This window comes from Girardinichthys multiradiatus, chromosome 20, assembly GCF_021462225.1.
Source record: "Girardinichthys multiradiatus isolate DD_20200921_A chromosome 20, DD_fGirMul_XY1, whole genome shotgun sequence".
Lineage (NCBI taxonomy): Eukaryota > Metazoa > Chordata > Actinopteri > Cyprinodontiformes > Goodeidae > Girardinichthys > Girardinichthys multiradiatus.
Window position 1 is genome coordinate 10,684,881 of NC_061812.1, and position 288,358 is coordinate 10,973,238.

General features: G+C 39.5%; 12 protein-coding genes and 1 long non-coding RNA gene across 44 annotated transcripts; 7 read left to right on the plus strand and 6 right to left on the minus strand.

Moving 5' to 3' along the window:
• Window positions 1–35,581: 35,581 nt before the first annotated feature.
• LOC124857313 (olfactory receptor class A-like protein 1) lies at window positions 35,582–36,657 on the minus strand. The gene has a single exon (XM_047348526.1). The coding sequence runs from the start codon at window positions 36,545–36,547 to the stop codon at window positions 35,582–35,584; it is 966 nt and encodes a 321-aa protein (XP_047204482.1). The 5' UTR covers window positions 36,548–36,657.
• A 6,576-nt stretch (window positions 36,658–43,233) lies between these two features.
• LOC124857492 (olfactory receptor class A-like protein 1) lies at window positions 43,234–44,175 on the plus strand. The gene has a single exon (XM_047348767.1). The coding sequence runs from the start codon at window positions 43,234–43,236 to the stop codon at window positions 44,173–44,175; it is 942 nt and encodes a 313-aa protein (XP_047204723.1).
• A 1,133-nt stretch (window positions 44,176–45,308) lies between these two features.
• phtf1 (putative homeodomain transcription factor 1) lies at window positions 45,309–65,879 on the plus strand. Of its 4 annotated transcripts, none has more exons than XM_047348388.1 (17): window positions 45,309–45,564; window positions 45,668–45,809; window positions 47,279–47,335; window positions 47,437–47,506; window positions 47,631–47,789; window positions 48,240–48,420; window positions 48,732–48,852; window positions 52,208–52,396; window positions 52,516–52,755; window positions 52,985–53,113; window positions 54,551–54,820; window positions 56,501–56,632; window positions 56,714–56,800; window positions 57,008–57,163; window positions 57,278–57,373; window positions 57,719–57,844; window positions 64,932–65,879. In XM_047348388.1, the coding sequence occupies exons 2-17, from the start codon at window positions 45,774–45,776 to the stop codon at window positions 64,950–64,952; spliced, it is 2,070 nt and encodes a 689-aa protein (XP_047204344.1). In that variant the 5' UTR covers window positions 45,309–45,564; window positions 45,668–45,773; the 3' UTR covers window positions 64,953–65,879. The 4 variants fall into 4 exon arrangements, with proteins under 4 accessions (XP_047204344.1, XP_047204345.1, XP_047204343.1 ...); XM_047348389.1 differs by having other exon boundaries at window positions 45,309–45,559; XM_047348387.1 differs by having other exon boundaries at window positions 45,309–45,809.
• Window positions 65,880–66,496: 617 nt separating this feature from the next.
• pfkfb2b (6-phosphofructo-2-kinase/fructose-2,6-biphosphatase 2b) lies at window positions 66,497–85,447 on the plus strand. 3 transcript variants are annotated; one of them, XM_047348410.1, is made up of 17 exons: window positions 66,498–66,986; window positions 67,500–67,662; window positions 68,229–68,354; window positions 71,410–71,506; window positions 73,353–73,419; window positions 73,559–73,633; window positions 76,586–76,642; window positions 76,779–76,903; window positions 77,073–77,280; window positions 78,449–78,595; window positions 79,146–79,250; window positions 79,381–79,510; window positions 79,610–79,672; window positions 79,758–79,822; window positions 81,916–82,083; window positions 82,644–82,666; window positions 84,566–85,447. In XM_047348410.1, exons 2-17 carry the CDS (start codon window positions 67,575–67,577, stop codon window positions 84,633–84,635), a joined length of 1,614 nt encoding a protein of 537 aa, XP_047204366.1. In that variant the 5' UTR covers window positions 66,498–66,986; window positions 67,500–67,574; the 3' UTR covers window positions 84,636–85,447. The 3 variants fall into 3 exon arrangements, with proteins under 3 accessions (XP_047204369.1, XP_047204366.1, XP_047204368.1); XM_047348413.1 differs by lacking the exon at window positions 81,916–82,083 and having other exon boundaries at window positions 66,497–66,986; XM_047348412.1 differs by lacking the exon at window positions 82,644–82,666.
• A 2,564-nt stretch (window positions 85,448–88,011) lies between these two features.
• yod1 (YOD1 deubiquitinase) lies at window positions 88,012–92,648 on the plus strand. Of its 2 annotated transcripts, none has more exons than XM_047348905.1 (3): window positions 88,012–88,107; window positions 89,439–89,651; window positions 90,069–92,648. In XM_047348905.1, the coding sequence occupies exons 2-3, from the start codon at window positions 89,444–89,446 to the stop codon at window positions 90,761–90,763; spliced, it is 903 nt and encodes a 300-aa protein (XP_047204861.1). In that variant the 5' UTR covers window positions 88,012–88,107; window positions 89,439–89,443; the 3' UTR covers window positions 90,764–92,648. The 2 variants fall into 2 exon arrangements, with proteins under 2 accessions (XP_047204861.1, XP_047204862.1); XM_047348906.1 differs by having other exon boundaries at window positions 88,051–88,107; window positions 89,443–89,651.
• Window positions 92,649–94,167: 1,519 nt separating this feature from the next.
• zgc:158258 (uncharacterized protein LOC791186 homolog) lies at window positions 94,168–100,283 on the plus strand. Its single transcript, XM_047348031.1, has 4 exons — window positions 94,168–94,299; window positions 97,869–98,004; window positions 98,191–98,386; window positions 98,466–100,283. Exons 2-4 carry the CDS (start codon window positions 97,900–97,902, stop codon window positions 99,575–99,577), a joined length of 1,413 nt encoding a protein of 470 aa, XP_047203987.1. The 5' UTR covers window positions 94,168–94,299; window positions 97,869–97,899; the 3' UTR covers window positions 99,578–100,283.
• A 776-nt stretch (window positions 100,284–101,059) lies between these two features.
• On the minus strand, window positions 101,060–110,014 carry kif17 (kinesin family member 17). Of its 6 annotated transcripts, none has more exons than XM_047348207.1 (14): window positions 109,771–110,014; window positions 109,488–109,634; window positions 109,225–109,326; window positions 107,218–107,407; window positions 106,549–107,001; window positions 105,637–105,719; window positions 105,372–105,537; window positions 105,148–105,239; window positions 104,910–105,025; window positions 103,614–103,842; window positions 103,074–103,332; window positions 102,882–102,943; window positions 102,654–102,774; window positions 101,060–102,330 (listed from the first exon to the last, which is right to left on the minus strand). In XM_047348207.1, exons 1-14 carry the CDS (start codon window positions 109,999–110,001, stop codon window positions 102,173–102,175), a joined length of 2,409 nt encoding a protein of 802 aa, XP_047204163.1. In that variant the 5' UTR covers window positions 110,002–110,014; the 3' UTR covers window positions 101,060–102,172. The 6 variants fall into 6 exon arrangements, with proteins under 6 accessions (XP_047204163.1, XP_047204162.1, XP_047204160.1 ...); XM_047348206.1 differs by having other exon boundaries at window positions 101,060–102,333; window positions 102,654–102,777; XM_047348204.1 differs by having other exon boundaries at window positions 103,614–103,857.
• A 228-nt stretch (window positions 110,015–110,242) lies between these two features.
• LOC124857094 lies at window positions 110,243–121,023 on the plus strand. Its single transcript, XR_007035503.1, has 3 exons — window positions 110,243–110,368; window positions 117,316–117,535; window positions 120,889–121,023. It is a non-coding gene; the product is annotated as an uncharacterized LOC124857094 (long non-coding RNA).
• Window positions 114,821–122,636, minus strand: sh2d5 (SH2 domain containing 5). 4 transcript variants are annotated; one of them, XM_047348210.1, is made up of 10 exons: window positions 122,019–122,622; window positions 121,551–121,625; window positions 121,401–121,481; window positions 121,258–121,332; window positions 120,911–121,057; window positions 117,301–117,501; window positions 116,845–117,028; window positions 116,459–116,564; window positions 116,210–116,369; window positions 114,821–115,807 (listed from the first exon to the last, which is right to left on the minus strand). In XM_047348210.1, the coding sequence occupies exons 2-10, from the start codon at window positions 121,599–121,601 to the stop codon at window positions 115,595–115,597; spliced, it is 1,218 nt and encodes a 405-aa protein (XP_047204166.1). In that variant the 5' UTR covers window positions 121,602–121,625; window positions 122,019–122,622; the 3' UTR covers window positions 114,821–115,594. The 4 variants fall into 4 exon arrangements, with proteins under 4 accessions (XP_047204166.1, XP_047204164.1, XP_047204165.1 ...); XM_047348208.1 differs by having other exon boundaries at window positions 116,210–116,564; window positions 116,796–117,028; window positions 122,019–122,630; XM_047348209.1 differs by having other exon boundaries at window positions 116,210–116,564; window positions 116,796–117,028; window positions 121,551–121,632; window positions 122,019–122,630.
• A 6,136-nt stretch (window positions 122,637–128,772) lies between these two features.
• Window positions 128,773–140,754, minus strand: hp1bp3 (heterochromatin protein 1, binding protein 3). 3 transcript variants are annotated; one of them, XM_047348482.1, is made up of 13 exons: window positions 140,623–140,754; window positions 140,129–140,206; window positions 139,637–139,814; window positions 136,334–136,402; window positions 136,068–136,224; window positions 135,839–135,982; window positions 133,781–133,840; window positions 133,046–133,185; window positions 132,725–132,815; window positions 132,384–132,537; window positions 130,667–130,778; window positions 130,293–130,433; window positions 128,773–130,202 (listed from the first exon to the last, which is right to left on the minus strand). In XM_047348482.1, exons 2-13 carry the CDS (start codon window positions 140,193–140,195, stop codon window positions 129,623–129,625), a joined length of 1,893 nt encoding a protein of 630 aa, XP_047204438.1. In that variant the 5' UTR covers window positions 140,196–140,206; window positions 140,623–140,754; the 3' UTR covers window positions 128,773–129,622. The 3 variants fall into 3 exon arrangements, with proteins under 3 accessions (XP_047204438.1, XP_047204439.1, XP_047204442.1); XM_047348483.1 differs by lacking the exon at window positions 140,623–140,754 and adding an exon at window positions 140,305–140,462; XM_047348486.1 differs by lacking the exon at window positions 136,334–136,402.
• A 2,909-nt stretch (window positions 140,755–143,663) lies between these two features.
• On the minus strand, window positions 143,664–212,404 carry eif4g3a (eukaryotic translation initiation factor 4 gamma, 3a). 13 transcript variants are annotated; one of them, XM_047347238.1, is made up of 35 exons: window positions 211,810–212,404; window positions 197,067–197,136; window positions 193,733–193,900; window positions 191,800–191,892; window positions 186,130–186,282; window positions 181,610–181,630; window positions 178,717–178,896; window positions 177,510–177,621; window positions 177,210–177,370; window positions 176,672–176,797; window positions 175,504–175,663; window positions 174,105–174,863; window positions 172,394–172,482; window positions 168,886–169,180; window positions 168,559–168,683; window positions 166,200–166,319; window positions 165,682–165,837; window positions 165,358–165,555; window positions 165,090–165,236; window positions 164,771–165,007; window positions 162,744–162,848; window positions 161,346–161,484; window positions 160,897–161,003; window positions 150,672–150,762; window positions 150,243–150,360; window positions 149,926–150,149; window positions 149,565–149,677; window positions 149,144–149,316; window positions 147,955–148,080; window positions 147,667–147,748; window positions 147,283–147,378; window positions 146,930–147,076; window positions 145,596–145,677; window positions 145,329–145,475; window positions 143,664–144,665 (listed from the first exon to the last, which is right to left on the minus strand). In XM_047347238.1, the coding sequence occupies exons 1-35, from the start codon at window positions 211,971–211,973 to the stop codon at window positions 144,484–144,486; spliced, it is 5,466 nt and encodes a 1,821-aa protein (XP_047203194.1). In that variant the 5' UTR covers window positions 211,974–212,404; the 3' UTR covers window positions 143,664–144,483. The 13 variants fall into 13 exon arrangements, with proteins under 13 accessions (XP_047203194.1, XP_047203203.1, XP_047203198.1 ...); XM_047347247.1 differs by having other exon boundaries at window positions 149,926–150,152; window positions 186,130–186,162; window positions 193,793–193,900; window positions 211,810–212,403; XM_047347242.1 differs by having other exon boundaries at window positions 149,926–150,152; window positions 193,793–193,900; window positions 211,810–212,403.
• A 1,091-nt stretch (window positions 212,405–213,495) lies between these two features.
• ece1 (endothelin converting enzyme 1) lies at window positions 213,496–237,931 on the minus strand. 2 transcript variants are annotated; one of them, XM_047348097.1, is made up of 19 exons: window positions 237,801–237,931; window positions 228,284–228,370; window positions 227,540–227,678; window positions 225,918–226,130; window positions 224,856–224,980; window positions 224,598–224,744; window positions 224,042–224,107; window positions 222,079–222,267; window positions 221,816–221,958; window positions 221,553–221,667; window positions 218,857–218,967; window positions 218,670–218,768; window positions 218,455–218,532; window positions 218,227–218,330; window positions 217,857–217,967; window positions 217,416–217,483; window positions 217,111–217,301; window positions 216,485–216,580; window positions 213,496–214,477 (listed from the first exon to the last, which is right to left on the minus strand). In XM_047348097.1, exons 2-19 carry the CDS (start codon window positions 228,368–228,370, stop codon window positions 214,301–214,303), a joined length of 2,259 nt encoding a protein of 752 aa, XP_047204053.1. In that variant the 5' UTR covers window positions 237,801–237,931; the 3' UTR covers window positions 213,496–214,300. The 2 variants fall into 2 exon arrangements, with proteins under 2 accessions (XP_047204053.1, XP_047204051.1); XM_047348095.1 differs by lacking the exon at window positions 237,801–237,931 and having other exon boundaries at window positions 228,284–228,792.
• Window positions 237,932–244,158: 6,227 nt separating this feature from the next.
• On the plus strand, window positions 244,159–272,560 carry alpl (alkaline phosphatase, biomineralization associated). 3 transcript variants are annotated; one of them, XM_047347390.1, is made up of 12 exons: window positions 244,159–244,314; window positions 251,116–251,281; window positions 252,170–252,289; window positions 253,310–253,425; window positions 259,635–259,809; window positions 260,885–261,060; window positions 261,608–261,748; window positions 261,880–261,949; window positions 262,067–262,201; window positions 268,730–268,921; window positions 269,023–269,142; window positions 270,910–272,560. In XM_047347390.1, exons 2-12 carry the CDS (start codon window positions 251,209–251,211, stop codon window positions 271,173–271,175), a joined length of 1,584 nt encoding a protein of 527 aa, XP_047203346.1. In that variant the 5' UTR covers window positions 244,159–244,314; window positions 251,116–251,208; the 3' UTR covers window positions 271,176–272,560. The 3 variants fall into 3 exon arrangements, with proteins under 3 accessions (XP_047203346.1, XP_047203347.1, XP_047203348.1); XM_047347391.1 differs by lacking the exon at window positions 244,159–244,314 and adding an exon at window positions 248,387–248,521; XM_047347392.1 differs by lacking the exons at window positions 244,159–244,314; window positions 251,116–251,281; window positions 252,170–252,289; window positions 253,310–253,425 and adding an exon at window positions 255,177–255,328.
• The last annotated feature ends 15,798 nt before the right edge of the window (window positions 272,561–288,358 follow it).

The window sequence follows — 288,358 nt, forward strand, 5'->3', positions numbered from 1 at the left end:
GTCCTGTTCGCCGGAGTATCGCTCACTGAGGTGTTTTCTTAAAATTAATTTACAGGTGTGCAATCAATAAACTTAAATGTTGTGAACTAACCTACCAGAAGCCTACAGAGCAATGACATAATCATCTGGGCTTCCCCCAAATTGTAAACTTTTAACTTTGAAGAAAATAATTCTGTAAAAAAATGTGTTTCCTGCCATTATTCGTCCATTTATCAAATTGAAATGATTTTGGTAACCTTACCTTCTGTAAAACAGGAAACATTTTGTCCTATTTAAGGTCAGACAGTGAGAAAAAACAAGGTTTTTTAAAGCCTTGGGACATAACGCACTGCAAGCTGGTGCTTCTAGTTATCTATGGGAGCTGCAGGTGTACTGCCTATGAAGTGTGCAGGTGTACTGGCTATGAAGTGTAATGTAACCAGGTAAGCTGTAAAGATAGCTGTCAGACACAGTGTGACTATAAACAACAAAAGCAGTTACCAGCTAAAGAAAGGCCATGATGGTTCTTATACATGTCAGGTCTGTTTCTAACACATACATGTGACACAACAGAACTGTGTCTTGGCATGCTTAGGATTTCTGCAAAGTCTTTGTGTAACTGACTAGTTGCCAAAACACATTTTATTTTTTTAAGATATTTTTTTGGCACTAGTGGCCTTTATTTTTTCCATTTTTGACAGTAGGTAGACAGGAAAGAGGGGTAGAGAGAGGGGGAGACATTCGGTAAATGTCACCGGGTCCGGGACTCGAACCTGGGACAGCCGCCATTCGAGGACTGTAGCCTCTGTATATGGTCGCGCGCTTAACCCCTACACCATCAGCGCCGCACCGCCCAAAACACATTTTATTACAATAGGTTTTTATTCACTGAGGCCAAGCCACTGAATGTGAGATTAGCACTGTAACTTTTGTAAATTGTGTAATTATTGCTGGTATAATGTTGATTATTGCTTAATATTACAAGCAAACCAGCCACGACCAGTAACTCTTAAAATGTTCTATATTGAAGAAATGTAATCTTTGAACAAAGCTTTACTTATGGTCCCTGTGATGTGTGAATACATTCATGAGCAACAGTGCAGCTTTTGATGTTTGGTTAATTAAGCCAGAATCAATAAATCAACAAGCTTCAGTGTTGCATAGCGTAAAAACATATTTTAAAAACATATTTCGCCAAGTAAATATTTAGTGTGTGCTAAAAAATTATTCGTTTGGATTTACCAAACACAGTGTCAGCGTTGTTTAAAGCTCATTGAACTAATGTTGATTTAATTACTGGAAGCGTATAAAATCTGCCAGCCACAGTTGTTGTTTTTCATAGTTGCTGACTAGAAATGAGTTTCATTTTTCTCTATATCTGCATGTGTAGTAACAAAACTGATGTTTTATTAGCTGACAAGGAACATTTAGTGTAAACTTGTGCCCCTCATCCTTCTGCAACCGATGTTATGAGAAACAACAGGCATGACTTGAGGGTGTAGCAAAAGATGTTAGCCATTACTTTTATAATAATAATATAAAATCTAATTTTATTTTTACATTTAAGGAAAGGTAAAAGACACTTGTCTCACTTAGTGGTGAATCTGTGAGAAATAATGTGGGGTAAGACTACGAAACAAATGACAAAATAACATGCTGAAGGGGTGGATGCTTCCAAAGCAGCCACTAAACTTCTCACCTTGGTTTCAGAGACTAAAACAACAGAAAACGTTCATCAAATAGTCAAGAGGTCTTACCACATGTAAAGATACAGCTGAGCTGTTCACAGTTCGTAATGGTAAAACCTTAACCTTTGAAACTTTTTAACAAGATTTTTATGTGAGAGATCAGTTATTTTTTTTACCTCTTTCAGCTTCCCTGTCCCTTCTGTAGAAACGCATCCCCAAAGCATGATGCTGCCACAACCATGTTTCACAGTGGGGCATGGTGTGTTCAGGGATTTAGTTTTCCACCACATATAGCATCTTAGATACAGGACAGAAATTCATCTAGGCTCTATTCTAACCAGAGCATATTGTCCCACATGATTGCCGTGTCCACTATATGGATTGTGGCAAACTGAAGATTTGTGGAGTGCACAACTAATATTTCTCATGTCAACATATTCTCCTGCTTCAGCTGTGGTTCTCCACAGCTCCTCCAGTGGTACCCTGGGTCTCTGGCTGCTTTTTGATCTTGTTAGGTTTAACATTGCACCATACTGTTCCCATTTTATGATAATGGACTGAACATTTTGTAGTGACATTTTGTCTTGTTTTTTTTTATTTCTCAGTGGATATTTGAACAACACAGTCACGTCCACTATAGCAGTTCAGCTGTAGCAAATCATTTCCTTGTTCCAAAACAATCACTTTCTATGTACAGATTAACGATTAATTATTCTGTTAATAATTTTTCTTCTCTTTTACAACAGATTTTCTGTCTGGATTGTATGCTTTCGTTTGTGGTTTTTGAAACTTCATTAGTCATATGAAAACCACCTTTGGCACTGCTTCCTGAAGTGATTTTTTTATTCATCATTTATCAAATCAAAGTTTGTGCCCTGTCACATTCCTCCCTGTACATCCAGGATACCTAAGGCCTAATGTCTGTTCAACTGGTTCAAGGAAAAAACTTGTTGGTAATTATAGAATATCAAATTTGCATTTATATTGTTTTTGTTAAAAGTCATTCATTTAGTAAAAAAATGCAATTATACCCAAATAACTAATTGTGCTTGTCTTTATTATCAAGAACTGCGTTTTAATTACCTTCAATGAGAGGTGCTGCTGTAGAATAAATTTTAAACATCTTTCACAGGCGTAATTATTTATCATGTGATGATTGGATGAAGTTACTCTTGTGCTGTCAGAAGGTGAAATAAAACTCATTCTTTCACTTTATTTGGCACTTTGCAGTGAAATATACATCCATCCTAAACAGCAATGCTTTGTCCTGCTAAAAACCACATTGTCATTTGAATGCGGAAGACCAGGCATGAAATCACCACCATGTAGTTAGTGCTACACCTTACAGGTTTTCCCACATGTAGTGTCTCGCAAAAATATTCATCCATTCCTCCATCCATTTTCTACAGCTGCTTATCATTGTGGGGTCTCTGGGATTTGGGGGGTGGGCGGTTGGTGACTATTCAACCTGACACATCAGTGCAGCATGCATTTAAATTCATGTCCCCTGATTAAATATTTTGTTGAACCAACCTCCACTGCCGTTAAGCTGCAAGTCTTTTGGTGCACATTTCTACCAGCTTTGTGGAGAAGGGGTATGAATACAAGACACAACAAATCATTGTGTTAATTTTGTTTTGGAAAAAAAAAAAGATGTCTCATCCCTAAGTTCAGATATTGACTGATTTATTCCACTCAGTTCTTGATTTAAAATCAATTTGCAAACCCTAAACTAATGCCAGACTTGATTCACAAGTTATTCACTGACAAGAAGGCTAAAGGGTTCCTTCATTCACAAAACTTAGTTTACCTAAATTAATTCAGTTTGGAATAAGTTGCCCTTTTTATCAGTTATGACAAAGTGTAAATGAAGTTCTCTGATCCGTTCATAGCAGCTCTGTTTATCAATAGCTTATTGCTATTATTCACTCTGGATGATTTGTCAGCATCCCACAGCAGGAGGAGGCAGATAGTTAGAGTCAGTTGTGTGTGAACATGATATGAAATCATGCGGTTCGACCGATCAGTCATGCATTTTCATCAGCTGGCATTTGCTGACATTTTGTGGCTTCCGCTTCTTTCACATTCTTATACTGAACTTTCGTAATCTAACGCTGTAAAACAATTTTTTGAAGGATTTTACTGTGTTTTAAATGAATTTAAGACAACTACAAACCCAATAACATTTTTGGAAGTCAGATGTTGTGGTCTCTGATTCTAATTTGCCAATGAAAAGAAAATACATTTAACTTAATAATAACCAAGCTGTGTAAAATCATGCTTTCATTCTTTTATTTTTTAGGGTTTCAATCATCACTAATCAGATATTCTGGAAATTTGTGGCTTTCCTGATTAAAATTGGCATCACTGTGAATAGCTGAGCTAAGACGGGCATGACAGGCCAAACGGTTAAAAGCAAGATCAAGTTTGTACAAAATGATCATGGTTTCATTGGTATTCTTTGCTACATAATAAACATGATTATTATATAAAAAGTTACTTATGAGAAAACATTTCACTATAATTTTCAGGTATTTAGGTTTCCCTGTTTCGACTGCTTTCTTTAAAGTACCCCGTTCTGGCTTTAATAACAGAGTGGCATAAATGCATAATTTAAGTTGACTTATGTTTTCTACTGAAATTTCAACTCTTGTAAATCTTCTCAACCCTAAAACTGACTTCATCTTTTCTTTTTTGAACATTTATTTGGCAATGGATTGAAAAAAATCTGTGTATAGGGGAGACAAGGGAAATTTGCAACACTTTTTGCATTTGACTCTGTTACTCAGAGATGGTTTGGATTAGACAAACCAAATTTTTATACAATAAACTTACATCTATCTGTTAATAGTCAAGACCATTTAAAGCTGATTTAAAAAGTACATTTTCACAATATGCACCTGAATACAAAGAGTCAGTGTCTGGGGACAGTTGCAACATTGTTTGGGAATATATGTTACAATATATTTCACTGTTATTAAAATAATAATAATAATAATAATAATAATAATAATTATTATTATTATTATTATTATATAGTGTATTATTACTTTTATTTAAAACATGTTACAATAATATTACAGTGTTTTGCCTAGATGAGTGGACCTTATATGTAAAGATTTAAATTGATACAAAATACAGTAGGATTTCAGGGACATAGGAAGAATCGTGGAAAACCACAACTACATTATATATTTAACTATAAAACTGCCATTAACATCCCATTATCTACTTACAGGGGTTGGACAATGAAACTGAAACACCTGTCATTTTAGTGTGGGAGGTTTCAAGGCTAAATTGGACCAGCCTGGTAGCCAGTCTTCATTGATTGCACATTGCACCAGTAAGAGCAGAGTGTGAAGGTTCAATTAGCAGCGTAAAAGCACAGTTTTGCTCAAAATATTGAAATGCACACATTATGGGTGACATACCAGAGTTCAAAAGAGGACAAATTGTTGATGCACGTCTTGCTGGCGCATCTGTGACCAAGACAGCAAGTCTTTGTGATGTATCAAGAGCCACGGTATCCAGGGTAATGTCAGCATACCACCAAGAAGGACGAACCACATCCAAAAGGATTAACTGTGGACGCAAGAGGAAGCTGTCTGAAAGGGATGTTCGGGTGCTAACCCGGATTGTATCCAAAAAACATAAAACCACGGCTGCCCAAATCACGACAGAATTAAATGTGCACCTCAACTCTCCTGTTTCCACCAGAACTGTCCGTCGGGAGCTCCACAGGGTCAATATACACGGCCGGGCTGCTATAGCCAAACCTTTGGTCACTCGTGCCAATGCCAAACGTCGGTTTCAATGGTGCAAGGAGCACAAATCTTGGGCTGCGGACAATGTGAAACATGTATTGTTCTCTGATGAGTCCACCTTTACTGTTTTCCCCACATCCGGGAGAGTTACGTTGTGGAGAAGCCCCAAAGAAGCGTACCACCCAGGCTGTTGCATGCCCAGAGTGAAGCATGGGGGTGGATCAGTGATAGTTTGGGCTGCCATATCATGGCATTCCCTTGGCCCAATACTTGTGCTAGAAGGGCCAAAGACTACCGAACCATTCTTGAGGACCATGTGCATCCAATGGTTCAAACATTGTATCCTGAAGGCGGTGCCGTGTATCAGGATGACAATGCACCAATACACACAGCAAGACTGGTGAAAGATTGGTTTGATGAACATGAAAGTGAAGTTGAACATCTCCCATTGCCTGCACAGTCACCAGATCTAAATATTATTGAGCCACTTTGGGGTGTTTTGGAGGAACAAGTCAGGAAACGTTTTCCTCCACCAGTATCACGTAGTGACCTGACCACTATCCTGCAAGAAGAATGGCTTAAAATCCCTCTGACCACTGTGCAGGACTTCTATATGTCATTCCCAAGACGAATTGACGCTGTATTGGCCGCAAAAGGAGGCCCTACACCATAATAATAAATTATTGTGGTCTAAAACCAGGTGTTTCAGTTTCATTGTCCAACCCCTGTAGATATATGACAACTATATAATTTCATCTAACAATATTATTGCATATAATGGACCCCTCTGTCTGTGAGCCTCTCTTACTATGGGCAAACTGAAAAGAGAAAAACAAAAATATGTATATATATATATATATTTATATAATTAGACTATTCACTCTATCCTCCTTAACACATAAACACCCAGTTGTAAAAAGACATGGACACAGATATAAGCAAGCATGCACACACACATAAACCTCCTGTCAATGCTCTAACCTGATGAACTGCATTAAAACTAATGAACAAATGTTAATAATAATACTTTTATGTTGTCTGTTTTATGTTAATGGGGACAGTTTCAAAAAATGTAATATTCACTAAAAATAATTCATGTTTTAATCAAATCACACATCAGCTTAACCATCTATCACAGATGGCCAAAATATATAAAACAAACAAAAATCATAGATGTACTGAACAATTTAAAAAAACTAACAAAAACAAAGTGTCTGAAATTAAAGATAGCAAAACAATTATTTGTTCAGGATGTCAAAGGCTTTAAAGGACCATCCTTTAATTCCTGCCCCTGGTTGATGAAATATCTGTAACTAAAATGGAAACGTTTCAGAAATCTAAATATTTATTTGTTTTTGTTCAAGCTCATTTCAATAACATGTACTACTTTACCTTTACTTTTTTGAAGCTGCAATTTGCAATAATTGTTTTAAAAGAAGTCAAAGTCATCACATAAACCTGCATTTGGAGAGGAGGCTATCTGAACTGTTACGGGACAAGAGTCATCAAACTTTCTGGACCAGTTACCAACCCCATCAGCATAAAGACATTAAAATGACATCAGCACCTTTATCCTGATAAACTTAATGTGTGTCCTTTTCAGGAAGAAACCCTAAAACAATGAAGTCTACCACTTCTGCATGGGATAAACATTTGCAACACAGAGAAAGTTTTTGTGAAATTCACTGTCATCTCCTCTCCATAAAAAACTACTTCATGTGTTATCTTCTGCTGATAAGATTATATTTTTTAAAACAGAACTGCATCAGAATACACGAGATATAATTTTCCATTTTATGGCTTCATCAGTCAAATACACCTTTCCTGTGTGGTTAACCTGATAGTAAAAGTACTCTGCTGGGATGTCTACCTGCTCCTGGAGGTCATTTCCTCTGCGCACAGGTGGAGAAATTGTGATCAGCACACTCAGCAACTCCCACATGCTGCAATAGGATGCACTTTTAATGCCAAATCACTCTGGTAACATGCCCACTTCGCACATTAGAGCCTGATGCATCTATAAGTTCTTCAGAAAAAATGTAAAGCAGGGCACAAATAAATTTTTTATTTCTTAGGGATTTGAGAGAGCCAATTTTGTTATCAACAAGACAAGTGAATTAGGAATGTGTTAAGTCATCACTCAGGACATGGTGCATCTTATTTTAAAAGTATTTCCAGATTTAGGCCAAAAGCATTTAAAAGACGCCGTTAAAAGCCTTGAATATTTTTGTCCCTCTTTACTGGAGCCTATTTGCATCCGACTTATTGGATGAAAATAGTTGTCTGCATAAAAATAATTGGTATTTTCTTGGAGGCAAAAATATGCCATAAAAATATTCAGTAGAAATGAATTGAGCATTTCTTGTAGCTTCAAATTAGTGTGGTTACATATACCTTTGGGCTCATAAATAAAGCAGAGTGAGTGCGGTCAAGAGGTTGAAAACAAGTAGGAAAAAGGTCTGCTGGATTCAGGATTGTCTCTCTACAGATGTTCCAGGGTCACTTTTTGAAACCTCAGCACAAACATCAGGGACAATTTTGGTTTAATTTTCAGAACAAGAAATGCACCACAGACCTTGATTGATAATAATTCATAAATTGGTTCCTGAACATGTCTGTTGATGAGCCTGACTCGGGAGTACATTGGACCCTGGCACATTACAGTTTACAGCACAGATTAGATCTCTTAAGGATTTATTTTACTTTCCACGTTCAGCCTTATTATTAGTTTCTTTCACATTGCAGACAGTGGATGAAGCCTGTTCTTAGAATGGACCATAATTTGTGAAGGAAATAGTTGCACAGTGGCTGAGAAATAAAAGGAAGCAGGAAAGAAGGAGATTGTTGGCTCATTATCTTCTAAAAGCAGAGTAAAGGTTTCATGTTTTATTGCTCCAGGAAAGCCCTGCCATTAACTGGCAACCTGTCCTGTACGCCTCTCGCCCGTAGACCGCTGGAGATCTAGTTCTAGTTGGAAGTGTCAGGGGACCAAAAAGTACTTTTATATCATGTTTTTTTGTTACTTGCAATTTTTTTACAGCTAACGTTTTGATAATGAAACTCTTTAAACTGTTAAAAATTAAGCCTAATTCAGAAAATAAAGTCATGTTTAAGTTATTGAATTGTTTTCACTGATTGACAGTTTAGCATGGGGAAAGGACAGCTAAAAGCTGTGCATTGCATAAATCTGGCCTTGTACAAGATAAACAAGATGGAAAGCCAAAGGGTGTCCAAGCCATGTAGGGGATACAGCAAACTTGTGGAAGAAGGTGCTCTGGTTATCTCAATGTAACTTTTTGGCCTGCTTGCAAAACAATCTGTGGTAAAAAAAAAATAAATAAATAACACTGCACATCAACACACAATGCTAACAGTAAAACATGGTTGTGGCATGATCATGCTGTGGGAATGCATTTCTTCAGCAGTGACAGAGAAGCTGTTCTATGTCAATGAGACCTTTTATGGAGCTGAATACACGACAGTCCTGGAAGAGAATCTTTTGGAGGATTCAAAATGGTTGATAATGAGATGGAGATTCACCTTCCAGCAGGACTACAACTGTAAACATGCAGCAAGAGCTACAATAAAATGGTTTGCATGAAAACATTTTAATGAGTTAGGATGACCCAGTCAAAGTCCAGTCTAAATTCAACGGAGAATCTGTGCTAAGACTTGAACATGTTGGGTTTGAGCTATTTTGTGAACAGGAATGGCCAATGATTTCTGTCTTGAGATGTGAAAAGCTGGTAAAACGCCCTGAAACTTGGAGCTGCAATTGCAGTAAAAGGTAGTTCTCCAGAATTTTCATTCAGTGGAGTCAAATTCTAATGCACGGCACGATTTTCAATTGCTTGTGACATTGGATGCTCAAATACAGAATACCTCATCAAGTAAAATAACAAAATTGTAAATGTAAATTAAATTTTAAATAATTTTCCAGGCAAACATTATAATACTTAAAATGCTATAGGCCTACTTCTAGCTTCCATTAACAAACTAAAGTTTAGGCGATATGTATCTAATGAAAAATCTGATGAGACTAAGATTGACCTTTTCAGCAACAGGTAAGCTTTGGAGTGATACTACCCAGGATTACCTGGAAAATCCCTTGTTAAGTATTTTAGAGGGTATATGATGCTGTGGGGCTGTTTTTTTTATTATTTTATTTAAAGGCCCTTGTTAATATGCGAGGCATGAGAAACTCTTTGAAACACCGGAACATGTTCAATAAAATTTTTATAAAATGTGTCATCATTAGGCCTTTTAGCTCTGTAATGATACAAAGCATGTGGCCAAAACAACGCAGAAATGGTTCATAAGACATAAAATCAATCTTGCTCCATTGCCATTACAGTTCATAGAGTATAAACCTTTAGGTTAAGCTGAAGAAAAGAGAGTATAAGAGAGGACTATGGAAGATCTACAGAGACTGGTCAAGGAGGAATAGTAAAAGATCGCTGTCTCAGTGTGCTGCTAACTCCGCCACTCCTGCCACACCCCTCTAACATCAGAACCCCTGAGCCTTATTTCATAACTTCTGGCTGGGCTTTGTTCCAGATAATTATCCCAATGGATCATTTTATACATAAGAAAAACATATTTAAGACATCCTTGCATATATAGTATAATAATACAAACAATATTTTTATTAGGTTTATTTATGTTTTTATTTTTCAATTGTTTGTTATTTATTTTAATTGTTTCACGTAGATTACTTTAATTTGTCAATGTCACAGAGTAATGTTAATTGCAGTACAGCGCACTACACTGACGGCTGGCTCCACCCGTCATTGCTACAGCCATCAGTGGGTCAGTGGGAACACAACAGGGACCGTACCAACTAGAGCGAGAGCGAGACTGAGTGGAGCGGAGCCGCGCCGTCTATTTAGAGCCAGTGCAAAAGGGGCATAAGTGATGTCATATTGGCAAAAGAGGATTGTACAAAATTTCTTACCAGTAGAGGTGCCAAAAACTGTGGCACAGGTGATTGTCTTTCTTTCAATTGCTTCTCAATATAGAATATTTCCCATATGAATACATTCACTCAGATTAAAAGATGTATTTTTCAAAATTTTATTAAAATGAGATGAATGTATTTTTAAGACTTTTTACACATCTTTCCCAAAGATCCCAATAAATGTGAATAGTGCTGCATAGAATGAGCCAACCCAGTAGTTTCAAAATGTCTTTTTCAGCAGTATGGACAGCTCCACTCATCTTATATATATACAGGTCCTTCTCAAAATATTAGCATATTGTGATAAAGTTCATTATTTTCCATAATGTAATGATGAAAATTTAACATTCATATATTTTAGAGTCATTGCACACTAACTGAAATATTTCAGGTCTTTTACGGATGATTGAGGCATACAGCTCATGAAAACCCAAAATTCCTATCTCACAAAATTAGCATATCATTAAAAGGGTCTCTAAACGAGCTATGAACCTAATCATCTGAATCAACAAGTTAACTCTAAACACCTGCAAAAGATTCCTGAGGCCTTTAAAACTCCCAGCCTGGTTCATCACTCAAAACCCCAATCATGGGTAAGACTGCCGACCTGACTGCTGTCCAGAAGGCCACTATTGACACCCTCAAGCAAGAGGGTAAGACACAGAAAGAAATTTCTGAACGAATAGGCTGTTCCCAGAGTGCTGTATCAAGGCACCTCAGTGGGAGGTCTGTGGGAAGGAAAACGTGTGGCAGAAAACGCTGCACAACGAGAAGAGGTGACCGGACCCTGAGGAAGATTGTGGAGAAGGGCCGATTCCAGACCTTGGGGGACCTGCGGAAGCAGTGGACTGAGTCTGGAGTAGAAACATCCAGAGCCACCGTGCACAGGCGTGTGCAGGAAATGGGCTACAGGTGCCGCATTCCCCAGGTCAAGCCACTTTTGAACCAGAAACAGCGGCAGAAGCGCCTGACCTGGGCTACAGAGAAGCAGCACTGGACTGTTGCTCAGTGGTCCAAAGTACTTTTTTCGGATGAAAGCAAATTCTGCATGTCATTCGGAAATCAAGGTGCCAGAGTCTGGAGGAAGACTGGGGAGAAGGAAATGCCAAAATGCCAGAAGTCCAGTGTCAAGTACCCACAGTCAGTGATGGTCTGGGGTGCCGTGTCAGCTGCTGGTGTTGGTCCACTGTGTTTTATCAAGGGCAGGGTCAATGCAGATAGCTATCAGGAGATTTTGGAGCACTTCATGCTTCCATCTGCTGAAAAGCTTTATTTTATGGAGATGAAGATTTCATTTTTCAGCACGACCTGGCACCTGCTCACAGTGCCAAAGCCACTGGTAAATGGTTTACTGACCATGGTATCACTGTGCTCAATTGGCCTGCCAACTCTCCTGACCTGAACCCCATAGAGAATCTGTGGGATATTGTGAAGAGAACATTGAGAGACTCAAGACCCAACACTCTGGATGAGCTAAAGGCCGCTATCGAAGCATCCTGGGCCTCCATAAGACCTCAGCAGTGCCACAGGCTGATTGCCTCCATGCCACGCCTCATTGAAGCAGTCATTTCTGCAAAAGGATTTCCGACCAAGTATTGAGTGCATAACTGTACATGATTATTTGAAGGTTGACGTTTTTTGTATTAAAAACACTTTTATTTTTTTGGTCGGATGAAATATGCTAATTTTGTGAGATAGGAATTTTGGGTTTTCATGAGCTGTATGCCAAAATCATCCGTATTAAGACAATAAAAGACCTGAAATATTTCAGTTAGTGTGCAATGAATCTAAAATATATGAATGTTAAATTTTCATCATGACATTATGGAAAATAATGAACTTTATCACAATATGCTAATATTTTGAGAAGGACCTGTATATATATATATATATATATATATATATATATAGCTCCACAAAGTTTTGATGTGACACATTTACTCACAGACTTCAGTGAATGTAAGAAGGCACACACCTGAGGCCAAATCTGTATTTCCTTTTTGTGGAAAATAATTACCCCTCTGACAGATCTGTCCAGCCCTCATATCTCACCATCATCCCTGCAGTTTCTTCTGTGGTTTGACATTTGAATTAGGTAGTGCAATGTGCACATTTTGAGCATCAAGACCAGCTTGTGTTTGCTGTCATACAGAGTCACTCCTGGGGAGATGATGACCAATGTACCATGCTCCACTGAAGGTCCTAATAAATGCGGGCATGCATCTGCCCCGAGGACACTCTGCAATATCAACCATGTGATCAGCAGGTCAGCTGGGATTTGTATCCCAGGTTCTTGTCTGATGAATGAATCATTTCCTCTCGTCTGTCTCTCAAAACACATTGTATCCAAAGGCTGGATTGTGCAGCACATCAAACAGAGACAGGGATATGCAGAGAGGGGAAAACATAGACACAGTACTACCATGAATAAATGAAAATCTTCTTCAGGGAGAAAAATGCTGAGTTGAACAAAATGGATTTATGTTGGATGTCTTGATTTCTTTTTTTTTTTTTCATTCTTTTCTATAACTGAGCCAAGCCTGCAGATATTGTTCTAAGAATGACAATTTAACTTTGTAACTTTATTTCCTCTTTGTCTCTCTCTCTGTGCTTTTATTACTGTCTCACATTTCAGTGAATCCACTTTGATCGGAACCCTGAAGAAATTGTTTTCCTTTCGTTTCAAGCTGAGTGACTTTATGTTTGCCTGTGTGACAAACGCTTCAGGGAAACTATTGTTTGTATTTGGATACATTTAAAGCATTTTTATTTGTCTGCACCTTCTTCAGAGGGGAATTTATATTAGAAAATTTCCTCTTGAATGAATTCCAATATATAAATTATTATTCCAATGTCTTGCTTATTCTCTTTTTAACTAAGTCAGAGCATCGTGATGTAGATGGGTGACATTGTTGATTTTTTTAGTTAAATGCTCATATCATAGTAGAAGGAACTTGACAGAGTCTTAAGCATGTACACTGTTTTCAAGAGTTTATTTATTATTATTTAATTATTCATGGTGAGTCTACATTTTTTTACAGATGTTTGGTACATAAACAGGGTGTTTTAAACAGAGCTACATCAACGTTTTCCTATGTAACAACCACAAATTTTAATGTATTTCTTTTGGTATTTCATGTGACAGTCTGATACAAAGAGTTGCAGTATTGGGCAATGATAGTAAGTGTTTCCATTTATTTTACAAATGAAATTCAGAAAAATGTGGCATGCATTTGTGTTCAGTCCCTTTTACTCTGATACTCCTAAATACATAACAACCAATTGCCTCCAGAAGTCACCGAAATGGTAAAACGAGTCAGCCTTTGTATAAATTAATCTTAGCATAAAGGACCACACCAGGAACCACCAATGAACATGAATGAAGCTGTGAGGTCTTTATGAAGAGTGGCAATAAGAAAGCCATTGTTGAAAGAAAAGATATTGTGTTTTCCCCAGTTCATGAAGTGGACAAGCAAACATGTGGAAGAACTTCAAAACTGAACCCTTTGGCCTGCATGAAAATTGTGGTGGAAAACTAAAACTGCATATCCCCCTGAACTCACCATCATCGATGCGAAACACGGTGGTGGCAGCTTCATGCTGTCGGGGTGTTTTTCTTCAGCGGTTAGAAGGACCCTGGTCAGAACTTATACAAGGACTGATAAAGGTAAATTGGGCAACCCTTAAAAAAATACCGTTAGAGTCACTAGGGCATAGCTTCACCTTCCAACAAAACAAGAACCTCAAATATACAGCCAGAGCCACAGATGGATGGTTTAGATTGAAGAATATTCAATATTCATTAGAACGGCCCAGTCTAAGTCCACACCTAACTCCAAGTGAAAAGCTGTGTCAAGAGAATTGATGTTTACAGACACTCTCAATCCAGTCTGACTGAGCTTTAGCTATTTTGGAAAGAAGAATATTCATAAATTTGAGTCTCTAGATGTGCAAAGCTGTTAGAGACATGTCCTAAAAGACTTGCAGTTGTAATTGTAGTGAAAGGTGGTTCTACAAGTGTTTCATTCAGGAGGGCTGACTAGCAATGAATTCCACACTTTCAAATTTTTTATAGCAAAAAAGCAAAGTTCAAAACATGTATCATTTTTCATCAACTTTACAAATATGTGCTTCTGTAAATTGATCTGTCATCATAAAATCTGACAGCGTTTCTGTAGTTAGAATTTTAGGACAGTTTTTTATTTAGGTTTAGTATCAACTAGCCTTGACTGTTGTAGTAATGAAAAATAGAAACTGAACAGAGTTCTGGCATTAAATGTTTTATTGGAATTGTGGAAATGAAAATTGCAGATTTATCCTTTGAAGCAAATCTGGTTTAAAATAGCACGAATGTTGCAATGAGTCATGAACGTATGCAGCGGCCCCATAAATTAACATAGGATTACATGTATTAATCACAGGATTTCAAGCTTCAGCTGCCTGTATGAATCCCCATTTATATTCCACCACCTGAATGATGATCAACCTTCGCTGCTGCGTTTCATCCACAATAGGTTCTAGGATTCGACTTTTTGTGCTTTTCTCTGCAAAGTCTTACAAGCACGTCATCAAAGACAGAGCCGCCGAGCAGTATGCAGAATTCAAATTTCAAAGTTGTGTCAGAGGCCAGAGAGAGTTCTGAGATTGCCAAAATTATTGGCCATGATGAGAAAATGGTTTCAGTAGCTCCAGACTGTCTCTGTGACAAGCAGACGCTGCTCTGGGTCATGCAGAGTCGTAATTCCCAGAAAGGTCAGCCAAAAATGACTCCTGACTGCATCAAGCCTGGCCCTGCTCTTTCTACTCCATCGCCAGAGCTATAATCTGTCTGATATGTCTTTCTAGCACTGCTTGTGTCATCACTCACACTGCTTTTAGCCTCACTAATGCCACATCTGACAACAGGGGAGCAAAAAGGGCAATCAGTCCCTGTTCCTCACATGTAGTGTTTCCCTGGCTGCGCTGTCTCCATCTTAAAGCCAAAATCTGTGTTCTTTTGTAATGGCAGGGAAATCAATGAAAATGGATCTGCCGTGAAATCCGTGTCGCTTTCTTATTTTTGTCTTTTATAACCAGGATATATTACGGCCTTACTATGCTGAGGCAACTCGGCCAACCCGAGCTGTAAATTGGCTTGTCAAATTGGATAGCATTACAGAGATGAACAGAAAATGCCAGGGAGCACATTAAATTAAGAATGATGGGAATTATATTACCATTTAAATGAGACAGTCATGGTACAGGGATTATAACTTTTGAGTGTTTATGGTGTGGAATGATGCACTGCGAGGAAATCAGAAATTAATTTTAATATGCTTTTACATGCCGAGGGTTGTTCTTCACACAACAGCAGTTTACATCTAAACAGAAGTCTGAAGAAACAGATCACTAATCATTATTGTATTGGATGCCAGTCTATATGAGGAAATGGAGAACAGTAGTCAAGCAGGCATGTTTCATTTCTGTTCATCTCATATCTCTGTTTCTTTTGTAAAAACAAAACAAAAATGTCTCTGTGAGAGTTTTTCTCTGAAATCACAGCTCCTGATTCCTCTGCTTGCAGCAACCCACGAAGCAATTACATGAAAACATGTCCAGAGGGGAAGGAGAAGGAAAATGAAAGTGGCAAACACAGGGAATGACCTTTGCAGACTCCAAGCATGATAAATGTCAAAGGTTTGCTGTTTTTAATTTGTCAGAGTTTCCAGAGAAGCCTGACCTATGCCTACTTTCAGCCATGTCGTTTCCATCTCAACATTCGCTGAAGCGGCACCTCAAAGCCTATTACTAACCACTTTTTGCTGAGGCTGGTGCTGTCAAAGCTACAAATCAGCCCATTTGCAACGTTTCATCATGCACTGTAGCAAAGGAACAGCAAGTTTTGCTTGGGGAGGACCGACATCGAACAATGCATTGCATTGCAATAGTGACATGTTGCAGACAGACCAGAGAATCAACACAGAAATATGCCAGGAGTCACTTTCACGCAACTCTGCAGTTCATCATGCTTTCTTAGCAGATGTTGCCCTTTCTGTGAATCATTGTGTGAAGCTGTACCAGAAAAGAATAAGAATCAAATGAAATATTTCCTGCCTTTACATTCCATTGCCCTTTGTCTTCAGTGCTGAGTATAATCTTCTCTGACTGTTTCTTGCAAAAAAGTAAATAAATAACGTGAAGATGACAAAAATATCTGTCTCCACTAGAATCTGTAGATGTACCTATAAGTCATAGGGAACATAGCGAACGTGTGAAATAAGGTGTTCTGTTCAGATTAGACCAATTATGTAAACTAATGCATTGCTGAAGTTATTTTGTTGATGAACAAGTTATGGGAAATAATAAGTGAATAAGGGATGACTGACAAGGAGTCAGTCACAGGCATAGCAGGATGAAGCTGAAAAAATCCCGTTGTGCTACTTTAAACCTATTTTGATCTGATGATTTGTAGTAAATAGAATGTATGCCACCTAACATGATATGTAATATTTTCTATTTATTGATACAATTTGTTAGAAATGACAAACGTAAGCTAGCAACTTGTAGATAAGGCCTCAAATGAATCTGTATATGATAGATAATTTGTCGACAGTTAGTCATGCAGAGGTTTAGATAGACCTTATTAAAAGTATTCCAAAAAAAATACAGATGTTTTTGCTAACCTTTTATTTTTTGATGTCTAAATAGTTTCCTTCCTTCTTTAAAATTTTTTGGTTCTTCTTTTTAGGGACTTAACAGTGTAATGGGTTACACAAACAGATGCTGATGAACGTTTAGCTTGGCATTATAGAGTCTTTTCTGACATAGAGTACTACTGTACTGTGAGGTGTTCTGCCTGCACTACCACTGACAGCAGGAGACTGCAGAGGGAAATCAAGAGAGCACAGTAAATCATCAGCTATCCCCTCACCAAGCTTGATGAGTTCCACTCAGTACGTCTGCAGAGCGATGCAAACATGCTCCAACCTGCATCACAGCCATTCACCTTTCTCCACCCTCCCATCAGGAAGACTGGCAACCATCATAGCACATACAAATAGACAGAGGAACAGTTCTAACTGCACATAGCTCTGTGCATGCTGAACCTCCAGCATGGCTCTCTAAAGGATTATAATTAGTGGTTACTCACTGCACTATTTATTTTAAGTTTAAGTTAGGTGTGAGAATCTGTTGACAGGACAACTATTGGTAGTATACTCACAAATCTGGTAGTAATGTAAAAATGGTGAGGAGAAACCCATCGTTCAAAAAAAACACAAAATGTCCAATTTACATTTTGCAACAAACAATGTAGAGAACATAGCAAGCATTTGGAATAATGTGCTCTGGCCGGATGAGACCAAAATGTTCTTTTTGGCCCACATGCAAAACGCTGTGTAGAGGAAAACTAAAACTGCATAGGACACTGAGAATAACCTCCCTATGGTGACACATGGTGGTGGCAGCTGGTTTAGGTTAATGGAAAGATGGATGGAGCTAAACGCAAGGGTATTCGGGAAGAAAAACCTGTAAGAGGCTGCAGAAGACCTAAGAATGGGGAGGAGGTTTGCCTTCTGGCAGGGCCACCCTGAATATACAGTCAGAGCTGAAATGGAATAGTTTGGATCAAAATCCGGTGTTGGAATGGTCCAGTCAAAGTCTAGACCTAAATCCAACTGAAAATGTTTAGTAAGACTAGAAAATTGCTCTTCATACACTCCGACCAATTGAACTGACCCTGAGCTATTTGTTAAAAACAATAGATAAACAAATCAGTTTCTCAATGTGCAAAGCTGGTAGGGTAGAGACATACTCTGAAAACATGCATGCATGCATGTGTCCAAAGTATTGACTCAGGTGTGCTGCATACATTCATATATTCATATTTCCTTTAGTGACTGCTCAAAAACACCAAATAAACTACCAGCTCCTAATTTATTTACCTGTGTTGATAAGATGGGTTAAGAACATTTTAAAAAGGCTGCTGATTTTAAACATGAAGCCATTTCATTTACTTGTCAGAGCTCTCTGAAAAGAAAGAAAAGCAGACAACATAACAACCAAAGACTGATAAATGTCCGTAAAATGAAACACCTCTTTGCTACAACAGCATTCTTCAGGTAATTTGCTTCAGTAGCAGTTTTCTCTTGTGTTTCATTGAAAGTTGTAATCCCAAAATGATTTTGCATAAAATAGTCTGAAAGAACCTGTGTTTACAAAACAGTAAGATGATGATGGAACAACAATTCATCTGCATTCTTGGGTGTGGTGTATCTCTTGTTCCTCCTGAAAGTAGTCAAAAGATTCTCTACAAGGTCCAGGTCAGGCCAGTTTGATGGTCAGTCGATGGTCATTGAACCAGCTTTTGGTACTTTTGGCAGTGTGGGCACGTGCTTTGTCTGGCTGGAAAATTAAAATAAGCTTCCTCATAAAGTTTGTTAACAGAAGGAAGCATGAAGTGCTCAAAGAGTTCTGGGTAGATGGCTGCAATTAATGTGCACTTCAGAAAACACAGTGGACCAACACCATCAACACCATGGCACCCCAAATCATCATTGACTGTGGAAACTTCACACTGGACTTCAAGCAACATGGATTCTGTGCCTCTCCACTCTTCCTCCAAACTCTGGGACCTTGATTTTCAAATGAAATGCAAACTTTAGTTTTATCTGAAAAGTGGACTTTGGACATTTACCAACAGTCCAGTTCTTTCTCTTCTCCTTAGACCAGGTAAGACGTGTTGCTGTCTCTGGTTTAGCAGTGGCTTGACTAGACCATCAATCCACACAAGTTGTGGTCTGAACAAGTTTATAATTGCTTAAATGGATGTGCTATCAATGGGGAGTTGACGAGGCATCCCCTGCACCTGCTTTGTACTGCACTGCATTTTATCCTGTGCTAGAATCTCAGATCATTTCTTGCATTCTAACAGGGCAGCAGAAGGAGGGGCTCTTCCAGGGTGCAATTCATGCAAGAACGGCCATGGCCACAGCAACAAGAACACATCAGCGTCTTCCAACGTACTAAACAGTGGACAGGAAGGGAATTTTCCAGAAATTCAATATCACTGCAAAGCCTACTTGGAGTGTTTGTTGCTGAAAAGCAAATTGTCCCAGGTAAAGTTATGAAGTTGTCATGGTGGGACAAAAAAGGCTTTTCCCTGCCATGCCCCACAAACAACCAACTGCCATTTAGATTCATATTCAGTAACTTAGAATATGCTTTCCAGTGGCACTCCTTTGTCAGATTAAAAGTACCTTTTTAAATTAACAACCTTTAAGCAGGTATTAAACATACTTTTCATTTTTCCATTAAGCCCACATTTTTGTATTAAAAATCTTTTTTATTGGTCTGATTAAATATTCTAATATAAATGCAGTGTTTTCATTAGCTGTAAGTGGAAAACCTTTATAATAAAGGCTTGAAAACATCAGTCTGTGTGTAATTAATTTATATGTGTTCACTTAGGTATCTAACTTACTGAAATTAATGATTTTTTCAATATTTCAATTTATTTAATATTATACGTATATACAGTGCTCAAAAAAATAAAGGGAACACTTAAACAACACAATATAAATCCAAGTAAATCAAACTTCTGTGAAATCAAGCTGTCCACTTAGGAAGCAACACTGATTGACAATCAATTCCTCATGATGTTGTGCAAATGGAATAGACAACAGGAGGAAATCTTTGGTGATTAGCAAGACACACTCAATAAAGGAGTGGTTCTGCAGGTGGGGACAACAGACCACTTCTCAGTACCTATTCTTTCTGGCTGATGTTTTGGTCACTTTTGAATGATGGTGGTGCTTTCACACTCGTGGTAGCATGAGACGGATTCTGCAACCCACACAAGTGGCTCAGGTAGTGCAGCTCATCCAGGATGGCACATCAATGCGAGCTGTGGCAAGAAGGTTTGCTGTGTCTGTCAGCGTAGTGTCCAGAGCCTGGAGGCACTACCAGGAGACAGGCAAGTACACCAGGAGACGTGGAGGAGGCCATAGGAGGGCAACAACAAAGCAGCAGGACCGCTACCTCCGCCTTTGTGCAAGGAGGAACAGGAGGAGCACTGCCAGAGCCCTGCAAAATGACCTCCAGCAGGCCACAAATGTGCATGTGTCTGCACAAACAGTTAGAAACAGACTCCATGAGGATGGTATGAAGGACCGACATCCACAAATGGGGGCTGTGCTCACAGCCCAACACCGTGCAGGACGCTTGGCATTTGCCAGAGAACACCAGGATTGGAAAATTCGCCACTGGCGCCTTGTGCTCTTCACAGATGAAAGCAAGTTCACACTGAGCACATGTGACAGACGTGACAGAGTCTGGAGACACCGTGGAGATCGATCTGCTGCCTGCAACATCCTTCAGCATGACCGGTTTGGCAGTGGGTCAGTAATGGTGTGGGGTGGCATTTCTTTGGAGGGCCACATGGCCCTCCATGTGCTCGCCAGAGGTAGCCTGACTGCCATTAGGTACCGAGATGAGATCCTCAGATCTCTTGTGAGACCATATGCTAGTGCGGTTGGCCCTGGGTTCCTCCTAATGCAGGACAATGCTAGACCTCATGTGGCTGGAGTGTGTCAGCAGTTCCTGCAAGATGAAGACATTGAAGCTATGGACTGGCCCACCTGTTCCCCAGATCTGAATCTGATTGAGCACATCTGGGACATCATGTCTCGCTCCATCCACCAACGTCACGTTGCACCACAGACTGTCCAGGAGTTGGCAGAGGCTTTAGTCCAGGTCGGGGAGGAGATCCCTCAGGAGACCATCCACCGTCTCATCAGGAGCATGCCCAGGTGTTGTAGGGAGGTCATACAGACACGTGGAGGTCACACACAATACTGAGCCTCATTTTGACTTGTTTTAAGGACATTACATCAAAGTTGGATCAGCCTGCAGTGTGTTTTTCCACTTTAATTTTGTGTGTGACTCCAAATCCAGGCCTCCATTGGTTAATAAATTTGATTTCCATTGATGATTCTTGTGTGATTTTGTTGTATATATATATATATATATTTACATATATATATATATATATATATATATATATATATATATATAAGTATAAGTATTTTGCAAATCCCTAAAGCAAGTTTATGGATAAAATATACCTGGAAAAAGTTTGATAATTGCTGAATGATTCAAAGGCAGCCCCTTCCAGTCAAACCTTTCTTTTCCTGCAAAGTTTGACTGACCGTCTGAATAGAAGCAGAGTATTTGCCCCTTCTTAGAGGTCCTTTATCGATCAGACAAAGGCTGGTAATCATTAAAAGATTTACAAATCGATCCAACATTAGACCCCATTAGACTTTTCAATATCCGCTTCTGCCTGTTCTCTTTCAGTAAAGCCTCGTTGTATTTTCAGATAAAATTGTCGATGGATGGCAGACATTGTGAATGATTTGAATGCTGTACAAATGTCTGCTTGAAAATCTAGATGGAGCTTCAAAGGTGCAGCCAACTGTGAGGACCTTTGCCTTTCAAAGCATCATTAACGAGACACAGCGGCTTAATCTCACATAGAATTTCTGAATGGTACCATTAATGAGATATAAATGAAGCCTGTAACACAAGCTGGACACCGCTCAGGACATCTGAATACAAGAAGTAACAGCATGAAAACATTTGTGATCTCAACTGTTATTTTTTGTGTAAGTCATATAACCCCTGTCGTTACAGTGGCCAATCAGATTTAGGTGTCATTTAAAATTTTTGTCTTAACCTTCAGAGCTTTACATGGACAGACGCTTTCCTATATTTCTGATTTGATTCAAATACCTTTTCATTAAGTCTTAGGTCCGTGAATCAAAATATTTTAGTGGTCCCCAAAACCCACTTCAGTACTCGAGGAGATCAAGCTGTTGTACCTAGACTGTGGATGGCAATGCCAATCTTCCAATGGAGTTTGGACTCTGTGGATACTTTTAAAAAGCAGCTAAAGACTGTCTTGTTCCAATAGGCTTTTAGTTAGATTTCTGTTTTTATGATATGCATTTCTGATTGTCTCATGTTTTGTTTTCTGTATTGTACATTGCTGTTAATTTTGTTGGGTTATACCTCTTGTGAAACATCTGCCTGTAAAAAATTTGCTATTTTACTACTTACCCACTTACTTAAAAAACACAACGACTCTCCATGTCTCTGAAGTAGCAGAGCTCCTTAGCATGCAACAACTTTGCGGTTGATTGACCTTCATCATGTAACTTCTCTCCTCTCCTGAGGGGGTACATGCTGCTGGTTTGGACATTTTCCAAGGTTATGTAGAGGGTCTAGATTCTGTAGGGAGGTGATGAGGTCAGAAGTCCAAGGTCCTCTGCTGTTGACGAGGGTAACTTTAAAAACCACAGGAGAGAAGGAAGCCAGAGAAGTTCAGCTGTGAAATGTTCTCACATCATCCATATTAATTGGCTACATGTCAGTGTTTGATGTATGTTGAAAGTTGAGGAGATTTTAGGTCTTGTTTCTTCGCTAGAATACATTGCAAAAGAATCCACATGCCTTGATTTTGACACACTTTATCATTTTAGAACCACTAACTCTAAGGGATTTTAATGGGATTTTATTTTACATATTGAAACAAAGAGTTGCTTAATTGTTAAGCAGACTGAAGATGATATTTTTTTTTTATCAGATTAAAATATCAAAACTGTGTTTTATTTTTATTTTGCCCTCTAATCGATTTTTTCTCTAAAATCAGCAATCACTGGAATTAGTTTTTTTTTAGTTGTATATCTACCAGCTTTGCATATCCGGAGCAAAAAAGATTAAACTAAATCTGATTGCATGAAGAATGTCATCAACTGCTCCCTCTCCTGGATCAGCTTCCTCCCCGCCACACCGCCTTCTGGTGGTTGGAGTCTCTGCCCACTGGTGTAGTTGTGGTTGTTGGTGTCCGCGCCGGGTGCTTTGGTGTGGGCTGGCTCACTCCCGGTGGCTGCTTGCCGGGGCCTGGCCCCCTGGGCTCTGTCGGGCCTCTGCTTGGGAGGAGGTGTGTCCCGGGGTCTTGGGCCTTTGGGTCCATGGCTGGATCTGCTCGGGCGTGGACGCCTGCCGGCGGGGCCTGTGGACTCGTCGCTGCGGCTCCCTGGGGATTTTGCACTGTGACTGCTGGGTGGTTCCCCTGGGACTCTCCACTGCTCTTCTCTGGGGGGGTTGCCGTAGTCCCGGAGGTGGTTCTTTGGGGGGCCTTTAGATGTCTGTGACTCAGATCTCCTCAGTGTCCGTCCAGGGACCATGGGGCAGGCCTGTGGGTCCTCACACTCGCTATTGCATATTTTTGTGGAGAAACCTTGTATACAGAAGTGCGTCCACACTCATACTCATAGGTGTTAAGCTTCAGGTGTTGACAGATACACAGATGTTCTATTTTGGGCTGCACCTCTCACTAAGTACATTTTACATTCAGAATTACTGTGTACTACAGGTGTATAAGCAAGCAGGGTGTAATCTTGTATTCTCTTTATCCTTCTTTCTCTCCTCCACTCTTTCCTCCTTTTCTCCCCTTTTTCCCCATCTCTCTCTTTTTTGAGCTTCATTTTTCCTTTTCATTTCAGTCTTTGTGTCCGTAACAATTGAAATATTCCCAAAGAAGTTTATAATAAAGTTTCTTCTATAGATATCAAGCAGAGCTTTAAAGCATTAGCTGTGATGCTCTGCTTGTGAAAGTAAATCTGTTGGGCAATTTCTTGGCACTCAGACAACAATTCTGAGCGATACTCTGCTGGACAGGACACAATAAAAAATTAAAAAAAAGAATGTCATCAATTTTAAAATGTCACAATTTGAACTTGCCATGGTCCTTAATCAAAGTTCGGTGTGGACTTTGACTAGACCATCATAACTGAATATGCTTTGATCAAAGCCATGTCATTGTAGCTCTGGTTGTAGGTTTATGGTTGCACCAGTCTCAAGTCTTTAGCAGCTTTTAACAAGCTTTCTGTCAGGATTGCCCTGTTTTTATCTCAATCCACTTCCCATCACCGCTGATTGGCTTTCCTGTCCCACTAAAGAAGAGATTTTAAGCTACTTCACAAATTTTTTTGTTTTTCCATGTTTGCAAGAAAGAATGGAGAGTAAAGAAAACTGGTCTATGCCTATTTTAGTGTGATTAAAGCGATAACAGGATAACCTGAACCATTCCAGTTTTGAGCCTAGTCTTAAAAGCAGAAAGGGAGTTAGTAATTTCCAAAACAATTCAACCATCTACCATGCGCACATACTCATCTGAACAGATGGATTTGTAAGTGTGCAATATCGGCAGAAACAAGTAATTGCCAATGGTAGTACAACCTTTTCAGTACTATTTAACAAATACTGTTTGATGCTGGGCTGCACAATGGGGCTGTTGGTACCACTGTTGCCGTGCAGCAAGAAGGTCCCGGGTCTGTGTTTCCCAGCGATGGACTGGCGACCTGTCCAGGGTGTACCCTGCCTCTCGCCCATAGACTGCTGGAGATAGACACCAGTTTCCCTGCGATCCACTATGGAAGAAGCGATAGGAAATGACTGACTAACTGTTTTGATGCTTTTATACTCAAATTTTCTCTCAGAAAAATAATATTTCTCCCACATGTTGTAGGTCCATCAGTATTTCAGGTCACATAAATTTGTCAAACTACTGATTGGTTTCTTGCATAAAATATGTTGAAAGTAAAGAAGAAATGGTGTAAAAGGTCTGACTGCCCCTTTCTTGAAATACCTTAAAAAGTCAACAGGTGGCACACTGTCCTAAATGTACGAAAATGTTTAGATGTGCACAGCCTGTTTTTGCAGAAGCACACAGAACCACAGAATCTCAAAGAAAGCTTATTTCCGTGCTATAGTTTCAACAAAAAAGTGAAAATTCTGACTGATAGACTTTTGAACAGTTACACTGAACTCTGTGAGACAGCCTTTACTTTCTGAGACAGTATTTGGACATTTCAACTTACTAGTTTAAAAAAAAGAAACCAGATACAGATGGTGTAAGTGTTCCACTCATGTCTTTTGTAATTACACTGACAGCAGATGAATGATCCACAGAGGATCCATAAGATCTATTATTTAGCATAATCTGGGAGGAGTGACACTGCTTTTTATGAAAACTCTCAAAGAGGCTCAATAACTAATAGACTGCTGAAGTAACGCTCCATATAACAACATATTTTGTCTCTAAACAATTTGTCATCTCATATACATTCCATTTACTCTGTGTGTTTTGTTTATACATGTCCTAAAAGTATATGCTGTAAAAACAAAATCTAAATCTAACTAGAGAAATTTGTTTTTTGGTGGATTTTGTTTTTCAAAGAGACATTTTGTTCTTCATTTCCTCCACACATCGTTCTGCGCTTTGTTCCCCTGTGTGGAGGGTGTTAGTGGGAAAGATATGTGCAGCTGTTTTGTTAGCACATGCCCCATGTTGTATAACTTTACAAGCTCTGTTATGTTGAGGCCCAGATTGCAATCTGCGGCAGTTTAATAGAGCAGTTGTAAATGTCTCCAAGCAGCGTTGGCTTTAGAGTTATGCCAGTTCAATGCTCTGTTATGAGAGTAACTTAAAGGGATTAATTAAATTCTGCATTAAAATTGCTCTGTGAAGAGTGTACTTCACTCTACTTTTATTGAATGAATTTCTACATTTGTGATTTAGGTGGTAATGCAAACAGAGCTCACACCAGAGATCACTGATCTCTAAAACAGCCTACTGCAGGATCCCAACAATTCCCCAACAATCAATAGAAACAATGTCAACTACCCACACTACAAGAGAGAGTTGCTCTTTGAGTAACAGCTTAACAAACCCACCGAAGGAAGAATTAAGGAGGTGTACATGACGTTCACAAGCAATTCAGCACTCAGTTTCTTGCTGAGATGCCGAGCTCTGCAGGGCTTGCTGAATCTTGTCTGAATTCCACAGTAAACTCAGGGAAACAGTTCATGGAAAATTCCACCTTTGTGGCATTTAAGGGGCAAGATGAACGAGATAAAGGGCAAGATTGTTCCTGCTACAGAGTAAATTTAACACAGAAAGGGGGTGCATTTTTAATTTATGGTGCTTTTTGGTTTTGCTTCAAAATCAGTATTCTACAAAAGAACAAAAGTGAGATTTGTGCTGCAATCTGGAAAAGACAAACAACTGTTTTTTACTATTGTTTATAATATTTTGTGAAAAAAGTTATTTTTGGTGTGTCTAAACAGTAAATATGGAGCCATGAGCTGTAACATAGGTTCTTCAAACTCAGAGAAATTCGGACTAGAAACACACTGTAATACTATCCAAAGTGTAAAATTTATGATCTGTTTATGGAGGCTCCAATATCTGATAGCTTTTAGTCCAGACAAATCAGTCCATCTCAGAACCAAAGCATAATGTGTGATTTTTACCTTTTGGAGTGGATGAGCGGGCTTGCAATTTAAACATGTGTAGCCTTTACATAAACATGAGTACAACCATTAGCATCAGATTTTAAAGCCTTTAGTTTTGCATTTGTCAATTCCATTTTGGACTTTTAGAAACCAGATGTGACTATATTTTGAGTTTAGGGAGGACTATTATTTGTCAGATTTAGGCATTGGTGTGGTTACCATGGTTCGTTTTCCTAACACACATTTACAGTTGTACTAATGTAAAATGTCTTCTCTTTATATTAAATGTGTAAATCATGGAGCTAGAATTACCTAAAAATCACAAACACGTGGAAACAGTTTTTTACTGGGCCTATTTGTGCTGCATACATGTCACCTTGAATAAAAACTGCATACTGTTACAAATGAGTAGCTCAGATTTGATGAAGTGGTTTTAATAATAGGTTATCTATCTCTTATCTCTAATAGAAAGCTGTGCATCCTCATTTCAACAAAACTGTCATAGTTTTGATGGACTTGACCCACATGCAGAAACGACACTCAGGAGAACGCACAAAGCTTTCTAAGGTTTATTTATAAGGTGTGTTGTTATCTGGAACCGGAGACCGCCAACTGCGAAATAAAAGAACAGGTGAGCTAGTGTTAAAGATTCGATATCAACTAAAATGAGTTGTTGCTTACTAGGTGTGTGGTAGTGAACCGCCAGGGGGGAAGAGAGATGTGGAGTCTGAAATCGTTGGACCGAGGTCGACAAGGACGAAGAACTTCATCCAGGTAGTTTGAACCTTGTGAGTTCTTGATTGCTGGCCTCTTGGTGGTTTGATTTGGTACAGTAAGATGACGTGGAGTACATGTGGAGGAATCTGTCAGTTACTGCGTTGGAGGGTGGACAGGGTCCGCTGATGATCCAAGCCAGGTATATAGGAGTCAGGAAAGCCGCCAGTTTAGGTTCGATCCAGGTATGTCCAGGAAGACTAGAATCTTGATCCACAAACAGGAACCACTCTGAAACCAGAAGACGGACAGGAACGGATCCAGAGTCTCGCTCAGCCTGAGTAGGAGGACACACATAGGTTAGTTTAAGCAAACTAGAGAATTACTAGAAATGAACTAGGTTCTTGGCCAGAGTCTGTACAACTAGGGTCAACACTCCAGCGATGAGGTTCTGGTGGCTCCCTGCTTAAATACCCCGTTCGTAATTAGGAGATGCGGAACACCTGTCGCCTCGCACCCATGGTCTCCAGCGCCATCTATAGATCAAACACACCAAGCAGCAGGCAGAATCACAACACACAAATCCCCAGACCCCGACATCACCTCCCCCTCAACGGCCATCTCCTGGCGGCCCCAAAAACATGGAAGGCCGGAAGGACAGATAGTCCATAATCAAAGAGGGGTCGCAGATGAAAGACCGGGGCACCCAAGAGCGATCCTCCGGACCATAGCCCTTACAGTCGATAAGGTACTGCCAACCACGACCTCATCGATGGGAGTCCACAATCCGGCGAACCGCCCAGACCGGGTGCCCCAGACTGTCCAGGGTGGGCGGAGGGAGTTCGGCTGGAGGGCAAGCAGGACTTGTGACGAAGGGCTTGCTCTGAGAAAAATTGAATGTGGGGTGGACACGTAGACTGGAGGGCAGACGAAGGCGGACAGCAGAGGGACCGATGACTAATTCGATTTCATAAAGTCCGATGAAGTGAGGAAACAACTTCTTAGTCATGGATTTATGTGGTATGTCACGGGATAACAACCAGACCCTCTGACCAAGGTGGTACCGAGGAGCCGGCCACCGCCTTCGATCTGCGCACCTCTTGTTTTGGCATGTGGTGTGGTGGAGAGCCTGAATAGTTGAGATCCAGATTAGTCTACATCGGCTAATGTGTTTGTGAACGGAGGGGACGGCAATGTCCTTTTCATCAGCCGAAAAGAGGGGCGGCTGATAGCCGATGGAGGCTTCGAAAGGGAAGAGGCCCGTGGCCGATGACACATGGAAATTATGAGCGTACTCTATCCAGGGGAGATGAGTACTCCAGTCCAGGGGGTTAGCGGAAGTCAAAAACCTGAGGGCAGAATCTAATTGCTGATTCATACGCTCCGTTGTCCGTTTGATTGGGGGTGGTAACCTGAGGTTAGTGAAACTTGGGCACCGAGGGCTGAATAGAACTGTTTCCAGACTTGTGAGACAAACTGGGGACCACGGTCTGACAACATGTCCTGTGGGATGCCATGCAGGCGAAAAACATATTTAACGTGCAGCTGTGCGGTCTGAAGGGCCGATGGTAATTTTCTAAGTGGCACTAAATGGCAGGCTTTAGAAAAACGATCAACAATTGTTAGGATTGTGGTCATGCCCTAAGAGATTGAGAGGCCAGTTACAAAGTCGAGGGCTATTAGGGACCAGGGCCGAGACAGGACGCCGAGAGGATGGAGAAGACCAGAGGGTGGTTGGTTGCTTGGTTTAATTCCAGCACACACGGTGCAAGCATGGACATAGTCTTTAACATCTCTATGCATAACCTTCTAGAGATTAAAGCAATGGTTCTGCTGGTACCGGGATGTGCCGAAAATGTTGCGGTATGAAACCAATGAATGAGTTTTGAACGGACACTGGACAGGACAAAGGTACGATTAGGTGGCCCCAACCAGGGGTCAGGTTCGTTAAGTTGGGCTCAGAGGACCAGATACTCCAACTTCAAGGTAAGGGAACCAGCAGTCCAATTGGGGGGAATGATGGGTGCTGGGACCCTTTCTGAGTCATCTATAGAAAATTGCCGGGACAAACCGTCTGGTTTAATGTTCTTGGAACCTGGTCTATAGGAAATGGACAGATCAAAACAGGGAAAATAAAGGGACCAACTTGATTGACGAGAATTCAGCCATTTTGCTGACTGCAGGTAAGCAAGATTCTTATGGTTTGTCCAAACTAAAATAGGGTGTTCAATGCCCTCTAACCAGTGGCGCCATTCCTCAAGGGCCTGTTTAATGGCTAGTAGTTCTCTGTCACCCACGTCATAATTTCGCTCAGTGTCAGTGAGACGATAAGAAAAGAAGGCACAGGGATGCATCTTACCATCCTTTAGGGATTTTTGCGTAAGGACTGCCCCCACCCCAGTATCAGAGGCAGAAACAGATTTAAATTTTTCAGCTAAAGGTTATTCAGAGCAGGGCCAGCAGAAAGGTAGACTTCAGGCATGTCATGCAAACATCAGTCTCTGAAATATTATAAAATATTATAGTGGTTCATTATTTGAATGTTATTAGCCTTTAAAAAGACTTAATGTTTGCATCATCTGCTTATATTAACAAAACAGTATGGTAATTGTGCATTTAATTTATACTTGGAAGCTGAAGTTGTTTCCTGGTGCCAAGCCAAAAACTTGTACTGGAACACTCCATCAGTTGGAATGCCCGATGGGTGCATTGAGATCACTAAGTGACACAGAACTCAAATCCAACATGGCAGCCACATGTATGAAACAGTAAAGCTGAATGAAATAAAGTGTTCATTGACACTTCTGAGGTTGTACAGAATTTCATGTATAGCATACCAAAATCTATGTTAATATTTTCTTTTTATGTTTGAACTGCTGATAAAATGTTGAGAAATACATAATAAGTATCGACTTGCAATGCAAACATTGGTGCTCACTCATCACAATGGTTATTAGGTCCTATTAGTATTCTATCATACAACTAAAATTTAAATGTATCTTTCCATAAGCTTTGAAAACTGTAGTAGGATATTTACAGGCACCTGCCCTGCAGTGTGCAGCAACAGGGGTAGGAGGGGGAGTGCTGCTAAACTTCAGAAAGGCAGGGAAAATTCCAGTCACTTTAATACTTTCTCTGGCAACTCCTTAAAAGGACAATAAACTATAGGAACAGTAAGTTGTTAGAAATGCCTTTAGAAATGCCGTTGTTAGCCTTTCCAGACTGATAGGTGTCTATGAATTAATTTCTAATCTTTTATTGAACTTCTTTAGTTTAGGGCAAGAAGTTTTGCTTTTTGAGATCTTGTACCCACTTCATGTTGTCAGACAGATTTTTCTAAGTGAGTTCTTGATTCTACAGGTCTGGTGGAAATCCAGCTTGGGTGTGGCAAGTAAAATTAAGCCCAGCTTTCCAAAAGATGTGGATAATCATGGTTAAATAATTATTTAACAAGGAAGGCAGTTACTTTTTCACAAAGAGTCCGGTAGGTTTAAATGTCTCTTGATAAGTGAAATCATCATCTGAAAACTGATTATGTTATTTGTTCAGGTTATCTTTGTCTCATATTAAAATTTAGTTGACTGTATTAAGCAGTTAAGTGTGACAAAGAACCAAAAATAAAAAATTTAGTAGGCAAAACCTTTTCTTACACCACTGTATTTGATGTATTTTGATACATGCACGCTGCATTGTTGTCAATGGCTAAAACTCTGTCTCATTGTCTATGTTTGTGTAAAGTAAGACTGCTGCATTTTCTGTTTGATTCAGGAAATTTCTCCAAAACTATAAAATGAAGTGATGGTTTCACAATCCTCCCTTGAGTTTATTTCAGCTTCCAAAACAACCCACTTTGAGTCATCATTGTGTCTCCGGCCTTTGAAAAATAATAATTTAAATACATTCAGCTCTGGGTTTATGCCTTCTCACAGCATTAGGCATGATTCAGAGTCCCTCAGGGACCCTGGATGGACTTATCAACATATTAATCCCCTCAAACTGATGTTTCATTCAAGCCTGCTTTTGGTCTGACATACACTTTTTTCCACTCTTTTGCTTTAAAACATTGCCTTGATCTCAGTGAGATTGTCTGTATGAAGATGAAACAAAAACACTTGGAAATAAATCATGAGGCATGTTTGGAGAGAATACTGACGTAGCACCCACCTATGCTTTAGTTCAAGTCAAGGCTTGTTTTTGCTTTCATTTCTGCCAATTCAAGCTGTCTCCATATTACTGGTGAAAGAGTTTAAATATTCAGTTATTCCTCAGAAGTTCAAAATGTCTCTGTGCTTGTTTTTCTAACACAGCATTTTCTTCTTACTCTTTTTTCTTTATAGGAAGCAGTTTTAGCGACACAAAGCATGTTTTCTCTGAGTGGGGCGCCTGTGACCATGATTTCACTCCCACCAGGTCTTCTGTTCAGTTCGTGTCCGCGTTGCTTCTAAAAGGCGCGTTGCAGAGGCAGGGAAGTTGAAGAATGAAGCTTAATACAGCGCCATCCTGGAAGAAAACGGGTTAGAGGCTGCAAAATAGTTAAGACTAAGAAGCTCATCTTCCAAGCAGTGGAATTTGGTTCCACAAAGTCTTAGAGGGCAACATTAGATGGCAGTATAAATTAAATAAATAAAATACACTTACATTTGTGCTTGTAACTGGACAAAATGTAAAAATGTGAAAGGGGTAGGAATACTTTTGCAAGGAGCTGTAGCCTTATGCTGTCTTTTCTGAGCCATAAAATAAAAACACAGGATTTAGAAAATGTATTTAATTTTGATACAGATCTTTGAAGTTTAACATTTTAATTAATGTATTTAGGTGTGAAAGACAGATTTTGATATTTCTGAAAAGAGCCAGACAGGTTGTCTCCCGTTGTCGTTAATGCTTAATTAATAGTCTGCTGACTGTTGCTACTTTTACTGTAGGTAATGCTCAAACATGAAAGCACCATCAATCATCTGCTTAACCCTACAAGCTGCCCAATTTAATATGCAAGAATTTGACTAATTTCCTGCCAGTACGGTAATGTTGAAGTTAAAACTAGTTATACCATCAATGTGCAGATTAATCTGTTTTAACCATTTTGTTCAAAGGTTACACTAAATTCAAATCCTTTTAAGAATTGTTTTTTCGCTCCAGAACAGTCCACTCTTTAATATGCAAGTTTTCCTCTCACCAAGTTGACTACAGACCTCCTTGCCTACATGCGGTGCAACATTCCAGGCAAGCTGCAACACGACTATGAGTCTCCTCCATCTGAGCAAATCAGTTAAACTGGGTGGATGGGACAAACTATCAACTCTGGAGCACTAGTTTGTACAAAATAGGAATCTAAATTATAAATATCTGCTGGCATTTACAGTGTTTACAGTATTTACTCTAGACAACATGCCCAAAGAAAAATCCCACAAATGGAAACAGCAGAGATGGTATCAGTATACTCAAAAATAACTTATTACAGCAAGTCGCTCATTTCCATAAAATCAGAATGTTTAGGATATGATCATTATTGACATAAATAAGCCCTAGCTGCTTTAGCAATGTAAACATCATCAGAGGCATATTTTTGATTTTCTTTCATAATCCACTTAACAAAACTTAGGCTTCATATAGGAATAAAAACATGAATGGTTTCATTTATCTTTCTAAAAACGTTAATTTCTGGATGTTTTTGTTTAGTCATGCTTGTTTGGTACAATTGCAGTGTTTTCCTGTCAGTTGCACTGTCGATGATTCATTCTCTGTCGGGTTTGTGTAATTGGAAAAAAGATTTCTGTGGGGGAGGAAAAGGTTCCTAACATTCAGTTGAAGCAGGGTGTGGCCTTGCTCCAAGGCAGAAGAAAGGGGGTTGGTTCAACCCTTCTGCTGCTTTGCCATTGGTGCACAGGGGGGACAAAAAAGGCCTGTACCTGGTGCAGGTAAACAGATTCACATCAAGCACAGTGCAGCAGAAGTCTTGTGGGATCAGCTGGCAGAATTTAGTGATATTTTTTTTGTCTAACCATCCACTCTGGAGATTTTTGAGAGCTTTTTTAGCACAGGTTTGTATCGGTTTATATTGCATAACTACACACAAAGAGGATGCAAATGTTGGTTTGTAACTTTACTAAAATAAGTTAGTGTTGATTCATTTATCAATTTCTCAGTTTTGTTTGCAAGTTGTTTCAGTCTGTAAGTTAGAATTTGTAGATTTCTTTGCTAGGTATGTTTTGAATTCAGCATTAAGACCTAGAATAGAAAAAATGCACAAGTTATGATGGGAAAGAGAAAGCTAGTAGAAGGTTACATTTTTGCTTGTATGATCATGTTAAAGAACCCTCAGCATTCACTGGGCTCAAAAGACTTCAAAAGGACTGAAAGCAGTGTCAACAGGTCCTGTCTTGTGCAGGGAGAGGCCTTCCTGACGCACCCTTCACGCATAGACTCAGACACGAACATACACCCTGATGGAACCTGTTTTTGTGTGCCTGTTCTTTGTTTTAATGATGTGACCATTTCACTCTTTATAGGAAGGCCCTGAAAGGAGACATCGGCATCCAATATTCCAGCAACTGAGCAGGAGCGACAGCAGGGTCCTCCATATATCCATGTATTCTATCCTTCATTCCACCGGAGTCTGTCTAAAGTGCCAATCAGATTTCAGTGGTTTGAAGACTAAAAAACATGGAATTTCTCATCTGGAAAGAGATCTATGACAATAAACATGAGCGGCTTTACCATTTCAGACTTTAAAATTAAAAGTAAATGTTACTCTGTGATGTGACCTTAAAGTGTTCTTCATTACTGATGTCATCTTGGTGGTAAATGCAACAGTCAAGCACAAGCACTGGCAGAGGATTTCTCCTCCTACACCGATTGCACATAAGAGTTACTGCAGAATAACAGAGAGCTGGCAGCTCCACTTTATGTCTTCGGAACTGTCAGTGACAGAGGTTGTTATGTCCTCACCTTGTCTTTTTGCCCTTGATTCTCTTAAGTTGCAGCAATTACATTTATATACATTATTAATCATAATTTCCTACATTGTAACATCAACAGTGAACTCTTTAGACCTTGCAATAAAATCCAGTTTTGTGACTATTTTACATCTTTTACATCATTTTGCAGCTTCTGATATACAACTCAGACAGACATTTTTAGAATTAAATGGAGTAATTCACTATTGCAAAATGATTTCTCTGAGCTATAAAGAATTTCATTTTACCGGTAGGTTTTTAACCAAATCTCGTGGGGCAATTAACCTGCCTGATTAACACGGAACATTTCCCGCATCCATTTAAAATGCTTAATCATGGCTAAATCGGCACTTGGAAGTTATTTGACAGCAACATGAAATGAATTACTGGCCATAATTTGTACTGCTGGTACATAATAAATAAACCAGGAAAAATAACACACTGCCAGATCAGCAGAGACTACATGTTTGCTATTGTGTTCTTTCAAATATGCAGTGCCAAAAACAGTGCTGGCAAATCTTCATAAGACTATTGCAAAATGTTTAGTTTCTCTGATCGTACTGTTTATAGGTATGTGCTTGAGTAAATATTTTTGTTTAATTCAATGAACAAATAGAAATGACATGAGTTAAAGCATTTATTCGCTGAAAATTGCAAATGGTTTAAATAAATTACATGCAGTGTGTTGAGCTCAAATAGCACCCAGAAAGCACTTTCATATTTCTTTAACAACACAATACTAATGGGTTAGCCTAAAGTTCAGTTAGAGGAATTTCCATCACAGTGTCCCGCCATGCTCTCCACCAGTCTTTTGCTGTTGTTGTTGGGTTAAGGTGACCTAATCAGTTCCTCATTAGTTAGAATGACGTGTGCTTGCGTTGATATTCAGCAAACCCTGGAGTGGAATGTTTGTTATGCATCTAGAGATCCTGATTTTGGAAAAAAGGTTGCAGGGGTCTCTTTTTTTCCAGAGTTGCTACTCTCTTGAATGCTCATAGGAAAAAGAGTACTCAACTTTAGAACACACTAGAATAACTACAGCAGAGATAAAAGTAGTGCAATTATTGTCAGAAAGTGTGATTTCAACAGAATAAGCCACACATGACCCAGATATCAGAAAATGTCAGTTTCAACTCTGCTTTAGTTTCCCCTCCACCCATGTGTTCAGTCGACCACACCACATTGCCCTCATATAGAGCGGAGACGAGCTGTTTTCCCAGGCAAAGGTTTTTCCTGTGTTCCACACCTGAGCCTGCTGTTCACCTTCCTATTAGACGCAATGATAACCAGAGGGCTCAGCGCTGCGTACAGTGAGGCGAAGAATACACGCAGGTCTGAGATCAGCGAGGAGCTCATTGTGTGCCTCACAGTGAGTGTGTACACCCAAAGACCATTATCGACCCCGTAAAGGACCACATACATGGTTACGAGCACGACTACGACTTTTGCAGCCCGTTGCTCTGCCCCACAGCTCCCTGAACCAGCTTGGCCAGCACCACGGAGCCCCTTGAGGTGCTGGCTGTGCTTGTAGAGAAGAACAAGAATGATCAGGCTGGTTAGAATCATGAGGGCCATAGGCACCACATCTCTACTTACTTGTACTGCCCCATAGACCTCTTTAAGGATATCTGAAGGAAAATTAACATAACAGAATTCTACGTTAATAGCACTTCTTGTCAGACTAGTGTCATTCCTGGAGCTTACAGAGAACAATATGGCCCCTGCACTCATGCCAGTGTGGAAGACCCAGAGGAAAAGGAACACAATGGGCAAATTTTGGGCAACTAAGGCACGAGCTGAGGCCCAGCTTGATCCAGGAGGGGCAATGCTCAAACACTGATATGCACTAAGGAGAAAGGTAAGCCAAATAGAGAGGGCCCTGGAGGTTCTGTAGATGAAGATCACAGCTTTACAACCAACATCTCCAAAGACATTGGCCATGTAGAAGGAGGCCAGCATCTCAAGCAGACAGCGTACGAGCACCACCAGCAGGTTGGCGCAGGCCAGGTGGAGGACAATGGCATCTGCTGCAAGGAGCCAGCTCTTTTTGTGGATCATTAGGAGGAAGGCAACAATCACCGTGATATTCCCGAGAACTCCAACAACTGTGAGCGACAGAAAGAGCATCCCACGAAAAGACTTATCTGATGGCATTCCTGCAAAGAGGAAAATAAGTGAAAAACAATTTAAGAAATCACATTGTGATTATGTCAAATGTTAATATGCATTCAAGCTGATCTTGGATTACACTTACTGGAAGTTAGAATCCCACCTGATGGCAGGTAAGGCTGAGAGCTCTGAAGCTGATCTTGTGCCTGACAGACAGTGATCCACTTCATGCAGTCGACAGGCTTTTTCTTTCCTTATACCTGGAGACCTTTAGCAGCTGTTGGTTCTGCTTTGCACGATCCATTGACTTCTCTTCCCTCAGCCTCCAATTACTTGACATCAATTCAGATGACTGATTCTGTTCTCTCACTGGGTTTTAGACAGACCAGATTAACATAAAGAGCTGCTGATTGTTCTTATTTACATGGTAAAAAAACAAAACAAAAACAAAAAAACACTGGGAGCTATTAAGCACCTATTAGATCTATGTTTTAATATAAAAAAGGATCAAATAATTTTACAACATCCAACATCCATGTTTCATCAAGTGGAAATTATTTTGTTACATATTAATCTGTCACCTGTCTCTTATTTTTCATTATTCTAATTAATCACTAAAAAACTTTTTTAAATTGACAATTACAGGTGACTGAATTACAGGTGACATCAAATGTACAGTCACCTTTCAATACCACAGTGCCCCCTAGTGGAGAGACATAAAACAAAAGTCAAAGCCAGAAGCCCTTCCTGTCAGAAGTGGAATCAATACTCCACAATCTTTACTATGAGGACATAACTCAGAATACAGTTTACTTCTGTTGGATTTATCCAAAGTGATAAAATCTTTAAACATTTTAATTAAACCTGAATTCTAAGGAAGGACATATCAATCCAAGCAGGCAACACGATTTACCTGCAGGTCCTCCTGCTGAGAATTGGAAATTAAGCTTTATGTAATATCTCATGGTCAAGGAACGTCAATGGAAATGCTTCAGAATAAAAATTTTAGATGGTTTATAGCGAACTAATTAAAATCCTGAATCAAAATAAAGCAGCACAAGTAAATGAAAGAAAGCTGGTTTAGTCATTGGTTTATGTGCATAACATTACCTTTGGAATCATTTTTTTTCCTATTTAAATCAGAATCAGAATCAGCTTTATTGCCAAGTTCGTACATACAAACAAGGAATTCAGTACACTTTGCTCTTTTGTTCTGTTTTTGGATTACAGAATATACAAATTTACAATGTACAATATTCACATATATAATAAAAAGGTGCATTTGCAACATCTGTATGCTGTTGTTTTGTACTTTATTGAATGTTCAACAGAGAAACAGCCTGGGGGAAGAAACTGTCTCTGTGGCGGCTGGTTTTAGCGAACAGTGCTCTGTAGCGGCGGCCTGAAGGTAAAACTCTAAACAGTTTATGTGCAGGGTGTGTGGGGTCTGCAGAGATTTTTTGAGCTCTTTTCCTGACCCTTAACCTGTATAAATCCTGGATGGAGGGAAGGTCAGCCCTGATTATTCTCTCTGCATTCCTGATTATTTGTTGCAGTCTGGACCTGTCCTGTTTTGTGGATGAGCCAAACCACACTGAGATGGATGAAGACAGGACAGATTGAATGATGGCAGTGTAGAAGATGACCAACAGCTCCTGTGGAAGGTTGAACTTCTTGAGTTGCCTCAGGAAGTACAGTCTCTGCTGGGTCTTCTTTCGAACAGTGTCTATGTGTGAAGACTATCTCAGGTCCTCAGAGATGGTGGTTCCTAGGAACCTGAAGTGGTCCACGGCCGATACAGTGTTGTTGAGGATGGTGAGAGGGGTGTATGGGGGTGGTGTGCTCCAAAAGTCCACCACCATTTCCGCAGTCTTGAGTGGGTTCAGTTCAAGGTAGTTCTGACCGCACCAGTGTACCAGCCAATCCACCTGCTGTCTGTATGCAGACTCATCACCGTCCTGGATCAGTACAATGACAGTGGTGTCGTCTGCAAACTTAAGGAGTTTCACGGACGGGTCCGATGAGGTGCAGTCATTTGTGTACAAGGAGAAGAGGAGTGGGGATAGAACACACCCCTGGGGGGCACCCGTACTTATTGTTCTGGATCGGGAGAAGATGCTCCCCAGTCTCACCTGCTGCTGTCGGTCCGTCAGGAAGCTGTTGATCCACTGACAGGTGGAGGCTGGGACGTTGAGCTGGGTGAGCTTCTGGTGGAGGATGTCTGGTATGATGGTGTTGAAGGCCGAGCTGAAGATTACAAAAAGGATCCTGGCGTACGTCCCTGGGGGGTCGAGGTGTTGCAGGATGAAGTGTAGACCTAAGTTAACAGCATCATCTGCCGACCTGTTTGCTCGGTAAGCAAATTGCAGGGGGTCCAGCAGGGGGCCTGTGATGTTTATCAGGTGCTTCAACACCAGCCGCTCAAAGGATTTCATGACCACAGACGTCAGGGCTACAGGCTTGTAGTCATTTAATCCTGCGATGGTGGGTTTCTTGGGCACTGGGATGATGGTGGATCGTTTGAGGCAGGAGGGGACCTCACATTTCTCCAGTGACTTGTTGAAGATCCTTGTGAAGATCGGAGCGAGTTGATTTCCACAGGCTTTCAGGCATGATGGGGAGACGTTATCAGGTCCTCCAGCTTTCTTTGTTTTCATGCGCTGAAAGAGCCTATTTACATCTTCCTTGGAGATCTTTAGTGCAGGCAGAGGATCTGATGGTGGGGGGTTGGTTGCTTTATGGGAGGAATTTGTTCCTGAATGGGATGTGGAGGAGATGGTTTGAGGTGTGAGTGGCTTCTTGTCATGTCTGCAGTAGAAGCCATTCAGACGGTTGGCCAGGAGACGACTCTGTTCAGGATGGGTGGAGGGGCTCCTGTAGGCAGTCAGGTTTCTCAGACCGGTCCATACAGCCGAAGTGTCACCAGTAGAAAGGCTGTTCTTAAGGTTCTCACTGTAGCTTCTCTTGACTGCTTTGATCTCTTTTGTTAGTCTGTTCCTGGCCTGCCTGTACCGCGCCCAATCTCCACTGCTGTGAGCTTCTTCCTTTTCCCTGCGCAGATTCCTGAGGTGTGGAGTAAACCATGGCTTGTTGTTCCCAAAGGTGCAGAAGGTCTTGGTCTGCACACACATGTCCTCACAGAAACTGATGTATGATGTCACCACATCAGTTAGTTGGTTTAGGTCAGTGGCTGAAGTTTCAAAAACAGTCCAGTGTGTGCATTCAAAGCAGGCCTGTAGCATCTGCTTTGATTCCTCAGTCCACTTCTTAACAGTGTGAACCACGGGTCTGGAAGCTCTTAGTTTCTGTCTGTAGGTTGGGATGAGGTGGATTAGATAATGATCCGAAAAACCCAGAGCAGCCCTGGTAACAGCATAATATGAGTCCTTTAAAGCTGTATAACAATGGTCCAGTGTGTTTTTGTCTCTGGTGGGACACTTAATATGCTGTCTGTATTTGGGGAGTTCATTTGAGAGGTTTGCTCTGTTAAAATCTCCCAGTATTATGATGAAAGAGTCCATGTATTTTTTCTCCAGGTCTGTAATCAGCTCAGCAAGATGTTTTTCCGCGGCAGAAGTGCAGCCATGCGGTGGAAAATATGAGCCAATTATTATAAACGAGGAAAACTCTCTCGGTGAATAAAACGGCTTACAGATTGTGGAAAATGACTCCAGATCCGGGCTACATGTTTTTCTTAGCACTTTTACGTCTCTGCACCAACTTTCATTTATATAAAAGCAGATTCCGCCTCCTCGCCTCTTCCCCGATAGCTCCGCGCTGCAATCCGCTCTGAACAGCTGGAAGTCCGGCAACAGCAGTGCTCGGTCCGGGATGTTTTCACTCAGCCATGTCTCGGTAAAGCAGAGAACCGCTGATCCGCGGAGGTCCGTGTTTTTACCGGTGAGGAGAAGCAGCTCGTCCATCTTGTTGTTTAGAGAGCGGACATTTGCCAGGTGGATTGAAGGCAGTGGTGCGCAAAGTCCTCTTTTGCGGAGTTTTACCAGCGCGCCAGCACGCTTTCCCCTTCGACGCTTTCGGCGCAGTTTCCCGTATATAGCCGCAGCTCCACTCGCCAGGAGCTCAGTGAACCTCGGATCGATGAAATATGGTGGAAAAAATCCCAAGAGAGGACTCTCTGATGTTGAGAAGTTCCTCTCTACTGAATGAGACCACAGAACTGTGGCTCGAAAAACATAAAAACACACAAAATACAAAAACAAAGAGAGAGCGAATGTTAAAGTAATTTTATATTGTAAATTACAAATTACATTCCCCTGTTATTGAATTTCTTTGTTTTTTTTTTTTGTATTTTGATTACATAACCATTGCGCTCAGTGCAGAACAAGCACAGCTGAGCTGCTGTTTTTCAGCAGTTTTCAGCTTATTTGGTTTTTGGACAAATGCCATGCTGCTCATTGTAGGATGTTTTTCTCCCAAGGTGTCTTCATTAGATACATGAAGTATCTTAGTGGTTGTTCAAAATAGCTTTTAGTAGGTTGCTGCTAAGTGCTAACTTGTTTACGTTAATTAAACAATCTTTGCAGGAAAAGAAATAGATCTATTTAGATTTTTTTTGTATTTCTGAAAAGTAACGAGAATCTTACTTTATTTTGCTTGTGTGTTTTACAAAAATAGCTGTCAAAGGTTGAATAGAACATATTTTAATTTTAATAAGATGTGATTACATATCAATGCCTCCTTTAATGCAAACCATATCCTCCGTGTAAGAGCAAAAGGTTCCTTTCATGGCATCTTGCTGTGAACCAGACAATCTGAACAAATACCTCAGATTGCAGATTTATATTCATCATCTGTTTTATTCTAGATATGACTTTTATAATACATCAGAATGTTACATGTAACTGATTTAATTATTATTAAATGCATTTCTGTTATAATAATAATGATGACAATTAGAGTAAAATTAGCTGCCAGGGGGAAAGGGTCTTAATATTATTGAAGTCACACAGGAGCATGGTGCAATGCCCAATGGAGAACATGCTTAAACTTGCCTTTTTAATTAACTCTCTGAACATGTAAACACATAAAGACAAAAACACACTCAGGAAGATACTTCATCTAATGATAATTTATTCCAAAGATGAGTACCATGATAAAACAAACCATCCTACGGTTAATTCTCCCAAATTGACGGTTCCAACTATAGAACCCTTAACTCGCCATGCTGTTGGAGGAATACTTGAGGCTCATTTGCTATTTTCCATTTTCACTGAAAGAAACCCTTTCAGTGCCTTTTAGACTGTGGAGGTTTGTATCATAAAATAATACTGACCGGCCACGCTCTCTGGACATGAAGTCACAATGGAGAGCACAGCGAGGCACCATCTGTTCCATTGTAAAAACTCTATGATGGTTGTCAGCAAAAACTACACCCTTCTGTCCCTTGTTGGTAAACTGTTTCGTTTCTCTCTAGCGGGAAATTAATACATATCAGAGTTACTGGTTTTCTATAAAATGAAAAGTAATTCTCTTTTAGGAACAGAAACAAAAATCTGTTCAACTACTCATATGTTCATCGACATCAGCACAGAGAGGTTGTTATGATGAATAAAGAAACAAGCATTTTTCTAGCAAGAATGCATTTTAGTCATATTTTACACTTCAATTCAATTTCAATTCAGTTTATTTATATAGCGCCAATTCACAACACATGTTGTCGCAAGGCACTTCACAACAGTCAGGTTCATACATTCCAATTAATAATAACAATTGAACAGTGCAGTCGGAGTTAGCTTTTTATTCAAATTGGATAAAAAGTTTTTCTGTCTAAGGAAACCCAGCAGATTGCATCCAGTCAGTGACTTTCAGCATTCCCTCCTCCCGGATGAGCACTTGATTTTACTGTTGCAAATGCACTTATTTATAAAGAAAGTCTATTAAACCACACACTAATGTCTATATATACTATTGATCATTATTTGCCTATCATTTGGACTCCTCATGTCTACTACAAGATGCTTTTAATACTACTACTACTAGTACTACTACAACTAACACTACTAATAATAATAACAATAATAACACATTTTATTTGAAGGCACCTTTTAAGTTTCTCAAGGTCACCAAAGAAGAAAAGATACAAGAACAATAAAACAATAAAACAATATTCAGTGTAAATAATGTCAGACAAAGTTTACAATGTTTATTTATACCATGTCCAGAGTATGAGGGTAACATACCAGGATTTGAACTTCTTGATGATTAACACTAAAGCCTTCAAATCTTGTTTATTTTCTTTTTGACACAAAATATAGTCAACAAAATTCTCTTCAGAAATGAGCTTGTTAAGAAATCATGTTCAGTGTGAGCAGGAGAAATCATTCTATAAGAATCCCAGTTCTACGTTACTATTGGCCACTATTGTATTATTATAGGGCTAGTGTTTCCAGTGTGGCTCTATTCCTCTGAGACCATGTGAGTCAAAGTTAGTTTATTGCATTAATTTGCCAAACTGTGTGCTGAATCTTGGCCAACAGTCTTGAGGGACATTGAGGATTATAAATCGTCTCTCACAGGCTATTTGGCAGCTTATTTACTAAAAGACCTTTCATCCGAAGTTTTAGGTGAGGGTCAGGTTTACCAGGTTTGTAAGGATTATTGAGGTTTGTTTTATATGATCTAATTGAGATTTATGCTGTTTGTAGTATACATACACCAGATGTCTTTTTCATGTCTGCTGTTTACCTCTACCTCATGCAGGTCTTGGTGGTATGGATCTCTGTGTGACCATCAAAGGTGTCTCCTTCCTCTTGCAAACAGCTATAGGCATTTTGGGGAACACTGTTGTGCTTCTGGCATACGCCAGCATATTTTGCACCGAACCGAAGCTTCTTCCTGTGGACATGATCCTGTGCCACCTTGCGTTTGCCAACCTGATGCTACTGCTGACTCGTTGTGTGCCCCAGACTATGACAGTGTTCGGGCTGAAGGATCTTCTGAATGACCCAGGCTGTAAGGTGGTGATCTATGGCTATCGCATTGGACGAGCTTTGTCTGTTTGCATCACCTGCATGCTCAGTGTGTTTCAGGCAGTGACAATAGCCCCTGCAGGGCCGAGGTTGTCCAGGCTGAAGCCTGCGCTTCCTTCTCTCGTCCTTCCCATCTTTGTCGGGCTGTGGCTCCTTAACATGGGCATTTGCATTGCAGCTCCTTTCTTCTCCATGGCTCCACGTAACGGCACCATCCCTGCATTCACCCTCAACCTCGGCTTCTGCCATGTGGACTTCAGAGACAACCTATCCTATGTTATTAATGGAGTGGCTGTCTCTGGGAGGGATTTTGCATTTGTAGCCCTGATGGTGGGCTCCAGCAGTTACATCCTCCTGCTGCTACACCGCCACAGCAAACAGGTGAGAGGCCTCAGTCGCTCTCACGGCAGGGGGGCAGAAACTAGGGCAGCCAAAACTGTGGTGACCTTGGTTGTCCTCTACATTGTGTTCTTTGGCATTGATAATGTGATCTGGATCTACATGTTGACAGTATCAAAAGTTTCACCAGTGGTGGCTGATATGAGGGTGTTCTTCTCTTCCTGTTATGCCTCTCTCAGCCCCTACTTTATCATTTCATCCAACAAGAAGGTCAAGAGGAAGATTGTGTGTGCCGTGGAGCACAACCAACCGTTAGTGGACACTCAGGAGTCCAATGACAAATGACTCTGTTTCTGTCTTGACACCCCGTCGTCTGAGATGCATTACAGCAAATATTCTCTGTGAAACCCCTTATTTTGAGCATTTTTACAAAGATGACTAGTATTTAGCACTTCACTGGCTATTTAGATTTCTGAAATACTGTAATGGGTTGGTGTTATTTGAATACAAAACCCAATATAGAGCAATTTTGCAAAATGCAACAACATGAACAGATTATAACTTTGAATGCAAAGTTTTGTGTGAATCCATGCACTGTAGTTTGGCTCAACTAGTGAATTATAAAGCTCTTAGAGTTTAATAAATCTCTCCTGCGTAGATTTGCTTTTGCACCGTTGTCTTTGACTTTTAAATTGTTGGCCACTAAAAGCAATTCTATCTTCTAATTGGGAATGTTTATAATTACTTAAAATAATAATAATTTATAATAATATTTGAACATGTTTACATGTTCAGAGAGTTAATAATAATAATAATAATAATAATTATTATTATTATTATTATTATTATTATTATTACAGTGTTATATTTTTACACAAATATCATAGGGTACTTACATTTGTTTCACATGTTTTTGGGAGACAGAGTAATCCTTAATAATTTAAACTAATTTATTTGCCCTGAAAAACAACAAAAACGTAACGTTTTAAATTCACATTAGAAGCTGACTTAATTAATTTATTGTTCTGGTAATATGTCAGAGACATTAAATTCAGTAATGCATTGAAACAATTAATGTGAATAGTACAATAATATAATAATATGTAATAACATAATATTATGTTTAGCTTTTATTTTCTGTTAAATACTGAGCACTTTTTGCCACGCTCTAATTGGCTCAAATTTTGAGTGACGCTTCATGACGTTTACCCCCTGCTTGTCTTCTCAGGCAGCATTTTTACCGTCATCTGTTTAAAAGATTCACCAGTAATACTTTAACACAAGCTCAGCAATTCCATGTATTTGTTTTGTAAAATGAAGACATGCTGGTGTTTTACGTTTTTTGTTGTTTTTTTTTTTTTTTTGCAGTAATATACATGTTGTTAAATTTTAGAATGACCAGCAGAACTTGAAGTTTCTCCTGACAGACCATGCTTAGGGAAAACCGAATTTCTCTACATCAACACAATAAATCCCGGAAAAGGGAAGAGGAAGAATTAGCTAAAAGTGCAGAACGGTTGAAATGCTCTCCAGGAAAAAGCGTATGAGCAGTGTGACGTTTTAAAGGCAACATTTATGAGTTGTTATTAGTACTGAAACGTTTCAGCACATGTAAAGCATTTTGTATGGGCGGAAAAGTCTGACAACAAAACGCTGAACGATCCTAAAATCCGATTGTTATGGTTTCTAAAGGTTCCTTTCCAGTTTGTACAAAAAAACCAACTTTAAGGTTAGGTACGTTTGCTTTCAACTGTTTTGTTACTACTTGCTGAATGAATTAAAACTGCGACGTTTTTATCAGGGCGGTCCGCTTTCAGCTGATTTTATGGTTTTGCAGTTTGTCTGCCTCCTTGATTCTGTTGAAATCTAATCTGGATCCCTGCCCAGTCTCTCCGTCAGTCCAGTAAAATGACTTGCTCTGAGTGTACTGGTTCCAGTCTCTGATGACAATGGCCAGAATAGCCTGGTATCAAGAGAAGGTAAGAACATTGTTGTATTAAAGTCTCTTAAAGCTCCGACTATTTATTATAACTATGATATTATTGATGTTTTTATGTTAGAGTTTTTTTTTAACTTGAAGATCCTGTTTGCATTTTTGACAAAATAATAAAAAGTGTCAGACTGACATGTTTCAAATCATTAAATCAATATTTTTGGACAAAGATAATCTGTTTAAATACATAAAGCGGTTTTCAAATTATGGTTGCATTTATTGAGGGAGCAAAGCTAACCAAACCAACCTGGCGTTTTGTGAAAAAGTAATCACCCCCTACACCTACTGACAACCCGTCAGTTGTCAGTACCACCCTTGGCGGTATCAGCTGCAAAGGTGCCCCCTTCCTGGCAGCACCTCAGTCGGATTTACATCCAAACTTTGACTAGGCCACTCTAAAACCTTTATTTATTAATATTTTGTTTTACATTGCCATGTTACATAACTCAAGTGTACTTGAGCTTAAGGTCACAAACTGTTGGATGGACATTTTCCTTCAGGATTTGCTGATAGAGAGTAGAAGCAGAACAGCCATCTTTGCATCTTGATAGACTGTTCTTATATTCTGGTCTCAGTTTTAAACCAGCATGTAAAGTTCCACTCTCCCTCCATAAGTCCACAGCATGTTTTCCCAAAAGTCTTAACTGAGACAGGTGAGTTCGGCAGCCATTTAGATGATGATCTGGGTTCTGCTGATCATCTGGGATTATTCGTGGATGCTCTCTTGAATAGATTTTGGTTCAAACTGTTCCATGTTTTCTTCTTTTATAAATAATGGTTCTCTCCTTTTAATAAATTGAATTCTCATTCAAGAACTGCATTCTGTATTTACTATTTTGTCTGACATTTAACAGTTATTATTTCATTATTACTATATTATTTAAGAGAATATTATTTTTGCATGTTTAGAAATAATCATTGCTTTTCTGTTTTAAATAAAAGCAATTAATTCTCTCAAACAAGTGAAAGTATGGTATGATTTGTTTTAACCTCTATTAGCCAACAACTCTGAGCAACCTCCTGCCGATAGATAAAAAATTATTGCAATTTTACAACTTAATTTCCATTCAGCAGATTATCAGTTTGTAATCCTTAATTACATTTTACAAAAAGCTGCATAACAGCTGCTTTTTGTCTTCATTAGGTAACTAGCTTCCATTCTGGCTTGTTTTAACATATCTTGGGAACAAACAGGAACAGGAGGCATTTTCTGCTGCTGAGCTCGGGCTATTTTTCTCTCAGATTTCAACTCATACCTTCCAAAGTCCATGCATGTTATTTAATACCTGACTGAAGTATATTTAAAAAAAATCCATTTAATTTTATTACTGACAGAACCCCACACATGTTCTTAGTAAACAAGTTTTGTAGCTTTAACTGATCCAACTTTTTACTTTTCTTTCACATCAATTTAAATTGAAAACACGAGTCATATGTTCAGTGTTTTGGTTACAGATTGGGGCGTATGACCAGCAAGTTTGGGAAAAATCACTGGAGAAAGCGGATCTAGGAGTAAGACATGTTTCTTTTCAAAACTAAAGGTGTTTGTATGTCTGGAAATGGAAATCTTGCTGGTTCCCTCTAAAATAATGAACCTGCTTCCTTTACTGTAGGGTTTGGAGAGCAAACCAAAGAAAACAGGTCACATCAAATCTGACCTTATTGACGTTGACTTAGTCAGAGGTGAGAGGGGTGATTTCTTAACATACTCTATTTAAATTCACAGATGACACTAAATGAGACGTTAACTACCTGATATCAGCACCGTGTACTATAATATAGTACACTGTTTAATTTGCCTGCTCAGGATCAACTTTCAGTAAAGCCAAACCAGAGAGTCAATGGACAGCGCTGACTCGAAAAGGTCTCGTCAGAGTTCTGCTGTTCCCTTTCTTCTTCCAGTGGTGGATCCAGGTGACCTCCAAGTCAATCTCCTTATGCATCCTTGTGCTGTATTTTCTGCAAGGTAAGCCCATCGTGAATTAAATCAGGTTCCTCACAAATCTTGTCTTAATGTGTAGGTTACTGTAATCCTGTTAATGTTCTGCCCCTGGATACAAGTAACAACGGTTTTTAAAATATGTTGGCCTTTCTATTCCTCCTTCGCGTGATTGTAATCTAATATTTTGATATCTTTTTTTTAACTAACCATGTTGGCATTAATGTGAAAATGTGTTCAAAGGGGTACATGTTGTTGAAATGTATATTTGTTTCGCAGTGACACTACATTTAAATCAAGTCTTCACATCCTGCATTCATGTTTTTTTAAATTCATATATGCACTGCTGTACCCTGTTTGCTTCCACAGCCGAGCAGCACAGATGAGAAATCATTAGCACACATGAATTCTGTTTTAATGCCTCCCCTGAGAGAGTGTGTTGCTTTTTTATGTTGCCAAACGTTTTGCTCCCCTCAGTGGCAGCCGTGCTGCTGTATCTGGAGGTCCCCAGGGCCAGTGCTAGTGAGGTGTTTGGACCCATGTGTCTCATGCTGCTGCTGGGCACCGTTCACTGCCAGATTGTTTCAACAGAGTCCAGCCGGTGGCCCTCAGGCAGTCCAGTTGCTAGCAGCAGCACCAGCCCTGCGCGCAGAAGGAGGTGGTTTATCTTTGTTTTTTATATCCTAACAGACTCTCAGCTGTTGGCTTAGATATCAACTCTCAGATAAAGTACACATACCCAGGTGTTTCCGAAGTGTGCAACACAATATTTAAATTTCATTGCTCATTTATCATTTGCTAACTGATCCTGCCATTTTGATTTACTAAGACGCAAGAGAAAAAGAAATAAATACATTTTATCTAGTTCTCTTTGTCGTACATCTGCAATGTTTAATGGTTTAAAGAAATATATATCCATCCGCCTTTTTTTTTCATGAGAGAGTTATTATTTTATTCTGTCTCCTTCAGGCCAAGGAAGGGCAGAGGGTTAAAAAAATCTGAAGAAAAGATCGACACCGGGAACATGGAGCAGGAGGGGCCCTGGCAGTTTGAAGATAGCCAGCGATCATACAAGAGGGCAGAGAGGAGGGTACAGTCACTCATCTCTGTCAGCCTTTTTCGAGTCAGGGTAAAAGGTGGTGAACGGAGGAGTAAAAGCCTCATTCTTAGCAACATGGACAATTTCAAAAAGTCTTAAAAATGTTTTCACATGCTCTTTCTGTGGAAAGCTTCTTATACCTTAAGGTTGGCCTTCTACAAAAATGTACCCAAATAAATGTACAGCCCATTGTTAAAATGAGAAAAATCATTATAAATCATTTTTCACCTTTTAATGTGACCTTTATTCCACAAAAACACAATTCTACAAAAAAAAACTAATATTTTAGTGGCAATGTAAAAAACTAAAGCTGCAATAACCTGTTTGCATAAGCATGCACACACTTAAACTAAAGCTTTGTTGAAGCACATTTTGGTTTAATTTAATTCATTCTTCTTAAAATTCGCCAAGTCTATCTGATTATGAGGACATGTCTTGTCCATAGCCCTTTTCAGGAAACACTACAGACATTCTAATCAGGGCTTGACATCAACACCCGCCAAATGCAGGTGAATTTTAGCAGTGGCCGGTAACACAGCCACTCCGACTAGTCACTTTGGCGGGTTGAATTATATATACTGTTTTTAATTGTAGTTTTCTCAAATGGGATCTGAAATAATAACCTAGTTGAAATACGACACTACAACTCCCACGAGCCCCTGCGGTAATGTTGAAACATTGCAAACACTGCGGTAATGTTGAAACATTGCCGTAGAAACATTATGTTTCTACTCTGTACACTGCTCATTTTCATATAAAGGGAGCTTTATACAGAACCAGGCGCGTCGTTTGACCCGGAGGTTTTCTGAATAGCGCTGGACTTCTTGATAGAAGAAATTTAGAAGTATTAAAAAGATGTAGCCACAAAACGGTTGTGGACTTCACATTTTTATTTAAAAACAATCAGGTTTTTTTTTTTTTTATTATTGTGTTCCACATAGTCCCCTCCCTCTCCACCTAACCTGACGATGAGTTAAAAGGAGAAACAAAAAATACTTATTTGCGCTCTCGCGGCACCGCGAATGCGCAACTATGCGCAGAGCCAGAGACGTACTCTATTCTGGAGAAGTCCAGAACAGCAGTTCACTCCAGGTCGACCTGCCTCGTTCATTACTGGAAGAGTTACACTGAGCGCCTCAAACTGGGCTCATTTCAGAGCAGCCGCAGAGCCAACCAGAGAGCGGGAGCCTGGTGTGTGTGTGTTCAGGAACAGGTGGAATCAGAGCGGTATAACCCAGGCTGAAGATAGCGGTAAATCTACACATGCTGGATTTGCATCATGATGTGAAAATATCTGGTCCTTTACTTCAGTCAAAATAAAAGCATTTACTCCTAACGTAGCTAAACACAATTAAAGTCCTTCAGATCAACTCATTACATCTCATTGCTGCAGCCAGTCTTATAGTTTAGTTCTACATGTAGACAGAAAAGTGTTGCTCAATAAACCAGGAAAATATCTCCTGGTTCCAGTAAGACGTAGTAGAAAGTGTAAAAGTAAGCCTCCCTCTTCTCTTTCATATCTTCTGTGCTGATTATAAACATAAAGCTCTGGCTTTAAAGATGCAGGATAATTAAGAAATAAATCATAGCAATTTACCGCATTGATTAGTTAACTATTTTATTTTTCTGAATTACACATGTAATATTATATAAACTAAACTAATTAAACAAGGGTACAGTTTTACTGAAGGTGAGACATACATACTATATGTATACAGCTATTAATAACTGTAATATTAGTACTAATAAGGTCCAGGATGAGGCTCTATGCTATATTTTAACACCATTTCCTCTCAAAGTGTTTAATAGTAAGAACTGCACTAATGTCTCACATGTAGAACAAAAGACTGGGTTGAAAAATGTTTCATTTATTATTTTTGGCAGGACAAATTTCTTCAGAAGTGGAATGAAGGGCTGAAAAGATGGTGATAAAAAAGAACAGGTTCATAAAAGAAGGAACAATTTTAATGAAATGTTTTGAAAGCTCTTGTCATAATTAAAATAAATAAATGTGTTTTAGGATTTTACCATTTGACTAAGATTTAATAAAAATTACTTTATACCAGTTTCCTTTTTTGAAATGTAAAAAATTAAGACAATGGAGCCTCAGGAGTGGAACACTTTGATGAGAGTGTAATGTTTAAATGAATTTATGTAGATGACAAACGAAGCACATTTATCTGGCCCATAGTAAACATCTCTGAGTTTAAGAAAAGGTTTTGTCATTAAAAATTCAGATTACGTTTTATTTTCTAAATATCTCAAAATGTGTCATTATTTGCTTCAGCAAAATGGTTTTTCATCAGTCCTAAACTCTGTTTCTTCTTATCCTTCATTCAGCTTCTAACAAAAATAAAAAAAAAACAAGTAAAATTATTGTAAACCTTTTCTGTTTGATTCACAATAACTTACATTCAGTCTAAGCCCAGCCGAGACAGAGAACTGGTACAATATGTCCAATGGTATTTTAACTTTAAATTACTTATAAACTGTCTTATGGAAATATAAATATTTTGGGTTTGGACTAAAGCCCCCAGTGTTTTTAGATCCTAAAAACGCCCCTGCACAGAACCTTATCGGAGCTGAATGCTTGATAATGACATGAAGTGGTAAATATTTTATGTAGTCTTGATATGATTGTGTAAAAGGGTCATTTACATTTAAAAATGTTGTAAATCTAGTTCAAGTAAACTTTAGCACGCTACAGTCAGCTTTAATCATAAATTCTCAACAACAACATTGTGGCTGGTGAAAATACTGAGTGGGTAGTAACTTTGGAAAACCACTCGCCACAGTAGCCGGTGAGCAAAAAAGTTCATTTCAAGCCCTGATTCTAATTATTTAACCCTGAACTTTGGCTCATTCACTTCTAAACCTTACTTCTGATAAACCTATTCTTTTGCTGTGTGTTGAATCCTGTAGTGCTGAAAAAATAAAATTACTCTTCAGCGTTCTAGCAGACACCTGTAGGTATTGGCGCAAAAATAACTGGTAAATGGGCCGGTTTAGAATTGAACCCCACACCATGATGCTGCCTCCACCATGTTTCACTGTGAGTAGGAAGTTCTTTTAAGTTATTTTTGTGCAAAAAAAAAATTTGGAATTGTGGCCCAAAAACCCCAAAAAACATTCAGGAGCGAGATGAAAAGAACCTGAGTAAGTCATTCAAGTTTTGAACTAGATCTTGTGTGTCTTTTTCTTTTCTTTTTTTTTTTACACGTAGTTCTTTATGAAAATCTTAAAAGCATCATCAAACACAGACAGGATACAGGCACATATAAATTGCCAGGATTGGTTCATATTGACGAACTAAATCTTTTATACCTGTCTTGATGTTCTCTTCCAGTGCAAAAGTCGGTCAGGGTTTGGAGCCTCTGATGAGCTCTCCAGTGAAGAAGGGGAAAGCGGGAAACCAGTGGAAGTAATTCGATCGATACATCATCGTAAGTCACACCTAATGTCGCCACCTCCATCAGAGTCTCCTGTTAGGAAGAGAAACATAAAGTCCAGCCCCAAACCGGCACCAAGACCTCAGGTAAAACTCATTGTTTCACTGAATTTAACTCTCTGATGGAACGGCTTTTTATAAACATTGCCGTTTTGTTTGTGCAGGCTGTTAATCAAAGAGACTTGCACTGTTTTGTCTGGGGGCAGGAGGAGAACGGGGCACCGATCGAAGGAAAGCCTTGCGTGGTAGACCAACTCAGGCTGGGTTCTCGCCCGGCCTCTGACACCGATGACACAATGTGGGAGGAGCTTCTGCAGGGACCCGACTCCGCCTCCTCGGGGAGCAGCGACTGTGAGGGGAGCAGGAGGTACAATGCTGGGATGAACCTTCAGCAAAATACAACACCAAGCAGTGAGGATGAAGGTTTACAGCATGGATTCACCAGTGTAAATATAAATCAGTCTTGAAATGTTCCTTTTTTGTGTGTTTTTATTTTGTACATTATCCATCTTATCTCTCATTAGGTTGCAGCTATTGTTAAGTTTTTCTGTTTATTGTGTAAACTCAGTCTTGAGCAGACTGTAGCATACACAGTCTTATTTTGTCAAGTCATGTTGCAGATTTACTCACTCAGTTTGCACATTTTTCTTTTCTTGCTGCTGTGCTTCACTCCAGAGCCAGCTAAACTGGCTACAGGCATGCCACCCATCCAAGGACCGTGTTAGCGCCATAATATGGGAGCAGGGCGAGTGCAAGAAGGCAGACATGTCGGTGCTGGAGATCAGCGGGATTATCCTCACCCGGGTAAATAGTCTCGTCTTTTTCTCTTCTAATTATCTTTCATACTTTTATATCTTTTAAAAGTCTGGTTAAAAATTGAATGAATCTAAAACACTTTAGCTTGGTATATAACCATTAAAAGTCAAACCACTTAATGATTTGTAAGTTCTTACAAAGTGGCTAGAATCACATCTCTAGTACTGCTTCTACTAAATGCAAGCAAAAATATAACTAGACCTGCAAACATAAGAAATATGATTTTGTTATGATTTTTAGGACTGACAGGGTTGTTGAGATTTTTTTGGCCAGGTAGCTGTTAAACAGATTCAGTCCAGTAAATGGCCAAAACAATCTTAAACAATACTGCAGTGTTTACAATTTCACAAACTTAAAATCGTGCAAAACTGAAACAAGAATCTAATTAAAAGTGAATGAGTCATAAAAAGTAGCCAGATAAAGAAAAAAACATTTAGAACCTGCTCTGCTCATATTGCAATACACTAGAATAAATACAGAACGAGCCTACAGCGTCATCTTTATCAAATAGTATTCAAAGATCATGTCTAATTATTTTTTATTTAAATATTTTCTTAAATTCAATAAAAGATGAGACATTTTTAATCATTATCCAAATTATTCCATAGTTTTACTCCATATACTGAAGTCCACATCTGCTTTAATGCAGTTCCCCCATCACACATCATCATTGGATGTTAAAACAAAACGACTTCTGCATATTAATTGGAAATTATTTTTTTTAGCTTTGTACACAACTTAAAACACTTTTAAATGAAATAAAATTTGGACTGTTTGCATGTTCTATTGCGCCCACATCCTGTAAGAATCTGGTGGCTTTTATTTGTAAAACAAACGGGTCATAAAGTCAACTCAAACATGGACGAACACAAAAGATGAAGTGCTGAGGAATTCCAAATGGTCCAAGCTTTATTTAACATTGCTTTTGCATATGTTTCATTTTATGTACATTTTATGAGATATTTCCATTGAAGTTCAGAATATTAAAATACTCTAAAAAACCTGCCTTCAAATACCATTTCTGAAATTCTGGCTGTTTCCATGTTAATTAAACACTGTTTTCATGGGCACCAAAATTCAGAAACATACCTTCATTCCAATTTTAAAATAACTTCTCATTATTAAACCACTTCTTGAGTTTATCTATTTTACCTACCATATTTGTTAGAATATTTTAAGTCATTCCCAAAGCAAAAAATGTTTGTAATCTGCAAACAAAATAAATAGCTGTTTCCTGGCTGCCATACATCTATAAATCAAAACGTTCAACCTTGTGGTATACACATTTAATGTCTTTGAGCTCTGATACTTCATCATTAAACTGTACAAACTGTTTTCTTTTGAACGCTCATGAACAACACCTTGGATTTATTGTTTAAAGTGTATTCTGCCCTAGATGTGTCACTTTGGGTTTGCTGTTACCAGGTAAAATTGGTAGAGCAGGGAATGGGCTACCTTGTGCTCGGGGGTCTCATGACGGCCACCCTGGTGCTGCTTCCCTTCGCCTTCCACCTGGCTCAGCGTTTGGACATGTCCAGCCTGAGCGCCTTCTCCCTAAAGCAACTGGTTGAGATTGCAGTGGGGACATCCGATCCTCGAACTTGCGCCTTTTTCTTCATCACAACGGTTCTAAGAGTCTGCCTCACAGGGCTCTTCTTTTTCATGATGTGTGTGGCTGAGAGAACCTACAAACAGGTGAGTTATCTATTCAATCTATTTACAGAAATATTCATAGCCTTGTATCTGCTTCTCAAAGGGGACATTATGATAATAAGCTACCAAGGCAAATTATTTATTCTTACAAAAGGCTTTCTTATCTTTTCATTGTTTAAAAGTATCACTTCACATATTTGCATATATCTTTCTTTCTTTTATTTACTTCAGCAGTAATGCTGCATTGAGTTCTGGTCAAGATGAGCGGCAAAAGTTTAATACATAATAAACTAATGATTTTTTTACTTTTCACCTTGTTGCTCTCCGCTATTTGCATGTCAACATGCAGCAACATCATGGTAAATGTTAAATGGCCTGTACTTGTATAGCGCTTTATTAAGTCCCCAGAGACCCCAAAACCCTTCACACTACATTCAGTCATCCACCCACTCATACACACATTCACACACTGACACATGACATCGTGCTTCATGAGAAGAGCTTGCTTGTTTTTTAGTAATGCATACACTGAAGGCTGTGCTAAAATCCACCTCTGCAAAGTGCTAAAATGTGCTCTTCTCTGCATTAACATACTGGCGATTGCTGGTATTTATATTCCACTGTTAATTTTGTCAAAGATCTGTGACACATTAAACCTCTGGCAGATCCACCATGCTTTAAGTTAATGCCTCCTCCCAGCATTAAACAGTTTTTTTTTTAACAGATATATTTCTCCCTTGCAACTTGTCATGGTTTCCAGCCAGTCATTTAATGGCAACAGGAAAATGAGGCTTTTTAGTGGAATTTTGGATTGTTCAGCTGACATGTCAATCTTTTAAAATATCTTTTTATTTCTTTATTAATATTGCTATCTTTATTGCCCTGTGATTGACTGGCGACCTGTCCAGGGTGTACCCCACCTCTCGCCCATAGACTGCTGGAGATAGGCACCAGCTTCTCCGCGACCCACTATGGAAGAAGCGGTAGAAAATGACTGACTGACTGCTATCTTTATGTGTGTCTCTGTGGTTCCATTTGATTGTCATTTTGCTGCTGATGCACCTGAGCAGAGAGACAATAGAGGATATTTCTACTCCTAAAACTGATCACATTTTGTTCTGTAGGTGGAAACTGTTTTTAATGTGAGTTTAATTGATCTCTCTGAAGTCTGGAGTAGCTTTAGAATAAAACAAATCAGTATTTAGTCAAAGGAAATGTGAATTATTTTAGATCCAGTACTGTAAAATCTTCAACCATTTCTCATTTCTTTGTGTTTGCTGATATTGAGCTAGAGTGACTGAAAAGATTTGTAGTTAACTATAAGTCAGGAAGTCTCATAACTTTATAATAAAGTCCATTTTATCTGAAGATGAATCATTAACCTTTCCAGGGAGTTTTAAGCTATGCTTTAAAAGAAGGAGCGGATTTCTTTTTATCTTTCTTATAATATCCATTCAGAGATTTAAGACGTGTATGATCTGAGAACGGAGATCAGGATGGAAATGTGCATTTTTTGTAGCAGAATCTAAAGGCATGAGGGGGGACAATACTGTAGATACAATAGTTATAACTTTCATAAATTAGGAATAATTGTAAGTCTTTAATTATTCTTTAAAATCAGTGTCTTATACCTGTCTCCAAACTGGTAAAATAAGAAAATCTTTCTTATTTTCTTCATTGCTGAATTATTTGTGATTGTGTAACTCAACAAATCCCCAACAGAGACTCTTATTTGCCAAGTACTTCAGCCATCTCACTTCAGCTCGAAAGGCCAAGAAATCTGAGATCCCTCACTTCAGGCTGAAGAAGGTGCAAAACATCAAGATGTGGCTGTCACTGCGATCTTTCCTCAGGGTATGTGTCCTCCTGCCTTTCACCCAGCTAACAGATTGTCCTTTGTAAACAACATGTCTCTGATCCTCTTGTTTGTTGCAGAGACGGGGACCGCAGCGCTCTGTAGATGTCATTGTCTCCACAGTCTTTCTATTGGCCCTTTCCATTTCATTCATCATTTGTGCTCAGGTTAGTCCGAGAGAGCAGAGCTCGGGTTTAGGTTTAGTTCTGATGTCTGAATAGAATTAGTTTGTGTTGAAACTGAAATAATGTGTAGAGTCCCATTAAGAATAAACATCTTTGCATATTGTCTGATGTAGGTGAAACATTTTCGCTCAGATGGGACATGTTTTATGGCATGTTGTGAATACCAACATTATCTCTTCTGCTCTTCAGCTTTTGCACAACCACAAGACATTCCTGGAGTCTTTAATCAATTGGGAGCTGGTGGTGTGGTGCTCCTCCCTCATCCTCTTTCTGCTGCGGCTCGCCACGCTGGGCTCAGAGACTAACTCTAAATACAGCAACTCCTCAATGCTGCTCACTGAGCAGGTGAGGCCCTCTGACTGCAGAGCCTCTCGGCTCTGTGAGCAATACCATCAACTAAGTTATAACTGAGGCCTTCACTGTGAAGTTTATAGTGTTTTAACCTGTTCTTGGTTGCAGATCAATTTGTATCTGAAGATGGAGAAAAAGCCTAATAAGAAAGAACAGCTTAATATAGTGAACAATGTATTAAAACTGGCCACAAAGCTGATGAAGGTAAGAAGTTAAAGGGTTTTAGATTCAGTTTTATGCTCCAGAAGCTTTTGTTTAAAGTATTTGTACCTGTTTAACCTTTATTACATTTGGTCAAATTTCAACAAAAATTGTATTTTTCTGGGATTTTGTGTTATAGAATAACTCCAAGTTCCACATACATGTAACTTTAAAATGAACAGAAAAAAATTTATGGTTTTCTATATAGATTTCTTTTTTTACAAATAAAACTTTAAAGTATGGATTGCAGCCCTCTAATACCCCTAAATAAAATCCAGTGCAATTATATCCAATCCAATTATGCCATACATCCCTAAATAAGTTTTTATTTCCTCAATCCTACTTTAGGAGTTGGACACGCCCTTCAGGCTGCTTGGTCTGACCATGAACCCTCTGATCTACAACATCACGAAGGTTGTCATCCTGTCTGCTGTTTCTGCAGTGGTCAGTGATCTGTTAGGCTTCAATATCAGAGTAAGTCAAATTAAAAAGATGGATTTCCAATAACTTTCAGATCCTTGGTATTGGTAAAACTCTGTAAAACAAAGAATAATAGGAAATAAAGCTTAGCTTGTTTTGATGTTTTTCTAACACTGTAATACAGGCATACAAATCTTTTTTGTCTAATAATCAGTTCCTTTTTCAAAGTTTTAAATATTTTTGTGGAACTGTTACAATACTTTAGTAAAAACTTTCCTGTTAAACTTTCTGAGTTAAGTTCAGTGAAGGTTAATAAAGTTAAGATGAAACTTACATGTGCAGTGGGGGGGTGTTACAGGTGCTGAAGCATGCCATTCAGAAAACTGTTATTTATCTTCCTTTAACTATAAATATAATTATAGTTTTGCTGTTAATAAATTATAAAAATGAGTCAGCCTCCATGTAAATGAAATTTTCACCTGATGCATCAGTGTTGTGGACCGGTTCTGAAATGGTTGGACCCACACTCTACATGAACGTGCACTCACTCGCAAATCCATGTCTATGGACATGGGTGAGAACAGATACTAATTTATGCAGAAATCTACACCAGATTGGTTTTATTTTCAAATTGCCACCAAATGTGACATTTCATACATTACCTCAGAAATCCGGATGTTTGTAGTAGCTGGTTTGTTTTTTTGGTTTTTTTTTTCATCATAAAATCACAATTTTTAACAGTCTAAAACTCTTTTTCTTCTCAACATCCTGCCTAAATAGTAGCAGAACATTTAGCGAACGTGACATGAGAGATCTGACTGTTGACATTTATGAGAAGACGCGTTTCTACTATGGATTCCTGGTCTTTTTCTTTCCACACCTTAGCTTTCCAGAAACTTTTATTTACCTAAACCAGGGATGTCCAAATTTTTTGCACCATAGTCTAAAATCACCAAGTTAAAGTACTCATGTGCCATAAAAAAAATTTTCCAATTAAAAATACTAAATTATTTTACTGTGAACTCTTTTCTTTTGACCTACTCAGCAATAAATTAAGAATGAAAATTGTTAATGAAATAAAGTAGAAAAGAACAAATTATTGTAGGTTCGAAAAAGAGTTTGCCTTAACAAAAGAAAAGTACACAATTACCTTTTTTCGGTCAAATATTTTGTATTTTGTTGATTTTGAAATTGATTTTAGTCTCTCTAGCAACTAAAAGTAGAACTTCCTTCAAAAACGCTTGCTGTATTTAACCAATGTTAACCAAAGGGTATACCCAAGTCTGTTTTTGAGCAAAAGGTCTCTGAATCTTTGTGGCCCTACTTACGAAATGAAAGCAAAAAAATGAAAAATAAGATACCTTCATGAGGACCATGAAATCGAGGCACGTGAAGTCACCCGGTATGGCAGAGCCAGGGTCCCAGCCTGGAGCCAGGCTTGGGGTCGGGACTCGTCGAAGAGCGCCTGGTGGCTGGGTTGCTCCTCGCGGGACCCTTCCGGGCTAAGCTCGAGCGAGAGACGTGAGGCCATCCCCCAGTGGGCCCACCACCTGCAGGGGGAACCATGAGGGACCGGTGCAAAGAGGATTGGGCGGCAGGCGAAGGTGGATACCTCGTCGACGCGATCTCCAGATGCTTAGGCTGGCTTTAGGGACATGGGAATGTCACCTCGCTGGGGAGGGAAGAAGCCTGAGTGTGGGAGGTCAAGAGATATCGAATAGAAATAGCCTGACTTGCCTCCATGCACAGAGTGGGCTCTGGAACTCATTTCCTCGAGAGGGGCTGAACTCTCTTCTACTCTGGAGTGGCCCACGGGGAGACGGGGTGGGCTGGAGTTGGTTTGCTTGTTGCCCCCTAGCTCAGCCGTCTTGTGCTGGGGTTTACCCCAGTGGATGAGAGGGTTGCATCCCTGCGTCTTCAGGTTGGGGACAGGTCTCTGACTATCGTTTCGCTCTACGGGCTGAGTGGTAGTGCGGTGTACCCAGCCTTCTTGGCGTCCTTGTCGGGGTTGCTGGATGATGCCCCTCCCAGGGACTCCATAATTCTGGGACTTACACGCCCATGTGGGAAACGACAGTGACACCTGGAGAGGCGTGATCGGGGGGAATGGCATCCCCGATCTGAATCCGAGTGGTGTTTCGTTATCGAACTTCTGTGCTAGTCACAGATTGTCCATAATGAACACCATATTCAAGCATAAGGGTGTCCATCAGTGCACTTGGCACCAGGACACCCTAGGCAGGAGGTCGATGATCGACTTTGTTGTCATGTCGTCAGACCTTCGGCCGCATGTTTTGGACACTCGGGTGAAGAGAGGGGCTGAGCTGTCCACTGATCACCACTGGGTGTGAGTTGGATCCGCTGGAAGAGGAGAAAGCCGGACAGACTTGTCAGGCCCAAGCACATAGTGAGGGTCTGCTGGGAACGGCTGGCAGAGCCCTCGGCCAAGGATGTATTCAACTCCCGCCTCCAGGTGACCTTTGACCAGATTCCAGGGGATGTTGGAGACATAGAGTCCTAGTGGACCATGTTCTCCGCATATATTCTGGACACCGGCAGTAAGGGACGCTGTCGAGCTGAAGAAGGAGTCCTATCGGCTGTGGTTGGCTTGTGGGACTCCTTAGGCGGCTAACGGGTACTGTGAGGCGAAGCGTTCTGCGGCCTGGGCTGTGGCAAAGGCAAAAACTCGGCCCTGGGAGGAGGTGAGGCCATGGAGAAGGACTACCGGTTGGCCTCGAAACGATTCTGGCAAACCGTCCGGCGCCTCAGGAGGGGGAAGCAGTGCTTCGCCAACATTGTTTACAGTGGAGGTGGGGAGCTGCTGACCTCGACTGGGGACATTATCGGGCGGTGGAAGGAGTACTTCGAGGATCTCCTCAACCCTACCATCACGCATTCCCTGGTGGAAGCAGAGGCTGGGGACTCAGGGATGGACTCTTTCATCACCCAGGCTGAAGTCACCGAGGTGGTTAAAAAGCTTTGTGGTGGCAGGGCTTTGGGGGTGAATGAGATCCGCCCTGAGTACCTTAAGTCTCTGGATGTTGTGGGGCTGTCATGGTTGACACGCCAAGGGCCGGAAGGAGTCTGGTTTGGGGGCCTATGGATTTCTTCTCTTCTTTTTGCAGATGACGTTGTCCTGCTGGCCCCCCTCTAGCCAAGACCGAAGCCATGGTTCTCGACTGGAATAGGGTGGCTTGTCCTCTTCAGGTTGGAGGGGAGTTCCTGCTTCAAGTGGAGGAGTTCAAGTATCTCGAGGTCTTGTTCATGAGTGAGGGAAGAATGGAGCGGGAGATCGACAGACGGATTGGTGTGGCTGCCGCATTAATGGGAGCACTGTGCTGGTTTGTTGTGGTGAAGAGAGAGCTGAGCCGAAAACCGAAGCTCTCGATTTACCAGTCTTTCTACGTTCCCACCTCCACCTTTGGCCATGAACTTTGGGTCATGACCGAAAGAACGAGATCCTGGATACAAGCGGCTGAAATGAGCTTCCTCCGTAGGGTGGCCAGGCACTCCCTTAGAGATAGGGTGAGGAGCTCAGCCATCCAGGAGGGGCTTGGTGTAGAGCTGCTGCTCCTCCACATGGAGAGGAGCCAGTTGAAGTGGCTCGGGCATCTATACCGGATGCCTCCTGGACGCCTTCCTCGGGAGGTGTTCCAGGCACATCCCACCGGGAGGAGGCCCAGGGGACAGCCCAGGACATGCTGGAGGGACTGGCCTGGGAACGCCTTGGGCTCCCCCCGGAGATGCTGGAGGAGGTGTCTGGGGAGAGGGACGTCTGGGTGTCTGCTGCCCCCGCGACCCGGTCCCGGATAAAGCAGAAGACTACGAGTATGAAAAATACGAAATATACAAAAAATACTTTGTGTTCTACCTGACATTTTCCATTTACAATGATATAAAAATATTGTTTAAAATCTCATACTATAAAATCAAAAGTGTCCATCTGCATCACTTCCATTTGCTGGAGTGCCAAATTTTTACCAGTCTTGAACTCTGGTTGGGGGCTACACAAAATTATTCCAAGGGCTGCAAATGGCTCCTGAGCCATACTTTGGGTATCTCTGTCCTAAGATGTTATTTTTTTATGCATTTCTCCATCGTGGGGTGTGAAAGCTGGGTTGTTTTTGACTCTGAGCATGTCCTCTTTCTACGGTGCTGCTACAAATATCCGGGCACCCCAACAGCAGAGTCCAAAATGTAATTAAAAAACAGTTGAATCGGACCAAAACAGAGACAATCTCAAATTGTTTCATACAGTAGCTGTTCTGGTTAAAAGCTTCTTATGCCCTCTAAACTGTGTACACATGTATAGATTTTCACTGTTATGCTGATGATACTCAGCTTTACTTATCCATAAATCCTGATGAGCCCAACCAGTTAGATAGACTACAAGCATGTCTTGAAGATATAAAAACTTGGATGACTTTAAATTTTTTGCTTCTAAATTCAGACAAGACAGAAGTTGTCGTCTTTGGACCGGAGTCTTTAAAAAAGGAAACTGCTTAGTCAATCACTTAACCTGGATGGCATTAAATTGACCTCTGGTAATAAAGTAAAAAACCTTGGTGTTATTTTTGACCAGGACATGTCATTTAAATCCTATATTAAACAGGCTTCTAAGATTTCCTTCTTTCACCTCCGGAACATTGCCAAAATTAGAAATATCCTGTCCAGGAGTGACGCTGAAAAACTAGTCCATGCATTTTTTACTTCAAGGCTGGACTATTGTAATTCTTTACTATCAGGATGTCCACAAAATGCAGTTAAAAGCCTTCAGCTGATTCAAAATGCTGATTCAAAATGCTGATTCAAAATGCTGATTCAAAATGCTGCAGCAAGAGTTCTGATGAAAATTAAAAAGAGTCTCTAGAAGTAGAATGGGAGGCAGATCCTTTAGTTATCAGGCTGCTCTCCTGTGGAACCAGCTCCCAGTTTCAGTCCGTGAGGCAGACTTTTACTGCTTTTACTTTTAGGGCTAGGCTTAAAACTTTCCTTTTTGATAAAGCTTATAGTTAGAGTGGCTTAGTTTAAGCCACTGGAGTAAGGGGGAGTCAGGTTTAGCCTAAACCAGCTCAGTTATGGTTGAGGTGCAAACACACCTGTATGACCCCAATGGTTATAATCAGTCTGACAGAGAGAGGTATCCCAATCCTTGTGGTTTTTAGTATAACAATGACCATCAGTGGGACCCTTTGTGGGGTTCCTTGAGACGACATTGTTGTAAATAAGCACCGTTTAACTAAATAATCTGAACTGAAACTATCTCTGTAGTTATGCTGCTATAGGCTTAGGCTGCTGGAGGACATAACGACCACTTTCACCCTCTTCGCTACATTCTCACACTACTCTCCAATTTTGCATTATTTGCTGTTATTTCAGCTTTTAACTTTGTTCTCTCTATTCTTTTCCTAGAAGCTACACCTGGCCTGGCTCTGTGTCTACCTGTGACACCTTTCTGGAGAGGGGAATCGTCCGAGCTTCTGTTGGCAACAACTTAATGCTCACCCTCTACAGATGATCCACATGGCCCTATCTTTTAGTGTTTAACCCTTTCTCTCTCCTAGACATGGCGATTGACTGAGCTTAACTGTAACAAACTCTATGTGCTCTCTTTCAGACTCTAATCTTGAAAACTGGCTCAGAGTTTATCTGTTCTTTCTTTCTAGGTGAAACGACTAAAGGAGCTACATCCATTAACATTTACTTTTCCTTCCCATAGAAAGTACTCCTGGATCAGTGCTTCTGTGTTCTCTTTTGTGTCTCTGCTCTGTTCTCTCAAACCCCCAGTCGGTTGTGGCAGATGGCCGCTCACACTGAGCCTGGTTCTGCTGGAGGTTTCTTCCTGTTAAAAGGGAGTTTTTCCTCTCCACTGTCGCTACATGCATGCTCAGTATGAGGGATTGCTGCAAAGTCAACGCCAGGGACTGTCCATTGTCTCTACATGCTCATCCAGGAGGAGTGAATGCTGCAAGTCACTGACTGGATGCAATCTGCTGGGTTTCCTTAGATAGAAAAACTTTTTATCTTATTTGAATAAAAAGCTAACTCCGACTGCACTGTTCAATGGTTAGGATTAATTGGAATGTATGTACCTGTTATTATTTGGGTCGTTTGTTTTTGGTTTTGGGGTTTTTCCTTATGTTTTTCACTGCTCAAGTCTTGAATCATGCTTCTGTTTATTATTTTCCTGTTTACGCTTTTGTTTCATGTTTTTCTAGTTTTAGTTCTATTAGTTTGTTTCCTTGGATTTGCGTTCTGTTCAAGCCATGTTTTGCTCCTGTCACGTTGTGTTCTCTGTTAATCAACTTTATTTGGTTCACCTGCACCTAGTTAATCTGTCTTGCTTCACCTGGTTTACACTCCATATATTCACACCTGTTCAGTTAGTCGTCGTGGAAACATTTCTCATGCTCATGTCTAGTTTTCATGCTCAAGTCTTGTTTTTTGATCATGCCATGCCTGCCCGTTTGTTTTGTTCCTGCCTCCTGTAGTGAGTAAGTGTTTTGTTATTAAATCTGTTGCACTTACCGTCATGCTGCTTTCTGGTCTGCATTCTGGGGTCCTATATCTCACAAACCATAACCGTACCTGACTGTTGTGAAGTGCCTTGAGACAGCATGCGTTGTGAATTGGCGCTATATAAATAAAACTGAATTGAATTGAATTGAATAAGTAGAATGGATTTTAAATTAACTGCTCCAATCCCAACTCCTGACTGCCAGAGAGAGGAAAAAAGCACACACAGACATCTTTCTTTGCTGTTCTTCAGTTCCTTTAAAATAAATTAAATTGACCTGGCCTATTCAGCAGAGGATTCCTTATGTTTGTTTGAAAGGTGTAATTTAAGCTGTCAGTAAAGAGATAACTAAAGAAAAAAAAAATCCATGTTGGAAATCATAACCATACATTTTTATGTACCTATGTCTAATCAATGCTAATCAAAAATCTTGCTGCCAAAGCTTTTTTATCATCTATAGTATGTCCGCAGTATTCATGTATATCCATGGTCACTTTTTAAAATGTCTTTGCAGGAAAGTAAATAAGTACTTTACCACACTTGTAAACTGTTCTTCTTTAGATGCAACTATTTCAGCAAAATTTTTTTTTCTTGAATTTAACTTTGTCATTTCTTTACTTCCAGCTGTGGAAAATCAAGCCTTAATGTGAAAAGGACATGCCCCTTACAGTTAAACACTGGAGACCAGAAACGCTCACCATCTGCTGCAGACACGTTCTCAAATGCAAAAAGTGCTCAAACCTACTGACGGCGTTTAGTGCTGACAGTGCCTTCTACATCAGCCATTCAGAAGCCAGAGATGCTCCGACAATCACTCATGCTACATTGACTAGCTGCTCAGCTGATGTGGCATCAAAACTTTCCATCAGCTCTGCCACTCTCAAAGCGCTTAACCTCTGATCCTCATATGTTCCTCTGGAAGTGGTTTAATATAGCAGCAAGCTGACGTCTCAGATCATTTCAGGCTTCTGTGGCAACCAGATTTATATTGTACTCTTTTACAGAGGTGTAAACTAACATGCTGTGTAAACACACATTATAATGTAAATAGGTTTTTATTAACCCTTTTATAGGACAAGGAAAATCAAATACTTCAGCTGTCTCAAGCCAAGATATCACATATGAACTGACTTTTCACAGTATATTCAACAGCCCTTTATTATAGTTGTGCTTTATTTATTTTGGTTTCTGTTGTAACCTCTTGGACCTCTTATCTGTAAATCTTTGATTACTGTCCGCCATTTTATATCAAGAACCGATGTATAAAAAATAACAAAATCAATAAAGGAAATCACATGCAGTCTTTTGATATTGGGAATAAACTGTTTTTCCATCTAGATATGATATCAGTTTTTGCAGGTGTATCTCAGTAAACTAAAATATTACCAGTAATTCCCTTCATTAAGTGAAACTTATGTTTTTTTATGAAATCAGATAATTACACATTGTTTCAAGTGTTTATTTCTGTTAATTGTCATGATCATGGCTTACAGCCAAACACTAAATTAAGATGAGCAGAGAAAAATCAAAGTTTTACATATGACCAATAAAAAAGGATTTTTAAAACAGAAATATTGTTCAAACTTATGTTCTTGTTCTGAAAAGTACTTGGTCAGGGCTCCTATGGGAGCTTGGAAATCTAAGCCTGCAGTGTTGTCTGTGCACCCTGTTATTTACCACACTTTTTCTTTCCACTAAACTTTCCACGAATATGCTTGAACTGACAGCTTCTTTAGCAATGACCTTGTATGACTTATCTATGTGGAGGAGGAAGGGTCTGTTGAGTTCAGCAGTTTTCTCTAATATTGTGTAGGTGATAACATGACGATTGCATAAGATTTGAGCATTAAAAATCCTTTTTCTGGTGTAGGGGTTAAGCGTGCGACCACATATAGAGGCAATGGTCCTCGAAGCGGCTGCCCCGGGTTCGAGTACCGGACCCGGCGACCTTTGCTGAATGTCTCCCTCTCTCTTTGCCCCTCTTTCCTGTCTGCCTACTATCAAAAATAAAGGCCTCTAATATCTAAAAAAAAAAAAAAAAATCATTTTTCTGTTGGCCTTCTATAAGACTATCACTCTGTATTAAATTAATCTGTATAATATAGATAACTGAATTACGGAAATACATAATGTTTTATGATATGCTACGTCATTGACGCGAGTGCATATTTCATTGGTTTATTTGGGTTTTTCTTGGACATCTTGTCTGTAAATCTTTGACCACTGTGCTTTTGGATAGGGAGGACCATCTACTATACATTTATTTATGTATTTAGGATTAAGCTGCTTTTCTCTCTGAGATGTTGGTATCCGCTGGTAAATGTTTGCAATCAGCCTCCTCATCTGACCCTCTTCAGATCACTTGCAGGTTTTTGAGTGATTTTGACGCTGTGTGATGCAATGCGCAGCCGTAGATCTGCTTCTATTCTTAACCTTACGGTAGGGCAAAAAATAAATTAAAAAAAGAATCTGACGTGGGGGCGCAACTCCAGCTGGGAGAGACACCAGCGCGCCGAGGACGCACCTCAACACGAAGGACAGGCCGACCGACCAGACGGGCTCCTCCCGACCGCAGCTTTCTGACTGTCGGTCCTGCTGATCCGAGGATTTATCCGCATATAAATCCTGCAGAGGCGGCGCCACAGTTTGAAAGGATCCTCAGATTTGCTAAGCGGCCAGGTAAATGTATATATGCAATGTAGGAAATGAGACTTGCGTAAATTATTTCAAACCAATTTCCACATGTCGGACATCAGAGGTCGCATCGCATGATTTTGGTGAAATGTTTGTGTGATCTAATAGATGATGTGGCATCAGCATTGGTCCACTATAAGTAAGTGTGCATTCGACGTTGGCAGGGATACATAGAGTCATAATCTTAAAATATGTATAAGTATGCTCCACCTTGGTGTGTGATAGTATCTGCTGCCATTTGCAATGAAGATGATGCATTACATGTTTGGGAATGTGCAATCAGAATGGTTGTGTGAACATGTGTTTTTATTTGATCTCTTTAACAACTGCTACTATTTTCCTGTTTTACATAAACTATTTACATGAACTGTGTGAATTATGTTCATGCACAGAGCAGATAACTTTTTTTCTCACAATTTAGTTGAACTTGTGACAGTATAGGATATACTAAGGATATACCAACTCTGCTTCTTTTTCTGTCTGTATTTCTCTCATCAGCTCAGACAACGTCCCCCTGAGAGAGAACATTTGTTTTTATTTAGATAAAAAAAAAAAAACGAGACGCATTTCGACATGTCCAGCACCCAAAGAGACAGTGGAGCCTCCACCAACTCAACAGAAGCCAAGAAAACAGACCCAAGATGGAATGAGAAGAAATGCTGTAAGTGAACTCCCCATTGGTCTCCCAGAATTAGATATGAACAAGTTCTGCATGACCGAGTCAAGAATCCACAGGTGCATTTGTAACGTGATCCCATGCATTGTCCGCTTGAGTCCAGATCCAATTCACAAATGTTTTTTAATCACATCTTTTGTGCTGAAGGTTCTTAAGGCTGCACTTTACACAGAAGTCAGTGAGAGATGGGAGGTGTCTCTGTTGGCAAAGATGACCAATAGGTCAATTATGACCAGTGATTTAAAAATACATTCTTCTCATTATTCTTAAGAAAATTGCTTTACGTTCCCAGGATGTTTCTACTTCTCATTTCTTCTTTGAACTCAGACCACAAAGGATATTTGTGTCCCAAGAGACAATTATTTTTGACCAGGCGACGCACGATGGCCTAGATATTATGCTGCCAACAAAATAACTCTTTTGCTGCTTTATGTTGTGTTGAAATGGCATAAAATAGATACCTATATAGCCTTTATGAAGCACTTTATGATTTATTAGGAGGTGGTCAAATATACTGATTGCATCTATGCTGGTCATTTATTATTTTGCAGCTTGGGCCTCCTATATGACAAACTCTCCAACAATGATCGTGATGATCGGCCTGCCTGCAAGAGGAAAGACCTACATGTCAAAGAAACTCACACGTTATCTCAACTGGATTGGAGTCCCAACCAAAGGTACTACACGAGGAGTGACTTGTCATTCTTAGGGTTCAGTGAGTCAGATATATTAACTTGCACGTTAGACATCAATTAAACATTTCCATGCATGATTTTTATTTAAAAAATATACAAAATGTATATCTAATGTTCATATTGCTACATGCTGAGTTTGTCTACAATATTTTATAGTTGTTGCCAGTATGTTATCATCATGCATATCAATTGTACAGCATATATGAAAGAAATAAACTGTATTTATTTATTTTTTAAGTTCATGTTATTAAATTGGACTGCTGAAACAAAATACATAGATTAGAACACAATCACAACCAACAAAACAACAAACATAATAGACCTTGAGAAAAAAGATACAAGATACAAAGAACAATAAAAAAGCATGACAATAAATATTTTGTATAAATATGTCCAAATGTTTTGCATCTGAGGACACAGATTTTCTTATAAGCTTTAAAAATGATCTAAAACAGCAACATTTTCAGTATATTAAACTAAATCAGTTCAACTTTTTAGGCTTTTTTGAAAGTCTTTCAAAGATTTTCTGTAGACTTTGGCTGCTGTTTCATGCATTTTCTGCCCTCTACCATTTATAGTTTCGAAACGCAAACTGAACACTGCGCTGTCCTGCTCAGGTATAAAAATTGGTCAGAAAATGAGGAAAACAGAAGCCAAAGTCCAAAGAAACCTTTTTATGACCTTCAAAACTTCCTATGAAATACTGCTGAAGACAAAAACTTGAAACAATAAGAACAACTTTTGGATGTTTTGAGACAAAGCATAAAGAAATCCCAGATGACTCATGACTTTTCACAGTACTGTACAAATAATAATAATAATGTAATAAATAATAATAAAATATAAAACTCATTACCATATTGATTAGGTACATAAAATATAATTCACTATATGTGCTTTTATATACATAAGCAGTGGTTGCATATTCTAATAGTTGTTGAGTTTGAACTTTCTTTTGGATCATGGATTAAACAGAACTGACTTGCACATCACTTATAACAAATTACATTTTTTGTTTTTTACATTTCAAATGGTTACAGATTTACACACAGCCCCTTAAAGCTGAGGGTCTCAAACATCGCAGCAGTGGTGGAGACTGACAACGCAAACTGTTACTGGTTGAAGTGAACAAACATGAATATAAAGCCAGTTAACAAGCATAAGAGTGTAAGAATCATGATTATTGATTAATTCATATTTATCAAGAATTATAATTTAAAATCATAATTTGAAAAAAAATGTATTTCTTAATCAAAAATCCTTATTTATTAATCGAAATCAGAGATGTCCTCTGGTGTTGTAATTGTGGCTCAAAGCCCTTGATAATTACAAATGTTAAATTCTCAGTAATAATTGATAACTATTACTAGAGGTTACTGTTTAATCAATCGTCTCACCTCAGGTGGAAGATCTTCGACCTTATTTTGATTGACGAATCACTCTTGCTCAAAATAAACACAAACGGTCTCTCTTTATCTACGTGGATGTTTATTAAATCAACAGCCCTGATACACCATGCTATTCCGATTCAGTAATCTTCACCTAATCAAACATGCAAAGTTCTACATAAAAGGGTAAAATATCAAACTAAACAGAATAAAACAGCATTGAGTGTGTGTGAATTCAAACCAGCATTTATGGAAAAACAAGAGATAATATGGTGCTGAGCGGAGCTTTGGGAGCGGCACCGCCAAACTGTAGCTCAGTGTAACACACCACAAAGGGTCATAAAACTTCCCCCCAAAGTTGTAGCTCAGTGGACAAAGGATCATAAACTTTTCGGTGGCAGCCAGAGAAAAATGGTGAGTTTCCACCATGAAATACTAACGGTCCAACTTTAAAATGTACCCTGGGCTTGCTCTCAGGTGTTGAAACAACACAGCTTGAAAGCACAGCGGCTTTCAGAGTCCAACAGCAATAAAAGTTTCAATAAGACATTGCATGCACATACAACTTAGAACACATTGGACTATAAGTGGCGATTCTAAATCGCCCTAAAATCCTACTCTATCCTGCCCAAGCTATTTCTAAATACAAAATAGAACTAAAACAAAACAGAACGAATTACTCCTTCTGGGGCAGAGAGAGGGGGGGGGGAGTCGCTGCGCGTCCGCAGTTAACTCCAAGAAGCGGTCGGCGTCGTCCTTGGCCTCCTTTGGCAAAAAGGAACAATATGACGGACCGTCAACAGTCTACTGGAACAAAAGCAAGGATGGCAAATCCGTCTCCTTGAAACCTCGGTGGGTTTTTTTCCTTTGTTACGTGTTAAACTCACGTCTTCGATCGGTAAAGTGAAATTTCTGGCCTTCCTATTCCAAAAACTTCTTTCATGAATTTTCCTTCTCGTTGGCCAACGGGGTAGAATGAATGAAAGTCCACGTGGGATTTCTTCTCCAGAGTGATGCTCCAGTTGCCTGGTTTCCAGCATGGAAAAGCCCAGCTGGGAGGGAGCTCATTTGTTATATAGCCCACTGTGACAATAGCGCTGCGACGCCCCATCCTATCAGCCGTGGTGCCCGCTGGGATTTGTAGTAGCGGACTGTCCTGGGGTACAAAATGGCTGATGGAAGGCATAGTAGCGCCCAGCAACGTACAAATGGTCCAACAAGAGCAACACATACCTCAGCAAATGCTACATGGTGTTTTTATACAGTTTATGTCTTGCAAAAAGTACAGTGAAAACATACCATTAGCAATATTTTAATATATGGACCTTATTTTATGAGATCATTTGATAATTCTAAATTGTATTCAAACTAAAAACCAAATAGGAATAAGATGGCACTCAAATTCTGATAAAAGAATGAAATATTATGTTTGTTTAAACAATTTCATCCACATAATGTGTGTGTATTGAAATTGTAATGTACCATACGCCAAAATATTGAGTAGGGGCTTAAATTATGGATTAAATCAATGGGTTTCATTGTAATTCTTTAAAAACTGTAAAACAGCGAACAAAATGTCACTACAGTTTTAACAATAAGGGCTAGGATGACAGTGTGGGCATTGTGTTGATGAAGTGTCTTTATTTCAGTGTTTAACTTGGGCGTGTATCGCAGAGAAGCAGTCAGAGCCTATAAATCTTATAATTTCTTCCGCCACGACAACGAGGAAGCCATGAAGATAAGAAAGTAAGTGTCATTTTCTGGCCAAATATATGTTCTCTTCCACTGTCATTACAAAGAGCATTCGCTTTCCATGTGACGGAGAGAGAAGTTATCATATCTCTGCTGTCTGTGGATTTAATTTCCTCCGTTCTCCACTCTTCAGCTGCATCAGTGACTAAGCTGTTTTGCTGGCCAACAGTTAAAGTTCGGCCACAGTCAGCCAAATGTTTGCACTAATCTAAATTCACACACAAACACAAATAAAACACACTATGCCCACCAGATTGTTGTATGTGTCAACCCTAAATCTGCACTGAGCTCCCCAATAAGATTAACCAGAAGTAAGAAGGCATTCTTCCCTTACGGTTTTGTCCTGTTATAGTAATTGAAATGGGATTTGTAATGCATGGCTATCATGAAAAACGCTTGACAGCGTCCCAGAGCTGAATTGTGACCTAGATATCAAACAAGCTGCTGCTGTCACTCTGATGTGACACGAGCCCTTGGTGCTGCAAAGCTGTCTGATGTATATCAGTTTTTCTCAGTTTTAGGCATTTCACCGCCAGAAGGGTCTAGTGAGACGGATTCTAGTTGTAGTTAGAAATTTTGTAATATTAGCTTGTTTGTCCAGATTTAGAGAAGTGGAGAGGAGATGTAGGGGCCTTTTGAGAGTTCTTTGCTGGCACTACTGAGTAAAGTCTGGAGCTGAAGGATGAACTCCTTCAGACCATCACATGATTTTGCAGGTTTTCTTGTTTTGATACATTGCAGCTAGTCAGCTTCACTGGGCCAGGCTGAGTATTGAAAAAAACTGTATACCTGTGTAACCTCCAGGAAAATGTACAGGGGTATAATGTGAAGTCAGTCTGGCTAGATGTATTTTCCAGATCATTGTTTGTGCTTTTGATTGTGTGGGCCCTCTTCCTTCCCATCATTCCTCTGTAGGTTGATCTTTTTTTTTTTTCTGACCCATGTTGTCTTTGAAAAGTAGAGTAGTCTGTCCATTCTGTTTTTGAAAGGTTATCATAGACTTGGATAATTACATGTTTATCTTTTGGCAGGATGGGTCATTTTTTTATTATGAGAAATACTGTAGCTTCCCACTATTCAGCTATGCTGTCTTCATGTGGACATCCAAGCCTCTCCAGTGCATTCTTGCTTTTATACCAGAAAATGTAACAAAACACTGATTTGGCTGCTCCAAATGTTCCCACCATATCTCTGAAGGATTTATTTTCTTTTGCGGCCTAAGAATGACCAGTTTCACTTGTAGAGCTAAGAGCTTTAACCACATTCAGATTCAAGTGCATCCAAATGCAACTTCCCTGTGTGGGATCAACAGCATATCTTTTGTTTGCTTTACTCGCACAACTGAGGATGCTTTGTCCATAAAATGTCATTTGAAACATTTCTACCAATAACAAAACGGTAATTCTCAAAACCTTCCACCAATTTGGATGTGAATATGCCTGAGATAAACAGTTTGCAGATTGTGCACACATTTGCTAAATAACTTTAACTTCACTTGTCAAGTGGACTTATTATACACTTTTACCACAATTTATTAAGGAAATGTACCTTTTTCTATAATAAAATACACTGAGCAGAGATGAACATTTCCATCGCTAGACAATCTTTTAACAATCTGTCCAAATTCTGCCCCATATAAATTGATTAATTGGATTTAACTGGAATTTAATTGGGTAATTTAAACGCTGTTAATGAGATTCACTGAACACAAAACTGTAGTGTGTTTTTTTTTTTCTTTTTTTACGGTGTCATACATTATAATATCATGTTTTCCTGTTTTTGACAAGCACATCAATGAAGCATCTCATATCTGTGAATGTGTTTTGCCTCCCCCCTACAGGCAGTGTGCTCTGGTGGCTCTGCAGGATGTGAGAGTCTACCTAACAGAGGAGGGGGGTCAGATTGCAGTGAGTTTCTTCTCTGTCTTTATGTGTATTCAGTTTGTTTCCAACATCTTTTAATTACAAAACATGAACCCATCTGGCATTAAGCAGTCTTGATGCTGCACCATTCTCCAAACGTTTCATGCTGTTTTTCTGTTGTCAGGTTTTTGATGCAACAAACACGACGAGGGACCGCCGAGACCTTATTCAAGCTTTCGTGAAGGAGAATGGCTTCAAGGTAAAACCGTACTTTTTCCATTTGTTCAGAATGTGCAGACTGGAGCTTTTACATATGAAAACTAGCCTTTAATTTCTTTGGTCGAATAACAGTAACATGAAGTCGACTATTAACTGGCAACACGACTATTCCAAGGATTTGAACCTTAAATGTTTATTGTTTTCTAATAATGACCAATTTTGTATTTTTCTAGGTCTTAGTTTTCTAGGCCCTTTTTTGCACCATGTCAGTGTGCTGTTAAGATATTGAGAGGATACAATTGTCCTGGCTCCAAAAGTCATAAATCTTAACATAAACTGATGGGGTGACCACCCAAAGTGAAAAAATTCATCTTTCTTTCTACACACCTTTTTGCTTTATTTCTGCTTTGCATTACGTTCTCTTTCCTCCCTTAAAGCTCCCTCCAAGTGTGCTGGTTTGATGAAGTCCTACCCCAAATTAGCTAAATGAACCTGAAGTACTCAGGTGTCTAATGGCAGTATCCCTCGAAACACTGTCTCCTCTGATTATGCAGACATGCTTAGGACTGTTTGGCTGTGCCTGTTTTCCACTAACTGCAATATAGAAGTAGGTCAGCTCTGTTAGAGGCAGCAATAAGACAGTACTGGCTGGCAGCAAGTGAAAGAAATTAAGACGTAGTCAACAAAGAACATACCTTAAGCAGGATTTTTCTGTTAATTTCAGAAGTGTCTGATACATATGTCCCCACAGACAGCTAGTGAAGCTGTCCTACATTCAGCACATACAGGTCCTTCTCAAAATATTAGCATATTGTGATAAAGTTCATTATTTTCCATAATGTCATGATGAAAATTGAACATTCATATATTTTAGATTCATTGCACACTAACTGAAATATTTCAGGTCTTTTATTGTCTTAATACGGATGATTTTGGCATACAGCTCATGAAAACCCAAAATTCCTATCTCACAAAATTAGCATATTTCATCCGACCAATAAAAGAAGTGTTTTTAATACAAAAAACGTCAACCTTCAAATAATCATGTACAGTTATGCACTCAATACTTGGTCGGGAATCCTTTTGCAGAAATGACTGCTTCAATGCGGCGTGGCATGGAGGCAATCAACCTGTGGCACTGCTGAGGTCTTATGGAGGCCCAGGATGCTTCGATAGCAGCCTTTAGCTCATCCAGAGTGTTGGGTCTTGAGTCTCTCAACGTTCTCTTCACAATATCCCACAGATTCTCTATGGGGTTCAGGTCAGGAGAGTTGGCAGGCCAATTGAGCACAGTGATACCATGGTCAGTAAACCATTTACCAGTGGTTTTGGCACTGTGAGCAGGTGCCAGGTCGTGCTGAAAAATGAAATCTTCATCTCCATAAAGCTTTTCAGCAGATGGAAGCATGAAGTGCTCCAAAATCTCCTGATAGCTAGCTGCATTGACCCTGCCCTTGATAAAACACAGTGGACCAACACCAGCAGCTGACACGGCACCCCAGACCATCACTGACTGTGGGTACTTGACACTGGACCTCTGGCATTTTGGCATTTCCTCCTCCCCAGTCTTCCTCCAGATTCTGGCACCTTGATTTCCGAATGACATGCAGAATTTGTTTTCATCCGAAAAAAGTACTTTGGACCACTGAGCAACAGTCCAGTGCTGCTTCTCTGTAGCCCAGGTCTGGGGAATGCGGCCCCTGTAGCCCATTTCCTGCACACGCCTGTGCACGGTGGCTCTGGATGTTTCTACTCCAGACTCAGTCCACTGCTTCCACAGGTCCCCCAAGGTCTGGAATTGGCCCTTCTCCACAATCTTCCTCAGGGTCTGGTCACCTCTTCTCGTTGTGCAGCGTTTTCTGCCACACTTTTTCCTTCCCACAGGCACTGAGGTGCCTTGATACAGCACTCTGGGAACAGCCTATTCGTTCAGAAATTTCTTTCTGTGTCTTACCCTCTTGCTTGAGGGTGTCAATAGTGGCCTTCTGGACAGCAGTCAGGTCGGCAGTCTTACCCATGATTGGGGTTTTGAGTGATGAACCAGGCTGGGAGTTTTAAAGGCCTCAGGAATCTTTTGCAAGTGTTTAGAGTTAACTCGTTGATTCAGATGATTAGGTTCATAGCTCGTTTAGAGACCCTTTTAATGATATGCTAATTTTGTGAGATAGGAATTTTGGGTTTTCATGAGCTGTATGTCAAAATCATCCGTATTAAGACAATAAAAGACCTGAAATATTTCAGTTAGTGTGCAATGAATCAAAAATATATGAATGTTAAATGTTCATCATGACATTATGGAAAATAATGAACTTTATCACAATATGCTAATATTTTGAGAAGGACCTGTAGGACTGGAAAAAGAAAACATTTTTCAGGCATCTTTTGGATCACCTATGTATAAGCTTTCCCTAAATACAAACACACACGCAGTTCTAACATTGATTTTCTGTGAGCGTATTGGCTCTCTGAACAAACCAGACAACCAAATATGAAAGTACACATATCTAATAAGACATTTTATGCACCTGGCCAGCATTTCCAAAAATCAATTATAACACAGAAGAATATTTTAGTTTGCTATTGATTCAGTGCTGCCCCAGCTTTAAAATCCTGCAACAACAAAAATGCTTAAAAGTAACTTCTCACTGCTTAAATATTGCATTAAATGCAAATTTCAATGCAATTCACGTATTTTATGTATGCCAAAAATGTGTTTGATGTTGAACTAAAACCGAATATAAAACACATTCTTTCAGTCTGTATAGCTCTGATTTAGTTTAGTTGGTTGAGTATTGTATTGTACTCTACTTTTCAAGTGAAGTGTCACATTGCCTACATTTGACACAATGCCTTATAATAATCTACCTATCATACTCTCAGAAATAACATATCTAAAATATTTTCCTTTAAGGAAACTATATGACATAGTTAAATGTGAATTTTATGAATAATTAGTGTAAGCTGACCAAGTGATCTGCCCTTTTTCCAACAGGTGTTCTTTGTGGAGTCAGTGTGTGATGACCCAGATGTCATTGCTGCCAATATTCTGGTATGAACTTATGTCACCCATCTCTGAGGTTTGACTGTGACTTCTGATCTTTATCACAGCCCTGATCTGCTAATGTTCACAGTTAAAGCTGCACTGCTTGTTCAAGATATTTAAACGGGTCTCATGGCTGTTGCAGGAAGTTAAAGTCTCCAGTCCAGACTACCCTGAGAAACACAGAGAGAGGGTAATGGAGGATTTCCTGAAAAGGATCGAGTGCTACAAGGTCACCTATCAACTGTTAGATCCTGATGACTATGACAAGTACGAATTTGTCAAATACTTTAAACAGTGAGCAAATGTTACAGTTGTTCCTTCACTGTAGCTGTAAGCAAAATGTTGACGTTGTAGGAAGATGTAATTCAGAAATCAAACACTAGATGGAGACATTAAGCCAGCATATGATTCAACGCAATGTCCAATGCACCTGCAGGGACCTCTCTTTTATCAAGGTTATAAATGTGGGCCAGCGTTTTCTGGTGAATCGAGTGCAGGACTACATCCAAAGCAAGATAGTTTATTATCTCATGAACATCCACGTGCACTCACACTCCATTTACCTGTGTCGACATGGAGAGAGCAACCACAACGTCGAAGGACGCATAGGAGGAGACTCTGAGCTTTCTCCAAGAGGAAAACAGGTACAGCAGCATGCTCTTTCTTCACTACTCCTCTTCTTGTGAGCTGCAAAGTCAGAGTATTGAGAGAAAGCCCAGGTGTACAGTGCCTTGCAGGAGCATCCATATCCCTTTAAGTGTTTACATTTTGTTACATTACAGCTACAAACCGAAACATATTTTTTTGAATTTTATGTGACAGACCACCACAAAGCAGCATATAAAGTGGAATGAATTTACTTTGATACACCTAAATAAAATCCAGTGGAACTGATTAATTGCTTTTAAATGACCCACAATTACTAAATTAGTGCTGCTGAATCCAAGTCTGTGGAATTTTGATCTCAGTATAAATACACCCATTCTGCGAAGGTCTCAAAGGTCTGTGAGAACATAAGAGAACAACGACAACAAGAACAGGTCAGACATAAAGCTGTGGGGAAGCTGAAGCATGGTTAGCAAATGAAACAATATCCCAAGCTTTAAACATCACATATGACACTGTACAATCCATCATCTTAAAATGGAAAGAATATGGCACAACTGGAGACCTAACAAGACATGGACAACACATCATCCTAAACTGACAGAGAAGAAGCCATGAGATCCATGGTAACTGGAGGAGCTGCATATATCCACAGCTCAGGTGGGAGGATCTGTTTGCAGGACAACTATGGGTTGCCATGGAAGGGTGGCAAGAAGAAAGCCATTAATGAAAGAATTAGAAGTTGTTGTGTATGTGGGGTTATGATCACCCGCTGATGTAAAATGCTTCTGAGAGGACTCTGTTTAGACAGACTTTATTTGCATCTAAATGTGGTTCCACAAAATACTGATTCATGCGGCCTGAATACAAATGCACGCCACACTTTTCAGCTTTTTTTCTGTAAACATTTTAAAAACATGTACTTTACTTCAACTTTGTAATTATGAACTGCTTTGTACTGGTCTATCACAAGAAATTCCAGTTAACTTAAAGTTCCTGGTTATAATTCGAGAAAATGTAAAAAAGTTCAAGCTGTGTCCATATGTTTGCAAGGCAATGTACTTTACTGTTTATTACACACACACATACATACAAATACCCGCCTTTTTAATCCTCCTCATTTCTTGTTTCCTAAACATCATACAAAAGTAGCATTACCAAGAATAATAGTCAGACTCAACTCTCCTTCTCCTCCTCATATCCCAGTTTGCCCACGCCCTGCGAGATTTCATTGATGAGCACAAACTGTCGGACTTGAAGGTGTGGACAAGCCAGCTGAGGAGGACCATCCAGACAGCAGAAGAGCTTGGTGTGCCTTATGAGCAATGGAAAATCCTCAACGAGATTGATGCTGTCAGTGCCAAGGAACCCAGTTTGCCTCATTGTACTGTCCACATAATAAACTCATTAACTTTATGAAGCTGTGTGGTTTAGAAGGAGATAAATTATAATTGAGATTTCTCTCAGAGATCTTGTTGAAAAGATGTGTTTTTCACATTTCAAAGTATTAAGAAGGAAACAAAAGGCTTGTAAAACTGACAATGACAGAAAATACAATTTACGGAGACTGAAAAAAGGCCCTGCAAGGGCAAAATCTCTCTGATTCTCCAAGTGTAAAACCAACTGAGTACTTGCTTTGTTTTTTCGCTGTATCTGACACAACAAGCCAAAATCTAACTACTGCATTGTTGTGCATATGTGGAACATATGTGGTTGATATAAACCATGAGCAGAACTCAGCCCTGTTTAGACTTAATTGGCTTGCTAGTCTATGTAGGTGTCTACTTCTGTATTTCTGCTTTTTTTGCAGGATTTATTTATACATTTCACAGTCAAATATCTGTTATTGACTAATTTCCTTCTGCCATCATAAAAGATAATTTATTTTATTATTGTTTCCAAGGGGGTATGTGAGGAGATGACCTACCAAATGATCCAGGATTCCTTTCCCGAGGAGTTTGCTTTGAGAGACCAGGATAAATATCATTACCGCTACCCTGGAGGAGAGGTGACCAGGACCTATCCTTACTGCTTCATACCTACAGCCTCCAACTTATTCATAGAAATGATTGCTGACTTTATATAATTAGCTGAATTGTTGTAACTGTCATCTCCTCTTGTCCTATCGTCTACCCCAGTCCTACCAAGATCTCGTACAGCGTCTTGAGCCTGTTATCATGGAGTTGGAGAGACAGGGCAATGTGTTGGTTATCTGCCACCAGGCTGTGATGCGCTGTCTCTTGGCTTACTTCCTGGACAAGGGTGCAGGTCAAATAAACACAAACACACACACACACACACTCAAACATGAAGATGTAGACACAAGAAGATGCTGATATATGATATACTTTGTTCTTTATTCCACAGATGATCTCCCATACGTGAAATGTCCCCTCCACACAGTGCTTAAGCTAACTCCAGTTGCATATGGTAGGTCTATGCCAATAATTATAACTGCTCAACCACAAAGCAGCAAGCAAAAGCATTCAGTGCATTCAATCTTTTTTTCCTGTAGGTTGTAAAGTGGAGATGTTTTATCTGAATGTGGAGGCAGTAAACACACACCGAGACCGGCCACTTGTAAGTTGGAGTTTAAAATTATGTAGAATTAGTATATGTTCACGAGTGTGTATGCTGCTGTGTTGAGGTAATGCTTTAAAAGTGACAATTTTTTCAATTTGATGGATTCAACTTTTCAGCATCTGATTTAAAGCCTTTCCAACTGTTGGTTTGTTGTGTCTATTAGTTCAACACAATGCAGCTGCATTAGATCCCTCCATGTGAGGCTTTACTGCCTTGATGCCTTTCAGTTTTGTTTTGCCTCTTCTATCTCTAACTTTAATTAATCAGCTTGGCTTGAGCTGTGAGCCTAGGAGTGTTAAATAAGGTTTACTTTTACTCATATTTTAGTACCTGTGGCTGTGGCTGATCTTGCAAACTGCTTGGCTGACTTGACCGTTGTTATTATTAATCTGACTGTATCTTGGTTTATTGATTGTGTGTATATGAAAAAAGACATACTGATAAATTTAGGCCAGAATCCCCCTATTTAAATACAGTGCCTCACATATGTATTAATAGCACATTTTGTCATGTTATAGCCACAGATAAAATAATACATTATTTTGATTTTTTGTGAACAAATATCTAAAAAGTGTGTTGTAAATTTAATTTAACCTCCTCTTAGAGTCTATGCTTTGTTGAGCCACCTTTCCAAGTCTTTTGGGATATGTCTCTAATAGCTTTGCACATTGAGAGATAGAAATCTTTTTTGCCATCCTTCTGCACAAAAGCTCAATGTGTACAATTGTGAACATCAACTTTCACATCTTGCCACACATTTTTAATTGATTTAGGCCTGGACCTTGATTGTGTCATTCTAACATGATATGTTTTGATCTAAACCATTACATTGGAGCACCTGCTGTATGTTTGTGGTTGGTGTCCTGCTGAAAGGTCAATCTTTGCCCCGGTTCCATATCTTTTGCCACCTCAAACAGGTTTTCTTCCAGAAATATCTTATATGTAACTCTAATCAGGTTCCGTGTTTCTGTGGATGATGCTTTAACCACCATGTGGTGCAAAGAGAGATGGACAACAATGATGGACTGACCAGCAGATATACAGAACCAAGAAGCTGCACCCAGCAGACAAGCTTGATCCCATTAATTAAAATTAAGTTGTGTTGTTGTTATTCACCATAATCTTCTTTAATGAGAGGAACTGCCAAACCTTCAACATCAATGTGAAAATGAAAACATCCGGCACCTCCCTGGAGAGATAGCTTTGAGACTTTGAGGGTTAAACAAATGTTGTGCAGAGATTTTCTGTCAACTAAGGTGAGAACCACAGGTCAAGGGACCCAGACCGGTTCATTGAGAGGTGACACAATAAGACTCAATAGTAATTTGTCTTATCGGTTTATTTCAAGCTTCGAAGGCCTTCATAAGTTCAGCCAGGAATTAGGAAAATCTAAATATTATGCAAAAACATTTCATTAGAGCGATAGACACAGATAATTGTATCTGATAAAGTTAAATCTTTGATCGGCTAAAGAAAATAAGAAATCTAATTTCAATTCTCTTTATTTCTCTTTAAGAGATTTGATTTAATGATTGTTTGATTTTTTTTTTTCTTTCTTTACTTAATTAATACTTAAGAAAGAAAGGAGAAACTCTCCCAGGGTACCCCTTCTTGCTAGAACAGCCACTGCATACAGATGTTACTGATGTATCATGTGTAAGTGTTAGTGATATATCCATTTGCTACATACTTAATTTCTATTGGGGATTGGTTACACTGGATTTTATTTAGCCCTGTTAGAGTAAAGGGGGCTGAATACCAATCAACCACATTTTTCAGATTTTTATTTGTAATAAATGTATCATTTTCCTTCCTTTATTTACCACAAAAATATTTGTGGTTATAATATGACAAAATGTGAAAACGTTTAGGATAGAAATCCTTTTCAAGGCACTCTAGATTTCCATTAATGATACAGTACATCCTTTCTGGTGCAGGTTTTTATCTCTCCAGTTAGAGCTCCACTGTATCTGTCCATTAATATGACACAGCCATTCTAAATGGCTGTGTCCATTCAGGTGCCTCCCCTCGTCTCATCTGTCCCTCGATCTTTTTCCTTTAACACTTGCGGTATTTCATCTTCTGACCAGGGTAAAAATCCGAGGGACTCTGCTCTCATACATCGCCGGAATAGTTACACTCCCTTGTCCAGTCACGACCAGGTCAAGCGGCCCAGGCTCTACAGCGCGGGCAACCAGCCATGGCTACCGCTCGCCCCTACTCCGTCAGCTCTGATGCCAGAGACACTGCAAAGCCAAGTTAGTGACAGAGTTACAGGCTGACCCTCTAAATCTGCCACCGTCACCTGTAATCAGTCACCACCCACTACAGTTGTAAACCTGTGTTTACCATCCTCCTACCTCAGTTCTGGGCCTTCCTGATGATGATGCAGTGTGTGTGTGTGTGTTTTAACTGACTTACATAAATTTCACCGCTGCATTTGTATTTCTCAGGGCATGTTTTGCATCTTGAGACAGCTGCTCTCTCCTTTTGCTGATTGTCCTGCACGATCCTTGCCTCACCAAAACACTGTCTTCAGCTTGAAAATGCAGAACAGAATGCCAACTCTTTGCTATGTTTTAGCTTTTTCTGTTAACCAAAGACACACAAACATTACGAATATTTTGTACAATATGTAGCTGCAAATTATTGGACACATATAGAAATATGACTCAAATGTTTTGCAAACAAGGGTTAGGAGAAAAAAAAAGGTTTTTCTTACTATGCATTCACTGGCCTTGCATTATGGTACATAGCTTCTGCCCTTCTCCACATTTCTGTCTTCTCTTTCTCCACTTTCTCCAAACCTGTCTTACAGGCTCGGACAGGAGGCAGTTGTTTGTGAGTATTTTCAGAGACTTAGTACCAGTAACCAACCTTTCATTTTCTTTCCCATTCTTCAACTCATTGCCCAGTGATCCATATCTGTATATATGTGTAATAATTAATACTTTTTATGGTCTCATTTTATTTTTATGCTTTTCAGTTTATATTGTTTATCTTATTTTCCATTACCTTTGCATGGTAAAAGTTACAATCAGCTTTGTTTTCCTCAGCAACACTATCAGGGGCACTCCGTCATACATCAATTAATCGATTCTTTTACATATAACTGAATCATAAATTAATATCCGTTAAGCCTACTGATGTTGGTACTTGAGATAACGTAAAACAGTAAAATGTTGACAAAGAGTATTTACTAATTAAACTAATCTAGTATATCATTGAAACTAATGGCTGTTTCAGTACATTTCCAGTAAAGGGTTTACATGCAGTCATCTTGGGCATTAATGCCTTTATTTTGAGCTTTTAAATATCTGTTTAAACACTGTTTTTTCCAAGATGGATTGGTTATATAGCTACAACTTCAGTAATTTTTGAAGACAAGAATTGGATGCACAAGTTCATATTTATTGTGGGTTTTCTCAAATCCACATGAGGTCACAATTATACATACCAGCTCGAACATTTACATTGACCCCCACCAATATTTGGTTAATTGCCCCCTAGTGGGGTGCTGCTAGATATGGTGGTACGGGGGAACCCCAGATATGGAGGCTGGTCCTCGACACAGCTGCCCTGGGTTTAACTTTAGACCTCAGGACCTTCACTGCACCTCTGCCCCTTTTCTGTCTAACATACTGTGAATAAAAGCCTCTAGTGCTACAAATTGGAAATAAAATGTCCTTTAGCAAGATTTTACCATAAATATGCTGTTTTTGTTGCCATCAACAAGCTTCTGGTATTGTCCTGGCTGGATGGTCATTGAAACAGATCTGTTCCTGGTATAGACTCAACTTAAATTTAACCATAACTCACAGATTTTCAACAGAGCTGGGGCTTGGGGTGGGCATTCTACAAGCATATCAGCCTACCTTATCCATTTCTAAACCAGTTTTTATGAGTATTTGTGATCATTGCCTTGTTTGATCACATACTTTAAGTTTTTAACCATCTGAATTAACATGGACAATCCAAATGCCCTCTGGAGAAAGGTTTTATGGTTAGACGACACAACGATTCAGGTATTTAGTAAAACTTAAGAACACTGCCAGTTGTCAAGCCAGCTGACAATAGCAGCATGCTAAGGGTTTGTTTCAACCCCAGTGCTGCAGGTGAATGGAATAATTAAGGAAGATTCTTCCTTCACCTCAAATCAACAGATAAATGGTTGAAACCGGGTGTTCCAATTCAACAGCGGTTCCAGCCCATCAGAACTGGGTTTGGATGGATACAGCAAGCTAACATTAAGCTTATGGAATGAACCCTATAAAGAATTTATGAACTATGTTTACAAGTCAAGTCTATGCCAGGAACCCAACTATGTCAAATGAGTTCTACCAATTTTAGTACCAAGTCCATAATGAATCTTAATTTTTTCACCCAAATCATGTTTTTAAAACCGTAAGTTTTCAATGTTTCCACTCTTAAAAAAAGAAATATTCAGGATTATCAAAAAAATCCCTAAATTAATATAATATGAGTGTACCTAAACTTATGTCCAGAACTATATGAAAGTTGCACAAAACCACACATTAGAGAGACCATAATTACATTAATTATTAATTAATCCATCAATGTCTTTTTTGTTAAAGAGAAATATTAAGTTACTAGTTAAACAATTCTCTAAAATTTCACTTCTGTTGTGCCTCTGGAGAAATGATCAGTTCTCTCAAGCTATATTTTATGTGGTAAGAAATAGATTTTTAAATGTTGGTTACATTTCTTTCTCTGACCAAGGAGTCCCTGTGCGAAGGAATCGACTTTGATGACAGCGAAGAAACTAGTGGCTGTTTTCGCTTCTGAGTGAAGGTTGGATCTTCCTCCGCTTTTCTTCGCAGTTTCTCGGGCCTTTTATGAGGCAAACAATGGAAGGTCTTTTTTCTTTTCATTTTTTAGCATATTCCAGATAATCGTAAGATGACAGGGAACAGAACAGTTCCCGCTCAAGATATGAACATGTGAGCACAAAATAACATGTTGCACTCTCTCTTTCCTCTGCATGTTGAGGCTTTAAACTAGAAACCCCTATCACTGATATCATTCAGTCGTGCATGTGCACCAAAAGTACTTAGTCAACCAATGCATGCTGTACTTTACAGCTCTGGTGCCATTTTCTTTGTAATGCCTCAGTAAATGTAAAATATAACAGAAAGTAATAAATAATCTGTTTTCACAATTGCACAAAGTAGGTGATATGGAAATATTTTACAATAAATATATATGCATATGCTCTAAAAACATTCTGTAGTAGTGATTCTTATTGGATGGACAACATCTGTTACATCTGACCTGGAAAGAATGTAGTCAAAATAAATAAAGGATTGTTTTTATTAGTTTCCATCTTTTTCTGTCTCGTCTATTGGTTCAGCCACACAGACCAACCTTTGCTCCCTACATGCATCACTGAGCCATGTTTTCCCATGACCCAGTTCACCCTTCTTCCTTCCTTTGGTCATTTTTGATAGATGATAAAATAATTTTTTACTGCTTTTATCACATCGACTTTGAAGAGAAAATAATGTAATTGTAACTTTGTAATGTCTGATTATCGATAAGTTATTGTTTAAAACAGTCTTCTGTGCCTTTTAGGAGTCAATAAAATTACATTTTTAAGAATTATGAGTTATTTTTATGAAAGGTTTATTCTTCAAATCTAGATATACAGAAGTGAAGGTGGGTTAGGGAGTAAAGGTATAACTGGAGGACTGACAGCACTTGGTTTGTAGAAGCAGAGCTGGCAAAATTCAATTCAATTCAGTTTTATTTATATAGCACCAATTCACAACACATGTTGTCTCAAGGCACTTCACAACAGTCAGGTACATACAGTCCAATTAATCCTAACCATTGAATAGTGCAGAGTTAGTTATTTATTCAAATTGGATAAAAAGTTTTTCTGTCTAAGGAAACTCAGCAGATTGCATCCAGTCAGGGACTTGCATCATTCACTCCTCCCAGATGAGCATGTAGAGACAATGGACAGTCACTGGTGTTGACTTTGCAGCAATCCCTCATACTGAGCATGCATGTAGCGACAGTGGAGAGGAAAAACTCCCTTTTAACAGGAAGAAACCTCCAGCAGAACCAGGCTCAGTGTGAGCGGCCATCTGCCACGACCGACTGGGGGTTTGAGAGAAAGAACAGAGCAGAGACACAAAGAGAACAAAGAAGCACTGATCTAGGAGTACTTTCTATGGGAAGGAACAGTAAATGTTAATGGATGTAGCTCCTTTAGTCGTTTCACCTAGAAAGAAAGAACAGATAAACTCTGAGCCATTTTTCAAGATTAGAGTCTGAAAGAGAGCACATAGAGTTTGTTACAGTTAAACTCAGACAATTGCCATGTCTAGGAGAGAGAAAGGGTTAAACACTAAAAGACAGGGCCATGTGGATCATCTGTAGAGGGTGAGCATTAAGTTGTTGCCAGCAGAAGCTCGGACGATTCCCCTCTCCAGAAAGGTGTCACAGGTAGACACAGAGCCAGGCCAGGTGTAGCTTCTAGGAAGAGAATAGAGAGAACAAAGTTAAAAGCTGAAATAACAGCAAATAATGCAAAATTGGAGAGTAGTGTGAGAATGTAGCGAAGAGGGTGAAAGTGGTCATTATGTCCTCCAGCAGCCTAAGCCTATAGCAGCATAACTACAGAGATAGTTTCAGTTCAGATTATTTAGTTAAACGGTGCTTATTTACAACAATGTCGTCTCAAGGCACCTCACAAAGGGTCCCACTGATGGTCATTGTTATACTAAAAACCACAAGGATTGGGATACCTCTCTCTGTCAGACTGATTAAATGAGTTTTTCCAAACAAGTGAAATCGAAGTTCTCAGCAGTATTGGCTTGTACATAGTTGCAGTCAGGTATTTGCATCCACTGTATGAAAATATACTGAACCTTTTCTTCCACCCTGTCTGACATACAAACTGTTTCTGACCTGACTGCACTGTTCGATTGTTAGGATTAATTGGAATGTATGTACCTGACTTGAAATCTGTATGATTCGATTGAATAGACTCATGTCATTGTCCAACCCCTGTAGCTGCAAAGTCATTGTTTTGGAGTAACCATCCCACAGCCCTTATCTCAAACCCATAGAACATTTGTGTGCAAAGCAGAAAGATGTGTGCAAAAAAGGTGATCTACAGAAGTCAATCAGTGTTTCCAGTTCAGTCAGGAGAAATGGGCCAAAACTCCAGCAAACAATTGTAGAAAGATATGCCAATGGTTTGGCCCGAGTAATACACCTTAAAAGGCAGTTCTAGTAAGTAAGTATAAAAGAAATGATTGTAAACTTGTGAAACGGGTAAAAGCTTAGTAAATTTCTCCCAAAAAAACTCATTATTTTGTAAGAAAAGATTTTGGTATTCATAATTGACCTAAAATAAGAAAGGTTTTGACTGATTTATTGTCAGTGAGGAGAAAAAAAAATTGAAATTTTAAACAGGGTATGTAAAACTCTGGTTACAACCAGGTCAGAAATGCTAGTTTTTCCAGTTAAAGTTGTGTTTCAGGTATTTCTACAATGTTCATTTTAAAAATCACGGCTGTACTAGTGGATATGTGGAATTTAAAGTCTATAACATATAATGAGGAAAGTGACTTAATCCTTTTTTGTAGTAAAATTATGCTTGAGATATCTGAATTCAGAGGATGAAAGCCTTGTTTATATCACAAGTCCTCTTGAACTGTACCTCATTGAACTTGAAGGGAAATTAGTTGGTGTAGAAATGATCTCATTATCTAAGGTTCTTGAAAGAATCATAAAGGGTTATGGATGTGGCCTGAAAGTATCTCCTGTAACGTCCATGTTGCATGGATCTGAAGCACCTACTGAATGAAGACACAGTTGTTGAGATAACGCCCTGTGAAGATTGCTCAAGATTGTTCATCAGGTTTTTCCATTTTATTGTGGCGTGATAATGCTTATTCCAAGAAAGAACTGATATGGCCAATACATATCAAGTGTATCTTTAAATGTTAAAATACATTTCCAAAGGGATAGTTCTAGAATTGTAACTAAACTGTTCTATAAAATTGAATAGGTCTTTACTTGCACATAAAATTGAACCTTCAAGTTTATTAGCAGAAAAGGTGGCAGGCAAATAAAAACACGCATACAAACTTAAAAAAAAAAAAACAATAATAGTCAGAAAGTAAAAGCTATGCAGTTTTGAACAGTAAAAGGTGCATTTTATTTACTTAGCTTCGAACTCAACTGACGTCACATCCTTTCGTTGTACGTGTTTTGTTTAAGGCAGGCAGGGTTGAAGTCAGCGTCGGGTAAGAAAACAGAATAACACACTTTTCTATCCAATAAATGAATTATTGACAAAAATCGGGGTTATTATACATCCAAACGACTCGGAAAACCTAGACTGAGACTGTTTGGTGAACGCAGATAGGTTGACGGCTAAGTTAGCCTGCTAATGTTAGCACAACTAACGTCATGGTTAGCTAGCCAACATATCTCTCAGACGAGTTTTTCTTTCATTTATCACTCCTGACTCTTAAGACACATTGTTTCTAAAGTTAACTTTTTAAAAGTTTACCATATGATTTACCAACTTGGCTAGTTTGGCGCTGAGTTTTTAGGTTAGCCTGCAGCATGTAGGACGATAATAATGAATGAAGTGGTTAACTGTAACAAAGAAACCAAAACAAAGCAGTGGGGCAGTCGGGTGTTTACTCTCTTGCTGGTCAGCAGTTCTGTTATTTTTCTAGGCCAGTGTGGTTTTGTTTAAAACGTTAAATCACAAAACAGAACCACAGGTCGTCCTGACTTAGCCATGCCATGGATGCGATTGCTTTCTGTGGGAGGACACATTAGATCAGCGACTAAATCATATCTGGAACCATTGGAGGCCATTCAGAGAATAAAGGCTATACAGTGTATCATTTTAGTCCAGTAAATCTCTATTAATGATCATTAAGTGGGCTTTAGTTCAACTCAGTCAGCATGACCTCAATGGAAGAGAGGGACGTCCTGAAAGAGCCTTGCATGCCATGTTCTGAATGTTTATAATAAACCTCAGAAATAAAAATGTCAACCATGTTAAACGTCAGGAAAGCTGCATTTATTTTACGAGTACCCGATTCTAAGATTAAATTATATATCTAATACTTTCAGTGTTATGAGCTTTGAATTTATTTATCAAGATGGAAGAAGAAGAAAAGGGTGTGTAGATTAAATAAAAATGCAGTTTTGGATGGTGAATCTAAACAAACATTAAAAAAGTTCTCGGCAACTACTATATTAGCTCAACATTTTGATCGCACTCCCTCCATGTAGATTCAGTTTAACTGTAATCTATTTTTCATACCTTGAGAACGTGTTATGTAAGTAAATGAATTATGGTACGTTAGTGATTTAGACACTGTTCATACAAAGTTTAATACTCTCAAGAAGGAAGTAATCTTAAACATTAAACTACTGAAGTTATAGTTTGGATCTACTGTCTGTTCTCCATAAATTTGCTGCTTACACATAACTCTTCTTTGAGACGCCTAATGACATTCTAGCTCTTCTCATTTATGGATGGAGTCTTTACATGTTTACTTGTTGTTTTTACCAGACATCTAATGCCCAGATTTAACATTGCACATTTTTGCAGGCAGGATGTTGCGGCTTCGATGTAAGACCAAAAACGGGAGCCACATTATGCAAGGCTTGACTCATCAGTCCTGTGTCCAGGAGCTGAAGAGTAAGGTGGAGGAGTTAACAGGGATTCCATGCAATGTGCAGAAAATAATGGTTGGCTACCCACCATCCAGCCTTGATCTTAGGAATTTAGATGCCCATTTAAAGGACTATCCGATCAAGTCAGGTATGTTTCGCATGGGCAAAACCTACATATAACATGCACTGAATAAATGAACTATTTAAAGTTAGTTTGTTTTTTAACAATCTGCATGCAGGACCATGCTAAAATGCTAATGAAGGTCCCTTCCTGCAGCTTAACTTAAAGGTTCAAATAAGGAATTTTATGGCTCAGGCATATGCAGTGATGTAATAACTTGACATTTAACTGCTGAAAAACTAGCTTATCTAAGTTTTGATGTTTGAGTTTGTTCTTGTCCTGTTCCACAAGCTAAATAAGTGAGTCTTTTAGACTCTAAAGCATTCTAAACGTATTAGCTAGAGTTGGACAACTATATTCGATGCATTGTTTCTTCTTTCCTTCTTCAATCACAGTGTGGCAAGAATTAATAGAGTCGTGTTATTGATGTCTCGTACTGTACAGGAGACACACTCATTGTTGAGGAGGAAAAGAACAAGCCAAAACCTCAGGATCATCCCATTGTGAAAGCACCCCACTTGAAACTCTCACCGGGGCTGGCACGTCGAGTGGTCCCAGCTGACAACTCCTGCCTCTTCACCAGTGTGTATTACGTTGTAGAAGGAGGTGTGTATGACCCCGCTTGTGCCCCAGAAATGCGCAGCCTTATTGCTCAGATAGTGTCGAGTGACCCTGCAGCTTACTGTGAGGCAGTGCTGGGAAAAACCAATGAGGAATATTGCTCTTGGATAAAACGTGATGACACCTGGGGAGGAGCCATTGAGGTGTCCATCTTGTCTAAGTTTTACCAGTGTGAGATCTGTGTGGTGGACACTCAGACAGTTAGGGTAGATAGATTTGGGGAGGATTCTGGCTACCAAAAACGCGTGTTACTCATCTACGACGGCATCCACTATGACCCTCTGCAAAAAGAGGTTCCCAGTTCTGATGCCCCTCCTCAGACTATCTTCTCTACCACTGATGACATAATCTTGGCCCAAGCCCTTGAGCTGGCGGACGAGGCTCGCCGCAAGCGTCAGTTCACAGACGTTAACCGCTTTGCACTACGCTGCATGGTGTGCCAGACAGGCCTGGTGGGACAAAAGGAGGCCCGGGAGCATGCCAAGGAGACGGGCCACACCAATTTTGGTGAAGTGTGAAAGTTGTATTATCTTCTCCCCCTTTCACAGATACAACCACCACCAACTCCTCTGCCCTCATGTCCGGCGAGTTCTGTTGGCCTGCTTGTGTTATCCTCTACCTCACATTATCCTATTGCATATTTGGAGAATCCTCAGACACTGTGTTAAGCCTCTAATTGGTTCAGTATTACTTTTTAACTGCTGAAAGCTCTTAAGGTCAAAAATGCTACTGTAGTACTAATCCATCGTGTGGGTTGGTAATGGATCATTTCAGATATTTTCAGTGAAGTGGAGTTATATATGCAAACAATTCTTAGGATTTGTTTTGGTCTGTTGAGATTACTAATCTCATTGATGGAACCAATGTGGCTTATGCTTTGAGCAGAAAATGCACCAGATTGCCGCTACTTAAACCGCAACTGACCAAACTTGCTTTATACACGTCACTGCAAAGGGTTTAGAACAATGACTAAGAATTATTTGTACTGGGATGTGATCCAATTCACTGTTGTCTTAAACACAGCACTGCAAGTATGACTGTTACCCATGTTGGTTTTATAGTGTTGTTTTCTATTTGCAGACAAGTGTCAGAAATTAGCTAGTGGGGTTATTTGGCTAGCTTCAGATATCTATATGTTGAGCATGTGTAAATGTGTTCTATTGCTAAAAGCTAGAGTCATACATCAACGTATGTGCTGTTTGTGACATCCGTTTGAATTTATGGAGCAGTTGGCATTAAAACTGAATAAATACTAAAATATCATATAGCAAAGTGTGTGCAAATTAGCTCGAGTATGTCTTTTCGTTTTTTGGTGTAAACAATAGCATTTACCAGTGATCTTGTTCTGTTGGATAATTTCAAATGACAGTGCTGGAAACTGATTTCACAAGATCTGTAGCTCATGACTTATTTGATTGGTTTAAAGGGTTTTCAGGAGTTTGTAATTCTGGTTTGCAGGTTTTAAATATCATGCTGTGAAAGTTATATATATATTTTTTTTTTGTATTTTTGAACTGCTGCGCATTTAAATACTTCAAATGTATTAAAAGTGTGTAGTTTAACAGAATAATGCGAGAGGTGTAGTGTGGGGACTAGAAATCCTAACTATAGGGTGTGTGTATAAGATCAGCTTTACCTGTTAGTCTTTTTGTCTTCTTTTGCTAATTAACCATAATTGTTTACCTTCTCATTTAATATTTAAGATGTTTTTGTTGTTGTCTTGACTAATTAAATGCATGATTAGGTTTAACCCTTTAACTTTTAATGCAACATATATCTCCACCTGTGTCTTGTGTTGATGGGACAGTTAAGGTCTTAATATTTGGTGCACGTTAACTAAAGATTGCCAGTCTTCTACTGTACATTTTGCACAACAGGAGCATGTTCTCACATTTTATAATTAAGTCATGGCATCATCGCTTTGCATGGAATTACAGTAAGTCAAACACCAGCCCAGAGAAGGTTTATTTGGGGATGATTGTCTGTTTTTTTCAGGCAGTTATCTTGTTGCCTAAAATTGTGTTAAACCAGTATTTCTTTTTCACACACATTTTATGACGATATTGATACTGCGTTGTTGCCAAAATGGTAAGTTTGACTGGGGAAGAGCTGATTGATACTTTTTAAACATCAGAGGATGGGGGTGAGGGTATGATGATATATAACACAAACAAGAGTTGTGTTTTTATGTGTGTTGTGCATCATTTACATTTTGTAGTCTGTTTTGTTATGAAAATGGATTAATGAGCTTGCATAATATGAAACAATAAAATATCTTGTTTGTATTTACCAAGTTTTCATGACTAACAACAACAATGAATGTTGCACACAAAGCACTATGGAATAACTGGATTTACTTGATTTTTTTTCCAGTGTTGTCACAATTAAAAGCTATATCCAAAAGTGTTGTTTGAGTCTTATTGTATTGTTTAGGACGTAGGAGTCTTGCAGTAATACATTTTAAAATAATTTTAAACAAAAGATGTGAAGCATTAAAGATACAGTTTGAGATCTTTTGTGTTGGTATCAGTGGAAACTTATTTTTTCAAAGGGACATCTCAATAAATTAGAGCATCATCAACAAGCTTATTTGTTTTTTTGGGAAGTTGAGTGGAAGGATAAAATGGTTAAAAAATGGCACAGGGATAATCAGTCTTCAAGTGTCTGTAAAGCCCAGTAAAGAGTTTGGGGGAGATTTACAAGGCACTGATTGTGGCTGGTGTCAGTTCTTCAGGAGCAACCGGACACAGATGTATCCAAGAAAATACATAAAGGACTGTTCCTAGCTGGTCCACAATCCTTTCAAACTAAAGTTTGGTTTTCATTAACTGCAACCCATGGTCATCAAAATTAACTATAGTAAACATCAGAAATAATTCATTTCCTGTAAAAAATCTACACAATATATTTGTTTTTAAATTTAAGTTAGTGATTTTTTTTTTTTCATAATTCATTAATATTTACCCATTAATTTTGTTCTTTTAGTGAAATATAACCCACATTTTGTCACAGTGAGTAAAAAGATAAGCACCTGTTTGCAGTCATTGTGAGATTGCACTACATGTTATTTTAAGCTACCCTTTCATAATAGGATTTAGACTTTATTCAATCACTCACCAACTGCAGCAGTCACTACAGATATTACTGAGGTTATATTAAAGGGCAAAATGTGCAGTTAGGCCAAACTCATTAACCTATTTTTTGTTTTTTTGGCTCATACATAATTGACAAAAATTAAGTTTTATGTTTATTAACCCTAAGTGTATAAATAGCCTATTACGCTTTTTAAATTGCCTGATTCCCCTCAACAAACAGATCAAAGTGGTGTAGAGAAAGCAGTACTCAGATTTAAGAGAAGTTCACAATAAGTCATTTAAAGCTCTTTAATAGTATTAGTGTGTTGTCTATCAAATTCTATTCTATAAAACCCCTGACAGCAATGTTTTAATACGCTTTATTTGAAACAGGGAAATAGCCGGGATTTATGTCAAAAGTATCCAAATTGTCAAGGAAACAATAATAACCTGTTGTTCGAGGGTTGCAGCTTTTCGAAGGCAGACATGGTTTTCATTGAAATTGCATTGGTGCTGAATTTTATGCTATTTATGTAGGTTTTGATATAAGATAGGAGGATTATAAACAAAACTTATAAACAAATTGACAACAAACAACACGTCAGGTCCTTTAAGGTCACTTTTTTCCATAGCAAACAAAATATGATTATTTGTTTTACTATTACTAATTCTTATACCTTTTTACATTTAAAAAACAGTCATATCAGTTCAGAAAATCTTAGTGTAACAGCATTCCCAAAATAAATGTAATAAAGTATCTTGAATAGCTTTCCTGAAACAAAACAACACAGACAATTGTTTATAAAATGACGTTGACAGCCTTGCGTGCCTGAAGGAAAGTGCTGCCATCTGATTGGCTGACAGCTTAGAGCTCAAAGTCCATGCAGGTGTTCTCAGATCGTCGCGCTTACCTCGCGCTCAGTTGAACGCGGGTCTGAAGATGTCTGTTCTACCGATGGGCTGCGCGAGGACGCAAATAGGTAGGATCCTCAAACACGTCACATTGGCTGCTCCTTCTCATATTCACATATAGGTGTAATTTAGCAAGGTAAATGATTTAGTTAATTATAAAGTCGATTTATCTTCATGAAGTCATGTTTTATGCACAGTTTAAATATTTTACCTTGTTGATAGTAGAAGTGATAATTAGGTCGTTTTCTTTGTTTTGGCTGGATCAGTTTTAAGTTATTTAGACTGCAATGATCACTGGCGTTTCATTAATTTTGTACCCAATAATCATTATCAAAGACGGTGTAAAAATGAACTTAGACCCCAATTAAAACCCATATACAGGTTTATAGCTGCCTTGAGAAAACAAAAAAAAAAGGTTACATAATTCCCTCATGGCAGTTAAATTTATTGCCTTACTTTCTGCATCATAGAACATTATGGTGGTAAGCACATCCTGGTTTTGTGGGTTTGGCTTCTACACTTATAAAGGTTTCTACATTGAGATAAAGGTTGGATAAATTACCTTTTTATAATATAAGTGAATAAACCAATATAAGTAATAACTCTACAGTGGTCAGTTAGAAAAAAAAATATGATTGCTAAAAATCTGTAAATCTTATGAATCCTAATGAAATTTAATTAGGTGTTTTGAGGTATTTGCAGCAGGTTAAGTCATACTAAACCTTAACTTTATTGTTCAGAATCATACATTGAACTATATTTACAGCAGTACAGATGGGTCCTTTACATTAATTCTTCAGCACTATCTAGGAAACAGCATACGCAAAGCAAATCTTTTGCCTAGAACTGTAATGCTTTGGTAAAGAGCCAATACTATACATCTACCATTTACACTAACAAGGATCGGGACGATGACAACATGTGCAAACTGGATGTGAAATAGCTCTGAGTAGTCCATTGCTGCTGCCCTCCACTTCCACTGAAACTGATCCCGTAAAGGAAGATTAGGAGTCCCATGTGCCCATGTGTGCTGTAATCCAAGTCACATGCATTGGGTAGGACGGGTGATACCTGTCAAACACTATGATAGCATGCCATTGTTTGCCAATGGGTGTTTTATGGTTATGGTGGGAAATTTTCTGCGCATGTGAGTCACTCAAGTATTAAAGCAAGTATTTACTCTTGAAGGTATGAAGACAGCTTTCAGTAAAAACTGGAAAATAAACAGACTTATTAAAGTAAGTTTGCAATTTTTAAAGCAAGACTAAACAAGCTATGGCCATGATGGGACATCATCTGCCAAGCACATACCTTGACAGATTGATTATATCATGTAATGTTAAAGAATGAACCCCAGATTATATTATAGATTCAACCTCAGTTAATTTTGTAGATTATAGTTTTAACTGAATGTAAATTGTTTCAAACCAAACTATAGGAAAAAAAAACATTTACAAGTTAAAATTTGTTTTCAAACAATAACGAGAGTCAAAGACTGCCACCCAGTGTAGGGTCACTGACACCATAAAAAAAAACAATCCTGGATCTGCATTTTAATCTGGATCACCACCAAAGTTTTATGAATTCCTCCCTGGGCTAAGATACACCTCTGGTGAAAAAGAAAATCGGACACATTTATCTAACTTTTTGCGTAGCTAACACAGACAGACTCATCTGAAAACATTACATTCTTGGCAGAGGTAATAAAAAAAAATAGAAAAACCCAATGTGTGTGTGTGTGCGTATATATATATATATATATATATATATACACACACATATATATATATATATATTTTCTTTTTCACCAGAGGTCTATCTTAGCCCAGGGAGGACATGTATATATATATATACATATATATATTTATATATATATATATATATATATATATATATATATATATATATATATATATATATATATATATATATATATATATGTGCAAAGCATATATATATATATATATATATATATATATATATATATATATATATATATATATATATATATATATATATATATATATATATATATACACATATATGTGTATATATATATATATATATATATATATATATATATATATATATATATATATATATATATATATATACACATATATGTGTATATATATATATATATATATATACACATATATGTGTATATATATATGTGTGTGTATATATATATATATAAGGCTAATTAGGTAGGCTAATGTTATCATTCTCTTTTACTGTATGGTCTCCCTAGTGTGTCATTTGTAAGTTTTTGTTTTTTTCTGTAATGTTGAAAAGGCCAAAGGTCATGCTTATGTGAAGTTATTCAATCCTAAATTTCATCCCTGTGTGATCAGTCTCACCTCTAGCTCCATAATTGCTGCTCTCTGCATATCTCTATATAACATAAAATGATTCTCAGACTCATTGCCTAGTTAGTCTTTTCTTTATGTAATTTTTGAAGTGATTCATTATGAAAAAAATTTTTTTTCACTTTTCACAGTCCTGCGATCTCTAAAAGCAATAATCCACACAGTAAACAGGGTGTCATTTGAGTAACTGATGACCCAGTGAGATACCTTTGTTTTTACAGTGTCTCTTGAGATTAATCGGTTTGCTTCCTTCCCTTCAACCTGTGCAAATTGTGTTTTGCAGATACAATCAAATTCCAAATAAAGCCAACCTTATATAGGTGTTTTTGATAAGAGAAGTACTGCAACATACACTATTAGTAGGACAAAGCTGGTCCTGTGCAAAATGTTTCTTTAAAACATTATCCTTTAAAAAAAATAAAATAATTTTTCCCAACATAGCCATAGACCGTGAAAAATCCAGCTCCTAATTTCATTGATGCAAATACAGAATGCCTCTGGGCAGCTGGTAACCCATATTATTTTTTTTATTATTTTATGCATAGCACTTTAATCTTTATTGATTTATTTTACAACACTGTTAATAGGCCCATGTGCTCAGTTTTAAACCTTTAGGGTAAGATATTAATTTTAATGTTTCTATTAAGAGTAAATCAGGGGATAAAGCAACCTAGGCAAGCCAATATTTAGCAGGAGCACATATTTGCCTTGGTTTTTCCTGCCAGATCTTTAAATTAGTCACACATTTTGCAGGGGTTGGAACCCAAAACAATGACTGCAGATTTTTACAGCTTAACAGATTGAAAAGTTTAAGTCAGTCTTACAGTAATGAACAACATGAAAAATGTCTTTCAAATAAATGAACCTGCAGTGGTATCTTTTATTCTTCAGTTAATACCTTTAGAACTGGTGGACATATCTGCTCTGCTGCAGAAATGTCTAGTAGAGCTGATTTTAGATAAACATACAGCAGCAAAATTACATTATTTTACAAATAAATATGCATCTTGTGAGACTGGAAAACAATGTTTGTGCAGTTTGTACATTTACATATAATATATACAGCCTTAAGGTATTAATTTGTTAACAATTAGCAAACAGGAGATTTTAATCAGTTTAACAGATATTTAAATTAGATTTGGTTCGAACTGTTATCAGATTGCTCCACAAATAATATAAGGAAGAAAAAAACAACTTCACGTGGCTCTCTCACTGATACATTTTGTAGTTGACCTTGTTCACTCTATTTTTTTACTCTCTTTCTACAGATTGAAGCAACAGTTTGTGCAACTAACTAAAATGCCCAAAAGTGATACCTGGCCAGGCGGCACTGAACCAGAGATGATGAATGGCATGGAGAGTGCTGGTAGCTGCGACAGCGTTGTCAGCGCAAATTCTGGCTTTGTACGTACCGGAGCTTCACCTCCAAAACCTAAACATCTCTCTACAACTCAGTTTTCAAAGCAGCTAACAGAAACCTGAAACCATAATGCTACAAGATGTTTTAGTTCTTTAGGTTTCTTTGTTCTGTGTTGGAGGTTTGTCAACTTTAGGTTACATCTTTGTTTCATCGGTTCTTTTGTATTTCAGAGTGAAGATAGTCTAGAACATCTTTCTGCAGAAGAAAAGGCCTGTCTAATGTTTTTGGAGGAAACCATTGAGTCTTTAGATAATGAAGATGATAGTGGACTTTCGCATGATGAACCTGAACGACTTCCCTGCCCTGGTAACCTTGCAGCCAAACTGGCTGACCTGTCTGTCTCTATGGACAAAAGCAATATAAACAGTGAGTTCATTTCTTAGAACGCTAAGAAAGGAAAACTTGAGTATTTTGAGTGTAAAACCTGTACTTGTTTGTTTTTCAGGTTCACAGAAACCGGCTAAGCAACCCATGAAGAAAAATGTCGACACCAAACATGTGCAGAGCTACGTTGTTCCTACACCTCTCGTTGTGGCAAGCGGTTCTAGTGGTTCTGTTACCAGTACCAAATCACCCACTCCTGTAGACAAAACAACTTCTTCTAGGTCACAGTTCACATCGAAAAACAAACCGACTCCCAGTCACAACCAGAAACGTCCTGCTCCACCAGTACCTTTAAATGTTAATGTTGCGATACCGCCTTCCACAAAACCCAAGGAAAACTCAGCAAAGCCAGCTGAAGGTCCTTTACCAAGAGGACCTCTGTCTTATGAGGCTCTAGTTCATTTGCGGAAAACTGCCTCCCAGAAGAAGACACCTTTATGTCCAACAATTGATCACACCATAAACTTGGACAAACAATGTCCACCACCAATGGAAGCCCCGAAATTAGAAAATGTCACAAAATCCCTCTCAGAGGTTCACAAGTCTAAGACAGGACCTCCTGCTGTGCCCCCAAAACCTAAAAAGTTACCTGCAAACATATATGTGAAATTTCAAAATGATGAACCCATAACACCAGACCTTTCAAAAAGCATGAAGAATTCAACAAATCCTGAGGGGGTGAGACAGGAAGCTTTACAGAAGCTCGGCCTCCTGAAAGAACACGAGCATGAGGATGGAGCAGAAGCCCCTCTGCCTCCCCCAAAGCATCACTCTAAAAAATCTGCAAGAGATCCATTGGATCCAACAAGAAACCCATCATTTTGTTCCTCTCAAGAGCAAACAGAACCCAAGAACAGGCCTGTGAAGATTAGTCCTACAGTCCAACAGCATTCCAAGGAAAAACAGAAGCCCGTTTTATTATTGCATGTTCAGTCCAGTGGGTTGAAAACAGAAGGTTTGGAACGCTCTGTTAACCAAGACGGCTTCACAAAAAGTGGAAACCACTCTGACCCACAGCAGACTCCCTGTGCCAAGCAAATGAAAACCAACACTACATCTCAGCCTTCAACCGAAACACCCTTAGACTCAGTGGGTTACACTGCGATGGTGGTTCCTGGAATGGGATCTGATCGAAAAGAGGCTCTGAGAAAACTTGGTCTGCTTAAGAGATGAACCTTGCATAGAGAAGGATGGTGTCTAGCTCAGTCGGTGTTATGAGTACCATCAGCATTAGAGTTTTACATTGGAACTTTCAGGGTGGCCCCTTGGTGAATAAACTTTAAAAGGAAAAAGAGAATAACGCCAGCTCTATGAAATATCAAATCTATACTCATTCATAAAAAGGGAACATTTCCATAAGTTCCAAAAATCAATAAAAATGTGCCTTGCACATTTCAAACACATTCATTTCTATACATTTGTCTTGTTATCTAAATCAAAATATTTTAATGTGATTGTTAGAATAATTTTAAGTTTGATACAGCACACAACCAGGCAACAAAACTAAATCTACTTAAAGGTGCATGAGGGCGTTTGCCCAAATTGACAGTAATTGATTGTTCACTTTTCACAGATGTGCCTGAAGAGGATCATTTGGGTCAGTTCTTATTTGTCTTGTTAGTTTTTTAGGTAAGCTTTTGCAGTGGTTTATCCCAAATACTTGATCACAAACATTGTTTCTCTGTATTTACAGTCTTTGGGCATGCTGAACTGTTCGTATTTGAATTGAAAATTTCAATTACCAGTAAAAAGCAATAATTATGTGTAAAAAAAAAAAATATATATATATATATATATATATATATATTTTAATCCTGTTTGCCATTTGCACAACTGCTACTGAAAATAAAGTCTGCACACTACATACTGCACCTTGAAACCCCCATGTTCACAGTGTTTATTTCAACGTTACATGTTACTTCAGACTGGACTATATCCTTCAGCAAAAGTGAAAAGCAGCAGGCCACATTTTGGGTTTTGCAGCCTTGTTACTAAGTCGTTAACATGGTCACTGTTTGACCTTGCAATTTGATCAACTTATACTGACCTGCAGACCCATTTTTTTTTAAGTACTTCACTCTGTCCATTCATTACAGAACTTCAGCTAAACTGCTCATCTTACAGGCCACTCAGCTGATGATAAAGCCTGCTCGGCTGTTCTTCCATTATCCGATTATCTTGTGGACAACCCCCATGCCGTGCTGAAGATAATCTGGTTTCTCTGTTTTCTTGATACCCCTTACATGCAACTCTTTACATTTATCTTACTGGAATGACTGAAAAGCTTGTGTATTAGTATTGAAGCCACTATAATTCCCAAGTTATAATAAAAGTAGGGTCCTTTCTGGGTCTTTTATGTCTGAACAGAAGAAAGGCATCACATTTTGAAACTGACACAGCTCTAGTAATTTGAAACAACTTTTTCTTAAAAAAAATGCTGAATTTGATCTGAACACAGAAGAACAGCTCTTTGAAGAAGCCTGTATAAAATGAGCTGCTACATTTTATTCAACCCTTTGGGATGAATAAAGTATTTTTGAATTGAAGTTATCAGCAGGAAGGACTGAATTAATCAGTATGAGAAACAAGCAGGTTCACGTTGTGGGGGAAAAAGTGCACCTCCTGCAAACTTAACACTAGCGACAACATGCAAGATATTCTCACTGGCCACTTTATTAGGTACATATATGTTTAGTTACTTTTTAACTTACAGTGATTCCACCATTACAAAGCCAACGACTAAACACATTTAGACAAATGGAGCATCAGAACAAGAAAGGAGGAGGATTACATTGACTTTGAACATGGCATGGTTGTTGTTCTTGTCTGAGTACTTCAGAAACTGTAGAAATTTTCACACACAACCATCTCTTAGGTTGACAGTGAATGGTCCGAAAAACATACAAACTTTTCAGTGACTTTTCAATTGTGTGGACAAAAATATCTTGTTGAGGTCAGAGGTGAATGGGCAGACTGGTTCGAGATGATAGGATGACAGCAGTACCTCAAATTACCTCTGGCGACAACCAAAGCATGCTGAATACTATCATAACCTCAAGGCAGATGAGCTTTAGCAGCAGAAGACTACAAGTTGTGTAACTCCTGTTAGCTAAAATTGAGGACACAATTCACATGGACTAAACAAAATTGGACACTAACAGGTTGGATTTCCTGGATATTTTCTTGGCACACTAACTTTAGTTCGAACTAAGTTACCAGCTGAGCATCATTAAAGCAACACATCCCACCTGGATGTTGCTGCTGACCGTGACCGTTCATTAAAAGCACAGTGTAGCCATATTCTGATGTTTCCTTCTAGCAGGATAATGCACCATGTCACAAGGTTGAGATTCTCTCAGACTGTATTTTCGCATCACAATGAGTTTACTATATTCCAATGGCCTCCAAAGCCACTTTGGGATGCAGTGATTTCTAATCATGGATGTGCATTCAACACATCAATGTGGACCATAATCTCAAAACAAAACTTCCTGACACCTTGTTGAATCACAACGTAATGTAAATCAAATTTAAACATTAACAAGGAATTCGCAGTAATTAAGAGTGTCGTAGTATCTTAACTGTGCAAATCACACTTTTAAGTAAATGAAAAAAAAATCTAGGATTATATTTTCAGATAATGCTTGCAAAACAAAGTCAATAGACTGCTAGCAATAAATGTTTTGATCTATCACAGTTAACAAACTCTTTTAAGCCAAAAAACAATGATTGTGAGATGAGGTTGGAGTTTGAAGTGCCAGAGTCCATTCATGTCCCTTCACTAAAGGTGTGAGACTTGCCTTTTCTGCGCTTTACCTTCCCGTTGGACACAGAGACTTCCAGAGACTCTAGACGAAAAGGCCGAGGCAGGACGGTGTCTGATCTGGGAGGGGGGTTCATCTTGGAACCGTTCACAGACTGATAGCCTACTGAGTTCACCAGGGAAGGAGAAAAGATGAGAGAAAAGGAGTCAAACAAAAGGCAGTAAAGTGGATTACAGTTATCCCTGACCTATTTTCAATGTATGTGTTAAACCTAAAGGTAGCAATAAAGGTAGTTTAAAAAAAACGCGACCTTCTAAAAAAGCTGATTTGGTTTAAATAATATTGTAGCGTCATTACAATGTTCTAAAAAAAAGAACAATCATTCTTAAACTGTGTTCAAACAGACTAACATTCTGCTTGAAACAATTTAGTTCTCTGATCTGTTTAAGTGTCACTTTTATTATCTGTATTGATGATTGGCTCACCGTGATCTTTAGAAGCATCACCGCCCAGCAGCTGACTGGCTCTCCTTGATTTAAAGTAGTTGTTGGCGATATTCTCGCTGTCACTGCGACCCAGCATTTCCTTGTATCTGTCCTCTTCAACCTGCTATAAGACACAATGTAATGCAATTGTATATTTGTGTTTTAAAGTGAGCATTTTAAGTAGCATTATGTATTTGATGTCAAAGGTTATCTATAAAGTGCACACACCATAAACGACTCTGCATGATCACAACCTGAGCCTCTGCGAGGTGAAGGCTTTGGAGACACTCCTACAAAAGAAGATTGAGCCGAGAAAAAAAATCTTTAAATGGAAATGGACTTCACATTTGGATTAAGTTAAATACTAGTAAGTTGACATATATTTAAATGATCACCATGCCACGGTATTATATTCCTTACCTGAAGGTAGTGTTGTTTTCTGCACCATCACATCTGGCAGCTTCCAGGTGGCGCTATCATCATCCCAAACAGCTTCTTTCCTCACACGGTCCAGGTTGCTGTAGTTGCAGTCTCGGCGCACTAGTGGCACCATACGCTCAAGCAGGCTGTTCAGCAGCTGGCGTTCCCTCTCAAGTTGGCGAATGTTTGCCAAATAACCGTTCCTCTCCAGCTCAAACTCTGCCTGCAGGTCGCGAATCTCCAGTTTGGCTGCTTTCAGCTGTTACAATAGATTAATGTGATCTTGGTTTAATTTTGGACAATTCTTCAAAAACAAACAAATTAAAAAAAAGAATTTATCCACTACAAATAACATTTTAATTGTGGTATTTATAATTTCATTCTGCACCCAGTTTTAAATATGTGATGCAAATACATCTTTCAATACAAACATGTTTTAGGATGCAATAATAAAACACACCAAATGTCCAATCAGCTTCAGGTTTCACTCCTTTAAAACTTCACAGAAGTTCTTCAAGTCCTAAAGCTACGGTCACCCACCTTACTCTGGACTTTGGACAGTATCTGGCTTTTGGCATGAACCTCTTCCTGGATTGAATTGTACACACTGAATAACACATTTTCACTCTCCTCAGTGTCTTCTGACAGTGCGTGGATGAGCTGGGCCTTTCGCTGATCAGCGAACTGCCTCCTCTGCCGATGTCTCTGCTGTAACTCTTTGTTCCTTGCCTGCTCCCCTCCAATTACCTCCTGTTCCAGTATCTGTAGTCTTGAAAGACAACAACTACAAACCTCAATTTATTTATTTGGAATTATGTGAAAAAGCAACACCTGCATATTTGGGCAGTGGAAGGAAAAGGATACATGGATGCATTTTTTACTAATCTGAAAAGTTTGGCATGCATTTGTATTCAGCCCCCCCTGATTCAATACTTTATGAAACCTCTTTTCACTGCAGCTACAGCAGTAAGTTATTTGTGGTATGTTTTTCTTGAATAAATTAATATGGTTTGATTTAAACTATTCCATTGTACCTTTGACTGCTTGTTTCAGTAGTTACACAGTATTTGTTTTCTACCACACAGTTTTTTGAGTGTAGGCCATAAAGTTCAGATCTATTCTGAGCAGAGCTCCTTCTTCCACATGCCTGCTCTAATAGTTTACTTGTTCTTTCAAGAATGGCTTTCTTCTTGCCACTATTCGATCCGTGGAGTGCATGACCAATAGTTGTCTTGTCAGCAGGTTCTCCTACCTTAGCTGTGGGTCTCTGCAGCTTCTGAAGTTCCCATGGGTCTCTTGGCTGCTTCTCTGATTAATGCTCTACCTGCCTGGCCTGGAGGGCAGCCATGTCTTGCTAGGTTTGCAATCGTGCCATCTCTGACCTGTCTGGTATGTTCCTCTTTCTTTGTGATGCTGTTTCTTCACTGATGTTCTCTAACAAACCTCAAAGCCCTTCACAGAATAGCTGTATTTATACTGAGATCATATTACACACAAGGGGAATTAGCAGCACTAATTTAGTAATTTGACGACTTCTAAATGTAATCAGTTGCACTGGATTTTATTCAGGGGTTTTAGAGAAAAGGGTGTTAAATACATATATATAAAGAGGCCTTGATTTTTCATATATATCAATATATAAGATAAGAACAGTGTCAATAAATAAAGTACAAATAATACAACTGGAAACAAGACAAAAGATTAATTTTATACTAATAATAATATAATTAAAAAGTGAAAAACTAATGATAATAAACTTGTCAGAAAACAAAACTCAAGGCATTTTGCATGTTCCCAAAAATTGTGTTTTTGTGATTACAGTGATAGCACACATACCTCTCCAGAACATGTTTCTGGTCCAGAGGCTCGTTTGAGTTTGTATCATCTGAGTCTGTGAGCTCGCTTCCATCCGGATCGTTTTGGACACTGACTTCAGCACAAGACACATCCAGCTGCCCCAGCAACATGACGGCATACAAAAGAGAAACTGGATTCAATGTTTTATCTTTACTGCTTACTCTCAGTGTTTTAACGTTTTTTTGGATCATTATTGGTCATGTTAGAAGGAGCATACCTTTCTTGGTGAAGTAGTTGTACAGAGGCTGATGTAATCAGTGTTGGGGGTATGATCTTTCTCACCATCTTCGGCTACACAGCAGGAGCTCACTGATGTCAGAAAGAAGCATGTTATTAATTATAAATGTAGCAACACACACAATAACTGACTAAAGAGGAGCATATTCATCCACTAAAACAGGAACAATGCTTTATGATTAGGCAGAGATGTTCCTGTTTTACCATTCTTAGAGTCACAGCTCCCCCTGCTGGCTTGGGCCTTTTCCAAATTAGACAGCTTTGATTCATATGAACACCGCAGAGCAGTAATGTCTGCCTGCAGCTTTGCTTTGGACTCTTGCTCTGCATTGTACTCAGCCTGCAACTTTGCCAGCTTCTCTTCGTACTCCTGCGGGGGCAGTGGAATAAGAACCATCAATCAACTAGCTCTTGTACAATGGCTGCTTCAATGTACAGTGATATATTGGTGTGGGAATGCTCTGTTTGCCTCTTTAATCTTTTCCTTCTTTGCTTCATTAGTGCTGGGTTGCAATCTTGAAAGAGCAGCTGTGGGCTGACCTGACAGAAGAGCTGTAGAAAAAGAAAAAGAAAAAAATGTAAATAGAATTTCTTCTACAGTCTTCATTTGAATTATTCAAAAATATGAGTACAATACCTTACAGATTTTAGCTGGTTTGCTTTGTCACATGGAAATGTTTCAGATCAAACATATTTTGATAGCAAACAAAGATAAACTGAGTAAATACAAAGGTTTTAAATGAGGATTCTGAAAAAGGACATCACCAACAGTCGCCCACGCCGGGGGTAGTGGGATGGTCTAGCGCTGCTTTGCTGCGTCAAGACTCAGACGACTTGCTGTAATTGATGAAACTATCAGTTTTGTTCTCTACCATAAAATCCTGAAGGTGAATGTCTGGATATCATATCTGGATTATAAACTCAAGTGCACTTGGGTTAAGCAGCAGGACAATGATCCAAAGCACAACAGCAAGTCTGAATGGTTCAAAACAAAACCAAACCTTTGGAGTGGATTAAATTCACTTAAGGTGACTTTAAGGTGACAAAAGTCCTTCAATGTGCCTGAATTAAAACAATTCTGCAAAGAAGCGTGGGTCAAATTTCCTCCACAGTGATGTAAAAGGCTCATTGCCAGTAATCACAAACACTTGATGGCAGCTGCTGCCAACAAGAGTGGTGCAACCAATTATTAAGTTTAGGGGCAATTAGCTTTTCCCATAGGGTTAGGTTGATCTCAATAGCCTTTCCCTTGATAAATGTAATTATCATTTGTATTTATTCAGGTTAGATTTATTTGATATTAAAACTGTAAGGGGGCAAATATGTATCAAGGCACTGCAGCTCTTTTATAAAAATGCTGGTCACAGAATCCATTCCTTACCTGAAAGGTCAAAGGTGCCAAGTTGGCCTGAGATGAGGGCCCGTAACTTCTTGATCTCCTCCTGATACTCTCGGAGCAAAGCATCCTTAGGGTCTTCATTGATTCGAGGTCTGTTCTGAATACTTTTGGCCCGGTTTGCGTAGCGCAGAGTGCTCAGGCTCTCCTCATAGTTGTTATCAGCAGGCGAGAGACAGGCGATCATCAAGGTTCGTGTGTTTCCTCCCAGAGAGTCCTGCAGCAGTCTTGTCAGCTTGGAGTCCCGGTAGGGGATGTATTTGGAGCGGCCATCAACCAGGGCAGAGATGACATTGCCCAGGGCTGAGAGGGAGAGATTGATCTTCGTGGCCTCACGGAGTCGCTCTCCAGTGGCACCAGTCTTAGACTGACGCTCACTTCCTGCGAGGTCTACAAGGTTAAGTTTTCCTGCTCGTATATGGTCCTGGCCAGCTGCATCTATACATTTGGTTGATAGAGAAAAAGAAAAAGTCATCTTTCTGATCTATCACTAAACAATAAACCAAAAAATTGTTGTTGTTTTTTTTGTAATCAAGGTTTAATCAAGGTTTATAGATATTTCCAGGATGTTTTTAGAACAGTAAAGTCAGATTAAACTAACAGAAATGAGTCAGGGCTTAGTTAAAGACTTTGTTTATTTGTGTGCATGTTTACCAGTGTTGCAGATCTCCAAGTGGATGGTGAAGATGGAGTGGGACCGTGAGGACTCTTTGTTCATCAGTGTGCAGCCCACTGCCCGGTTCCTCCAGCCTTGCTCCATGATGCTTTCACACTCCCCCACACTGTGCACCGTGTGCATGGTGAGGTCCCGCACATAGACCCCACGCTCCGGGTGCTCTTTCAGCTAGGCATTCAGAAGTCATAATAAAAATACACACATAATAAAACTCCTTTATCCTCTTAAAACACCTTGACCTTAAAGTAATTGGATAACCAGTGGGCTTTTATGTTACTATGGCAACATGTGCAATGAGTGTTGTGGATCCATTACCCTGACAGTGATACATTTAAAGCATTTATTTCTGTTAATTTTGATTATTTTGGCTACAACTAATAAATCTAAAATTACACTTTCCCAGAAAATTTTTATAATATATAAAAGCAACAGGGCTGCACGGTGGCGCAGTTGGTAGCACTGTTGCCTTGCAGCAAGAAGGTCCTGGGTTTGATTCCCAGCCTGGGGTCTTTCTGCATGGAGTTTGCATGTTCTCCCCATGCATGCGTGGGTTCTCACCGGGTACTCCGGCTTCCTCCCACAGTCCAAAAACATGCCTGTTAGGTTAATTGGTCACTCTAAATTGACCTTAGGTGTATGAATGAGTGTGTGCATGGTTGTTTGTGTGTTGCCCTGCGATGGACTGGTGATCTGTCCCGGGTGTACCCTGCCTCTTGCCCATAGACTGCTGGAGATAGGCACCAGCTCCCCTGCGACCCACTATGGAATAAGTGGTAGAAAATGACTGACTGATAAAAGCAACAAAAAATATTTTTATTAAGGAAATATTGGCCTACTGAAAAGTATCCTGTTAAATTGTAATGTATAAACGCTCTGTACTTGGTTAAGGTTCTTTTTGAATAAATTCCTGCATTCATGTTTTTTGTAGCCTGGAGGTGATCAGTCTATGGTTCTGCTGAGGTGTTCAGAAAGCCCAGATTGCTTTTATGGCAACCTTCAGTTTGTTTGCACTATTGGGTCTGATGCCTCTTTTCTTCCTTTTGACAATACTCCAAAGATTCTCTATGGGGAGTAGGTCAGGTGAGCCTGCTAGACAATTAAGCACAGTGAAAGCAGGGACATTAAACCAGGTATTAGAACACTTGGCAGTGTGGGCAGGTGCCATGTACCATAGGAAAACAAATTTGACATCCCTATATAGGTTTGCAGCAGAGGGAAACATGAAGTGCATTGAAATTTCCTAATAGGCGACCGTGCTGACTTTTGACTTTATAAAACACAGCGGACAAACGGCAGCAGATGACTGGGGTCCACAAATCTTTACTGACTGTGTAAACCTTCCACTGGATATCAAGCAACTGGGATTCTATGCCTCTCCACCTCCAGACTCTAAAACCAGCATTTCTAAATAATAAAATGCTAAATGAACTTTGGTCTATAAAGAGAACTTGGGACCACTGAGCAACATTCACGTCCTTTTTACCTGCAGGCAAGATGCTTCAAATATTGCATGTGGTTTTGGAATGGCTAAAATGAGGAATGCAAAAGTTAGTGCCCATCTGTTTGTGGTGGCTCTTGAAGCACTAACTACAGCCACAGGTGATACCCCGTGAATCTCCCCCTAACCCTTTAATAAGCTGTGCTTCACTATCTTCAAAAGACTGTGGATATCCCTGGTGCTTCCACACCTTTTTCAACTGCATTTCTTCCTTCCACTTAACTTTCCACTAACATCCTTGCATACAGCTCTTTTTAAACAGCCAGCTTCTAAAGCAGTGACATTTTTTTGACTTACCCTGCTTGTGATTGGTGTCAGTCACTGTTGCCAACCATAGCATGACATTACTGACTTAGAAACCATTTCTTGCTATTGATCTAATACATTATAATGTTTTTGAGAAACTGCATTTTGGCTTTTTATTAGCTGTAACAGGAAGAAATGATTGACATATACATTCAAATTTGTTGAAAAAACAAAAACTAACCTCAAGTCTCTGTTTGGTGTCGTTTCCCAAAAGGTCTCTTATTTCTTCATTGTAAATCTCCAGGTAAGAGGCCCTCACAAGGAATTTTGTGTTTTCAGCACACTATCTTGCAAACAAACATGAAGCACGGTTACTCTTCCTAAGGAAAGACAGCTTAGGCAAGCCTGAACAATAACTAGCACTAAGTGTGCTACATGCACGGAGAAAAGGCTAGAACAACAAACTGGATCTTAGGCATGGCTAGAAAGAGCTCTCCAACATACCTGAATGCTCTCGAAGATGTGTTCAAAAGCTCGTGGTATCACACCTTTCTGGGCTTCAGGCTCAGACACACCCTGCATGGTGAAAGATTTGCCACTTCCAGTTTGCCCGTAGGCAAAAATTGTGCCATTGTATCCCTCAGTAACACCCTGCCGTAAATACATCAGTGTTTAAAGACCCAAACACAGCTGTGACTTTGATGCGATCCTGAGGTGACTGGCAGTATCAAGTAACAAACATGTGACCTTCATAAAGTTTATCAATCATACATTTTAAGCTGCTCACCTCAATCAAAGGATAAGCAATCTCGTTGTACAGCTGTTCAGTAGATTGATTAATGTAGTAGGTCCCATCAAAAGTGAACTGTTTGGGTGGTTCATCCACTGTCCTGGACCTTTTAATGAAGCATTGGCACCGGTGCACATCCATAGACAGCACCATCTTGGAGCTGAGAGCCCTTTCCCTGTCATTTAGGGGCCTGCACCTCACCACCACCTTCACTGACTCTGAACCCATTTTTTAACATACAGCTCACAGCAGGTGACAATGGAGTTAAAAACAGAGGAGGAAAAATGGTCTTCTGAATAGCTATAGATACTTAATATGAGTCAGAAGGTACAGAGCTCTGCCATTAGGATTATATCAACTTCCTTCTTGATACAGAGGTTAAAGTGAAGAAGACAAAGACATTTATACACTAGCTGACCTCGTTAGATGGACTGTGTTGGATCCCTGCTTCTCCGTCGCTGTTCTTCTGTTAGTAGCGTTCTATTGTTACCTAGCAACCTAAAAGGACCAGCGCTGGCGCTCTTTCTGTGGCGCTGGACCAGCGGCCGAACCCGGCGGCCATCTTGGAGACGAGGAAAAAAAAGAAGACAGCCATGTAAGTCCCGACTATTAATTATTTCTTTTACACCAGGAAGCATAGTTATACTTTTTGAATACCGTTTATATGTCTCTGTTTGACGACGTTTTCTGGACAGGATCGCCTAATTTGTTCTCCAAATGCTCCCTCTATCACGTTCCCCAGAATTCATCAATTAGGTACTTAGAAACTACTTTGTTCTTTGCCTTGGGGAGACAAATAAATAAAAATAAAGGTGCTACTGACAGCAGATGTAGGCTATAGTTGCAGGTCGTTTTGGGTGTTATTATGCTAGGTATGTAACAAATATTTAGAAGCGTTGCATGTAAAAATGTAGATTAAAATTAGGAAAGTTACAGCGTTTTTTTTTTTTTTTTTTACGAAATTCTAGGATAGGCTAATTTATACGGTACGGAGCATGGGGGAATTTTTTCTCTTTTGCGTCCCCACGCAGTACTTTTGCGTTCGCTCGCACAGTAAATGCAAATGCAGTAAACGCAGTGACTGAATGCAAAATGCACACCACAATTTTCAGAGTTTTATTTGTAAAACAATTTTGAAAACCCTGCATTAATTTTCTTCCACTTTACAAGTATGAACTACTTTCTGTTGGTCTATCTTAGAAAATTCCAATAAAATACACTGCTCAAAAAAATAAAGGGAACACTCAAATAACACACCCCAGATCTGAATGAATGAAATATTCTCATTGGATACTTTGTTCTGTACAAAGTTGAATGTGTTGACAACAAAATCACACAAAAATCATCAATGGAAATCAAATTTATTAACCAATGGAGGCCTGGATTTGGAGTCACACACAAAATTAAAGTGGAAAAACATTCAAAAGTGACCAAAACATCAGCCAGAAAGAATAGGTACTGAGAAGTGGTCTGTGGTCCCCACCTGCAGAACCACTCCTTTATTGAGTGTGTCTTGCTAATCGGCAAAGATTTCCCCCTGTTGTCTATTCTATTTGCACAACATCATGTGAAATTGATTGTCAATCAGTGTTGCTTCCTAAGTGGACAGTTTGATTTCACAGAAGTTTGATTTATTTGGAGTTATATTGTGTTGTTTAAGTGTTCCCTTTCTTTTTTTTGAGCAGTGTAGCATTGGTATGGTTTATTTGTCATATGCAGGTTAACACGCAGTCAACAATGCGATGAAATGCTTAGGATAAGAAGAAGTCACTATGAATAACAAAAGCACTAATGGCGTGCAAAAAAAAGTACAGATCATGCAGCAGCAAATGGCAAATAAAGTGTCACAGATGTGGTTTCATGCAGTATTATTGTCCAGAGTTCAGTAGTTTGACAGCTTGTGGATAATAACTGTCTTTAAGTCTTATTGAAGATCCTTTTATTTAAGGCCGATTTCAAAATAAAACTCAATAAATCTCAAAAACGCCCGTAGTGTTTGTTCCATTTTTGCAGTTAACTGGTTTGGAAACTATCCCACAAAGTATTGCAAGATAATGCAAAGACTATTGCGTGAGAACGCAAAAGTATTGCGTGGGGACGCAAAAAGGAACATTCAATTCAATTCAGTTTTATTTATATTGCGCCAATTCACAACACATGTTGTCTCAAGGCACTTCACAACAGTCAGGTACATACATTCCAATTAATCCTGTCCATTGAACAGTGCAGTCAGAGTTATTTATTTATTTAAATTGGATAGAAAGTCTGCATCCAGTCAGTGACTTGCAGCATTCACTCCTCCTGGATGAGCATGTAGAGACAGTGGACAGTCACTGGCGTTGACTTTGCAGCAATCCCTCATACTGAGCATGCATGTAGCGACAGCGGAGAGGAAAAACTCCCTTTTAACAGGAAGAAACCTCCAGCAGAACCAGGCTCAGTGTGAGCGGCCATCTGCCACGACCGACTGGGAGTTTTAGAGTACAGAGCAGAGACACAAAGAGAACAAAGAAGCACTGATCCAGGAGTACTTTCTATGGGAAGGAAAAGTAAACGTTAATGGATGTAGCTCCTTTAGTCGTTTCACCTAGAAAGAAAGAACAGATAAACTCTGAGCCAGTTTTCAAGGTTAGTCTGAAAGAGAGCACATATAGTTTGTTACAGTTAAACTCAGTCAATTGCCATGTCTAGGAACATTTGAAAAGCTGTGACCCCAAACAGAATATTTATCACAATTCTAGGATCTATTGCCATAAAGCTTCCAGGAAATGCTTTTTGACTGCTGTTCTAACCTTTGCAGCGATTGGAAGAAATAAATCACTTACCTGACAAATAGTCAAAAGGTCAGGCAACTGTGAAGCATGAATAAAACATGTCTTCAGCTTGGATATTTTTAATGTAAATCTTGTAGGTAAAACAATTTAAAGGATTTCTATTTCTTTTTAATCTAATCACCTTAACAGTAATTGTCAAAACAAGTTGAAAATTTAGAAAAGATTTTCAAACTATAGTGTGCAACCCCACTTATACTATTTTTGCTTGGGTTAGAAATGCTCATGCATCACATCAGTTGATTTTTGGTATATACATTGACACTGTGGTTTGTGACTGATCAATTCTAAAGTCTGCAAGGTGTGCAGATACACCTACATCTATGGGATTCTACTATTTCGTGATAACACTCGTTTTAAATGGTTTAGAGATTAATCTTTGCAATTATCTGACTCAACGTACCTGATCAAAGGACCAAGTTTACAAATTATACATAGTTCATAAAAAATGTATAACCAAAAATAATCCCACCTAGCTTCAATATCCATATACTTCTTGTTTTTCATTTTCCCCCAGGAATATGGCATTGTGATCTAAAACAAATTCTGTAATCTCTCATGCAATGCAAAAAGCCTTTACCCACAGCAATACAAGCTTCCATCTTCTGATCACACACAGTACATTATCAAAAGATATTTACTCAAACTGATTGTTAGGGTATGATAAGCTTCTTAAAAGGTATGTTGACCTTAAATATCAATGCAATAAAGCTGGTGTCATTTGCTTTTTCCTCTTTTGTAACAAAGGGTACTGTTCAGGCTAAAATTGTTTCAGAACACTTTTTTTTCTCTTTTAAATACACTGCCTGGCAAAAAAAAAAAAAAAGTCCCCACCTGGATTTAACTAAGCAAATAGGTATGAGCCTCCCATTGGATAATTACTGCATGGGCGATTATGTTTCAGCTGGCAACACATTATTTAACCCCAACTGGTGCAATGAGTTGCTTCTCATTTCTTAAACAAGCATGTCGAAAGACACATCCTGTGGTCATGGAAAAGATGCCAGCCTGTTTCATAAGGGTCAAATCATTGGCATGCATCAAGCAGAGAAAACATCTAAGGAGATTGCAGAAACTGCAAAAATTGGGTTAAGAACTGTCCAACGCATTATTAAAAACTGGAAGGATTGTGGGGACCCATCGTCTTTGAGGAAGAAATGTGGCCAGAAAAAAAATCCTGAATGATCGTGATCGGCGATTACTTAAACGTTTGGTAAAATCAAATCAAAGAAAAACAACAGTAGAACTCCGGGCTATATTTAATAATGAAAGTAAGAGCATTTCCACACGCACAATGCGAAGGGAACACAAGGGATTGGGACTGAACAGTTGTGTAGCCTTAAGAAAACCACTAATCAGTGAGGCTAACCAGAAAAAAGGCTTCAGTTTGCTAGGAAGCATGAAGACTGGACTCTGGAGCATATGGAAGAAGGTCATATGGTCTGATGAGTCCAGATTTACCCTGTTCCAGAGTGATGGGCACATCAGGGTAAGAAGAGACGCAGGCGAAGTGATACACCCATCATGCCTAGTACCTGCTGTACAAACCTGTGGGGGCAGTGCTATGATCTGGGATTGCTGCAGTTGGTCAGGTCTGGGTTCAGCAACAGTATGTGTTCAAAGAATGAGGTCAGCTGACTTCCTGAATATACTGAATGATCAGGTTATTCCATCAATGGACTTTTTCTTCCCTGATGACATAGGCATATTCCAAGATGACAATGCCAGGATTCATCGGGCTCAAATTGTGAAAGAGTGGATCAGGGAGCATGAGACATTCTCACACATTGGATTGGCCACCAGAGTCCAGACCTTAACCCCATTGAGAATCTTTGAGATGTGCTGGAGAAAGCTTTGTGCAGCAGTCGGACTCTACCATCATCAATGCAAGATCTTGGTGAAAAATTAATCCAACACTGGGTGGAAATAAATTTTGTGACGTTGCAGAAGCTTATCGAAACAATGCCACAGCAAATGCGTGCTGTAATCAAAGGTAAAGGCAGTCCGTAATATTAGTGTGTGACCTTTTTTTTGGCCAGGCAGTGTAGATCCCATTCTCACCATATCTCCCTTCATGTTCCACTCATCTACTGTTAAATATAGGGCCTTAATGTTTTTCCCCAAACATTAAATAAACTGTAAACATTTAGTTTGACAAACTAAATAACAGAAGCAGGTTGCTTTCATTTATGGTTATAAAAATACAGAAACAAAAATGAAGCTTCAGTTTAATTTGAAGTACACATACACATTGGATAAGGGTTCATAACTCATCGACAATGAAGCTGTAACCCTACACTTTTTTGTCAAGCATGCAAAAAAGTAAAGAATAGGACACATTTTATGTTGGGATGTGGACTGAAAAGAGAGTCCAGGATTTATTGTTAAATGGACATAAAACCTGTATGTAGACTGGTCATGGTACACAGCTCAGCAGACGTGATGAATCAGAAATCTCCTATTATTGTAAATAATGTAGATATGTTCTAAACGTTGATACAAAAAACTGTACACAATGTGAAATAAACTCAAAATAATATGGAACACTGCATTTGGTCTTCTAAACAGAGTAATGTGTAGACACGATAAAAACAAACATGGTTATTTACTGAGGTAACATCTGTAGAAGATCGAGGAAAAATTTAAAAAACGAAGGAGAAGTTAAGGCCCTGCCATAAAGTCCATACGTTAAAAGTTTTATATCTAAAAACATTTAAAATCCAAATGCCTTACAGGCATGTAAAATACTTTTAAAATTGACTTGACATAAAAGCTGCAAACACTCAATATTACCTCTGACAAATAAGTACCAAGATGAAATTTGGTGGATACAGAGCATGTACAAGTGCCAACGCTGAGGTACAATGTGTTTTACAGTGAGTGAAAAGTCCCCTTTATACCATGTGATTTATATTCTAAAAAAGAATGTGCAAAAGAAATAGAAAAGTGTCTCTTATTTTGTTTCCTCTAAGGTTGGCAGCTCACTTCTCTCAGGGTTTATACTCATTCCCTTTGGGGGGTACTTTTAACTCTGGCTTTAGTTGGGCTTTTGTAAAGCTTTGCAGCCTTTTTGTGTTGGCATTTTCCTCCCACTCATAACAGTGGTTCACCCGTGCACAGCTCAGTTGACAAGGCAGCTCATCCAGGATCACTGAGTAGTATTCAATGAGCTCAGCAATGGAACTGAATTCTGTTTTGCATTTCTGCGACAAAGAAAAACAAAAATCACAATTAAAATTAGCAATAAGATTGGAAATATTTTGCAGTGTTGTTTTTTAATTTTTATTTTAAACCTTTTCAAGAAAAATGAAAAGAATTCCTTCTATTTTTCTTGCAAAACGCTTGCAACTATGTCAACATACAGCTAGGTTGGTTTGGATAGCTTTTTCCCTTAATAAATGAAAATATCATTTACAAAAATACTTTTGTATTAACCAAGGTTATATGTAAACCATAAATAGAAAAAAATCTATAAGGGGTAAAATACTTTTTCAAAGCACTGTACCAATTAGGTAACCGTGCCAATTTAACCATTGTTTGTGTACATTTTTAATATCCCAGTTTAGTAACAAACAAGTAAAGCAACCATAAGTTATGACGATTACCTCCAACATGAATTTCCCTTTACGAGGGTTTTCTATGAGGTGGGTGACCAGGCCAGAGGGGAAGCGAATAATGAGAGAACCATGTTTAGGTTTTTTAGGATGTGGGCACAAAAGGTATGATCCCAGAACATCATCTGCAAGGAGGGAGTAGCAGCTGTCACTGCAACCAAGGAGAGAAAACCACTGATGTATTAATGACATAAAGAAATCAGTGAAGGCAAGATACTTTAAGAACTTTGAGACACTTGCGTTGCGAGACCAGCCCAACACCACACTACTTGAGCCAATGCTTCTTCTGTTTCGGCTAAGCTTGGAGCCCGCGATCTCCTCACTGGCACTTTGTCTTGACCTTTTTCTGTTTTAAACATAAGAAGAAAATGCGTAGTCAGTTTGGATTTCTTTTATGCCATGTGTATCGTTTGTGTTGAAAGGCAACCAGTGTGTTCTGCACAGTAACATTTGTTAAAGTAAACCAAACAGTGACGAGCTTCGAGGAAATGTTTAACCCATGTGAGATTTCATCATCCACAATGCACCACGACAGTGATTGACAGCCCTGCACATAAAACCAAGGGATCTGCTTTACCTAATCATTTCTTTGACTCTTGATAGAGCTCTGTGAACTCTTGGCCCACCTTGTGACACACTCATGTCCTCCTGAACGCTGAGCTGTTTGAGTGGTGTGAAAGTGAAGGAGCGGTAAGCCCCAGAGCGTAGTCCTTTGGTGCGGATGACTTTCTTGCGCATCAATGAGGGAGTGAAGGGTGAAAAAACTTCATCCTGGGTGCCATGAAGGTCATTGGAGGACTTCTTCGATTGCTAAAAAAAAAAAAAGTAACTGGTGCATGTGGTTACAATTTGAGACACCTAAATCTAACTTAAACCTTGAGGGTTGTATATAACCAAGCTTTATTTAATTACAAATAAATAACATGTTAAGCAAATTGTAATTTTCAGAATTGTATGTGTCAAACAACACACAAAACGTTTCATGCAGGTCTTGCACGTCTTGTGTAAATTATTGATTTTATTATTTCAGAATTTAAATAAATGTTTAGTCGAGGTAAGAATGAAGAGGTGAGGTTCCACACCATTGTGCTCAACAGCAATCCTCGAAAGGGGGCTCTTCTGAAGGAAACCAGGGCGCTGACGCTAAGAGGGAAGCCGTGGTTGAGCAGCGAGGGCTTACGTTGAGGCAATGACCCAGAGGAATGTTCTTGTGCTTCTTCTGGATGTTTCTCCAAATAAGACAACTGGAAACATCGGCAGAGCAGCAGGTTCAGGAATTGGGCCTGTAAGAGGGAAGGCAGACACAAAACTAAACAGGTGAGCTCTACTGGTACCAGGATGGCATACTTTAGACATGACTCATCTCATTTGTCAGCTTTTTCCTTGGTTCTCCAGCCTATAACATGTAAACTGATTCTGACAGACTATTTTGTATGATTTCTTAAGTTCTGGGAGGAAAGTAGGATTACTAAAAGCTATAAAAAAGACTGTTGAAACATCTGAAGAGGGTGCCGGAAGCCAATTCCAGTTACCGTGCAGAGCATGTTGTTTAATCTGCACTCTCATTTGTTCTGGCCACAGTACCATTGAAACCAATGATTAACTCATGATTCAGTCATTTGCAGTTTCAGGAGCCAGGTGTAACAGGTTCTCCCAAACTCAATTCAATTCAATTCAGTTTATTTATATAGCGCCAATTCACAACACATGTCGTCTCAAGGCACTTCACAACAGTCAGGTACGTATATTCCAATTAATCCTAATCATTGAACAGTGCAGTCAGATTTAGTTATTTATTCAAATTGGATAGAAAGCTTTTCTGTCTAAGGAAACCCAGCAGATTGCATCCAGTCAGAGACTTGCAGCATTCACTCCTCCCAGATGAGCATGTAGAGACAGTGGACAATCACTGGCGTTGACTTTGCAGCAATCCCTCATACTGAGCATGCATGTAGCGACAGTGGAGAGGAAAAACTCCCTTTTAACAGGAAGAAACCTCCAGCAGAACCAGGCTCAATGTGAGCGGCCATCTGCCACGACCGACTGGGGGTTTGAGAGAACAGAGCAGAGACACAAAGAGAACAAAGAAGCACTGATCCAGGAGTACTTTCTATGGGAAGGAAAAGTAAATGTTAATGGATGTAGCTCCTTTAGTCATTTCATCTAGAAAGAAAGAACACAAAAGAGTGAAAGTGGTCATTATGTCCTCTAGCAGCCTACGCCTATAGCAGCATAACTACAGAGATAGCTCATTCCCATAATTATAGTAACCATCTGGTTCTTAGAAAAATAATTTAAATGTTGGCCTGACAGTATGGGATGGAAAAATATCCATTTATTGGATATTTGTGGCATTATTATCATACTAGAAAATTAATTAGGATCATTATGCCTGGAAGGCTAAATTGTTACATACTACTGTATTAATAATAGAACACTTTTTTTGTTTCTTGATGCTGAAAACAAATATATTATTTTAGACAAACTAATTTTTATATAAATTCTTGTAAAACAGAAGATTGCCCATAAAGTGATCGTTCATATATAACTGGTGTTTTCATTGACTACAGAATAATAGTAAAAAGCAGACATTAGTGGAGAAGGTTGAGTCAAACTGTGTAAATGTGTGCAGGTTCACTGTTAAAACAACATGCTTTTGGAGGTTTTATGACTTTACAGCAACTGTTTATCTATGCCCAGTGCTGCTGCTATTTCTTGCTTTCTAACTGAAGCACAATGCATCTACAAACAGGCATCATAGGCATCAGCACAGGTCTTAAAACTTCATTTTTAAGATTCTGGTCTTTTTATGTTGGATGAATCTGGTTTTAACGCTAGAATAAAGCACTACTGATTGTAATTCTGTATTTTAAAAACACTTGACTAATGTTACCTTCACCTTTACCTTGAGATTTGGGCTTTTATGATGTCCACTCTAAAAATATTGACCATGGTGTCCTTAAGCCTATTTGTAACTAAAATGACTGTAGGTTTAGGGTCATTAATATTTGGCAGACCCAGATGCACTCTAGCTTTAACTTTGGCTGATGTCTTGAGATGTTGCTTCAATATTGCCACATAATGTGCTTTTTTTCATGAATCCATCTACTGTGTCAAGTGCACCAGTTCCACATGCAAGCCATCCACACATGACACTGCCACTGGACTTCACAGTTGGCATGGTTCTCTCAGTCTTTCCAGTGTCCTCTTTCTTCAAATAGTTGTATTTTAGTTTCTTCGGCCCACAGGACATGTCTCCAGAATTTTGTGTCTTTGCCCCTAAGTGCATTTGCGAACAGTTATCTGACTTTTTCTGGTGCTTTTGGAGTAGTGGCTTCTTCCTCTCTGAGTGATGTTTCAGCCCATGTTGCTACCAGAATTATCTGACAGCGGATGATGCTCTCTTACGACCTTTGTATGGCATCTTCACAAAGTATTTTGCTTTTTTCTATGGACACAGAACTCCTCTCCTTTCAAATGATATGATCCTGGACACTCCCATGGTGTTTATACTTGGAGAAAATGGTTTGAACGGATGAACGTAGTACCTTGACTCATCTGGAAATTTTACCAAAGGATAAGCCAGACTTGTGGAAGTCCACACTCCTCTTCCTAATATCTTGTCTGCTTTCTTTAATCTATTTTTGGCGTCACAGGAGGAAGAAGGGTGTTTGAGATCTTGTCTTAAAATACATCCAAAGATGTGCCTCCAATGAACTCAAATGTTGTTAATTGAACCCCAGAAGCTTACAAAGCAATGACATAATCACCAGGGCTTTCCCAAAATGTTTAAAGGCATAACAGCCTTACCGTATGTAAACCTCTGACGCTGAAGGAAGTAATAAAAGAAAATCTATTAAAATTATCTCTCTTAGAAATAATTTAATCCTACCTGACCTAAATAGGAAAGGTTTATTCTGATTTAATGTCAAGCAGAGAGGAAAAAAAGCCCAATATTTTTTATACAGTGTGTACAAATATCTGATTTCAACTCTTATGTCCGTTCTTCCTCAATATAAGATTTTGAATTTGGCTTTTGTTTTAGATCTTCTTCAATATGACACACAAATCTTTTACAGAAAACAAACCAAGTTGTTTTAACTTGTGCAATTTCCTGATAAAAACACTGTGGACCTCAGATGTGTCATCTTCAGGGTGACAAATGTTCTCTCCAAAATTACAGGTTATGCCCCAACATAGTTATTCTCTATGCAGAAGACCATTATCAGAGGTTATCATATGATATGCAGTTTTTGCTACAGTCTGCATGCCCCCTCATGTTAATTATATCACTTGACATCTCTCATACAAAGTGGTGCCAGTAGCCAGAACTCATCCTTGCAGCCTTTGGTGAAAATTCAATCCATATCCAATCCAAAAGGCTTCCCATGTTGCCAGTTAGCCATCTGGAGCTGTTTCCTTGTCATTTTTTCAAATTACTTGAGTGTCTGGTTGAAATCAAATACATTTGTCTGTAATTTCTAAATGTCTTTATGTTTGTTACTCAAGCTACTGAAAAGTGTTAATGTTTAAAGCAGGTTAAAGTTTTATATCTTGTATGAGTTTGAATCTGCTAATATCAAGTACAAAAGTTCCTAAAATACATTCGCACAATTTCTCTGAAAATGCACAGAGCAACCTTTTAATATTCCCCTTTTTTTTTTTTACAGTGAATGTGAAGAGATTCCTTACCGCCCGTGCATGTCTTGCTTTAAAGACATGGCAGTAAAGTTGACCATCGGTGCTGCCTGGGTTATGGGAGACGAAGGCAAACTGGGCATCTGTTGGGCGGGCAGTGGACAGAGAGACTCTTCGCAAAGCATGGGCCATGAGGAGGGTCTTTGGACCAGGAAGATGTCACAGATGCACACAAACAGAAACAGAAAGGTTAATTTGTTTGAAATCACATTTAAAACGATGCAGGTCAGGACAAAGTGCTGTAAACCCGAAAATCAAGCCATGAGCTGTAACTGAAACAGGTTGGAGCAAGTTGTTATACTGGATGTTTTTTTTTTTTTTTACAAAACAACCACACTTACCATGTCATCCTCATCATACATCTTCACCCCTTTGAGGGAGAACTTTAGGGTCACTGGCCTGCTTCTCTCGCATGCCTGATTGACAACAAGCTCTGCATTAGTTATTTTCACAACTATGACTCAAATGTCAGCAAAGGGCTCACCTTTAAGTACTTCAGTTGTGTGTGCAGTTGCTTCATCTGATCATCCAAACAGCAGTCATCCACAAGAAATGAGCCAACATACTGATCCAGAGAAAAGTTTAAGAAAACAAACAGTTGCACTTACATACATACATAAACGGGAGTTCATACCTCTGCTGATCGTGTCACTGTACAATCTTCTCTGGCCGGTGCCTCTCCCATACTGTCCGTTTTATCCAGCAACAACTACAGCCTCGCCAAGAAAAATACATTAAATATTGTTCTGGATGCTGTTTAAATTTAGCACATTAAATCCTGGTAACGGCGCATTTTTCTCCCCTTTAAAGATCTAAAAAACGATATATAGCCTACTGTGAAACTGAGCGAAGGATCACTGCGCTCACCCCGCCTACTTTAGCACGTCTGTCATCACTACAGATTGGGTTTTGTTAATCTAATTTTTGTTTTGTTATTACTGAGCAAATATACATCAAAATCACCCGATATGCAAGAGAAATAAAGGAATGCGTAACGTAAACGAAAGCTTTCAGCAGTTTCGACTGACAGTTGACAGAGAAGTCTCGACTTCATAGTCGGCTCGGAAGTCGCAGAAAAAGCTTGAAAATCACAGATACTCACAGTTCCGAGTCGGAACCTCTACCTCCTCCAACCCCCGTCTTCTTCGCGTCTTGTAAGTAAGCAGACACACTGAGGTCCGCTTCGACTTTACCTGCGGCTGCTCAGGTGTGCAGTCGGACCGGGGCGGGGCTCTATGGAAGGAGGCGAATATGAACACTTCTCCCAAGATATGGAAGACAGCGGAAGACGACGCTTTGAGTCAACCCCCACCCCCAGCTGTTTCTTTCCCACAAACATTCCTCCTTATTGCTCAACACAAAAACTCAGGAAAGGTCACAATGAAAACATAAGAGCAAGTCCTCCTCCGTAAAAGTAATCTGGCCTGACGTGTTTTGGTTTAACTTCCTAAAAGTATTATTAAGGGTCAAAACAAAGCAAACAACGAAACCACTAAACAACAAAAACGAGCAAAGTTCCTCATGTTGTTGCAACATGAGACTTTTTTTATTTGTTGTTTACGTTTGCCTAATTTCTAAAGATCCGCGGTGCCCCCAAGTGGCAACAGCATCCCACCCCCCTCAATATTATCCAGTACAGATTAAGGTCATAATGTTATGGCTGATGGACACTATGGTATTCTAGAAGCATCTCAATAAATTAGAATATCATCAATTCATTTCAGTTTATTTACTACCGATTCACAACTAATCTTGTCTCAAGGCTCACTTTACAAAAGAAAAAAAAAGTTTACACCAGTCATACAGATTCCAACTCAGTTACATAATCCTAGAGTATTAAATAATGCAGTAAAGTTTAATTTATTAATCAAATTAGTTTAAAGTTTTCTGTCTGAGGAAAGTTGGCAGATTGCATGGACTCACTGACTTGCAGCATTTACTCCTCCAGGATGAGCATCCAGCGACAGTGGACTGTCGCTTGTATTGTGTCGTTGACTTTGCATCCATCCCTCATATTGAGCATGCATCAGAATCAGCTTTATTGCAAGTTTGTACAGACAAACAAAGAATTTGACTTCAGTACACTTTGCTCTCAGTAAGGATTATTTTTATATATATAAAAGTGGAAATAAAGAATAACTTTTTAAATGTACATATATACACAACTGACTGTACAATAGAATGTAATGTAAGATCAGTTCAAGTATGCGTGCTGTTGCTTCTGGACTCTGGCTGTCAAATGTTCATCAGAGAAACAACCTGGTGGAAGAAACTGTCTCTGTGGTGGCTGGTTTTAGCAAGCAGCGCTCTGTTGTGCCAACCTGAAGGTAAAAGTCTAAACAGTGTGTGTGGGGTCTGCAGAGACTTTAGCTGCCCTTTTCCTGAACGTAGACCTTTATAGGTCCTGGATAGAGGAAAGTTCAGCCCTGATGATCCTCTCTGCAGACCTGATTGTTCATCGCAGTCTGGACCTGTCCTGTTTTGTGGATGAGCCAAACCACACTGAGATGGACAAAGACAGGACAGACTGAATTATGGCAGTATAGTAGACAGCCAGCAGCTCCTGTGGAAGGTTGTACTTCTTAAGTTGCCTCACGAAGTACAGTTTCTGCTGGGCCTTCTCTTGAACATTGTCTATGTGTGAAGACCATCTCAGGTTTCGAGAAATGGTGGTTCCTGGGACCCGGAAGTGGTCCACAGTAGATACAGTGTTGCTGAGGATGGTAAAGGGGGGGTTTATGGGTAGGGTGTGCTCCGAAAGTCCTCCATCATCTCCACAGTCTTGAGTGGGTTATGTTCCAGGTGGTTCTGACCACACCAGTGTACCAGCCAATTCACCTCCTGTCTGTTTGCAGACTCATCACTGTCCTGGATCAGTCCAATAACAGTGGTGTCATCTGTGCATGTAGTGACAGCACCAAGGAAAACTCCCCTTTAATAGGAAAAAACCTCCAGCAGAACCAGAATCTGGCTCGATGTGAGTGCTGGTCTGCCACAACCGAGTAGGGATTTGAAAAGACGGACCATCCACACACAAAAAACACAGAAGCATTCATTCAGGAGTAGTTTCTATTTTAAAGAAAAGTGAAAAGTTAATGGCAGTGGTAGCTCCTTTAGTGATTTCATCTAGGAGAGAAACAGGTAAGCAGAAAAGCTCTGAGCCAGTTTTCAAGTCTATAGGATAAAAGAGAGCACATAGTCGCAGTAAAAGCTCAGCCAGTAGCTATGTCTAGGAGAGAAATAGGGTTAAACACTGAAAGACAGGACCAGGTGTATCATCTGTTGAATGAAGCAGAACATTGATTTGTTGGCAGCAGTAGCTCAGCCGATGCTTCTCCAAAAAGGTGTCAGTTAAACAGAACACCAGGCCAGGTGTAGCTTCTATGACAAGAAAAAACAGAATATAAAGTTAAATGCTAAAATAACAGCAAATAATGCAAAATTGGAGAGTAGCAGGTGAATGCAGAAGGAGGAAAAATTGTCAGTATGTTCTCTAGCAGCCTACGCCTATGGCAGCATAACTAGAGAGATAGCTCAGAATAATCTAGGCCAGTCTAACTATATGCTTTATCTAAAAGGAAGGTTTTGACCCTTGTCGCAAACATTGACAAAGTGTCTGCCAAAAAGACTGAAACCGGGTGCTGCTTCACAGACAGTTTTCAAATGTTTATTGTGCCTGAGCAGCAAAAGCGGTGCAAAGGCCTGTTGAAACTGTTCTGTTTATTATTATTTTCCTGACAAATGAATTGGCTTTTTGGAGGCCTTAACATGTATGAAAACTCACCAAACTTTACCCAAAATTGTCCCCGCGTGACGTTTTTGTATTTTAATGGAATCAAAAATGGCCAAATGGCTCCACAGCACTCCCTAAACTGAGATAGGCCAACTGGTTTATTGTAGAGATTTGAAATGGAGCTATGCCCTAAAACCAACAAGAAGTCGCCCATTTTGGGTCAAAGGGTCATTTTTGGGCGTTTTTGACATTCCATGAACGTCTTTACATTGTATACTTTAACTCCTCCACCTAGGGATTTAGAGATTTTGAGCTATTGGGTTCAAATATGGTCAGTGTGCACTTAAGGAATGTGGGATTAAAAGTTATTAAAATTATGATTTTCCTACATGTAACTTTCATATAGAAAAGCTGAATTAGGCCCAACTTGTTATGACTGATCCCTCTTAGGTGACCAACAATCCTATGTGGTCAAATGCTGATATCATCAAAGCCATCACCCCTGAGAACCAGAAATCACTTTTTCACTTGGAAAGGTCCCTCTCTGACCGTCTTCACTCAATTAACTTTAAATTGTGTCACAAGACAGATAACAATTTGGTCTAACTTGGTTTGGACACTGTATGCTGAAAAAAAAAAGTATCTTGGTACCATGGTTCAAACCACACAGGAAGTCAGTCCTTTTGGATGAAAGCCGCCATTTTCTCTCGTTTACACACGTCGTATGTGAGCAAACTCCTTCTCACAACTTTTCACATACAGACTTCAAAATGATTCAGTATAGTTTTAAGGCATTGGGGATAAAACCTTATCAAAAGCTTTTTGCTACATGACAGCATGTGGGTGAGGCCAAGCTTTAAAGTCTGACTTCTCATCATAAAAGACAAAACTGTGATAACTTTAACACAAGCTCACAGCAGCACCAAACTTTGTGTGTAATCTCAGACCATCACTGGTCATATTTACATGCTCACGTTTAGACCCGCTTAGAACAGGAAGTCACCTGTTTCACTGGTGGATGTCCTTCTTTTAAACTCTGACTCTTACAAGTTTCAAGCACAGTTATCACACAGAACAAGGTGTTGAATCCTGCTGGGAACAGTTATTGCTGGCTGTACTCTGTGGGCGTAGCAAATTATTATATCTTGCCATTTGCATTCATATGCCTCTAAATAATGTTTTTTAATAAATAAATAAAAAAGATTAATACAGAAATGTTGGCATAGTGAAAAAAAGTGTTTCCATGCACTGCACAGTAAATATTTTCACAGTACTTGGTAGGGGCCCTTTGGCATGAATTACTGATGGTGTTAAGGTAGTCTGGGTTGCTTTAACAGCGGCCTTCAGCTAGTCAGCAATGTAGGGTGTGGGGTAACTCTTCTTCTTTCTCTTGACAATAGCTTCTCAAAATGTCCTGGTAGACAGCTGCTCTGACTTTGGACTTAATTAAACACAGTGAACCAACACCAACAGAAGACATTGCTCCCCAATAATCACCAACTGTGGAAACTTTGGACCTCAAGTAACTTGGATTTTGTGCCTCTCCAGTCTTCCTTCATTTAGTTCTAGAAAATTGCTTCTGCAAATTTGAAAAAAAGGGTTGATTTCTTTGAGACAAATTTTTTACCGCCCTACAGCTTAAAAACATGCAGACTGACAATAGTTTGCCTTGAGCTAAATCTAGACCTATACGGGAGATTATAAAATAATTTATCAAATGGAAAAATAATGTAAGGTTGATCGGAGGGTGTGTTCCAACTATAGGGGGATCAGACTCTCCAGCCTCCCTGGTAAGGCCTATCCCAGGGTGAGGAGAATCTGGCCGATAGTCGAACCAGGAGGAGCAGTGTGGTTTTTGTCCCGGTCATGGAACACTGGACTAGCTCTAACCCTCTGCAGGGTACTCGAGGGTTCATGGGAGTTTGTCGCATGTCTTTTGTGGACCTGGAGAAGGCATTCGACTGTGTCCCTCGTGGTGCCCTGTGGGGGGTGCTCCAGGAGTACAGAGTAAGGGGCCCTTTATTAGGGGCCATCCAGTCTCTTTACCAGCAGAGCAGAAGTTTGGTCCACATTGCCGGCACCAAGTCCAACCTGTTCCCAGTGCATTTTGAAGTCTGGCAGGGCTGCCCTTTGTCACTGGTCCTGTTCATAACTTTTATGGACAGGATTTCTAGGTGGAGCCAACGGCCAGAGGGGGTCTGGTTTGGGGACCAGTGGATTTGTCTCTTCTTTTTGCAGATGACGTGGTCCTGCTGGCCCCCTCTAGCCAAGACCTACAGCACGCACTGGGGCGGTTTGCAGTGTGAAGCAGCTGGGATGAAGATGAGCTCCTCAAAGTCCATGGCCATGGTTCTCAACCGGAAAAGGGTGGCTTGTCCTCTTCAGGTTGAAGTTTCTGCTTCAAGTGGAGGAGTTCAAGTATCTTGGGGTCTTGTTCACGAGTGAGGGGAGAATGGAGCGGGAGATCCAGACAGATTGGTGCGGCTGCCGCAGTAATGGGGGCGCTGTAGTAGTGTCGTAGAGCTGAGCCAAAAAGCGAAGCTCTCGATTTACTGGTCTGTCTACCTTCCTACCCTCACCTATGGCCATGAACTTTGGGTCATGACCGAAAGAACGAGATCCCGGATACAAGCAGCTGAAATGAGCTTCCTCCGTAGGGTGGCCGGGCACTCCCTTAGAGATAGCGTGAGGAGCTCGGCCATCCGGGAGGGGCTCGGAGCCACTTTTGAACCAGAAACAGCGGCAGAAGCGCCTGACCTGGGCTACAGAGAAGCAGCACTGGACTGTTGTTCAGTGGTCCAAAGTACTTTTTTCGGATGAAAGCAAATTCTGCATGTCATCCAGAAATCAAGATGCCAGAGTCTGGAGGAAGACTGGGGAGAAGGAAATGCCAAAATGCCAGAAGTCCAGTGTCAAGTACCCACAGTCAGTGATGGTCTGGGGTGCCGTGTCAGCTGCTGGTGTTGGTCCACTGTGTTTTATCAAGGGCAGGGTCAATGCAGCTAGCTATCAGGAGATTTTGGAGCACTTCATGCTTCCATCTGCTGAAAAGCTTTATGGAGATGAAGATTTCATTTTTCAGCACGACCTGGCACCTGCTCACAGTGCCAAAACCACTGGTAAATGGTTTACTCACCATGGTATCACTGTGCTCAATTGGCCTGCCAACTCTCCTGACCTGAACCCCATAGAAAATCTGTGGGATATTGTGAAGAGAACGTTGAGAGACTCAAGACCCAACACTCTGGATGAGCTGAAGGCTGCTATCGAAGCATCCTGGGCCTCCATAAGACCTCAGCAGTGCCACAGGCTGATTGCCTCCATGCCACGCCGCATTGAAGCAGTCATTTCTGCCAAAGGATTCCCGACCAAGTATTGAGTGCATAACTGTACATGATTATTTGAAGGTTGACGTTTTTTGTATTAAAAACACTTTTCTTTTATTGGTCGGATGAAATATGCTAATTTTGTGAGATAGGAATTTTGGGTTTTCATGAGCTGGATGCCACAATCATCCGTATTAAGACAATAAAAGACCTGAAATATTTCAGTTAGTGTGCAATGAATCTAAAATATATGAATGTTAAATTTTCATCATGACATTATGGAAAATAATGAACTTTATCACAATATGCTAATATTTTGAGAAGGACCTGTATACTGGATGCCTCGCCTGGGAGGTGTTCCAGGCACGTCCCACCGGGAGGAGGCCCAGGACACGCTGGAGGGACTATGTCTCTCGGCTGGCCTGGGAACGCCTTGGGCTCCCCCTGGAAGAGCTGGAGGAGGTGTCTGGAGAGAGGGAAGTCTGGGTGTCTCTGCCGAGTCTGCTGCCCCCGCGACCCGGATAAAGCAGAAGACCAGTACAAAAAATAATGTTACACTATTGCATTTCAAAAGAGGAGTATTAGGTTGAATGCAGGCTTTTCAAAAATTTGTATTTGTGAGACGTAAACAAGTTTCAACCAAAACAATGGAAAAGCCCTAACTTTTACAAAACAAAAGTTATTTAAATCTGAGAATGCAGGTCTAGGATTTCTGGCCAAACAAGGGATACCATCTAGCTGCGGTGGCATAAAAAAAACCCAAACAAAATAATAAACACCATGGTTTACACACGCAGTTTACAAATATAGCCATTTTATTAATGACTTGGGGAAAAAAGCAGAACACAAGGAATACATGCATGCAGGGTATGTATGAGCTGGTATCCTCCCATTTCTGAACACAAGTTTTTAATTTGGGACTGAGTAATAGCTGTGAAGCTATTAAAACCAATGTATAAGCTTGCTTACACAGGCATTTCTTTTATTTATTTATTTGTGACTTCAATACTGTTTTCTTCTCAATTTATTAAGAGGACAACATAATATCCCCCCCAAAAGTATAAAGGTTACAATAAAGGATATAAAGGATTTAAGATTCCAATCCTGTACTGGCCACACTGAACAGGATGGGCATCTTAAGATACTGGACAACAGTCTAAATTTCTCTCTTTGATAATGCAGCAACACTGTTCACCTAAGGTCTTCAACCTCTTTAAAAAAAAAAAAATAACAATAATTACAGACACTTCCCCCTTCGAAAAAAAAAAACACTGAACTCTCTTTTCTTGGCATTAGGAATGTGAGCCACCAGCATTGAGTGGATAGACACATACAAACAAAAGTCAAGACATGGTTTTAGTTACAGGATGGTGAATTTTGCTATGCTTTCCCAAGCTGGCAGCTTTAACAGCAACACTAACCAAGCTGCTCTACATATCATGAATAAAAAAAGTACTTCAACACACCCTCAATGCACAGCTAACATAATTGTTAATGTTCTTACTTTACTGTTAAAAAAATCCCAAAAAACTAAAGCTACTGCCCTCTAAAACAGAGAAAACAATGGTAAAAATAGAGAGCATTGAAACAAAGCTGCAGACTGCAGAACGTTCAGCACGGCCCAGTTTCTAGAAGGCGCTCATGGGTTCAGTATTTTCCTCTCTTGGACTTTCGAGCTGACTGTTTGCCGCCTTTCGGTTTTTTTTTTAGGTCAGCTTTCTCAGGAGGTGACGGTTCCGAGACAGGCTTTTTGGACCCGCCTTTGGTCGCCGGCTTTTTGGCCGCAGGCTCCTTAGGAGATGGCTCTTCGGCTTTAGATCGCTTTGAGACGCTTTTTGACGTCTCCTTTATAACTTTAGGTTCCTCAGGGTAGGACTCCTCAGGTTTTGATCGTTTGGACCCACTTTTTATCGTCACTTTTTCAACTTTGGGCTCATCTGGGGATGACTCTCTGGATGGGGGTTTCCTAGACCCTTTTTTGCTTAGCTTTTTAACAGCTGGTGTTTTAGACTTTCTTGAAGGAGCACCTCTCTTCACAGGTGCTGCTTTAGGCGTCGATGTAGTTTCCTTCTTAGATGGGTTCCTTTCTGATGTCACAGTTTTCTTGGCAGGAGACTTATTTGCCAGTGGACGACCTCTGCCTTTAGCCTTCGACTTACTGACACTGCGGGATTTCTTGGTTGGTGGAGGGCGCTGAGCCTTGGGTGGAGGCCTCTTATTAGGTTTCCTAGGAGTGATTTCAAGAGTTAGATGATACAATACGCAGAAACATGTCAAAGTGTAGCCTTATTAGAAAATACTCGCGGCTTACATGTACCTCTTACGAGCTGGAGCTTCATCCTCTGACTCTTCTTCCTCAGATTCTTCCTCCTCTTCATCTGATGGGTCAACAGTCTGCTTCCGTGCGGCTGTTTTTTTTGGAGCATCTTTAAACTTGTCTGGATACAGAGTGGTAGGACTACGACAACAGAAAAAAACAACATGTAATTACATGAAGAAAATCTATGCCTCAGTAACTTAATTGATTATTCTATATATTTTTATATTCTGGTTTGAAAATGTCTTGCTTTCCCCCAGGCTTGAACATGCATGCTACTGTAAATTTATTTTCTGAGCACAACAGATTAAATTACAGATTATTAAAGGGTTACTTGAAAAAAAAAAAAAAACTTCTAAAGGGAGATGGATTACCTTGGATAAAATGGAAACGAGAGCTGGTAAGTCCCAGTGAAACCATGACCAGTGATCTGCTCCATCCAGCCCAGCACTTTACACTTGGTCAGAGTCCTCCTCAAATTGGCCACTGAAGAAGAGAGTTCCCCATTTTAGTGACACCATATGCATGTTTAGGTCCCATGGCTGTTCCACCCAAACCTGGAATCAAGTTTATTATCCACTAAAATAAGAGTTTGTGTTGCATCAATGTGATTACAAAACAATGAATGAAGTACAGTCAAAGGAAAATACTTTGACTGTACTGAGACCTCTGGAAAAAAAACAAAAAACACTCCATCACTCCAGACTAATTTTGCTGACAAATGTTTCCTCTTCCACACAGTTTCCCAGTTAGCTGAGATTTTTACCGATTAAAACTGGCTTTGAATGTTTTGTAGCTGATCAGCCAACCAGCAATTACTTGTGCAGCCACCTGTACACATGTCTGAGCTTGATGAGACTATGCAAGGTTCAAGTAATGAAGTTTGTGAAGCAGTGGTCTTTCTTACATGCATGAACAAATCTACAACCTGGGCTGACAAATGAACAAAAGATGCTGTGACTGTTTTAGGGGAAAAAACTGTTTGGTTCATCAGTTCTCTCTTAGCTGTAAGTAGTAGAAAAATAGACCTTGGTGTAATTAATGATTGATGGTAAAACAAAATCAAGTTAAACTGATATTTAATGAAACTTATTCATGATACAACTGGGTGCAACAGTTTCAATTAGCAGGATGGACCCAACCATGGCTGTATTATACATTTACTGAAATTAAACATTCTTTGAATTTTAACTTGATGGTTGGGAAAAAATAAGCAAAAAGGGCAGTTTAGTCACCCATGTCTAAACTGTAGCAGCACTGTGTGTCTAATGCTGCATTTCCACACAGAGCACGAATCACACGAATCGCCAAACTTTAGGATTCTCAGTTAAATCGTAACAAGTTCTTGAATTCGTAACCAATTCGTATTTTATTCTTTGTCATTTCTTGCAGTTCTTGAGTCATCTGGAATACGTGCCAGAAGTTCACATTTAATTCTTAATAAATTCAAAGGCTGTTGTTAGGCATCGTAACCAATTAATTATTGTTTCGTAGACATTTGTATGCTTTCATAGCTCAATTGGGGATTTGTGAAGATGTGTCTTGACCACTCAGGGCCTTTGTGCCTCCTAAAATTCTTTTTTTGTAACTTGTAATATTACATTTTATTGGCAAAAAACTTCTAATCAACAATTATCATCCAAATAACATTCACTTGATGGAAAATCCCAAGAATTGTCAAGAATAGTAGCAAATTCAACTGTACCCATTCCTAACGGATTCTAGCATTCCTGCAGTATTCTTAATAGATTTTTGTAAATCGTACCTAATTTTTGACAACATAAGTGCGGATCAAGCCAAATCTCACGATTTATCTTTATCTATTGCACGTGTGTCAAAACTGAATTTTACGGCGCTGCAGATTGGACCAAAAAATGTGCAAAATCCCAAGAATCCTCACAAATCCTAAAAATTTACAATTCTTGGCGATTCGTATTGTTCGTCGTCAGTGTGGAATAGTGGCTTCAAGTACAGCTTTGTTAAATACTGCACGCGTGGTTGAAGTTCACACTCGTCTTTTTTTTTTTTTTTTAAGTTGGGTCATCAATAAGTTCTGCTAAAACCTGTGAGCATTGGAGACACAGGACTTACCCAACAGGTTCTCCTTTACGTCCTTGTTGGAATCTACGAGAAATTTGCGCAGAGATGTAGTGCTGCAGGTTTTGGGCTCATTCATAGCTGTGATAGCAACTGTGATAGCGTCTTCCAACATGCTGCCTTTCAGCTCTTTGGCAGCTCGCTTCAGCTGAGAGGGAAACAATTCAGAACATATGGACACATTTTGACAACATTTGCATAATAGAATACCAACACATATCTGGTAAAATAACTCAAATGTAAATCAGGCACATATCTGTCCTTAATTATATTTTATTAAATAAAACAGCTCACTTTGGAGAACTTAGTGAGGTTAGGAGTATTCAGAAAATTACCTGGAAGGTTCCTCTAGCTCCTTTCCCTGTAATTTGCTCCAGGTGTCCTTTCTCTACAGCCCTCACCAGGGCGGTCTTTAGGAGATCAGGCCTGAGATAAAAACAATAAGGTTATCATTTGATCTCAGTTCATCCCAGGACCATTATTATAGTATGTTTTTTCTCCCCAGTCAAACCGTTAAGTGTATTGTTGTTATTATGGACATATGGTCAGTACAAAGTTTAGTGACATTCTTCCTAACCTGAACTGTGATTGTTTTATTCAACACCAGACAATGTAAAAAAGGTTAAAGAGAACTACACCCAGTCACACTGTCATACCTGTTTTCAATGTTGAAGCAGGGGAAGTGCTGCTCCAGGTACTTCTTGATCAGATTGTAAGAGGCTTCTTTGGGCTCACAGAGCCGAGTGATGATGAGAGGAAGAGCATCTCCCAGAGGCTCCTGTTTCTGAGCACCTTTCTAGAGACACCATTAGAGAGCATAAAACAGAATTAGATTCGAGTGCAGGCACACATTGAGCTTAAAAGATGAGACCTTAACACAATGTGTTCACAAGAATTACACAAGAACTAATTTTGAGAAACTAAGCATCCCCAATATTTTCCTTTTTTTTTTTTTTTTTTTTTTTTTTACAAATTTAAAGGCTTTACAAATTGTGTTTTAAAAATTTTGCAATCCATATCCAGTATTGACCAGCCCACATATTGCAGTGTTGAAGTCAGCCCACCAATATTATACCTCTGATCCACATTAGGAGATCAGGGTCAAAGACCCTGAACTACAAGGCGGTGATACTGCTCCTTTTTTCTAATAGGAAACAAAAATTTCACCACAAATTCCATCAAATATGAAGTTAAACCTAAAAGCTTTACCTGGGCAAGCGTGTAAACATTTTTCATTCTCCAACAGCCAATGATTAACATGTAAAATTTTGAAGAAATGTGCACCAATGTTGGGAACATGAAATTGATGCTCATTGGTAGACAACCTGTCAGACACCATACAGTTTTCTTCCAAGCTTAAAGTTAGAAGAGAGGTCTCTACAGTAACACACCTTAGATGGGGGAGGTTGTTTTCCAATGGCGAAGGTTCCTGAAAGGCCTTTACCCTTTAGCTATAAAACAAGAAAAACAGAGAAATTGAGATTTATTTATAAGGTTGCTGACAGCCCAAGCTAGATTAAGAGAGAGTTGAAAATAACTGAATATTTAAAACAAACGGGAGGCTTGACTGTTAGATAAATGAAGACCTTACAGATGCATGGCAAGGCAAAGACATAGCTGAACAGTAAAGAGCTTTACTAATGTTACACTGAATGACTAAAATGAGATTTCTAACCCCACATAGTGTAATGAAGTATTTGCCCTCTTACCAAATTGTGCCGTTTTTGTTTTTATATCACAAATTTTAATGCCAAACAAATAACCCTAATACAAAAATTGAGTTTTGTATTAGAACCAACCCTAAGTGAAAAAGTAATTGCCCCCTAAAACTAATAAGTAGCTGTGCTCCTTTTATCAGTTTGTGATAACTGTCATGAAAGTCTTCTATAGTCTCCTTCAGGACTTTCTGTGAGGAAACAACAACTAGCAGTTACAGCTAGTCATCAGTCATCCGGGTCCTGGCGTAGTAAAGAATCCCCAGCCAATCATACAACCACCACGTTTTTTAAACGTTGACATGATGCCCCCACTCAAAAAATGCTGCGTAGTTTCCTGAAATAGTTTTAGGCCGGATATAATGGGAAATTCACTTTCCTATCAGTAAAGTCCTTTGGTCCACTTGTTTAGTCCGGATCAAAAGCGGACTTTATTTTTTTGGTTTGCTTTCACATTGTACTTTTTGCAAGTGAACCATTTCTTGTAGACAAACCCATGCGGATGACGATCATTACTCTCAATGGTCAGAAATGATGGGAGCGGGACATTACACAGACCTGGAAATGGAGGAAAAGAACTGTATACGTGCTGCGTGCAGGACCTCTGTTCTGCATAGTTGTGCCGTTATTACAGCTGCAATATCATTGTGAGAGTGAAGAGCAGCTCAGTCAACATATTTTGTGATGTTCTATTAATTTTGGGACGGCGTCGGCGAATGCATGCTGCAGGACGAAGGAGACTATGTGCTCAACGTGCACTGTCCTGCAACATACCTGTAGCAGCGTTGCTGAGCAACACACAGCTGATCAAGTATGATTTCAGTACAACGTACACCTTTGCTAGCAGCTACAGAAGCTTGTAAAGTCCAAGGAGACATGTTTTCCGAAGTTGGGTTGGATCGGGACCATTTGTATTCGGACCATAACCAAACCGCACCAGAATCCATTTGGAAGTGGAACCAGACCACCACAAAAAGGGGGTGTTAGTCCAGTTGTTTGGTCTAGACCAGGGTACCTCTGAGTGAATTCACAGCTGTATAAAAAGGTCCAGACCAACAGGGGAAACAAACTCTGGCCCGTTTAAAGCAGAAAAAAAAGGGGCAGGTGTGAATACACCCCCAATCATTTAAAACTGTACTTTGTAGACAGACACCGACAGGACAGATTGAAAGAGGAGTGATTGAAGCCATCTATGTCAAAAGAGAGAAATCAATAGGGAGGGTGGGGTTCCAGCTTTCCACCATCTACAACCCTGCTTTGAAACTCACTCCAAAGAAATTACGCAAATGGTCTTATCAGGAGCCACGTGACCAAGTAAACAAATCACACCAAACAATAGTCTAATGAATTAGGGACGGACAGACTGGTTATTGATTTGCATCTGACTTGGAATGCTCCTAGGAGGACAGGCCTCCATGTGATTAAAGCACAGCAGCTCCCAAACTGCAGGTTGCTCAAATGCAAGCCTCCACAATTGATGAAGACTCCTGCATTGGTGTCGAAGCTTTTCAAGGAAGAAGAAAAAAAAAAAAAAACAGAACCAAGTCCATTTGCCACTGATTAAAGCATGTTGTAGTTGTATTTACCAAAGTTATCTTTGTCTGATATTAAAATCAGATGAAGATCTTCAACACTAACATGTGATAGAAAATCAAAAACTGCAGAAATCTATAAAAAGGGGCCAACACTTTTCCACAGCACTGTAGAAGTAAAAAAAAAAAAAAAAATTGTTACCTGTTTGATGGTGCCCTTTTCCAAGTGTTTATTCATTGCTTTCTTGATGCGAAACTTCTGTTTGTTAAGCTCCATCCCAGGGTATTTTTTCAAAATATATTTCATGACGGATTGGAAGGACATCCCAGACCTCTCATTAGAGGACTACAGAGAAAACAAAACAGTATTGAAAGAAACAAATGTTTAAAGAGACGATTAAGACCAAGATGAGCTCAGAGTTTGTACACACCCCTATAGCCTCGACAAGGATGCTATCCACTTTGTTCTGCGTGCCTGCAAAGTTGGTAACGGGAATGTTTTTGCTTGTGGTGACGCTAGCCCATGCAGGAATTGTCCGTTTCATCTTCTTGGATTTGGATTTCTTATACTTGAAGCCATCTTTCATCCTGCCACCAGAAGGAGCAACACAAATTCAGTGAAGGGGGGATGGGTCAGTACGTTTCAAGCGATATTTCACTGTGATCGTTACCACCCTTATCTTTATCACAGCCTCACCTTAGAAGGAGAACATAGCAGTGCGTTGAGCACTGTCCAGCCGCGCAGTCCTGGCATTTCACAATATGTCTGTTTGTCACCGGCAAGAGAGACACAATTAAGTTTCAGAACATCTGTCTTAATGACCACAATGGAAATTTGAGCTGAAATGCCACTAATCTACGTGCTGATAGATGCAGAATTATTTTCCGATGACTGGGAGAACAGGAGGAGGAAGAGGGTAAAAAAGATCTCAAATACAGGTTCTTCTCAAAAAATTAGCATATTGTGATAAAGTTCATTATTTTCTATAATGTCATGATGAAAATGTAACATTCATATATTTTAGATTCATTGCACACTAACTGAAATATTTCAGGTCTTTTATTGTCTTAATACGGATGATTGTGGCATACAGCTCATGAAAACCCAAAATTCCTATCTCACAAAATTAGCATATTTCATCCAATCAATAAAAGAAAAGTGTTTTTAATACAAAAAAACGTCAACCTTCAAATAATCATGTACAGTTATGCACTCAATACTTGGTCGGGAATCCTTTGGCAGAAATGACTGCTTCAATGCGGCGTGGCATGGAGGCAATCAGCCTGTGGCACTGCTGAGGTCTTATGGAGGCCCAGGATGCTTCGATAGCGGCCTTTAGCTCATCCAGAGTGTTGGGTCTTGAGTCTCTCAACGTTCTCTTCACAATATCCCACAGATTCTCTATGGGGTTCAGGTCAGGAGAGTTGGCAGGCCAATTGAGCACAGTGATACCATGGTCAGTAAACCATTTACCAGTGGTTTTGGCACTGTGAGCAGGTGCCAGGTCGTGCTGAAAAATGAAATCTTCATCTCCATAAAGCTTTTCAGCAGATGGAAGCATGAAGTGCTCCAAAATCTCCTGATAGCTAGCTGCATTGACCCTGCCATTGATAAAACACAGTGGACCAACACCAGCAGCTGACACGGCACCCCAGACCATCACTGACTGTGGGTACTTGACACTGGACTTCTGTCATTTTGGCATTTCCTTCTCCCCAGTCTTCCTCCAGACTCTGGCACCTTGATTTCAGAATGACATGCAGAATTTGCTTTCATCCGAAAAAAGTACTTTGGACCACTGAGCAACAGTCCAGTGCTGCTTCTCTGTAGCCCAGGTCTGGGGAATGTGGCACCTGTAGCCCATTTCCTGCACACGCCTGTGCACGGTGGCTCTGGATGTTTCTACTCCAGACTCAGTCCACTGCTTCCGCAGGTCCCCCAAGGTCTGGAATCGGCCCTTCTCCACAATCTTCCTCAGGGTCTGGTCACCTCTTCTCGTTGTGCAGCGTTTTCTGCCACACTTTTTCCTTCCCACAGACTTCCCACTGAGGTGCCTTGATACAGCACTCTGGGAACAGCCTATTTGTTCAGAAATGTCTTTCTGTGTCTTACCCTCTTGCTTGAGGGTGTCAATAGTGGCCTTCTGGACAGCAGTCGGGTCGGCAGTCTTACCCATGATTGGGGTTTTGAGTGATGAACCAGGCTGGGAGTTTTAAAGGCCTCAGGAATCTTTTGCAGGTGTTTCTTTTATTGGTCTGATGAAATATGCTAATTTTGTGAGATAGGAATTTTGGGTTTTCATGAGCTGTATGCCAAAATCATCCGTATTAAGACAATAAAAGACCTGAAATATTTCAGTTAGTGTGCAATGATTCTAAAATATATGAATGTTAAATTTTCATCATGACATTATGGAAAATAATGAACTTTATCACAATATGCCAATTTTTTGAGAAGGACCTGTAATACCAGAGTGCTTTGTCATCTGTGTGAGCTGTACTTATGGACTTAACGGTCAATGTAATCAAACTTAATGGCTGATAATATTTTCAAGTATTAGTTGCAAGGTCTACATAAAATATGCTCAGGAATTGTTTTAATGGCTAGTCTGGCCGCAGAGAGTTCAAAATTCAGTGTTTGAAATATTACTGAATATTGCAGTATCAGACCATATAAAACGTTATTTTCCTCGCTTCTCTCCAATCACCACTACAATGCTTTCAACACACAGAGTCCTTTAGCATCTTGGATACTACCCTCTGTTTTAGGTCTGATCATCTATCACTGCAATACTGTATGCAAAAAGTCAATAAATGACATTTTAAGTATAATATCTAACAAACAAATTGCATGTTCACACACTGATATTGTGATGACATATTTTAGATATTTTGTACTGCCTTAATAGCTAGTCTTGCAACTGTTGTTGCCATTAGTAGCACACAATTTGCAAGTTCATGCCATCTCTGCTTTTGCCAAAGATGTTTGGATAATTAATCTAAATTTCTGGCAAATTATCAAACTAGTTTTAAAGTGCTTTGAGTGGTCAGCGCGACTAGAAACGTTCTATAAAAAAGGTGTCCATGCAACTCTATTATATACACTTTAATATAAACTAATTTTGTTATAAGCACCATATAATTTGATGTTCTTTATATTAACCTCAGTTTTAGAAAACTAATGTTAAATAAGCATCTGCTTACCACAGCTTACTGGAAAAGCTGAAGTAGTAAAACCAAATTTCTGCCCCCAGAATTAAGTGTGTTATTGCTGACCAGCTCCATGACATACCAAATATGTCACACTACACATTTGTGCTTTCCACAAACCCTGGTCTAGGTTTTATAGAAAAAAAAACAAGCATTATATTGTTAAATAAGAGGGCACAAAGAGATATCATGGTTTAGTTTCAGCACATTGTATATCAGCTTGTTTTTCTAAAGTTCCAATTAGCCCTTTCTGTGGTTTCACTTGAAAATACCTTAACTTTACAAATAGGCATGTGGCTTGCAGGAGTCCGCCATATGGGTTGAAACAGTCAACCCGCCAATTTACAAAATGCAGATAGAGCTGTTCTGCATTGGGGGGGGGAGAGAGAGAGAGAAGAGAAATCATCTGTAAGAGGAAAATAATATGGACACAGAATGACGATGGTCCAGAAGTAAACTTACTGTAGCACTGAACAGTGCAAAGAAAATCCCAGAAATCCCAGAAATGTTCTGCCAAAAAAAAAAAAAAACTAAAGACAGATGACAGCGTCTCCTCCTCCTGGACTCCCCCCCCAAGACTGCGCACATCCGTCAGTTAACTAATCTAGTGTGCAGGGAATTATTGTGGCTGTGACAGGACCTCACATCTTTTAGGAATGCAACACTGCGACCATGTGAGCTTCAAGTTGTAATCCAGCAGAGGTAAGGATAATTTAAAAAGATAAAAGTGCTATCAAAGTGAAATATCGCAGAGTTTTCAATTGCAACTAGTCTCTAGATCGTAACTTACTCATTCCCGCCTTCGGTTTGTTCCTTTGACTGCAAGGTTCCACCTTCTGCCTTCTCCATTTTCCCCTTGGTCTCTCCATCGCCTGACGTCTCCCCCTCCTCACCCTCAGCTGGGGCAGCTGAAGATGCAGCCTGCTCCTCATCAGCAGGGGGCGAGTCCTCAGAAGAGGCTTCTGGTTCTTTGATGTAAAAATAAACAGAACAATGAAGTAGCAGCAATACAAATGAACTGAGATGCATATCTCCAGGTCTTAAACAAAAATAAAAAACAAGTTATTTTATTTTGTAAAACCTTGTAAGCTACATGTTTTAGACCCTAAAAACCACAAAGTAATCAGTACTTTGTGAAGAGTGAACAATGGCACCATCTGGAGATTAAAAAACCCAAAACAGTGCAGCGTCGGACTTAATACACCCTGATCTTAGTGAAATGATGCGTGGGTGGTGGTGCTCAGGGGTCCACAGTTTAGGGGATGTGCGACTCCGGCCTCACCTTTCTCTGCAGCCGCAGAGGGAGCCTTCTCCTGGGTTGGAGTTGCGGCTGCTCGGCGAATCGGCATCACAGATTATTCTGGACGAAAAGAAGAAGCAATAAGCATGAGCACATGACTGAGCATGTTTGAAATATTTCATTTGTTTATATGCGTGGACTTCATTCATTTCCTTCACCTGAAACTAACGTGCAGTTTGGGAAAAGCACGACCACCTTCAATACAACAACCCTTTCATATCCGCCAGCTTTAAACAAACCCATCTTCTCCTTCTCCGAACAAACAATGAACACCAAGATTTTTTTTTTCCCTCCACATTCGCCATTTTGTCCGTAGGGTTGGGAGTGCAGTAATGGCGTCGCGCAAGGCAGACAAAATTCATTTCAGTTGCATGGAGCAAAAACTCTACAATCAGCGGCTTTCCGAGCATGAAATCGATACAAGTTAATGCTTAGCAAGAAAAAAAAAAAATTACCTAAATACAAAGCGAGCTTACCCTTTATTGGTGTGCTGGAAAATAAGATGGTTTCAGGTGAGATTTCTGCAGGATCATTTATTTCAATTTCTCCGTTAACGAGCCCCGCCCCACTAGGACCGCTGATGACGTGCGTGTCACGCGGCGCGTCAGCGGATTCAAATAATAATAAAACGGGTTGTCATGGCTAAAATGAATCAATAAAAAATATTTAGTCAGAATTCAGGTTTAATGTAAAGGTTGGCCGGTGAAAAAAAATAAGCAGGACATTTTCCTCACACTAACATGCTTTGAGGTTGTGGTTTCGTCTTGGCCTTTTCAAGGTCTTTAAATGTACCTTTCCTACTGCTTCACATATTTTCCTCTTTGCCTAAATAATGAAATATACTCTGCGCCTCGTCTCCTTCAAATACGAAGACAAATGAGAAGCTGCAACGCTGAAAAAGCTGCATGACACCAAATAATTGGTGCTAAAGACAGACTACACTGGAGATGCTAGTGATTTTAAATTGCAACTATTTCTGTAAACAATTGTTTGGTAGTGATCTTCAGGATGATAACTGGTTCAATCCTTCGCTCGCGTCATCAGGGCTCGAGTCCTTACTAGGTCAGTGTCAAATGGCTTAAAAAGAAATGCACTAAACATTCATGAAATAAGTTGCAAGGTCCAGGATCAACGCCTCAAGCTCAAGATTAAAAAAAAAAAAAACAGATATCAGAAAAGTCAGCATTAGTATGGTTTTAAAACTTGGTAAAGATTACATCTTATATCTTTGGACCAAAATATTAACAATGAGGTGTGATTTAAAACATTTCCACAAGACTATATTCAAAGAAAGATTTTTTTTTTTTCTTTTTTCACTTATTTTTAAACCCAGAGGTTTTTCTCAAAAACTATCCATCTAGTCATCATCTTCCAGTTATCAGAGATAAGTGGAACCCAAACATCCTTCTGCCCACCACCACTCTCCAGCTCATTCTGGTTATCCCAATGTGTCCCAGTCCGGAAGGTCTCTTCCCAGTGGGATGTGCATTGGAAACCTTCACACAGGACACCAAGGAGGAACCCTGATTTTATCCCTGAACCACCTCAGCTGACTCCTTTTGATGCGGAGGAACAGCTTTACTCTGAATTCCCCGCTCTATGTCCAAAGGTTAGCCCAGTCACCTTATGGCGGAAGCTCATTTCAGATGCTTATACCTGGGATCTTGTCTTGATCCAAATCTCATATCCACAGGTAAAAGTTGTAACCAAGGACCATTAAATTGAGAGCTTTCCTATCCATCATCACTAGTCAAGTTTATTTATATAGTGAACAAGACACGAAGGAGAGACAGTTAAACCCAGTTTTTAAAAATAAACTACTTTGAATTTTTGTCAGTCCGGAATACTTAATACAATCTGAGAATCTTTCTTTTTTTAGAAGCCTATATGATTGTTCAGAGGTTTTTCAGGATGTTTAATAAAAGACTGAATATGATGGAATACCAAGATAAGACTAGTTGTATCCTGGTTATGTTTCATGGAAGAGAACTGATTCTATCCATAAAAAAAAAACATGGCAAACTACAAAGAGTTACACTAACCAGCAAAAAAAAAATAACCCCAAAAAGTAGGACTTGAAGCTCAAGTAAGACTCAGCCTAATATATACAGGGGTTGGACAGTGACACTGAAACACCTGTCATTTTAGTGTGGGAGGTTTCATGGCTAAATTGGACCAGCCTGGTAGCCAGTCTTTATTGATTGCACATTGCACCAGTAAGAGCAGAGTGTGAAGGTTCAATTAGCAGGGTAAGAGCACAGTTTTGCTCAAAATATTGAAATGCACACAACATTATGGGTGACATACCAGAGTTCAAAAGAGGACAAATTGTTGGTGCAAAGAAGCATACCACCCAGACTGTTGCATGTCCAGAGTGAAGCATGGGGGTGGATCAGTGATGGTTTGGGCTGCCATATCATGGCATTCCCTTGGCCCAATACTTGTGCTAGATGGGCGCGTCACTGCCAAGGACTACCGAACCATTCTTGAGGACCATGTGCATCCAATGGTTCAAACATTGTATCCTGAAGGCGGTGCCGTGTATCAGGATGACAATGCACCAATACACACAGCAAGACTGGTGAAAGATTGGTTTGATGAACATGAAAGTGAAGTTGAACATCTCCCATGGCCTGCACAGTTACCAGATCTAAATATTATTGAGCCACTTTGGGGTGTTTGGAGGAGCGAGTCAGGAATCGTTTTCCTCCACCAGTATCACGTAGTGACCTGGCCACTATCCTGCAAGAAGAATGGCTTAAAATCCCTCTGACCACTGTGCAGGACTTGTATATGTCATTCCCAAGACGAATTGACGCTGTATTGGCCGCAAAAGGAGGCCCTGCACCATACTAATAAATTATTGTGGTCTAAAATCAGGTGTTTCAGTTTCATTGTCCAACCCTTGTATTTCTTATAGAAGCTAATGATGTTATAGATGCAGCTGCTGATAATTGTCCTTATTACCACTTTACATTAAAGTGTGTAAAGATTTCCTTAAACCCAAACTTGCTACTTTAAATTGTTCTATTTACTTAAGAGGTGGAAAACAAGAAAATGCTCCCAGTTAATATTGAGGATTCAAGGCAAAGTTGCTTTTAAAACATGCTGTTTAAGTACATGCTGATAAACTGTTGATATAAACCTCTACCTGTTCTGGTGTTTAAAGTGAGTGGCTTGGTCATATAGTGTACAGTAAATACGTTTATGACAGCATGATTACTAAATGGAAACCAGAATAAATGGAGTTTTTGATCAGAATTTTTGAGGTAAAATGCCACCTTTTGAAAAGATTTAAAAATGGGAAGACATCTCATAGTGCCTAACTGGTGCTTGTGTGTCTCAGGAGATTAAAGTTAGAGCCCTTCAGCCTTCTCTCGCTACGTCGAACAGCTTTTCTCAATTCAAACCAGAATCACTGCAACTCAACCTGAATGCACCACACACCCTGCAGTCATCAGAAGGTAGCCCAGTAATCCACAACTCCCACAACAAAGAGAAGTCACAAGAATCAGAACCTTTTAAATACATTTTTTGTCTTTAATGTATTTACAAGCTTTACTCTGCTCCGTAGGTCGTATTACAAGCATCTTGTTTTCAGAGACCTTGGCCATTGGCTTTTGAATGCTTAACTTTAGTTCTTCATCGCTTTGTTCAGCTGCGTAACTTGACAGTTCTAGTTGCATCACTTCCTAGATGCATATTTTACCTCTTTTGAGGTGTGTGTGTGTTCATATCAACGCAGAACCAGCCAAGGCTGAGGAAAATAACTTCCTGCTAATGACAAGATGACCTTTGACCGACAACAAAGTTATGAGTTCTTATTTATTCACTGCTTTCTTTCATTCCTGCTTCCCCTTCATCCCAATATAAAGATGCATTTAACCTGTTCTCAATCAGAGTGAAATCCAGGGAGGATATTTATCTCACAATTATTTTGTTATTATACTTAATTATATTGTTATTTCTGTTGTTGTGTTCCTGTTGTGAGCATCTGCAAATGTTAAATAATTTTCAAATTTGCAGTCCTTAAAAAAATAATAAATTAAGGAGTCCAGAACCTATGTATCTTTAAGTCTCTTCTTAAAAAGTAACAAAAAAGTAAGTTAAAATTTAAAACAAAAATATTTTCTATGTATGATACAGTATTTAGTGCTTCCACCGTTGGAATTCAAACTGAAGATGGCGGTATGTTTCACAACTGTACCGCAGGGGAAGGGAAAACCAAAAATAGTTCCAGCCGTAAACACGCCGCCCCGTCCGTGCAGCCGCTTAAAAAATTTGTTCTGCTGTTAAGGATGCCGTTCCACTACGCCGTGTCCCGGGAGCCGCCCTCGTCAATTGTCCTCAGACTCCTCCTCGGCTTCCCGCAGCCAGGTAAAGAATGCTGTGACGGACTTGAGGGCCACGCCCTTACCCTGCTGCTCGGCAGGGTCTTTGCTCGACTCCCACTTGTAGAAAGCGTCCTCTGAGATGACGTCCTCATCGTACAGACAGTCGAAGAACATCCGGAGAAGGTCTGCAAGACAGCAAAATTACTATTATCACACATAAAAGTAGACACCATATCTCTAATGTTGCACACGTTTTATAAAAAGGTTGCAAAATCTTTCATTTTGATCTCAGAATTAATCAGAAACATATCAGCCAGGTTGCTGTTTCTTGGGTGGAGGGACATGTTGTGGTTTTCATAACCTTCTGGAGTACAAAACATTTACCAAGTTTGGGTTTATGATCTGTATGTTTGACAAATCAGCCAAAGACACACTCATTTAATCTGGATTATCTGTGGATTGGGCATCAACTTAAAAACCAAAACGATAAAAAAAAATGAGCAAAAACTCAACCTGTTGTAGATGAAGTTTAAAATAAATGAATCAGTTCAGTAAATCCATTTTAAATCAGAAAGACTGATTTTTATCTTACAGGAAATGGAAGAAAAATAAAAGGTCTGAAAACAAACATTTTCAATATTGAGTTTTATTTTTTCATACTTTTTTGTGACTAAATAAGTGAAATTTCAAACTTTTCTAAGTCTGTTTTGTGCTTTTGGAGATTATATACTGAATGTACAGCATAAAACTGGAAGCTTTACATACACATCTGTGCTCAGTAATGATCACATTATTTTCTTCTTTAAAGTTTAAAACCATGGCTTTATTTGCTTTGTTCTAACACTTACTTGGAGGCTGATCAAGGGAAACGTTCAGCGCCTGAAGTGCATAAAGTGCTTGCAGCTGTCGCTCAGTGTCTGAGTTAAGGTACTTGAGTAATACAGGCAACCTCTTCTGGATGATGGCCGTGTCCACACGACAGTTAGGGTTCTCATCTGTGGGTTAAACACCAGTGGCAGAGTTGGTGCACGGAAAGCTGCTCTGCTTGGATTTTGGCAGTTCATGAATACAACAATTAATGGAAAAGTGTCTCTTCCAGTTTCTGGAGTGCTCACCTTTCACTGCTGCTTTACACACAGCCGTCATCAAAGCCCTCAGGAAGGGAGACGAGCTCGCCTGGGACTCGTCGAGGTTTGCCTGGAAAGCAAAACAAAATCAGCTCAGGGGTGATGCCACTAAAGAGTAAGAAACAACTTCAACAGCAGCAAAAATGGAAAGAGCTACTTGTAGGACTTCAGAGATCGTGAGTGGAGCTTTATTATTGCTCATGATCTATGGTGCAGGGTAAGGCTCATTAGTTCCTCAAACAGCTGCATATGAAACAATGCCTTCCTTTTCATCACAGTGTTTCTGAATGATGTCCTCTACATTAAACATGTCACTTCATAACCTCATGTCCAGCAAAGACCTTATACTCAGTTCTACTATTAACCAGTTAGCAAAATGTTTCCGACTACCAACTCAGGAACACATGATAAAGTATGACTGATAGAATACTATAGCTCTTCATAAAGTACTCAGAGATATAAAGACAAGATTGCTTGGCTCCTGCACCAGATCACTTCCTCCTTCCTCTCAACCTGCAGTCAGTCACCACAGTCATACAAACTGAGCCTTGTTCTGCTGCAGGTTTCTTCCTGTTAAAAAGGAGCTGTTCCTTTCCACTGTGGCCACATGCTCACTCAGGAGGAGGGAAGGCTGCCAAGTATGACTTCAAGCAATCAACTGGGCTTTCTTAGACTGAGTTCATGCTGTGCAATTATTGGCCATCATTGACCATTTTGTTTTGTCATGAAAGAATTGTAAAAAGAAATCTATGGTTCTAAACCTAAATTGTTTGTGGTCGTCCAGAGTGACAGATGTGACTGTTATTAAAATAGGCATCCGGAAAATTGTGCATGGTGGACGCAGCTGTGACAGATGCCTTGTTATTGCTTTCATAACCGTCTCCTTTTCCCCAAACTCCTATTTTTTAGCCTTCACTTCTTGTAGTAAGAGTGTTAAAACCCGTCTTGCTGTCCAATAACTGCTGGACTGATATCTCTATCATTCCCTTCAAATCTCACAGCCTGGTATCTTCATCATGCATTGTGACAGAACTTATCAATATTTCTCCTGTCCTGCTAGCAGTGTAACATATTCAAGCCGTTTTTAAAACTGTGTGCTTAAGATGAATGGTTTTTAACAACCGGAATCATAAAACTAAAACTAAATTTCTGTCTATATGATTGGTTCATATTGGACTGATCTGATCATGTATTTCTATATAATTTGATATAAATGAATTTTAGTCTCGTGTCTTGAGATGTCACTTGTTGTGAATTGGTGCTGCATAAATTAACTGAACTGAATTTCTAGTTCTGCTCCCTTTTGGCCGCTTGATTTTTACCTCTACCCAGTCAAAGATCTGCTCATCACTGGCCATGTCCTCCAGGAGGAGTTTCTCTAGCTGCTGACTCAGCTCCTCAGGAGATAAGATCCGTTTTGTCTGCACCTCCTCAGAACTTGAACCTTCTGACTGAAGGAACTGGAGTTTCTGTTTGTAACAAAATAAAAGTAGAGTGGCCCGATGAGACAGATACAAGATAATCTGTGAGAAAGGAAAATGTGAAAGAGGTAGACCAGTAAAACAAAAATTTCTCTGAACAAATTCTCAATTTACTAGTGAAGGTTAAACAAGCATTCCTGCAGATGAGGGATCTGTGGCTCTTCTGGACCAGAGCGGAGTCTTTTACTACAAACCTGCTGTGAGATGAAAGCCTCGACATCCTCCTCTTCTAGTAGGTCGGCCCAGTTTAGGCCAGATTCCCTCCACAACGATCCCACATTCCTATGGCTCTGTGGAAACAAAACACATCAACGTTTCTGTCTGAATAATGTCTTGTTGCTTTACCGACGTTGTCAATTTGAAAATGAGCACTTTACTAGAATTGCCTAGTAATATAGCCAAACTATGTAGTAAAACAAATAAATTATACCATTGGAAGTTTATACAAGTTAATATCTCCATGGTTTCTTCAACAACATTGGAAAAAAATATTTTTTCATTAATAGTAAATCAGTTGAATATGTTCAGGCAGCTACCAAAAAGCAACAGACAACATATATGACCCTAGTGATGCTTACCATTTGTTTGCATAGTATGTGCAGTATTTCTGATATTAAGATCCCAGCTCTTCCAACAGGAAGCAAAGGTTTGCTTAATTCACTAAGAACAAACAAAAAGGATCATTAAATGACCATATATAAGTGGTTGAGTCTTAAAGGTGCTGTAAGAAGGAGGAGCACAAAAGCAGAGAAAATATTCTGGCATCGATGATATGCACTACAACACACAGCGCTGTCTTTCTGGATAAAGATATGAAAAGGTCAATGATGTTCAGCATGCCGGGTTTGCAGAACTACTCTCAGTACCTGAAGAGCTCGCTCATAGAGAAGCCTCCGTCCTTCAGCAAAGGGCTGAGCAGCTCGGCCAGGTACAGCCATATGTGGGGAATGTCGATGGCCATGTCGTCAGCCAGCTCCAGTGTGTCTGCAAACCTGAGAAACCACAAAGATGCAGCCAAGCTTAGAAATAAACAGTACGAAATTAAAATGGATAAATACACGTTTGTTTATTTGTGCAATTACTTGTAGTGATTTATAGAGCCTTGCAACAGCCTTTAAATCATATAAACCGTCTTTTATGTTACAGCCGATGCTAATGCACATTTTTATAGAATGGTTTTCTAGAATTATTTTCACAAATAAAATATTTGAAGTGAGGCATGCATTGTATTGAGCTCATCCTCAAATAAAATCAGAGGAAGTTCAGAGGTCACCCAAATTAGTAGAGTCTACGTGTGTATATTTTAATTTCAATATAAATAAGGAGCAATAATCAGAAAGGCAGGTAAGAGGCCCATGGTAACTCTGGAGGAGCTGCAGTATACTCAACAAATTTGGCCTTTTTGAAAAAGTGCCACGAATAAAGTCATTGCTGAAAGAAAGCCATGAGAAGTTCCATTTAAAGTTTACCACAAGCCATGTAAGGACCACAGCAGACATGTGGAAGGAGGTGCTCTGGCCAAATGAGTCCAAAACTGAACCTTTTGGGTAAATACAAATGCATGCCACAGGTTTAAGAGTTTCATTTCATAAACAAAATGGACACAGTTCTTTTTACAATCGTATAACTTTGTGTCAGTCTATCATAAAAAGAATCGCAACAAAATGAAGTTTGTGGTTGTAATGTGATAAATCCAATTAAGCCAAGCGGTTTTAATACTTTTGCAAATCATTGTTTTCCTTAATTAAAACCTCTAAGTGCACAAAATATACCAAGAGATTTTAGGGGGGATTTAAGTAAATTACTGTCCTTTTATAAAACATAAATATTTTATTACACTTTAAGATAAAAGGATAGCTTCAAGGCTGCACTACAAAAGCATGATTTAATTGATTGAAGTAAATTTCCTCCAGGAGTTGACACCCAATGAAAGAATGGCTGCACTACTTAAGATAATTTATAAAAAGTTTATTTTCAGCGCAGTTCTGGTGCAAGCAAACTCCTTTCATTGCTTCTGCGGTTCTCAAGCAGCACGCATGCAGCGGGTGGACTAACCCTCTGTATAACTGGGCCTTGGGTAGCATCCCCTGCTGCACCAGCTGGAAGAGGAGTCGGCCCATGTGGTCCCGTGTGATCTGACTGCGCTCCAGGGTGGACTCCACCCCGATCCGCACAAAGATGTGCAACTGAGAGCCCAAGTTCAGCTCGTCCACACACTGGACAGCCTCCTGGAGAAAAATGAGACGCTATCATGAAGACAAGCTCATCAGGAAACGTGTAACAACTGGGATCTGAGCAGATTACATTCATCAGAGCCTGGTGTCTGAAGTCCTTAGGAAATCAATATTAAAAAAAAAAAAAAAAAGTTACAGAAACACACCCTGCTGAGTCACAAAATTCTTCAAATAACTGCTGGTCAGGACTACAGTTTTGAAATCCAACTTGAGGTCCGACAGATCACGGACGTCAGAGTTACCTTGTAATCGTTTATGTGCAGGAACTCGTCAATAATGGACTTTGACTTCCTTTCGATCTGCTCCTCCGACAAGGCAGGTCTGTCTGGCTTCTGAACCTCTGGCTCAGGTTTCACTGAAGTAAGAGCGACATTTAGATCACTGCAGGTTCTGCTCTGATGAACCCCCCACACGCAAACACATCGTCCACATCTTATTCTGACAAACTGAATCAGTTAATGAGTCGTCCTGTCAGTAGAAATGCAGTGTGAAAAAAAACAAACTTGCAGACCGATTACATGGCCACAAAAACACAGATTTTTTTATCATTGTTCTGTACTTTTTATCCGTGTTAAAGTAAACAGACTCCGTTAGTGTTCTCACCAGGTTCCCTGACTTTGCTGCGCTCCAGCTCGGTTTTGTCCTCCGACACACTTGACCTCCGGGATTCTGCTCCCTCTCGCTCCCGGTCCCTTCGTGGCTCCTCCGGGCTTTGAGTCTCCAACAGCTCTTTAGAACTGCCCCCCCTGATGAACGGGCCGGGCCGTGAAGACGACTGGGGTGAGTTCAGCGGCTTTTCGCTACGTTCTCTAACTGTGTTGTTCCGACTGCTAAGAGCAGAGACAAATAAGGTCAAAGAAATATAAGTAAAACAAGTGACTAGAAATAATGAAGAAGATCCAGCTGGGTTCATGTTCTACCTTCCCAGGGTTCTCCTGGAGTCATAGTCAGGGTTCTGTGGAGGTGTGGTCGAGGGCTGAGGTAAAGGTGTGGACTGCAGTGCGGAGAAACGGTTTAGGCCAGCAGTCCGAGATAGCTCTGATAGTTACAGGATGAAAGAAAGATGAATGACAAAGATGAACGTTAAAAAAAGAGACTTTTCTAGACCTAAAAAAAAAAAAGAGAGGATTTCAATTTTAGAGTTTTTAACATCCCACAGAATCCCTGTATAAATGTTTCTTAGTTTTCATCTGTTTGCCAAAGTAAAGTTAAATATTCTTAAATAAAAACACCTGAACCAGAGCTTCCTGTTTGAGCTGCAGTTCATTAGTTGATCGCCTTAAGATGCATCTTTGATTCAATACTATAAACGGAGTCTTGCTCATTGGTGATCTGCTGGGGCATCTTACCCGAGTCACTGGCTTTGGCTCCTCCACTGCTGCCCTTCACCCATGTAACTTGAGCCCGAGGGCCTAGCTGGATCTTCTCATCCATCTGAGGCTGCAAAAATCAGTATTGTTACTCTAAACTGGAAAAACTTATCAACAGATTAAACGATAAAGCTCTACAATTAAAATGTTCCAGATTCAAATCCATTAAGATTGATTTATAAGTGAAAGTAATTGTAAACTAACTTAATGTCCACAGAGTGATCATTTTATCATGTTTCATTGTTTTGAGCTCATAATGTGCAGCAAAGAAATAAAATGATTTCCCCATTAACCTGTGGAAAACCTGGCAGCTCAGATGTTCACCAGTGGAGGTGCTAATTAGCACACTGCATGTATTAAGCAAATTTTTTTTGTTACGTGACAGTGAAAAGCCAGTGAGCAGCTACAATCTGGACTCCCAACACCAATACAATGTAAGGGTTTGTTCATCACTACCCAACATATCCAGCAGGGGGAGTAGCTGAATGGATTAACCCGCAATAATACAGACCAGATGAGGCGGAGTTGCGTTTAAAGCACATTTATATTTCACAAGACCTATCCTGTTGCTCTGTCAACAATAGTCGTGACATGAAAAACATCCTCACCAGTCGATTTAATTACAGTGCGGAACTATGTATGTTTGTTAGCAGATTTAACTTCACAGTAGAGGGTGACACAGGTGTGGATTTTCTCTCCTGTCCCATCCCGCTCCCACAGAAAAATGTCTTGTCCCCCCCAGGCCAGCATAACGAAAAAAATCCTGTCCCACTCCTGGTAAATTGACTCCCACTCCCATTTAGAACGACTCCCACTCCTGTGACTCTCCCATTTTTGTTTTCTTCATTTAGTCTTTTGGCAATTTCTTTGTTTGAAGGACCAGTTAGGTCCCTATTTTTAGCTGTAGTAAAGGCCAGTTAAAGTAAAAAGAATAATAATGAAGAAATAATAAAATATTAAACAAGGAAACAGACCATGCCTATCTTAGTTGAATAAACAAAATGTACATAGTTGTATTTTACTCATTTATTAAGTGATTGTTTCCTTTGAACAATGACATCACTTTTATGTTTCAAATTTAAGAAAAATGCACCTAGTAAGAGAACTATACTTGGTGAACAAAAGTGCAAAAAGGCATTACCTTCACAATTTAGAAACTGTACCTCAATGGTTCACAGCCCTGGACCTCAGGGACCCCTTCCCTGTACGTTTTAAATGTGTGTCTGCTCCAGAACACCTGATTTAAATTCTGACATGACCTCCTATACAGGCATCAAGAATGGAGGGTCAAACTGGACAAAATTAATACAATAAAATCATCGTTAAATAAATAAATGTTGTGAAAGTACCATAAGTGAAGCAAATGTAACATGAAAGAAATGTAACATTAAATGTGCCATTAAATTAAAGGTACCATTTATTTATTTAATACATCATTAGAAACAATAAATGTACCATTATATCATGAAATGGAATATTATGCAATTAAATGTGCCACTGAATAATTAAGTATAATTTTAAAGACGACTTCACGTAATTAGTGGTACACTTAATATTTAATGATGTATTAAATAAATTGTTCATTTAATGGTACATACACTTTTTTCCTATTTCACAACATATTTATTTAATATCTTCCCTTGATGAAGCCTTTCTATACGGAGTCCGCGAGGGGACAAGGGGGGATTTTTTCTCTTTTGCGTCCCCACACAATAGTCTTTCGCAATACTTTGTGGGATAGTTTCCAAACCAGACAACTGCAAAAATGAAACAAACACTACACTCGTTTTGAGATTTACTGAGTTTTATTTTGAAATCGGTCTTAAATAAAATGATCTTCAATCAGACTAAAAGACAGTTTTTATCCACAAGCTGTCAAACTACTGAACTCTGGACAATAATACTGCATGAAACCACATCTGTGACACTTTGCTTATTACTGCTGCATGATGTGTACTTTTTTTTGCACCCCGTGTTTTTGTTTTTATCGTGATTTGAACGGTTCTTATCCTAAGTATTTAATCGCATTGTTGACTGCATGTTAACCTGCATATGACAAATAAACCCTATCAATGGCATATCAGTGCTGTTTGTTTTATGAGCAGTTCGTCATCTGTGCTGCTGTTCCAAAATGCCGAACGCAAAAGTATTGCGTGGGGACGCAAAAAAAAAAAAAAAAAAGAAATTCCCCCATGTCCCCTCGCGGGCTCCGTACTTTTCCCCTCTACTGTGGCGAAGGCTCTTAAATCTTTAGAGCACATGCAGCAATTTTGTTGGTCAGATGAGACTTGACACATGTTGGTACTTTTGGTTTGATGAATGAAGAGATGTAGGGCTGATTTAATCCAGAATCTGTCTTACAAGTGTCCCTTAATCACTGGTGTCCTTGATTACAACTAAACACGTTTTACAAGCAGCAGACTGCGTGTTAACACCGCTACATTCAACTCTCCTGAAGTTCGGTAAAATTTGCGACTTTCCTGTCAGCTCTATGAGTTTAATAGATAAGTCCTTACTTCCGACTTTACGTTGCAAATCCAATTTTACCACGTCCAGTTCTCCACCTGCGTTTGTTCCCTCCATTCTGAACGCAGGTGGAAAACATCGAGCAGAAGCACTGTTGGCTTGTGGGTCGTGTAGTTCGTTTGACTCGCATTATAGTATAGGCTTCTTGGAAAAAAACTACACAATGATCCAAGTTTTTTTTTTCTTAAAGTTTATAACAAAGTCTCAGTTTTACATTTCCAAAGACAATTGATCCTAGTTTATTTTCCCTCCTATTGGTTAGCTCCCGCTCCCGTTCATGTTTTATCCGGTACCGTCCCAATCACGTGATCTTTACTGACGCTGTCTCCCGTCCCGCGGGATTCCCATGGGAATCCCGTGACCCGTGGGATTCCCGAAAAAATGTCAACCTCTATTTCACAGTAGTCCATTGTTTCTCTGTAGGTTCAGCAAAATGCTGTGACAGCTTACTCACAAAAAAACTTAAGTCAGGTCTTGTACAGGTAGTTAAATAAATAAGACTGCTAACAGCTTCTCTGTATTTTTTGACATTGTCCAATTTTTCTGAATCATCAGTATAGTCCAGTTTTTGTTCACAAGGCGTAGTTCTATGTTTGCAGTCTTGCATATCAAACCTCTGGAGTATTTTCTTTACATACCTTGTTTGAGACATTTTTACACCGTTTTCACTCTGTTCAAAATCGATACCAAGAAAATATCTTAGCTTTCCCAAGTCCTTCATTTTGAACCTTGCTGTTAGAACCTTTTTGACATCATTCATTACTTTTTCATCGGTAGCAGCGATGATCAGATCGTCCACCCATACTACAAGTATGACCTTATCATTTCCTGCCTGCTTGGTGTACACACAGTAATCTGCTGGATTTTGTACAAAACTGTTTTCACACAAGTAATCATGCAGGGTATTGTTCCAATTTCTCCCAGCCTGTTTCAGACCATATAATGATCTGTTCAATTTACACACCAGCTGTTCATTGTCATTTGATTCCTCTTTATAGCCTTCTGGTTGTTCCAAATATATTTCGTAGTCTATAGGTGCATGAAGATAAGCGGTTTTAACGTCCATTTGGTGGAGGATAAGGTTTTCCTGTGCCGCTTTCTGCATCAGAACTCTAATGCTAGTTAAATTCGCAGTAGGAGAGAAAGTCTCTTCATAATCGGTACCCTTCTTCTGACTATACCCCTTTGCCATGAATCTAGCTTTGAAGTTATCAGTTCCATCTGCATTCTTTTTCACAGCATAAACCCATTTTCCCCCCACTACCTGCTTGCCTTCAGGAAGGGTTGTAAGAGTAAATGTGTTGTTTTCTCTAAGCGATAACATTTCCTCATCCATTGCTCCTTTCCATTCTTTTGAGTTTTGAGAATGTACAGCTTCTTCAAATGTTAGAGGTACATCACATAGAAGTCTGTAACAATAATCAATATTTGTCAATACGTGGTCTTCGATGTCCTCATCCGTTACATATTCATTCAGGTAACTTGGCTTTTTCCTCATCCTAGAGGGATAACGTGTTGTGTTTTGGTCTGTTTCACAGATAGTGTTCGTTTTGCTGTTCGCTTCCAAGAAGGTGGCTGGATCCTGACCCTGCTCAGATATTTCGGACTCATCTGGCTCGTTTCTTATCCTGTTAGGTATGTCAGAATCATCCTCTATTATCACGTCAGTTTGTGTCTGTTGCTCCAACATCATTTTGGATACAAACTGCACTAGCCTGTGTTTTTGGATTTTTTTTCTTTGTGAGGGAAATAGATTAAGTAGGCTGGGCTATTTTTGTCATATCCTACAAAAATTCCCTCCTCACATTTTGAGTCAAGTTTTCCCTTGTCTTGTTTGTAAGCATAACAGGCTGAACCAAACTTCTTCATCCTTGATAAATGTGGTCTTTTCCCACTCATCATTTGGTAAGGAGATTGTCCTGTACGTCTGTTAAAACATCTGTTTCTTATTGCGGCTGCTGTTTGAACTGCGTAAACCCACAATGCTTTAGGCAAGTTACTCTCTATTAGCATACACCTCGCCATGTCGAAAAGTGTGCACCAGTTTCGTTCGGCAGTGCCGTTCTGGTGTGGTGAGTATGGGGCTGACGTCTCATGTCTGATACAGTTCTTGTTTAGTAGCGTTTGATAACACTTCCCAGTAAACTCTGTACCATTATCAGATCGTATGCACTTAATTTTGCCGTATGGCGCTGTGTCTGCAAAAAACGTTTCTGTTGCCTGCACAGTGTCACTCTTATGTTTCAGAAAGTACACAAAAAAACGCACCAGAAAAGTCGTCAGTGAACGACAACACAAACCTGTAGCCCTCTGTAGACTCTGGGTCTATCGGTCCAGCTAAATCTGTGTGAACCAGTTCTAATGCTGCTTTAGCTCTCTTATCTGGTTCCCTGTTTCTTGATTGGGTGAATTTTCCTTTAATACACACTTCACACTGTTTTGTTTGTTTATCATTTTTACCCTTAATGTTCATCCCTTCTACAACACCCTGTAAATTTTGTACGTCATCATAGTTACAATGCCCCAAAATTTCGTGCCATGTTTGAATATCATATGAACCGTTGCACTGATCGGCCCATTCATTACTCACAGTTTGCAGATAGTACAATCTGTTGTACTCTTTGATGGGGAACTTTGTTCCATCTATGTGCTCCACAACATCTTCTCCCTGTTTGAAAATCACTGTTGCACCATTACTGGTAGCTGCTTTCACTGCAAAGATATTTTGTGTGTAAGAGGGGATGTACAGCGCCTGCTTCAGGGTTGTCTTGTGAGGTCGCCCTTTGCTGTCCATCAAAGTCACTTCTGCCTCTCCTCGTCTAAAGACTACTCTGTTGCACCTGGTGCCATCTTCTAGCTCTATACAATGCTTCTCAGGTTTGAAGTTGTCGTCAAATTTCTTAAACTTTTCCAGGTCAGTGATGATGTGCGAGGTCGCTCCGGTGTCCACCATCAAACCTTTTGCTTTGATTCCACTGCTCCTCTTGATATCCTGATCCATATCGCTCAGCCGGAAAGCAAATTCTTTGCGATCCTCTTCTTCAGCAACTTTCCGCACCTCATCCTGCCTTTGTTTCCTCCTGCACATTTCCTCTCGATGTGTGCTGCTTTTGCAGAAGTTGCACCATTTGTTGCGGTGACACACTTTAGCTTTGTGCCCCTTTTGTCCGCATCTGAAGCACACCATGTCGACACCGCTTGATCTCTGGTCACCCACACACGCCTTTGCATACTTTGTTCTTGATTGGGCCCTTGCCTTCATGATGTGGTCTTCTGTTACTGCTGCGCGCATTTTTTCAGTATCTTCATAACTTCTCAATTTACCTTTAAAGTCACTAAAAGTCATTGAGGCTTGACTTTGTGTTACATGGATGATAAATGGTTTGTATGACTGTGGTAGTCCTTTCAAAATCATAGCAATGAGCAGACCATCACTCAAAAGTTTCACCAGCATTTCGTAGTGCTGTAATGACGGCTTCCGCTCTTAAAACATAGTCCGTTACACTCTCACTGTTAATCTTCTGTAGTGAGGTTAGTTCTGTATATAGACTAATAACACGGGCCTTACACTTTTCCCGCATAAAAGTCTCTTAATATCCGTAGAGCCTTCCGTCCGTCATCAGCAGCTTCGCGCATTACTAGCGATAAACTCGTGTCATCCAGGAACTGAATAAGCTCTGTGTATGCCTCTGCGTTTTTTGTGTCGTCCTCATCTTCTTCCTCTTCGGGCTTTAAAATTATGTCTTTTAAGCCTTGTAACCGAAGGTGGCCTAAAAACTTTGTCTCCCACAGTTCGTACTTCTCTGCATCTCCGTCAAAAACTAACCGTGACCAGCGGTTACTCGTTTCGGTAGCTCTCCTGCTCATTCTGTCTTTAGCAACCTAATCCCCACTGGACACGCAGTACGTTGCGACTTTCCTCGGGAGCGCTTAATAAGTTTCTGGTACTCGGGTCTTGGTGCGGGCCTGGGCCCATAACCCGTTAGCAGATTTAACTTCACAGCAGTACTTTGACCCGTTATTCGTTTTTAATCTGACGGAGAAATAACTTCATACAGAGTGGAGAAGGAGAGAGATTCCTTCTGCTTTCACTCCATTTTATTAACTATCATACGTCACAGAACAACAACATGCTTCATTGGCTATTCAATTAACATATCACTTCCTTTACTGACTTATGGAAATAAAAGCTTACACATATTTATATAACCGGGAGCATAAACCTTAACAATGTTCAACAACACCGCATCAGAACATTAACTTTAGCCCGTTATTGAGTAGTTGTAATGAAGTTTGAGAACTAACAAAACAATTGCTGCTCCAAGCTCAACTGGAATTCCTTTATTTAACACCATTAGGCTTATACACTCTGCCCATGTCTGCAGTATTCCTATTATATTACTCTTTAGGACCCCTAGCTAGTCCGTATTGCTGTCCACATTGATGCCAGACTATAACTGAATGAGTTTACAAAAACTTTACCTAAAACATTCCACTTATAACAGTAGTTATTATTATTTCATAACTTTAAATGTGGATAAATTTGTTAAATAAAACCTTTAAGCGGGCAGAATGTTGAACTTTTGGTCATTTTTTTTCCAATATGTTTACAGCTTTCCCTCTTACAGTTCTTTATGCAATGATGAATCGTTGGCTCTTGAAAACTGAATGGGTTTCAAAGCACCAACAAAGAGAAATTTGAGATCTCAAACACTACTCGGCTCATTTCTACATCAATAACTGCAGTCACCATCACCTCTGTGCACTAGGATTCGAACTTATCCAGCCTGAGGGTAGGACAAGGAAACTTTTATTGAGTGTCTAGAATGTCTCTGATCTCAACTCAGTAACAAACAACTTAGAAAAGTTTTCCTTTTATTTCAATTTCAGAGTAAACGCCCCAAAAAAGGGAAAACTGAGGTGAAATCTCATTATCTGAGAATGATTTTGTACGAAATGTTTTGTATCGTCCTGAGACCAATCAATTCATTTTTGTCCTCAGTGAGGGTACATGATTTTCAACCCTCTAATTTAAACATCACATTTGTAACCTATGTTAGTCCCACTGTGCTGTAAAGAGGACATCCTGGGCTTTCTACTGATGCCACAGTTGTGGAGGCGTGGCTAACGGAGCACATGCACTTCCCTTTCAAAATGGCGGAAATCCCTGCATCCAAAATTTATGGCAGGAGAGGAAGTAAGTGGTCAATTTTCTTTCAAAAATCAAGTCTGTTGCTATAAATTAAATTTCCTCTTCAATATGAAAGTCTTTACCATAATTTAGTGAAATTTCTGAAATCTACAATAATGTTGACCCTTTCAAAACACAAGTTTTATCCAGTGTCATCTGTAGGGGACAGCGGGACTTGCTAATTACTATTTTAACCACTTTTCATGCTTCAGAAAACAGAGGGCTGTGTGAGGCAGATATAATCTCAAAGAGAATTGTGGAAGGAGATTCAGACATAGAACTGTCAGGAGATGATGATGAGTAAGGCCAGATAGTAGAGCAGAAAGGTCAAGGTTCAGAGAAAGGCATAGCAGCTTTTAACACTGACTGATTGAGGAGCTTGAACAGGAACAAAGTGAAGACATCTGCCAACCAACATGGATGAAAAGCAATGTGTAAGCTAGGGTTGTGGAATTTATTGGAAATCATGTCTGCAAAGGAGAATCTGATCTCTTTTTAATTGAGAACATATATACACAATTTAAAACTTTGTAATAGCAATTATATAAGATATTGCATTATGTTAAACCATACATCTCCTTTTTTTCATCAACCTAGTTTCAGCCGTGTTGTGGAGGAAAATGCCTTGCAGGAAAGCAGTAGGCACAATCATCAAGACTAGAAACCGACTGATCAGCCTTAACACCACTCTGGAAGAGCACAAAACCTTCTTTGGTATACCCCAGGATCCACATGTACTGGCAAGGGTCCCTGTTATAGCTAGTCTTGTAACAGATTCTTCAAGATTAGGCAGCATTAAAGTCACTAATGACCTTGACTTCTCTGAGGAGGAGAAAAAAAAGGATGTCCTCTGGAAGGTGAGGCCTCACTAAAAAGTAACTAAAAGGTTACAAGAACAAGGCGGAGGCACATCTGAAATGATTGTCCAAAACCCATCAGAGGTTGCAGTGAGAAAGTGGCAGAACAATAAGGTGGTTCTGATGGCTTAAAGTGGCCATGGAATAGAGCCCCAGAATACCTGCAGGGGATGGTCAGCAAAAGAGAGGTGCCACATTCTTGTGCCCAGACCTGCTTTTGTAGCCGAGTACAACAAAAACATGGGTGGGGTTGATTTGTACGATCGCATGATCAGCTTTTACCCAATACCAAGCCACTATACTACTATCATGCATGTTTTTGACCTGGCAGCCACAAACAGCTGGATTGAGTGCAGGTCAGACCACCAGGTATCTGGGAAACCAGAGAGGAAGAAGCTACAAGATTTTGACATCAAGTTACTTCTGGCAGATAAACTGATTGCTCAGGCACAGGGTAGTAGCAGGCTGACAAGGTGGCCAGTGATGATGATGAGAGGAGCAATGAAGATGAAGACTACATTCCAAATACTACGAGAAGGCATGTTGAACCCCCACCCAACGATGACATAAAAAATATGGGTATCTCCATTTGCCAAAGATGTTAAAGGCAGCACATTTATCACGGTGCTGATTTTTTGATGTTTAGATGTGTTTCAGATATCTAACTGGTTTTATAAGCACTTCTTAATGGAATTCCTTCAACTGTTCTGAATGGAAATGATCAGTTTTAAATTCACTGAAAAAACCTTTCTACCAAGCAAAACTCAATGTCCTGTGTAAGAGAAGTTTGATAAAATCTAAATAACATTTATGAAAAAAAAATTGTTGCAATATGTTTCTTTCAACCTTAATACTTAAGCTATCAAAAACACAAATCTAAATATCAAAACCTTTTTTCTTCTGGGTCTCAGGAGCCCATAGAATTATACCAAATGTTTAAAAAGTATAATATGCCACCTTTACTGGATTAATCATGATTAATCAATAAGTGAAATAATTGTCAACTAATTTAGTAATATAATGATCATTAACTGGAGAATACAGACTCTAAAACATGCCATTTGCTGAAAAAACAACACACTCAGAGCAATAAATAGGCAAAAACTGTACAAAAATTATATACATTTTGAATTTAACATAAAAAGCCTTCTTTGCCTGTAAACATTCTCTATCCCAAACTCCTCCAGTGGCATAGCTTTAGCTTCACCTGGTTCAAATCCTGTAAAAAATCTCTTATTAAGCACCTTTTGCTATGTGATTATCAATCGAATAATCCAAAACATTTTGACAGATTAATCGATTAGCAAAATAATCGTTAGTTGCAGCTCTACCCAATATATATACCACCCATAAGAAACCGGTACCACAATGAAAGAAAACAGTGCTGTTCACGTCACATCAGCGGTCATAATGTTATGCCTGGTCGATGTACTTCTCTGTGTATGAATGTTTGCCAGAGAAAACTATGTGACATGTGAAGCAGGAGTCTGCTGCCAGTCAGAGGTTTAATCTAGAACCAGCTCTGGGTTTATGGAGTAAACCGACTGGATGTGAAACTTAGAAACCCAAAGAAATGCTTTCCTATTTGTGCCCCTCCAGCTTCACCATGTGCCTCGGCTGCAGGTCTCACCTTGGAGATCTTTGGGATCTTATTGGGGTCGATGCTCCTGCTGTTCTTTGTCATGGGCACAGTGTTCCAGGTTTCATCTTTGCGTGATTCTCTCTGTTCTCGTGGATCTACGTCACCAAACGGATACACCACAAACAGGAAGGAAAAAGTATAATTTTATAATGAATTAAATGATTCTGTGACATTGTACACTATATATGAGGGGCATTTCCTGTAGCCTTTTAACTGATGGGGAGACATTTTCCACAGTTTCTGTCACACATGATGAAATTCTACTGACAGACGGGAGGGAGTGGGGGAGACTTCCGGTCTGCTGCTGAGCACAATCAGAACTCCGCAGGCAGTACGGACCGGAAGTCTGCCTGCATGCTCGCAGGGTTCCCGAGTCACTGTAGCTGATCCGTTGTGTGACTCGAGGTTTTAAAGAGGATTCCAAGTACCGGACTGACCTGGCCGTCTCTTGTTGTCCTTGGAGAGCAGCTGCTGGTGCACCTTTCGCTGCTCTTCCTGCTCCTCAATCTTAGCCTCCTTGTGGATCTGCTCAATGGTCTTTGGGCCCTGGTCGGCTCTCCTGGACACCCAGTTGTGCTGTAAAGTAAAAAAAAAAAAAAACATCAGATGTGACATAAATGTGTTGAAATACCAGGTTAAAACAATCTGCAGCAGCAGACTAAGAAACCTGAACCTGTTACTATGGGGTAAATAGATATGAACCAGTCAAGTGTTAAAGCACCAAAAACATGTCATCGTTGGCCATTAAAAATGTAAAGAAGACTGCTTTAATCTTTCCCAATCCAATTCCATCTGATGCAGCATTTTGTTCTAATTATTCTAAACTAATAAAAATATTTCTTTTGTAATCATCTGTCAAACATTTAGCACGGCTAAATTAGCTCTGTGTGGACACGAACTGTAGAGTTTGGGAGTTTTTCTCCTCAATGCATTTAACTGCCTTGTTCCTTCACATTAATAAGCTTGTTACATTAAAACCGTTCATTTTCTCTTCATCACTGATACTTGACATCTACCCTATAATGCATCTCATGCTTGTTTAAGTTAACTGGAAACTAAACTGTGTGATACAACAGCAGGTCATGGATTCTTCTGAGGATTTTTTTATCTAGTTACTGCACCAAGAAACAGAGCACTATCACCACAGCTTCTTGGTTTAATGGTCCTGATGTTTTGAGGTTTGGATTTTGCCGGTGTAGAAATCCTTCAAGCCGCTCTTTCGCAAAGTTTACCGAGTTTTTAAGACTTCCTTGTGACCTCCAATTCTTCTGGTGTTTCAAAATTCAACAGCGTAAACACTTTGCAACCAAGGGTTGTGGCACTCAGTGGGAGCTCAATGATTAATGGTGAGGAAGGAGGTTATAGTAGCTGGAAATGTGCAGCATGTGGTTTTACAGAGATGCCTGTGAACAAGCCTGAACCAAACCAGCCCAATTAACATGAGAAAACCTGTTGAAGTGTTTCCATGGCACGATACAAACGCCTCATTTTAAACCGTGAGAGTAAATCTGAGAAGGTTTGAGCAAACTTTCCTTGTCACTGTGGCTCCAGATCAAAAACCCATCATCATTATTCTAATATACGTTTGGGAGATTAGCCAATGTACTCCCACCAGTCTCTCTAGAAAAACAGTTGAAATTTGATACCGAAGGCGAAGGTGCAACACAGTTCGCCACAACATGACGTGAACAGACAATATGACATTCCGATAAGTTCGAAAAGAAACAAAAACAATGAAACAAACCTCTCTGAGAAAGCAAGCACCATTAAATCTATATGATCGTGTGTGAATCATCTGTGAAACTGAAAATAAGTTATCGGAATCAGATGCTTACCAGTCTCAGGTCTATAACATCCTGGAGCATAAACCGTATCCTAGATGAGGTCTTCCGCTCCTTGACAATTTTTTCCATTTGGTTGAAATACTGATCCATGCGAGGCTGTAGAGGAAACCAAAGTGTTAGGGATAGTTGGAAATGAGCCTTGAAATGATGCCAGACAATAATATTCTCTTTTTAATAGATGTCCTGATCTGATACCAGGTGCTGGATCTGGGTACCAGACATAGCGTTGCTGGAAGAGCATTATTGTGAGTCCCCGATGAAACTCATTCCGATACACATTGTTGCCCTAGCGAGAGAGACGTATTTTGCTAGACCACTTTTCAACAATAATTGACTATTTTTGTGTCCCTGGCATCCACAACGTTTTTATAATTCTTGTAGATTATATTTTTAATCGAACTGTTTCAGTGAGAGAGGCTGCTCCAGCTTCCTGTCGGCCGGCTTCATGTGATCTGCTCTGCCTGCTGCACTCAGACATTCAGACGGTTGTCACCAAGAGTTTCACAACGTTCCAAACAAAGCGCTACGTTTCTAAGGAGCGGAAACCAGCTATTCTTTACGTTTTGGCCGAATTATTAACAACTTAGAAAAACTTCCAAACAGTAAAGCAAACTGCTTCACAGGAAAACTCCAGATTAATGAAGACTGTGGCTGTTTGTGCCTTTTCAGATACTGCTTTGGAAACAAGTGAAAAACTGGGTGACAGAGTAAATCTGTATTGGAGGGGCATATTAAGGCCGACCTGCAGAAACTGCAGCTAAAATCAAATATCTGCCACTATTAGGAAAGAGAGAACAGGAGAAACTGCAGCGACTGGAACGACACTGGTGAGTGAGCTGTAATACTGAGGAAATGTAGTGTGTCATTTTACTGCACTTTAGATCATATACATGACATGGATTTGATTAACTTTTACACCAGGACTCACCAGCGCACAAATGTCTGTTCTAAAATCAGTATAGGGGACAAAAAGTCCTGAGCCATCATTAGATTTTTTTATTTGAATTACTGACTATTGTTTAACAATAAAACCCTAATCATTCTAAGATGCAGAAGGATAAATGAAAATAAAAAAAACATTCTGAACAATGAGGAGAACAAAAACAGGTGTGATGGAAAAATCTCGCCCCCAACTCTTGAGATGTGTCCAATTAATTATTCTGTTACCTGGAAACACTTTTCAGAAGGAACAATGACGCAGTAAAGCGGGTCTAAGTCACGTTCAGTTTCCATCACAGTGCAGCAGATACAGCAGAAAGGCATCGGAAGCATCAAAGGACTCTTACTGTGTCCATCTGAGAACCTCTGGCGTCTAAAGGAGCATCTGGGAAAGTCTCTGTTTCTTCTAACATACAGGAGTTTTCCCTCAGCCTCTGGATGAATGGTACCCAACCACAGCTGGACCAAATCCCATCACAGCCTTCACTGTTAGGTCTCTAAAACCTTGAGAGTCCAACATTCAAACTGCAGTAAAAACACTGATTGCACATCAAGCCTGGGTCTAAAGAGACATTTCTTTTTTTGTGTGCTGACAACCTTGCCGACATTAAAAGTGAAGAGAGTTACATGGATGGTACTGGTCATCAATTTTTGCTTTTAAAAAAAAGGAATTTCCAGAAAGGATCAATTTGTTTAGATGGCCTGCAGATTACAGTCTAGCTGTTTAGGAGTAAACAAATCCTAAATGAAAAGCATACCTGACACACTTACCTTGTGTTTACACACACAGGACAGTGTGTATTTTTACACTTTGTGTCCAACAGAGATGGCAGGCATGTTTATGAGAAATAGAGGTGCTTTCCTGTTACCTGAGGACCGTTCACGGCCTGCTCTTCCTTTTGGTTTACAGTTAAGTCTGTTAAACTGAGCTAATTAACCTCAACACTATAACTTGATACTGAAACACCGACACCAGTGGCTTCATCACACCTATTTGATAGCAAACTGGTACATTTCTTTAAGCTCCAGCTGTTTCTTACACCACAAACACTGGTTACTCATGTTCTTCTGCAGCTCACCTTGGCCTTCTCAAAGTCAAGGTCCTTCCCAATTGTGGTAAGAAGCCTGCACAGGCACTCCAAAGACTCTTCATCGTGGTTCTTCAGCAGCTTCACCACACAGTCGTGCATGATGGCTTCTGTTAGCATCTTCAGCTTGAAGAGCTCGCCGATGAACTTTATGTTGCCGATGGACCGCCGTCTGGCCTTGTCCTTGGCTTCCTCCAGCTCCTCCTGAAGCCGCTCACGCTCTGTCGCCTGATGCACAATAAAAGAGACGCATTAAACATTTGCTCCAGCAGCTGTAACCAGAATACAAAATGCAAAGGAGACTACAAACCAATGCAGCAGAGTCCAGCTCTTTCTGCTTCCTCTCAAACACCACGTCATCTGCCTTGTCTTTCTCAAACTCCTTCTGGCAGCGGTTTAGCAGCAGTTTGCGAAAATTTACAGTGGAGTTGGGCTTGTCCGTCATCTGCACTTTGAGCTGCACAAAAAAAAAACAAAAGATGACGACAGTAAAATAAAGAAAACAATTTGACTTAATGGCTTGGCAATCCTGACATTTTTTTTCCCTACACGTTTAGATCGGTGTAAGAGTTGCTCACCGTGGCGAGGCACCGACACATTTGTCCATAAGCCACAGAAAAGCTGGGCTCATCAATGGCCTTCTCGAAAACCAGGTCGATGACCCCTTTGAGCCGCTCCTCTGTGTCAATGGTCAGATCGGTGACCTGCTTCATCAGCTGGTTGAACTTTTGTGGCGTCAGCTTGTTCAGGATGCTTCGTACCTTCCTGAAGAGCTCCTGCAGCAAAGGAAAAACATAAAGTATCCATAAGCTGAGCGTGAATCTAAATATTCATGTAGCTTAGTTTTGAGCATTTCCCTTGTGTTTGTCTGTGTTACAAGTGTGTGTTGTTTCGTTCCCTGCCTGTGTTTTCTGTATCTCTGGATCCTCTGAGAAGCCCTCCCTCTTCATGCCGGGCTTCCAGGCATTCTCTGATTTCTTCAGCTGAACGTCATCATTAACAGACACGTTGACGATGATCTTCCTCGGCGGAGGCCGCCGTGTCCCCATGTTCATGAGCTGTGAATGCAGTTAGAAGAAAACACCACATGGCTTCTAGGTGACCCCTGAAAACTACTGAGAAGTTATTGGAAAACAAAGTAGCAATCCAAATTTTTCTTAAGGTTTTAGCAGCTAAATTTTCTTAAATACAGTAGACTCTGCCTATAACCTCCTCAATAAATACATATTTAACACATTTACCAGATAAAGCTGCTTTATTTAAATGGCCTTTTGTTTCGATTCTCTACAGATATACACATTTAGTTTGTGGATAAATTAAATGCATAACTGACCAAAACATGCTTTTCTATTATTGGACTGTGTGTGATTTTATGAATGAATCTGTGATTTTGTTTAGTGTGTGTGTGTGTGAGACTCACAGCAGCTCCCCGTCCTCCAGTCATCTGTCTCCCAAAGTCTGCGAAAGCAGGTGTGAAATCTGGTCCCCTGGAAATAACCCTGGAGTCCACCACCCGAGCTGACAACTTGTTTTGGTTTATCTGCATGGCACAAAGCATACACACCGTCACGCATGTGTGCACATACACAGCTGAGATAAACAGCAGGGGGCGCAGTGATCCTCTCGCAAATCTGGCAACAGGGCAGAAGGGCTCAGCATGCTAAGTGTGAGAGAATCTGTGTACATTTCTTCCCCTAAAAAGATGACCTGCTATTGACGGGCAGATCATCAGGGTTTGATTTATTTTACTGAAATATGCTCGCCTTGATCTGATACAATCTGTACTTTAGAACCCGATGGTAGAAGGGGACAGAAAAAAAAAAAAAAAAAAAAGTGTGAGACGGTTGTGAGGGAGGAGGTGAAAACAAATCTGACTCTTTGTCGTTCAGCTGTCCTTGACTTCCTCTTGAAGCTTTTCCAGAGAAACTCTCTGTTCTCCCTGTGAGAAAAACGAAACTTTGGGACGGCATCATTTAACTGTTTACTGTTCTCTTTGAAGAAAGGGGGGAGGGGCATGTACTCCTAATGCTGCCAAGGGAGACATAATAGCAATGTGATTTTAATCAAAACAGCATTTCAACAGGCCATACGCTCCACCCATACATATACGTGGATGTGAACAGCAAACCAAAGTGCTGTAACTAAAACCATGCCCATGTGTGTTACTGAGAGGCAGCAGAGAAAGAAATGAGTTTCATCTAATAGATTACCCAAAGTGGAATCAGCACCACTGACGCTCATAATTAATTAGCTTCATCTTTATTTAATAGCTTTATTGCTTCATCATTAGACACAGTTATGAACAGCATCTATGTCTATGTCCCAGCACGTGATCTTTTCTCCAACTAATAACCCATAATTCAGATTAACTAACAATCATTTTAGAGAAAGGATGAGGCCTGCTTCGTAATAAAAGACTCAATAATATTATTACTGTAGCTGACAGCTGATGATTAACTAGCTGCAGGAGCTCGAGTTACAACATGAATTTCTCACTGACATGGAAGATTTTACTTAGCAAAGAGCTTCAGATAACAAGGACAATTACCGAAAGTGTCAAACCGATTGGAAATCAAGCTGCAAGAATTCTGACGCTTCTTTATGTGCAAATAATTCAAATAAAACATTTTTGGATGTATCAAGAGAATTAGTTGAGTTTTATTTCAATCGCAACCAAAATGTCCTCATGAGCAACTGAAACCTTTTGGTTTATCTATAATAAATAAGAATAAATCAGACTATGACTGAAAAGTTTATTTCAGTAATTTAATCAAAAAATAAAACTCTTTATATAGATTAATTACACACAGTGGTGTGATGTTTCAAGTGTTCTTTTCTGATACCTTGGACAATTATGGCTTACAGTTAACATAAACCCAAAGTTCACTTCCTTAGAAAATAAAAATAAAAACAACAACAAAAATAATGAATTTTTTGGAAAGACTTTTTTTTTGGCTCTAGAAGCCGTTATTCAACAGTAATTAGACAGGAAAGATGGTGGAGAGAGAAGGGGAAGACATTCAGCTGCATCAAAGATTAAAGCAGCATTTTCCCTACCAAAAAAATCACAACATGATGTAAATTATTAAACGTCTGTAAGTGTTGTCTCGTTACCAATTGACCACAGTGGGACTGGAACTATAACTGAGGGCGGAGGAACACACCAATGTCAGTCTTGATGTAAAGCTGCGCTGTGCAGACCACATGTTATTACATTTTTGTTCATATAGAAGTACTTTTAAAGTTTTCACTGAATTTTGCACATAACAGTGAAATTAATCCTGATTAAGAAATGTAATAGTTGCCCAGCAATAACAGATATAGATCGATGAAGACAGATAAAAATAGAGCTGGAGATGAACACATAGATGAGGATACGTGGAGAGAAACAGATAAAGAATTAATATAGACAGATGAACAGATACAGAAAGGAGTGTCCAATAGCTCTTAAATGATATTGTGTTTGTATTGACTTTTATGTAATATTGAGTGATTCCTATTATAGACAGAAACATGAAAACTATGACTTCTTCTCTGTTTGTGTGGGTAACCCCCCAGACCAAAAGCCTTGGGGAAACACTGCAATAATCTCTGCAGTGTGTGTGCATCCGCTCTACCAACTAAACCACACAGCATCAAAAAACAAAAGAGGAATTATTAATATAAAACGTTATGTTGCAGACTAGAAAGTAGTGCGGCAGACCATCGTTGACACCTTGTGTGTGTTTAATCAAAAGGTTCATGATTACAGCGGTACAGCAGTGGTGTCCTTAACTCACCTTGTCCAGCACCACATCACTGATTGGTGGGAGCCCCTCAGGTTTCTGTATGCACTGAGGCATGAACTGGAAGCCCAACAGGAAGTCTCTGCCATACTGCCGCTTCCCAGTAGGCTCAGCAAGGTCTGGAAAACCAAAGAAGGATTAAATGAGAAAGAAAACCCTCAACAGCTATCTATGCACATCAGAAAGAAACTGCAGGAATTCAGGTCTAGAATGTGATTCTCCACAAGTCAAATAAAGTATCTGCTGAAGATGTTTTGTTAATCCTGTTTTGACCTGGACAACTTAAAAATCTTGTTTCCTAAAACTTGATAGTCTTCTAACCTTCCACATCCTGAGGAGCCCCCATGGAGTTCTCTTTGTCTACAGGGGTAGCTCCACTGTCGCTGCTCTCCGTCTCCGAGGTGTGACCCGCTCCGTTTCTCAGGGGCTCCGACTCTGCCTCGCCATTTTCCTCGGAAACGGTGGAATTTCCATCAGCCTGGGGGCTGCTGGTGGGAGCAGGTGCGGAAGCAACAGCGGTGGGGAAGACTGACGGCAGGGGCACCGGACTGCAGCTGAGAGGAGCCGGCTGAAGGGCCTGGTCACCAGCAGGCAAATCGAGAACTTTGGGCTCCTCCTGCCATAACAGAAACAGCTATGGGGTTAATTCAGGTTGTTTTACGTCAATGTCTAATTTGTTGTTATCACTTTAGAATTTTAAAACAGTCAGAAAATGAATGAAACTTAACATCAGGATTCTTTACAGATCACTGTTATGGTATGCAGTCATACTGCAACAGAAAGATGTTACTGACTAAGACAGAGAGAGACAAAACACTCCTCTATTTGCTAACTTCTAAAAATTCTAATCAACCTCCCTCCACACAGTTCTTTCTGAATTACCATTTGCATCACTAATACGAAAGTCTGAAAAAGGCTGAGTCTTAAAACGGATACTAACCTGAACCAGCTTGTAACCTAACCAGTGAGATGTGGTTCAGTTTGGAGCCTTCTTGAGTTTAGATAAACCCTCCAAAGAGCTTCTCCTAAAGCACAAGCAGCTTGAAGCCAGCAGCGTTTGATAGTAAATGGGAAATGGCCTGCACTTGTATCAAGTCCGGGGACTCCAAAGCGCTTTACACTACAATCAGTCATCCACCCATTGACAGACTGACAGTGGTTGCCTATGTTGTAGCCACAGCTGCCCTGAGGCAGACTGACAGAAGTGAGACTGCCATACAATCGGCACCACGGGCGTTGACTACCATCAGCAGGCAACGTGGGTGAAGTGTTTGATGATGTGACAACTCTCCTACAGAAACAAGCCTTAAGAAGCCCTAAGAAAAGCATGAAACAGGCTAAAACAGGATGGGTAAAGATGACCGATAACATCCTGCTGTATTTTTGTGGACAACAGCAGCAGCCATAAGTCGTTTCTGTCTGCCACATGAGGAAATATTTTCCTCTTGAACTATTGCTCACAATATTTCATTTCAATCAATCCACCTTTATTTATAAAACGCTTTGCACACCAAGAGTGATCAAAGTGCTGCACAGGTCCATAAATTTAAAATAAAACAACAATTACCAATAAGACACAAACAGCTACTTTAAAAAAAAAAATAGAGAAATGGAAGAAACAGAAACGTACAGCTAAAAACAGCAAGTAAAAGAAAGACTAATCATAAGAACAGCTTGATATTTCTGCTCAACTAGAATTAAAAGTAAGGTAAAAATATGGGTGTTTAAAAGGGACTTAAAATCATTCAAGGTATTGGCCATCCTTACAGTAAGAGGAAGTTTGTTCCAGAGCAACAACAGAAAATCCTCTGTCCCGTCGGGTCACAGGACAAGTCCTAGGAACGTCTAATAGCAACAGGAGTTCTGACCTCTTCTGACAATGTGCTAGTTTTAAAACCTCTGTTAGATAAGGAGGTGCCTGACCGTTTAAACGTTTAAAAACCAACATTAAAATCCTTAAAACAATCCTAAACATGCAGATAACCAGAGCAGGGAAGGACACTATGGGGGCAATGTGCTTATGTCACTTGTTACCCATGAGCAGACAAGAAGCAACGTTTTGGACCAGCTGCAGGCGACCTAGAAGAGTTGTCCAACCCAGCATAAGGAGAGTTGCAGTAGTCCAGTCAAGAGGTAATAAGCATGTCTCACCCTTTTAGGGCCACTAGAAGGAAAAAAGGAGTTGATTTTGCTAATTAACTTTAAATGATAAAAGCTGGACTGGACTACTGTACTAACATGTTTATCAAATTTAAAACGGTAATCAAAAATCCTCCAGGATTCCCGGCAGCATCACAATTAATACAACTCAAAGGACAAATAGCACCGCTGCAATCTGAGTCAGTCATTTTCCCAAGAACAATCACCTGTTTTATTTTCATTCAAATGTAAGACGTTCATCTCCATTCAGGTTTTAATGACATTTCGACAGTTAACCAGATTCTGTACCAACTGGCTTTCACTTGCTCTAAATGGGAGATAAATTTGCAAAACAATTACAAGGACATACCCTTTTCCTAAGAATGGGCCCCAACAGAAGCATATACCAAAAAAGTTTAGCTCCAAAGATGGAGCCTTGAGGTACACCACATTTCAAATGGGCCTCGGTGGAGGAAACCTGACCCGACCAGACAGAAAAACTTCTGCCAGAAAAGATAGGAGGGAAACCAATTAAGAACCGTGCCCTTAAAACCAACAAACTGGTCCAGACGTGGTAGTAAAACATCGTGTCGAAAGCAGCAGTCAAATCAAGCAAGGTTAAAACAGCAGAATTACCTGAATCTGCAGTTAAATGTGGATAATTAAAAACTCTAAGCGGTGCTGTATCTGTGCCGTGACACAATTTAAAACCACACTGAGATTTTACAGTAATCCCATGGAGCTGTAGTTGCTCCTGAGGTTGGAAATAAACCACCTTCTCTAAAATTCTAGAAAGAAAAGGCATCTTAGAAATGGGCCTAACGTTTGATAGAACATTAGGATCTAAGTTGCTTTTTTAGGAAGAGGTTGGACCACAGCATGCCTAAAAGCAGCTGGGACACAACCTAAAGGAAATGAAGGTTTCAGCTTCCTGACTATCTCCAACAACTGGGAGACAGTCAAACACAAACTGGTCTAAAACAGCTGGCGAAAGAGCCAGGATCAGGGGTGGAACGAGAGGCAGAAGACTTTGTCCCAAAAATACCTTTAAAAGTAGTTCACAAAGTAAAACAGAAGGAAGCAGGTAGGATGAATCACAAGGATTCAGGAGAGACTTCAGTGAGTTAAAAAGAGTTTGAGGATTGTCGCTGTTATCAGACACAAACAAAAATAAACCGAGTCTTGGCACTTTTAACAGCAGCTTGATACTTGGCTAAAGAGTTCCTCAGAACCTCTAAATGAATGTGAAGCTTGTCCATCTTCCACCTTCTCTCGGCGTGCCGCCAGGTGGGTCTAAGCGCCCCTGTGATCACCGAACCACTGTCACTGCTATACAGCGTTTAGATTTACAAGAACAAATCCATCCCAAATAAAATGCAAACCGTGGAGCAGATCAACATCTCCATCCTGGTGAAACTCCAAGGGTGAAGCTCAGTCTGTGACACCGTCAGATGATCAGATGAATGGAGCGCGCCAAATCGCAGAAGAAAAAAGATTAAACAAAACTGGCAGATGATCAGAAATACCCGAGTCACATTAATCATATCTTTTCTTTCTCCCTTACTCATTCTGTCCCGTGACTTTCAGACTTCCCACTCTTGTAAGAAAACCAAACGCCAACATTTTGTTTATTTACCAACTCTTTTTTTTTTTTAACAAAGAGACAAACAATTTAACTCTCTTTTCTGACCTCATCCTCCTTTTGAGGTGCGTCTCCAGCAAAGATCACTTCATTTGGTTTTCTCCAGGTCTTTGGTATAGCAGAAGAAGTCTGATTAACTGCAAGGAAACAGATATTTAGTATCTAGACAGCAGTCAACCAACTAATCAACTAATTCCTTAAACTGAAAGAGATGAAAAGGTTCCTGCTTAAAGAGATGTAAACATTTTATACAGGGTGTGAAAAAATGCTTGGCAGATTGTCTGATTTATTCTGTTTTTGCCTTTTTTGGTCACATGTATTTTAGCTGAAAGAAATCTAATATCAGACAAAAGTTAAGAGTTAATACAAACCAGATTTCATTTATAAAAAAAAAAGAAACAACTAGTACATATTTGAAAAGGTAATGCCTCCTAAACCTAACTGGCTTCAGCAACGTGATCCAGCAAGTCTATGAGATATCAGGCAATGAGTCTTAAATCGCCATGGAGCAATTTAAGGAAATTGTTTTAATTGAATAATTTTGGAGGGTATTCGAGAATGAACTTCCAAAGCATCTTGATTGGATTTAAGTCCAGACTTTGACACGACTGCAAAACCTTTATTTTTATAAGTCATTCAGAGTTGGACTTGCCGAAGTCCTTTGCCCCGTGTCCTGCTACATACAGGCGCTTGACCTTGAAGTCAAACTGATGGTCCGACATCCTCCTTCAGGATTTTCTACTAGAGAGCAGAATTCATGCTTTTATCAATTCCAGCAAATTGTCGAGGTCCTGAGGCTGTGAAGCTGTATGAAAGCATCACACTAACACCACCATGCTCAACTGTTGGTACAATGTTGTATTTCTGAAATGCTGCGTTAGTTTTACGCCAGAGGTAAAAGTTCACCTTTTGGCTCATCAGTATTTTCCCTTCTTGTGGATCATCGAGATGTTTTTGGGGAAAGGTGAGACGGCCCTTTGTGTTCTTTCTGGTCAGCAGAGGATTTCACATTAGAACGGTCCCATGGATGCTTTTTTTAACAGTCTCTTTCTTATTGTTAAATCATTAAATCTGATCTGAACTGAGGTAAGTGAGACTTGCAGTGCTTTAGATGTTGTTCTGACTTCCATTGTGACCTCCTGGATGAGCCACTGATGAACTCTTAAACTGATTTTTGTAGGCTGGCCACTGCTGGAAAGGGTCACCACTGTTCTATATTTTCCACATTTGTGGATAATTGTTCTCATTGAGCTACGCTGGAGCCTAAAGCCTTAGAAATGGCTTTGTAACGCTTTGCAGACTGACAGATGTGAGTGACTGTTTCTCATTCTTGAACTTCTTTATTTTGGGGCATGAAGTGTTGCTTTTTGAGATCTTATAGCCTACTTCATGTTAACAGACTAGTTCTATTTATGCTAATGATTAATTGTACAGGTCTGGCTAGTGAAAATAAGAAGGAAAATTTGTTTAATCACAGTTATTTCAATATTTAACATGGGGTGGGGGGGTATTTTCACATAAGGCCAGGGTGGTCTGGATAGCTTTTTACGTGTATAAATAAAATCATCATTTAAAACGCTTTTTGTACTTCTGTTATCTCCCGTATTATTTTTTTTTTATGTCAAAAATGCAAAAACAGAAGGAATCTGTAGAAGGGGTATAAACTTTTCCACATATCTGCAATGTGCCCAATTTAAAATCACCAAAGTGCAATAAAAAAAGAACAGAATCTTGGCAGCTAAAAAGTAAAACCCATTACCCGTAGTAGGGCTCCTCCTGGTCAGCGCTTGTTGCTGGGACTCCACTTTGCTCTCGCTGATGTCACCTTGCGGCTCCAACTCTCCTTTGGACATGAGGTCTTTTACTTCTGGGGTCTTGCTTGGCTCATCTGCCTCTGCTGTGGCCTGCACAAGAGGCGGAAGGCCGGGGGGGAGCATAACTGGCGGAGTTGGGAGGGGGCTCAAGGTAAGGGTGACAGGCACCACGGCAACAGGTGACAGAGGGGACAGCGCAGCAGCAATTGGCACCTCTGGCCTCATGTCAGTGGGCACAGTTTCAGAGGATGAGGCGTCTCTGTAAGCAGGAGCAGGAGCCGGGGGGTGCAGCGCAGCTGGAGGAAGGAGAGAGGGCTCGTGAGCTACAACATCGAGGTCAATCCCCGAGTCGGCGAGGCCATTCAAAGCCTTGGGAGCAGCTGATGGAGAAGCAGCGAAATTTTGTGGGGAGTCTGGAAGAGTTTTATCTGTGTTGGGCATGTGAGATGCTACCAGCGATGATTTGCTCTCTCCACTGGAGGAGACTGAAGCAGTGGACTTCCTGGCTGAGGGACTGGCGTTGGCTGCTGTAGGTGGTAGAGCGACGACAGTCAGCGAGGCGTGGAAGGACAGCTCCGGCTCAACGGAGGTAGAAGGCTCAGACACAGAAACATCAACCTCCAGTCTCTCTAGGAGAGCTTCAGGCTGCAAGAGCGCAGGAGAGGAAGACTTCTGGACGACTGGGTCCAATTTTGGCAAATCAACTAAAGAAGAACAGACAAAGAAATAGTTACACAAAGTGTTGCTAACACATGAATAATGAAGAATTCAATTTTTCGAGCACAAAAGTAAAAATGCAGCTTTCGGATAAAATCCCTTCTTTTGTGAAACTGAACAGTTATCACATTAATCGAAAAAGATTATAAATGAACCTTAAAGTAACAAGAAGAAAGGTTTAAAATGTTGTTTACAACATGCTTTAGAAATGTAAGTAAAATAAAAGTGAAATCACTGAATTCCCGCTGTTGAAACAAAAAGAAACATGATATACACGTCTGAACGCTCATTGTCCGACCCAAAGATTTTAATGCAGAGGCAAAATTTTTGTGGCATCTTATCTTTGAAGTAAGAAATATAAAGATCATTATAACTTGTTAAAGTGCGATGGTAAATGGCCTGCACTTGTATAGCGCTTTATCAAGTCCCCAGAGACCCCAAAGCGCTTTACACTACAGTCATCCACCCATTCATACACACATTCACACACTGACAGTGATGAGCTACATTGTGGCCACAGCTGCCCTGGGGCAGACTGACAGGAGTGAGAGAAAGTTTCTGATTTTACAATACAATTTAAAAAGAAACAAAAAAAAAAAAACACAAAAAGGAGACTTTTGGGCAGACCTGGCTCTTGTTTGGTGTCTGAAGCCCCAGTTGTTAGCGGCTGCTGTTGTATCTGCTGCGGCTCCAATGTGAGGCCTCCGGGATGGGCCTGTTGCTGCTGAGGGGGTGGGGGCTGCGACTGCTGCTGCTGCTGCTCTGGAGTCTGGCTGCTGCTCGGGTGCTGCGATTGGAGGTGGAAAATGTGAGGATAATGAGGGTGCGGCCATAAAAACTAACAACACAGAAAATCTTAAAGTAGAGGCATGGAAATGTAGGCAAGTGAGCAAACAAATAAAAAAGCCCACAAGCGGGAACAAGCAAAGAAAAGGGATCCCGATTAAGAAGAGAGCGGTGGAAGCCGAAACAAGAGAAACGTGATGATGAGGATTGTTGTGGGAGGACTGGCAAAACAAGGATGAATTCTCAGGACAACAAAAGCAGAGTGAATACAGATAGCAGGAAAGGAGGAAAAAAGTCAAACATTCCTGTTCAGAATCCAGACGAGAAATCCAATCTGAAATCAGTTTGTCTTATTTGTCTGAGTACACAATGCAACATTCCAAGGTACTCAAACTAATAACATTTTCTTTTTACAAGGACAGAGGAGGCTGACTCAGGAAAATCAGGGCATCTGAGTGGATTCTGTAGGAGTTTACAGGCAGTAGAAGGCAGCAGGTAAAGAAATGAGAGGAAAGCAGGTGTAAAATGAAAGGAGATGTTAACAAGGCCCTGGCCCTTTTACTACATGTCTAAACATGTGACATAGTGCCTTAAGGGTGCTCAGCCACATAAAATCCCAGCAAAAAACATTCAGATTTGTTTTTGCCACTTGACAGAAATCTGCAAAAAATTCAAGGTGTTTAAAACCTGCACGATGGGATTGTGTTTGATTATGGTTGAGTTATTCTGGTGTGGAAGTTCCACTTTGACATGTTACACTTTCAACCATGTTGATAAAGACAGCCCAAAAAAATCTAATCAGACAATCTAGTGATTATCACAGGCCCCGAGCAATAAACATAACCATAAACATAAAATAAACAGTTACGACTCTTAGTATTGTCCTAGCAAATTACACATAAAGACATAAAGAACATCCTGCTTGTTGCATGCTTGCCCAAAAAGAATTCATGACTCCTCTTTTAACGCAGCTCTACTGCAGGTCTTCCAGCGTTTTAGAGAACCATACCTGTGGTGGTGTGGGGGTGGAGGAAGGGGGACCGACAGGGGGCGTTGAGTTCCTGCTCCCTGAGCCCCCCGCCAAGATCTCTGCTGTGATATCCTTGCCGCCCTGATTCGGGTCACGGATACAGATCTGTGAGGACAATGGCACAAAAAAAAGAAGAAAAAAAACAGGAATCTCACTAATGTCCTCAAGTCTAAGGCCAACCAGAAGTCGGACGCATTAAATACACCTCTATCACTCGCTGTGCGGAGAGTCTTACAGTTAAATCATGAAAATAAAACAAAAGGCAAAGTAAAAGAACATCTGATTCATTTTATTAATGCACCCGACCTGACAACAAAACCACGGGCCAGTATTCATCAGGTTTATATCTGGCTGTGTCAAAGAAATTAGTCAGACACTGAGAAGATTTATTTACATATTTATACACATTAGGTTACTGATATCTTTGTCACCAAATATATTTGTGGTTTAATGTGTACAAATGTCAAATAAGGCACCTTGCAAAAGATGAGAAAAACAAAACTACTAAGATACTTACTGTTTTCTTCTCACGCCTGGTTGGTTGAGGTTGCTGTTGCGTAGGCACTATGATAGAGGGGGTGTGGGAAAACAGGGTCTGGCCAGGGTAGAAAGTTGGACCAGCTGTGGGAACGGGAGCAGGGACAGAGGGCGAGACAGGAGGATGGTACCTGAGGGGATCTGAATGCAAGAAAAGAAAAAACAAAACATAACAGAACCCATTTTAATAAAAACAATGTTGTGGTTCCTGACTGAAGAGCTTATGTGTGTTCCTGCTATTGAGATCGCAGGTGCGAATTGTGACGGGTGAAAGACTCACGATATGGGTTGGAGTACTCCCCTGGTCCTGGACCAGGATAGAAGGTGCTGGAACCTGGGGGCTGGACCGAATACTGCTGTGGTGGTCCCACATAAGGTGTACTGGGGCGATACTGGAAGGATGGAAGAGAAAGTTAGGGAAAACAACACAGATGATTAGACAAAGAAAATCACAACAAACACCTACATTAAATAGGCCTGTGACTATGATGTTTGTGCTCAGCTTATGCAAAAGACGACGTTTATAAGGTAGGTAGCTGTGGTCGTGGGTGAAATTATACCAAGAAAATGAATCGATAAATTTATCGCACCGGCTGCAAAAAAAAAAAAAAAGAAAAACTGCTGCAAAGTTATGTCAATAGGCACCAAGTACACACAAGATGCTATGCCTCAGCTCCATCCTGAAAGAAACCACGAAGAATATAAAAAACGTTTGTATGGTTCAAATGTAACTTTTGCAGATGTTACCATTATCAGGACTTGGGACAAAAATGGGATGATGTAAAATTTATTTGGTCAGCTGCACATTAACACACGTAGACACAGTGTTAAATCAACATGGATCTTAAGGTTTACATAAACTCCTACTGAGGAGATCTCATACATGACGGGCAACCTGTCTAACTTCATAGAGAGCATTCAGCAGTATGGAAAAAAACTTAAGGTGGCTTTGTCTTTGCTCAAGCTGGTGCCACTTTAAATATTGTAAACATGTCTTTGCTGTTGACTTATCAGCAGCCCTACGGATGTCGTCTCTTTAGATGATCAAGCAACACTTTTCAGTTACAGAACATTCAAATCCCAGTTTGCTCTCGGCCAGAACCCTGGACCACTTTGGCCTCGGAGGACTTTGAACCCGTTACAATCAGCCTCATTCGACAGTGAATCTTTGTTAGGTTTCTTTGGAAGTTGTAACTCAGACAGAGCCAACTTGATTGACATAAGCAGTGTGCGCACACACACACACATAGAAACACACAACTGTACCTCTGCAGACTGCAGCCAGGGGGCCTGTTCTCAAACACGGCAGTTTTGCAGAAAACAGAGATGATTATTATAGATGGCCTAATTGATTATCAATAATGTCAACTAGTTAGCAACCATAGTTCACAGCTCTGCAGTCGACCAAGATTTAATGATAAAATTCTAACTGATCTACTTCTATGCCAAACTAAATAGGAAAACAAAGCTTTGTGTTTCTGTTTCACCTGTGGGATGTAGTACTGTGCTGCCTGTGGGGATGGAAAAGGCATTGGGGCCATGGTCATCATGATTGGCTGATTTGTGGGGTAGACAGCCGCCGCAGGAGTCTGCGAGCCTGGACGTATGGAGGGTGTGTTTGTCGGCATTGAGGACCTCGCAGTCTGCATCTGAGTCCTTTGAAAAAACTGAGGGTAATATGAGAAAGACAAAAAGAAACAAGGCATGTCAGGTATTGTTCCTGTGGTTGTGCTCTTATTTTTGCACCGTTTTTCAGGCGTCTTCATTTTGTTCTCCATCGTGAGCTTTGGTTTTTACTCGGCTCAAAAACAAGTTCCTCTCTCGTAGGGCTGATGCATTCTAGCAGTTAAATCAAATGTATTGTGATGAATGAAATGCAGAATGATACTTAGTAACATGTATGTTCACATTACAGCATCTGAAATTAATCTCTGAGCTCTAAAATAACTATACTGAATACCTTTATATCGCTGAAAGCAGGGAGCGTAATCAGTAATTAACCATAATCAGACAGACACTTCTATGAAGCAACAGGATTAAAATACAAGACTCATTTAAAGAGAAGATCAGTAAAAGAAACTGATAAGTTGTAACTGAAAACCTGAAGTGCCATGTCAACAGTTTTATTTGACAATAAAAGCTCACGAGATTAATGACCAATCAAACATGTGTGGGACAACTACAGATAGTTGATCCCGATGATCCCTTGTTTTGATCTATTCTTAATTTCTGTTATTAATAAATAAAATTAAAAAAAATATTTACCCATTGTGATCTATCTATCTATCTATCTATCTATCTATCTATCTATCTATCTATCTATCTATCTATCTATCTATCTATCTATCTATCTATCTATCTATCTATCTATCTATCTATCTATCTATCTATCTATCTATCTATCTATCTATCTATCTATCTATCTATCTATCTATCTATCTATCTATCCATCCATCCATCCATCCATCCATCCATCCATCCATCCATCCATCCATCCATCCATCCATCCATCCATCCATCCATCCATCCATCGACCGGGCATGGAGGGCTAAACGCTACGTCTGGCGCAAACCCAACACATCTCATCACCCCAAGAACACCATCCCCACAGTGAAACACGGTGGTGGCAGTATCCTGCTGTGGAGTTTTTGTTCATCGCCTACTGGGAAACTGGTCTGAGTCAATGGAAAAATACATGGTGCTAAACAAAGGAATATTCTTGAGTAAAACCTGTTTTAGTCTGCCTGTGATCTGAGATTGGGACGGAGGTTAGCCTTCCAGCACGACAATCACCTAAAGCAAAACTCGAGTGGTTTAAGGGGAAACATTTAAATGTCTTAGAATGGCCTATTTAAAGTACAGACCAAATCTGTGATTAGACTTGAAGATCGCTGTTCACAAGTGAAAGCCATAAAACATGAAAGAGCTAGAGCACCTTTGCCTGGAGGAATAGATAAAAATCCCAGTGACAAGATGTGGCAAGCTCATAGAGACTCATCCAAAGCAACTTGCAGACTTGTACTGATTTTACAGGGGGAGTGAAGAGTTGGAAATTTAGTTAGTTTGTCCTGTTCATTGTTTGCTTCACAAGAAAAAAAATCTTAAAAGGCATGTTCTGTAAATGAATTGGTACAAACTCTCAAACAATCCATTTTGATTCCAGGTTGAGAAGCAACAAAACATGAAAAATATCAAGGGAGGTGAATACTATTGCAACAACAAATAATGCTTTTTTTTCCTGAGTAAAATTCTAGTTCTTTCCAAAGGACTTGGGAGATTTTATTTCACTGACCACACACTCAAACCTTTTAGTTTATTTACCATTCGTCAGTTTGCGTCAGACTACACAGCTGTAACACATTAAATGTCTGAGACAGCTGAATGACTTCAACTGAGCCTTTTTTTCAGTCTGCAGCGCTTCACAGTTGTACTGAATGTGGTACGGCTCTACTGCCATGCATCAGAAAACAGAAATTACTGCAAAAGCAGGATAAAGGACTTCTTTAAAGGACGCCACACTAAAGGGTTTTTTGTCAGATGTGAGATAAAAACCGATCAGTGCTGTGAACCAATAAAAAACATTTGTTTTAAAAAGCCCACTACCAAAACCTTTGACGCCCAACTCTAACTGGGAATATGCGACTATAGTCACAATATCCCACAAGTGAAGGAGACAGGGATAAACAATGCTGTAAAACGTTCTAAAAATACCCTGGAGCGAAATTACCTTGCACGTAATATACTAGCCTGAGTGGTTTTATTGTAAATAGTTGTGTGGAAATGTGGGAAATGAACATGAAACTCTTCATTAACAGCCACCTAAAGACATTATCTGTGAAAAGCACTGGCAAAGCAACAAATAGGAGAGGAAAGACAAAAGAATTTTACAACACGGTCAACAGAGAGAAGCTTCTTAACACTGGCTGAAAACAAAATATAAAACTAAGATCGGACTTATATAAAACACACAGAAACCATTTAAACTTGTTCAATACAATATATTTCAGAAACCGTTCTTAAACAGCTGGACAAGAAGTTAATAAAACAAACAAAAGTCTTACAAGGGGAATATACTACATCTATTATACTAGGCATGCAATTCATGTCACTGTGCAAGCTCACTAAAGATGATTAATGAATGGAGCCAATCAGACAAACTTAAAAACCAGAAGAGTCCCCTTATGGCACTCTACAGGATATTAAGACAGAATATGAGAATAAAACAACATTAAATGGCCCATCGTACTCAGTGTTTACTGTAGTAGAGACGGGGGCGGGGGGTGCACAGGATTAAACGTTAGGAGGGACAGGATCATTTCAGGATGACCTTCATGCCATGCATCTCTGTAGAGACTCGACACAGAGGGAAGTTAGTGTTACCTGGATGGGCCTGAATCCTCCCTTGGGTTTTGAAAGCAGTAAAGAAAGAAAAGCCAGTGGGAGGATAAACTGGTGAGATTTAAACATACACACACAAACAAAAAAAATATGCCTCAACAACTGTAAAATGCAGCTTAGTCTGGCGGTGCAGATAAACTTCTGCACAGCCAGACTATCTGATCTGTGGACGTTGTCTCACTTCAAATTAACTAAATTTAGTTTATTTATATGGCATCAATTCACAACAAATGTAATCTATGACATTTTTGGACAAACCTAAACTCTGTATTCAGAAACATTAGGTTTGCTTCAACACTCTTTGCCTGTGGCCTTCATTTTATAGATGGGAAGTGTCCACAATGAAGACCATATAATCCATCATTCATTGGTCTGTTTCAACCAAGCTGCTGAGCCTGTTTTTATTTCCCATACTGTCATAAATACTCATTTGTCCAAAGCAGACTCATCTGATGATGGAAGCAGTGTTACTAATTAGTCCCTGAGCAAAAAGTCTTATGCAGCAAAAGCGACAGCATTTGACCGTTACATAACTGAAAAATGAATTAAATACAACTGATTAAAGGAACTGTTCTTATGTTCAGCCTCTCAAAACAAACCAACCAATAAAACACATCAAATAAGAAGCTCAGAGATTATGAAGAAGATTTACAAAGTGATTTTTACTTTCCACCCTTGCAGCTGGCTACACTCTCAGAGTGAGTGCTGCTGGGAACTCTTTCATGATGTAACCATTTCAAAACTTGCTGAAAGTCATTTATGTTGGGGGTTGCAGTGGGGGACTTTCATTGACATGTTTACTGTTCCACCACTCTACCGGAGTCCAAAGCCCCTTCCCAGTTTATGCATGACTTATTCATTTCTGATTCACGACTGCAAATAGAATGATAAACATATCATTTAACAACTTAGCAGTGCAGTTTGTTTAAACTTTGGGTTAAAAGTGAAAGTTAGGGTTAGGTTTACACATTAGGGTGTGACAGCACAGGATTTATGAACAGGGAAGGGAAAGTTCTGGAGCTTGAGAACGTTGGGGCAAACTGCAGCTGAATACGTCTCCACAGATGAGTAAATCTACACGCACCCAGACTCATTGCGAACCACTTAAGCATGAAGATGTATTTTCTTCTTGAAATCACAAACCTGCTGCTATGTGACCTCCTTCCCTGTTTCTCCTTTTCTCACACTGACATTTTTTAACCCCAGCAGGCAGCAAATGTTACTGCAACAACGACTCAAAGTTAACTGGCAGCATATGTGTTGACTCAACTAAACTTCTTTGATTTGGTATCAATCCGCAAAGGCTTTGCCTCTGCAAACCTAAACTTTTGATAGTCGAGACTGCGGCCACAGCTCCATATCCCAATGCATCTCCCACCTATTTCTAAAACATCCACCCGATAAGGCGACACGACTCTACAATGCTTCATTTAAAGAATACAAGATCTGGAGGCTGATGGCATGCCCAAGCACAGGAAGGCTTCAGTTCAGTTGAGCCAAGATGTTGTGTAAATAAAACTGTGTGCTGCATGGCAATAAGGTCCTAATCTGTTGGTGCATGTGAGCGAGGAAATCTAGCCAGCCTTAGTGCTGTGTGAGCCAATGAGCCCACTGCCTTAAAAGTGATAGGAAATCTTAGCAAACACTTGGCTATTATTATGACTTGTGCGGCTGCTAACAAGCCAACAAAAGAACCCTTTTATAGGAAAACTCCTAATAATAAAGCCATTTAGTGAAAAACAGAGATTGGTTGTTTTAGTGGTGATGAAATGTTTGACTTGGATCTTCTGCCTCAAAGAAACTGACAAAAAAGGTTACCCTTCAAATCTCTAAAAAATAAAGAGTATTTTGGCCAAATCAATTATCTCATTTTAATGCTTCCTTTTCTGTGCATCGAGAGTGTTTCAGGAGAACAATAGCCGTTTTCTCTGGGTGTATAAAGAGCCACTGTTTAGCTTTATCTGCCTTCCAATTCCACTTCCGTGGTGGCACAAGAAATCTCAGAGCCAGTTTGTGACAGCCAGAGCATGCTCTCTAGTGACTGTATACACACTATCACCAACGAACACACCCTTACACTTTGATACCAGGCTATTAATAGTCTGATTTAAATTGTGTGTAAAGAGACGCATCCAGAAGGTGAGGATGTTAGACAGTAGGTTACACCAGGGCTGTTCGTTCACAGCACAACGAATGAACCCATCAATCTCATGGCAAGCAGCTCTGTGAATCAACACACATAAAACAGACTCAAAGTCACATGAAATAAATGTCAATGCCAAGACAGGTTTAAGACTCCTAAAGGTAACACACAAACATCATCATAAATACCGACCTGCCAGACACAAACACATTCATTTGGGTTAGGGTTAACCCTAACCCTAACCTTTCAGGATCCACTGATGTAATTCTGCATGTGTCCAGTTTCTGACATCCAAAAGTGTCGGCCAGGAGCACGGACCCGCACCCAAGCAGGTAAACACACTATCATTTATAGGTAGGCTCTAAAATAATTTTTTTTATCTGGCCAGCAGTGAATTCTTATTATCATAAAAAGAATAACTGCCACATTAAATAATCTGGTATTGCCGTCTAAATTGCTGTTGTTTGTGTCCATCTTGTAGTTTTAAAAAAAATCAAATGACCAAAAGAGCAGGGTTAATGTAAAGACTGGTTTAAATACTAAAGGCCAGTAAGACCACAGTCTCTTGAGTGTTTCACCGTATGTTAAAACAGATTCTGCCATGTAAGCACTGAACTGGTTCTGTTCTCATTTCTGCTTTCAGCAGTGGGGTCAGATTATGGTTAAACAGGTTTAGCAGCACTTTACATTATCCTGTCTTTGGATTATATGAGAGAAAAATACATCACCCAGGTCCACACACACGGATTACATCCACTTCTGAATTCTGCTGACTGACAAAATAAAGCTTGACAGAACACCGACAGTGATTCAACTGTTTAGAGTACAGTCACAAGTCTATATAAATTCCCTATTGGTATAAATATTATTTTAGGCCTTTTCAAGATTTATCTGAATTATGCATTTTAAGGGAGATTTTTTTAACTAATGCATATGGGGTCAAAATGAAACACAAAGGCTCAGCTGTATGCACGCACACTCCCCCACTAGTATTAAATGATTAAATGTCCCTTAGCAGGTTGCCTCTGAACAACATGCTTCCTGATTCTACCAACACTGTGCTTGACAGTTGCTAAAGTTTTCTTTGGTTTGAAAGCCTCTACATGCTTCTCATCCCTGTGGCCCAAATATCTCAATCATTATCTTGTCTGACCATAAAACATTTTTCAGAAGGCATTTGAGTCTTTATGAGGGAAGCTGCAGATTAAGGTTGAGCCTGCAGATAACGTTTTTTGGATCAGGGGCTTCCTTCTAGGTCAACGTAGTCTCGGTTCAAGTCGATGTTAATCTGGGTTTACTGTAGACAGTGACACTGCTGTTCTAGTTAAAGGCAAGCTACACCTTTTGTAGGTTCCTGGGTTGTTCCTGAACATCCCAAGAAATTTCCTTTCATCTGAGAGTGACAGTTTGGTTCTTCCAGATATGGGCCAAGCAGAAACCCAACCAAATCACTGTTATTTATGTACAATTTAGTTTACACTGATTATCCTGGAATATGTAGCTGTAAAGGTTTTAAACACGGTCATTCAAACAGGAAACGCACATTTCACAATCATCTGCTTGAAATAATATCACCGTCAGGTGGAATCTCTGCCAAGATGTCCTAGACGGGTTAAGAGGCGGAGTTTGACCAAAGACTTAACTAGAACAGCTACTGTACAGAAATCAGTCATTAGTATCTACACATACCATTGGATGCTAAGTGGCTGATATTAGCATGAAATCAGTAGCTTTAACATGACCCATGAAAGTCATTTCAATACAATACAGTTGAGCAAGTATAGAAACAAAACTTTGAATATGAATCTTTCCAATCAGACCAGTAATTTGGCGACCGGCTCCAGGAAAACAATTACATCTAAAACGGATTTCAAACTGGAACTTCCTCAAGGCATGAAAGCAGAACACTGCACTGCAATCCCAAAATGATAACTCATTGCAACACTATTGATCTCTGAGAGCCCAAAACCCAAAGCAATATAAAGTTATTGTAATGAGGACCAGTTAATGTAAGTACATGTAAAGAGCTATCACTTTCAACAACAAGTTTAGTGCAACTCATTTAACTGAGCTCAAGCCAGGTACCCACCAGCATAATTATCTGCAAATATGGAGACAATCCAAGTCAGCTTAGATGTGAAAAATAACTAGCTAAAATGAACAGTCATGGATTACTGAAACACCCCTTTATCAGTTTCCAAGGTACTTAAAACATTTTGAATGTGTGTCTTTTTTTTTCCAAAGCAACAGCAGACTCCCAACATAAAGCTCTTTTGCCAGCAGGAACCAACAAACAGCTTTGATGATGATGATGCAAAAGAGGGATGCAGAACAGGGGGCATTCAGCAGGGTAAATTACCTGATGGTGGGTTGGTCGAGGGCCCGTAGCAAACTGGTGGGGGAGGGAGGAGAAGTCCAGCAAGGAGAGTGAAGCAGTGATGGCAAAGCGGGGAGAATAGAGAGCAGAAGAGAGACACAGACATGGTTTAGGATGAGCGATGGAGGCAGAGGCCTGCAAATACAATAAAAATACCACAATGCAAAGCTTAAAAGACACATGGCACAAGATATATGACATGACTTCAGTCATTATAAATACAAGCTTTTTGTAAATACAAGGTATATTGGGTTCATACCAAGCATGTGTTCAGTTAACAAAACATCATGGTTATGATGCTTAAAGAAATTTTCGTCAGAAACACAAAAAACGTGTACCTCGATCTCAAAGTTGTAATTTAACCTCCATAATTTCACATTGCATGTTCAAATGTTAAATTTATAGTTATTTTAATTTTTGATGGACAGATCTGTATGAGAACAAAAGAAAGAAAGAATCAGCGTGCGTGTTTCATGCACTCCAAAGGCAGATTTTAAATCGGTCAGCTATAAATATATTGAGGGAAAATATTAATGAAGAGTCAGCTAAAACGAATAAAACAGGAAGTTTTTTTAAGCAACAAAAAGGTGTAAAGAAGCTACATTTTCTGTTCTTTCTAAAGTAGAGCTGGGATCCGTAAAGTTGTTATTTATTGAGCCATGCTAGCTGCTTTGTTTGCAACCTTGTACTAGGCCGTTTACTGAACCAACAGACATGCTTATACAGGTCCTTCTCAAAATATTAGCATATTGTGATAAAGTTCATTATTTTCCATAATGTCATGATGAAAATTTAACATTCATATATTTTAGATTCATTGCACACTAACTGAAATATTTCAGGTCTTTTATTGTCTTAATACGGATGATTTTGGCATACAGCTCATGAAAACCCAAAATTCCTATCTCACAAAATTAGCATATTTCATCCGACCAATTAAAGAAAAGTGTTTTTAATACAAAAAACGTCAACCTTCAAATAATCATGTACAGTTATGCACTCAATACTTGGTTGGGAATCCTTTTGCAGAAATGACTGCTTCAATGCGGCGTGGCATGGAGGCAATCAGCCTGTGGCACTGCTGAGGTCTTATGGAGGCCCAGGATGCTTTGATAGCGGCCTTTAGCTTATCCAGAGTGTTGGGTCTTGAGTCTCTCAACGTTCTCTTCACAATATCCCACAGATTCTCTATGGGGTTCAGGTCAGGAGAGTTGGCAGGCCAATTGAGCACAGTGATACCATGGTCAGTAAACCATTTACCAGTGGTTTTGGCTCTGTGAGTAGGTGCCAGGTCGTGCTGAAAAATGAAATCTTCATCTCCATAAAGCTTTTCAGCAGATGGAAGCATGAAGTGCTCCAAAATCTCCTGATAGCTAGCTGCATTGACCCTGCCCTTGATAAAACACAGTGGACCAACACCAGCAGCTGACACAGCGCCCCAGATCATCACTGACTGTGGGTACTTGACACTGGACTTCTGGCATTTTGGCATTTCCTTCTCCCCAGTCTTCCTCCAGACTCTGGCACCTTGATTTCCGAATGACATGCAGAATTTGCTTTCATCCGAAAAAAGTACTTTGGACCACTGAGCAACAGTCCAGTGCTGCTTCTCTGTAGCCCAGGTCAGGCGCTTCTGCCGCTGTTTCTGGTTCAAAAGTGGCTTGACCTGGGGAATGCGGCACCTGTAGCCCATTTCCTGCACACGCCTGTGCACAGTGGCTCTGGATGTTTCTACTCCAGACTCAGTCCACTGGTTCCGCAGGTCCCCCAAGGTCTGGAATCGGCCCTTCTCCACAATCTTCCTCAGGGTCCGGTCACCTCTTCTCGTTGTGCAGCGTTTTCTGCCACACTTTTTTCTTCCCACAGACTTCCCACTGAGGTGCCTTGATACAGCACTCTGGGAACAGCCTATTCGTTCAGAAATTTCTTTCTGTGTCTTACCCTGTTGCTTGAGGGTGTCAATAGTGGCCTTCTGGGCAGCAGTCAGGTCGGCAGTCTTACCCATGATTGGGGTTTTGAGTGATGAACCAGGCTGGGAGTTTTAAAAGCCTCAGGAATCTTTTGCAGGTGTTTAGAGTTAACTCGTTGATTCAGATGATTAGGTTCATAGCTCGTTTAGAGACCCTTTTAATGATATGCTAATTTTGTGAGATAGGAATTTTGGGTTTTCATGAGCTGTATGCCAAAATCATCCGTATTAAGACAATAAAAGACCTGAAATATTTCAGTTAGTGTGCAATGAATCTAAAATATATGAATGTTAAATTTTCATCATGACATTATGGAAAATAATTAACTTTATCACAATTATGCTAATATTTTGAGAAGGACCTGTACAGGATGCAGAATATTATAACATAATTAAAAGGTGACAATATTGATACTGCAATGACAGAATTAGTTGCATTGTTCATGTATATATGTCATTTCTTTCACTCTTCTTGTCTGTCATTATGATGCCTGCAACACGAATGCGAACTTTAGCAACTTGGGCACCATCTTCTGTGTCAGATGGGAGCATCTACTGCTGTGGGACTCCGTCCAACAGGAATTAAATATTATTGATACATAAAGTGTTACATTTTGCAACTTGGAATATAATAGCCAAACAATTTTGCATTACAAATAGTCCTTTGCACTGTTGTGCACATGGATATTAGCACAGATAGATTTGTGATATATTGTGCAGCTCTAGGTGGGGCTCCTCTAGTGGCAAAGTCTAAATTGTATTTCTAACCATGCTTATTTTTTTCGGTTTAAACAATAGTAAGTGTTTGGGGGAATCCTCCTCCTTTGGTATTGATATACAGCTGACTGACAGTTTGCAGCAACAGTTCAGGGGTATGGGTTTACTGTGTAATTTGTGAGACCAGATACAACCCAGCACTGTCTCTGAGACGCCATTTAAAGTGTTAGTGTTAACTGCAGGACTAGCATGAGGCACATATTTAGCACTTCTGTAACAGAGTCCATATAAAATGTTATACAAAACTAGGCCTAATTCCTAGTATATACATCAACAATATGTGCTGTTCAACCAGAGGAACCAGGGTAGCTTTCTGGGCCCATTATTTACACACTATAAACACTGGGAAATGATCGAACGTTATGGCAACAAAATCGGGTTTTAATTCCGACTGGAGCTGTCCCAATCCTCTTCTCTCCACTTCTGTCGCCTCGAATGCAAGAGAACACAGGGAAACTTGTTTAACAGTTGTTACAGTTATTACCTTTCTCTGGATTTTATAGTGACTGTCAATAAGCCATGAAGTCTAATTGCCGTGACAGAATCATTGGTTGGTTTTATTGCTAAAAAATCCCGACTTTTTTAAACTATTTTTACAGAAGTGCATCTCAATCCCACACACTGCTACTGACACACCTAGCAACACAACTACAGTAGGAGTAGTTACCCAGAGTGCATCTCCTGATGTAATGGTCACGTTTTGGACTCCGCATTGGAAATGCTCACAAAAAAAAAAAAAAAAAAAGACGGCCGGGTGAATGACTACTACAAATTACATAAGCCCGGGGAGAAACAATTTAAAATCTAATTATGTTTTAGTGTTAGGGGCAGACTTTCCACATGTACAAACCTCCTGTATGCATACAGGTCCTTCTCAAAACATTAGCATATTGTGATAAAGTTAATTATTTTTCATAATGTCATGATGAAAATTTAACATTCATATATTTTAGATTCATTGCACACTAACTGAAATATTTCAGGTCTTTTATTGTATTAATACGGATGATTTTGGCATACAGCTCATGAAAACCCAAAATTCCTATCTCACAAAATTAGCATATCATTAAAAGGGTCTCTAAACGAGCTATGAACCTAATCATCTGAATCAACGAGTTAACTCTAAACACCTGCAAAAGATTCCTGAGGCCTTTAAAACTCCCAGCCTGGTTCATCACTCAAAACCCCAATCATGGGTAAGACTGCCGACCTGACTGCTGCCCAGAAGGCCACTATTGACACCCTCAAGCAACAGGGTAAGACACAGAAAGAAATTTCTGAATGAATAGGCTGTTCCCAGAGTGCTGTATCAAGGCACCTCAGTGGGAAGTCTGTGGGAAGGAAAACGTGTGACAGAAAACGCTGCACAACGAGAAGAGGTGACCGGACCCTGAGGAAGATTGTGGAGAAGGGCCGATTCCAGACCTTGGGGGACCTGCGGAAGCAGTGGACTGAGTCTGGAGTAGAAACATCCAGAGCCACCGTGCACAGGCGTGTGCAGGAAATGGGCTACAGGTGCCGCATTCCCCAGGTCAAGCCACTTTTGAACCAGAAACAGCGGCAGAAGCGCCTGACCTGGGCTACAGAGAAGCAGCACTGGACTGTTGCTCAGTGGTCCAAAGTACTTTTTTCGGATGAAAGCAAATTCTGCATGTCATTCGGAAATCAAGGTGCTAGAGTCTGGAGGAAGACTGGGGAGAAGGAAATGCCAAAATGCCAGAAGTCCAGTGTCAAGTACCCACAGTCAGTGATGGTCTGGGGTGCCGTGTCAGCTGCTGGTGTTGGTCCACTGTGTTTTATCAAGGGCAGGGTCAATGCAGATAGCTATCAGGAGATTTTGGAGCACTTTATCCTTCCATCTGCTGAAAAGCTTTATGGAGATGAAGATTTCATTTTTCAGCATGACCTGGCACCTGCTCACAGTGCCAAAACCACTGGTAAATGGTTTACTGACCATGGTATCACTGTGCTCAATTGGCCTGCCAACTCTCCTGACCTGAACCCCATAGAGAATCTGTGGGATATTGTGAAGAGAACGTTGAGAGACTCAAGACCCAACACTCTGGATGAGCTAAAGGCCGCTATCGAAGCATCCTGGGCCTCCATAAGACCTCAGCAATGCCACAGGCTGATTGCCTCCATGCCACGCCGCATTGAAGCAGTCATTTCTGCAAAAGGATTCCCGACCAAGTATTGAGTGCATAACTGTACATGATTATTTGAAGGTTGACATTTTTTGTATTAAAAACACTTTTCTTTTATTGGTCGGATGAAATATGCTAATTTTGTGAGATAGGAATTTTGGGTTTTCATGAGCTGTATGCCAAAATCATCCATATTAAGACAATAAAAGACCTGAAATATTTCAGTTAGTGTGCAATGAATCTAAAATATATGAATGTTAAATTTTCATCATGACATTATGGAAAATAATGAACTTTATCACAATATGCTAATATTTTGAGAAGGACCTGTACAGGATGCAGAATATTATAACATAATTAAAAGGTGACAATATTGATACTGCAATGACAGAATTAGTTGCATTGTTCATGTATATATGTCATTTCTTTCACTCTTCTTGTCTGTCATTATGATGCCTGCAACACGAATGACCACTGCCACAATCCAAAATTACACATATTGTTTAATCTAATTTAGTATTGAAGTTTTAATAGCCTTAAACGTTTAAGAGCTCATTAGAAAACAATAAGGCTTTATTCAACTAATACACCTGTGTGTTGAAGTACCTTGACAGTTTGATCAAGCTAGGATCAGAAAACAACTAATCTCTCGGTTTTCCCTGTTCCTCCGTTCAGAGAAGCCCGTCTTAAAATACAGCCAGAGCACAACTTAAACTGTCTGAGGCAAGTCAGCTGGAAATGTTAAAGCAGAGAGAAACTCACCGGGCGACTCTGTGGCTGTGCATTCATTGGCTGTGTTTGGGGAGAATACACTAAAGGAGTGGAGACGGTGTTTTGTCCAGCGTTGTACGGTGACTGTCAAAAGAAGAGGATAGACACAAGCAGGCGAGAATTCAATACGGACTAGAAGCTTTACAGCAACTCATGACATTTCACACCATACAGGAACTAAATCTGATCTGTGATTTATTAACCTGTAGCCGCTGTGCTTATGGTAATTGTAGTTTGTTCAACTTGACGCAACTATGTAGAGAATGCTGGTGAGAGACATCAGTAGCTCTGGGGTTAGGCAGTGGGCCAGTAGGCTTTAACAGTAAAGCGAAACAACTGGATTCCTCACAAGCAGAGCCACACATTTCCAGGGACGCTGAGTCACTGTGTCAAGATCAATGCAAAGTAAGAGCTGCAGAGCTATCCCAGGTGCCAGCAGTGCAACAGCGTCACTGTCCGTCAGTGTTAATGTCTTTGGGATGATTGGATTGACCTTTTATGTTGGTAATTTTACCAAATGGTTAAGGTGGTTTGGAAGTGAGGATTAAATGAAGTGAGGTATACTGCTGAGGTCTTCAGAATTATTGTTTATTTTTAACAGACACTGCCACAAAGACAACAATGTACTGAAAAGATTCAAATTGTGTGAAAAAAGAAAGGTTGCTTATTAACTGAAAAGGTCACTTGTTGAAGGTTATTTAACTTTGGGTGTTGCGAAGAACTGACTGGATTGTGTTTCATCAAGTGTCAGAAGAGCAGAATCGGAAGTGATAAACATTCAATTTAACTTCCACCGCAGGCGCCATCTTTCCAAGTGGTTAAGTGAGACGTTACAGCCCAACAAAAACTGTTAAATGCTACTTAGAACTTTACAAATGTGTCAGAATTGAGCTGAAGAGATCAGCTCAAAATATTGGTGTGTAAAAAGGCAAAGGCCTAAACTTGCTGCTAAAATGCAATTTTCTAAATTATTTCCAGAATTTGGACAGTCCTGTTACTTAATTTACTCAACATCTGATATCACCCTAAGCTAAGCCAACACTAACGGTTGTGCATCTCTGTCAATCAGATTGCCTCAGTTCAGACGTGTGCCCAGATATGCGCAATATGCGAGTGTCAGGGTTTAATCTGCTCTCATGATTTATTGAAGGCTGAACATGCACATTACTGGACAGCAGCGCATGTCCGAGCGAGGCTTTAGACTTTCCGCTTGTTGTGATCGTATAACGTTACATCAAACCAGTGAACTCATGCACATGATTCTAAGCTGGAATAGAAAACAGTGAGACAGAGAAAGGAAAAACAGGAAAACAAATGTGTGAAAAATGATTCAAGGCAAAACAGTATGTTATGATTCACCCAAATCTTCCTAAAGTTGTACATTTTGGGAAATTAAACTTAGTTACAATTTTCTTGTACTTTTTTTTATTTTAAAAAGCAACAAAACGTCGGTGTTATCAGAGTTCCTACACATTTCAAATTCTAAAATTACGTTTTTCCAGACTCTAATTTCCAATATTCTCAGTCATTTTTTGGGCATTTTTAATAACATACAAGAATTTTACAACACATTTCTGAAATATTTTTCTACAAGGGTCAAGCAATAAATATGAGGCGGGCAAAATACACACATGGGGATGGGATGAATGCTCTGCTGCTAAATCACTCAGACAAAAGGATTAGAAATAAAATTCAAATATTTTTCCACACTAACATTTTTAGCCGTACTTATCCACATCTGGAAAATCCTTAAATCAAATTCCATGCTTTCCCGACAGCCTTGGAACCCTGTGTTATATCATAATACTAACAACCATCCCAGCAACCCATAATATATCAAGTGTCACAGACAGAAAAAGGACAAATGAAAAGACTGACAGAGTAGATGCAGAGAGGATGACGGCGGCCACAGTGACAAACTCACCCCTCCGCCTGCCTCCCAGCCCTTAGGGTAGCGATATTGGGAAGCTGTGGGTACTGATACCTGAGAGAGCGCCGGGGAGTGGGCATGACCAGGCGGGGTTCCCGCCAAGTTAGGGTGTCCCTTTGTGATGTCGTGGGCTGTGTAAGCAGGGCCAGGGTGCCTGGGTACCTGTACAGCATACAAGCAGAGCAGTTAGCCAGCTACACAAAATAAGATGTGACAGAGTTATGCAGAGCAGGAACAGCAGTGGCGGGATTCGACAGGTGATTACTCTGCCCTCCTACTGAGGAGTGTAAATTAAGCACTCAAGTTGAAGAACTATTCTCTGTGGGTGTGCAGAGGTGAAGACCTGCAGTCGATGAAACTTGCTGTGGTTGATGAAAGACTGGGACAATGGGCTGCACAAGTCGACAGCCCAGACTGTGCAGTAAGAGGATGCACAGACCTCAGATGGTTGAATAATTACATTACAATCTCACTCATCTGTAACAGATTGATAACACCTGGTTCAATAAATACACTGGAGTCACGCTGAACGAGCCCCATTGCTATTCACCAATAAAGAGCACTACTATAGAGTTACTGGAAAGTAATGGAGCTGCACAACATATAAATGAAGCATCAAAAAATAGTTCCAGTTAAAACGAAGAGAGTAAATGAAAAATAACATGACATTCTTCTGTTTAGGAAAGAATGTCTTAAAAGAAAATCTATCAGGTTTGAGGTTTGATAATAGTCAATAACACTCAAGAAGCCATTGACAACTAAGTGCAAAAAAATAACTTAACTGAATGGCTGTCATTGCATTTTCATCAACTCTGCAAATACACAGCAAATTAAATGACAACGTTCAGTTCATAAATAATTCAGAACCATTTCATTGGGGCTGTGTGATACATCTAAATGAAATGTAACGGCAAAATGCATTATATCAGTACTGTTCCATGAACGTCACTATTTTCATGCTAAACGTAATGCTTTTGTAGAAGAAAACCACAAAACACCACGATTTCAACAATCAAGAAAGGTTTGCCTCCTCAGTAATCACAGTAATCACATCTTTTAAAACACTTATCTAGAGCTGCACTTTGATACAGTGTAAACTATTTCGCATCATTTTTTATACAGTCTCTAGTTTTCTGATTTGATTTCTAGGTACAGCAGTTGAGGTGATCTACTGTATCTATAGTAGAGATCCCTGGAGCCTCTCTACAGCATGGCCCACTTCCCTCAGATGACCTGGGATAAAACCACTAGCTGCTGTTGCCAGGGGAGGAGCCTGCTCTACTTCAGGCCAGAAGCTGATTCTAAGGACATACAGCTGAGAGGGAGCAGATGGGGGGAGGGGAGGTAAGCAACTATATGGGGCTGAACATGGAAAGAAAGGGGGAGCAAAGTAATCCCCACCTCCACCATACAGAACAACAATCGCATGCAACCAGCACTGTTTATTTCAACCAGTGTCATCATTCTTACATTCTGCAACCACAGAAAAAATATATATTCTTCAGAGCTGGAACATCTTGTAAAACCTTATCTTTTACAGTGCTGTTGCACTGTAGAAAATAAAGCTGTTTCTTTCCAGCAAACAGGCGTTCCTTGTAAACTATGCAGTTACTTAATGTACCTTCCACATTTCAAAAATGTCCTCAGCACTGAAACAGCTTTTCATGTCCAAAAGTGCCTCTACGTTACACCTTTGAGCAGCTACCTGCTATATTTACATAAATGAGAAGCATCAAGTAGCAACAACAATGTAGGATTTAGTATTTTCTTACAAATAACTTCTGCTCAGTGAAAAAACTCGACTGGCCGTTTCGTTTCAGGAGTTAAAACCCTGGAAGAGAAAATGAAACTAACATTCCCCTCTTCTTATATTGCAGTCAACATTATTTTTACAGGATTTTCCAACACAGTAGAGGCCTGTCTATGAAAAGATACGTAATAAAACACAGTTTCTTTGAAAGAAATGGCTGTAAATTCTGATGTACCACCATGTTTTTAAAAGAGAACATCTTTCGCAACAGCCACATTATTCTCATTCCTCGGAAGCAATCTCTGCACGATGCACACACAGCCTGGTGGACAGCTTGAGCATGCAGTATGTGTTTGACATCCCTGGTTACTGAACAGTACCGTTCAGCAGTATGAATGCTCACATTGTTACTGTCATGTCTCTTGATGTGAATGACCTTTCCCTGTCGTTTCTAACTGACAGACTTGTATCAAAGCCTACGTAGCCTTCTACCGAATTTAATCGCTGACCTCCAGGTGGAAAATGTAAGGACTGCTTTTCCCCCTTTAGGAGTACATATTAAAAAGACGTCATTAGCAACAGGGTAGATGACCTTTTCCTGAACATGTTGTACATAACTTTCCTGTTTCCCGCTATGATCGAGAACTCGATAAAAGAAATTTACAAAAAGGTATAAGCTACCCCATTAAAGGGGACATATCGTGCAAAATACACTTTTTTTTTTGCCTTTAAATACATTTTGTTGTGTACTTTGAGTCTGTAGGAGGGCAGAAAAGTTGAATTAAGTCTCTCCATGGGTTGTGGAGATAACCTTGTATTCTGTTTGGGTCATATTTTTCAAACCGTTCAGTTGCCGGTTGGAACCCCAACTCCATCTCAGTCGTCTCCTTGGGCAAGACACTTGACCAGCCTTGCCTGCTGATGGTGGTCAGAGGGCCCAGTGGCACCAATTCTATTGTCCTTGGACTTGATAAAGCGCTATACTAGTGCAGGCCATTTTACAATGACATAAAAGTTGGAGGAAATGCGACATAACCGTTCAGAATGCGAAAACGCGAGTATCACATATGGAAGTGGAACAGTGAATTTTTTGGAGGTGAAAAGATCAGAATTGGGCCTTTCAGACTGCGATTAAAAACTCAGATAGGAGTCGCATGTGGGCAAAAAAAAAGAAGAAATATTTGGGCTTCATTTGCCTGCTGTGTGACTGTTACCTTAGAAAATAAACTCATGTATGTTTATACATAATTTCACTGACTTTTAAACTGTATTGTAAATAAGCATCTTTTGATGGTTTCCAGATCACACAGCTAATTGCTTCATATGTGAGGAATGACCTTTAGACTCTTAATGTCACTCATTTCACCAGAGTCCTTTGGTAAAGAATGGGGTAGGTATGACTGATTTATCATTTCTCTCATGTCTCATCGGTTTTATGTCATCTCCGAATGCGTTTCTCCTTCATCTTGTGCTTTTATTTCCAATTTATGTATTTATGCACGACAACTTTAGTGTATCACTATAGGGCATTCCTGGTTAAATAAAAACAAACTTAAAAATGTGAATGAAGAGACTCACGCTGTAGACAGCGACTCCTGGCTGTGCGGAGAAGAGCCGCTCGTCCAGTGAAGACTGAACACGAGAGATTCTGGGGAGGGTGTGTTAAAGAAAATTCAAGGCATCTGAAAACTGAAGCAAGTTTTCTGTTAGGTAAAAGTTAGCTCTGCATAAAGCAGCCTGAACCACAGAAATAGAATTTAAATTGTTTTTATAAATTTATGCACATCAGATGTAAGAAGTTCAGATAAGTTTAGCTTTTGTCAAAAAGTGACAGAGCTCTGCAAAAAAAGCTTGAAACAGTAGTATGCCTTTATAATTTGCTTTAACCTTCATGGAAATTTTAAGTAAAGGGCTATCCCTAAACCCCAGTGGCTCGCATAGTTAATGTGATGAATCCCCCGATTTCCCCACCCAAAATGCCCAATCTTTCAGAGTACACTATGTACCTTCATCATTTTGCACGAGTTAAAAGGAAAATCTGACATGGATTTTTGGGCTACTTCGTGCATCGTGCAGGGTGACTGCCAAAGCAGAGGATTAGACAACTGTTCAGCCTTTACACAGGAAGAGAACAAACTGTATGGTTTCTCTTTTCCTCCTGCCTGTAGAACAATAAAGAGAGCTTATTGATTCTCCAACCACTCATCAAATAATGCATAAATCCATAATGCTTTTGGCTTTATTAAGGCCACGGGAACTTTCTTTTCAGCTTCTGAAACATGTAATAATGAGACTCTCAGGGGAGACATCAGTCAGATGTTAGGAGAGACAAAAGAGGGAATGTGTAACAATCAAACAGCAGAGGGAAGCCCTGTGATTAGTAACCTGCTCAGGCAGTCGCCTGTGAGAAGCAACCTCACACACCACTGATCACATGGTTTAAGGGAAACAGAACGTCTGGCTTTCTTCCTTTAACCCAAATCACACCTCCTCCTGCCCTGAGCTCTCTTCCTTCACTCTGCTCCTGCCTGAAGGGGCCCATCATCTTTGCTGGACCCCTGCCAGCACCCCTATTTGGAGCCCAGCAATAATACAACAGGGAGAGAGAAAGGAAAAGAAAGTGAAGAATCATCATAAAAAAAAAAAGAGGCGGCAGTTCGAAATGCAGAGGCACAGCAGGAAACATTATCTGTTTCATTGCCGGAGAATTTAGGAAAACAATACGCACCCACGCCTCCACTTCACAAATGGATATATAAACACAGATATTTGTAGAAATTGGAAGCTAGCTTTTTCCACAACGATATGATGTTTTAGGTGGGAGGAAGCAGAAAATGTTGTGTAAAGATACTATTTACTATTTTTTCCCTGAATTGAGCTCTAGAGGGGGGAAAAAGATCCTGAGACTGTAACTTCAGCAAGGCTGATTCCTTAAAGATTCACACAGTCTGTATCATCCATGAAATCCAGTATTGCACATAAGAACATGACTATTTATGACTTACTTTTACATAAATATGCCATTACAAAGTGAACAATGTAAAAGATAGTAATTTCTGCATCCTCAACATGTGGGTTTTATTTGTATTTGACACAACATATGAAAGGTTTTTAAACTGTTGTCCAAAGCAAAAATAATCAATAAAAATGACTTTTCTTGACCTAGTTCCATTGGGTAAAAGAGGCAAGTGAAAGTTGGACTATCATCACAGAAACAACATGAACCATTGGCTTTATACGTCCATTGATTGGCAGCAACAACTGTGACAACTGGCCATAAACCGGAGAGCTCAAGGTCATGAGGTGAAACCAGGTTAAACCAACAATGAACAGGTGCATTTCCACCTGCAAGCCAGGTGCTGAGACAGGCAGGAAAAGCAGATGCAAAAACGAACAGATGAGGTAAGATGAGGTCAAGAAATCCAAGCAGAAAAATAAAAACAAATCAGGACTCCTTCCAGTAGTAGCCAAATGGCTTAAAGCCAGCATGCAGATTTGTCTTTTCTCCAAAGGAAAAACACCTGCAGTCATGCAGCAAGGCATCACTTTTTAATATGTTGAGCTCCAGCTCTCTAGCATATAACATTCTGGGGAAAATGTATTAGTCAGAAAAACATTTAAGCAGGAAGAGGCAGATTTTACCAGATAATTGTTTCTTTCACCCCATTCAAAGAACTGCACTGTTTCTCATCTGTAGCAGAGAGTTCCTATATTAAAAACATCTCTGGATTCATATTTCTTAGAGTTTCAGGAAACATCAGACCGAGACTGAGAGAAAATTCCCTTCACTGACACAGAACTAAGACTTTTTGCCATGATTATAAATATTCATTGTACTATAATGTGCAATTATAAGCTCTTGCACAATCATACCACAACATCAAATGTCTTGGGGAGAAATATCGTCCCAAGCCCTCCTGGAGGCTGACTAAGCTACCAGAAAGATGCAGATACCAGCATGTCAGATTTACTGAACTACCAGCATGGTATCTGCGGGTCAGATTACACTTGGAAAGACATAAAAAATAATAAACACAAGAATTTATGCCTCTACAGCGTCAACAAGTCTTATCCAAGTATACAGCGCTCTGAACTTTGAAATGGCGTGAGGCTAGTGGAAACCAGCTACAGGATCTTCTCTGCTCATAAAAGATCGGTGAGACTAATAACATGATAAACATGATACATGAAGTCTTCATGCTGTTTCATAGGTTTTAGGCAGCAATACTGAACATTACTGGAGAGTTGCTGTTCCGTTTTGAAATTAAAATGTGTCAAGTTAGACAAACAGTTTATGACACAGTGTACTTTATTTATTAAGAATGGCAACATAATTCTAAAATGTCAATTGTGCTTGACACAAGTTGGCAAATTATTTTTATGTTAAAATAATGTTTATGTTTTTAGGGCTATGCTTTAACAAAGGACAATTGTGATAAAATCATGATTTCACTATAAGAAAAAACAAATATATTTAGTTACTTTCCGAGGACCTCATTGTCTCATTTTATTCATTCCTCTTTATCACATTTAAGGATCAACTGGGAATGACATTTAATGCTCTATGAGTGCCCTAAATGGTCAGATAATTATTAGCCAGATAACTCAAAAATTAGGTCATCCTGTCAGTTTCAAGCATCCAGCACTGTGAGGTGAGTGAATCTTCTTATCTGCTGACACCATGGCATAACATGGCATTTAGTAATACTATTGCAGCATTGCTGCGATATCTGAGGCGTAGTTGCACATATGTGTTGCAGAGGATATTTTAAACACCTGTGACAGATACTTCAGTGTTATTTGTCTCCGTCATCGTGTTTTTCTATGCTATTGAAACAAGAGGCAAATATGAACAAAAGGCAAATATGAACTATTGTGATGGGGGTATACTCTATTTCTTTGAAAAGATCATAATGTGGCTTCAACCACTCCATGTCCCCTGGCCCCACAGTGACACATAAGCCTTGGTTAAGAGAGCAAAGCTGCTGTAGCTCATGCTTCATCATTAGCTTATTGTAAAGCCACTTAAGTGCTGAGCATGTTGGAGAGAGAGAAAGGCAAAGACATGAGGAAATATGGCCTTACAGATAGCAGGCGTGTGATCAAGCAGATGATACTGCGTGATAAACTGTAATCTGCCATTGCTGAATTAATGAATAATTTAGGGGTGTAAAGTTAACAGCCAAGTAACTAAATAAATCATAAGCAAAGAACATGAAAATGAGGCAAAAAAGAGACTGAGTTAGAGGTAAGATATATTTATGTGGACTTGTCTTATCCATTCACAAACATCACATAACTCAAGTGGTCCTATCTACTATGTCATAACGTTACAGAAACGCTGCTTCTTTATTTTGAGGAAGAAAAGTGTTACTCCACATAACTATGGCCCAAGCTTTACACACAACTAAAGGAAAATACTGATTCATGTTTGAATTAGCAGAAGTACCTGGAACTGTCTGTGCTGCACAGAGCTTTAAGTGGAGGTACAGGAAGTGAGTGGAGACGGCCCAGGTGGTGCAGATACAAACGTTTCTTCTCCCTGCAGGCTCTTTGGCCACTTACAGTAACACACACACACACACACAGCCAGTGTGTCTTTGTGTGAAGTGAAACTCACAAAGCTCTCACTGCCTGTCTGCTGTTGCTGAGACTGCTCTTTCACTACGGTACGGGCAATAGATGGTTGAATGGTGGTTCAACACAACAATCCAGATCTTAATGGTTCTGGATGGCTGCAACACAAACTACAATCTATCTTGGTTGGAAGTTAAGGGAGCAGAGATTCAGTGCAATACAACTACATGCTCCTTCCAAGCCATTTGAGAAAAATACATATTCAAGTCATCATGAACTCAAGAAAGTCAGAAATTCATTTTACAGAAAGAGGCTCATAATGCAACCTTTTCAAAAGTAATACAAATGACTGAACTCTTTGAAATGTTTGTAGAAAGCTTTGATCAGACAGCGCCAATGCACTCTTCTCCAGAGGGTCTTTTTCTTTTATGCTTATTTAAGGGGGTTGTCAGCACACTGCTCCACCCCTTTCATCTACAGGTCATTGATTTCTCAAGGTTCCTGCAGAAACTCTATTAAACAACACTTTAAAAACATCATGACTGTAGAAGAAAACCTACAGTATCGTACCCACAACAAACACAGCTCAGACTAGCAGTGAGCAAACTGACAGCAAAGTATTTAACTGACAGATTTATTATCCAATCCTTGCATTTCCTCTGCCTATACAATGATGAGCCACCGTGATCCATTCTGAGGCACAGGCTCATGGAGAGCCACACACACACACACACACACACACACACACACACACACACACACACACACACACACACACACACACACACACACACACACGTAAGAGAAACACCACACTACAAAATAATGCAAACCTTAAAGACTGGTTGTTACACTACATACAATAACAGTATTATTTCTTAAATGAATACTTAATTACTTTATTTAGTGAAGGAAACTAGTTCAATTAGAGTTGTTAAAATTCCAACTTTACTTGGATGGTGAAACAAAAAAAGTTAAAATGTGTCTTTTCCCGTATGAGTATAAAACTGCAGATGATGCAGTGGTGGATAATTAGTTGTCATTGCTTTCTGAAGAAAAGTGAACTGTACAACTGTTGATGAGGCAAGCAGGACAAACACGAGAGCATAAAAGGCCAATTTCCCATACTTCTGGAGTACTGACAGCAGCATAATGCTCCTCTTCTCCCTCTATACAAATGACTGCACTTCAGCAGACAGGTCCGTGAAACTCCTGAAATTTGCAAACGACACCACTGTCATTGGTCTGGTCCAGGACGGTGATGAGTCTGCATACAGACAGGAGCTGGATCGGCTGGTACACTGGTGTTGTCAGAACTACCTGGAAATCAATCCACAAAAGACTGGAAATGGTGGTGGACTTTCGGAGAACACCACCCATATACACCCCCTCACCATCCTTAACAACACCATGTCAGCTGTGGACCACTTCAGGTTCTTAGGAACCACCATCTCTGAGGACCTGAGATAGTCTTCACACATAGACAATGTTCGGAAGAAGGCCCAACAGAGACTGTACTTCCTGAGGCAACTCAAGAAGTTCAACCTTCCACAGGAGCTGTTGGTCATCTTCTACACTGCCATCATTCAATCTGTCCTGTCTTCATCCATCTCAGTGTGGTTTGGCTCATCCACAAAACAGGACAGGTCCAGACTGCAACAAATAATCAGGAATGCAGAGAGAATAATCAGGGCTGACCTTCCCTCCATCCAGGACTTATACAGGTCAAGGGTCAGGAAAAGAGCTCGGAAAATCTCTGCAGACCCCACACACCCTGCACATAAACTGTTTAGAATACTACCCTCAGGCCGTCGTTACAGAGCACTGTTTACTAAAACCAGCCACCACAGAGACAGTTTCTTCCCCCAGGCTGTTTCTCTGATGAACATTTAATAGAGTACAGAACAACAGCATACAGATGTTGCAAATGCACTTTTTTTATTAGATATGTGCATATTGTATATATGTACAGTGCCTTGCGAAAAGTATTCGGCCCCCTTGAACTTTTCAACCTCTTGCCACTTTTCAGACTTCAAACATAAAGATATAAAATTCTAATTTTTTGTGAAGAATCAACAACAAGTGGGACACAATTGTGAAATGGAATGAAATTTACTGGATGTGTCAAACTTTTTTAACAAATAAAAAACTGAAAAGTGGGGCGTGCAATATTATTCGGCCTCCTTGCGTTAATACTTTGTATCGCCACCCTTTGCTGCAATTACAGCTACAAGTCGCTTGGGGTTTGTCTCTATCAGTTTTACACATCGAGAGACTGAAATTCTTGCCCATTCTTCCTTGCAAAACAGCTCAAGCTCAGTGAGGTTGGATGGAGAGTGTTCGTGAACAGCAGCCTTCAGCTCTTTCCACAGATTCTTGATTGGATTCAGGTCTGGACTTTGACTTGGCCATTCCGACACCTGGATACGTTTATTTGTGAACCATTCCATTGTAGATTTGGCTTTATGTTTTGGATCATTGTCTTGTTGGAAGATAAATCTCCGTCCCAGTCTCAGGTCTCTTGCAGACTCCAACAGGTTTTCTTCCAGAATGGTCCTGTATTTAGCCCCATCCATCTTCCCATCAATTTTGACCATCTTCCCTGTCCCTGCTGATGAAAAGCAGGCCCAAACCATGATGCTGCCACCACCATGTTTGACAGTGGGGATGGTGTATTCAGGGTGATGAGCTGTGTTGCTTTTATGCCAAACATATCGTCTTGCATTGTGGCCAAACAGTTCAATTTTGGTTTCATCTGACCAGAGCACCTTCTTCCACATGTTTGGTGTGTCTACCAGGTGGCTAGTGGCAAACTTTAAATGAGCCTTTTTATGGATATCTTTGAGAAATGGCTTTCTTCTTGCCACTATTCCATAAAGGCCAGATTTGTGCAGTGTACAACTGATTGTTGTCCTACGGACAGACTCTCCCACCTCAGCTGTAGATCTCTGCAGTTCATCCAGAGTGATCATGGGCCTCTTGGCTGCATCTCTGATCAGTCTTGTCCTTGTTCGAGATCCTCACTGAACGTCTGGAGTGAGTTTGCTGCACTGAAAGTAAAGGGCCCGAATAATATTGCACGCCCCACTTTTCAGTTTTTTATTTGTTAAAAAGGTTTGACACATCCAATAAATTTCATTCCACTTCACGATTGTGTCCCACTTATTGTTGATTCTTCACAAAAATTTTGAATATTATATCTTTATGTTTGAAGCCTGAAATGTGGCAAGAGGTTGAAAAGTTCAAGGGGGACAAATAATTTCGCAAGGCACTGTATTTATGGACATAAAGATATATGCAGAATATATCTTATAACACAAAAAAGAAACCCAGAAAGCCAAGTGTACTGGAGTCAAACTCCTTGTTTGTTGTATGTACAAACTTGACAATAAAGCTGATTCTGATAATGAGGAGGCTCGATTTCTTCTGTTCTGTGGATAAAGCACAACATCATTTCCTCTAGAAAATCTCACCTCTGAGCGACATACAAGGCCAAAAAGGGACTGAACTGTTTTTTTGTTTATTTGGATGTGGACTGGTTTCAGTCCTACATAAGCTCAGAAAATATACACTGCTAGAAAAAATAAAGGGAACACTCAAATAACATCCTAGATCTGAATGAATGAAATATTCTCATTGAATACTTTGTTCTGTACAAAGTTGAATGTGTTGACAACAAAATCACACAAAAATCATTAATGGAAATCAAATTTATTAACCAATGGAGGCCTGGATTTGGAGTCACACACAAAATTAAAGTGGAAAAACACACTACAGGCTGATCCAACTTTGATGTAATGTCCTTAAAACAAGTCAAAATGAGGCTCAGTATTGTGTGTGACCTCCACGTGTCTGTATGACCTCCCTACAACGCCTGGGCATGCTCCTGATGAGACGGCGGATGGTCTCCTGAGGGATCTCCTCCCAGACCTGGACTAAAGCATCCGTCAGCTCCTGGACAGTCTGTGATGCAACATGACGTTGGTGGATGGAGCGAGACATGATGTCCCAGTTGTGCTCAATCGGATTCAGGACCCAATGCTAAACCGGTCATGCTGAAGGATGTTGCAGGCAGCAGATCGCTCTCCACGGTGTCTCCAGACTCTGTCACGTCTGTCACATGTGCTCAGTGTAAACCTGCTTTCATCTGTAAAGAGCACAGGGCACCAGTGGCGAATTTTCCAATGCTGGTGTTCTCTGGCAAATGCCAAGCGTCCTGCACGGTGTTGGGCTGTGAGCACCACCCCCATTTGTGGATGTCAGGCCCTCATACCATCCTCATGGAGTCAGTTTCTAACCATTTGTGCAGACACATGCACATTTGTGGCCTGCTGGAGGTCATTTTGGACACTACGCTGACAGACACAGCAAACCTTCTTGCCACAGCTCGCATTGATGTGCCATCCTGGATGAGCTGCACTACCTGAGCCACTTGTGTGGGTTGTAGAGTCTGTCTCATGCTACCACGAGTGTGAAAGCACCACCAACATTCAAAAGTGACCAAAACATCAGCCAGAAAGAATAGGTACTGAGAAGTGGTCTGTGGTCCCCACCTGCAGAACCACTTCTTTATTGAGTGTCTTGCTAATCACCAAAGATTTCCTCTTGTTGTCTTTTCCATTTGTACAACATCATGTGAAATTGATTGTCAATCAGTGTTGCTTCCTAAGTGGACAGTTTGATTTCACAGAAGTTTGATTTACTTGGAGTTATATTGTGTTGTTTAAGTGTTCCCTTTATTTCTTTGAGCAGTGTATTATTTAGGGATGCACCAAAAGGAAACTTTGGGTCAATACTGATATCCGATATTAATATTGCTGTTATTGCCAACTGAAAATAAAAATATATTGTACATATTTCCCTAAACCTTTGATGCAGTGAAAAATGACCACACCGCTGACATTGCTTCCCTGCTTCAGGTAAACACCCCACAGTCCAGTGCTGCTTCCTTATCACAATCACAAAGCCAACCTTCTCCCCCTTCTGAAACACATCCACAAACGGCATCAAGATGGAAATAAACATTGGTTGTTAATATTGGCCTGGTTTAATTTATCGGACCGATACAGATGATAATGCTGTGCTATATTGCACATCCCTACCTTTTTAATTAAACTTTTCCTTAAAGTTTGTCAAATTCAACATAACAAAATCTCTACGTTCTCCTTGGAAAGCCATGTTGTACATTCTTGAGAGTGCAAAACCCTTCAGACATTAACACACCACCCCCTGTGATAGATATCTGCAATGCTCCCAACATAAAGCTGCTCATTTCCATTCCTGGGAAATTTTACACAGCAACAAACTAATGGTGGTAAAAACCACAAACTAATGTATTTTATTAATTATATTGCGATTTTATGTGTCTGACGAATACAAACTAGTACATAATTGTGCAGTATAAAAGGATAATAACAAGGTTTACCCCTGAGTCAATACTTTGTAGAACCACTTTTCCCTGCAATTACAGCTGCAAGTCTGCTGGGGTTGGAGTATGTTTCTACCAGCTTTGCACATGTAAAAACTTTAAGACTTTTTCATTTGTGGGTTTTCTTCTTTGCAAAATAGCTCAAGCTCACTCAGATTGGATGGTAAAGCATCTGTGAACATAGATTTTCATCTCTTGCCACAGATTTATGTAGATTTGTACATGGAATTTGAGAGAGTCATTCTAACACACCAATACGTTTTTATCTAAACCCTTCCACTGTGACACCATTGTATTTAGGTCCATACATCTTCTCTCAGAACAGCTTCACTAAGCCTGCTGAAAGAAAGCATGCCCACAGAATGATGCTGCCACTATGGGGATGGTGTTTTCAGGGTGATGTGCAGCACTGACGGGCTTTCAGACCAAATGCGGCATAAGCTCCACTGCACCCTGAAATCCATTAATTTCTATCACATGCAGACAACAATGGTTTTGCGCTCCATAGAGCAAAGTGCAAGTGTGAAACTCCCATCTCGGCATGACAGAGCAGAGCAGCCGGTCAATGTGGAAACAGAGCTTCTTCATAAGCTCCAGACAGTTTCCTGGATCCTAAGGTTTTATGATTTTCGCTCCCTTGTTTTTTCCCTTCCTCTCCGTCACACAATACCAGATTTACTTCTATTCTTGCCTTTAGCACAAGAAACAAATGCAGCTTTACAGATAAAACACAGCATTAGCTACTTGCTACTTTTGAAAACTCCACCTGTTTTGCACTGTTCCATCGGCGCCGTGTTCAGTTTGGCTCTGCAGCGTACGCCGCAGACTCTCGCGGAAAGCTCAGTCCATCCAGCATTTGGTGTGAAAGCCTGTTAGTGTTCTGCCCCACATTGGGTTTTGCATGTAGGCCAAAGAGGTCAATTTTGGTGATCTGACCAGAGCTTCTTCTTCCACATGTGTGCTGTGTCCCTTACAAGGCTTATAGTGAACTGCAAGGACATCTTTTGTCTTTCTTTTTGCTACATCTTCAGACATGCAAGATTTGTGGAGTACACGATTAATAGTTGTCCTGTTGGCAGATTCTCTCACCTGAGCTGTGGATCCCTACAACTCCTCCAGAGTTACCGTAGACCTCTAGGTTACTTCCCTGCTTAATAATGCACACTATAGATTGTGGTGGTAACATGACAAAAAAAAAAAAAGAAATTCAATACTTTTGCATCCTATTCTGGTTCGCAGGAGTGTAGAACGTATCCCAGACGTCAGAGTTACACAGAGATAGCTGAGTATGGGCTATCACATCCACAATCCCTGATTTACTCAAGTTGTATATCTTTGTACTGCAGGGGGAAATCTGCTTGACAAAAAGAGACAAACTCAACAGAAACTGTAGCTCTCTTGCAGCATTTTATGGATATGGGAAGAGATTTCGCAGTACTAGTGAGATACAGCCCTAGCTGCTAAAAAAGAAATAAAAATAAAATAAGCTATGATACTCAAGGCAGAAGAAACAAATGGTGCTTAGAAACATTAACCAACTACCCAAGTGGCTGTACTTAAAAAACTATTTAATATGTAAAAAATAAAGTGCGTACATATGGATGAGATCTCTCTCAAACACTAATTCCTAAAAAAAAACAACGAATTCCTTCTTTTTTAAGGATATTAACTGTTAAGCTTTTCTGCAACCAAAAAAAAAAAATAAAATAAAACATCAGAGATTATTCTAAATATTTTGCAAAAGAAGGAACTGACAGCCTGCAGGTTGTCTTCAACAGCCCACTCCCTCCCTGGAAAGAACAGCCCTGCATGCTGGCTCATCTCAACTCAGCAGTTTATTTATAACAGCCCCACAGTGAGTCTGCTCCTCAGAATATTTCGTTGTGCAGACTGCATACACCTGTCCTGAAATGCAGGACTGCACCGTTGTATGACCTACCAGCTGGATAGGGGCATAAAGTAGCAAAGCTGCATAACTCCGTGCCTGCTGCAACGATATGATTACTGTTCGCTGATTTTTACTGGAAATCTCCGTTTGTACAAACACCTGGCATGGTCTCAAACCATAAATATAAAGAACTTTGCAAACTTGCAAAGCAGAAAGTGACAAAAAAGACAGAAGCCCTTTTCAAGACAGGTGAGCCCACTGGACCGTGAAAACTGAAGGGATGCGAGAGGAAAAGACCCGAGGCAATTGGGGGGAAAAGCTTGTAGTTTTCTCAGCTGGGACAGCAGAGGGGTGAGGTAAACTATGGGGGGATGGAAGGAAATGAGGGAGGGCCTAGGCAAGCTGGGTGACCTGGGCCTTTGTTGGCAAATGGTGGGAAGCAGCACCTTGGCCTCTCACTTTGAATGCTAAGCAGCAGAGCTTTTGTCTGGCAAGCACAGCAGCAGACCCATGCGCTGGGTGTTTCTCGGACAACCAGGAACAGACAAACTGTGTGTCCACACACACATGCCGTGCAGCACCGCCGTCCCTCTTAAACCTCCATGCATCTCAGGACTCCATAAACACACACATTCTCCAAGCAGGGACTCCAAAATGCCAGAAGCCCCGACCAGTCGCAGAGCAGCTTGCTCCCACACTCCTGACCTCAGAGGGCAAGGCAGAATAAGAGGTCAGACGAGCAGCAACACTCCAAGGGACACTTTCCTCGACATGCTAAATTGAATTCAGTGCAGTACCGGGTTGTGGTTAATAACACCGGGTTCAACAGAGAAAAGCTGGATCAGCCAACCCACAAGAGGGTCCCAGCACAAATTAGAGAACTTTATTTTAATAGCAATTATATTAATTTCTGTCAGTTCTGTCTGATGATTTATGAAGTAGTTTAGTATTTAACACCTAATAAAAAGTAAGACTGACTGACCAATTTTTTTTATCTGCATTGTTGACAGTGTTATTTTTCAACAAATTTACTATTTACTTATTTTTTTGTTTTCACACATGACTATTAAAAGGCGGGAATAGTTCAGTATACTTAATGCAAGGCCTGAACCCTTAAATTATTTAACTTCTGAATAGTGCACAGTGAGAATTATTAAAGTAGAACACGCTGATGCATACATTTTTACTACATGTCAACTAAAGTTTCAGAAATTCGGAGTCCCATTTGTGTTTATTAAATTGTTCGCAACGGCATGATTGTAACTCTGCTCTTTACAGCTAGATTGGTCACGGTAAAACCCATGTCCACCAAAAACTAGTGGTGGGCAAATCAGGCTTTTCCTGACATATATCAAGTTTTTAGAGGTCTTGCCTACTTTTTTCTAAGGACTATAAGTTCTTTGAGAAGCTGTAAAAGTGTGATAGAACCTGGAGGAATTACAAGATTATCCACATATGTGCATCAAAGCATATGTTCCTAATCTTTATCTGATTCTTATTAAACTCAAAAAATCATTTATTTAAGGAAAATATATATATATTTTTTTCAGTATTTGACTAACTGATCACTGATTAGAGCTCATAAAAAGATGATAGTCAGATTCCGGTCTCTGGTCGGCTGACTAGCGCATCTCTACCACAAACCCATATGCAAATGGTTCAAAACACACGTGGGAACTTAGGGTTGACTGAAACTAAGAATACATTTTAAATACTATTTATAACTTGTGAATACACCTTCAGCTTTTGGCATTCATAATCTGGCAATGCCATTAAAATTGCTAAAGCACTATTGTTTCAATTAAGTATCCATTTATCCTTTTATTTGACTGCTAACTAAATTCCCCATTTGATCTAGGAACAGGAGACCAATACCTATAACTGGGTCATAAATGGTTGAATTCAGTGTAGATTTCACAAAATTGTACAAAGAAAAAAGGTGAACTGATTTAGTGTTTAAGATTGGAAAAATAAAACATTTCTCCACCTCAGCAAGGTAGAAATAAGACCAGAGCATGTTCAGCAGCTCTGCATTGATGCTCCTAACGTGTAAGTGAAAGTAGGTTGGAAGATATAAGTCATTTCAAACACCTTGAGTCAAGACAAAGACGAGATACACCAGATAAAGTTGTTTCGATTACTCATCTAACCTTTGGGCAACTCGAAAATATCACATAATTGTGCACAAATTATTAGCGGCAGAGAGCTTTGCACTGGTACCTGCTACAACCTGGTACTCAGTGCCCTTTGAGATATCAGCAACAGAAGGTGGCTGTGATTCAGGGTGGCAGGGAACCAGGTTGAGGTATCGCATGATGTCAGATCACAAACACACATCGTTCTGCCAGTAGCAAGCAGAAGACATAAACTTAATCCTCTCTCACTCATACACACTACTGATACCACGCTGTAAATAAAACAGGAGGTGACACACCAACCAGGGTGACTTCACGCCACAGAAACTAAGCTCAGGTAATGTTAGGCCACCTCTAAGCTAGTTCTAACATTTAAGAAAACATTTTTAGCAACAAAAGCTAAACAAGTAAGGATATATATATATATATATATATATATATATATACAAGATAGATAGATAGATAGATAGATAGATAGATAGATAGATAGATAGATAGATAGATAGATAAACCCATGCAAGTGTTTTCTAAAGTCCTCAACTGATGGTGCTTTAAGAAACCGAACCTGTCACACCAAACCACAGATCTACCTCTTATCACTCTCTAAACTCTGTCAAGTGAGCACTCCATGAACCCTTCAATAGCTACTCTGTTTTTACAACATCTAAACAATCCCTAAAGTCCAGGCCTCATACTAGCCTGAATTAGCTCATTTAAACCATTAAGCCACAGGTCAGGGCGCTGAAATGGATGACGCCCATCAGCTCTATAACATAGCATCCTGTGACCAGAACACTCGCCAGACACAGGGTCTGCCCTTGCTTTAGTTTTATCTACATCAGTGCCTTTACGCAGCCGAGACATCTTGCTAGTTAATGATCAGCAATGAACAAAGCCGGTAACCGGTGTGAGCAAACTGACATAGCTCACCGGTGATGGAGCTTTTCTTATACCACATTGTGCAGATTATTATTTTTTTTAATTATCCCGCCGTCATGGTTCCGAGACTGACATATAAAACGCATATAATAAGACAATGTACTGAAACCGCGTCAACTCCCTCAGATCAACCTGACATCTGTTAGCTAGGACAACCGGCTTGATTAGCTAACATTAGCACACTTAGCAGGCTAATTGTACCCTCCCCTCCCAGCTGCCTCCAACCGAAACCATCATCCCCACATCCAACCACGGTTATCTTCCGACAATCAAAACGCAGGGTCATTTATTGTTAGAGGAGAGAGTAAAATGCATACATAATATCCAATTTGTGTTACCCATGTGAAAGGATACGGAGGTGGTGGTACAGAGCCAGGCTGAGGAGCTGTTGGGGCTCCCGGCGGTAGAGACACGGAGGTCAGGGTAGCTCGCAGTTGGCTCGACGGAGAGGGGCCACTTCCAGGTCCGCTAACTGCGACAGCGGCGGGCTTAGTGACCACTTTCGGTGGCAAACTCATCGCAGAAAAAGAAAAAAAAAATCAAAAAGAATACACTAATAAATACTGATCTAAACAAAGCTTAGCTTGCATTCATATAGCAAGCGTAGCTGATCCTGAAGCAGGCCCCAAATCCCTTTAACGAACTGGGATAACGAAGCTCGAATAGCAACACAAACGTATTTTTTTCATGGAAAGTCGCTGTTCGGATCAGCGGTGCTATTCATGAGGACGGTTGGGAGGTTTAGCCTCCCTCGTCCGCCCGGAACCTCTGCGGATCCGGTTCGGTTCGTTTCTTACAAACGAAACAATCGCCGCGGTCTTCTTCCTCCTTTGGCGATCTACCTTTTCTTCTCGGCAAATATGTTTTCTATCATTTTTTTCTCACAGAGATGGGAGACTTCGCCAACATGGCGTTGCGGCCGCTTTCAGCAGTCCGGGCAGGACAGATGATTCGGCAATCCTCGGCCAGTTACGGAGTCGCTCGGCTAATCAACTAACCTTCAATCAAACACAAACACATCGCGCCTCGCGTTCTCAAAACTTAATGTTATATGTTAATGCTGTCATTTTTTTAACATATTAAATACCCATAAGGTAATCTTAATTTAGTGCCTAGAAACGTCAGTAAAACTGCCATAAAAACAAAGCAAAAACACAGATATATACTTTACGTTGTAGATTTTTTCTTGCAATTTATGAGTTTATTTGGTCTATAAATAAATAAGTAAATTACTAAATATATAAATGAATATATAAATAACTATAAGCTACTGCAACGGTACTGTTCAGTGCCACTTTGTCAGTTAGAATTTAACACAAACGTATTGTCAGCGCCATCTACCGTTCAAATGTAATCTTTGCATCTGCAGATGACTAAAATGTGTTGCTATTTAATCTAGAGCTTCATTCCGGTCAATTTGTCATCAAAAAAATTTATTTTGGCAATTCAAATTAAGACATAACACTTGTTTGCATGTGGAAAATATGCGTCGCTTTTATTTCAGTGGTTTTTATGTGATATGGTCAAGAATTTGCTGGTCAGTCAAAGCCAATGAGATATTGGTCATTTTCTCCACACTCTCTCTCTCCAGACTTTGCTGCTTTAATTTGCTTCACAGTCCTCTAAAGGCTGTGGTTCTCCTGGTTTCTTGTGCACCATCTTTCTCACGCTTTTTCCTTCCACCCAACTTCCATTACACTGCTTGTAACAGCACTGTGAACAGCCAGCTCCATTAGCTACAACCTTTTGTGGCTTTTCCTTACTTGTGAAGTGTGTCAATGGCTGTCCTGTGGATAGTTACCAAGTCAGCAGTAACCCCCATGATTGTGTTGGCTATACCACAATATCTCTACTGAAAAGCCTGTTCATAATCAGGTTATTAGCCTTTTAATGTTAAGTAATATACTGATTTCCTGAGAAACTGAATTTTGGGATTTCATTAGCTGGAAGCCATCAAAATGAACAAATACAAACACTTGAAATCTATCCTTCTGTGTAATGAATCTATGTAATAAATGAATGACACATTTGGAACTGAAATACTGAGGTACATGAACTTTTTTATAATGTTCTCAGATACTGACGTGAACCTGTGCGTAAATGACATGAAAGCTGAGACAGCCTTACTTTCACACCGACTTGAAACCACAATTAATCTGTGAAAATGACTCAAGTATGTTTTAAGATTGATTTTACTAAACAAAATAATTTGAAATAAACTTTTACAAATAAAACAAATTATGTTACATCATGGCTTAGAAATTGCTTGCGTTCTGAATGACACCTTTTTTTATAACATAATGTTTTTGAAATATTGCAACAGCTTAATGACAAAGCTGCAAAATAAAAACAAACAATCATACAACTTTAAAAACATCATACAGTTATAAATCTTGCAGGTTGTTGTTTTAAAAAAATAGATATAACTATAAATAAACCAGAGCAGATCCAAGCATAGTTAAAGATAACATACATACAAAAAGAAACATTACTTTGCTTCTTTGTCACTTGGAGAACAAGCAGTTTGCATAATCTGAGCAATTCCTGTACTTTTGTAACTATTTAATGGGTTTCCAGTGTAGAAAACACATTTACTGCTACATTTAAGCTAAATAAAGCTATTTTCTAAAATAACAGTCCTTGTGGTGAAGCAGCAAAGACTCTGGTCCTCCAAATGAAGCAGGCACATGTCCACATAAGGATCCTGACAACCATTAAGTGGGACGGCAACAAGGGTTTCAGTGGTTCTTGCATTTCTGTCCAACAAGACTTTGTCAGTATCGTGGTATTTTCTCTAACCGACCACTTCGCCGCTTGGTAAAAGACAGTGCTATTCAGCAAGGATTCACCAAAGCTCACACTTATGTTTCGGGTTCATTGGAGCATCTGCTTTGCAGCCAAAGTGCTTTGAGAATTCCTTTGAGTTGGAGATGGTGCCGATGACTCTAAATCTTGATGGGCTGTGGGGATCAGTAATTACCCCCTCGTGAGAGCTCTCGGGTGTTCGGACAGCACACCACACCTACAAGTCAAAAAGAAACAAAAAATTTTTGGTTTCTTTCATTTATCCAATTTATGGTCAGACTGTAGGATCACAGCTGTTTCCTATCACTTTAATGACTGTATTTTTTTTATATTTTGGATAAACACTCTATTTAAAAGTTTTTGAGGTGAGGGATTTGAATGTTATTGCCAAAATGCTTTTGTGTTTATTTTGTACTGACTTAACTCCAAATCTCTTCCATGTGTTCCTCTAGCTCTTTGACAGCAACGTGAAGGAACAAGCTACAACACATAAGCCAGTGGAAGCAGAATAACAGTTTTGTGCAGAAGGTTTATGTCTGTGTGCGTGTGTTTACACTGATGAGCTAAGCAAATGTCACTTGGTAGCGGAACAACTTAAAACGAGCCAATGGTTAGCCAAGTGTTGAACTCCACCATACATATCCTTAAAGTAGGATTGCCCTCACAGTAAGATTTACAGGGCTTGGTGAACGTATTTAACGTATTTAACGTATTTAACCCCTTAAAGATTTCTTTCCAAACCAACCAAGCCCTGTGTGAAAAAATAATTTCCTTCTAAACTTAACTTCTTGTGCCACACTTGGCAGCAACATTTGCCAACAAGTGTTTGTGATACCTGGCATCGCTGAGGAGGAATTCTGGCCCACTGTTTTCTGCTGAATCGTATTAATTAAGATACACTGGAGGGTCTTCCAGGAAAAATGGCCGGTTTATTGTCATGTCACAGCATCTAGATTGGACTTTGACCTTTGTTTTCTTTCTTTTTTTGAGCCATTGAGAAGTAGACTTGCTCATGTGCTTTAGATCATTGTCCCATTAAATAATAAAAGTGCACTGGACCTTAAGATCGTAAAATAATGGCCAGACATGCTCATTCAGGATTTTCTGCTAGATAGCAGAATTCATGGTTTGACCAATTACAAGTTATTCAGGTTCTGAAACAGCATTCCGGTCCTGGACTACCACACTGCCACCACCATGTTTGACAGTTGGTATGGTTTTCTGAAATGCCATGTTAGTTTTATGCCAGATGTAATGGGACGAACATCTTCCAAAAGGTTTCAATTTCGTCTTGTCAAGCCACAGAATATTTTCCCAAAAGTCTTGGGGACCATCAAGATGTGTTTTTTAGCATTGGAATTGGCCTTTTTGTTCTCTTCAGTCAGCAGTGGTTTTTGTCTTGGAATTCTCCCATGGATGCCATTTTTGCCCAGTCTCTTTCTATTGTTGAATCATTAACACTGACATTAACTAAAGAAACTAATGCAGTGGTTTAAATGTTGTTATGAGATCTTTTGTGACCTTAATTTTGGTAAGCAGCCACTCCTGAGACGGATCACCTCTGTTACTGGTTCTCTCTAATGGTGGATAATCTTTCTCACTTACTTTCGTTGGGAGTCAAAGACTTTCCTGACTGGGAGATATCAATGGCTTTGTGTCGAGTCTGCTCTTTAATTTCTTTAGATTGGGACATGACGTGCTGCTGTCTGAGAAATTCAAGTCTACTTCATGTTGTCAGACAGCTTCTTTTTATGTTAATCTTTGATTCAACAACTCAGTCAAAAATCAGACCTGTGTGTGGCTATAGAAACTGAACTTAGCTTTCCAGGAATGGGGTTAAACACAGTTAACAGAGGCCGGGGTTAAAAAAAGGCTTGTTTCTCCTCCATTGGAAACTACTTTCTGTATTTACTCAGGGTATCTCTCTTTGATTAAAATTTTTTGATGATCTAAAACATTTAAGTGTGACCAAATAAACAAAAACAGAATAAATATGTCAGGGAGAAAATACTTTTTCACAGCATTGTAACTACTTAATCTTCACTTGAAATAAACAATAAAGCCAACTACATATTTCTTTATAGTGTGGGAAACAACATATGAGCTACAACCTATCATTCCATACTGATTATGTTTGTTTATAAAAGTAGAAATGGAGCTGAGCTTTATGGCACAATGTCAGTACAATTAACAGAGGGAAGAACATCTAGTAAAGGATACAAACCTGTGCAAATCCTACAAAAAACAGCTGATGGTTCGTCATTCCCAGGGCCGGCAGCGTTGCTTCCTCACCATTCTTTTTGATCCAGTTTACATAGGCCTTCAGAGCAACAAATTATCATGTTACACATATGGAATCGGATTTCTCTCCACATAGAAAATACATATGTTTGCATAAGCTTTAAGTTAGACTTATGTAACAGAGGAAAAGTTTTTGCTTCCTGCTCAGTCATTGCTTTAGTTCCAGTTACCTACTCATCTGCTTCATAGTGTATGACCTTTGATTACATGGAAAGAATGCATTCATGTGAGGAAGTAACCAGAAGCTGACAAGGCCACTCATAACCACCTGTTGCCTTTCCAGGCCTCACTGGAAATGGAATGATGTACTTTTTCCAATACAGGAAAGTCAAGATGACCAATGACAATGTTGACACCTCACTAACACAGCTGGGATGATAGCTCTCTGACCTTTCAAACAGTAAAATATTACAACATTGCTACAGGAACCATATGAATAGAGGTGAATATTATCCATAACAATGACAAGGTTTATCCGCAAAAATGGTAACAGTTTAATTTAATTTCTTTTAAAAAATCTCAAAAAACATCTAGAAAATGAAACCCGACCTTGTAAGCAGCTTTTAATCCTCCGTTGTCAGCGATGTTCTCCCCCAGCGTGTGTCTTCCATTCAGAGGCTCCTTGTTGATGCTATAATTGCCGTATTGCTCCACCATGCACTGGGTCTGCCTCTTGAAGGCCTCCACAGACGAATTCTTCCACCAAGGGCGCAAATTTCCATCTTTGTCGTATTCCCTTCCTTTAAATGAAATGATGAAGTATGTCAGAATTTTATGACAACTCATGTTCCATAATTATTGATTTATTCAAGAATACAAACTCTTTATGGGTTATTTTCTTGTTATTTACAAACCTTGGTCATCAAACGCATGAGTCAATTCATGACCCATGACAACTCCAATCCCGCCAAAGTTGAGAGCTCTATAAAAAAAATTTCATACAGAAAAAACACAACTAGTATGATCATTAAAGTGGGGTATCACACAAGTGAACAATGTTTCAGCTGTTTTATGAAAATTTTTTAAGAAGCAGAGCTGATTCTACATTATGTTTAGGGGTAAATACAATTATTTTATTAAGTTGGATTTTTATTGCAATGAATAAATACTCAAAATAAAGGTTTCTTTAGTGTGAAATTAAACTACTGTTAAAATCAGGGGTTTCAATAATAATGGGACAAGGACTCTTTTTTCTAATCTTACAGTAGGTGCACGTTATAGTTGTGCTTTGATACAGTCAATTACAGTATGTAAAACATGATTTAGATACTTGAAAAACAATAAGATGGACATACTTGGGCCATGATCGACTATAGAACGGAGCCTGAAGGATCCCTGCTGGTAGAACCATCTCGTTCTTTGTTGGGTTGTAATACGCATTTACAGTTGGAGGGGTCATGCTCCACCTGCAAAACAAGAACCACAAAGCTGCAATGAGTTGTTCTCTTCAAGGTCACAATAAATTGAGAAAATCGATTTTGCTCAACCTCCATGCCAGGAAGACTACAAATCAGTTCAGAGGACATGGGGACAGTAAACTAACCCTTCGCCCAACACAGTTTGTGGATGGCAGCAGTATTCTGCTGAGTCAGTACGATGGGAGTGTGTTCCCATCAAAGCTTGCTACCTCCTCTGAGGGAAGAGGGGTGGCAGGAAACAACTCACTGGTTTCTGTTGGGAGATTTCCTCAGCTGGTCTGCAGTCACTCTGGCAGAGAAGTTGTAGTACTGCATGACATTCTGGAAGTAAAGATCTGACACCACCACAAACTAAAAGAGAGGAATGACAGAGAATGGGAAATGGAATTCACTGATTTAAACAAGTCAAATGGGATGGGGTGATACACAGAAATAGCAGGTTCTGTTACAGAGGACAGCCCCCACATTTACCTACATCATTGAATACTTTGTCTAGCTTTGTGGCGTTCATGATAAATTCTGGATATCCAACCATGTTGTAAATGGCATCTGCCTGAAAAGGATGAGGAAAAAAACTGTAAAAGGCACATATTTACACCAGGTGGCAGTGCTGTGTTTCACTGCCACCTAACTGTTCTGCAACAACTGTCCCCTAGTGGTAGGGCCTGTTGAAAGAATTTCTCCTCTTACCTTTTCTTTTGCAGCTTTCTTTGTGTCTGAATCCATCCAGCTCACATCCTTCAAGCTATCTTCGAATGCCCGTTTTATTTCTGCAACCATTTCTTCAGCCTGAGGCACAGAAGAAGCACAGATAAGCAAAATAAAAATAAAATCCCGTCATGTCCCACAGCAGCAGGAGGTTTTGCATGACACTTACAGTGGCTTTGCTGTCCTCTGCAAAGGTGTCCTTGACGAACAGGGCACCGAGAGCAAAGCCCAAGGCACTGTCTGTGTCGCTGACACACAGCTTCCAACGGGGAGTACAGCTCTGCAAAAACAACATAGCACATTAAGGACTAACAACATTATTTACTGCCATATGCTCTGTACTTGTAAATTAAGTTGAACAGACAGAATTCCCAAAATTTCATTTAGATTTTAAAATGATTGCTAAAAGAATAAGAACTAAAAACAGTAGTCATTCTCTAAACCCCTATAACTACAGATGTCCAAACTGTTTGTTGGCCTTTGGTTCTCATAACTGACAGAAAATCTAAATGAAGAAATTGAGACATTTCAATAGGACAAAGAGTCTGCAAGATGTTTGCACTAATAGATGTTCCATCAGGTGCTGAGCTGTTTGTTCTTTGTAATAAAAATAAAAAAATAAAAATAAAGATCCAGAGAAACTTTTGTGTTTTGCCAAATAAACTTAATTTGCGTACATATTTAAAATAAGGATTTTACAACTAAATTCTTTCAGGTTTATTTCCTGAAAACAAGTGATAAAAAGTCCATGTTTGATAAAGATATTGGGTTAAAGGAAGGACAAGGATACTACATGTTAAAGTAGGAAAAAATGAACAAGGTCACAGTGAGGAAACGAGGCGCAGTAAAAAACTACTTAAGCGCACAGTTTAGGATGGAAAAAGAGACACAGCTGCCCTCTCACGCAAAGCAAAAACACAAAGACACACAAAGAGAGATAGAGTTGGTTTGTTTTTACAGCTTGACCCCTGCAAGAAACACAGCAGGAGGAAAAGAATGTGGCTAAGATAAGGGCTGGGGTCACTGGAGCTTTTACAGTCCAACAATTACACACAGACACGATTTGGCTGAAGGGTTACTAAATGCATGGACCCAGGTTTCAGTATTTTAGTTAGATTGATGATGTTCTGCTTTCAACTTATATACAGTACATTACATAATCATACGCTTTGAAATTTTTCACATTTTATCACATTGCAACCACAAGCTTCAAAGTATGTTATTGAGACCTTACCTAATACACCAATAAAATATAGTATATAATTGTGAAGGGAAAGGAATATTATACATTTTCCAAATTCTTTGACAAATAAGAAACCCTTTTACTATCATTCCCTGGAATAAAATCCACTTCAACCAACTTCCTTTAGGAATCATCAAATCAGCAAGCAGAATCCACCTTTATGTAAATATATTTTACTGTTCAATCCATCTAATGAAAATGCAAAGGGTACAAACCAACTGTGCAGTTTGTGTAAGAGTGACCAAAAGAAAGCCATTGTTAAAAGAAAGATAAGATGCCCTATTTGCAATTTCCTATACGACATGTAGGGGGCACAGCAAACGTGAAGAAAATCACTCTGGTCGGATGAGAGCAAAATTTAACTTTTTGACCTACATGCTTTTCTTTTGTAGGGACCAGGGAGCTGATCATCGTGGATGGGAAGATGGGTGGAGCTAAATATGGGGTAATCATGGGAGAAACACAGATAGAGGCTGCAAAAGTCTTCAATCTGTGGGGCGGAGGTTCACTTTCCAGCATGATGACAACCCAAAACACTCAGCCAGAGCTATGATGAGATGTTTACTGTTAGAATGGCTCAGTCAAAATTCAGACCTAAATCCTGCTGTGCACAGATTTTCTGAGTTTGAGCTAATTTGTAGAGAACAATGGCCAACAATTTCAGTCTATAAATATGTAAAGCTGGTAGAAAAATGCCCCTAAATACTTATAGCTCGAACTGCAGTGAAAGATGGTTCTACAATGTATAAAAAAAAATTTAAAAACCAAACATTTTTTCCATGCTACTACGTCATCCATAAAACCAAATAATATTCCAAAAAGACACATTAAAGGCAGTGGATGTAATGAGACAAAATGTGGAAAAAAAACGTTTGTAGCATTAAAGTTGGCTACTGAGAAGTCTCTTAGCAACGAAATCACAATAACTGCCTAAAACAAAGAGTTTGAGATTCTATCTGACATTTTTTTACACATAACCTGAAATTTGGTATATAATTATGTACCAGATCCTGGGACATACATAGCACCTCCTATCAATTTGTAAAGCATGTGTGTTGCCAGAAGTCTGGTTTTCTAGTCACCATAGCACATTAAGCTTCTCTCAAAAATATAGGTGGTTGGGGAAATTTCTCTGTACGGTTCAAAATAAAAAAAAGGGGTTTTAATGGAAACTCAAGAAAATAATCGTCTGAAAGTAAAATCAATGGTGTGACATATTATTTAGTTTAGGCATGATGGGTAAATTCTGCTTTTCTGTTGGCACATGGACCCCAATTATCTGTGCTCAGTAAAAATAAGCATGGGAATAGCAATAGGAAGAACATGAAATCATGAGGACATTTCCATAAAAAAGATGTCCTTGCAGACCCACTTCACCACCACTTTAAAATGGATTAAAAAGCAACATCATCTACAGCAAACAGGGTACCTGAAAATTTCCTAGTTGTTCTTCCCAGCAAAAATGTGACAATATGGCTACAATTTAAAAAAGATAAAAATCCGCTACCAGATCAAATCTTAATAATACTGATGTTTTATTTGATAAAAATGATTTCACCTCTGCGTCAGTGTTAAAACAAGGTCAGATGAATTTAGAAGGTCTAAATGTCTGTTTTTTTTACCTTTTTAGTGCCATACATGACTTCAAGGAAGCGCTGCTCTACATCCTGGAATCGTTGGTCTAAAATGGAAACCATCTTTCTCACCACCTTCATTATCATGTAATTGTTGAGTAGGCTGCAAAAAAGAAAAGATCACGTCATTGTTTTTACTCTCTCCTATACACTGTGCCCCTTGTGGGAGACTTTTGCCTTTGCATATATGATTTTAAGAGCCAAGCACACAGTTTGAATTACTAATGTAATAAAGTGACCCATAATTTTACCTTTTATTTGTGTTTGCTATGAGCTCAGACACTTTCTGGAGGTATTCTTTGGCATAAACAACAACAGGCTCTGACTCGTTAAGCGCCACAGGCGCGAACACTTCTGTCAGATAAGGCATCCAGTCGACTGCAGGAGCCAGATCCTGCAACAAGACATGGATATAGGTTTAGAGAGCTCTGAACACAATGACTGTAATTTCCCTGCAGTCACGCATAAAAAAGGCTTATGTTTTATGGTTGTTTTAGCTGCTGCCATTGCTCACTTTTAGGTCCTTGGCCTCTACTTTATGGTAAATGAGCTCTTCATCTCTCCTTTCCTCCTGAGGCACTGTGATGTTGGCCAGGGTGGTTTCAAAGTCCAAAATTTCTTTCATGAGCGTCTGAGACGTCTCCTGTGAACCGCCCAGGAGAACCCCTAACTCCGTGAGGAAGTTGAGGTATGCTGTAAGATACTGGAAAATCCACATGAGAAGGATGGTGAAGTGGAGGCAGTAGAGGGGAACAAGGTTTGCGTGGGTCATAAAATTCAATTAGAAAAGTCATTTTAAGGTATGCAATTGCATGCTAATATGAAGAACTTAGGACACATTTTAGCTAAACTAAAAATATTTTTTATTCATAAAGTTTTTTAGCCCTTAAATACATTTTGTTGTGTACTTGGAGTCTGTTGGAGTGCAGAAAAGTTTAATTTAGTCTCTCCAGGTGCCGCGTAGATATATTTATACTCGGTTTGGGTCATGCTTTTTAGTCCATTCAGTTTTCTCTATCCTCTATTACGTTTTTCCAACTGTTGCGTCACAGTATTTGCTGCGGACCAACCAAACAAGATTATGGGCTTTCGTCTGACCAATTCGTGCATCAGCCATTTTTATTTCTCACTGCGATTTTGTAGTCCAAGCTCAAGTATGCCGATGCTGCAAGTGGATAAGTTTAAATGTTGGGTTATTTGGTGGATTAACCCACACAATTCATTACACCGTTCCCCAACAGTATCAAGAAGGATTTGCTGAAAGACTTCATATGATTAAGCGATCAGTTCCTTCTGTCTATAAGACAGAGGTAGTGATTTTTGCCAGATTGACTACAGATTCCCTGACTAATCTTTGCTCTCTGGCCCAGTATGTCAAGCCGGTTATCACAAATTTAGGGGTCAAGATGGATGCTGGTCTTAACTTGGAAGCACATATTAGAGGCTTTGTAAAATCCAGTTTCTTCCACTTAAGGCAGCTAGCCAAAGTAAAACATATCCTTTCCAGACAGCATTTCGAAACAATAATCCATGCATTTGTGACCACACGGCTGGATCACTCCAATGCACTTTATATAGGAGTCAGTGATTTATATGTTTCCCAGCTCCAGAGGGTACAAAATGCAGCTGCTCGTCTTTTAACAGGCACCCGAAAATTTGATCATATCTCCCCTATTTTAGCTTCCTTACGTATGCTGCCAGTATATTTTAGGATTCATATTAAAATTCTTTTATTTGTTTTTAAAGCTCTTAATGGCCTTGCCCCTCCCTATCTGTCTGAGCTGTTACATTCTTACACACCGTCACGATCCCTCAGGTCAGCTGATCAGTTGTTCCTGAAGGTGCCAAAAACAAAATGCAAGCTCAGAGGGGACCGTGCCTTTTCTGTGGCAGCTCCCAAGCTTTGGAATGATCTTCCTTTGGGCATAAGACAGGCCTCTTCACTCACTGTTTTTAAGTCCCTCCTTAAGACCCATCTTTTTTCTTTGGCGTTTGGCAAAATCTGAGATGTTTTTACTTGTTTTATTGTGTCTGTACATTAATATGTATTTTATATTCAATCTTTTTCCATTTTGCATTGTTTTTATGATTGTGTACAGCACTTTGGTCCTGTCAGTGTATAAAGTGCTTTATAAATAAAGTTGGTATGTTATAGTATGGTATGGTATGGTATGGTATGGTATGGTATGGTATGGTATGGTATGGTATGGTATGGTATGGTATGGTATGGTATGGTATGGTATGGTATGGTATGGTATGGTATGGAAACAACTGTGATGCACCTCAGAACATGGGATAAAAGAAAAGCCTGTGGAGCTAAAATAACAAGGATTTAAGACCAAAGCATTGCAGTTACACTTTATATAGACCACAACTGAATGATTTAATGGTGAAAAGGAATAATTTAAAAGCATTACATGTCCCCTTTAAGATCAAAACAGTAAAATCGTCCACTGTGAATACTTTGCCTAGATTACCTTTTCATTGGCCGTTTTGTTGAGGTAGTAATCCCTTGAAGGCAGTCCCAGGCTGGACTGATCCACCTACAGTTAAGAGACAAATACAATAATACTCTGCTCTTCTTCCAATTTAAAACTCAGATAGAACATATTGTTTTCATTAAGCATTAATGTTTAAGAGTGAAGGTTTGCAACAGATCATCTCTTTAGAACTGGTTGATCTCATGATACAGGATAAACAAATGAACCCATCTCCAAGCAACAGTGTGAATGTGACTACACCATAAAATTGTGAGGATTACCAAGAGATAAAATCACATGCTTTAGGGAAACCAGTAAAAGCAGCTTTTAAATGGATGTAGAACAGACAGAATATCTCTGAAAATTATTATAAAGATGGTCTTCCTATCACAAAATATCTAATTAAAAAGAATTCGCATTATCAGACTCTGTAATTTGATTGTATTTAAACTGTTTTATACTGTGTCTTTTATTGTACAGTGTCCTTGAGTGACTTGAAATGTGTTTTTAAATTAAATGTATTATTATCATTAAGATTAGAAAAAATATATACCTGGATGACATTACTGTTGGAGTTTTTGGAGTCTGTGCTAACAAACACAGTGAAGAAAGGGGAGGTCCTTAAGCTGGCAGAGACAGTTCGGAGAACTTCTTGGAAATTGTCCTTGTCCCAAGGTTCAGTCAGAGACCATCCTCCTATCTGAACCGGACAGGGATTAAACAGAAACTTAGTGACGCAAAGAACTGGAGGAAGAATCACAACAGGAAATGTAAATTTGTTTGATGTTTAAGTACTTGTAAAGAAGCATACCTTACTGATTAACTGCTGCAGAGGCTTTGCTCCCATTTCTTCAATCTTTGACTCATTCATACAGGCCTGATAGTAATGCTGGGCTTTTTTCTCAGCTTTACTCAATCCTTTCATGGTTGTGTTTTCTGCCCAAGTAAAGAATAAGATAAAGGAGGTCAACAAAAAAAGAGGATGCTTTCTTTTTGCATTGGGTAAAGACAGTTTAATTATCACTTAGAAGACTTTCTGTTGTAAAACTAAACTTTAAAATGTCTTTGGTTACTTTTAAGCTTGAGTTTCCACAGGGTTCTGCTCATGTTCATATTTCATTTATGCTTTATTAGCTGCCAAAATTTCAGATTTTAATATGATTTAGTGATTTCTGCCATTGCTGCTATGCTGATGCCATTCAGCTTTTTATTACTTTTAAACTCCAACGTGTTGCAAAAGTTTCAGTCCAGCAGAATGTTTTAAATGTCTGGTTGTCAGATAACTTTCTCCTGCTGAATCTGTGCTCCTGATAGTTTGCTCTCACTGAACAAAATATCAGCACAGAAAGTAAGTAAGTAAAGTTTATATAAGTGATAAATAAAAAGTATAAACACCAAAGCATTATTAAATCAAAACCAGCAAATTAAACGATAAAAACCAATAAAGTAACATTTAAGAAGATCTTTGGTAAAAGCATTTTAGCATAGGAACGTCTTCAGCTGCTTTTTGAGTAAGTCAAGTCAAAATAAAAACACAGGAATCTTGTTCCACAGTCGAGGTCAACAGTCTGGAAAGAGTGATCCCCAAGTTTTAAACCTGGTCCTTGGGACTATGAGTAGAATTTAGTTTGAGGACCTGAGGCCTCATGTTGTGGTGAGTGGTTTTAACAATTCATAATATAGGAAGGAGCTTGACCTTGCAGGGACCGAAATGTTCAGGATTTTAAAATGAGTTCTAAAACGGACAGGCAACCAGTGCGAAGACATTAAAACAGGAATGATGTGAGTCATCGTTTGTTCCAGTTAAGAGTCTTGCTGCAGAGACTTGGACTAATTAAATGTGATCAAGAGGTTTTTAATTGAAGATGCTTACCTAATAAACGTTTCATCACAAGCATGTTGTGCTCCCACAGGTTGCTAAAAGGACCCCAGCGGGACTTCCCTTCAGGGAGAGGGTTGTTCTTCACCCAGCCCCCACAAGCAAAGTTGTAGAAGTCATGGCAAGGGTCCACAGATCTGTCCAGAGCTCCTATGACAGTGCTGGTGACAGTAACGCATGGTTCTGAAAGGCACAGGCCTGGGTGAGCTGCAGCAAAAAGATATATGCAAAAGATAGGATCAACATTTTTAGATAGTTCACTTTCTGCTTCTGGGAAACAGTAGAGAATCAGAAAATATTTCATACTAAAACAAATATGCATGAGGGTTTTTAAAGCATCTGGAAGCTATCATTGTCTAAGCCAAAGCATACAACCTGGAGGGAATACTTGTCCCAAGAAAAAGTCTTTTATAAGCAGTCAGCTGAGAACGGACAAGGGAAATTTAACATCTGACCTTTCACAAGCTCCTTACTGTCTAATTGAAGAAAATGAAACTGGTTAAAAGATTCATTTGAAAAGGAAGCAGCTTGAAGGTTAACAAATAGTGTTAACATGCTCTGTCTACCCACAAAAGCTGTTAAACAAGAAACCACTCAAGAGTACAGAGAAGTGAAAATATTGGTCATTACCCAGCTCCATAATTAACAGTTGAACCTGAACTGGGACCTTAACTGTATGCCCATATAAGGACAGAAAGGGATGCAAAGTTACAAACAGTGATGAGGTTATGTTTTCCCAGAGGAGATTTCATCTTTATTCCTTTTATTATTTCAACGTGTGATCCAGCATGTGATCCTGAATAGGAGGAAGTGGCATTCCACCTCCCATGGTAAAACTGAGGAAGCAAACACTGATGAGAAGCAGCCAGGATCCAATGGTAAATCCACAAGATCTTGTTCCATTATGAACAAGCTCTAGAGAGAGATTTGGGGGTTTTTCAGGCAGCTCAGTTGAAGGTGTGGCTTCAGTAAAAAGAAAAATGAATGAAAAATATACTGTTCAAATAAACAACACCAGATTTTTAAAAGTTACTACAGGCTATGCTTTGGGAGCTAAGCTATTTTAATGTTAAGTTGCCTATTTACCATCTTTGGTGTATATAAAAGGAAATTAAAAGAAAAACAACTAGAGTGAAATATAAGAATATCATCTTAAGGTATGGAAACTAACTAAACTAACAAAAAAAACTTCTTTGTTTATTTATTATGTTCTGTATTCTGAACCATTATTGAAAAAAATCTAAGTTTGTTTAAAATAAAATAAAAGCTGTGTGATTAAAAATCCATAATCTCATATTTTGGTAAATATGAAGGGCAATGAATCTTATTAAAATTATGTTCTGATTTAACTGTATGCTGCTTTTGATGACATCAAAAAGCACTTGGGAGGTCAACTGAAGCAGCAAGAGGACATGCCCAAGAAATCATGGTGACTCCTGTTATCGAATAGACATTAGAAAGCCAAATTACCCACTGTATGTGCACTTTTTTAGTTGAACTGCATGAGTTAGTATATTGCTTTGTAGTAATTTAGAACATATTACAAAAACATTCATATAAAACTTGATGTGTGTTTTCAGTTGCCCCATTCAGTTTACATAAAGCTTCAAACTCACCTTTATTGTAAAAGACTCCAGCAGAGATGAGTGATATGAACAGGGCGATTGACAGGAGACACACAAAAAGCATCAGCATCTTCTCTTTTTGTGGCTTGTCTGGCCAACACATGGTGCGCCGGCCTGGAAAAAAGGTCACCTGGGCATAGAGATACACACAGCAACTGTCTCATTTAATCAGTAAAGTCATGGATTCCTTGTAAAACAGGTATTTGCATGGTTGAAGCACCAAGAATAAAAGCTTTAAAATACATACTGGTTATTTTTACCTTGATGAATTAACCCTAAGTGTTTAAAGATTCTGAGAGATTTGATGACTTGTTGGATTTTATAAAACAATGGATCGTTTGTAAAAGCCTTCTCAACTGTTGGTAAAGAAAAGGTTACACATTCCTTAATTGTTCCCTGACACATAAATGACATTTACCATTGGAACAGACTCTGTATAAATAACTTGTTTTTTTCACTTTTAAATCATGTTTTAATTTACTCTTTTTTATTTTTATGCTGTTTTTGTGAAGAATTTGTGATTTTTATCTGTCAAAGGTGCTGTATAAAGAAAATCTACTTGCTTACATTTCAGTCTGACTGAGCTATTACTGTTGCGTTTTATCCCTCCAGTCAGCCTTGGTAAAAGTTTATATGTATTTGGAAATACAGCTTTTTTTAAGTGTGAAGTGTTAAAACAGTCTAACAATGGAGTAGAATATTTTGCTTTAATCTGAAGCATGTTTGAGTTTATACCTGCATGGGGGATGAGGTGTAGACATCGTCACTGGTAGAGTCCACCAGTTCCTCCTCATCCAGCGTTGCTCTCTTATAGGTTGACATCTGAAAAGTCAAATGAAGAAACGATTCTCTCAGTGCTTCCATGTTTCCTTCAAGCTCCTATCTTTCCCAGGTGAGAGATGTGTGACAGAGAGTCTTTCACTTGGGATGTCTATTATTCGTCGATTCCTGAGGTTTCAGAGCACGGTTGTCCTTTAGGATCCATCAGGAGAAATCTACTTTATCTGGTTGGAACTATTTTATCCAAAATGCAAGCCTTCTTAAAAAAAAGTCAGTCTGCTTTCTTGAAGTCACTCTCACAGCCCCCATGGCTTCAGGCACACAGGGAGACATAACAAAACCTAAAATCCTCCTCCTGAAAGTCCTAGTAAGATCTCCTACTCTTTCTCACACACTCTCTCTCTCTCTCTCTCTTGGACTTCCTTCCCAGCTCACTCCATGCAAACGCGGAACTAGAGAAGACGGAACTAGTGAAAAACAGGAAGGAGCTCTGAATTGAGCGATTTACATGACTGAGACAAAGTGCGCACAAGTGATTGTGTGACGATATGCGTCTCTGGGCGAGCACATTCCTCGGTGTGGTTTCACTTAGGTTTGGGGAGGGAATCTCACCGCTACAGCTCACACCCAGTGCTGTTTCTATAGGGTGAAATACACTATGGGGTGGAGCACTGAAACAAAAGATCCTCCTCTGACTGCATGCTGTGGTTATGTTACCTGATAGACATGACAGCCTGCTCCTTAAAATACCACACACAAACCATAAGTTTCTAATAGTTTACAAATGATTAAATGCAAAACTGTTGGTGGAGGCATAAACTTTTTGAAACATGTTCAGAAAAATAAAGGACACATATTTTACCTGCAAACAGACAAGTTGATTTGAACAGAAGCACATAAGTCAAAGTTCATCTAATGGAGTCTTTTTATAAACCTAATAGGATGAAAACCGAAATTTAAAAGAATGAAAGCCTTACATTTAAAAAGGAGTGTAAATTGATTAGGCCTAAATTCATTTGAGTGTCTTGCACATGAAGAGACTGATTTATTAGTAAGCAAATCAAAAGCTCATCTTTGACTTCTTGTCAATAGTCTGAGTCCATGGAAAATATCTGTATCAAGTTACACATCAGCCCTTAACACAGCATTGGTTATAACTCTATTGACTGCCTGACTATCAGACTCTCTCACCCCGAAAGGTCTCAGCCTTTCCCAGAGGTGATCACAATTAACTCAATTAAAAATGTATCTTACTGCAGTAAACAGTTCCTATTGGAGCTAGTTCAATGTTAATTCATTGTTAAACATGTTATGCTTTTTTGGTCTCATCTGGAATCTCTCTAAATGAAGAAAGACTCAGACACACTCCTCATGCACTTCTGACATATGGCACACCAATTGCGCAATTACCGGTATTACAGTTTTATCTGACTAGGCTGACAAAATTTGAGCTTGCAAGGAAATAATTACTTGGCATATAAAAAGACGTGTGATGCTAGTGAATCAGAAAGGAACAAAAGTGAACCTAAAAGCTAAAAATAATCATTTATAATTTGATGTTATTCAGTGACAAATACAAAAACCTCAGAGGGCAGCTGTAAAAATACTACTACTACTGACTACCTCTTGGACAGCATTATTGAGCCAGAAAGTAGAAAAACTGTTTTCACTCATGTATAAATTCATTGTTTTACTAGAATTTAGCTTTGATAGTTTCTATCCTTGTTGCAGACTATGTGGATGTATACACAAAAATGACCAGTTTGAAAGTTCCCAGATGTTTTTATGTCCACACTACCAACAGTACAGTTCAACACATCTCTGATCTCTTTTTGGCCAAACACAACAGATTTTGATACATTGAATTGTGGGTTTGCATGAATGTGTTTCTTGATTGACAGCTGTCCAGCAGGCTATGATTGAAACCCCTTCACAATGAGGGTAGGCTACAAAATGTCATTGCTAAAAAGCTGGCTGCCCACAGAGCGCTGTACAAACACCTTAACAGAAAGTTAAGTGAAAAGAAAACATTCCTTGAACCAGAGTTAATTTAGGAAGTGTCTTACCTGACTAAAAGGACAATTTCTCAGTGGTTCAAAGTCCTTTTTCCAGATGCATTTCTTTTAAAAATCAAGGTTTCAGAGTCAGGGGAAGAATAAGGAGACACATAATTCAAGCGGATTAAAGTCCAGTGTGAATTGTTCACAGTCAGTGGTAATTTAGGGAGCCATGTCATCTGCTGCTCTTGGTTCAAAGACCATGTGGCCATCTACCAATTAATTAAGAGCACTTCATGCTTCACTTTACTGACAATCTTTATAGATCCTGATTATATTTTCTGGCAGGACTTGGCACCTGCCCACACAGCAAAAAGACCAATACCTGCTTAAATACCTATTTTTTCACTGTGCTTTGTGGTCTAGCAAATTCACCTTACCTAAACCCAACAGATAATCCATGGAGTATTGTTTAGAGAAAGGTAAAGGACATCAGACCCATCAATACAAACAAGCTGAAGGCCCTATTAATACAACCTGGGTTTCCTTTACATCTCAGCAGTGCGATAGGCTGATCGTCTCTATGTAACGATGCATTGAGGCAGTAAATAATGCAAAAGGAGCCACAACCAAGTATTAAGTGCATATACAGTACAGTACATGGACATACCTTTCAGTTGGCCTACATTTCTGTAATAAAAATCATTTATTTCATTGGTCTTATGTTATATTCAAATTTTCTGAGAAACTGAACATTGCGTTTTCATTAGCTGTAAAACAAACTGAAATAAATGTATTAAATATTTACCTCTGTGTGTAATGGATCTATAAATGAGTGCCCCTTTTTAAATTTGATTACTTCAAATAATTATATTGTCAATATCTTATTTTACTGAGATGTACCTATACAGTGTATACAGTCTATGTTAGACAATAAGGAGATTTCTGTTCTTCTGACAGTGTTGTAAAGATGCTGGTGACTAACCTCCAGGCAGTATCACAGAAACACAACTCATTCCAAACCAGTTGGTAAAACAAAATAGAGCATAGGTAGACCTGTTAAATTTGTCTGATGTAAACCTGGACAACATCAGATGTTTGTACCACTCCAACCTTCATGCTCTGGCTTGCATCTGCAGATGTTAATCCATTAAATATAAAATAAACCAACGACGGAGCATGAATTCTTGAATAAAACTGATTAGATCTTTTATAAACACAGCTAGACTCTAATCTATTCTCGAACGCTTGTTTAAACTTACTTCCAACTTGTTGCATATAAACATGCCACCAAGGAAAAATGATATTCCCACTGCACCCAATAAACAATTGCAGTCAAACATGGAGCACAGATTCCAGTTAAAGCTTGTTTCTGTTGCACAAGATGTTCCTAAATAATACCTGTAATACAGAGTAGGGGACTACTGTTTGCCTCCTACAAATACTTAAGAATAATAACAAGGACAATCCATTTATATTTAAACTCTCCCTGTGCTAGTAGCTTTATTACCTGTTTCAAAAGCCCCAGAGCTGATTAGCAAAGCCAAACAATGAAGTTGTGAAAGGGCAGAGGACTGAAATGTGTTGGAGATAGAGATAGATAAGGACAATGGGAAGAGGGTGAAAAGAAGGAGAACAACTATGTTGTCTGACATGGAAAGGTGTACTGGCAACACTGGTATCTGTAATTTTTTTCTTTTCTCTTGCATTCCTCATTTGCTCCATCAGTGTTTACCCTGTAATTAAGGGTTAACAGAGGTTCCCCTGAAACTAAGCAAAGAGTGCTTGCTAAACAGGCAGAACTGTTGTTTTTTTGCTAGACAAAATATTATGTACCCCTTAAACATCTGGGTCTTAATCATGTGCTCTGTGCTGGATCCGTATGCTGATCAACAAAGAGCACTGGCACAGACCACGCTGTTGTCACAAACACACATTCCTGAGCCTACATTCACTGTTTTTCCAACACTTTCCTGGAATTGAAGTCTGTGCAGAAACGCGGGAACATGTTGCCACACAGACTGAAAGTCCTGGACTGAATCACTACTTAGTGAAAATACAACTTCTCTTTCTCTGTTCAAGTTATTTAGTGACTAATATCAGCCATTTTTAAAGGAAACATGTTACATTACCTCAGTTTCCACGAATGTACAATAGCCTGAACATTTACTGCCATCCTTCAGAAAGATGCTTAAAAAAGGTGCATCTTTTATTGAAGTAGCATAATCTTACACTGAAAGATCCAGCCTTTACTATGAGAACATTTATTCAGTGGGAGTAACCTGTTTATACGACCCCCTTTTGCCAATAGGACAGCCCTCACTCTTCTCTTATAACATTACACAGAGTTGAAGCACACAACATGAGGGATCTTTGATCACCTAAATAGATCCTCCATAATCTTCTGTCCTCTCTTATACTCTCTTCTCTTCAGCCTAGTACACAGGTTTTCTGTAAGATTTAGATGTCAGGACTGTAATGACTATGAAGGAAATTTGATGTTTGTTTTTCTGTCTGGTAAATCATTTTGATGGTGATTTGGCCACATATTCTGGAACATTATTACTGAATAGTGACCAATCCTTTTTAGTTTCCATGCAACTCACCAGGTTTTTATTTAAAATGTCTTGTTATTTGAAAGGGTTTGTGAAGCACTCCGACATGAATCCCAGTACATTTAGGAGATAAACAAACCCACCACCATAAGTTTCATGTCAAATTCACTAAGCTGTTTGTAGTTCAAAGTTCAACTGTAGTCTCATTTGACCAAAGCACAACGTTACAAGTTAAGTCCAAGTTGAGTTTAGCAAACTCCACATGTTTACCTCTTTGATATTAGGACAGAAAAGGCTTTTTTTCTGGCATGAATCTCAAACAAACACTCAGCATGTAGATAGCTCATAATTATTTCTATGAGCCATCTACAAAGACGGCATTCTTTGCAGCAGCTCTTTAACGGTTCCTCCCTTACCATCCTGCTCACATTGTGTAGTGGCATGATAAACTTGGGTCCTCATCCAGGCTTATCCATCACAGCTGTTCAAAACCTTTTGATTGTTGCTGACACTTACGGGGAAGTCTGAGCCATTTTCTGCCTTAGTTGAAAGACATGTTTTCTTGTCTTATCCATTTTGAAGTGTGGCAAATAGAAATGTTCATCTGTGTCACATCATATTTGTTCCCCAAGAAAACAGGGTTACAGGGATTAATAATGTAAACATTTCTAGACACTGATCAATGTAAAAGAAAGGAAGTATATATTCCCAAAATGCTTCAGTTGCATTTATAGGAATTATTAGTGGTGTCAATATTTGTGGCCCATTTGTTTCAACACAACCTAATGTGGGATTAATTTTCTTTATTGAATAAATGTGCTCATTCAAAAGATTGTTTTTGCTTAAAACGTTTCAGTAAGGGTTTAAGCTAATACAATAAAAGATATTTTTTTACACAAAATTAGCAATAACTGTAAAGAATGCTGCATGCATTTGTATATAACACTTAAATTACAAAACCACAAAAACCTCAAATCCATGCCCTTACTAATGTGGCTAGGGTGTCGCATCAAATAATGTCTGTCAACACCTACCTAGGAACCCCAGTGGATAAGAACTAAGTAATAAGGCTGAGCCACTTAGATACCAAACACAAAGTCCGTGATGAAGGTCAGTTTTGGGAGGTTTGTAGCAAATCTGGCATGGTGTCCCACAATGTCTTCCCAAAGAAAAAGTTCCTAGTACAGAAGGCCACAACCTTCAAGTGAGGCAGTAAACCTCAAACATGCGTCAGTAGTTCGTCACTGATCCTCCGAACCGGACTATTATTTGAGGCGTTAAGGCATTCCTCCAAGAATAACTTGTGTGTGTTTGTGTTTGAGCCGGATTGCTGCATGTGCTGCGGTGGACACAGTTTGACAGGAAATTTCTAAGAAAAACCAACAAACAAAAAAGTGCAAAACAAGCAAGAACATGATGATTTATGGATGTGTAATTGACCGTCTACAAGCTCTGCAGCTCACTTAAACATCATGGGAAGCCACTGTATGCAAGATCTAGATATGCTGTCAGACCACATATGCCTTATGCCATGAACAAGCTCAAACCTGGGCCTTACATGATGTGGCAGCCCACTTCACAACTGTGAAAGAACACACTTCTGTTGAAACTTCTGCAATCACCTCTGACCAACAGCACATTCATAACCTCAGTGAGAGACATAAAGAAACCACAGCTACATTAGAGAAGTTACTACTTCCCGTTCTAAAACTTAACACTTCTGTCCAATTTTAAGAAGAACAAAAAAAAGAAAAAGTAGTAAAGTGTCTAATGTACTACGCCTTGCAAAAGTGTTCAAACCCATTAACGTTTTTACATTACTTTAATGTTTTTTTTTTTTTAGAGGAATAAAGCACGGATAAAACTCTTAAGAGTGTTGGGTGCATATGTATTCAGCCTCTTTCAAGATAAGATACGCCTAAATAAAATCCAGAGAAGCCAAGTGCCTTCAGAGGTAATTAGTAAATGAAGTTCACCTCCGCGTCATTTAATCTCAGTATAAAGTAGGATTAGGTATGAAAGCAGTATCCCAAGAATTTGACATTTCAGTGAGCACTGTTCAATCCATAATCTGAAAATAGAAAGAGTATGACACAACTGCAAACCTACCAAGACATGGCCGTTATCCTAAACAGACAGGTCAAGAAGGGAGAACATTAATCAGAGAAGCAAGGACAGAGCAAATATGTGAAAGGAGGTCCTCTGATCAGTTGAGACCAAAGTTCTGAAGCTCGTCAGAAGAAGGTGGTGTGAGCTAAATACAGGACAATCCAGAAAGAAGACCAGTTAGAGGCTGTAGAACACTTCAGATTAGGGTGGAGTTTCACCTTCCAGCAGTACAACAACCATAAACATACAACCAGAGCTTTAATGGAATGGTTTTAAATCAAAGCATAGTATTGTGTTAGTATGACCCAGTCTAAGTGCAGACCTAAATCTAATATTTGGTGACACTTAAAAACTCATGTTCATAGACACTCCACATCTAATCTACCTGTGCTTTAGCAAAGAACAATGGACAAAAATCTGTCTGTAGATGTCCAAAGTTGGTAGAGAAATACTGTACCTCCAAACACTACAGGCAAGATGGTTCCACAAAGTACTTTCTCAGGGAAGTTGAGTATAGATAAATACCACACTTTTCAGATTTTTATTAGTATTACTTAAAAAACATTAAACCAAGATTTGTTATCTCCCACTTCACCATCATGCTTTACTTTATGTTTGTCTGTAAAATAAAATCCCATTATAATATATTTGAGTTTGTGGTTGAAACAAAATCTGGAAAAGTTCAAAAAGTATTGATACTTTTGCAGGGAAATGTACACATTTCTACACTTCTTATGTTCGCTTCAGTTCAGCATCCTGCCATCTGGGAGTAAACTGTCTGCAAACATTACAGCTGTATAATGTAAGGTTGTATGAAAGCATGTCTGTTGCCCTGGGCTCTCCTTTATGCAAAGTCTGCCCCAGTACCATTTAGATTGTGCGCTAGCTGACCTTCATGAATGCAAACTCTCTCAGCTCTAACACTTTATCATCGGCATTCGCTCTGTTTCTCTCTGAAGGCCACAGATAAGACAGCTTTCTGTCACAGAGCAAAGGTGTTTCCTTTTGAGACCCCCCGACCCCCACCGATAGTGCAGTATTAAAAGAAAAAGAAAATCCACTTTCCCATGCAATCGGCTTTGTGCTGCTTTACAGTAGGATTGTTAACCTAAGCTGAGAAACTTTACCAGAATCATAACAGTTTGGGTTTTATTTTTATTGATCTGTGAGTATGGCTGCATTGAGAAAATAAAGAGCTTGCATTTCTTTCTCAACAGGTTTATAATATCTAGGCTGCAGCGCTAAAATTCTTCAGATTCCTGGCCATCACAGCACTCTGAGTCACTATTCTGTATACATTTCAGGTGCTCTGACGTATGTGCAGGGATCAAATATCAGCCAGCCATATCTCATTTCACCATCATGCTGTGTGTCAACTGCAAACAGTCAGAGATTTATGCTAAGCGAATCAGAAAACCCTGATTTCGCATACTACACACATTCCTACTGTTAAAAGCTGTTGCTTAAATATATTTAAATACCCTGCTGGCAAGATTTTTATCAACATAAGGTGAGGATTAAAGGAGAGGCACACGAAAGCTTGCACCAGCACAGGCAGATAACAGGAGATTACTTATTCTAGCTGTTGTGGCAAGCTGCAACATACTCCCAATCACACCTAGGTAATGAATAACTACACAGCAAATCAAGCTCCTCTGAGTACAGCACATCCAATGTTGTGTAATGTTATTAAACCAGTAAATCACCCAAACATGAGTTTCTGCAAACACTGATATGATGTCTTTTGTGCCTACATCCATTCAGGTCATATATCTGGACAGTGGTTTATGGTTTTAACCTTCAGGTTTGACATTCTGGTGCACTGTATTAGAAAAAAGATGGCAAAGCAGATCTAGAAATAACACAGTATGACAGGACATGCCTCGGTGTAACAGAGGTAAAGTGACGCAATCTCTGTTTCCACAAGAAACGTACTCACAGGATCTTGAAGACTGAATTTTTAAAGGTTGTTTGTACTTTTCTGCTTTTTTTGTTTTGTTTAATTCACTAAGAAAACATTGTATATTCTGTAGTGGTTTGTTTACAGAATATTTCTTGAAATCTTTGCCCTTCTACTGAGGACAAGCAGTTTAGATGGGAAATTACTGTAACTTCAGGACATTTATGGTTATTGATATATTTTCTGTTGCCTCTAATCCACATCAGACAATTTTGGCTGTGAGAGTAAATATTATCTCTGCAGCTTAGCCACAATAACACAGAATTAAACAAACATCTGCAACTGTGTTGTGGCTAGAGGCATGTTTTGTTTGAAATGCTGCTTGGGTGCAGCTGATGGACTGGAGGATAAAGTGTCAGTGAATGGGTCACTGACAATGACTGAGCCCACTAAGTGGTCGGAGTGTAAATATGATGCTGGCTGCATGAGTCACTTAGCATACCGCTGGGAATATGCGGCCACAAGCCCCTGAAGGCTTAAACCTAACAAATGGGAGCCATTATTACAGAGGAAATGAAAACCTATATAAAATCAATGCAAATATTACAAATAAGATCAATGTAGAAACAAAACATTATTCATAAAACCATTAGATTATAGGAGAGATAAGAATTATATTGAACATAACAGCAACAATCTTCATGCCACTTTCCATATTTTACAATCTATGTCTCAAACAAACTTCCAAAAGTTTATTTAAAACAATGTGAAAATAACATGTTCTCCACCCCTAAGCGTACAATTCTGTGGCCACATCATTACATGCACAGATCATAAACAACTTATCAAACTAAAATAAAGACTTGATTACGCCCTAAAAGATTAACTCCAACCAGAGGACACGTTCTTACCCTGCTGTGACATCCGCGACTCCGTAGCGCTCTCTGACCAGGGGGGACAGTGAGGGAGCTTCAGCTACAACAACCAAAGATCCCACGCTTTTCTGTCAAGATGGTTCCCACCCCGCTGAAGCCTCGCTTCGCTCAGACCGCTATGCCCCGGAAATAATGACGCAATGGACGTCACTGCCTAACTGAGGGGGGCGTAATGACTACGTCATGCTGAGCTATAGGTTAGCGTCCAGGCATGCTGTGCAGCCAGTCGTTTTAGAGCTATTACATGCAGAAAGTCTTTTTTATTTTTATTTCCAGCTTTATTCTCAACATATTTGGTAGTTAAACAAGCAGATTTATATTAGAAAGGAACCATTATAAACTGACACCTGGGTAAGCGACCTTTATTTTGCCCTATTAAGTAAACATAAAAAAATACCTTCAAGCCCCAGACCTTATTGACCATAGGAAAGAAGCTATCTTGCAATATGCACTTTATTGTAACAAAATTAATTCTGTCTCTGTTTTTAGAATTTAAACCTTTGGTAAACACAAGAGAATCACTTTCTACCACAGCATTAAACCAACCAGGAAATCTTCATATTTATGGAAAATAAAATAGAATAATATTTTACTTATTCATTAGTGGGAAATTTCCTAGTATAACAATAGTGAAATTATAGTTAAATAGAAGGACTCAGATGCACACGCTGAAGATAGCAACGATAATAATAAATATGATAATAATAAAATAATAATACACCTCTTCAGAAAAGAAAAAAAGCCAACCACATTAAATACATGAAGAAAAGTAGGTGGTTCACTTAGAAAAATAAAACACAGTTTGCGACTAATGGAATAAAAAACAAACAGAAAACTTGCACTAGTGATGCACAAGTTTTAGAATTAAGAAATGGTGATGTTATGTTGAATATTGCGAAGACTATATTGATTGTGATTACCCACCCTTATTCCTCACGACTTTCTTCCTTTTCATTCTCTCTAAGCTATATATTATAAATAGTTCAAAGACAGTTAGCCCAACTGGTCACAGAAGAGTTCGAATGCAGCCTACTAATTATTACATCAAAGCATTCATCTGCAATATGGCACACAAAGATATTGAGATGACTGATGTATTAAATATACAGAAAACTGCTAAAATTAACAATTCCTAAGGCTGTTATAACAAAAGTTGTTGCTCTTGTCAAAAAACAAATTGTTAATTCTTGTGAGCTGCTGTGGGTCAGCTTAAAATGTTACCTGTGGCACTAGAGTCACATGCTGCGATCCTCTGGGTCTAACTCAAAGGAATTTCACTGCTAGTTACTTTTTTAGGATTTCTTTCCAATATGTTTGAAAGAAATGTGACTGGATGTTTTACTTTCAGGTGCCAACAGTAAACATTGTAATCATATTCTTCTTTGTGTCTTTGCAGCTTTCTGTTAATGTGCATTGTAGGGCCTTTGCCTCTCATGGTACTGTGTAAACTAGCAATAAGATACATTTCTGTAAAACCTCGAAGCCAAATTAGGCTAAAATAAAAATAAGCCTAAATTCACAGAAAAAGGAACTAATGAGGTTGGTAGAAAAACAGAAGCTGCAGTGAAAGCTCTTGACTGGCCTTTCAGGGCCTGATTTGGCTCTGATAAAATAAATGCACTGAGGGAACATCAGATAAGTGGGGTTTAATAGTGACTGAAATGGATTGGCAGCCTTCCGCAGAAAAACAAATCACTTTAGAAAGACACGGGTTAATTACACAGCGGCTCGAGAGGAGGTTGTTCAAACAGATATAGTGGTGAATTATTTCGAAATTAGAATAAATAGGTTAAGAAAACAAATGCAAGGAAACTAAACCTCAGGTAATCTGAAGATAACAACAAAGCAGTGACAAAAACATCCTACAGCGACATTTAAAGGAGGCAATCATAAAGAGTCTAAACAGAGAGTTTTCCTGAATATCAACGCCAATCTAATGGTGAAGTTTGATGCTTTACTTTTTCAACTGTAGACACAGCTAGTATTTTTCAAAGAGGCTTACCTTCATGCGTACTTACAACTAATTACTTATAATGACAGGACATGACTCTGTGTCTTTTTTGTTAATTTATTTATTTGATCAGAATCACCATGCTTTGTGAGACCATTGTCTGGTCAGTGAGTTCAATGTTATTTATTTATTTAAGCCCATAGTTAGAGGGATGAATCGGTTTTTTTAATAATTGCTTCAGGAGTAAAGTTATTGATGTAGATGTTTATGTAGTGTTTTGGTATAGCTACGTCAGATAGCAATACCAAATCATTGTTTCTGTCTCACACTGGGTTTATTGGAATGTCTTAGTGATATCTGGGTTGTAAATCAACACTTTCAAACTATTATTGTAATTCTTACAAATAATCTTTGCCTTTATGTTCTTTTACAATTCCCTACTAATTCAGTTATTTCAGTTAGCTGATATATTGTTTTGTTTTGTTTGTTTCTGTTTTGTAAAGAAGCTTTTGCGCTAGGCCTATACAGTGCCTTGCTAAAACTATTCATTTTTCACATTGTGTTACTATACAGCCACATATTTTATTAGACATTTTTGTGATAGACCAACATAGACCAACATATAAATGGCATAACTGTGAAGTGGAAGGAAAAGGATCCATGGTTATTGATTGTTTTTTGTCAATAGAATTCTAGAAAGTCTGATTTTCAAGTGTTCAGTTCCCCTTTAACATGATACCCCTAAATACAATCCAGGTCAACTAATTGCCTTTAGACATAACCTGATTAGGAACAAGAGTCTGTGTGTGTGTAGTTTAGTATAAATAGAATAGAATAGAATAGAATAGAATAGAATAGGGCAAATTACTGGGAATTTTAGTATGTGAAAGGACACAAATACACACAATATTCGAATATGAAAATGTTCACAGGTCTGGGTGTCTTATCAAAATTAGTCCCCCTTTAAAATTTAATTAACTCTCCATTCTGGCAAATGACCTGCATTTGTATTTAGCTTTTTCAAGTCCAGGGACTCTAAAGCACTTTGCACTACAATCAGTCATCCACCCATTCGCACACCTACAATAGTTGGCTACATTATAGTCACAGCTGCCTGGGGCACCGGGCGGTCTGACCACCATCAGCAGGCAAGGCAGGTGTAGTGTCTTGCCCACGGACGCGACTGAGACGGACCCCTAACACCTGGGCCACCATCGCCCCATGGTATGTGAGGAAGCTCAAATGGCATATATGAATGAGCATAAATGGTACATTTGGTGGGTCCGCCTGGACAAAGATGTGTTAAAACATTTGTAAATCTGCTGAGGTTTACTCTGACAGTAACATATTTTCATTTTGTCACCTCTGTAGTAATCTCACATGCCTCAGCTTTATTTTGAGAGCAAGATTATAGATACAGGCCTTGAATATATCTTCCAGTTGTAGGAGGGGAAGTAATTTCAGACAGGAGGGTAAAAAATAGTGTCAAAATAAGGTGAGATCTTTCCATGTAATACATGCAACATTTAGTAACTGCTCAAAGTTAACTCCATAAAAATTACAATAAATATCCTTATATCCTTATGAGTAATCCATGTAATAATTATTAAAACACACAGTTGAAGCAGTGGGGAGTGAAACAAGCATGTTCTCATATTCTGGAGCTGAGAGATTGGAGAGGCCTGTGTGGAGACACGTATTATCTGTCACATGTTATCTGTCTTATCTTTTGCAAAAATATAAACAAGTATATCCAAAGAAATTATGTATGATGATTTTATATTCTTTCACATTGTGGTGGACCAGACTTAAGCAAGGACAAAAGGTGTTCAAAAATTGGAAAAACTTCAATTTAATACTGTCAAAAATAGTTAACAAAAGGTAAACTTCAATACAAAAATAACTCAGATAATAAATGACATGAGTTTGGGCCCAACCCAGCTGAGGTCAACTGAACAGCAACAAAACTCAAACAAACTGACCTCCAGACCAAAAAACAAAGACTACTTAAATAGGGGTGGAATAACCTAGACTCAAATGGGGAAGGCACAACATAACAACAAATGAGAAAAATACATACAAACTAATTAACAAACATAAATGACACAAATTAATCTTTAACTTAACACAAATAAGTGAATACTACAGTGACAAAATAACTAACAACTTTAACAAGTTAAGAAGTTAAGTCCCCCCCTCAGTCTTTTGGAATAATGGTCTCTTCCTGGCTTCCACCTCCAGCTGGTCTGCATTTGCAGAACCTCAAAGATAAAAAAAACAAGTATAAGTAAACCATTCAGACAAATCTTAAAGTGTGCACCCATTAGAAAATATCTGTCTAAATAAAATAACTTAAACTTATGTATAGTGTCATCTGAAACTAATAAATGTAAAACAATGAAACAAGACTAACACTTTGTGGTGGTGGTAGAAGCATCCACCACACACATGTATTGAATAAAATTAGTAGTCTTAGATTAACAAGTTAAAAGATGTATGATTGAAATGTGGTGAAGAACTGAGAATTAGAGGAAAAACTTTAAGGTTTGACAGGTGACTGTGGCTCAGTAGGAAGAGTAGTCGTCTTGCAAACAGAAGCTTGTGGGTTTGATTCCAGCTTCCTCCTGGGATGTGCCCCTGGGTGAGGCACTTAATCTCAAGTTGCCTACTGATCTGCGTATTGGTGTATGAATGTGTGAGCGTTAGTGAGTGTGATTGGGTGAATGTGGCTCTAGTTTAAAGCGCTTTGAGAGCTTTGAGAGGTGTGTATGACTGGAAAAGCACTATATAAGTTCAGTCCCTTTTACCATTTACATTCTCAATCAGCTATATATGAAAGAAATATAACATTAATCATTTGTAAAGCATGAATAAAAAGAATGAAGTGATGGTTTTGCAACGGTGTTTTAAAGTGAATGCTGAAAGCTGAAGAATGAAATGTGTAATACTGTGTAAAGTTTAAAACTGAGCAGATTAGGGAAAGAACTGTAGGATGACAAGGAGGGATGAGAGCCAGCTGCATGCTGACAGCAACGGGAGGATATGACTACGAGGATCCTCTTTTTAATGCAGTCGATCAGTGGGGCTGTGTCTCTGTTCCTTTTCCATCCAAGCTTATTTTCTCCGTCCGAACTTGTTCTGGTCTTCTGCGAGGAAACAACCCCGTTTCTGCTCTCATCATTGTTTTTATAGCGCTTGATGCCTTCACCGGTCAGGCCCTTATTAGGCTTCTTAGTTATTGCGCAACCTATTCAGCTCAGCTTCTTGATTATTGCTCAATACTTTAGTCATGGTTATTGTGACCTACTGATTCTGCTTCTCAGCCTTGGAGATGCTAATAATAGCCACGCTGGTCTGTAGTCATATCCTCCCGTTGCTGTCAGCATGCAGCTGGCTCTCATCCTTCCTTGTCATCCCCCAGTTCTTTCCCTAATCTGCTCAGTTTTAAACTTTACACAGTATTACACATTTCATTCTTCAGCTTTCAGCATTCACTTTAAAACACAGTTACAAAACCATCACTTCATTCTTTTTATTCATGCTTTACAAATGATTAATGTTATATTTCTTTCATATATAGCTGATTGAGAATGTCAAACCTTAATGTTTTTTCTCTAATTCTCAGTTCTTAACCACATTTCAATCATACATCTTTTAACTTGTTAATCAAAGATTACTAATTTTATTCAATACATGTGAAAGAATATAAAATCATCATACATAATTTCTTTGGATATACTTGTTTATATTTTTGCAAAAGATAAGATAGATAACATGTGGCAAATAATACGTGGCTCCACACAGGCCTCTCCAGTCTCTCAGCTCCAGAATATGAGAACATGCTTGTTTCACTCCTCACTGCTTCAACTGTGTGTTTTAATAATTATTGCATGGATTACAAATAAGGATATAAGGATATTTATTATAACTTTTATGGAGTTAACTGTGAGCAGTTACTAAATGTTGCATGGATTACATGGAAAGATCTCACCTTATTTTGACAGGACCCAGAGCTTTCTTTCCATTCAAACACTGGAAGACCCTATTAACATCTTCCTCTGTGATCTTTAATGGGAGACAGGAAGGGCTTTTAGAGTTATTTGTGGGAGATCCAGGTCGCCCTTTTTGTAAGAGTGAGGTATGAAAGGCTGGTAATCAAACCTACAAAAGAAAGGATTCAGATTCTCAGCCTGGCGAGGTGTCATCACAGCATGGGGGTTCGGGTACGTTAATGTGGAGCAGTTTACTCCAAGTGTGACCACCATGGCTGTCTGTTTTGGATGCAGCGCATGGGTCCACAGGCAAGTGGCGCTCTTGGTCCAAATTCCCACAGCAGCATTAAATCGTTATTTCCAAAGGGCTTTTTCTCTCTCTCCTCCCTCGTGGGTTACAGACCTCTATTCTGAGATCAGGACAAGTGCGGCCTTATAAAAAGGAGCGTGAATCCGGGGCAAAGGATTCATATTTTAAGGTGAAGAGAGCTGAGTGGACTGCGGGACGAGTTGGATGTAGATTTGTGCCACAGAAAGCCCCCGCGTAGTAAGTCAAACTGATGAACTTTTTGTGGTTTTGCAACAGATTACCGGTTTTGCCACGCTGCCGGAGAGATGCGATGAATAAATGTGTGCTTTATGATCATCTTTTCCTGCGCACTTATGTTGTTGCCATTTATTATAGGAGCGCTAAGGAAGCGGTTTTGGCTTTGTTTTAAAGAGGGTTTTGGTCAACTGATGCACAGAAATGATCATAGTTTTATCATATGTGCGCGTTTTTAAAGTGTTTATCTTTTGTGAGTACTTTTCTTGTTTAAAATGTTGAAAATCAAAGTCATACGGAGTCATTTTATTGTGTGATGTTCTCTTAAACCTTATAAAGAGTATGATGAAAACGGAATTGAGCCTCATCCTGTGGTGAATCCTGTTATATTTTTAGTAATTCTGTGCATCCTAGAGGCAGGATGTGGGAAGCAAAACAAGTTGCTTATTAAAAAGTGGGGCCAGGTTATGGAAACCTGAAGTCCACGAGATGCTTTTAATGGCTCATATGAGACAGGTCTGAACGTTGTTTTTTGTTCTTTTTTCTTTGGGGGGTTTACTTTATTTCCATTGTTTTTGGTAGCATGATTATTCTCACTGCCATCAGAACTGATGCCCGACCAAATGGGTTATTTCCTTCTATTTAATTCTATTTTCCTGTTAGATTTATATAATAGTTATTATCATTGTTACCTGTGAGTAGTTGAGACATTGTCTATATTTCCATCCATCCCTATTACAATTCACTGTGCCAGAGAAGTAAGGAGTATGCTTGCATTTAGGGCCAGGCAGGGGTCCTCCACCTGGAAGGAGGGTTTGAACTTACTCTACGGTGTGGGCTTAAGTTTCGAGGTTCTAGAATAGTTTGTGAAGGACCTAGTGTTAGTCTTTGTAAATAGTTTTGTTCCAGTAATGGCCACAGTTTTGCTACAAGTAATCAGCACGCTAAGTCCCGTTGATATACTACTTATGCTGTTCAAAGACATGTAGGATTAAGGATTATGGATAATGATAAATATGCAACAGTGATGAGTGACAACACTTTAAGATATGGTTTGTACTTAATTTAACTATGAATATTCCTAGTATTATATTCTGTACTTGCAATGTACATCACCTGGCAAAAAGAAAGAAGATTGTGGCAATTTGAGCATCTTGAATTTAGGTGGGACTAGGTGGGTCAGACTTTTTTCTCATCCCACACATGAAACTGTATGTATCCTGATAAATAAGAAATTTCCTTTTAAACTTGAATCCTGTGTTAATGACAGTGGCGAACAATACATTATAATTAGGGTCTGTTGTGGGGGAATCAAATCACCCCAATGATTTTGTAACAAAGGCATTCCTTGAGTTTGCTGGGCTTGAAACTGAATGTTGTATTGTAGGTGGGGATTTGAACTGCTACCTAAGCCTGCTTAATTAATAACCTCATACTTAAAAAAAGGAAACCAGCTGATGAATGTTCTTTATATCAACCTATCAGTCTTTTAAATGTCGAATTAAAACATTTTCTTAAATATTAGCATTGCACCTTGAGGAGGTTTTACCCTCCATTATCAACACTGATGAGACAAGGTTCATTATTGGCAGGGACACCTGCAACAACATGTGAAGATTGTTAAATGTAATTCAGTTGTGGCATCAGAAGATGTTGGCCAGTATAGTAATAAGTCTAGATGAGGAAGTAAAAAGCCTTTCACAGGGTGGAATGGCTCTTTCTCTTCTCCACCCTAAAAGTCTTTAGGCTTGGGGATGCCTTCAGCAGCTGGGTAAGACTGTTTTGTTATAAACCACAGGCGGCTGTTTGGATCAGTGGATAGCTTTTATCCTACTTTGCTTTGGACAGAAGTACCAGGCAGGGGTGCCCTTTATCCCTGTTATTATTTGCTATTGTGATCAAGCCCCTTGCAGAAGCTATAAGGAATAGCCCAAATATCACTGGAATTTCAGTTGGTGGGAAAGATCATGAAATTGCCTGATATGCGGATGATATAGTGCTTTTTATAAGTAACCCAACAAAATCTATACCAGCTGTTTTAGACGTAATCAATTGGACGTAAAGTCAATTTAGTAAATTTTCAGGGTATAAAATACATTTTTCTGAATTCATGCCACTAGGTAACTCCTTTCAGTCTATCTCTTGTCTATTCAATTGGTCACCCACTGGCTATACTTACCTTGGCATTTCTATCACTCCATCACTAGAAGCAGTGTAGGCCAACTTTGAACCCCTGTTAAGGCAAATGTGTGACGACTTGAACAGATGGATAGCTCTTCCAAGGTCAATGATGGGTAGAATTGCTTTTCTCAAAATGAATATTCTTCCAAGTCTTTTTATCACTTTCAAATGGTTCCTATTTTATTTAATAATTAAAATAATTAAAAGGGTGAACAGCTGGACCCCCACATTTATTTAGAACAGAAAGAAACCATGACTAAAAATGACCAAGTTGCAAATGCCTGTAGAGCAGGGAGGCTTAGCCATCCCAAATGTTAGATTGTATATTCTGGCTGCACAGCTGCGATACATAGCTGAGTGGATGAATAATGACCTTAGAGTCGGTTTTGATAGATATGGAATTGATGATTGCAGGCAGGTTGTGGCCTCTGAAATCTTTTATTTGCCCTGGACCCAAAGAAAACTATGAATGTCGGAGACAATTAACATCTTAATTACAATAAATTTATTTGATAAAGGGGTGATGTTACATTTGAACAAATATGACAGAAATATGATCTTCCCAGCAGTAATTTCCTCAGATATCTGGAAATTCGCAGCTTTATTCAGAATCAGAGCAGGCATGACTTTGACTGTGAGACTTCACAGATGTAACAGTTACTTCTTACAAGAGGCAAGAAAACAGTTCTCGGTCGGGCCAATGGAAAGCTGATTTCAATCTTAAAATAGATGAATAAACATGGCTGGAACTATGGCGGTTGGCTAGAGAGATCTCCATATGTAACAGAACTAAAGAGATCCAGCTTAGAATTTATTTTACATCTCTTGCATATTACACCACATTAGACACAGGATGAAGTAAAGTTTGCCTAAAAAGTGTTCCAAATGACATGTAGAGGTGGTAAGCTTTAGGCAATGTATCTGGACATGCACCCTTGTTGAGAAGTACTGGGGAAAAACTGTTAGCAAACTTAATTTGATTTTTAATGCCTAGCTTGATGCTGACCCTCATGTTCTGCTTCTCGGTTTGTCCAATCGTCATATTAAAGGGTCTTATCAAAGAAGGTTGCTTAGTATTCTTACAATGCTGCTCAAAATCTTGCTTAGATGGATTGATAATGCTCCACCTACCATTAGGAGTTAGCAGAAAGTGATTTTCGACTTGCTACCAATGAAATACCTAACATACAGATTCAAATGTATGATGGATGATTTTTGTAGGATCTGGAATAATTTCTTTAAATATGTAGGTAAAAGACTCACATACATGGTATTAAAAGGGATGCTAGATGAGAATGGGGAAATGTGGCTAACTAATATTTTTGGAGTGTAAGGTTGGAGATACTCTTTCATTTTCTTTTTTTAAAAGAGCATAGGCTTTTTTTCTGCTGATATGTATGAGCTGCATCCCTGTCAAATGTAATGGGACTGTGTTTCCTTATGTGTATGTGTAATGGTACTGGGTATGTCACATTACAAGTAGTGTGAGATTTGTTTTTGTTGCCATGTTGTTTTCTTTTGTTTCTTATCTTTGCACATGCCAGAAAATCTAATAAAGATATTATTAAAAAAAATTGGGGCTAGGTTCCTGCGTTTTGCAAGCCGTGGTGGTTAGAAAAAGAAATCTTGGCAGGATGGGGTATAAAGACACATTCATTCCCTCATTTTGATTGAGCTGCATGAAGGTAAGCCCTCGTTTGTTCCCTCATCGACTTGGATCATTTTAAAATCCTAATCCATGCATTGGAACAACTACCTGCTGGCAATTAGAGCCTGAGGGGATCTCCGTCAAGTCACTGAAGAGCTGGAAATGTTTAACTTTTCACACACCATTTTGGCCACATTGAAGCCATGTCTGAAGAGGGGCTTCATGTGTTGCTGACCACACTGTTGTCTGGAGCTCTTCTGGTGGCAGTTTTAGCTCTTCTTTGCTACTTTACCTGCAGACTGGCCGGATCGTTGCCTCTAGGTGGACCTGGACGCTTTTGAGGCCTGGTACTGTTGATATGACTGACAATGTGAAACTAAGGTATGGTAAAGGAAACATCCTGGCATTAATGCTGTAATATTCTCATAGGTCTTGTTTTTTCCAACATGCTTGTTTATCAATAAACCAACAGGAGCTTGGCGCTGTTCCCAGTTTGGGTTAGGCTGTGGAAAGTGCTGACAAGTCTCTGATTAGTTTAGTTCTAAGTTTTATTAGAGCCACCCATAAAGTGGAGAAGTATACAGTATAGTACAAACCAGAGCAGAGATTGGTGAGAAATACACTGATTATGCAGTGATCTAACCATATAATGGAGAACTTGTCCTGTTAGTGACAAGTCTGGCATCGTAGAGGATTACATGCAACACCTTAAAAAGTTACAAACAGACCCAGGAGGATTCTAATCAGACCTGAGCAAAAGAGTTTGTCTTAAAAGAATTCATATCTACACGCTTTTTATTATTTTCCAGGGATATAAGTGACCAGTCAATCATTTGGTGTTAATCGGCTTTGTTAGGGCCCTTAAACCTCTCAGTGCTCTGGAGCTCAATCCCATTAAAATGACCTTGACCATAAGCACAGGGAAGAAAGGAGGAGGTGTAAATAATTATAGATGAAAGCCTGGCAGGCCAGGACCCTATAAGGGCCCCTGTTGTGGCCACAACTGTGTGCAGCTGGGCCTCAAGCTCAACTTTACAAAGCGGTTCTGTTGTTTCTCCCCAAGTGGATTTTCTGATTTAGTTTTTGATGATGTGTTTTCTTTTTGATACAGGTGGTAATATTTAGCCTGTGTCTTTTGCTCCTCCCGGCTCCCATAGCGTTCAAATCAGAAGTTCACATACACTCATCATGAGCATGTTTGTCATATTGATTTGAGCTTTTAATGTTTTATTTAAACTGTTCTTTTTACAGGGTGGGCTGATGCAGTATGTACAACTTTAATAAATACATACACACACACACACACAAGTTCATGATTATACATACATACTCAAATGTATATAAACACCCTTATATCGAGTTTTGGAAAAACCACACTGTTTGTTAACAAACTGGCCACCCATCCAGCTTTTAAGCAGAGTCCAAAAACAACAGTTTTTATATTGGGGCACCCCAAAAGGTTATTTAAATCTGCTGTATTCAGTCCAAAACCATTTTTCATATGTATTTATTGACCTGTTGGTACGTTGATGTTTTTCCGTTTAAGGCATTTAACTGTTGATTTGAGGTGAAGCCAAAGAACCTGGAGATAGTTTTCCATTTTCATTATTCCACTGCCATTGTGCAGTGCACCCAAACCAATCAACGTAACTGACCCACAGCATGATGCTACCCACATGGGGCTTGGTGCATTTAAAACTGTGTTCTTGCATTTGAAAATCACACCTTTACTTCTCCTAAAATAGTTCTAGTCATTGTGTCTAAACAACTCAATTTGTGTCTCATCTGACTATAGGCAGAAGGCATTTGGCTTGTCTATGTGGGCAGCTACAGAGTGAACATGCAGATTTTGGAGCAGATTCATCTTTCGTGATTAGCATCCTTTCAGTCGAAGGCGATGAAAAACTTGTTTTATTGTGGCTGCAGTGTTTCCGTAGCTTGCAGTGGTTCTGCACAACCTAGCTGAATTCCTTTCATCTGAGGGTAGTAGTTTGAAACAGTTTGAAACATGTTGCTGCTCCAACAGCACAATAATTCTAAACACATCACCAAAGAGTTTTGGAATAGATAAAGCATTCTAATATTAAGCTCAGAATGCTCTCCCTAAAGGCCTGACCTCAAACCTGTTGAAAATTTAAAGGTCATATTTATTTGACAGATGTTTCACAGAAAAGTAGCCAATTTAAATGACAATTCTGCCAAGACGAGTGTCCAGAAATATGCGACAAGCTTATTTTTGCTAACATTAAATCAAACATGTTGTTGGAGCTCAATAAAAGGCATTCTTAAAAAATTGTAATTTAGCAATTCAAAAACCGAAACTACTGCTATATAAATTATTTTTTTTGTTACATTTCTGTTTTGAAATCAAATTTGTGACATTTTTTAAAATCAGTCTTGTGTAACCTTATAAATCTCTGAATTGAAGTTTCATTAGCTGTAAGCCAAAGTTATCAAAAATAAATATAAAATTCAGAGTCAGCTTTATTGGGAAGGAATAACAAGGAATTGGAATTCGGTTTCACTTTGCTCTCAATATACAAATATTTAAAATTTGAATAAAGATATTTAAAAACTATATATAAATGAAATATCTCACTGTGTAATGCATCTCTATAATATATGAGTTTCACTCGTTGCGTTGAATTACTAAAATATGTATATGTCCTTTTGACTCTGTGAATTAGAGCAAATAATATAAAATAAATTGAAAAATGTGCAATAAATGTTTTTTAAATTATATGCGGTATGTTCTATGAATTAAAGGTGGTTCTGTTTCTGACATAAGAAAACTACTTTTAACTTGAGGAGAATGTTGGCCATGCAAAATAATACACAAGCGCTGAGCAATTTGCTTGTCATAAGTGTCTCTGGTCAAATCATCATGGAGTAAATAAATATTAAACCAGTGTGTCAGAGTCAGTGTATATGAAGATGACACATTTAAGTACTAGCCTCTTCTTATTCTCTTGCAGCTGTGACGCAGCTGCAGACAGACTTCCACAGCTTCCCGAAGTGGCATTTTATGGTTATCTAGAGTTACGCATCAGCCGCACTCAGATCACAACATGAAGACGTCAGGCCTGCTCATCGCTTGCTCCTGTCTGATCTTTGGATGCATGGGGAAGCCACAATTCCCTGGTGAGTTACTGAGCGTTTAACAAATACTGGGCTTCAAAAACAAATTTTTAGGATTGGAGAAGTTTTTTTTTCTAACCTTTTAAGGAAGTAGATTTTTGTTCACATCCTGTTGTTAAAACACTGGATATTTTGGCTGCTGAACCCAGTTTGGTGGCACCACAGTAAATAACAGGAATTCATTGGTTAAATACTATAACAAAAACTGGAAATCCTGTTAACAGAAAGTCCAACCAGTCTAATTTTAGAATATGATCCTCCCTTTTGAAATGTTGTGTCTTATCTCCGGCACTATGACTTTGTTATAATCGAGGTCGTAAATTGAGTGTTTTTTTGTAAATACCTCAGGTTTTGTGGAGCTCCTTAGACTGTGGCTGTGATTTTTTGCAACAACGTTAGCAACATCAGCATCAGTTAACAGTTTTAAGGTTTTTACATTTTTGTGGCTTAGTGATAATGTCAATTTCCATACGTAGGCATTTTCTAAAGCATATCTTCTTTCTTGATCCAAAGGCAGCTCTGCGGCCTTTGAAGTTGTTGCACTGTTGCTGACTGAATTCAAGAGCCTTCTCTAAGTTTAAAAAAAGGAGTTCAGGACTTTAGTAGTGAATTTGATGTCTGTTTGAAGTATGTCTGTTCTCAAGTAGTAAATTAGTTCTTAAAATGTAATGTTTCATCTGAACAACTATTCAGTATTTGGTTTCCTCTCATGTTAGATCAAGAATCAAATATTTCCTGAACAGTTTGATTTTTCACGGATAAAGTGAATATGAGGTCACAAAGGTCTCCACATTAGCATTTTTTCAGACCAACCATCATCTGTTATTTCTGTGACTTACCTTTGTAAAAATCTAAGCAGACTTTACTTACATACATTACTAAATTTCTCAGAACAAGAGAAAGATCCCAACTTCTGGAACAGGTGGGCTCAGCAGACCTTGAACAACGCCATGACTCTGCAAAATCTCAATAAAAACAAAGCAAAGAATCTCATCCTCTTCCTCGGAGATGGTAAGCCATGAAAATTTGAATGTGAATAACAGCTGTGAATGGATTAGATTTTTAGAAATATGACACCAAGTATCCAGTTTTATTTTGCACTCTTTACCTCGGAAGAGTCAAAGATGTTCTGAACTTTCCAATGAAGGGTGAAAAGATTGAAGGGATTCAGCTTTGGAGGATGAGGGAGATGTTTTCTACAAGGCGGGGTTCACTTGAGTTGAATAACTAGTAGCGAGCAAAGCTGCTGAACTGCCATCAAATTGCTGGGCTTCTGTTTATGTAAGGATGCTCTCTGGTTCTACAACAACATTCTTCATTCATCGGGCCTCTGCTGCCTTTCTACCCTTCATTCACAGCATGGCATTCTTGCTTATTGTTTCATTCATGGTCACATTAACCCAGTTTCAGAATACCAGAGAAAATGTGCAAACTTGTCTAAGTGGAATATGTTCATCCAGCATTGTCTGCTTTATAGAGTTCAATTGATACTGGGACTTAATTTCAAAAATGTTTAAAAAGATTCCATTGTAGGCCTTGGCTTTTGTATAACACATAGAGCTTGAAATATACATGAAATACCTACAGATCAAACTAGCTTTGGAGTTACATTTAAGGAGCTATGCATTTGCTTTTTGTTCTGTGTAAAATATGTCATTAACTTCAGCATAGCTTTAACAGTTTATTTCAACAAAGTCTCTTAAATGCCCACCTCTTTGAGCCTAAACACGTACTGTATACACAATACATTATCTGGTTTTTGCCTGTTTTTTTTGTTGTTAAAGACATCCGAGGAGAACCCTGTCTCCCATGCTTTTTCCAGTCCTTTCAGGCAACACGAATCAAGGAAAATATTTTGCCTGACAGCAGTGAGCTTGCTGTAAGATGTCAGTGAAACATGGTCATGTGTTGCCAACTGAGAGTAATAAAACAGAGTGAGAAGCTTGAATGTTTATGAACCTGTGTTTATGTTTTCCCTGTCCCTACTAAGGGAAAACCAATCCTATAAGTCAACCTACTTTTGGTGTTCAGGGATGGGCGTCCCCACGGTGACGGCAGCTCGGATACTGAAGGGTCAGCTGAGCGGACACAGCGGAGAAGAGACACAGTTGGAGATGGACAAGTTCCCTTTTGTCTCTTTGGCCAAGGTCAGACTGTCATGCAATACTGTGCAATATATTGATCTCATGGGGTAAAGTAATGGCTTTACTCAACATGTGACCATAATTCTGGCCATGCAGTGTATCAGATTTTACCAGCAACATATTCTGTAACAGACATGATAAGACTATTTATCATTATTATTTACCTGTCAGAATCATCCATCCATCTATCTATCTATCTATCTATCTATCTATCTATCTATCTATCTATCTATCTATCTATCTATCTATCTATCTATCTATCTATCTATCTATCTATCTATCTATCTATCTATCTATCTATCTATCTATCTATCTATCTATCTATCTATCTATCTATCTATCTATCTATCTATCTATCTATCTATCTATCTATCTATCTATCTATCTATCTATCTATCTATCTATCTATCTATCTATCTATCTATCTATCTATCTGTCTGTCTGTCTGTCTGTCTGTCTGTCTGTCTGTCTGTCTGTCTGTCTGTCTGTCTATCTATCATGGCAAATACAGATGGCTAATATTACCATTATAAAATAAAATTACCGACCAACCCTACATGATTGAAGCAATATTAGAAGATTGTTTTTGATTGTCAGTGAATGCAGCATCTCAGAGGTACAGAACCTAAAAGCATCAAGTCTTTGTATTCTGCTGGGGGATATATTTTGGCTTTACGACTGCACAAGGAAGGACCTGAGGAGCTGTTTTTGTCCTCACTCCGTAAAGAAGGAAGCAGCAGCTGCTTGGCATTGACTGCTAAGCAAGTAATTTTCATGTGAATGTGCGCAGTCTTCAGAATGGTCTGTTTTTCCTTTTCAGATTTCTTTAAAATTGCCAGAAGCAGTGCTGTTTTTGGCAGCCATCTAAGTTTTTGTCTTAGTCTTTTGGACAAATTGCTTATTAATTTTATTCACATTTAGTCATTTTTATGTGATCGTTTTAGTCCCGATTTATTCAACGAAAACCCAAAAAGGTTTTAGTCTAGTTTTAGTCAAAACAAATGTATTCTCTATCTCTGCATACAAAGTATACATCTTGTAAAGGTCTACAGGTGAATACCAAAGGTATAAAGTATTTTCCCCACTCTTAAAAACGCAACAGACAGAATGCTGCATGCATTTTGAGTTCAGGCTGCTGTAAGTGAAATTTGCCCCTGATAACATTTAATTAACTTGTTAATCATCGCTTGTAAATTTACTAGAAACGATGGTTTGTGCACTAAGAATGGTTACACAGTTACACCTGTACAGTTTAAAATACAGCAGCTGAAAATGTCAGCTGTTTACTAAATCTCTATTGGTCCTGTGATTATTTCATAGAATTACTGTTGTTGGGACCACAGCCATGGGTACAACATGATGGGCCAGTAAGAACTTTTCTGGAACTTTCAAAATAAATCGCATTAACCTGCTTCCAGCACAGCCAGGAACAGGGAATAATAGCGGACTTCCTGTGACGTCACTGTCCGAATAAAAACCCCGCTTTTGCAACAAACTGACCTCTTCCACGCAGGTCCCCAGCGGAACTGGACGGAGGGACACAGCGCGCTAATGTCTCTTTGCGGGCAAACAGACATAACTCTTCAAACTGGATCCAGGAGTGTCATACAATCACGCGATCATATGCACTAAGTTAAGTAGGAATGAATTGCTGTTTGTGTATTCGGTATTCATTCATGAACGGGGTAATTAAGGTACAAGCGTTGCTTGACTTTTCTCTCTGAGGTCTACAGAAGCAAACTGTGTTCCAGAGAGTTGCCAGCAGAGACCCTGTCTCTACAACGCCGAGTGGAGCAGTTTTCCGAGTCTGAAGGAAGGACAACGGGACCGCATCACCATGGCTACAGCAGTAACATGCAGTTTGGCCGGCCGACAGATCGAACCGCCCCACCCCATAGCTACGGGGGTTAGCAAGTTAACCCTTTGTTCACTGTGGATGTTTTCTTCAACTTAGTTGCCCTGGACAACTTTTCCTCAGCACGGTTCACATAAAAGGCTGTGTTTTGGGCAGAGAGAAGTAGTTTACAATGAAATAATCTAAACATTTTTAGTTTTATGACATTTGGTTTTGTTTGTGTTGAAACTCAGCCATCTTAGTGCTCGCAGATTATCTGCTCAGCACATGTGCTCAGTTTGAGTGTTCTGTGTTTGTTTTTTTTAAAGTTAAGACAAACTTTATTTAAAGGGTGATTTTGAACACAGAAGGTCAGCCATAATGCGTCGTCCACGCTTATACATTTTAACCCTTTTATTAATGGTATTTTAAAAGGTGTGTGTTTGATACTGCTGATAAGCTATAAGCTTCTTTTGTTAGCTTTAACCGCTGTTGGAATTATGAATCTGAGAATATTATTTAATATTAATATTTTAATATTTTATTAAATAATATTTCAGTCTGTTAAGGGTTGTCCTGTGAATACCAGCCCAGTAAGGCGATGGTATTAGGACAAAATAGAAAGGTGTGAGACGAGCTCTGACATTATTGAACAGCAAAACTCTGCACACACATGGAATGAAATCATACAATTTCCTATAATACAAGAATTTATTAACAAAAATAAGTCAACTCAAAGTCAAACATATTTCAATCAAAAAACTCTTTACTATGCTAAAACAATCCAACTAACCTACCAAGCAGAATGAAAGAATAAGGAAGACTAATAGGCTATGTACAATATAAACAAGTTGATTAAAGATGATTGGAAATTATGACCAAAAGAGTGATGCAACATTACCATGCGGTGTTTATGTTTGAGAACCAAGGATTATCTTGAAGAATCTGGAAATTAAGTTAAGTTAGTCTTGGAACCAACTTAGGCAATAATCAGGAACATTTAGACAACCCTTCACAATGCAAGATCAGATAAAATATTATTTTAATGAAATAATATTTTAAAGAATGATCTGCTGAATAAAGCCAACCTTGCGGATGACTAATTCTCAACGGTGTCTAATTAGCTGCCTTTATTTATTAAAATAATATTTGAAGAAATATTATTAAAGGGATATTTTGGAAACGAGCCAAATCTTTCTGGAGAAATGGGGCTTAATGGTGTTTACTTAGTTATCAAATCTAGCAAATGATGTTTAGGGACTATTATTCAATAGCTTGAAAACCAACAACCTTTCTGTTGAATACTCTTTAGTAGCAAGCACGTGTTCTTACCAGTTAGCAGTTGAGCTAACAAAGAAGCTAATAGCTTAGCACCAGAATCAACACATACCTTTAAAATACCAGGGTTAATAAAAGGGTTAAAATGCATAAGCGCGGACGGCGCGTTATGAGCAATGTTCTGTTTAACATCACCATTTAAATAAAGTTTGTCTTAACTTTAAAAACATACAAAGAACACGAACAGGGCACGTGTGCTGCAGATAGCCTGCTAGCACTAAGATATCCAAGTTTCACACAAACAAAACTTCATAAAATGAAAAACGTTTAGATCATTTCATCCTAACTGTTAATCTGCCCAAACCTAACCTCATGAACTGTGGTGAGGAATGTTGTCCAAAAGACGATGACGTTTGAAGAAGGTATCCACAGTGAACAAAGGGTTAGCTTCCCGCTAACCTCCTCAGCTTCTCCTGATCAGAAGGTGCGTTGGTTCTGTGAACAAAAGGGTTAGCTTCCCGCTAACCTCCAGCTGTGGATGAAGAACGGCTTGTTGTCCGCCAACGCCACTGCACGGTGACGGGGTCTCTGTTGTCTTCCTTCCAGACTGGGAGACCGCTCCGCTCGGCTTCATAGAGACCGCACGTCTCTGTAGGGAACTTCTCTGGGACAATTTGCTTCACAGGCAACTCTTACACCTTAATTTCCCCGTTCATGAATGAAAATACCGGTTACACAGACAGTATTTCATTCGTACTTATCTTTGCATATGATCGATGATTGTATGGCTTCCTTGGATCCAGTTGAAGAGTTTATGTGTTTGCTAGCAAAGAGACATCAGCGCGCTGGGCCTCCCCTGACCGGTCCCACTAGAGGCCGTGTGGAAAGAGATTGGCTTGTTGGAGAGGGGGTGCTCTTATGCAGACAGAGGCATCATGGGAAGTCCGCTGTTACCCCCGATTCCTAAGTTGTGCCAGAAGTAGGTTAATGCAATTTATTTTGAAAAGTTCCAGAAGAGTTCGTACCGGAGTTTAATGTTGAAATCCATGGCTGTGGGTTCCAACACCACTAACAGCTAAGAACACGTGGTTGCCTGCTAAGATCATTTACCCAAAAAGGTTGTTAGTTTTCAATCTAGTAAAATAATATTTCCCTAAATATTATTTAGCTAAAACTTGATAACTAAGTAAACACAATTAAGCCCATTTCTCAAAGATTTGGTCCTTATTCAAATAAATATTTCTTTAAATATTATTTTAATAAATAAAGGCAGCTAATTAAACACCGTTGAGAATTGGTCATACACAAGGTTGGTTTTATTCAGCAAATCATTCTTTAAAATATTATTTTATTAAAGTAATATTTTATCTGATCTTGCATTGTGAATGGTTGTCTAAAGGTATGTCAATTATTGCCTAAGTTAGTTTCAAGACTAACTTAACTTCACTTCCAGATTCTTCAAGATAATCCTTGGTTCTCAAACATAAATAACATTGCATAGTAATGTTGCATCACTCTTTTGGTCATGATTTTCAATCATCATTCTTTCATTCTGCTTGGTAGTTTAGTTGGATTGTTTTAGCATAGTAAAGAGTTTGTTGATTGAAATATGTTTGACTTGAGTTGACTTATTTTTGTTAATAAATTCTTGTATTTTAAGAAATTGTGTGAATTCATTCCATATATGTACAGAGTTTTGCTGTTCAATAATGTCAGAGCTCGTCTCACACCTTTCTATTTTGTCCTAATACCATCGCCTTACTGGGCTGGTATTCACAGGACAACCCTTAACAGACCGAAATATTATTTAATAAAATATTAAAGTATTAATATTAAATTATATATTCATATTCATAATCACAACACTGTTACTTTATTAATATTTCCCTAATTTTAAAGACTCAGGGTCTCATTGTGAAGACAAAACGCTATAGTTAAAAACAGATTTTTTTGTAATACAGTGGGTATTCTCTGTGCCATGGTCAATATGTGCAATGATGAGAAACACTACTGCCACTACTGATAATAATGTCGACCAAAACATCTATGCTGTAGGAAAACCTAATTCTGCCTTTTCTGCTCTTCCACCTGTAAAAGAGCAGAGTTTGTGTATTTTTAGCACATTTGAATAAAACAGTGATAATACTGATAACACTTATGAATAATCATCACTAAAATCTTCACATATTTACATCCCTTTATGCAAGTGAAAAACGTGTGCGAAAAGTAAGGTGTATGAGCCATTAAGAAAAAAACACAATGGAATCTGTAAGCTACCTAATGTGAAACAAGCTTATGTATCAAACATACACTTGAGTTGGAGAAATCTTAGAATTAGCTTGCTAATGTTTGATTATTTAGTTAAGAAAACTATTTCCTATTGCATATCTTTACTCCAGCTTTGCTCATACATACTGATACGATAAAATGTGCATTATTTTTTGACATTGAAACAATTACTCTCCGTATGAAGCTACTTTACTTTGTCTTTCCTGAAAACTGCAGTGATGCCATTATAGGGAAATTATTACACATTTTACTCTGCACCTGTCTATAAAACCACATTCTCTTATTCTAAGTTGAGTAAATGCAATGTTTGTCAGAATGCGGGTTGTGGTTGGGGCCAAAGTGCAGAGAAGGAGATGCCAGGAGCTAGACGACTGAAAAGAAGTTGAGTTTTATTCTTTCTACTCAGAACCCAGGCAGGGCAGACAGAATCAAGGGACACAGGACCAGACAAGATCAGGCATACTGTCTAACAAGACATCAACGAAACAAACAAGCAGGGGACTAAGGCAACAAAGGAACTTAAATACAAACAGGAAATGCAGGGAAAACCAATGAACAGAGAGACCAGGTAGAGAGACCAGGAAAACTAGGAACAGGTGTGGAAACAGACTGCAGGGAGTCAGAGGGATGAGACCAATTAATATTATAACACAGACAGAAGGTAAACAAAGACTAAACCAGGTTTAAAATAAACAAAACACAAACGAATACACAGACAGATCCTGACAATGTTACATTTATTTCCTAGGCTATCACAAGCTAATGATAACAAAAAATAATACTACTACCATATTGATTTGTGTTTCTGCAGACTTACAACACTAATGCACAGGTGCCAGACAGCGCGGGCACAGCCACAGCTTACCTCTGCGGGGTTAAGGCCAACGAGGGCACGGTTGGCGTGAGTGCAGCTGCCGTTCGCTCCCAGTGTAACACCACAAAGGGCAACGAGGTCACCTCCATCCTCAGATGGGCGAAGGATGCAAGTTAGGAGACTGAAACTTTTTATTAACTTGGGATCTTTCTCTTCTTCTGGCCATTTCTTTTATACCTTTTTATGTAGTTAAAATGTCATAATTTAAAATGTGAGAATGAATCATTGCTGTATATATCATGTTAATCTGTGGGGTGGATACTCCCTTAATGACCTAATTGCTTCAGGCACTGACTTCAAAGTTTTGAAGAAAAACCCTGTAGTCATGCTTTTTTACTTGGCACATTTTTATATTCAGCGTTTGAACCTTAGACCTAAATGAGAATTGGGCATATAAATCCACTTGACTCAAAAACATTTTTATTAGACTGTTAATTTGGACACATTTGTTAAATTTTGGTTTTTCATACTTCACTCTGATGTAATTCCCAATTTCATAACAACAATGCAGTCAAATTCATATCATAAAATGTCAATTGGTAAAAAAAAATATGTTTCTAAGAAGCCCCAATCAGTCAGTTTGCAGCAATCACACCTCATTCCTGAGCAAGCATATGGTGACAGTGGAAAGGAACAACTACCTGTTAACAGGACGAAAGGTCCAGGACAACCAGGCTCCGTATGAGCACCCTTCTGTTGTGACTTGCTGAGCATTGTAGGGCTGAAAAGAAATACAGAAAAACAAAGAGGCTGTGAGTCAGAAGAAAGATAGGGTACACAACATTATAGCAGCAATAGCTCCATCAGCGCATTCACCCAGAAAAGACAGAGGATAGATTTAGGCTTTTCTCAATCTGTTTGAACATGTGATGTGAAGTTACATAACACTAAAACTAAAGAAAATTAAGGACACAGGAAGAAACCAATATGTATTAATAAATCTGATCAATGCAGAGGAAATATTGCTGTATGATATGAAATTATAATTATAAACTTAGGAGTACATCATGTGTCTTTTTTTCTTACGTTCCTTAAAAAAACCTTTCACTTCATTCATCTTTGTGTGCATTGCATCCTATTGTACATGCAATACAGCTTATTAAACTCAAAGGGTTAAAACAATCAAGTTGTTGATTCAAACACTGAACCCTGATTAAGACAGCAGTCTCTGTGTGTCCACACTGCAGAAAAGTCTGTTGGAATCGTGACAACAACACGCGTGAACCACGCCACTCCAAGTGCTGCCTACGCCCACTGTGTGGACAGAGACTGGTACTCCGACAATGAGATGCCAGCTGATGCCCTGCAGTCTGGCTGTAAGGATATTGCCAGACAGCTCTTCGAAAACATTCCCAATATTGATGTAAGCCAAGTTCCTGCCACTGATTTTTAACACATATTTATTAATATTTCAAATTGCAATCCAAATGGTTTTTAATTCTAAATACCAATGGATTGCATTTTGTTCTTTTATTAGTAAACAAATTGTTGTTTGAATTTTTAGCTGTACTAGTTGTTGTTTAATTATGATACACTTATTAGGGCAGTGTACAAGGATGCATATTATATTTTTATATTATATTAATATATTGATATAATAATAATATTATATATTAATATTTTTCCAAGAAAAAAATGCTTCCAAGAAAAAATTCCTTAAAGATTATTAGATCTATTAATCCTTGTATTATAATTTATGTATTATATTTTTTTAACACTGAAAGTTTACTTTTTTATTGTAAACCCTAAGCCTTTAAGAAAAATAATGACCCTAAGTCTTGTCTTAGAAATTTATGTGGGTATCTTTTGTAATTTATTTTTTGGAATGGGGTTTCTTCTGTTGTTTTTCTTTCACAATTTATATATGAACATCTGGGATTAAAATTACCTTCTAGTTTTGACCTTTTCAGGTGATTATGGGTGGGGGAAGGAAATATATGTACCCCAAAAACATGCCGGATGTAGAATATCCGACTCAGTCAAAGCATAACGGCACACGGAAGGACGGAAGAAACCTGGTGGAGGAATGGACCAACAAAAGAAACAATGAGGTAATTTTCTTTTTCTTCTTTTCTTCTCTTTTTTTTTCATTTCCTTATTTGCCCAATTACATTTTCATATTGTGAAATTTAAATTGTCTGAAATGTTAAAAGTATTTTTTTTATTTTCAATTTTTCCACAGAGGGCCCATTATGTATGGAACAAGAATCAGCTCCTATCCCTGAACCCAAACAATGTGGATTACTTGCTGGGTAAGGCTCACTTTCATTGAAGTGTAAATGAGGAGGCATTACTTTCTGCATTCGGTGTATGCCTATTATCTATGTTTAATATGTAATTTCTTTTTGCACTGCTGCTTTTTTTCCCAGGTCTTTTTGAACCTGTAGAGATGTCTTACGAATTGGAGAGGAACACTGACACTGATCCTTCACTGACAGAAATGGTGGATGTAGCCATCAACATCCTAAAGAAGAATCCCAATGGATTTTACCTCCTTGTAGAGGGTAAGCTTTTGTCTCATAATATGCACTTGTGTTTTAGATGGGTTCTGTTACTTGGCTGATTAGGGACTTTTTTGGAGCCTTTCTGTCTATATATATATATATATATATATATATATATATATATATATATATATATATATATATACATCTATGCTGTCTATAGTATGGAATAATTTATGGTTATGCATGACATACACACATAATAAAAACAAAACATGAATTTTATTCTGAAACATATTGCGTCGAAGCAGTTTTTTTTTTTTTTTCGAAGCAGTTTTAACTGTCATTTACGTCTGTCTTCTATAGCATTAATTGTTTTGGTCTGACTTATGCATTTATCCCTAGCTTTTATCTCGTAATCTCACATTTCCTGCACATACTTCTCAGAGAACCTCTGGAGTTCGCAGTGGAACTGATTAGAGCGTTTTCAGTGTAAATCAAGACTGGAGTTAATGGCGGTGAAGTGCATGGTCAGGGTTATCCCTGACACTGCTAATGAATAACATCTTGACACACAGCTGTTGTTCGGCTTGTGCAGTCACCCCTAAACTGGTTGGCAACATCTCTCTAGCTTCTGATTGTCTTTGATTATTCATCACTCGAAATTCTGAATCCAATTGTAAACAACTCTTAAAAGCAGTCTTGCTGGATAAGATGGATGGAGTTTTTTCCAGAAGTGCACGAATGCAAAATAAAATAAAGCACGGTGAAACTTTTGACAGATGGTGATGGAAAAAAAAGGTAAATAAAACAATTTTAACCAAATTTTATCCAAGTTGTTCTAGGCTTGATTTATTGGACTTGCCACTCGCTTAGTGATGGTTCTCAGTCTTTTGGCTTTCTTTTTACTTCTGACTCAGCTTCAGCTAGCACACACAACGGTGCAACCAGGAAGTTTATGAAAACTCCACTATTCTCAAAACAATTGTTTACAGTTTCAGAGAAATATGTTGTTCCAGAACAAATCTAGACAGATCTCACTGCCTGAAGGGAGAAGGCTAACTTAAGATCACCAGCATACATTATGAGAAAACAAAAGAATGCATCCAGTTAAAATCTTAGTTTTAAACTAACAGAATGAAATCCTTACTTTAAAGAGCATTATTTAACATGCAGGATATATGGAGTGGAAATGAAATGAACAGTTTCATAACAGATTCAGGGTCATAGAAGTCATAGCAAAATCTGTGGGATGAAATATTATTTAAGCTCGACATAATGTTAAGATAAAGACTTTTCCACAAGGCTTGTTTAAAAGATTGAAATCTGCATATGCTAATTCATACGCATATGTATGTAAACACTAGATTTCTAAGTGCCTATAACTACAGCATATTCCTGTTTAGACTGTGATGTAGCATGAGATATTTTATTTTTTTACATTCTTATAAAAAATGTTTTAGAATGCTGCAACCAGATTGCCTGCTGTTCCTCCTCTTTAACTTGTTACTTGATTTTGTAGAGAACACATAGTAGCTTCAGCAAACATTGGACGGCTTTGTCTTCTATAACTTCTGCAGAAACCCTCTGAAACACCGCAAAACAACGAAGCACACAGGTAGTGTCAAAAACAACTGATGTGCATTGACTTGTTTTGTCACTGTGCAGAAAATCTATGTAACCTTGGCGCAGACTATCCCACTTTAAAGAACTAAACGCATAAAATGCAGAGCTAATCATCAGTACATCCTGCCATTTTCTCATAATGAAAGACAGCAGGGTCATATTTGTTTGGTGTACCCAGTGCTTTATGACTGACTCATTACATTCCTGGCTGGGACTGACGTCAGTGCACTAGACCTGCACGAATGAGATAGACTTGTTTTATTTCAGCTTAGTTTAGCATACTATCAGGGGTAGCACAATGGAAATCTTTGTACCTCATTTAGATAAAGTGACATGTTGGGGTTTTGAGTTCGGCCAATGTGCATGGTAACGAGCATGGTGAAGGAATTTAACAACAGCAGGTCTCGTACAAGAAAAATGGGACATGGTGTGCTTGCACGAGTTACAGGCAGTCTAATTAAAGAGTCCAGTAATTCTATTCAATTCCTTTAATTGAAAAAGTGCCATTTCACAACACATGACTTCTCAAGGCACTTTATAAAGTCAATTCAATCGAATTATACATATTTTAAGAGCAAAATTCCCCTATTACAGGAAGACACCTCCAGCAGAACCAGGCTCAGTGTGAGCGGCCATCTGCCATGACCGACTGGGGATTTGAGAGAACACACGGAACCACCCATCTAGGAGTTCTTTCTATAGGCAAGAAAAGTTAAACAATAATGGTAGTAGCTCCTTCAGTGGCTTTATCTAAGAAAGAAAAACAGCTGATAAACTCTGAGCCAGTTTTCAGGTCTAGAGTATGAAAGAGAGCACTTACAGTTAGTCACAGTAAAAGCTCAGCCGGTAGCTATGTCTAGAAGAGAGACAGGGTTAAACACTGAAAGACAAGGCCAAGTTCATCATCTGTAGAAGAAGAACATTAAGTTGTTGGCAGCAGCTCAGCCGATGCCCCCCTCCAGGAAGGTGTCACAGCTAAACACAGAGCCAGGCCAGATGTAGCTTCTAGGAAGAGAAAAACCTGAGAGAGAACATAGAGTTAAAAGCTGAAATTGCAGCAAATAACACAAAATTGGAGAGTAGTATGAGAATGTACCAGTGAGGGAAAGTGGTCATTATTTGACAGGAGAGGAGCCTGATGAGGGTGTATTCACACTTGCCACTTTTGGTCCGCTTTAAATGGACCAGAGTTCATTTCCCCTTGGACCGAGACCCACTTTTTGAGGTGGTCTCGGTCCGCTTCCAAACGGACTCTGGTGCGGTTCGCTTATGGTCTGAATACAAACCGGTCCCGATCCGAACCAACTACAAAAAGCGTACGTCTCTTTGGACATAAAAAGCCACCGTAGCCGGTAGCAAAGGTGTGTGTTGTAAGGTAATCATACCTGATAAGCTGTGTGTTGCTTAGCAACGCTACCGGCTTGTTGTGGGACAAGGCACGTAGAGAACGTCGGCGTTCAGCACGCATTCTCCGACGGGGTTCCAAAATTATAAATGGAAAGTCTCAAAGTCTGTGTTGAATGAGCTGCTCTTCACTCTCACAATAATATTGCAGCTGTAATAACGGCACAAATATGCAGAACACAGTGTGTTGCATGCAGCGCGTCTACAGCTGTTTTCCTAAATTTCTGGGTCTCTGTTCTGTCCCGCCCCCGTCATTTCTGTCCAATGGGAGCAATGATCGTCACCCGTCACCTGGCTTTGTCTACAAGTAATAGTTCACTTGCAAAAAGTACAATGTAAAAACAAACAGCACCAAAAAAAAAATATAGTTTGCTTTTGGTCCGGACCAAACAAACGGACTGTTGGGATTATGAATCTGAGAATATTATTTAATATAAAATTTTTAATATTATGTCAAATAATATTTTGGTCTGTTAAGGGTTGTCCTGTGAATACCAGCCCAGTAAGGCGATGGTATTAGGACAAAATAGAAAGGTGTGAGATGAGCTCTGACATTATTGAACAACATAAACTATGCACACACATGGAATGAATTCACACAATTTCTTAAAATACAAGAATTTATTAACAAAAATAAGTCAACTCAAAGTCAAACATATTTCAATCAACAAACTCTTTACTATGCTAAAATAATCCAACTAAACTACCAAGCAGAATGAAAGAATAAGGAAGACTAATGGTCTATGTACAATATAAACAAGTTGATTAAAGATGATTGGAAACCATGACCAAAAAGAGTGATGCAATATTACCATGCAATGTTTATGTTTGAGGACCAAGGATTATCTTGAAGAATCTGGAAGTGACGTGAAGTTAGTCTTGGAACTAACTTAGGCAATAATCAGCATACCTTTAGACAACCCTTCACAATGCAAGATCAGATAAAATATTATTTTAATAAAATAATGTTTTAAATAATGATCTGCTGAATAAAACCAACCTTCTGGATGACAATTTCTCAATGGTGTCTAATTAGCTGCCTTTATTTATTAAAATAATATTTGAAGAAATATTATTAAAGGGATATTTTGGAAACGAGCCAAATCTTTCTGGAGAAATGGGGCTTAATGGTGTTTACTTAGTTATCAGATTTAGTGAAATAATGTTTAGGGACTATTATTCACTAGCTTGAAAACTAACAACCTTTCTGTTAAATATTCTTTAGCACCAGAATCAAACACATACCTTTAAAATACCAGGGTCAATAAAAGGGTTAAAATGCATGAGCGCGGACGGCGCGTTATGATCAATCTGTTTAAAATCACCCTTCAAGTAAAGTTTGTCTTAACTTTAAAAACATGCAAACAAAGAACACAACCTGAGCATGTGTGCTGCAGATAAGTCTGCTAGCACCAAGATAGCTGAGTTCAACACAAACAAACCAAACTTCATAAAATGAAAAACGTTTAGATCATTTCAATTTAAATCTTTCTATTATTGTTCTGCCCAAACCATAACCTCTTATGAACGTGTTGAGGAGTTGTCCGGGCGACGATGAAGTTTGAAGAAACGTCCACAGTCAACAAACGATTAGCTTCCAGCTAACCTCCGTAGCTGTGGATGAAAGACGGCTCATTGTGTCCGCCAACCACACTGCATGTTAACAGGGGGATGTGGCCTCCGTTGTCCTTCGTTGGGGAACAGCTGCACTCGGTGTCGTGCTGGGAACTCTCTGGAAACAGCTCGCTTCTGCAGATCTCAGTGAGAACAGTCAAGCAATGCTTGTATCTTGATTACCCCGTTCATGAATGAAAATCACTGGATTCGCAGACAGTGATTTATTTCTACTTATCTTGTGCATATGATCGCATGATCTTATGACACCCTTGGATCCAGTTGAAGAGTTTATGTCTATTTGCCAGCAAAGAGACATCAGCGCGCTGCCTCTCCGATCCCAGTCCCGCAAAGAGGAACAGTGGAAGGGGGAGATTTGTGGGAGAGGGGGTGCTCTTATACAGACAGTGGCATCATGGGAACTCCGCTTTTACAGTTTGCTTGGCTGTGCCGGAAGTACGTTAAATGCACTTTATTTTGAAAGTTTCAGAAGAGTCCGTACTGGAGTTTAATGTTGAAATCCATGGCTGGGTCCCAACAGGACCAAAGGACTTTCTTAGTGTGAATACAAGATCGGACTCCCATTTTACTTTTAGAGACTCTGGGAACCACCAATAAACCTGCAGAAAGAAGGTAATGGGTTTTTGCATGGACTTTGCATGTTCTCCCCGTGCTTTCGTGGGTTCTCTCTGGGTACTCCGGCTTCTTCCCACAGTCCAAAGACATGCCTGTTAGGTTAATTGGTCTCTCTAAATTGTCTTTGGGTGTGTCAATTAGTGAGTGCTTGGTTGTTTGTGTGTTGCCCTGTGATGGACTGGCGACCTGTCCAGGGTATTCTCCGCCTCCCACCCATAGACTGCTGGAGATAGGCACCAGCTTCCCTGCAACCCATTATGGAAGAAGCAGACTGACTGACTGACCTTTATTTACTTTATGACCTAGGAGTTTCTTTTTCAAAGACTTTGACTATGAAACGTCTGTGTTGTCCGAATTTAGGAGCAGAAAAGTTTAAGTCATCCAAGTTTTGATGTCTTCCAGACATGCCTGTAGTTTGTCTAACTGGTTGGATTCATCAGGATTTATGGATAAACAAAGAATCATCAGCGTAACAGTGAAAATTTATTCTATGCTGCCTGATAATTTGACCTATTGGAAGTATACATATAGTAAAGAGAATTGGCCCAAACACTGAACCCTGTGGTACTCCACAATTAACCCTGGAGTTTAAAGATGATTCATCATTTACATGAACAAACTGGAATCTGTCAGATAAATAAGATTAAAACCAGCCTAGTGCTGTTCCCCTGATTTCTACAGCATGTTTCAGCCTTTCTATAAGAATATTGTGATCGACTGAATTAAACGCATCGCTGAGATCTAACAGAACAAGTACACACACAAGTCGTTATCTGAGGCCAGGAGAATACCATTATTGAGTTTCACCAGAGCTGTTTCAGTGCTATGATGAGCTCCGACACCTGACTGAAGCTCTTTAAACAGATCATTACTGTGTAAATGCTCACACACCTGATTAGCAACTATTTAATGAAGCATTTTAGATAAAATGAACAATGAGAACCTGTGAGCATATATAGAGTTAATCAGGAAATTAGGAACAGCTGTGGAAGAGAGCAAACAGGCAGACTGAGGGGTGGTGAATATTTAACACAAAATAAGCTGAACTAGGCACAAAGAAATACAAGCCAAGGGGAAAATACTAACACCGATCTAAGAGAAATAAATCCAAAAGCACAAAGAACAAAACAGAAGGTTCAACTAAGAAACTAAATACAAAACAATGAAATGAATATTGCAATACTAATAGAACATAAATAACAAAGGAAATGATCAAAACACTACTGTAAACCAAAACACAAAAAAAAAAAAATGGGATTAAATGTCTTGCAAACTACTTTTCTTGTGAAATGGAAATTTATTTTACAGGAGGACGCATAGACCATGGACACCATGAGGGCAAGGCCAAGCAGGCTTTGCATGAGGCTGTGGAAATGGACCGAGCCATTGGCCGGTCAGGCCTTCTTACCAGCACTCATGATACTCTGAGCGTTGTTACTGCAGACCATTCACATGTGTTCAGCTTTGGAGGCTACACACATAGAGGAAACACAATATTTGGTATGTAATGGAAAAGGTAATACACAATGTCTATCTGTGAGGACATATTTTCTTTGAACTGGCTGTTAAACGTAGTCTTATCTGTAAAACTATCTCCACAGGTCTATCCCCCATGTTAAGTGATGTTGATCAGAAGCCCTTCACTGCCATTTTGTATGGAAACGGACCTGGTTACAAAATTGTTAATGGTAGAAGAGAGAATATTTCTACTACTAAATACGGTAAGTAGATTTTTGTTTTGGCCTCAAGTTTGGGATGTTTTTACATCAGTCGCATTAGAAAATCAGACCAAAAAAGCATAAAGCTCTAATATCCCAGTTATTCACTGACGAACCAGTTTGAAGTGTTTAGGTTGCAGTTGTAGTGCTAATGATTGTGCAAGGCACTGCGTATGGTTCATTCATCCTGTTGTCTTTGCTCACATAAAGTCATTTGAATATGTCTGATTTTCCAGTAAAACTGACCCCTTTCTGTATACATATGTTATTGTTGACAAAATCCATAAGTATTCTGATATTTGGACAGCAAGGTTTAATACAGGAAAAGGGCATACATTCATATCAATATGGGATCCTCAAACAAAAGGAGCGTTTGTCAAAACCATATTGAGATGTGCAGAAACTGCGGGGTTCTTTAAGTTAGGATTGAAAATATTTGTGCACAGCAGCTTCTGACTTATAAACTGTAATCTGTTTTTTATTACTTTAATATCTGTATTTTAACGTAATGCAACACTTTTTTTTACATATGCATTGTTATTTTCTTTCTGTCTTTCCATTGATGTCCTATAAAGCACTTTGGATTGCATTGTGTATGAATGGTGCTATATAAAGAAACTTTCCCTGCCTTGCCTATTGCTTGATGCAGACTGCAGAAATCCAAACCCTGACCATCAGGGGTACTATCACAACTGCTGTCTGCAAGAAATGGCAAATGTTTACAGCAGGTGTTCATAGAAAATCAGCTAAGGTTACTTTGTTTAGTGAATTAGTTAAAAAACAACCTTGCACAGTTAAAGGTCCATACAAAATAACATCTTGACATTGCTTACTGAAGTTGTCAAAAGTATTCACACTCTCTGAATGTGCCGGGTTTTTCAGTGTGAAAAAATGAGATCATGATGAAAAATTTAAAAACTTTTACTACTTAGAATGTGGCATAAATCTTGTACAACTGAAAAGGTAAACACATTTATTACACGACATAATCTAAATTAAATATAATCTAAAATAATGGTTGCAAAAAAGTGCAAAGCCTCAGTCTTATATTGTGTTGAAGCACCTTTGGATTCAGTTTTAGCATTTTTTCTTCTTTAGTTAACCTCTGTCAATTATCAATTATTGTCAATCTGATTAACCTGAAATAGAGTTTGCACTATTTGGCCGTTGTTTAACTAAAGCTGTAGTTTGCAGAGATGTTAGAAGGGATCTAAACAGTCTCACCATGTATCAGAAGAAGAGGTAAGACAATTACTGATAATTGGAGAAAATATGGCATTCTAGGGATGTTACAAAAACTGGAAATTTCTCCAAAACTGAAAAAACTGTAACTGATACTAGTCAGAGGGGCTTATTAAGAGGCTGACAGTTAAACTTAAGGAGAATGTGTAATGATGAACCCAAACACTGACTTTTGGACCACAATGCCAAATGATATGTTTGGCACAAAAACAACATTGCACAGAACAGTAAATACACAATGCCCACAGTGAAATATGGCCCTGGCAGCATCAGATGTTGGGGTTTACCTTTCTTCAGATGCATGTCCTTGAAACAGATTTACTTGTTTTAAATTAATGGCACAGGATACATTTTACATATATGTGGAAAGAAAATGAAAGGATTTATTATGGTTACACAGTTTAACATCACAAACAGCTGATATTTTAACAGCGGTGTTGAACACACTTGAAACCATCAGTCTGAACAGATTCTGAGCACAAACGTCACTCTAGGGTTTCACCTTTTCACTGTGTATCTCTGTTGCAGACGATAACAACTACCAGGCCCAGGCAGCTGTACCTCTGAGCTTGGAGACTCATGGAGGAGAGGACGTAGCGGTCTTTGCCAAGGGTCCCCTGGCTCACCTGCTGCATGGGGTCCATGAGCAGAACTACATCCCCCACGTGATGGCCTATGCAGCTTGTATTGGCCAGAACAAGCAACACTGTTACTTGAATGATGGAGCAGTGGGCATACAGCCTCTGTTCTCTAGCATTGCAACAATTCTCATGGTCACTTGGCTCCTCTGCTGACCCTCCTCCAACACTTTATCCTGTCAACATTGTTTTTGTTGTCTTAACAAATTTCTCATTTTAGGATTTTAGTATTTTGTGTTTTTTATTTTGAAATGTCTCTATGTAATGTTTTTATAATGGGACTGTGTTTTTACATAATTAACCAACAAAATCATAAGTTCTCGTCGAGCATTTAAAACATGCTCCTTCCCAAAATATTTACAGTGATACAAAAAATAAAAAATCAGTTAAACCAATAAGAAGATTTTAGCAAACACTGTAAACAGTAACCTTATACATTCTTCCTCCTAACTGTTAGATGAGCTCAGCAATGCAGATGAGAAGTCTTGGTATGAAAAAGATTTCTGAGCAGGGAAATATCAGCTCACTTCAGTTGTTCCATGTTTCAGGAAAAAAAAAATCTACATCGGAGGGTAAATTGCCATTATATTTCTCACCTTTCTGCCACAGAACAAGAAAAAATTACTTTCAAACTATCCAAAATCTAAATATATATAGTCATTAGGAGTTTGTATATATATATTTATATATATAATTATTGAAAAGTTCATTTATTTTAACAACTCAATACACCAAATGAAACAATATATAAATTACACAACGAATGTTTTCAAGCCTTTATTTCTGTTAATTATGATGATTTTTTTGCTAACAGATACGGAAAAGACATTTACTATTAAAATATTACATCAGACCAATAAATAAAATGGTTTAAATACAGAAATGTGGGTTTAATGAAAAGTATTTTTTTACCTGGTTAAAGGTTGTAATTAAAAGAAAGTTTTTATCTGACAAATGAGCCTCATTGGAACACATATTCTGCTTTATTGAATCTGACTGTAAATAAATGAGTTATTCTGTTCAGCCAGTTATGCAAACACTCCTGATGCAATGTAAGGAAGAGCTCACATTAAGATCTTTGAGCTTGGATCGTTTTCAAAGGTTTTATAACTAGTTCAGCAATGTAAAATAATATTAACCCTGTTCATTTGACAAAAATGTATGAACTTGTTTATTAATTTATGGCGCAGTGAACAGAATCTACCTCGCGTGTTTCCTCATCGTTCCCACAGGCTGTGTTCTTATTCCTCACAACAGTTCTCAGGAGTTCTCAGGAGACAACTATTTCCTGGCTGAGAGAACTGGTTGTTAAACTGAGCTGTACACTTCCAATTATACAAAACAAAAAGATCACCCACCCATTATTTTGTTAAATTAGGATCTGTAACCAGTAAATAGTTTTATCTGGTAAATCTGTTGGTTTTGATCAGTTTATATTTATAATTGTCATATTTCAATTATGTAGTAATTTGTTAGTAAGTAAATGTTTGTTTTTGGCCATATTTTTAGAACTTCAACAATAAAAACAACATATTACCTGATGCAAGATTTCAGCTTATAAATATTTTGTTGAATTCAGATAAAACTTGGCAAGTTTCTTCATTTGTGACTCATCCATCTCATCAGCATGTGCATGTAGTAGTTTTCCACCAGCTCTCCTGTGCCTTGTGTGGAATGTGAGTGGATTAAAGCCAATCATTCCTGTGTATCATGTGGGATATCAGAGGACCCAAATTGTCAGGAGCACAAAAAGAGAAGTTTAGATACAAGTAGGTGTGAAATTCTCAAGTTGTCACAATACATTTTCAAGAACAGCAAAACTACTAGTTTCTTTACTAAATCTAGGGTAGTTTATTAAATTTTTTTATTTTAAAAATTACATTAATATTTTATTTTTGTTTACAAAAATGTATATACAGTACTGATATAGTATAATAGTAGTACAACATGTACTCCATCTGGGCCACATATGAGTTTTAAATTCTATTATTCAATCTCATTGTGATTGATCAGCAAGATATTCATTCAATTTTTGTCATAATACTGTCAAAAGAATATTTAGTATTAAGTATTTCGAAGGCAAAGTTCCCGATTTACTATTTTGTTTGATTTATTTCTATGTTCAAATCTTCTTCAAAGGTCATGACATATAGCCTACGAATAAAGAACAACCTCCCACATACAGACAGCTGAAATAAATTTCTTCTGTAACTAATCTGATTAGGATGCCCCAAGGACAGGAGCTCTAGTGGCAGACCTGTAACTGACAGGATAAATTATATCACACCTGACCTGGGAACACCTTGGGATCTCATTTGAAGACCTGATAAGTATCACTGAGGAGCAGGATGTTAGGATTTCCCTCCTAGACCTCTTCGGATGATTGGAAGACCATGCATTAGTAAAGGCACCAAATAAATGGTTTTGTTAAACACAATAATGCACCATTTGATAAAATAAAACTGACTACAGGTTGCACACAAGGGAGGATAAAAACCTGAGTAATTAAAAATTCTAAAAACAGCTTAGAACTCAAATGTTACAAATAAGAACACAAATCAAAAATACAAATAGCAATACAAGCCTATGCCTAATGTATTTCTCTGAAGCAGCAGCAGAGCACATTTTTTAGAGACCTCCACCATTCCAAGTTAGAATTCCAGCTTTAAGGTATGTTCCAGTTGATTTTTACCACTGGAACTTGGAAATTCAGATTTTTGGATATAACTTATATGCACTATTAAAAATAAATTAATAAACAAACAATAAGATATCTCCAAAACCAGCTTACCATTAGATGCAGCTAGAAGAAAATGTGAAAAATGTCATGGTGTGTTGTGTACTTGTCGGACCAACGTGCAGAACAATGCTCAGGAGCACCATGGTGAGTTGCAAAGCTTTTAATTATAATAATAATAATTTGTGAAGTTTTCACCCTTCTGCCTGGTTATTAACTTCTCAACATAGGAAAGTAGAAAAGGATGAGGAACAATAGCTGGTGACAGCCCCTGAGGTTGCTCTCTTGCCCAAGCTAAAATATATGTATATTTCCTTGACAGGATCGATTAAAAGGATTAAAAGGACAGGATCCTTAAAAGGATCGATTTCCTTTTAAGAATGTGGACGTTGAGGCATGCAAAAGCTCTGCAACTTAGCAGTGATGGATGTGCAGGTCAAGAAATGCAGCTACAGAATTTTCATTCCATTCCTAATATTCTCTACGCTTGCTATAACCTCATGGTTGCAGAGTGGACTGAATCCTTTTTTATTTGAGTATCATAGTTTTATATTCTTTAAACACTTCTTCCTTTTGAGGGCCCTCATGGGCCACTTCAAACATATTAATCAGGAACTTTCTTTTGTTCCTCTGGGATATCACAATCCTGCTTTATCTCTTTTATATTCAGAGATCAACAGCGGATGTCAGAGTGTATCAGAGTGTGTGAACTTCATTTTATTCTCACATTTTGTAGATTAGTCACGGTGCTTCCTGTAGTTCCAGAATAATGAAACAATAAACCTATTTTCTAAAATGACGAAATTGGTGATGAAATCTGGGAAATTGGTGGTTTGGGATTTATGGTTATTATTTTGTGAACTTTTCACCCTTCTGCCTGGTTATTAGCTTATCAACATAGGAAATTAGAAAAGGATGAGTAACACTAGCTGGTGACAGCCCCTGAGGTCGATCTCATGAAAAAGCTAAAATATATTTGTGTAAAAAACCTAAAACATACAAAAGTGCAATGGTATTTTAAATGTTAAAGAGGCAGGGATGAATTTGCAATAGAGCCAGTTCTGACAAACCTGTGCTGTACAACCATAAATAGGTCAAAACCACAAAACTCTATGCTCATGTCTGCTAAAGTTTGGAAATTAAATAAATAGGTCAGATTTAAATTTTGCAGAAATAAGTATAAAACTTCAAAGACCAAAAGCTGACTGAACATGAGCACAGAGTCCATATGCTGAAGGTCAATTTCACATGATTCAAATATCACAAGCTGCATTTTTACTCATAATTTATGCAAGAGAAAATAATCTTTAAAATTAGGATCTCTTTCTTTCCAAAGCCTCAACTTAATGAAGATGTAGAAACGTCTTGCCTACACAGTGATTTTAAAATGAGCCTGGATGTAATGGAAACGCTGAAATGGCTTTGATAAACAGTGTATCTTGGCTAATCTTGAAAAGTTTCCACTGTGCCATCCTGTTGTCAAATACCGTAAGGCAACTGAAATGAAATTGCTCTTTGAGACCTCACTCTAATCACTGTGATCACAATGAAGAAACATGTCAGTGTTCACAGTCACTCTGACTCTCATCCGTTTCAGACTGTTTGATTTGGTCACTTTTCCTTTAGGTTAGGTCTTTTCTATCAACCAAACTTTCTCTTGGTTCTTTCATCTTTCATCAAAGAACCCCACATGAATCTTTCTAATAAAATCTGACAAGTCAAGCTTAGAAAGCAAGGGGAAGCTGACACATATTGGGCCACATACAAAGCACAAAGAAGAAGGGAGAACTTGCCACGTGTTGTGTTTTTTATTCAGGGCTGCATACAATGAGTGGAGCTGGAAGGAACTCAACCTATATTTGTTAGAGGTCATTTTGTATATTTGTATTCACTGGTTTAAGACTTACAAACTTTTCATCTTGTCAGACATATTTTTGAATTGTTTCAGATTTTTCTACAACTTCCTATAATCTCACATTTTTTAAGAAAATAGAGACTGCTGTCTCCAAGTGGATGAATAATTCAGCTTTTACAACACACTTTCAAACCAAGCCTGAAACACCTTCTTGCTGTCTCAGTGAAACCAGCAAGTGCCAGAGTGGCATGGAGGGCTGAAGTCAAACTACCACTGTTACATATCTGAATTGTCAAGGGATGTAGTCATAGAGCTGAGATGGTAAGTAGGTGTGAAGTGGAGGTGAAATGCAAATAACTGCCTATTATAACTAAATGAGGCTACTGTTATGTATTGTTTCCTTGATGCCAACGTCTTTTGCATAAGCATACATTATTGTGTAATATCATCAGTTTTAGGACCAAGGTGGCATATGAGGTGGAAGTAGACCTACTGCTGTTTCTGTAATATGTCAGGGCCTTCTTGCTGTCTCAGTAGAAGTTACAAGGACAAAGGCAGCATAAAGCGCTGAAAACAGCCAATCACAGCTTACCATGAAAGATCAACGGAGGTAGTCCAAGTGTAAGCTGCTGAAATGTGGTGGTTCAATGAGGCTGCCGACTTGTTGAGTGACTTGTCATGCTCAAGTGGTTGACTTGTGATATTCAGAAGCTGCTCAAAGAGCAGCTTGTCTCTGCGATCACATTTCATCATAATATGCTCATCTTCTGAGTAAGGCATCAGAAGATAAGCATGGGTGGTGCTACTGAAATCAAAGATAGGTAGGTAAGGAGACTATTTACTCATACTCGTATTCTTCATCTTCCGCTTTATCCAGGACTGGGTCGCAGGGGCACCAGACTCAGCAGAGACGGCCGGACATTAATGCACGCAATGCTCCACTTGTACAGAGATCGGATGGCCCCTAATAAAGGGCCCCCGACTTCGTACTCCTGGAGCACCCCCCACAGGGCACCATGATGTACACAGTCGAATGCCTTCTCTAGGTCCACAAAACACATGTGGACCGGTTGGACAAACTCCCATGAACCCTCAAGTACCCTGCAGAGGGTGTAGAGCTGGTCCAGTGTTCGACAGCTGGGACGAAGACCACACTGCTCTTCCTGACTGCCCTCCGGTCATCCTTCTTATGAAGGGGGGACCTCCATCCCTGGTCTGCCAGTCCAGAGGAATTGTCCTCGACCGCCACGCAATGTTGAAGCGGCATGTCAACCATGACAGCCCCACAACATCCAGAGACTTGAGGTACTCAGGGCAGATCTTGCCCGTGGAGCTTTTTAACCACCTCGGTGACATCAACCTGGGTGATGAAAGAGTGCAACCCCTGAGTCCCCGGCCTCTGCTTTCACCAAGGAATGCGTGACGGCAGGATAACGGAGTCCCCGGGAGGGGCACTATGCAGCACCCCCAACAGGGACGCCAAGAAGGCCGGGTACTCCGCACTACCGCTCGGCCCGTAGGCCGAAACTACAGTCAGAGACCTGTCCCCGACCCGAAGGCGCAGGGATGTGACCCTCTCATCCACTGGGGTAAACCCCAACACGAGACGGCTGAGCTGGGCGGGCAACAAGCAAACCCACCCCAGCTCGCCGCCTCTCCCCGCGGGCCACTCCAGAGTAGAAGAGAGTCCAGCCTCTGTCTAGGAGCTGGATTCCAGAGCCCACGCTGTGCGACAATGTGAGCCTGACAATTTCTAGTCAATATCTCTTGACCACCCTAACCCTAGCCCTCCCTCATGGTTCCCCCTGCAGGTGGTGGGCCCACTGGGGGATGGCCTCGCATCTCTCATTCGGGCTTGTGAGGAGCAACCCAGCCACCAGGTGCTTTCCGACGAGTCCCGAGCCCAGGCCTGGCTTCAGGGTGGGACCCCAGCTCCGCTGTACTGGATGACATCACGTGCCTCGATTTTTTGGTCCTCATGAAGGTGTCTTGAATCACTCTTTATCTGACCCATCACCCTGAGCCTGTTTGCCATGGGAGACCCTACCAGGGGCATTTAAGACCCAGACAACATAGCCTCTAGGATCATTCAAGCACTCCAACCCCTCCACCACGTTAAGGTGGCAATTTAAGGAGGGGTGGATTTATTTAAAAGTTGTCAATATTTGTCCACAGAAACACAATAAAGCTACTATTATCAACAATTAATGCAAATAAACTAAAAACCTTGCAGGGCAGGGAGTTTGAGTTCTTTTCCAGGCCACATCAAACTTGATAAAGGCTCTAAATCATCTTGACTATCACATTAATTACTACCTTGCTGATAATTCCTCATTTATGTCTATGTTTTCTGTGTGTGTGTGTGTGTGTGTGTGTGTGTGTGTGTGTCAGACAAAAATCATTTATTTTGCTGCATTCACCAACTGTTGACCACTGATAAGGTAAGTCTTTCCTTGCTGTGCCTTATCATACTGCCACAGGAAATGTTGTTAACAATTCAGCCAGCAACTGTCCTGTGTGGAGCTAAACAGCTCCCCAACCACTTAAAAACACCCAGAACCCTAAATCCACAGTGATACAGTGTGTGAACACTGGTTTTACAGCTGCATTTGTTCTCTGTGCCATGTTTTTTTATTTATGATCATGCAAATTTCTTTCATATAGTTTCTTTGTCCATAAGTCCATAAGTGAAATTCTAACACAATGTTAATCCTGATACAATTTGCTTATAATTTTGTTTGGTATGAGATAAAATATTTAGATAATATAGTTTATTATATCAAATATTTTGGTTTTGTAAAACATGTTTGAAAGACTGCTATGAATAAGTTAAATATATCACAGTACGAAATATTTTGGGTTCAAGCTTAGGCTTGATGTCAGATCAATTTGGCAATAATCGCTCATGGTCATAATATCCTTACATAAAATACAGGGGCTTGAAAAGTATCCACACCACTCTAAGGTTTTAGATTGTGTCACAATATAATTTAATACTTCAGTGTATTTTATTAGTCTTTTATATGACCCACCAATAGAAAGACTTAGACCAAGACTAAGGGACACATCAGAAAGGTCAAAGGTAAACCTTATAAAAATAAACAGATAGACAGATATTTGAAGTCAATATGTGAATCTGTCACTTACCTTATATTTGAAGAGGTTGGAGAGTCTGTAACAGCCTTTATCTACTTAGTCATGTGCATTTGCTTTGTGTATGTAAAACCTTTGTGTATGTAAAAAGGTGCTTTGAGGCTACATAAACAAAATGATTCCATATTGTATTTATGAGTTTACACTAAACAACTGCTGTCGCTGCAACAGCAGTTCCTTTTTCCAACACTTTTGTTGCTGTTAAAGCAGAGTAGGCTTGGGGCAAAGAGAGGCTGACCCACTGTGCTGGCTGTGAAGGGAAGGAGAGCAGCTCATACATGCAGATTAGTTGTTAACAGACGGTAGTCCACATTGTTGAGTAAAAACTTAGCAACAGGGTCTGCAAGCACAGTTTCCAGAGGCCTGTTGCTTCAAATGTCATCCTTTATTCAGAAGGTAATGTTCCTTCTGTACACAGTTCCTTGCAAAAATACTCAAACTGGTTCAGCTTTTTGTCAATTTGCATTAACAGACTTTGATTTATTTAATTGGGGTTTATATGTGATAGCCCTTCACATTATATCACATATTTGTGAAACTTGTATTACAAATAAAAATTGAAAAGTGTTAAATGCATTTGTGTTCCTGAGTGAGTGGTTTGTAGAACCACATTTTGCTGCAATTACAGCTGCAAGTATTTTGCTGTATGTCTCCCCCCGCTTTTCACATGTAGAGAATGAAATTAAGTATTGACACAGATTATCAACTGACTTAAGGTCTGGACTTTGACTGGACCTCAAATGGATATACTTTGATATAAACTTTTGCTTTGTAGCTCTGGCTGTATGTTTAGGGTCATTGTTCTGCTGGAAGTGAATCTTTGCCCCAGTCTGAAGTCTTGCACAGCCTCTAACAGGTTATCTTTTAAAGTTGTTGCGTATTCAGCTCCATCTCCCTTCCCATCAACTCTGACCAGTCTCTACTGAAGTAAAAAGCTCTAATCATTATGCTGCCACTGCCATGTTTTAAGCTCAAGATATGTTTTGCATGTCCGCAGAAAGTTGTGTCTCATCTGAGCTTTATTTCTTCTTTCTGATACACTACCGGTCAAAAGTTTTAGAACGCCTTTCTCATTTAATGGTTTTCTTTATGATAATAGTTCATAATAGTTTATTACTATTTACATTGTACATAGATTCTGAATAAAGGCATCAAAAGACAGTGTCTTGCCCATGGCCAAAATTGAATATGTTAAAAATGAATATAAAAGGAGGAAATCAGGAAAATCTCATAAAAATAAACACAACTCAGACGGAAAAGAAAAACAAAACAATTAAATGTGGTCTACTGAACAGATCTCTCTCTTCAAAGACATTGCTAGTTAGTGACCTGATTTGTGACAATCAGATTGATTTATTTTGCCTCACAGAAACCTGGCTGCAGCAAGAGGATTATGTTACTATAAACGCCTACTAATTATTTAAATTGTCACATTCCTCGAAATACTGGGCGAGGAGGAGGAGTAGCATCCATCTTTCAGTCGGATTTATTGATTAGTCCCAGACCAATCAATAGCTACAACTCTTTTGAATATTTAATCCTTAGTTTTCCTCATCCAAATTGCAAAGCACTAAAACCTCTTCTGTTTGTTGTTTTGTACTGTCCACCAGGCCCTTACTCTCAATTTTTAGATCTGTTTTCAGACCTTTTATCTGATTTAGTGTTAAATACAGATAAACTTATTATAGCGGGGGATTTTAACATTCATGTTGACGCTGAAAATGATAGCCTAAATATGGCGTTTAATGCTATCTTAGACTCAATTGGCTTTGCTCAAAACATTAACAAACCTACCCACCTTTGTCTTCATTCTCTGGACCTTGTGCTGACATATGGCATTGAGTGTAAAGACATAACAATATTCTCTCATAACCCTGTCCTGTCTGACCATTTCTTAATAACCTTTGAGTTTAATTTAACCGAGTACTCCATACCTGAAAGAAAATTTTATTATAGTAGATCATTATCAGGCGATGCTGTAACAACCTTTAAAGAATCTGTTCCACTTTTAATTTCCTCATTATCACTGAAAAGCACAATTGAGGGCAATAATTCTGTTTCTGACCCTTCACAAATTGATTATTTTGTTTATTTTGTTTCTTCATCATTGCGTGATGCATTAGACAATGCAGCCCCCTTGAAAAAGAAGGTAATCATTCATAGGAGGCTAGCTCCTTGGTTTAATTCAGAGCTGCGTACGTTAAAGCACAATGTTAGAAAATTGGAGAGAAAATGGCGCTCTACACACCTAGAGGATTCCTACTTAATCTGGAAAAATAGCCTACTGTTGTATAAAAAGACACTTTGCAAAGCTAGAACAGCTTATTTCTCTTAATAGAAGAGAACAAGAATAATCCTAGGTTTCTCTTTAGTATAGTTGCTAAACTTACACGGAGTCATAGATCTGTTGAGCCATCCATTCCCTTAGCTCTTAGCAGCCATGACTTTATGGGATTCTTCTTAAATAAAATTGATTCTATTAAAAAGAAAATCTTTGACATACTCCAGAAGATGATTACTTCATCCTCAGCAAGTGAGACAACATTGGAAATAACTGCAGAACCTGATTTGTGTTTGGACTGTTTTGATCATGTGAAGCTTCTAGAGTTATCAGAAATATTAGCTTCATCTAAACCTTCAACTTGTATGTTAGACCCAATCCCAACCAAATTATTTAAGGAAGTGTTCCCTCTGATTACCAGCCCCGTTTTAGATATGATTAATCTATCTTTAGTAAATGGATATGTACCACAGGCTTTTAAGTTAGCTGTAATTAAACCTTTACTTAAGAAACCTTCGCTTGATCGAGATTACTTGAAAAATTACAGACCTATATCCAATCTTCCATTCTCATCTAAAATTCTTGAGAAAATAGTTGCTAATCAAATGTGTGAGCATTTACACAGCAATGACCTGTTTGAAGAGTTTCAGTCAGGTTTCAGAGCTCATCGTAGCACTGAAACAGCTCTGCTGAAACTCGCTAATGATATTCTTATGGCCTCTGATTCCAGTTTGTTCATGTAAATGATAAATCATCTTTAAACTCCAGGGTTAATTGTGGAGTACCACAGGGTTCAGTACTTGGGCCAATTCTCTTTACTATATATATGCTTGCAATAGGTCAAATTATCAGGCAGCATGGGATACATTTTCACTGTTACACTGATGATACTCAGCTTTACTTACCCATTAATCCTGATGAGCCCAACCAGTTAGATAGACTACAAGCATGTCTTGAAGATATAAAAACTTGGATGATTTTAAATTTTTTGCTTCTAAATTCAGACAAGACAGAAGTTGTCATCTTTGGACCGGAGTCTTTAAAAAAGAAACTGCTTAGTCAATCACTTAACCTGGATGGCATTAAATTAACCTCCGGTGATAAAGTAAAAAACCTTGGTGTTATTTTTGACCAGGACATGTCATTTAAATCCTATATTAAACAGGTTTCTTGGATTTCCTTCTTTCACCTCCGGAACATTGCCAAAATTAGAAATATCCTGTCCAGGAATGACGCTGAAAAACTAGTCCATGCATTTGTTACTTCAAGGCTGGACTATTGTAATTCTTTACTATCAGGATGTCCACAAAAATGCAGATAAAAGCCTTCAGCTGATTCAGAATGCTGCAGCAAGAGTTCTGATGAAAATTAAAAAGAGAGATCATATTTCTCCTATTTTAGCTTCCCTTCGTTGGCTCCCTGTTAAATTTAGAATAGAATTTAAAATTCTACTCCTCACATATAAAGCCGTGACGTCGCCCGGTACGGCGGAGCCGGGGTCCCACCCTGGAGCCAGGCCTGGGGTCGGGACTCGTCGGAGAGCGCCTGGTGGCCGGGTTGCTCCTCGTGGGACCCGGCCGGGCCAAGCCCGAACGAGAGACGCGAGGCCATCCCCCAGTGGGCCCACCACCTGCAGGGGGAACCGTGAGGGACCGGTGCAAAGAGGATTGGGTGGCGGACGAAGGTGGAGACCTCAACGGCCCGATCCCCGGATGCTTAGGCTGGCTCTAGGGACGTGGAATGTCACCTCGCTGGGGGGGGGAAGGAGCCTGAGCTTGTGCGGGAGGTCGAGAGATATCGACTAGAAATAGTCGGGCTTGCCTCCACGCACAGCGTGGGCTCTGGAACCCATCTCCTTGAGAGGCGTTGGACTCTCTTCTACTCTGGAGTGGCCCACGGGGAGAGGCGGCGGGCTGGTGTGGGTTTGCTTGTTGCCCCCCAGCTCAGCCGTCTCGTGTTGGGGTTTACCCCAGTGGATGAGAGGGTTGTATCCCTGCGCCTTCGGGTTGGGGAGAGGTCTCTGACTATCATTTCAGCCTACGGGCCGAGTGGTAGTGCAGAGTACCCTGCCTTCTTGGCGTCCCTGTCGGGGGTGCTGGATAGTGCCCCTCCCGGGGACTCCATTATTCTGCTGGGGGACTTCAACGCCCACGTGGGGAACGACAGTGACACCCGGAGAGGCGTGATCGGGAGGAATGGCCTCCCCGATCTGAATCCGAGCGGTGTTTTGTTATTGGACTTCTGTGCTAGTCACGGATTGTCCATAACGAACACCATGTTCAAACATAAGGGTGTCCATCAGTGCACTTGGCACCAGGACACCCTAGGCAGGAGGTCGATGATCGACTTTTTTTTAAAAGTCTTTAAAAATCATTAGTTATTTGTTGCATCATTATTTGGCCGCATTATTCGGCCATATGTTTTGGACACTCGGGTGAAGAGAGGGGCTGAGCTGTCCACTGATCATCACCTGGTGGTGATCAGTGGACTCACCTGGTGGTGAGTTGGATCCGCTGGAGGAGGAGAAAGCCGGACAGACTCGGCAGACCCAAGCGCATAGTGAGGGTCTGCTGGGAACGCCTGGCGGAGCCCTCGGCCAGGGATGTATTCAACGCCCACCTCCGGGAGAGCTTTGACCAAATCCCGGGGGATGTTGGAGACATAGAGTCCGAGTGGACCATGTTCTCTGCATCTATTGTCGATGCTGCTGCCCATAGCTGCGGCCGTAAGGTCTGCGGTGCCTGTCGTGGTGGCAATCCCAGAACCCGGTGGTGGACACCGGCAGTAAGGGATGCTGTTAAGCTGAAGAAGGAGTCCTATCGGCTGTGGTTGGCTTGTGGGAATCCTGAGGCGGCTGACGGGTACCGTGAGGCCAAGCGTGCTGCGGCCCGGGCTGTGGCAGAGGCAAAAACTCGGGCCTGGGAAGAGTTCGGTGAGGCCATGGAGAAGGACTACCGGTTGGCCTCGAAGTGATTCTGGCAAACCGTCCGGCGCCTCAGGAGGGGGAAGCAGTGCTTTGCCAACACTGTTTATAGTGGGGGCGGGAGACTGCTGACCTCGACTGAGGACATTATCGGGCGGTGGAAGGAGTACTTCGAGGATCTCCTCAATCCTGCCATCACGCATTCCGTGGTGGAAACAGAGGCTGGGGACTCGGGGTTGGATTCTTTCATCACCCAGGCTGAAGTCACCGAGGTGGTTAAAAAGCTCCGCGGTGGCAAGGCTTCGGGGGTGGATGAGATCCGCCCTGAGTACCTCAAGTGTCTGGATGTTGTAGGGCTGTCATGGTTGACACGCCTCTTCAACATTGTGTGGCGGTCGGGGACAGTGCCTCTGGACTGGCAGACTGGGGTGGTGGTCCCCCTTTATAAGAAGGGGGACCGGAGGGTGTGTTCCAACTACAGGGGGATCACACTCCTCAGCCTCCCTGGTAAGGCCTACGCCAGGGTATTGGAGAGGAGAGTCCGACCGATAGTCGAACCTCGGCTTCAGGAGGAACAGTGTGGTTTTCGTCCCAGCTGTGGAACACTGGACCAGCTCTATACCCTCTACAGGGTGCTCGAGGGTTCATGGGAGTTTGCCCAACCGGTTCACATGTGTTTTGTGGACCTGGAGAAGGCATTCGACTGTGTCCCTCGTGATGCCCTGTGGGGGGTGCTCCAGGAGTATGGAATCGGGGGCCCTTTATTAGGGGCCATCCGGTCCCTGTACGAGCGGAGCAGGAGTTTGGTCCGCATTGCCGGCACTGAGTCGGACCTGTTCCCAGTGCATGTTGGACTCCGGCAGGGCTGCCCTTTGTCGCTGGTCCTGTTCATAACTTTTATGGACAGGATTTCTAGACGCAGCCAAGGGCCGGAGGGGGTCTGGTTTGGGGACCAGTGGATTTCGTCTCTTCTTTTTGCGGATGACGTGGTCCTGCTGGCCCCCTCTAGCCAAGACCTACAGCATGCGCTGTGGCGGTTCGCAGCCGAGTGTGAAGCGGCTGGGATGAGGATCAGCTCCTCCAAGTCCGAGGCCATGGTACTCGACCGGAAAAGGGTGGCTTGTCCTCTTCAGGTTGGAGGGGAGTTCCTGCCTCAAGTGGAGGAGTTTAAGTATCTCGGGGTCTTGTTCACGAGTGAGGGAAGAATGGAGCGGGAGATCGACAGACGGATCGGTGCAGCTGCCACAGTAATGGGGGCGCTGTGCCGGTCCATTGTGGTGAAGAGAGAGCTGAGCCGAAAAGCAAAGCTCTCAATTTACTGGTCGGTCTACGTTCCTACCCTCACCTATGGCCATGAACTGTGGGTCATGACCGAAAGAACGAGATCACGGATACAAGCGGCTGAAATGAGCTTCCTCCGTAGGGTGGCCGGGCACTCCCTTAGAGATAGGGTGAGGAGCTCGGCCATCCGGGAGGAGCTCGGAGTAGAGCCGCTGCTCCTCCACATTGAGAGGGGCCAGTTGAGGTGGCTCGGGCATCTATACCGGATGCCTCCTGGACGCCTTCCTCGGGAGGTGTTCCAGGCACGTCCCACCGGGAGGAGGCCCAGGGGACGGCCCAGGACACGCTGGAGGGACTATGTCTCTCGGCTGGCCTGGGAACGCCTTGGGCTCCCCCTGGAGGAGCTGGAGGAGGTGTCTGGAGAGAGGGACGTCTGGGCGTCTCTGCTGAGTCTGCTGCCCCCGCGACCCGGTCCTGGATAAGCGGAAGACGACGGACGGACGGACGGACATATAAAGCCCTTAATGATCTAGCTCCATCATACATCAGAAATCTGATTGTTCCATATGTTCCTAACAGGGCACTTCGTTCTCAGACTGCAGGTTTACTGGTGGTTCCTAGAGTCTCTAGAAGTAGAAAGGGAGGCAGATCCTTTAGTTATCAGACTCCTCTCCTGTGGAACCAGCTCCCAGCTTTAGTCCGTGAGGCAGACACCCTGTCTACTTTTAAGGCTAGGCTTAAAACTTTCCTTTTTGATAAAGCTTATAGTTAGAGTGGGTTAGTTTATCAGGGAGGGAGCCTTCCTCCCTCCCTGTTGGTTGGAGTAAGGGGGAGTCAGGTTTAGCCTAAACTGGCTCAGTTAGGGTTGAGGTGCAAACACACCCTCCATTTCTGCTACCTGTATGACCCCCTCTATTTTCCAATGGTTATAATCAGTCTGACAGAGAGAGGTATCCCAATCCTTGTGGTTTTTAGTATAACAATGACCATCAGTGGGACCCTTTGTGGGGTTCCTTGAGACGACGTTGTAAATAAGCGCCATTTAACTAAATAATCTGAACTGCAACTATCTGTGTAGTTATGCTGCTATAGGCTTAGGCTGCTGGAGGACATAACGACCACTTTCACCCTCTTCGCTACATTCTCACACTACTCTCCAATTCTGGCTCTGTGTCTACCTGGGACACCTTTCTGGAGAGGGGAATTGTCCAAGCTTCTGCTGGCAACAACTTAATGCTCACCCTCTACCGATGATCCACATAGCCCTGTCTTTTAGTGTTTAACACTTTCTCTCTCCTAGACATGGCGATTAACTGAGCTTAACTGTAACAAACTCTATGTGCTCTCTTTCAGACTCTAACCTTGAAAACTGGCTCAGAGTTTATCTGTTCTTTCTTTCTAGGTGAAACGACTAAAGGAGCTACATCCATTAATATTTACTTTTCCTTCCCATAGAAAGTACTCCTGGATCAGTGCTTCTGTGTTCTTTTTATGTCTCTGCTCTGTTCTCTCAAACAGTCGGTTGTGGCAGATGGCCGCTCACACTGAGCCTGGTTCTGCTGGAGGTTTCTTCCTGTTAAAAGATAGTTTTTCCTCTCCACTGTCGCTACATGCATGCTCAGTATGAGGAATTGCTGCAAAGTCAACGCCAGTGACTGTCCACTGTCTCTACATGCTTATCCGGGAGGAGTGAATGCTGCAAGTCACTGACTGGATGCAATCTGCTGGGTTTCCTTAGATAGAAAAACTTTTTATTCAATTTGAATAAAAAGCTAAATCCGACTGCACTGTTCAATGGTTAGGATTAATTGGAATGTACAGGTCCTTCTCAAAAAATTAGCATATTGTGATAAAGTTCATTATTTTCTATAATGTAATGATTAAAATTTAACATTCATATATTTTAGATTCATTGCACACTAACTGAAATATTTCAGGTCTTTTAATATCTTAATACGGATGATTTTGGCATACAGCTCATGAAAACCCAAAATTCCTATCTCACAAAATTAGCATAATTCATCCGACCAATAAAAGAAAAGTGTTTTTAATACAAAAAACGTCAACCTTCAAATAATCATGTACAGTTATGCACTCAATACTTGGTCGGGAATCCTTTTGCAGAAATGACTGCTTCAATGCGGCGTGGCATGGAGGCAATCAGCCTGTGGCACTGCTGAGGTCTTATGGAGGCCCAGGATGCTTCGATAGCGGACTTTAGCTCATCCAGAGTGTTGGGTCTTGAGTCTCTCAACGTTCTCTTCACAATATCCCACAGATTCTCTATGGGGTTCAGGTCAGGAGAGCTGGCAGGCCAATTGAGCACAGTGATACCATGGTCAGTAAACCATTTACCAGTGGTTTTGGCACTGTGAGCAAGTGCCAGGTCGTGCTGAAAAATGAAATCTTCATCTCCATAAAGCTTTTCAGCAGATGGAAGCATGAAGTGCTCCAAAATCTCCTGATAGCTAGCTGCATTGACCCTGCCCTTGATAAAACACAGTGGACCAACACCAGCAGCTGACACGGCACCCCAGACCATCACTGACTGTGGGTACTTGACACTGGACTTCTGGCATTTTGGCATTTCCTTCTCCCCAGTCTTCCTCCAGACTCTGGCACCTTGATTTCCGAATGACATGCAGAATTTGCTTTCATCCGAAAAAAGTACTTTGAACCACTGAGCAATAGTCCAGTGCTGCTTCTCTGTAGCCCAGGTCTGGGGAATGCGGCACCTGTAGCCCATTTCCTGCACACGCCTGTACACGGTGGCTCTGGATGTTTCTACTCCAGACTCAGTCCACTGCTTCTGCAGGTCCCCCAAGGTCTGGAATCGGCCCTTCTCCACAATCTTCCTCAGGGTCCGGTCACCTCTTCTCGTTGTGCAGCGTTTTCTGCCACACCTTTTCCTTCCCACAGACTTCCCACTGAGGTGCCTTGATACAGCACTCTGGGAACCGCCTATTCGTTCAGAAATTTCTTTCTGTGTCTTACCCTCTTGTCAATAGTGGCCTTCTGGACAGCAGTCAGGTCGGCAGTCTTACCCATGATTGGGGTTTTGAGTGATGAACCAGGCTGGGAGTTTTAAAGGCCTCAGGAATCTTTTGCA

Bases quoted from the DNA above. Each gene is read 5' to 3' on its own strand.
- kif17 (XM_047348201.1), bottom strand. From the start codon at position 110,001: ATGGGTTCAGAGTCAGTGAAGGTGGTGGTGAGGTGCAGGCCCCTAAAT. The intron at 109,327-109,487 runs GTATGTTGGAGA...TTTGCAAGATAG, and splicing joins ACATCTTCGAGAGCATTCAG to TGTGCTGAAAACACAAAATT. The intron at 102,778-102,881 runs GTGTGTGCACTT...TGTGTCTTATAG, and splicing joins ATCATGCAGAGTCGTTTATG to CAGGTTGAAGAGGACAGATA.
- zgc:158258 (XM_047348031.1), top strand. From the start codon at position 97,900: ATGCCCAAAAGTGATACCTGGCCAGGCGGCACTGAACCAGAGATGATG. The intron at 98,005-98,190 runs GTACGTACCGGA...TTTGTATTTCAG, and splicing joins TCAGCGCAAATTCTGGCTTT to AGTGAAGATAGTCTAGAACA. The intron at 98,387-98,465 runs GTGAGTTCATTT...TTTGTTTTTCAG, and splicing joins GGACAAAAGCAATATAAACA to GTTCACAGAAACCGGCTAAG.
- phtf1 (XM_047348387.1), top strand. From the start codon at position 45,774: ATGACAATGGCCAGAATAGCCTGGTATCAAGAGAAG. The intron at 48,421-48,731 runs GTGGTTTATCTT...TGTCTCCTTCAG, and splicing joins AGCCCTGCGCGCAGAAGGAG to GCCAAGGAAGGGCAGAGGGT. The intron at 48,853-52,207 runs GTACAGTCACTC...GTTCTCTTCCAG, and splicing joins ACAAGAGGGCAGAGAGGAGG to TGCAAAAGTCGGTCAGGGTT.
- LOC124857492 (XM_047348767.1), top strand. From the start codon at position 43,234: ATGGATCTCTGTGTGACCATCAAAGGTGTCTCCTTCCTCTTGCAAACA.
- pfkfb2b (XM_047348410.1), top strand. From the start codon at position 67,575: ATGTCCAGCACCCAAAGAGACAGTGGAGCCTCCACCAACTCAACAGAA. The intron at 77,281-78,448 runs GTACAGCAGCAT...CTCATATCCCAG, and splicing joins TTTCTCCAAGAGGAAAACAG to TTTGCCCACGCCCTGCGAGA. The intron at 79,251-79,380 runs GTGACCAGGACC...CGTCTACCCCAG, and splicing joins ACCGCTACCCTGGAGGAGAG to TCCTACCAAGATCTCGTACA.
- sh2d5 (XM_047348208.1), bottom strand. From the start codon at position 121,601: ATGGGAGAGGCACCGGCCAGAGAAGATTGTACAGTGACACGATCAGCA. The intron at 117,502-120,910 runs GTAAGGAATCTC...TCCCTCTTACAG, and splicing joins AAGCAAGACATGCACGGGCG to GCCCAATTCCTGAACCTGCT. The intron at 115,808-116,209 runs GTAATCGTCATA...TCTTTGTCGCAG, and splicing joins AAGGGAAATTCATGTTGGAG to AAATGCAAAACAGAATTCAG.
- eif4g3a (XM_047347236.1), bottom strand. From the start codon at position 211,973: ATGAGTTTGCCACCGAAAGTGGTCACTAAGCCCGCCGCTGTCGCAGTT. The intron at 186,283-191,799 runs GTGAGTTTCTCT...TTGTATTTGCAG, and splicing joins CACAGCCACAGAGTCGCCCG to GCCTCTGCCTCCATCGCTCA. The intron at 177,371-177,509 runs GTGAGTCTTTCA...TCTTGCATTCAG, and splicing joins GGAGTACTCCAACCCATATC to ATCCCCTCAGGTACCATCCT.
- LOC124857313 (XM_047348526.1), bottom strand. From the start codon at position 36,547: ATGCCATCAGATAAGTCTTTTCGTGGGATGCTCTTTCTGTCGCTCACA.
- ece1 (XM_047348095.1), bottom strand. From the start codon at position 228,412: ATGGAAGCACTGAGAGAATCGTTTCTTCATTTGACTTTTCAGATGTCA. The intron at 224,981-225,917 runs GTAAGCATCTTC...TTACTTGGGCAG, and splicing joins TGTGATGAAACGTTTATTAG to AAAACACAACCATGAAAGGA. The intron at 217,968-218,226 runs GTGAGTTGTTTC...CTTGTTTTGCAG, and splicing joins AAATCTCCCAACAGAAACCA to GTGGAGCATGACCCCTCCAA.
- yod1 (XM_047348905.1), top strand. From the start codon at position 89,444: ATGTTGCGGCTTCGATGTAAGACCAAAAACGGGAGCCACATTATGCAA. The intron at 89,652-90,068 runs GTATGTTTCGCA...CGTACTGTACAG, and splicing joins GGACTATCCGATCAAGTCAG to GAGACACACTCATTGTTGAG.
- hp1bp3 (XM_047348482.1), bottom strand. From the start codon at position 140,195: ATGCCGATTCGCCGAGCAGCCGCAACTCCAACCCAGGAGAAGGCTCCC. The intron at 139,815-140,128 runs GTGAGGCCGGAG...TTTACATCAAAG, and splicing joins CTCTGCGGCTGCAGAGAAAG to AACCAGAAGCCTCTTCTGAG. The intron at 130,434-130,666 runs GTAATCCATCTC...CTGTTGTCGTAG, and splicing joins TCGTTTCCATTTTATCCAAG to TCCTACCACTCTGTATCCAG.
- alpl (XM_047347390.1), top strand. From the start codon at position 251,209: ATGAAGACGTCAGGCCTGCTCATCGCTTGCTCCTGTCTGATCTTTGGA. The intron at 251,282-252,169 runs GTGAGTTACTGA...TAAATTTCTCAG, and splicing joins GGGGAAGCCACAATTCCCTG to AACAAGAGAAAGATCCCAAC. The intron at 259,810-260,884 runs GTTAGGAGACTG...TCCACACTGCAG, and splicing joins CAGATGGGCGAAGGATGCAA to AAAAGTCTGTTGGAATCGTG.